This window comes from Dermacentor andersoni, chromosome 6 (assembly GCF_023375885.2).
Source record: "Dermacentor andersoni chromosome 6, qqDerAnde1_hic_scaffold, whole genome shotgun sequence".
In the NCBI taxonomy this organism is placed as follows: Eukaryota; Metazoa; Arthropoda; class Arachnida; order Ixodida; family Ixodidae; genus Dermacentor; species Dermacentor andersoni.
This window is the reverse complement of record NC_092819.1, coordinates 185,748,257-186,036,614: the sequence shown is the minus strand read 5'-3', so window position 1 is coordinate 186,036,614 and position 288,358 is coordinate 185,748,257. Positions and strand designations below refer to the sequence as shown.

Genomic DNA, 288,358 nt, shown 5'->3' with positions numbered 1-288,358 from the left:
GCATGGGCGTGCTTGGCACGTCGTTTGGCAGAATTCTACGTGCACGCTGTGGCAAAAGCAGCATGTGCATGCTTAACTTCTAGTTTGGGAGAAAAAAAACGTGCGCGCCTACCAAGAGATGCATCTGCATGCTCAACAAGTGGTTTGAGACAAATGCATGCGCGTGGGCGGAAAAGCGCAGCATGGGCGTGCTTAGCACGTGGTTTGTCAGAAATCCACGTGTACGCTCTGGCAAAAGCAGCATGTGCATGCTTAACTTCTGGTTCGGCAGAAAACAACGTGCGCGTCTACCAAAAGATGCATGTGCATTTTTAACAAGTGGTTCGGCACAAATGCATCCGCGTGCGCTGAAAAGCGCAGCATGGGCGTGCTTGGCACATCATTTGTCAGAAATCCACGTGCACGCTCTGGCAAAAGCAGCATGTGCATGCTTAACTTGTGGTTCGGTAGAAAACAACGTGCGCGTCTACCCGAAGATGCATGTGCATTCTTAATAAGTGGTTCGGCACAAATGCATCCGCGTGCGCTGAAAAGCGCAGCATGGGCGTGCTTGGCACATCGTTTGGCAGAAATCCATGTGCGCGCTCTGGCAAAAGCAGCATCTGCATGCTTAAGTTGTGGTTTAGCAGAAAACAACGTGCGCGTCTACCAAAACATGCATGTGCATGCTTAACAAGTGGTTTTGCTCAAATGCTTGCGCGTGCGCTGAAAAACGCAGCATGGGCCTGCTTACCACGTCGTTTGGCAGAAATCCACGTGCACGCTCTGACAAAAGCAGCATGTGCATGCTTAACTTCTGGTTTGGCAGAAAACAACCTAACCTAACCTAACCTAACCTAACCCAACCTAACGTAACCTAACCTAACCTAACCCAACCTAACGTAACCCAACGTGACCTAACCTAACCTAACCCAACCTAACCCAACCTAACCTAACCTAAAGCAGCATGTGCATGCTTAACTTGTGGTTTAGCAGAAAACAGCGTGCGCGTCTACCAAAAGATGCATGTGCATGCTTAACAAGTGGTTTTGCTCAAATGCTTGCGCGTGCGCTGAAAAACGCAGCATGGGCGGGCTTAGCACGTCGTTTGGCAGAAATCCACGTGCACAAAAGCGGCATGTGCATGCTTAACTTGTGGTTTGGCAGAAAACAACCTAACCTAACGTAACCTATCCTAACCTAACGTAACCTAACCTAACCTAACATAACCTAACCTAACCTAACCTACCCTAACCCACCTGACCTAACCCAACCTAACCTAACCTAACCTAACCCAACCTAACCTAACCTAACCTAAAGCAGCATGTGCATGGTTAACTTGTGGTTTGGCAGAAAACAACGTGCGCGTCTACCAAAGGATGGATGTGCTTGCTTAACAAGTGGTTTCGTCCAAATGCATGCGCGTGCGCTGCAAAGCGCAGCATATGCGTGCTTGGCACGTCGTTTGGCAGAAATCCACGTGCACGCTCTGGCAAAAGCAGCATGTGCATGCTTGACTTCTGGTTTGGGAGAAAACAACGTGCGCGTCAACCAAAAGATGCATGTGCATGCTCAACAAGTGGTTTGAGACAATTGCATGCGCGTGCGCTGTGAAGCGCAGCATGGGCGTGCTTAGCACGTCGTTTTGCAGAAATCCACGTCCACGCTCTGGCAAAAGCAGCATGTGCATGCTTAACATGTGGTTCAGTAGAAAACAACGTGCGCGTCTACCCGAAGATGCATGTGCATTTTTAACAAGTGGTTTGGCACAAATGCATCCGCGTGCGCTGCAAATCGCAGCATGGGCGTGCTTGCCACGTCGTTTGGCAGAAATCCACGTGCAAGTATCGCAAAAGCAGCATATGCATGCTTCACTTGTGGTTTGGCAGAAAACAACGTGCGCGTCTACCAAAAGATGCTTGTGCATGCTCAGCAAGTGTTTTGACACAAATGCATGCGCGTGCGCTGTAAAGCGCAGCATGGGCGTGCTTGGCACGTCGTTTGGCAGAAATCCACGTGCGTGCTCTGGCAAAACCAGCATGTGCATGCTTAATTTCTGGTTTGGGAGAAAACAACATGCGCGTCTACCAAAGGATGCATGTGCATGCTTAACAAGAGGTTTGGCACAAATGCATGCACGTGCGCTGGAAATCGCAGCGTGGGCGTGCTTGGCACGTCGTTTGGCAGAAATCCACGTGCACACTCTGGCAGAAGCAGCATGTGCATGCTTAACTTGTGGTTTGGCAGAAAACAACGAGCGCGTCTACCCAACGATACATGTGCATGCTTAACAAGTGGTTTGGCACAAATGCGTGCGCGTGCGCTGAAAAGCGCAGCATGGGCGTGCTTGGCACGTCGTTTGGCAGAAATCCACGTGCGCACTCTGGCATAAGCAGCATGTGCACGCTTAACTTCTGGTTTGGGAGAAAACAACGTGCGCGTCAACCAAAAGATGCATGTGCATGCTCAACAAGTGGTTTGAGACAAATGCATGCGCGTGGGCTGAAAAGCGCAGCGTGGGCGGGCTTAGCACGTGGTTTGTCAGAAATCCACGTGCACGCTCTGGCAAAAGCAGCATGTGCATGCTTAACTTGTGGTTTGGCAGAAAACAACGTGCGCGTCTACCAAAAGAAGCATGTGCATGCTTAACAAGAGGTTTGGCACAAATGCATGCGCGTGCGCTGTAAAGCGCAGCATATGCGTGCTTGGCAAGTCGTTTGGCAGAAATACACGTTCACGCTCTGGCAAAAGCAGCATGTGCATGCTTACCTTGTCGTTTGCCAGAAAACAACGTGCGCGTCTACCCGAAGATGCATGTGCATTCTTAAAAACTGGTTTGGCACAAATGCATCCGCGTGCGCTGAAAAGCGCAGCATGGGCGTGCTTGGCACATCGTTTGGCAGAAATCCACGTGCGCGCTCTGGCAAAAGCAGCATGTGCATGCTTAACTTGTGGTTCGGTAGAAAACAACGTGCGCGTCTACCCTAAGATACATGTGCATTCTTAACAAGTGGTTTGGCACAAATGCATCCGCGTGCGCTGAAAAGCGCAGCATGGGCGTGCTTGGCACATCGTTTGGCAGAAATCCATGTGCGCGCTATGGCAAAAGCAGCATGTGCATGCTTAACTTGTGGTTTAGCAGAAAACAGCGTGCGCGTCTACCAAAAGATGCATGTGCATGCTTAACAAGTGGTTTTGTTCAAATGCTTGCGCGTGCGCTGAAAAACGCAGCATGGGCGGGCTTATCACGTCGTTTGGCAGAAATCCACGTGCACAAAAGCGGCATGTGCATGCTTAACTTGTGGTTTGGCAGAAAACAACCTAACCTAACGTAACCTATCCTAACCTAACGTAACCTGACCTAACCTAACATAACCTAACCTAACCTAACCTAACCCACCTGACCCAACCCAACCTTACCTAACCTAACCTATCCCAACCTAACCTAACCTAACCTAACCTAAAGCAGCATGTGCATGCTTAACTTGTGGTTTGGCAGAAAACAACGTGCGCGTCTACCAAAAGATGCATGTACATTCTTAACAAGTGGTTTGGCGCAAATGCATGCGCGTGCGCTAAAAAGCGCAGCATGGGCGTGCTTGGCACGTCGTTTGGCAGAAATCCTCGTGCGCACTCTGGCAAAAGCAGCATGTGCATGCTTACCTTGTGGTTTGGGAGAAAACAACGTGCGCGTCTACTAAAAGATGCATGTGCATGCTGAACAAGTGGTTTGGCACAAATGCATGCGCGTGCACTGTAAAGCGCAGCATGGGCGTGCTTAGCACGTCGTTTTGCAGACATCCACGTGCACGCTCTCGCAAAAGCAGCATGTGCATGCTTAACTTGTGGTTCGGTAGAAAACAACGTGCGCGTCTACCCGAAGATGCATGTGCATTCTTAACAAGTATTTTGGCACAAATGCATGCACGTGCGCGGCAAATCGCAGCATGGGCGTGCTTACGTCGTTTGGCAGAAATCCACGTGCAAGCTCCCGCAAAGGAAGCATATGCATGCTTAACTTGTGGTTTGGCAGAAAACAAGGTGCGCGTCTACCCAAAGATACATGTGCATTCTTAACAAGTGGTTTGGCACAAATGCATGCGCGTGCGCTGAAAAGCGCAGCATGGGCGTGCTTGGCACGTTGTTTTGCAGAAATCCACGTGCGCGCTCTGGCAAAAGCAGCATGTGCATGCTTACCTTGTGGTTTGGCAAAAAACAACGTGCGCGTCTACCAAAAGATGCTTGTGCATGCTCAGCAAGTGTTTTGACACAAATGCATGCGCGTGCGCTGAAAAACCCCGCATGGGCGTGCTTAGCACGTCGTTTTGCAGAAATCCACGTGCACGCTCTGGCAAAAGCAGCATGTGCATGCATAACTTGTGGTTTGGCAGAAAACAACGTGTGCGTCTACCCAATGATACATGTGCATGCTCAACAAGTGGTTTGAGACAAATGCATGCGCGTGGGCTGAAAAGCGCAGCATGGGCGTGCTTAGCACGTGGTTTGTCAGAAATCCACGTGCACGCTCTGGCAAAAGCAGCATGTGCATGCTTAACTTGTGGTTTGGCAGAAAACAACGTTCGCGTATACCAAAAGATGCATGTGCATGCTTAACAAGAGGTTTGGCACAAATGCATGCGCGTGCGCTGTAAAGCGCAGCATATCCGTGCTTGGCAAGTCGTTTGGCAGAAATACACTTGCACGCTCTGGCAAAAGCGGCATGTGCATGCTTAACTTGTGGTTTGCCAGAAAAGAACGTGCGCGTCTACCCGAAGATGCATATGCATTCTTAAAAACTGGTTTGGCATAAATGCATCCGCGTGCGCTGAAAAGCGCAGCATGGTCGTGCTTGGCACATCGTTTGGCTGGAATCCACGTGCGCGCTCTGGCAAAAGCAGCATATGCATGCTTAACTTGTGGTTCGGTAGAAAACAACGTGCGCGTATACCCGAAGATGCACGTGCATTCTTAACAACTGGTTTGGCATAAATGCATCCGCGTGCGCTGAAAAGCGCAGCATGGTCGTGCTTGGCACATCGTTTGGCTGGAATCCACGTGCGCGCTCTGGCAAAAGCAGCATATGCATGCTTAACTTGTGGTTCGGCAGAAAAAAACGTGCGCGTCTACCAAAAGATGCATGTGCATGCTTAACAAGTGGTTTTGCTCAAATGTTTGCGCATGCGCTGAAAAACGCAGCATGAGCGTGCTTAGCACGTCGTTTGGCAGAAATCCACGTGCACAAAGGCAGCATGTGCATGCTTAACTTGTGGTTTGGCAGAAAACAACCTAACCTAACCTAACCTAACCTACCCTAACGTAACCTAACCTAACCTAACCTAACACAACTTAACCTAACCCAACCTTACCTAACCCAACCTAACCTAACCTAACCTAACCCAACCTAACCTAACCTAACCTAAAGCAGCATGTGCATGCTTAACTTGTGGTTTACCAGAAAACAATGTGCGCGTCTACCCAAAGATGTTGTGCATTCTTAACAAGTGGTTTGACAAAAATTCACCCGCGTGCGCTGAAAAGCGCAGCATGGGCGTGCTTGGCACATCGTTTGGCAGAAATCCACGTGCGCGCTCTGGCAAAAGCAGCATGTGCATGCTTAATTTGTGGTTTGGCAAAAAACAACGTCCGCGTCCACGAAAAGATGCATGTGCATGCTCAACAAGTGCTTTGAGACAATTGCATGCACGTGCGCTGAAAAACGCAGCATGGGCGTGCTTAGCACGTCGTTTGGCAGCAATCCACGTGCAGGCTCTGACAAAAGCAGCATGTGCATGCTTAACTTGTGGTTTGGCAGAAAACAACCTAGCCTAATCTAACCTAACCTAACCTAACCTAACGTAACCTAACCTAACCTAACGTAACCTAACCTAACCTAACCTAACCCAACCTCACCTAACCTAACCTAACCTCACTTAACCCAACCTAACCTAACCCAACCTAACCTAACCTAACCCAACCTAACCTAACCTAACCTAACCTAAAGCAGCATGTGCATGCTTAACTTTTGGTTTGGCAGAAAACCTAACCTAACCTAACCTAATCCAACCTAACGTAACCTAACCTAACCTAACCCAACCTAACCTAACACAACGTAACCTAACCTAACCTAACCTAACCCAACCTAACCTAACCTAAAGCAGCATCTGCATGCTTAACTTCTGGTTTGGGAGAAAACAACATCCGCGTCTGCCAAAAGATGGATGTGCATGCTTAACAAGTGGTTTGGCACAAATGCATGCGCGTCCGCTGCAAAGCGCAGCATATGCGTGCTTGGCACGTCGTTTGGCAGAAATCCACGTGCACGCTCTGGCAAAAGCAGCATGTGCATGCCTAACTTCTGGTTTGGGACAAAAGAACGTGCGCGTCTACCAAAAGATGCATGTGCATGTTCAACAAGTGGTTTGAGACAATTCCATGCGTGTGCGCTGAAAAGCGCAGCATGGGCGTGCTTAGCACGTGGTTTGTCAGAAATTCACGTGCACGCTCTGGCAAAAGCAGCATGTGCATGCTTAACTTGTGGTTTGACAGAAAACAACGATTGTGTCTACCAAAAGGTGCATGTGCATGCTTAACAAGTGGTTTGGCCCAAATGCATGCACGTGCGCTGCAAATCGCAGCATGGGCGTGCTTGGCACGTCGTTTGGCAGAATTCTACGTGCACGCTCTGCCAAAAGCAGCATGTGCATGCTTAACTTCTAGTTTGGGAGAAAAAAAACGTGCGCGTCTACCAAAAGATGCATGTGCATGCTCAACAAGTGGTTTGAGACAAATGCATGCACGTGGGCGGAAAAGCGCAGCATGGGCGTGCTTAGCACGTGGTTTGTCAGAAATCCACGTGTGCGCTCTGGCAAAAGCAGCATGTGCATGCTTAACTTGTGGTTCGGCAGAAAACAACGTGCGCGTCTACCAAAAGCTGCATGTGCATTCTTAACAAGTGGTTCGGCACAAATGCATCCGCGTGCGCTGAAAAGCGCAGCATGGGCGTGCTTGGCACATCATTTGGCAGAAATCCACGTGCACGCTCTGGCAAAAGCAGCATGTGCATGCTTAACTTGTGGTTCGGTAGAAAACAACGTGCGCGTCTACCCGAAAATGCATGTACATTCTTAACAAGTGGTTCGGCACAAATGCTTGCGCGTGCGCTGAAAAACGCAGCATGGGCGTGCTTACCACGTCGTTTGGGAGAAATCCACGTGCACGCTCTGACAAAAGCAGCATGTGCATGCTTAACTTGTGGTTTGGCAGAAAACAACGTGCGCGTCTACCAAAAGATGCATGTACATTCTTAACAAGTGGTTTGGCACAAATGCATGCGCGTGCGCTAAAAAGCGTAGCATGGGCGTGCTTGGCACGTCGTTTGGCAGAAATCCTCGTGCGCGCCCTTGCAAAAGCAGCATGTGCATGCTTAACTTCTGGTACGGGAGAAAACAACGTGCGCGTCTACCAAAAGAGGCGTGCGCATGCTCAACAAGTGGCTTAAGACAATTGCATGCGCGTGCGCTGAAAAGTGCAGCATGGGCGTGCTTAGCACGTGGTTTGTCAGAAATCCACGTGCACGCTCTGGCAAAAGCAGCATGCGCATGCCTAACTTGTGGTTTGGCAGAAAACAACGTGCGCGTCTACCAAAAGATGCATGTACATTCTTAACAAGTGGTTTGGCCCAAATGCATGCACGTGCGCTGCAAATCGCAGCATGGGCGTGCTTCGCAGATCGTTCGGCAGAAATTCACGTGCACGCTCTGGCAAAAGCAGCATGTGCATGCATAACTTGTGGTTTGGCAGAAAACAACGTGCGCGTCTACCCAATGATACATGTGCATACTTAACAAGTGGTTTGGCACAAATGCATGCGCGTGCGCTGAAATGTTCAGCATGGGCGTGCTTGGCACGTCGTTTTGCTGAAATCCACGTGCGCGCTCTGGCAAAAGCAGCATGTTCATGCTTACCTTGTGGTTTGGCAGAAAACAACGTGCGCGTCTACTAAAAGATGCATGTGCATGCTTAACAAGTGGTTTCGCCCAAATGTATGCACGTGCGCAGGAAATCGCAGCGTGGGCGTGCTTGGCATGTCGTTTGGCAGAAATCCACGTGCACGCTCTCGCAAAATCAGCATATGCATGCTTAACTTGTGGTTTGGCAGAAAACAACGTGCGCGTCTACCCAAAGATAAATATGCATTCTTAACAAGTGGTTTGGCACAAATGCATGCGCGTGCGCTGAAAAGCGCAGCATGGGTGTGCTTAGCACGTCGTTTTGCAGAAATCCACGTGTGCGCTCTGGCAAAAGCAGCATGTGCATGCTTAACTAGTGGTTTGGCAAAAAACAACGTGCGCGTCTACCAAAAGATGCTTGTGCATGCTCAGCAAGTGTTTTGACACAAATGCATGCGCGTGCGCTGAAAAATGCAGCATGGGCGTGCTTAGCACGTGGTTTGGCAGAAATCTACGTGCACGCTCTGGCAAAAGCAGCATGTGCATGCTTAACTTGTAGTTCGGCAGAAAACAACGTGCACGTATACCAAAAGATGCAGGTGCATGCTTAAAAAGTGGTTTGGCACAAATGCATGCGCGTGCGCTGGAAAGCGCAGCATATGCGTGCTTGGCACGTCGTTTGGCAGAAATCCACGTGCACGCTCTGGCAAAAGCAGCATGTGCACGCTTAACTTCTGGTTTGGGAGAAAACAACGTGCGCGTCTACCAAAAGATGCATGTGCATGCTCAACAAGCGGTTAGAGACAATTGCATGCGCGTGCGCAGAAAAGCGCAGCATGGGCGTGCTTAGCACGTGGTTTGTCAGAAATCCGCGTGCACGCTCTGGCAAAAAGCAGCATGTGCATGCTTTACTTGTGGTTTGGCAGAAAACAACGTGCGCGTCTTCCAAAAGATGCATGTACATTCTTAACAAGTGGTTTGGCCCAAATGCATGCACGTGAGCTGCAAATCGCAGCATGGGCGTGCTTAGCACGTCGTTTGGCAGAAATCCACGTGCACAAAGGCAGCATGTGCATGCTTAACTTGTGGTTTGGCAGAAAACAACCTAACCTAACCTAACCTAACCTACCCTAACGTAACCTAACCTAACCTAACCTAACACAACTTAACCTAACCCAACCTTACCTAACCCAACCTAACCTAACCTAACCTAACCCAACCTAACCTAACCTAACCTAAAGCAGCATGTGCATGCTTAACTTGTAGTTTGGCTGAAAACAATGTGCGCGTCTACCAAAAGATGCATGTACATTCTTAACAAGTGGTTCGGCACAAATGCATGCGCGTGCGCTAAAAAGCGCAGCATGGGCGTCCTTGGCACGTCGTTTGGCAGAAATCCTCGCGCGCGCTCTGGCAAAAGCAGCATGTGCATGTTTAACTTCTGGTTTGGGAGAAAACAACATGCGCGTCTACCAAAGGATGCTTGTGCATGCTCAGCAAGTGTTTTGACACAAATGCATGCACGTGCGCTGAAAAGCGCAGCATGGGCGTGCTTAGCACGTGGTTTGTAAAAAATCCACGTGCACGCTCTGGCAAAAGCAGCATGTGCATGCTTTACTTGGGGTTTGGCAGAAAACAACGTGCGCGTCTACCAAAAGATGCATGTACATTCTTAACAAGTGGTTTGGCCCAAATGCATGCACGAGCGCTGCAAATTGCAGCATGGGCGTGCTTGGCACGTCGTTTGGCAGAAATCCACGTGCACGCTCTCGCAAAAGCAGCATGTGCATGCTTAACTTGTGGTTTGGCAGAAAACAACGTGCGCTTCTATCAAAGATGCATGTGCATGCTTAACAAGAGGTATGGCACAAATGCATGCGCGTGCGCTGTAAAGCGCAGCATATGCGTGCTTGGCAAGTCGTTTGGCAGAAATACACGTGCACGCTCTGGCAAAAGCAACATGTGCATGCTTAACTTGTGGTTTACCAGAAAACAATGTGCGCGTCTACCCAAAGATGTTGTGCATTCTTAACAAGTGGTTTGACAAAAATTCACCCGCGTGCGCTGAAAAGCGCAACATGGGCGTGCTTGGCACATCGTTTGGCAGATATCCACGTGCGCGCTCTGGCAAAAGCAGCATGTGCATGCTTAATTTGTGGTTTGGCAAAAAACAACGTCCGCGTCCACGAAAAGATGCATGTGCATGCTCAACAAGTGCTTTGAGACAATTGCATGCACGTGCGCTGAAAAACGCAGCATGGGCGTGCTTAGCACGTCGTTTGGCAGCAATCCACGTGCAGGCTCTGACAAAAGCAGCATGTGCATGCTTAACTTGTGGTTTGGCAGAAAACAACCTAGCCTAATCTAACCTAACCTAACCTAACCTAACGTAACCTAACCTAACCTAACGTAGCCTAACCTAACCTAACCTAACCCAACCTCACCTAACCTAACCTAACCTCACTTAACCCAACCTAACCTAACCCAACCTAACCTAACCTAACCCAACCTAACCTAACCTAACCTAACCTAAAGCAGCATGTGCATGCTTAACTTTTGGTTTGGCAGAAAACAACCTAACCTAACCTAACCTAACCCAACCTAACGTAACCTAACCTAGCCTAACCCAACCTAACCTAACACAACGTAACCTAACCTAACCTAACCTAACCCAACCTAACCTAACCTAAAGCAGCATCTGCATGCTTAACTTCTGGTTTGGGAGAAAACAACATCCGCGTCTGCCAAAAGATGGATGTGCATGCTTAACAAGTGGTTTGGCACAAATGCATGCGCGTGCGCTGCAAAGCGCAGCATATGCGTGCTTGGCACGTCGTTTGGCAGAAATCCACGTGCACGCTCTGGCAAAAGCAGCATTGTTATATTCAGTTTCGTTATTCATTTCGGTTCTTTATTCCCCAGGGGGCGCTTCTGTTCTTCATTATATATATCGGTTGTATATGTTAAATAAACGGCTTTTACTTCGGGACGGCTGGAGTCTGACTTCCACCTTCGGTCAACACCACATTGGCGACGAGGATGTCGTGAACGTACCCCCAGCCCCGCTGCGCCGTCCGTATCCGCCACCATGAGCTTCACCGGGCTTGCTCCGCCGCCGTTTTTCCTTCCGACGCCCGGCCGTCCCTCATTGCCATGGGAGCAGTGGGAGCAGATGTTCAACGTGTACTTGCTGGCATCCGGAGCCGCCGCATTCAAGCCGGAGCAACGCAAGGCTATTCTTTTGCATTGTTTGGGGGCGGAGGGCCAGCGTATTTATCAGACGCTACATGCAGGGACGAGCGCCGCAGCACCGGCCGCGCCAAGTGCCGCAGCATGCGCCGATGACAAGTCTGCCGTGGCCCCTCCTGACGAATACGACTCTGCACTCGCCGCATTACGGCTACAGTTTTCGACGTCGCGCAACGTTATCATCGAGCGTCATCGCTTTCACCGCCGCAGCCAACACACAGGCGAGTCCGTTCATGACTTTGTTGCCGCTCTACGGGAGCTAGCGTCACATTGCTCGTTTGCCTCGCAAGATGATGCTGTGCGGGACCAATTCGTTGCCGGCGTAGCTTCCCCTCGCGTACGTGAGCGGTTACTGCTCGAGGGTTCCACACTTTCATTCGAGAATTCTGTTCGAATTGCACTTCAGTTTGAGCAGGCGGCTGAAGAGCTAAAAGAGCTTTCTGCTTCGGTCGAAGCAATTTCATTGCGGCAGCGTCGAAAACCATCGTCGCATTCTTCGAAAAAAAGGAATTCACGACCGGCAGCCACCGTAGAGCAGAATTTAACGAGGAGCGTGAGCGGCTCACGTGCGCCGCAGCGGAACCGCCCCCTTCAGCGGTACCGAGAACAGAGTAGCCGCTCCGGCTCGCCACATTGTTTCCGATGCGGTTCGCGGGACCACATCGCGTCAGCGCCACTGTGCCCAGCGCATGGCAAGACTTGTTCGTTTTGCGGTCACAAGGGCCACTTTCAAAGGGTATGCAACCGCAAGCTAACCCAAATGCAAGGCCGAGTACGTGAAGTTGAATTTCATGAAGATGTTTCGTCATCCAGCAGTGCTGAGGATGTTTTGACTGTGCAACGTTCCGCGCGTAGCGGAATTCATATTCAATTGCAAGTCGCGAATGTCACTTTGACATTCCTTGTTGATTCAGGGTCGTCTGTTTCAATCCTGTCGGAACAAGAATTCAGTCGATATTTTCAGAGCGTTCAGCTCCTGCCTGCTCCGCATGTTAGTCTGTTTGACTACTCTCAACGGCTGATTCCAGTGCTAGGTTGTTTCCAGGCAGACGTTCGATTTAAAGGCCGCACAGCGTCGCTACGTTTTTATGTTGTTCACCGAGGCACTTCTCTGATCGGTCTAGACGGCATTAAAGCCTTGGATCTTCGCATTGAGGGTTCTGCTCTCAAGTGCCTATACACGTCCGTTACTCCGCAGCCGACTGTTGTTGACCCGCTATCCTGTTCTATTTCCACATCGTCAAGCACGCAGCCCCATAACAAAGCTCTTCCGCCAGCCTTAGCACATGAGTTCAGTTCACTTTTCAGTCCCGAGTTAGGTCTTGCTAAGGGGTTCACGCATCGAATCAAGACACGGCAAGGCGTGCAGCCTGTAACTTCGAAGCTTCGCCGTCTGCCGTATTCTCTCCGTTCACCAGTATCAAATGAGCTTCATAGGTTGCTGAGCCTTGACATCATCGAGCGGATCGATGCTTCTGAATGGGTGTCCCCCATTGTTGTTGTTAACAAGAAAGATGGTAGCATCAGGATCTGTGTAGATCTTCGAGAGCCGAACAAAGCTATTGTTCCAGACAGTTTCCCATTGCCCCATACAGAGGAGCTGCTTCACGCTTTGGTAGGCGCTACACACTTCTCCAAACTTGACTTGGCTTCTGCTTACCATCAGGTTCTCTTGCACCCTGACAGCAGGGATCTGACAGCTTTCATCACCCATGATGGCCTTTTCCGTTTTAAAAGAGTTTGCTTTGGGTTGGTTTCTGCCCCAGCGGCATTTCAGAAGATGATGGCGAAAATCCTTGACCGCTGCCCTGGCGTGTTGTTCTACATTGATGATGTCATCATTTTTGGCAAGACCGCGGAACAACACCTTTCAAACTTGAAGACCGTGCTGCAAAAGATCAAGAACGCAGGTCTGAAACTGAACGACAAATGCCTTTTCGACGTTCCAGAACTTGCCTTTCTAGGGCACAAGGTCACTGAGCGTCGTATCTCGCCACTTCCAGAGAAAGTAGACTCCATAGTTAACACACCAGTGCCAACTGATGTGGCCACTCTTCGTTCGTTCCTGGGCCTCGTAGAATACTACTCCAAGTTTGTTCCACACTTGGCACAAGTGGTTGAGCCTATGAGAGTCTTACTTCGCAAAAATGAGCCATTCATCTGGTCTGCCGAAGCAGACAGCAGTTTCCGGAGGGTCAAGGAAATGCTTTCGTCAAGTACAGTCCTCCAGATGTTCGATCCGTCATTGCCAGTAATTGTGTCGACCGACGCGTCCGACTGTGGGCTGGGAGCAGTCTTGCAGCAACAAAGTGGCCACGAGCTCCGCACAGTCGCTTTCGCCTCTCGTACACTGTCGCCTGCAGAGAGAAAATATTCAGTCGGTGAACGAGAAGCACTTGCGTGCATTTGGGCGTGTGAGCGATGGCACACGTACCTGTGGGGTCGCCATTTCACAATTCGAACAGACCACCAGGCACTGGTGTCCTTGCTGTCATCACAAGGACATGGAAGACGCCCACTCCGAATCGCACGCTGGAGTGCACGACTGCTTTGCTACAATTTCACTGTTGAATACCGCAAGGGGTCCACAAATACTGTAGCAGATGCACTTTCTCGGCTACCAGCACCTACCTCGGAGGCAGAGATTGCTAAGGAGGAAGAAATTGTCTCGTTCATTGAGCCAGCCTGCGTGACTAAGGAGAAGTTCAGGCAGGCCGCCCTCGACGACAGTTGCCTGGAAACCATCAAGTCATTCGTGCTGAGTTCCTGGCCGCCAAAGAAGTCCATACCAGAAGAGGCGAAACCATTCTACGCCATTCGGGAAGAACTTTCTGTTGTCGATGACCTGCTTCTGCGTGGAGAGCGCCTCGTTGTTCCGTCCTCCCTCACGGCTCAGATCATCGGCATCGCGCACGAGACACATCCGGGTATCACGCGCACGAAGGCGCGACTGCGTGAGCGGTTCTGGTGGCCACGAATGGATAAGCAAGTGGAAACGGCAGTAAATAACTGCCATATCTGCCTGGAGGCAGATAAGTCCGCCAAAACATCACCAGCACCGTTGCAACCTGTTGAATGGCCTGAGCGACCGTGGCAAAAGCTTGGCCTAGACATTGTTGGTCCCTTGGAGCATGCAGCCTACAACAGCAGATTTGCTGTAACGCTTGTTGACTACCATTCGAAATGGCCAGAGGTGTATTTTTGCAGCGAAGTGTCCACGAGCACCGTGAAAGACTTTTTAAGAAGTGTTTTTGCCCGGGAAGGCTACCCGGAAGAGATCGTTTGTGACAATGGACCTCAGTTCACTTCGCGTGAGTTCATAACTTTCCTGCAACACAGAGGCATCAGTCTTTCACATTCTTCAGTATACTACCCCCAAGCCAATGGGCAAATAGAACGTTTCAATCGCACATTGAAAAACTTCATTCAAGTCTCACTCCTCGAAAGACGACCACTCCGGCAAGCTGTCACAGAATACCTTGCCATTTACCGCTGTACTCCGCACGCCACCACCGGAGTCGCCCCAGCAGTTCTGCTGCATGGTAGAATGCCCCGAACCAGGCTGGATATCGTGGGTTTCTCGGCACCAGCATTTGCGGAAGATCCAGCCAAGGAGTTGGCGCGACTTCGTCAAAGGGTTCGGCGGCAGCAGCAAAGCAGCAAGCACTACACGGACAAAAGAAGAGCCGCCAAGAAGACGAAGATAGCCGTAGGCGATTTTGTCCGTGTCAAAAAACCGTCAGTTCGGTTCAAGGGAGACTGCGCCTTTTCTTCACCCACTGAGGTGATCAAGAGGAGGGGACCAGCCTCTTTCCGACTTGGAGACGGCCGTACGTGGAATGCCTCCAAGCTTTCCAGGGTTCCGGAGAGGGGCACCTGGGGACCAGGCCCACCTGCCACGCCGCAGCCGCGGTCTCCTGAGGCGCTGCAACCTGCCACGCCGCAGCCGCGGTCTCCTGAGGCGCTACAGCCTGCCACGCCGCAGCCGCGGTCTCCTGAGGCGCTACAGCCTGCCACGCCGCAGCCGCTGTCTCCCGATGTGCTGCAGCCTGCCGTGCTACAGCCTCCTTCTCCCAGGACGCAGGCACTGTGTCCTGGCATACCGCAGCAGCAGTCAACGAGCCCGTCGCCAGTGCGACGTCCAACGCGGCCGACCCGAGAGCGCCGGCCACCGGCCTGGCTCAAAGACTATCAGACCAATTAGTTCGTGGTCTGTCATTGTGTACATAGGTTGTAAATATGTGTAAATAAGTACAGTGTGCATGCTTTGGGGTTTTCGTTACTAATACTTACTAACAACTAACTACTAAAAATAAGGGAGGGAGTATGTTATATTCAGTTTCGTTATTCATTTCGGTTCTTTATTCCCCAGGGGGCGCTTCTGTTCTTCATTATATATAGCGGTTGTATATGTTAAATAAACGGCTTTTACTTCGGGACGGCTGGAGTCTGACTTCCACCTTCGGTCAACACCACAAGCATGTGCATGCCTAACTTCTGGTTTGGGACAAAAGAACGTGCGCGTCTACCAAAAGATGCATGTGCATGTTCAACAAGTGGTTTGAGACAATTCCATGCGTGTGCGCTGAAAAGCGCAGCATGGGCGTGCTTAGCACGTGGTTTGTCAGAAATTCACGTGCACGCTCTGGCAAAAGCAGCATGTGCATGCTTAACTTGTGGTTTGACAGAAAACAACGATTGTGTCTACCAAAAGGTGCATGTGCATGCTTAACAAGTGGTTTGGCCCAAATGCATGCACGTGCGCTGCAAATCGCAGCATGGGCGTGCTTGGCACGTCGTTTGGCAGAATTCTAGGTGCACGCTCTGGCAAAAGCAGCATGTGCATGCTTAACTTGTTGTTCGGCAGAAAACAACGTGCGCGTCTACCAAAAGCTGCATGTGCATTCTTAACAAGTGGTTCGGCACAAATGCATCCGCTTGCGCTGAAAAGCGCAGCATGGGCGTGCTTGGCACATCATTTGGCAGAAATCCACGTGCACGCTCTGGCAAAAGCAGCATGTGCATGCTTAACTTGTGGTTCGGTAGAAAACAACGTGCGCGTCTACCCGAAGATGCATGTACATTCTTAACAAGTGGTTCGGCACAAATGCATCCGCGTGCGCTGAAAAGCGCAGCATGGGCGTGCTTGGCACATCGTTTGGCAGAAATCCATGTGCGCGCTCTGGCAAAAGCAGCATCTGCATGCTTAACTTGTGGTTTAGCAGAAAACAACGTGCGCGTCTACCAAAAGATGCATGTGCATGCTTAACAAGTGGTTTTGCTCAAATGCTTGCGCGTGCGCTGAAAAACGCAGCATGGGCGTGCTTACCACGTCGTTTGGCAGAAATCCACGTGCACGCTCTGACAAAAGCAGCATGTGCATGCTTAACTTGTGGTTTGGCAGAAAACAACCTAACCTTACCTAACGTAGCCTAACCTAACCTAACCTAACCTAACCCAACCTAACCTAACCCAACCTAACCTAACCCAACCTAACCTAATCTAACCTAACCCAACCTAACCTAACCTAACCTAACCTAAAGCAGCATGTGCATGCTTAACTTGTGGTTTGGCAGAAAACAACGTGCGCGTCTACCAAAAGATGCATGTACATTCTTAACAAGTGGTTTGGCACAAATGCATGCGCGTGCGCTAAAAAGCGCAGCATGGGCGTGCTTGGCACGTCGTTTGGCAGAAATCCTCGTGCGCGCCCTTGCAAAAGCAGCATGTGCATGCTTAACTTCTGGTACGGGAGAAAACAACGTGCGCGTCTACCAAAAGATGCGTGCGCATGCTCAACAAGTGGCTTAAGACAATTGCATGCGCGTGCGCTGAAAAGCGCAGCATGGGCGTGCTTAGCACGTGGTTTGTCAGAAATCCACGTGCACGCTCTGGCAAAAGCAGCATGCGCATGCCTAACTTGTGGTTTGGCAGAAAACAACGTGCGCGTCTACCAAAAGATGCATGTACATTCTTAACAAGTGGTTTGGCCCAAATGCATGCACGTGCGCTGCAAATCGCAGCATGGGCGTGCTTCGCAGATCGTTCGGCAGAAATCCACGTGCACGCTCTGGCAAAAGCAGCATGTGCATGCATAACTTGTGGTTTGGCAGAAAACAACGTGCGCGTCTACCCAATGATACATGTGCATACTTAACAAGTGGTTTGGCACAAATGCATGCGCGTGCGCTGAAATGTTCAGCATGGGCGTGCTTGGCACGTCGTTTTGCTGAAATCCACGTGCGCGCTCTGGCAAAAGCAGCATGTTCATGCTTACCTTGTGGTTTGGCAGAAAACAACGTGCGCGTCTACTAAAAGATGCATGTGCATGCTTAACAAGTGGTTTCGCCCAAATGTATGCACGTTCGCAGGAAATCGCAGCGGGGGCGTGCTTGGCATGTCGTTTGGCAGAAATCCACGTGCACGCTCTCGCAAAATCAGCATATGCATGCTTAACTTGTGCTTTGGCAGAAAACAACGTGCGCGTCTACCCAAAGATAAATATGCATTCTTAACAAGTGGTTTGGCACAAATGCATGCGCGTGCGCTGAAAAGCGCAGCATGGGTGTGCTTAGCACGTCGTTTTGCAGAAATCCACGTGTGCGCTCTGGCAAAAGCAGCATGTGCATGCTTAACTAGTGGTTTGGCAAAAAACAACGTGCGCGTCTACCTAAAGATGCTTGTGCATGCTCAGCAAGTGTTTTGACACAAATGCATGCGCGTGCGCTGAAAAACGCAGCATGGGCGTGCTTAGCACGTGGTTTGGCAGAAATCTACGTGCACGCTCTGGCAAAAGCAGCATGTGCATGCTTAACTTGTAGTTTGGCAGAAAACAACGTGCACGTATACCAAAAGATGCATGTGCATGCTTAAAAAGTGGTTTGGCACAAATGCATGCGCGTGCGCTGCAAAGCGCAGCATATGCGTGCTTGGCACGTCGTTTGGCAGAAATCCACGTGCACGCTCTGGCAAAAGCAGCATGTGCATGCTTAACTTCTGGTTTGGGAGAAAACAACGTGCGCGTCTACCAAAAGATGCATGTGAATGTCAACAAGTGGTTTGAGACAATTGCATGCGCGTGCGCAGAAAAGCGCAGCATGGGCGTGCTTAGCACGTGGTTTGTCAGAAATCCGCGTGCACGCTCTGGCAAAAAGCAGCATGTGCATGCTTTACTTGTGGTTTGGCAGAAAACAACGTGCGCGTCTTCCAAAAGATGCATGTACATTCTTAACAAGTGGTTTGGCCCAAATGCATGCACGTGAGCTGCAAATCGCAGCATGGGCGTGCTTGGCACGTCGTTTGGCAGAAATCCACGTGCACGCTCTGGCAAAAGCAGCATGTGCATGCTTAACTTGTGTTTTGGCAGAAAACAACGTGCGCGTCTACCCAATGATACATGTGCATGCGTGCAGCGGTGGCGTAGAGGTAGAACACCCGCGTCACGTGCAAGAGGTCCGTGGTTCGAATCCTGGTGCCGCGCAATTTTCTACCGGAATAAAAAAAAATCCGCGTGTTGATAAAATTGCATAAACAGGCCTGGAGTGTGGCCTGACGCCGGTGACCAGAACCGGTAACGCACTCCCTCACCAGAGCAGGATTTGCCACCCTGGTGCAGTACTTGGCCACAACCTCCTATATGAGCACAACAATCAAACCCCGGCCCTCAGTCCCCAGCAGCTGCGAAGCAACTGACCACGGCGGCGGTCAGACCTGCGACGCTGCAGAGGGTGCTAAGAATCCCTGGCTCCGGACAGGCCGCCATTGGAATATGAACCTGGCAACGTTTAACTCAAGAACATTATCTAGTGAGACGAGTCTAGCAGTGCTATTGGAAGAATTAGAGGGCAGTAAATGGGATATAATAGGGCTCAGTGAAGTTAGGAGGACAAAAGAAGCGTATACAGTGTTAATAAGCGGGCACGTCCTGTGCTACCAGGGCTTAGCGGAGAGACGAAAACTAGGAGTGGGATTTCTGATTAATAAGAATATAGCTGGTAACATACAGGAATTCTATAGCAGTAACGAGAGAGTGGCATGTCTTGTTGTGAAACTTAACAAGAGGTACAAAATGAAGGTTGTACAGGTCTACGCCCCTACATCCAGTCATGATGACCAGGAAGTCGAAAGCTTCTATGAAGACGTGGAATCGGCGATGGGTAGAGTGAAAACAAAATACACTATACTGATGGGCGATTTCAATGCCGAGGTAGGCAAGAAGCATGCTGGAGACAAGGCAGTATGGGAATATGGCATAGCCACTAGGAATAGCAGGGGAGAGTTATTAGTAGAGTTTGCAGAACAGACTAATATGCGGATAATGAATACCTTCTCCCGCAAGCGGAATAGCCGAAAGTGGACATGGAGGAGCCCGAACGGCGAGACTAGAAATGAAATAGATCTCATACTCTGCGCTAACCCTGGCATCATACAAGATGCGCACGTGCTCGGTAAGGTGCGCTGCAGTGACCACAGGATGGTTAGAACTCGAATTAGCCTAGACCTGAGGAGGGAACGGAAGAAACTGGTACATAAGAAGCCAATCAATGAGTTAGCGCTAAGAGGGAAAATAGAGGAATTCCAGAGCAAGGTACAGAACAGGTATTCGGCTTTAAGTCACGAAGAGGACCTTAGTGTTGAAGCAATGAACGACAATCTTGTGGGCATCATTAAGGAGTGTGCAATAGAAGTCGGTGGTAACTCCGTTAGACAGGATACCAGTAAGCTATCGCAGGAGACGAAAGATCTGATCAAGAAACGCCAATGTATGAAAGCCTCTAACCCTACAGCTAGAACAGAACTGGCAGAACTTTCGAAGTTATTCAGCAAGCGTAAGACAGCTGACATAAGAAAGTATAACATGGATAGAATTGAACAAGCTCTCAGGAACGGAGGAAGCCTAAAAGCAGAGAAGAAGAAACTAGGAATTGGCAAGAATCAGATGTATGCGTTAAGAGACAAAGCCGGCAATATCATTACTAATACGGATGAGATAGTTCAACTGGCTGAGGAGTTCTATAGAGATTTATACAGTACGAGTGGCACGCACGATGATATCGGAAGAGAGAATTTTCTACAGGAATTCGATATCCCAGAAGTAACGCCGGAACTAGTAACGAAAGCCTTGGGAGCTATGCAAAGGGGGAAGGCAGCTGGGGAGGATCAGGTAACAGCAGATTTGCTGAAGGATGGCGGGCAGATTGTCCTAGAAAAACTTGCCACCCTGTATACACAATGCCTCAAGACCTCGAGCGCACCGGAATCTTGGAAGAACGCTAACATAATCCTAATCCATAAGAAAGGCGACGCCAAAGACTTGAAAAATTATAGACCGATCAGCTTACTGTCCGTTGCCTACAAAATACTTACTAAGGTAGTTGCAAATAGAATCCGGAACACCTTAGACTTCCGTCAACCAAAGGACCAGGCAGGATTCCGTAAAGGCTACTCAACAATAGATCATATTCACACTATCAATCAGCTGACAAAGAAATGTGCGGAATATAACCAACCATTATATATAGCTTTCATTGATTACGAGAAAGCGTTTGATTCAGTCGAAACCTCAGCAGTCATGGAGGCATTGCGGAATCAGGGTGTAGACGAGCCGTATGTAAAAATACTCAAACATATCTATAGCGGCTCCGCAGCCACTGTACTCCTCCATAAAGAAAGCAACAAAATCCCAATAAAGAAAGGCGTCAGGCAGGGAGATACGATCTCTCCAATGCTATTCACAGCGTGTTTACAGGAGGTATTCAGAGACCTGGATTGGCAAGAATTAGGGATAAGAGTAAATGGAGTAACTTGCGCTTCGCTGATGATATTGCTTTGCTTAGTAACTCAGGAAACCAACTGCAATGCGTGCTCACTGATCTGGAGAGGCAGAGCAGAAGGGTGGGACTAAAAATGAATCTGCTGAAAACTAAAGTAATGTTTAACCGTCTCGGAAGGGAACAGCAGTTTACGATAGGTAGCGAGGCACTGGAAGTGGTAAGAGAATACATCTACTTTGGACAGGTAGTGACTGCTGATTCAGATCATGAGAGTGAAATAATCAGAAAAATAAGAATGGGCTGGGGTGCGTTTGGCAGGCATTCACAGATCATGAACAGCAGGTTGCCATTATCCCTCAAGAGAAAAGTGTATAACAGCTGTGTCTTACCAGTACTCACGTACGGGGCAAAAACCTGGAGGCTTACGAAAAGGGTTCTACTTAAATTGAGGACGACACAACGAGCTATGGAAAGAAGAATGATAGGTGTAACGTTAAGGGATAGGAAAAGAGCAGATTGGGTGAGGGAACAAACGCGCGTTAATGACATCTAAGTTGAAATCAAGAAAAAGAAATGGGCATGGGCAGGACTTGTAATGAGGAGGGAAGATAACCGATGGTCGTTAAGGGTTACGGACTGGATTCCGAGGGAAGGGAAGCGTAGCAGGGGGCGACAGAAAGTTAGGTGGGCAGATGAGATTAGGAAGTTTGGAGGGTATACATGGCCACAATTAGTACATGACCGGGGTAGTTGGAGAAGTATGGGAGAGGCCTTGCCCTGCAGTGGACGTAATCAGGCTGATGATGATGATGATGACATGTGCATGCTGAACAATTGGTTTCTAACAAATGCATGCGCGTGCGCTGAAATGTTCAGCATGGGCGGCTTGGCACGTCGTTTTGCAGAAATCCACGTGCGCGCTCTGGCAAAAGCAGCATGTGCATCCTTAACTTGTGGTTTGGCAAAAAACAACGTGCGCGTCTACCAAAAGATGCAGGTGCATGCTTAACAAGTGGTTTGGCTCAAATGCTTGCGCGTGCGCTGAAAAACGCAGCATGGACGTGCTTAGCACGTCGTTTGGCAGAAATCCACGTGCACGCTCTCGCAAAAGCAGCATGGTCATGCTTAACTTGTGGTTTGGCAGAAAACAACGTGCGCGTCTACCCAAAGATACATGCGCATGCTTAACAAGTGGTTTGGCACAAATGCATGCGCCTGCGTTGAAAAGCGCAGCATGGGCGTCCTTGGCACGTCGTTTGGCAGAAATCCACGTGCGCACTCTGGCATAAGCAGCATGTGCACGCTTAACTTCTCGTTTGGGAGAAAACAACGTGCGCGTCAACCAAAAGATGCATGTGCATTCTTAAAAACTGGTTTGGCATAAATGCATCCGCGTGCGCTGAAAAGCGCAGCATGGGCGTGCTTGGCACATCGTTTGGCAGGAATCCACGTGCGCGCTCTGGCAAAAGCAGCATGTGCATGCTTAACTTGTGGTTCGGTAGAAAACAACGTGCGCGTATACCCGAAGATGCATGTGCATTCTTAACAAGTGGTTTGGCACAAATGCATCCGCGTGCGCTGAAAAGCGCAGCATGGGCGTGCTTGGCACATCGTTTGGCAGAAATCCATGTGCGCGCTCTGGCAAAAGCAGCATCTGCATGCTTAACTTGTGGTTTAGCAGAAAAAACGTGCGCGTCTACCAAAAAATGCATGTGCATGCTTAACAAGTGGTTTTGCTCAAATGCTTCCCCGTGCGCTGAAAAACGCAGCATGGGCGTGCTTAGCACGTCGTTTGGCAGAAATCCACGTGCACGCTCTGACAAAAGCAGCATGTGCATGCTTAACTTTTGGTTTGGCAGAAAACAACCTAACCTAACCTAACCTAACCTAACCTAACCCAACCTAACGTAACCTAACCTAACCTAACCCAACCTAACCTAACCCAACGTAACCTAACCTAACCCAACGTAACCCAACCTAACCCAACCTAGCCTAACCTAAAGCAGCATCTGCATGCTTAACTTCTGGTTTGGGAGAAAACAACATGCGCGTCTACCAAAAGATGGATGTGCATGCTTAACAAGTGGTTTGGCACAAATGCATGCGCGTGCGCTGCAAAGCGCAGCATATGCGTGCTTGGCACGTGGTTTGGCAGAAATCCACGTGCACGCTCTGGCAAAAGCAGCATGTGCATGCCCAACTTCTGGTTTGGGAGAAAAGAACATGCGCGTCTACCAAAAGATGCATGTGCATGTTCAACAAGTGGTTTGAGACGATTCCATGCGCGTGCGCTGAAAAGCGCAGCATGGGCGTGCTTAGCACGTGGTTTGTCAGAAATCCACGTGCACGCTCTGGCAAAAGCAGCATGTGCATGCTTAACTTGTGGTTTGGCAGAAAACAACGATTGTGTCTACCAAAAGGTGCATGTGCATGCTTAACAAGTGGTTTGGCCCAAATGCATGCACGTGCGCTGCAAATCACAGCATGGGCGTGCTTAGCACGGGGTTTGTCAGAAATCCACGTGTACGCTCTGGCAAAAGAAGCATGTGCATGCTCAACTTGTGGTTCGGCAGAAAACAACGTGCGCGTCTACCAAAAGATGCATGTGCATTCTTAACAAGTGGTTCGGCACAAATGCATCCGCGTGCGCTGAAAAGCGCAGCATGGGCGTGCTTGGCACATTGTTTGGCAGAAATCCACGTGCACGCTCTGGCAAAAGCAGCATGTGCATGCTTAACTTGTGGTTCGGTAGAAAACAACGTGCGCGTCTACCCGAAGATGCATGTGCATTCTTAACAAGTGGTTCGGCACAAATGCATCCGCGTGCGCTGAAAAGCGCAGCATGGGCATGCTTGACACATCGTTTGGCAGAAATCCATGTGCGCGCTCTGGCGAAAGCAGCATGTGCATGCTTAACTTGTGGTTTAGCAGAAAACAACGTGCGCGTCTACCCGAAGATGCATGTGCATTCTTAACAAGTGGTTTGGCACAAGTGCATACGCGTGCGCTAAACAGCGCAGCATGGGCGTGCTTGGCACATTGTTTGGCAAAAATCCACGTGCACGCTCTGGCAAAAGCAGCATGTGCATGCTTAACTTGTGGTTCGGTAGAAAACAACGTGCGCGTCTACCCGAAGATGCATGTGCATTCTTAACAAGTGGTTCGGCACAAATGCATCCGCGTGCGCTGAAAAGCGCAGCATGGGCATGCTTGGCACATCGTTTGGCAGAAATCCATGTGCGCGCTCTGGCAAAAGCAGCATGTGCATGCTTAACTTGTGGTTTAGCAGAAAACAACGTGCGCGTCTACCCGAAGATGCATGTGCATTCTTAACAAGTGGTTTGGCACAAGTGCATGCGCGTGCGCTAAACAGCGCAGCATGGGCGTGCTTGGCACATCGTTTGGCAGAAATCCATGTGCACCCTCTGGCAAAAGCAGCATGTGCATGCTTAACTTGTGGTTCGGTAGAAAACAACGTGCGCGTCTACCCGAAGATGCATGTGCATTCTTAACAAGTGGTTTGGCACAAATGCATCCGCGTGCGCTGAAAAGCGCAGCATGGGCGTGCTTGGCACATCGTTTGGCAGAAATCCATGTGCGCGCTCTGGCAAAAGCAGCATGTGCATGCCTAACTTGTGGTTTAGCAGAAAACAAGCTAACCCAACCTAACCTAACCTAACCTAATCTAACCTAACGTAACCTAACGTAACCAAACGTAACCTAACCTAATCTAACCTAACCCAACCTAACCTAACCTAACCTAAAGTAGCATGTGCATGCTTAACTTGTGGTTTCGGAGAAAACAACGTGCGCGTCTACCGAAAGATGCACGTACATTCTAAACAAGTAGTTTGGCACAAATGCATCCAGGTGCGCTGAATAGCGCAGCATGGGCGTGCTCGGCACATCGTTTGGCAGAAATCCACGTGCACGCTCTGGCAAAAGCAGCATGTGCATGCTTAACTTGTCGTTCGGTAGAAAATAACGTGCGCGTCTACCCGATGATGCATGTGCATTCTTAACAAGTGGTTTGGCACAAATGCATCCGCGTGCGCTGAAAAGCGCAGCATGGGCGTGCTTGGCACATCGTTTGGCAGAAATCCATGTGCGCGCTCTGGCAAAAGCAGCATCTGCATGCTTAACTTGTGGTTTAGCAGAAAACAACGTGCGCGTCTACCAAAAGATGCATGTGCATGCTTAACAAGTGGTTTTGCTCAAATGCTAGCGCGTGCGCTGAAAAACGCAGCATGGGCGTGCTTACCACGTCGTTTGGCAGAAATCCACGTGCACGCTCTGACAAAAGCAGCATGTGCATGCTTAACTTGTGGTTGGGCAGAAAACAACCTAACCTAACCTAACCTAACCCAACCTAACGTAACCTAACCTAACCTAACCCAACCTAACGTTACCCAACGTGACCTAACCTAACCTAACCCAACCTAACCAAACCTAACCTAAAGCAGCATGTGTATGCTTAACTTCTGGTTTGGGAGAAAACAACATCCGCGTCTACCAAAGGATGGATGTGCATGCTTAACAAGTGGTTTGGTCCAAATGCATGCCCGTGCGCTGCAAAGCGCAGCATATGCGTGCTTGGCACGTGGTTTGTCAGAAATCCACGTGCACGCTCTGGCAAATGCAGCATGTGCATGCTTAACTTGTGGTTTGGCAGAAAACAACGATTGCGTCTACCAAAAGGTGCATGTGCATGCTTAACAAGTGGTTTGGCCCAAATGCATGCACGTGCGCTGCAAATCGCAGCATGGGCGTGCTTGGCACGTCGTTTGGCAGAAATCCACGTGCACGCTCTGGCAAAAGCAGCATGTGCATGCTTAACTTCTGGTTTGGGAGAAAACAACGTGCGCGTCAACCAAAAGATGCATGTGCATGCTCAACAAGTGGTTTGATACAATTGCATGCGCGTGCGCTGAAAAGTGCAGCATGGGCGTGCTTAGCACGTGGTTTGTCAGAAATCCACGTGCACGCTCTGGCAAAAGCAGCATGTCCATGCTTAACTTGTGGTTTGGCAGAAAACAACGATTGCGTCTACCAAAAGGTGCATGTGCATGCTTAACAAGTGGTTTGGCCCAGATGCATGCACGTGCGCTGCAAATCGCAGCATGGGCGTGCTTGGCACGTCGTTTGGCAGAAATCCACGTGCACGCTCTGGCAAAAGCAGCATGTGCATGCTTAACTTGTGGTTTGGCAGAAAACACCGTGCGCTTCTACCAAAAGATGCATATGCCTTCTTAACAAGTGGTTCGGCACAAATGCATCCGCGTGCGCTGAAAAGCGCAGCATGGGCGTGCTTGGCACATTGTTTGGCAGAAATCCACGTGCACGCTCTGGCAAAAGCAGCATGTGCATGCTTAACTTGTGGTTCGGTAGAAAACAACGTGCGCGTCTACCCGAAGATGCATGTGCATTCTTAACAAGTGGTTCGGCACAAATGCATCCGCGTGCGCTGAAAAGCGCAGCATGGGCATGCTTGGCACATCGTTTGGCAGAAATCCATGTGCGCGCTCTGGCAAAAGCAGCATGTGCATGCTTAACTTGTGGTTTAGCAGAAAACAACGTGCGCGTCTACCCGAAGATGCATGTGCATTCTTAACAAGTGGTTTGGCACAAGTGCATGCGCGTGCGCTAAACAGCGCAGCATGGGCGTGCTTGGCACATTGTTTGGCAGAAATCCACGTGCACGCTCTGGCAAAAGCAGCATGTGCATGCTTAACTTGTGGTTCGGTAGAAAACAACGTGCGCGTCTACCCGAAGATGCATGTGCATTCTTAACAAGTGGTTCGGCACAAATGCATCCGCGTGCGCTGAAAAGCGCAGCATGAGCATGCTTGGCACATCGTTTGGCAGAAATCCATGTGCGCGCTCTGGCAAAAGCAGCATGTGCATGCTTAACTTGTGGTTTAGCAGAAAACAACGTGCGCGTCTACCCGAAGATGCATGTGCATTCTTAACAAGTGGTTTGGCACAAGTGCATGCGCGTGCGCTAAACAGCGCAGCATGGGCGTGCTTGGCACATCGTTTGGCAGAAATCCATGTGCACCCTCTGGCAAAAGCAGCATGTGCATGCTTAACTTGTGGTTCGGTAGAAAACAACGTGCGCGTCTACCCGAAGATGCATGTGCATTCTTAACAAGTGGTTTGGCACAAATGCATCCGCGTGCGCTGAAAAGCACAGCATGGGCGTGCTTGGCACATCGTTTGGCAGAAATCCATGTGCGCGCTCTGGCAAAAGCAGCATGTGCATGCCTAACTTGTGGTTTAGCAGAAAACAAGCTAACCCAACCTAACCTAACCTAACCTAATCTAACCTAACGTAACCTAACGTAACCAAACGTAACCTAACCTAATCTAACCTAACCCAACCTAACCTAACCTAACCTAAAGTAGCATGTGCATGCTTAACTTGTGGTTTGGGAGAAAACAACGTGCGCGTCTACCGAAAGATGCACGTACATTCTAAACAAGTTGTTTGGCACAAATGCATCCAGGTGCGCTGAATAGCGCAGCATGGGCGTGCTCGGCACATCGTTTGGCAGAAATCCACGTGCACGCTCTGGCAAAAGCAGCATGTGCATGCTTAACCTGTCGTTCGGTAGAAAATAACGTGCGCGTCTACCCGATGATGCATGTGCATTCTCAACAAGTGGTTTGGCACAAATGCATCCGCGTGCGCTGAAAAGCGCATCATGGGCGTGCTTGGCACATCGTTTGGCAGAAATCCATGTGCGCGCTCTGGCAAAAGCAGCATCTGCATGCTTAACTTGTGGTTTAGCAGAAAACAACGTGCGCGTCTACCAAAAGATGCATGTGCATGCTTAACAAGTGGTTTTGCTCAAATGCTAGCGCGTGCGCTGAAAAACGCAGCATGGGCGTGCTTACCACGTCGTTTGGCAGAAATCCACGTGCACGCTCTGACAAAAGCAGCATGTGCATGCTTAACTTGTGGTTTGGCAGAAAACAACCTAACCTAACCTAACCTAACCCAACCTAACGTAACCTAACCTAACCAAACCCAACTTAACGTAACCCAACGTGACCTAACCTAACCTAACCCAACCTAACCAAACCTAACCTAACCTAAAGCAGCATGTGTATGCTTATCTTCTGGTTTGGGAGAAAACAACATCCGCGTCTACCAAAGGATGGATGTGCATGCTTAACAAGTGGTTTGGTCCAAATGCATGCCCGTGCGCTGCAAAGCGCAGCATATGCGTTCTTGACACGTGGTTTGTCAGAAATCCACGTGCACGCTCTGGCAAATGCAGCATGTGCATGCTTAATTTGTGGTTTGGCAGAAAACGACGATTGCGTCTACCAAAAGGTGCATGTGCATGCTTAACAAGTGGTTTGGCCCAAAGGCATGCACGTGCGCTGCAAATCGCAGCATGGGCGTGCTTGGCACGTCGTTTGGCAGAAATCCACGTGCACGCTCTGGCAAAAGCAGCATGTGCATGCTTAACTTCTGGTTTGGGAGAAAACAACGTGCGCGTCAACCAAAAGATGCATGTGCATTCTCAACAAGTGGTTTGATACAATTGCATGCGCGTGCGCTGAAAAGTGCAGCATGGGCGTGCTTAGCACGTGGTTTGTCAGAAATCCACGTGCACGCTCTGGCAAAAGCAGCATGTCCATGCTTAACTTGTGGTTTGGCAGAAAACAACGATTGCGTCTACCAAAAGGTGCATGTGCATGCTTAACAAGTGGTTTGGCCCAAATGCATGCACGTGCGCTGCAAATCGCAGCATGGGCGTGCTTGGCACGTCGTTTGGCAGAAATCCACGTGCACGCTCTGGCAAAAGCAGCATGTGCATGCTTAACTTGTGGTTTGGCAGAAAACACCGTGCGCTTCTACCAAAAGATGCATGTGCATTCTTAACAAGTGGTTCGGCACAAATGCATCCGCGTGCGCTGAAAAGCGCAGCATGGGCGTGCTTGACACATCGTTTGGCAGAAATCCACGTGCACGCTCTCGCAAAAGCAGCATGTGCATGCTTAACTTGTGGTTCGGTAGAAAACAACGTGCGCGTGTACCCGAAAATGCATGTGCATTCTTAACAAGTGGTTTTACACAAACGCATGCGCTTGCGCTGAAAAGCTCAGCATGGGCGTGCTTGGCACGTCGTTTGGCAGAAATCCACGTGCGCACTCTGGCATAAGCAGCATGTCCACGCTTAACTTCTGGTTTGGGAGAAAAAGACGTGCGCGTCAACCAAAAGATGCATGTGCATGCTCAACAAGTGGTTTGAGACAAATCCATGCGCGTGGGCGGAAAAGCACAGCATGGGCGTGCTTGGCAAGTCGTTTGGCAGAATTACACGTGCACGCTCTGGCAAAAGCAGCATGTGCATGCTTAACTTGTGGTTTTCCAGAAAACAACGTGCGCGTCTACCCGAAGATGCATGTGCATTCTTAAAAACTGGTTTGGCACAAATGCATCCGCGTGCGCTGAAAAGCGCAGCATGGGCGTACTTGGCACATCGTTTGGCAGAAATCCACGTGCGCGCTCTGGCAAAAGCAGCATGTGCATGCTTAACTTGTGGTTCGGTAGAAAACAACGTGAGCGTCTACCCGAAGATGCATGTGCATTCTTAACAAGTGGTTTGGCACAAATGCATCCGCGTGCGCTGAAAAACGCAGCATGGGCGTGCTTAGCACGTCGTTTGGCAGAAATCCACGTGCACAAAAGCAGCATGTCCATGCTTAACTTGTGGTTTGGCCGAAAACAACCTAACCTAACCTAAAGTAACCTAACCTAACCTAACCTAACCCAACCTAACCTAACCCAACCTAACCTAACCCAACCCAACCTAACCTAACCTAACCCAACCTAACCTAACCTAACCTAAAGCAGCATGTGCAGGCTTAACTTGTGGTTTGGCAGAAAACAACGCGCGCGTCTACCAAAAGATGCATGTACATTCTTAAAAACTGGTTTGGCACAAATGCATCCGCGTGCACTGAAAAGCGCACCATGGGCGTACTTGTCACATCGTTTGGCAGAAATCCACGTGCGCGCTCTGGCAAAAGCAGCAGGTGTGCTTAACTTCTGGTTTGGGAGAAAACAACGTGCGCGTTTACCAAAAGATGCATGTGCATCCTCAACAAGTGGTTTAAGACAAATGCGTGCGCGTGGGCTGAAAAGCGCAGCATGGGCGTGCTTAGCACGTGGTTTGTCAGAAATCCACGTGCACGCTCTGGGAAAAGCAGCATGTGCATGCTTAACTTGTGGTTTGGCAGAAAACAACGTGCGCTTCTACCAAAAGTTGCATGTGCATGCTTAACAAGAGGCTTGGCACAAATGCCTGCGCGTGCACTCTAAAGCGCAGCATATTCGTGCTTGGCAAGTCGTTTGGCAGAAATACACGTGCACGCTCTGGCAAAAGGAACATGTGCATGCTTAACATGTGGTTTGCCAGAAAACAACGTGCGCGTCTACCCGAAAATGCATGTGCATTCTTAACAAGTGGTTTGACACAAATTCACCCGCGTGCGCTGAAAAGCGCAGAATGGGCGTGCTTGGCACATCGTTTGGCAGAAATCCACGTGCGCGCTCTGGCAAAAGCAGCATGTGCATGCTTAATTTGTGGTTTGGCAAAAAACAACGTGCGCGTCCACCAAAAGGTGCATGTGCATGCTTAACAAGTGGTTGGGCCCAAATGCATCAGCGTGCGCTGAAAAGCGCAGCATGGGCGTGCTTGGCACATCGTTTGGCAGAAATCCATGTGCGCGCTCTGGCAAAAGCAGCATGGGCACGCTTAACTTGTGGTTTAGCAGAAAACAACGTGCGCGTCTACCAAAACATGCATGTGCATGCTTAACAAGTGGTTTTGCTCAAATGCTTGCGCGTGCGCTGAAAAACGCAGCATGGGCGTGCTTAGCACCTCGTTTGGCAGAAATCCACGTGCACGCTCTGACAAAAGCATCATGTGCATGCTTAACTTGTGGTTTTGCAGAAAACAACCTAGCCTAATCTAACCTAACCTAACCTAACGTAACCTAACCTAACCTAACCTAACCCAACCTCACCTAACCAAACCTAACCTCACCTAACCCAACCTAACCTAACCCAACCTAACCTAACCTATCCTAACCTAAAGCAGCATGCGCATGCTTAACTTGTGGTTTGGCAGAAAGCAACGTGCGCGTCTACCAAAAGATGCATGTACATTGTTAACAATTGGTTTGGCACAAATGCATGCGCGTGCGCTAAAAAGCGCAGCATGGGCGTGCTTGGCAAGTCGTTTGGCAGAAATCCACGTGCGAGCTCTGGCAAAAGCAGCATGTGCATGCTTAACTTCTGGTTTGGGAGAAAACAACATGCGCGTGTACCAAAGGATGCATGCGCATGCTTAACAAGAGGTTTGACGCGAATGCATGCGCGTGCGCTGTAAAGCGCAGCATGGGCGTGCTTAGCACGTCGTTTTGCAGAAACCCACGCGCACGCTTTGGCAAAAGCAGCATGTGCAAGCTTAACTTGTGGTTTGGCAGAAAACAACGTGCGCGTCTAATGAAAGATGCATGTGCATGCTGAACAAGTGGTTTGGCACAAATGCATCCGCGTGCGCTGAAAAGCGCAGCATGGGCGTGCTTGGCACATCGTTTGGCAGAAATCCACGTGCGTGCTCTGGCAAAAGCAGCATGTGCATGCTTAACTTGTGGTTCGGTAGAAAACAACGTGCGCGTCTACCAGAAGATGCATGTGCATTCTTAACAAGTGGTTTGGCACAAATGCATCCGCGTGCGCTGAAAAGCGCTGCATGGGCGTGCTTGGCACATCGTTTGGCAGAAATCCATGAGCGCGCTCTGGCAAAAGCAGCACGTGCATGCTTAACTTGTGGTTTAGCAGAAAACAACGTGCCCGTCTACCAAAAGATGCATGTACTACATGCTCACCAAGTGGTTTTGCTCAAATGCTTGCGCGTGCGCTGAAAATCGCAGCATGGGCGTGCTTAGCACGTCGTTTGGCACAAATCCACGTGCACGCTCTGACAAAAGCAGCATGTGCATGCTTAACTTGTGGTTTGGCAGAAAACAACCTAACCAAACCTAACCTAACCTTACGTAACGTAACCTAACCTAACCTAACCTAACCTAACCCAACCTAACCTAACCTAACCTGACCTAAAGCAGCATGTGCATGCTTATTTTGTATTTTGGCAGAAAACAACGTGCGCGTCTACCGAAAGATGCATGTACATTCTTAACAAGTGGTCTGGCACAAATGCATGCGCGTGCGCTAAAAAACGCAGCATGGGCGTGCTTAGCACGTCGTTTCGCAGAAATCCACGTGCACGCTCTGGCAAAAGCAACATATGCATGCTTAACTTCTGGTTTGGGAGAAAGCAACGTGCGCGTCTACCAAAATATGCATGTGCATGCTCAGCAAGTGGTTTCAGACAATTGCACGCACATGCGCTGAAAAGCGCAGCATGGGCATGCTTAGCACGTGGTTTGTCTGAAATCCACGTGCACGCTTTGGCAAAAGCAGCATGTGCATGGTTAACTTGTGGTTTGGCAGAAAACAACGATTGTGTCTACCAAAAGGTGCATGTGCATGCTTAACAAGTGGTTTGGTCCAAATGCATGCACGTGCGCTGCAAATCGCAGCATGGGCGTGCTTGGCACGTCGTTTGGCAGAAATCCACGTGCACGCTCTGGCAAAAGCAGCATGTGCATGCTTAACTTCTAGTTTGGGAGAAAAAAAACGTGCGCGTCTACCAAAAGATGCATGTGCATGCTCACCAAGTGGTTTGAGACAAATGCATGCGCGTGGGCTTAAAAGCGCAGCATGGGCGTGCTTAGCACGTAGTTTCTCAGAAATCCACGTGTACGCTCTGGCAAAAGCAGCATGTGCATGCTTAACTTGTGGTTCGGCAGAAAACAACGTGCGCGTCTACCAACAGATGCATGTGCATTCTTAACAAGTGGTTCGGCACAAATGTATCCACGTGCGTTGAAAAGCGCAGCATGGGCGTGCTTGGCACATCGTTTGGCAGAAATCCATGTGCGCGCTCTGGCAAAAGCAGCATGGGCACGCTTAACTTGTGGTTTAGCAGAAAACAACGTGCGCGTCTACCAAAACATGCATGTGCATGCTTAACAAGTGGTTTTGCTCAAATGCCAGCGCGTGCGCTGAAAAACGCAGCATGGGCGTGCTTAGCACCTCGTTTGGCAGAAATTCACGTGCACGCTCTGACAAAAGCATCATGTGCATGCTTAACTTGTGGTTTTGCAGAAAACAACCTAGCCTAATCTAACCTAACCTAACCTAACCTAACCTAACGTAACCTAACCTAACCTAACCTAACCCAACCTCACCTAACCAAACCTAACCTCACCTAACCCAACCTAACCTAACCCAACCTAACCTAACCTATCCTAACCTAAAGCAGCATGTGCATGCTTAACTTGTGGTTTGGCAGAAAGCAACGTGCGCGTCTACCAAAAGATGCATGTACATTGTTAACAATTGGTTTGGCACAAATGCATGCGCGTGCGCTAAAAAGCGCAGCATGGGCGTGCTTGGCAAGTCGTTTGGCAGAAATCCACGTGCGAGCTCTGGCAAAAGCAGCATGTGCATGCTTAACTTCTGGTTTGGGAGAAAACAACATGCGCGTGTACCAAAGGATGCATGCGCATGCTTAACAAGAGGTTTGACGCAAACGCATGCGCGTGCGCTGTAAAGCGCAGCATGGGCGTGCTTAGCACGTCGTTTTGCAGAAACCCACGTGCACGCTTTGGCAAAAGCAGCATGTGCAAGCTTAATTTGTGGTTTGGCAGAAAACAACGTGCGCGTCTAATGAAAGATGCATGTGCATGCTGAACAAGTGGTTTGGCACAAATGCATCCGCGTGCGCTGTAAAGCGCAGCATGGGCGTGCTTGGCACATCGTTTGGCAGAAATCCACGTGCGTGCTCTGGCAAAAGCAGCATGGGCATGCTTAACTTGTGGTTCGGTAGAAAACAACGTGCGCGTCTACCCGAAGATGCATGTGCATTCTTAACAAGTGGTTTGGCACAAATGCATCCGCGTGCGCTGAAAAGCGCTGCATGGGCGTGCTTGGCACATCGTTTGGCATAAATCCATGAGCGCGCTCTGGCAAAAGCAGCATGTGCATGCTTAACTTGTGGTTTAGCAGAAAACAACGTGCCCGTCTACCAAAAGATGCATGTACTACATGCTCACCAAGTGGTTTTGCTCAAATGCTTGCGCGTGCGCTGAAAAACGCAGCATGGGCGTGCTTAGCACGTCGTTTGGCAGAAATCCACGTGCACGCTCTGACAAAAGCAGCATGTGCATGCTTAACTTGTGGTTTGGCAGAAAACAACCTAACCAAACCTAACCTAACCTTACGTAACGTAACCTAACCTAACCTAACGTAACCTAACCTAACCTAACCTCACCTAACCTAACCTAACCTAACCCAACCTAACCTAACCTAACATAACCTAACCTTATCCAACCTAACCTAACCCAACCTAACCTAACCTAACCTAACCCAACCTAACCTAACCTAACCTGACCTAAAGCAGCATGTGCATGCTTAACTTGTATTTTGGCAGAAAACAACGTGCGCGTCTACCGAAAGATGCATGTACATTCTTAACAAGTGGTCTGGCACAAATGCATGCGCGTGCGCTAAAAAACGCAGCATGGGCGTGCTTAGCACGTCGTTTCGCAGAAATCCACGTGCACGCTCTGGCAAAAGCAGCATATGCATGCTTAACTTCTGGTTTGGGAGAAAGCAACGTGCGCGTCTACCAAAATGTGCATGTGCATGCTCAGCAAGTGGTTTCAGACAATTGCACGCGCATGCGCTGAAAAGCGCAGCATGGGCGTGCTTAGCACGTGGTTTGTCAGAAATACACGTGCACGCTCTGGCAAAAGCAGCATGTGCATGCTTAACTTGTGGTTTGCAGAAAACAACGATTGCGTCTACCAAAAGGTGCATGTGCATGCTTAACAAGTGGTTTGGCCCAAATGCATGCACGTGCGCTGCAAATCGCAGCATGGGCGTGCTTGGCACGTCGTTTGGCAGAAATCCACGTGCGCGCTCTGGCAAAAGCAGCATGCGCATGCTTAACTTGCTGTTTGGCAGAAAACAACATGCGCGTCTACCCGAAGATGCATGTGCATTCTTAACAAGTGGTTTGGCACAAATGCATCTGCGTGCGCTGAAAATCGCAGCATGGGCGTGCTTGGCACATCGTTTGGCAGAAATCCATGTGCGCGCTCTGGCAAAAGCAGCATGTGCATGCTTAACTTGTGGTTTACCAGAAAATAACCTAACCTAACCTAATCTAACCTAACGTAACCTAACCTAACCAAACGTAACCTAACCTAACCTAACCTAACCTAACCCAACCTAACCTAACCTAAGCTAACATTACCTTACCTAACCTAACCCAACCTAACCTAACCTAACCTAAAGTAGCATGTGCATGCTTAACTTGTGGTTTGGCAGAAAACAACGTGCGCGTCTACCAAAGGATGCATGTACATTCTAAACAAGTTGTTTGGCTCAAATGCATCCACGTGCGCTGAAAAGCGCAGCATGGGCGTGCTTGGCACATCGTTTGGCAGAAATCCACGTGCGCGCTCTGGCAAAAGCAGCATGTGCATGCTTAACTTGTCGTTCGGTAGAAAACAACGTGCGCGTCTACCCGAAGATGCATGCGCATTCTTAACAAGTGGTTTGGCACAAATGCATCCGCGTGCGCTGAAAAGCGCAGCATGGGCGTGCTTAGCACGTCGTTTGGCAGAAATCCACGTGCACGCTCTGACATAAGCAGCATGTGCTTGCTTAACTTGTGGTTTGGCAGAAAACAACCTAACCTAAGCTAACCTAAGCTAACCTAACCTAACCTAACCCAAGCTAACGTAACCTAACCTAACCTAACCTAACCCAACCTAACCCAACGTAACCTAACCTAACCCAACCTAACCTATCCTAAAGCAGCAGGTGCATGCTTCACTTCTGGTTTGGGAGAAAACAACATCCGCGTCTACCAAAGGATGGATGTGCATGCTTAACAAGTGGTTTGGCACAAATGCATGCGCGTGCGCTGCAAAGCGCAGCATATGCGTGCTTGGCACGTCGTTTGGCAGAAATCCACGTGCGCGCTCTGGCAAAAGCAGTATGCGCATGCTTAACTTGCTGTTTGGCAGAAAACAACATGCGCGTCTACCCGAAGATGCATGTGCATTCTTAACAAGTGGTTTGGCACAAATGCATCCGCGTGCGCTGAAAAGCGCAGCATGGGCGTGCTTGGCACATCGTTTGGCAGTAATCCATGTGCGCGCTCTGGCAAAAGCAGCATGTGCATGCTTAACTTGTGGTTTACCAGAAAATAACCTAACCTAACCTAATCTAACCTAACGTAACCTAACCTAACCAAACGTAACATAACCTAACCTAACCTAACCTAACCCAACCTAACCTAACCTAAGCTAACATTACCTTACCTAACCTAACCCAACCTAACCTAACCTAACCTAAAATAGCATGTGCACGCTTAACTTGTGGTTTGGCAGAAAACAACGTGCGCGTCTACCAAAGGATGCATGTACATTCTAAACAAGTTGTTTGGCTCAAATGCATCCACGTGCGCTGAAAAGCGCAGCATGGGCGTGCTTGGCACATCGTTTGGCAGAAATCCACGTGCGCGCTCTGGCAAAAGCAGCATGTGCATGCTTAACTTGTCGTTCGGTAGAAAACAACGTGCGCGTCTACCCGAAGATGCATGCGCATTCTTAACAAGTGGTTTGGCACAAATGCATCCGCGTGCGCTGAAAAGCGCAGCATGGGCGTGCTTAGCACGTCGTTTGGCAGAAATCCACGTGCACGCTCTGACATAAGCAGCATGTGCTTGCTTAACTTGTGGTTTGGCAGAAAACAACCCAACCTAAGCTAACCTAAGCTAACCTAACCTAACCTAACCCAACCTAACGTAACCTAACCTAACCTAACCCAACCTAACCTAACCCAACGTAACCTAACCTAACCCAACCTAACCCAACCTAACCTATCCTAAAGCAGAAGGTGCATGCTTAACTTCTGGTTTGGGAGAAAACAACATCCGCGTCTACCAAAGGATGGATGCGCATGCTTAACAAGTGGTTTGGCACAAATGCATGCGCGTGCGCTGCAAAGCGCAGCATATGCGTGCTTGGCACGTCGTTTGGCAGAAATCCACGTGCGCGCTCTGGCAAAAGCAGCATGTGCATGCTTAACTTCTGGTTTGGGAGAAAACAACGTGCGCGTCTACCAAAATATGCATGTCCATGCTCAACAAGTGGTTTGAGACAATTCCATGCGCGTGCGCTGAAAAGCGCAGCATGGGCATGCTTAGCACGTGGTTTGTCTGAAATCCACGTGCACGCTTTGGCAAAAGCAGCATGTGCATGGTTAACTTGTGGTTTGGCAGAAAACAACGATTGTGTCTACCAAAAGGTGCATGTGCATGCTTACCAATTGGTTTGGTCCAAATGCATGCACGTGCGCTGCAAACCGCAGCATGGGCGTGCTTGGCACGTCGTTTGGCAGAAATCCACGTGCACGCTCTGGCAAAAGCAGCATGTGCATGCTTAACTTCTAGTTTGGGAGAAAAAAAACGTGCGCGTCTACCAAAAGATGCATGTGCATGCTCACCAAGTGGTTTGAGACAAATGCATGCGCGTGGGCTGAAAAGCGCAGCATGGGCGTGCTTAGCACGTAGTTTCTCGGAAATCCACGTGTACGCTCTGGCAAAAGCAGCATGTGCATGCTTAACTTGTGGTTCGGCAGAAAACAACGTGCGCGTCTACCAACAGATGCATGTGCATTCTTAACAAGTGGTTCGGCACAAATGCATCCACGTGCGTTGAAAAGCGCAGCATGGGCGTGCTTGGCACATCGTTTGGCAGAAATCCATGTGCGCGCTCTGGCAAAAGCAGCATGGGCACGCTTAACTTGTGGTTTAGCAGAAAACAACGTGCGCGTCTACCAAAACATGCATGTGCATGCTTAACAAGTGGTTTTGCTCAAATGCCAGCGCGTGCGCTGAAAAACGCAGCATGGGCGTGCTTAGCACCTCGTTTGGCAGAAATTCACGTGCACGCTCTGACAAAAGCATCATGTGCATGCTTAACTTGTGGTTTTGCAGAAAACAACCTAGCCTAATCTAACCTAACCTAACCTAACCTAACCTAACGTAACCTAACCTAACCTAACCTAACCCAACCTCACCTAACCAAACCTAACCTCACCTAACCTAACCTAACCTAACCCAACCTAACCTAACCTAACATAACCTAACCTTATCCAACCTAACCTAACCCAACCTAACCTAACCTAACCTAACCCAACCTAACCTAACCTAACCTGACCTAAAGCAGCATGTGCATGCTTAACTTGTATTTTGGCAGAAAACAACGTGCGCGTCTACCGAAAGATGCATGTACATTCTAAACAAGTTGTTTGGCTCAAATGCATCCACGTGCGCTGAAAAGCTCAGCATGGGCGTGCTTGGCACATCGTTTGGCAGAAATCCACGTGCGCGCTCAGGCAAAAGCAGCATGTGCATGCTTAACTTGTCGTTCGGTAGAAAACAACGTGCGCGTCTACCCGAAGATGCATGCGCATTCTTAACAAGTGGTTTGGCACAAATGCATCCGCGTGCGCTGAAAAGCGCAGCATGGGCGTGCTTAGCACGTCGTTTGGCAGAAATCCACGTGCACGCTCTGACATAAGCAGCATGTGCTTGCTTAACTTGTGGTTTGGCAGAAAACAACCTAACCTAAGCTAACCTAAGCTAACCTAACCTAACCTAACCCAACCTAACGTAACCTAACCTAACCTAACCCAACCTAACCCAACGTAACCTAACCTAACCCAACCTAACCCAACCTAACCTATCCTAAAGCAGCAGGTGCATGCTTAACTTCTGGTTTGGGAGAAAACACCATCCGCGTCTACCAAAGGATGGATGTGCATGCTTAACAAGTGGTTTGGCACAAATGCATGCGCGTGCGCTGCAAAGCGCAGCATATGCGTGCTTGGCACGTCGTTTGGCAGAAATCCACGTGCGCGCTCTGGCAAAAGCAGCATGTGCATGCTTAACTTCTGGTTTGGGAGAAAACAACGTGCGCGTCTACCAAAAGATGCATGTCCATGCTCAACAAGTGGTTTGAGACAATTCCATGCGCGTGCGCTGAAAAGCGCAGCATGGGCATGCTTAGCACGTGGTTTGTCTGAAATCCACGTGCACGCTCTGGCAAAAGCAGCATGTGCATGGTTAACTTGTGGTTTGGCAGAAAACAACGATTGTGTCTACCAAAAGGTGCATGTGCATGCTTAACAAGTGGTTTGGTCCAAATGCATGCACGTGCGCTGCAAATCGCAGCATGGGCGTGCTTGGCACGTCGTTTGGCAGAAATCCACGTGCACGCTCTGGCAAAAGCAGCATGTGCATGCTTAACTTCTAGTTTGGGAGAAAAAAAACGTGCGCGTCTACCAAAAGATGCATGTGCATGCTCACCAAGTGGTTTGAGACAAATGCATGCGCGTGGGCTGAAAAGCGCAGCATGGGCGTGCTTAGCACGTAGTTTCTCAGAAATCCACGTGTACGCTCTGGCAAAAGCAGCATGTGCATGCTTAACTTGTGGTTCGGCAGAAAACAACGTGCGCGTCTACCAACAGATGCATGTGCATTCTTAACAAGTGGTTCGGCACAAATGCATCCACGTGCGTTGAAAAGCGCAGCATGGGCGTGCTTGGCACATCGTTTGGCAGAAATCCATGTGCGCGCTCTGGCAAAAGCAGCATGTGCATGCTTAACTTGTGGTTTAGCAGAAAACAACGTGCGCGTCTACCCGAAGAAGCATGTGCATTCTTAACAAGTGGTTTGGCACAAGTGCATGCGCGTGCGCTAAACAGCGCAGCATGGGCGTGCTTGGCACATCGTTTGGCAGAAATCCATGTGCACGCTCTGGCAAAAGCAGCATGTGCATGCTTAACTTGTGGTTCGGTAGAAAGCAACGTGCGCGTCTACCCGAAGATGCATGTGCATTCTTAACAAGTGGTTTGGCACAAATGCATCCGCGTGCGCTGAAAAGCGCAGCATAGGCGTGCTTGGCACATCGTTTGGCAGAAATCCATGTGCGCGCTCTGGCAAAAGCAGCATGTGCATGCCTAACTTGTGGTTTAGCAGAAAACAACCTAACCTGACATAACCTAACCTAACCTAATCTAACCTAACGTAACCTATCCTAACCAAATGTAACCTAACCTAACCTAACCTAACCCAACCTAACCTAACCTAACCTAACCTAAGCTAACATAACCTAACCTAATTTAACTTGCCCAACCTAACCTAACCTAACCTAACCTAACCTAAAGTAGCATGTGCATGCTTAACTTGTGGTTTGGCAGAAAACAACGTGCGCGTCTACCAAAAGGTGTACGTACATTCTAAACAAGTTGTTTGGCACAAATGCATCCACGTGCTCTGAATAGCGCAGCATGGGCGTGCTTGACACATCATTTGGCAGAAATCCACGTGCGCGCTCTGGCAAAAGCAGCATGTGCATTCTTAACTTGTCGTTCGGTAGAAAACAACGTGCGCGTCTACCCGAAAATGCATGTGCATTCTTAACAAGTGGTTTGGCACAAATGCGTCCGCGTGCGCTGAAAAGCGCAGCATGGGCGTGCTTGGCACATCGTTTGGCAGAAATCCATGTGCGCGCTCTGGCAAAATCAGCATCTGCATGCTTAACGTGTGGTTTAGCAGAAAACAACGTGCGCGTCTACCAAAAGATGCATGTGCATGCTTAACAAGCGGTTTTGCTCAAATGCTTGCGCGTGCGCTGAAAAACGCAGCATGGGCGTGCTTATCACGTCGTTTGGCAGAAATCCACGTGCACGCTCTGACAAAAGCAGCATGTGCATGCTTAACTTGTGGTTTGGCAGAAAACAACCTAGCCTAACCTAACCTAACCTAACCTAACCTAACCTAACGTAACCTAACCTAACCTAACCCAACCTAACCTAACCCAACGAAACCTAACCTAACCTAACCCAACCTAACCCAACCTAACCTAACCTAAAGCAACATGTGTATGCTTAACTTCTGGTTTGGGAGAAAACAACATCCGCGACTACCAAGGGATGGATGTGCATGCTTAACAAGAGGTTTGGTCCAAATGCATGCGCGTGCGCTGCAAAGCGCAGCATATGCGTGCTTGGCACGTCGTTTGGCAGAAATCCACGTGCACGCTCTGGCAAAAGCAGCATGTGCATGCTTAACTTCTGGTTTGGGAGAAAACAACGTGCGCGTCTACCAAAAGATGCATGTGCATGCTCAACAAGTGGTTTGAGACAATTGCATGCGCGAGCGCTGAAAAGCGCTGCATGGGCGTGCTTGGCACATCGTTTGGCAGAAATCCATGTGCGCGCTCTGGCAAAAGCAGCATGTCCATGCTTAACTTGTGGTTTAGCAAAAAACAACGTGCGCGTCTACCCGAAGATGCATGTGCATGCTTAAGAAGTGTTTTGGCACAAATGCATGCGCGTGCGCTGCAAAGCACAGCATGGGCGTGCTTGGCACATCGTTTGGCAGAAATCCACGTGCGCGCTCTGGCAAAAGCAGCATGTGCATGCTTAACTTGTTCGGTAGAAAACAACATGCGCGTCTACCCGAAAATGCATCCACATTCTCAACAAGTGGTTTGGCACAAATGCATTCGCGTGTGCTGAAAAGCGCAGCATGGGCGTGCTTGGCACATCGTTTGGGAGAAATCCATGTGCGCGCTCTCGCAAAAGCAGCATGTGCATGCTTAACTTGTGGTTTGGCAAAAAACTACGTGCGCGTCTACCAAAAGGTGCATGTGCATGCTTAATAAGTGGTTTGGCACACATGCATGCGCGTGCGCTGCAAAGCGCAGCCTATGCGTGCTTGACACGTTGTTTGGCAGAAATCCACGTGCACGCTCTGGCAAAAGCAGCATGTGCATGCTTAACTTGTTCCGTAGAAAACAACGTGCTCGTCTACCCGAAAATGCATCTACATTCTCAACAAGTGGTTTGGCTCAAATGCATCCGCGTGTGCTGAAAAGCGCCGCATGGGCGTCCTTGGCACATCGTTTGGCAGAAATCCATGTGCGCGCTCTCGCAAAGCAGCATGTGCATCCCTAACTTGTGGTTTAGCAGAAAACAACGTGCGCGTCTACCAAAAGATGCATGTGCATGCTTAACAAGTGGTTTTGCTGAAATGCTTGCACGTGCGCTGAAAAACGTAGCATGGCCGTGCTTAGCACGTCGTTTGGCAGAAATCCACGTGCACGCTCTGACAAAAGCAGCATGTGCATGCTTAACTTGTGGTTTGGCAGAAAACAACCTAACCTAACGTAACCCAACCTAACCTAACGTAACCTAACCTAACCTAACCTTACCTAACCTAACACAACCTAACCTAACCTAACCTAAAGCAGCATGTGCATGCTTAACTTGTGGTTTGGCAGAAAACAATGTGCGCGTCTACCAGATGATGCATGTACATTCTTAACAAGTTGTTTGGCACAAATGCATACGCGTGCGCTGAAAAGCCCAGCATGGGCGTGCTTAGCACGTTGTTTCGCAGAAATCCACGTGCGCACTCTGGCAAAAGCAGCATGTGCATGCTCAACTTGCGGTTTGGTAGAAAACACCGTGCGCCACCAAAACACCAAAACACCAAAACACCAAAAGATGCATGTGCATGCTCAACAAGTGGTTTGACACAAATGCATGCGCGTGCGCTGAAAAGCAGAGCATGGGGGTGCTTGGCACGTCGTTTGGCAGTAATCCACGTGCGCGCTCTGGCAAAAGCAGCATGTGCATGCTTAACTTGTGGTTTGGCAGAAAACAACATGCGCGTCTACCAAAAGATGCATGTGCATGCTCAACAAGTGGTTTGACAAAAAGGCATGCCCGTGCCCTGAAAAATGCAGCATGGGCGTGCTTAGCACGTGGTTTGCCACAAATCCACGTTCGCATTCTGGAGAAAGCAGCATGTGCATTTTTAACGTGTGGTTTGGCAGAAAACAACGTGCGCGTCTACCCAAAGATGCATGTGCATGCTTAACAAGTGGTTTGGCACAAATGCATGCGCGTGCGCTGAAAAGCGCAGCATGGGAGTGCTTTGCACTTCGTTTGGCAGAAATCCACCTGCGTGCTGTGACAAAACCAGCATCTGCATGCTTAATTTGTGGTTTGGCAGAAAACAACGTGCGCGTCTACAAAAAGATGCATGTGCATGCTCAACAAGTGGTCTGACACAAATGCATGCGCGTGCGCTGAAAAGCGCAGCATGGGCGTGCTTAGCACGTGGTTTGGCAGAAATCCACGTGCGCATTCTGGCAGAAGCAGCATGTGTATGTTTAACGTGTGCTTTGGCATCAAACAACGTGCGCGTCTACCAAAAGATGCATATGCATGCTCAACAAGTGGTTTGACACAAATGCATGCGCGTACGCTGTAGAGCGCTGCATGGGCATTCTTGGCACGTCGTTTGGCATGCTTAACAAGTGGTTTGGCACAAATGCATGCGCGTGCGCTGAAAAGCGCAGCATAGGCGTGCATGGCACGTCGTTTGGCAGAAATCCACGTGCGCGCTCTGGCAAAAGCAGCATGTGCATTCTTAATTTGTGGTTTGGCCGAAAACAACGTGCGCGTCTACCAAAAGATGCATGTGCATGCTCAACAAGTGCTTTGACGGAAATGCTTGCGCGTGCGCTGAAAAGAGCAGCAAGCGCGTGCTTAGCACGTGGTTTGGCAGAGAACAACGTGCGCGTCTACCAAAAGATGCATGTGCATGCTCAACAAGTGGTTTGACACAAATGCATGCGCGTGCGCTGAAAAGCAGAGCATGGGCGTGTTTGGCACGTCGTTTGGCAGTAATCCACGTGCGCGCTATGGCAAAAGCAGCATGTGCATGCTTAACTTGTGGTTTGGCAGAAAACAACGTGCGCGTCTACCAAAAGATGCATGTGCATGCTCAACAAGTGGTTTGACCAAAATGCATGCCCCTGCGCTGTAAAACGCCGCATTGGCGTACTTAGCACGTGGTTTGGCAGAAATCCACGCGCGCATTCTGGCAAAAGCAGCATGTGCATTTTTAACGTGTGGTTTGGCAGAAAACAACGTGCGCGTCTACCCAAAGATGCATGTGCATGCTTAACAAGTGGTTTGACACAAATGCATGCGCATGCGCTGAAAAGCAGAGCATGGGCGTGCTTGACACGTCGTTAGGCAGAAATCCACGTGCGCGCTTTGGCAAAAGCAGCATGTGCATGCTTAACTTGTGGTTTGGCAGAAAACAACGTGCGCGTCTACCAAAAGATGCATGTGCAATCTCAACAAGTGGTTTGATACAAATGCATGCGTGTGCGCTGAAAGGCGCAGCATGGGCGTGCTTGGCACGTCGTTTGGCAGAAATCCACGTGCGTGCTCTGACAAAAGCAGCATGTGCATGCTTAACTTGTGGTTTAGCAGAAAACAACGTGCGCGTCTACCCATAGATGCATGTGCATGCTTAACAAGTGGTTTGGCACAAATGCATGTATGTGCGCTGAAAAGCGCAGCATGGGCGTGCTTGGCACGTCGTTTGGCAGAAATCCACGTTCGTGCTCTGACAAAAGCAGCATGTGCATGCTTAACTTGTGGTTTGGCAGAAAACAACGTGCGCGTCTACTCAAAGATGCATGTGCATGCTTAACAAGTGGTTTGGCACAAATGCATGCGCGTGCGCTGAAAAGCGCAGCATGGGCGTGCTTAGCATGTGGTTTGGCAGAAATCCACGTGCGCGCTTTGGCAAAAGCAGCATGTGCATGCTTACCTTGCGGTTTGGCAAAAAACAACGTGCGCGTCTACCAAAACATGCATATGCATGCTCAACAAGTGGTTTGACGAAAATGCTTGCGCGTGCGCTGAAAAGAGCAGCATGGGCCTGCTTAGCACGTTGTTTGGCTGAAATCCACGTGCGCACTCTGGCAAAAACAGCATGTGCATGCTCAACTTGTGGTTTGGCAGAAAACAACGTGCGCGTCTACCAAAAGATACATGTGCATGCTCAACAAGTGGTTTGACACAAATGCATGCGCGTGCGCTGAAAAGCAGAGCATGGGCGTGCTTGGCACGTCGTTTGGCAGTAATCCACGTGCGCGCTATGGCAAAAGCAGCATGTGCATGCTTAACTTATGGTTTGGCAGAAAACAACGTGCGCGTCTACCAAAAGATGCATGTGCATGCTCAACAAGTGGTTTGACAAAAATGCATATGCGTGCGCTGTAAAGCGTTGCATGGGCGTGCTTGGCACGTCGTTTGGCAGAAATCCACGTGCGCGCTCTGACAAAAGCAGCATGTGCATGGCTAACTTGTGGTTTGGCAGAAAAGATGCATGTGCAAGCTCAGCAAGTGGTTTGACACAAATGCATGCGCGTGCGCTGAAAAGCAGAGCATGGGCGTGCTTGGCACGTGGTTTGGCAGAAATCTACGTGCGCATTCTGTGAAAAGCAGCATGTGCATTCTTAACTTGTGGTTTGGCAGAAAAAACAACGTGCGCGTCTACCAAAAGATGCATGTGCATGCTCAATAAGTGGTTTTGACACAAATGCATATGCGTGCGCTGTAAAGCGCTGCATGGGCGTGCTTGGCACGTCGTTTGGCAGAAATCCACGTGCGCGCTCTGACAAAAGCAGCATGTGCATGCCTAACTTGTGGTTTGGCAGAAAACGTGGGCGTCTACCAAAAGATGCATGTGCATGCTCAGCAAGTGGTTTGACACAAATGCATGCGCGTGCGCTGAAAAGCGCAGCATGGGCGTGCTTAGCACGTTGTTTGGCTGAAATCCACGTGCGCACTCTGGCAAAAGCAGCATGTGCATGCTCAACTTGTGGTTTGGCAGAAAACAACGTGCGCGTCTACCAAAAGATACATGTGCATGCTCAACAAGTGGTTTGACACAAATGCATCCGCGTGCGCTGAAAAGCAGAGCATGGGCGTGCTTGGCACGTGGTTTGGCAGAAATCTACGTGCGCATTCTGGCAAAAGCAGCATGTGCATGCTTAACTTGTGGTTTGGCAGAAAAAACAACGTGCGCGTCTACCAAAAGATGCATGTGCATGCTCAATAAGTGGTTTTGACACAAATGCATATGCGTGCGCTGTAAAGCGCTGCATGGGCGTGCTTGGCACGTCGTTTCGCAGAAATCCACGTGCGCGCTCTGACAAAAGCAGCATGTGCATGCCTAACTTGTGGTTTGGCAGAAAACGTGCGCGTCTACCAAAAGATGCATGTGCATGCTCAGCAAGTGGTTTGACACAAATGCATGCGCGTGCGCTGAAAAGCGCAGCATGGGCGTGCTTAGCACGTTTGGCTGAAATCGACGTGCGCACTGTGGCAAAAGCAGCATGTGCATGCTCAACTTGTGGTTTGGCAGAAAACAACGTGCGCGTCTACCAAAAGATACATGTGCATGCTCAACAAGTGGTTTGACACAAATGCATGCGCGTGCGCTGAAAAGCAGAGCATGGGCGTGCTTGGCACGTCGTTTGGCGGTAATCCACGTGCGCGCTATGGCAAAAGCAGCATGTGCATGCTTAATTTATGGTTTGGCAGAAAACAACGTGCGCGTCTACCAAAAGATGCATGTGCATGCTCAACAAGTGGTTTGACAAAAATGCATGCCCCTGCGCTGTAAAGCGCCGCATGGGCGTTCTTAGCACGTGGTTTGGCAGAAATCCACGTGAGCATTCTGGCAAAAGCAGCATGTGCATTTTTAACGTGTGGTTTGGCAGAAAACAGCGTGCGTGTCTACCCAAAGATGCATGTGCATGCTTAACAAGTGGTTTGACACAAATGCATGCGCATGCGCTGAAAAGCTCAGCATGGGCGTGCTTGCCACGTCGTTTGGCAGAAATCAACGTACGCGCTCTAACAAAAGCAGCATGTGCGTGCTTAACTTGTGGTTTGGCAGAAAACAACGTGCGCGTCTACCAAAAGATGCATGTGCATGCTCAACAAGTGGTTTGACGGAAATGCATGCGCGTCCGCTGAAAAGCGCAGCAAGGGCGTGCTTAGCACGTGGTTTGGCAGAAATCCACGTGCGCATTCTGGCAAAAGCAGCATGTGCGTGCTTAACTTGTGGTTTGGCAGAAAACAACGTGCGCGTCTACCCAAAGATGCATGTGCATGCTTAACAAGTGGTTTGGCACAAATGCATGCGTGTGCGCTGAAAAGCGCAGCATGGGCGTGCTTGGCACGTCGTTTGGCATAAATCCACGTGCGCGCTTTGGCAAAAGAAGCATGTGCATGCTTAACTTGTGGTTTGGCAGAAAACAACGTGCCCGTCTACCCAAAGATGCATGTGCATGCTTAACAAGTGGTTTGGCACAAATGCATGCGTGTGCGCTGAAAAGCGCAGCATGGGCGTGCTTGGAACGCTGTTTGGCAGAAATCCACATGCGCGCTCTGACAAAAGCAGCATGTGCATGCTTAAATTGTGGTTTGGCAGAAAACAACGTGCGCGTCTACCCAAAGATGCATGTGCATGCTCAACAAGCAGCTTGGCACAAATGCATGCGCGTGCGCTGAAAAGCGCAGCATGGGCATGCTTAGCATGTGATTTGGCAGAAATCCACGTGCGCATTCTGGCAAAAGCAGCATGTGCATGCTCAACGTGTGCTTTGGCAGAAAACAACGTGTGCGTCTACCAAAAGATGCATGTGCATGCTCAACAAGTGTGTTTGACACAAATGCATGCGCATGCGCTGAAAAGCGCCGCATAGGCGTGCTTAGCACGTTGTTTGGCAGACATCCACGTGCGCACTCTGGCAAAAGCAGCATGTGCTCGAAAATCAGGACCTGTCGACCTTCTGCAAGTTTTGTTTGAAGTCCTGCGTTCATATGTTCAAGCGATGCAGACTCAGGTCGCTCACTGACTTTGCTGGTTACCACGCTACGAACTTCCGACTCCAACGCAGGGAACTCAACTTCCAAACGTAACGCCGGGGACTCGTCACTTCCAGTTATCCGCTTCTCAGTAGGTTGTGGTTTGTGACCACTTATGAAGGACACTCGGCGGTGTCCTTCATTAAGTAAGTCGCTTACACGCAAGCACCTTACACAAGTGCAAGCGCCTTACACAGTAAGGCGCTTGCACGGAAGGGGCAGCCACCAGAACTCGCTGGATGGTCACCACCACAACTAGCGCAAGAAAAATCTGCCTTGCAGGCTTTGTAATCGTGGGCGCCACCGCATCGTTTGCAACGTTGATCTTTGATGCAAACTTTAGCTACATGCCCAAAGAGTTGGCACCGAAAGCTTCGGGGAGGAGGTTCAACGAATTATTTGACTGCATGCTTGGTAAAACCAAGGTCAATTCTTTCGGGGCGCTTGGTGTTAGGAGCAAACGTTATCACAACCGAGTTAGTAGGTTTCGCTGCCCATTCTTTTTTTTTAATCTCCACCCGGCGCATGAGACGTTTCACGTGCAGAACACCTTGCGGTTTCAAGTAGTCAAGAAGGTCGCTTTCCGAATACCACACTGGTACTCCCCTAACAACACATGTGTTAGTCATGTAGGAGTGGGGCAGCCGAGCTTTAACTCTTATGTCACCAATCTGAGAGCACCGGAGAAGAATGTCAACTTGCTCTTCCGTTGCGATATCTAAATAAAGAGCGCCTTGCGATGTGAAGCGGCTGCGAATCGGGGCAGATCCCAGCAGTACTTTAATGGCTTCAAAGAGCCTGATAGGGTTCCGCTCTCTCAAATCAATACCTTTCTCTGTTGGCAAAACTACCACTGGGATTCCGACCGTTCTTTGCTTCCGATGACTCACCACCTTGAAGCCGTCGCTGTCCACTTCCGCCATATCAGCCCCTTCCTCGTCAGGGTCGACGATAGTTATGTCGTCCCTACTGATCGATGATGACGCGCTGCACTGCTTATCGTCCCTGATGTCTGGCAGCTCCACACCTTGCGAGGCCTTGGGGTCAGGGGAGGTGTCTGCGCACACGCTGTTACCCACCCTGGTCGGTCTGCTAGGGTCCGTGTGTAGGGTGAGTCCTAGCTCGTGCGCGTCCTCCCATAGCTGCCTACCTTTTGGATCTTGTTTAGCGTAACCCCATTCCATATGCGCTGCATTAAAGTCACCTACTATTAGCAAGGGATTAGTCTCGGCTGCCTGAATAGCTTTGCGAAAAAGGGCCCTGAATCGCACCTATCTCTGCTGTGCAGTACTGTACAAGTTTAATAGGAACTTGCTCGGTTCCTCTTTTCGTCCCGTAATAATTTCCAGAAGCACTGCCTCAATGTCTCTCGAGTTGATTCCGTGCACGATTGCCGCAATATTCCTCTTAATGAACGTAGTGACGCGCTATTTCTCGCCCTTGTCGCTTGAAAAAGCTTGGTATCCCGAGAGTTGTGCTGCTTTGTTCGTCTCCTGCAGGTTTCTCATCCGGTTTCTCATCCTCATCTAATAGCGTCAAGTACTGTTGCACTAACGCTCGCTTGCGTTGGAAGCCGGGACAGTTCCACTGCCAGATTAAAGACTCACTTTGCGCGCCACTGGCCATGTTGGAGCTAGTCGAGTTGTTCCTCTGCTTTTAGTTGCCATTCTCCGATGGCTACTAATTCTGCCCTTTGCTTTTGTACTTCACCCGTAAGGGCTTGGATCTGGCTTTGAGTCTGCTGTATTGCTCCCATAATTTGGGCCATGAAAGAATCAAATTTAGCTTCAATTTTGGTTTCTAATCTTTTCTCTAGTGCCACCAACGGATCAACGTCTTCCCCTTTGCGTTTCATTGGGGGTGGTCTAGCTGATTCGATAATCATATTTTCCTCCTCCGGTGCTGCAGGCTGCATGGGAGTCGCAGCCATAGGGACCGGGCGAGTTGGTTTCGATACCAATTTTGGTTGCGCGTTGTGGGTGGAGGGGGACCCCGTACATGCCTGTGATTTTGGTCTATGCAACTTTTGAGTAAGCTTATTAATGACCTCTTTAAGCTCCCCAACCTCTTTCCGTAGTTTATCGATCTCCTCATCATTCTTATCTTTTGCCTCGGAAACCCCACTGCCAAAGCTTACATTGTTTCGGTCCCTGCTCTGCTACCGCTTCTTAGTCCATGGGTGCGCCGGGTCCCTGGAGCTCGATCTCCCCCTTTGTCGGGATCCGGAGCGCCCCCTGGTGCGGGACCACGAACGGCCCCGCTGCTGATGCCCTCCGGTGGTCTCCTCCAGCCTCGCAAAGGAGTCGGTTCTGACGCGAAAGTCCTCGTTTCCGCGCCTGACCTTGGAACGACCCCTGGGATTCACCTCAGCAGTCGCTCCGGCTTGCTACTGCTTTTGAAGTTTCTGCTGCTGTAGCATGTTGATCTTTCATTCCCACTGCCTCTTCTTCGCCTCGTAAGGAACACGGTAGAGTTCTCTACATTTTCTGTCACCGAGCGTGTGTCCTTTCCCGCACAGTTGCCACTTCGCTTCACATAAATAGTCTTGTGGTGGTTGCTCCATGCCACCGCCACGACACTTCACATTCACGGGGTCCAGGCAGACGTCCTCGCGGTGTCCGAGCCGCCCGCAGGCGTTACAAACTTCGTACTTCTTGCATTAGATTACGCAGCGTTGCGCCACGGGCGTAAGTCTCACCCACCGCGGCACCTCTTTGTCTTCGAACAGTATTAAAACTGTCCTCGACGTTCTTCCGAGTCGTCGTACTCCCAGGACCGGGGGATTCCCGTAGATTTGCAGCCTTTTCAAGATCTCTGCGTCCGGGAAGGACAAAGGGACTTCGTGCACGACGCCTTTTCCGCAGTCCTCCGGCATAGCGACGTATGTAGTCATTTCAATTTTTTCCCCTTCGAACACGAGGAGCTTCAAGTCGGCGTATTTTCGCTCCCTTTCCGCGCTGACGGTAGCGACGAGAATGGAATGTTGCTTCACATTCATCAAGATGACGTCCTCTCCGGCGGCGTCTGGACTGACGCCAGCCGCCCTAAGTATTACGTCTGCCAAATACGCACTTCCGTATTTCATTAGACGTACGAGACCGCCGTGCGGCCTCATGAATACTTTCTCGGCGCCGTCCGGAAGTCGGGCAAATTGCCTTTCAACCGACTTAGCCGCCACCTTCCTCCCTGCGAGCTTCTCGGCGGCTCGCTGCCGTTCCATATGGCGTGCCTCGTTGTTCACTAGAGGGGCCGCTTTTCCTTTCTTCTATCTAACGTACCATTGCCCCGACACGTTCAATTCTTCCGGATCGATCTCCGTACCTTCTACGGTCTCCATCATAGTCTTCGAGCTGCGCCTCCGCCGCCGCCGGTGGCTTCTCGTCGCTATGTCGAACCTTAAGCTTAGCTCACCATGCAGCGCGTCGAACGCTTCAAAGTCTCAATATCGTGGGAAAACGAGGGCCCACCTTGGAAAAATTGATATCATCGGTGTCCGTTCGTCGAGTACAGCACCCCGAAAGGGGTCTTTAAGGAAAATAAAGTGATGTGATGTGATGTGATGTGCTGTTGATTCCAGCTAGAAACCAACAACGTCGACAACGGCCGCTCGAGCACAAGTTGGATTCGACGGTCTTGGTTTCTATCTGGAAACAGAGCTCCGCAGTGGACGTCGCATCACCGTCCGTACCATGAATGACGGTGAGCACGCGGGATCAACGTCGTTGCCGCCTCCAACATCATCGTCGCTAACTACTTCGCTGTCACCTTCGGTTGTCGTTGTGCAACCCAAGGATCCTGGAACTTTCTGCGGGCCCGATGGCGCCGACGTTGAAGAGTGGGCGGTCATGTATGAACGCGTGAGTGGAATCAACAGATGGGACCCTACGCGTATACTAGCTAACCTGTTGTTCTACCTAAGAGGCACGGCAAAGGTGTGGTACGAAACCCACGAAGAGGAGCTAACCAGCTGGGTCCAATGCAAGGAGAAATTGGCAGAGTTGTTTGGCAAACCAGCCAGCAGTTAAATTGATGCAAAGCAGGAACTGGCTTTCCGTGCCCAATCCCCCACGGAGTCTTATGTCTCGTACATCTAGGACGTGCTGGCACTTTTTCGTAAAGCCGATCACGATATGACAGAAGCTGAGAAGGTCGGGCATGTGCTTAAGGGCATTGCTGACGAGGCGTTTAATCTGCTCGTGTGCAAGAGCTGCTCTACAGTTGACGCAATCATTAAAGAGTGCCGACAATCCGAGCAGGCCAAAAGCCGACGCGTCTTGCAACCATTCGCCAGACTTCCCAATACTGCCGCAACGTCGGCGTGTGAACATCAACCCGCACAGCAGCATGCATCGCCATCAGAGGACGTGGTGCAAATCGTTAGACTAGAACTGGATGCGATAGCGCCCGCAGCTTTCTGTTCGCGTAGCCCTGATGCTACCACATTTTCAGTTCCCCTCGTACAAGCCATCGTTCGCCAGGAACTTGAAAACATTAGTTTACTGTCTGTGTGTGCTGTCGCCATTCCCAGAGCCCTTCTATTTTCGCTTCACCCCGACGCTTCTCTCCACGTTTTCGCAACCCGACTGAGTGAAGAACTGCAGACGACCAGCCGATATGTCTCACCTGTCGACGCATTGGTCATTTCGCCCGATACTGTCGCAACTCGTGGCCCTCAACACCTCGCACGCGACAAACCTGAGCTGTTTTAATGGAAATACGCGCAATGTTGCGCCCACCGCCGAGTGTAACTGCGCCGACAACTCTGCTCGGAACATGTCGTACAGCCGCTCACCATCGCCGCGTGGACACCAGTCTCGTTCACCGCAAACACGTCGCAGATCTTCCCGTTCGCCGCAGCCACATCGCCTTTCGTCTTCTGTGGCTTTCGGCCGTACCCTTTCGGAAAACTAGGAAATGGAGATCTCGGAGGTTGTGCTGCATTGCCGACTACTGCAACAAATCCTCTGTCTGTGCCCACAAGGAGAAGTGTCATTGAAGTTCAAGTAGACGGCGTACCTGTCCAAGCACTTGTCGACCCTGGAGCCCACGTGATGAGTGCTAGCCTACGTAGACATTTAAAGAAGGTCCTCACTCCAGCAGCTGCACGAGTGCTTCGTGTGGCCGACGGCGGCGTGCTGGTTGTTCTTGGAATGTGTACTGCGCGCTTAATTATAGCCGGCCGCCCTACTTCTGTTCTCTTTGCTGTGATCGACAACTGCCCTCACGACGTTATCCTTGGATTGAACTTTTTATCTACTGCATACGTGTATCGTATGCTGAACGTCGAGTCATCCAATCAAAAGTGGACAAAATGCTCCGCAAAGGGGTCATCGAGCCATCAGCCCTTGGGCTTCGCCTGTCGTCCTTAAGAAAAAGAAAGATGGTACGTACCAGGCGTTTTTGCGTCAATTATCGCCGCTTAAACAAGACCACGCGAAAAGAAGTCTACCCACTACCACGCATCGATGACGCCTTGGACTGCTTGCACTGAGCTAAATACTTCTCGTCCATCGATCTTCGAACCGGCTAAGGGCAGATTTTAGTTGATGAAATGGACCGCGAGAAGATGCCTTCATCACGCCGGATGGCTTATATCAGTTCAAAGTCGTGTCAGTTGACCTATGCAATGCTCCTGCGACATTTGAACGTATGATGGCCTCTCTTCTGCGGGGCTACAAATGGGCCACCTGTCTTTGTTACCTTGACGACGTTATTGTTGTTTCTCCCATGTTCGGCAGCCACCTTACCCGATTCGCTGCAATTCTTGCGGTGTTCCGAAAAGCCGGCCTTCAACTGAACTCCACGAAGGGCCACTTCGGGCTCCGTCAGATCACCGTGTTGGGACACCTCGTTGACGTGTTCGGTGTCCAACCAGATCCGGAAAAAGCTCACGCCGTACGCAGTTTTCCTGTGCCACGTTCTGCTTCTGACGTGCGCTGCTTCGTCGGCTTGTGTTCTTACTTTCGCCATTTCGTCAAAAGCTTCGCTGACGTTGCTCTGCCTTTGACAGATCTTCTAAAGAAGAACACGCCATTATCACGGGGCCTGGAGCAGGCTCACGTGTTCGCCGCTCTTATCAGGTTTTTGACCACCCCTCCCATACTTGTCCACTTTGATCCGTCTGCACCAACCGAAGTCCACACTGACGCAAGCGGCTATGGCATCGGCACTGTTCTCGCCCAACACCAGAATGGTACTGAGTGCGTGATAGCTTACGCCAGCCGCCTCAGTCACCTGTCGAGAGAAATTACTCCATCACCGAGCGGGAGTGCTTGGCTTTAGTTTGGGCTGTCGCCAAGTTACGGCCATATTAGTACGGCCGCACGTTTACGGTCGTTACAGACCACGACGCACTCTGCTGGCTGTGTTCCCTACGGCACCCGACTGGACGGCTTGGTCGCTGTGCTTTGCGACTCCAGGAATTTTTATTTAGTGTCCATCACAAGACTGGACGCCTCCACAAGGACGCTGACTGCCTCTGGCGTCACCCCGTGGATCCTCCCGATACTGTTGCGCATGATCCGGTGACCTGCGTGATGGCTTTGACTTACATGACCAACATGCGCGACGACGCACGTCGGATGCGTGACACGACGCATCCTTACAGTCCATCATGGCCGGAGTGCAATCTGGCAGCACCGACGGCGCGTGCCGCATGTTCGTGCTGCATGACGGCATCCTCTACCGCCGCAATATCAACCCTGACGTCCATGAGCTGCTCCTTGTCCTTCCTCGTCATCTGCGACCCATCAGCGTAATAACTGCTTTAAATATTCATTTTTTCCAAGAACAGTAACGGAATGGAATCGACTTGCTAACGATCAAGTATTACAGCAATCTCTGACGTCATTCATCAGAAGCCTCAGTGTCCATTAACATCTATTTTCTGTTGTATTCATTCCCCGCTGCCCATATAGTTACCAATTTCTTATTGTTATCAACTTTATGCCACTTACATTTTGTATTACTGTATTAATCAATATTTTAAATGTTCCTGAATAATTACGATATGCCATAAAGCTCACAGTGCTGCTTTGTCTACTCCTATGTTACACTGTCATCATTGAAGTTTGTTCTCTCAAATGCTGCTCCTTTTTGTTCGTTCACTAATCATTTGTGGCCTTTTTTCTGGCTTCTCTTGTAAATATTTGACCAGTGCTTGTATCTGTACGCCCACCCTGCGAAAATCCCTTCCTGGGATTGCAGTATCACTAAATAAATAAATAAAAAAATAAATAAAATAATGCACCGCCGGCTGGACACCTTGGACTTTTGCGTACGTACGACAACGTACGACGCCGGTTCTTCTGGCCGGGTCTCTATCGCTCTGTGCGTCGCTATGTCGCAACTTGCGAACTGTGTTAGAGCCGGAAGAGACCTCCCCTGGCACCTGTCGGACGACTCCATCCCATTGAAGTTCTCTTTGAACCGCGTAGGCCTTGACCTGCTTGGCCATTTTCCGACTAGAGGGAACAAGTGGATCGCCGTCGCTACTGATTACGCGACACGCTGCGCGATAACAACGGCGTTGCCGACTAGTTGCGCTACTGATGTCGCCGATTTTCTCCTCCGCGACGTCATTCTCAACCGGGGTGCATCTCGACAGTTACTTACAGACCGCGGCCGCTCGTTCTTATCTCGAGTTGTCGACGACTTCCTCCGCTCTTGTGCCACTGAGCACAAGCTGTCCACCGCCTACCACCCACAAACGAACGGTCTTACGGAACGTCTCAACCGAACAATCACAGAAATGCTGTCGATGTACGTCTCCAACGATCACAGCAACTGGGACACCACGCTTGCTTACGTGACGTTCGCGTATAACTCGTCCGGACATGACACCGCAGGATATTCACCCTTTTATCTCTTGTATGGTCGCGACCCCACACTGCCGTTTGACACCATCCTCCCTTCTGTGCGACTGTGCGACTGTGTTGCAACTGAGTACGCTCGTGAAGTCATCGATCGCGCTCACATGGCACGTCAAGTCGCCCGATCTCGTTTATTAGCCTCGCAGCATATACAAAGAGAGCGTTACGACCGCTGCCATCGCGATTTTAAGTTCGCACCAGGTGCTTGGGTGCTCTTCTGGTCACCATGTTGTCGGGTTGGCCTCTCCCAAAAGCTTCTCCCTCACTACACAGGGCCTTATGAAGTCCTACGCCAAGTTAACGACGCAAATTGCGAGATTTCGCCGCTACATTTTGATGCATCCTCAAGTCAAACGCCTGTTTACGTCGTGCACGTTTCGCGGCTGAAGCGCGCCGACACGGCGCTTCACCACTCGGGGATCCTGTTACGGAAGGAGGAAAGAAGAGAGAGGAAGATCGGAGACGCTGGTGCGCTGCGTGTTGTTGGTGGTCAGCCATCTTACTCTACTACACTGACTCATCCTGTATATGTATTGTAAATATAATTTTTTATACTCGCAACATCCCCGTAACATATATATATAAATATATATATACACACCATTCATTTATTCAAATACCCTAAAAGCCCGGGCAGGCATTACATAGGGGGGAACAACAGCAACGCAGCACAAAGCAACGGAGAACTAGGATGTGTACAGATGTTGTTGGCCGTTAAGAGAAAGTTTAAAAGAAAAACTCAAAATATAAGAACGTATAGCAACAAGCATGAACAAGCATGAAGGTTACAGCTCAAAGTTACGTTTCAGGCTGGTTACAAGCGCTTCGTAATCAATGACAGATGCAATGGTGCTAGGCAGAAGGTTCCACTGATGAATGGCGAGGACTAGAGGCGAATGAAAGAAATATAAGTGCGAGCAAAGATGGATTCTACTTTAAGTTGGTGGTCAATGCATATTTCGCGGCGTGATACAGGACATAGCAAAGGTAGAGTGGCTGCGATATAACTTGTGGAAAAAGGACAGAATGGAAAGCATTCTGCGTCTTTCCAGAAGGGGTAAATTGAGACCTTCTTTTACTTCGGTCACACTTACCGTACGCGAGTAGTTCTTTGATATTGTTACGCGAAGGACGAGTCCGTAAGACGAGCAACTATTTACAGGTTATATTTACAACAGCGGTTGCAGCGCTGACCGGTTAGTTTCACAGCGCCAGCCCAGTTTGTTCTTCCTCCTCTTTTCTGGAGTGATGATGCTCACGCGCCTCGTTCAAACAAGCAATTATCACACGCGTGTAGCCTAATCCCCCGACGGCGGAAACGACGTCGCGGAGCGTCTAAATGTCATCACTGGGAGAGTGTCTGCTTCAGTCGTATAACGTGCACGATATCACTGGACTGGAAAGCAGATGGGGCGTCAGGGGCGATCTCGTAGGTAACGGGAGTCACGGCACGAAGCACTCGGTATGGGCTTGTGTAACGAGACAGCAGTTTTTCTGACAGTTCGACCTGACGCGACGGAGACCATAGAAATATACTTCAATAAAACTTGGTGCTGGGCTAGCTGGTGATGCATTCTTTAAAACTGATGGTAGCGCTAAAAAGGACAAGGTAACGGTATGGCTTTTCTTCAATTGGCTATGTGTTGACTTCTTGCTGCTCGGGTGTTTTATCATTTCACGTCGAGTGCATGTTTTCGATATTGCGATAAAGAAGGCTGGTGCAGTTCGGTAGTGCGCATGTGTTGTGATTCTTTTAAATATAGAACTTTTTCGAAAAATAAACCAGTTGTCAGTAGCGTTTCTTCGTCGTCGTGTCGTCTTTTCATCGTGTGTCCGTCCTTTTTAGCGCTACCATCACTTTTAAAGGAGACCATAGAAGCACCAAAGAACCAGGCGTGAAGTGCACGTCTTGGTGTCGCTGGTCGTACAAACGCATTTGATTGTCTTGGGATTTCAGAAGGCGGTCACGGGCAATTTCCCTCGCGTGGGCACAGCGGGCGATGGCGTCAAGTGTATATTCACTGGTCAGTGCCGCATGAACCGGCAGGGTTGTGTCGAGGGGCAGCGCTGGTTCTCGGCCGAACAGAAGGAAAAATGGGGAATAACCGGCTGTGTCGTGGCGCGAGGAATTATAAGCAAATGTGACAAACCGTAGAGCGAGGTCCCAGTCAGTGTGGTCTGAAGAGACATATTTCGCGAGCATGTCTGTGAGAGTGCTATTGAGACGCTCCGTGAGGCCATTTGTTTGCGGATGGCATGACGTGGATAGCTTGTGCCTCGTGGCAAAGGACTGCAGGATGTCCGCGATAACTTTTGATAGGAATGTTCGGGCACGGTCAGTGAGAAGTTGTCACGGAGCTCCATGTACTAAAATTACGTCGCGTAGAAGAAAATTGGCGATATCTGTGGCCCAGCTTGCAGGAAGCGCTTGGGTGATGGCGTAGCACGTGGCGTTATCCATGGCCACAGCGATCCACCTGTTCCCAGAGGTAGAAAGAGGAAAAGGGCCGAGTAAGTCCAAACCAACCCGAATCAGTGGTTCCGCGGAAATTTCGATTGGTTGAACCCAGCAAGGAGCGTCGATGGTGTCTTGCGTCGCTGGCATTTCTCACACGCAGCTACGTATCTTCGAACGGAGCGAGCGAGCCCTGGCCAAAAGAAGCGTCGGCGGATCCGATCGTAGGTACGTGACGCACCCAGGAGAACGGCAGTGGGGAGGTCGTGAAGTTCGTGGAGAACAGACGAGCGAAGGTGTTTAGGGATCACAAGGAGTAATGCAGGGCCGTCGGGTTGGACGTTGTGGCGGTAGAGTACGCCATCTTGCAATGCGAATAAGCGAAGGGAACTGTCGGCGAGTGACGATTCCAGGCGGTCAATGATGACACGTAAGGACGGGTCGCGGCGCTGCTCGTCAGCGACATGGAGCAGTGGAAACACAAAGAGAACACAGGCGTCGGTGTCAGTATCGGACCTAGAGGTCGCGTCTTCGACTGGGTAGCGAGAGAGGCAATCTGCGTCCTGGTGTTGGCGTCCCGACTTGTAAGTCACTGTGTAGGGATATTCTTGTAGTCGGACGGCCCAAAGACCGAGCCGGCCTGTAGGATCCTTGAGCGACGAAAGCCAACAAAGCTCATGATGGTCTGTGATTACTGAGAAGGGCTTGCCATATAAATATGGGCGGAACTTTTAAACAGCCTAGACGAGAGCAAGACATTTCCACTCGGTAATGGAATAGTTGCGCTCTGCAGTTGTCAGGAGCAGGCTAACGTAGGCTATAACGCGGTCGTGTCCGTGTTGGCGTTGCGATAAGACGGCGCCGATCCCATAACCACTGCCATCGGTTCGGACCTCTGTACGTGCGGACGGGTCAAAATGGGCCAAGACCGGTGGATTGGTGAGAATCGTGATAAGGCTTGAAAATGTGGCAGCCTGAAGGGAACCCCACGTAAAAGGCACGTCTTTCTTCAGAAGTTCAGTGAGTGGTAGAGCGATTGCTGCGAAATCTTTCACGAACCGTCGGAAATAAGAACAGAGTCCCACAAACCTCCGGAAGTCTTTGACAGACTGAGGTACAGGAAAATACGTTACCGCTCGAACCTTCTCCGGGTCGGGTTGTACTCCGGAAGCATCGACGAGATTGCCTAGCACTGTAATCTGTCGGCGCCCGAAGTGGCACTTCGATTAATTGGAGCCCAGCCTTGCGGAAGACGTCAAGGATAGCTGCGACGCGCTCAAGGTGCGTCTCAAATGTAGGAGAGAATACAAGAGCGTCATCAAGGTAAAAAAGGCAAGTTGACCATTTGAAACCTTGAAGCAGAGAGTTGATAATCCGTTCGAACGTGGCGGGGCATTGCATAAACCGAACGGCATAACCTTGAATTGGTAGAGGCCATCTGGAGTGACGAAAGCGGTCATTTCTTGGTCTTACTCATCGACGCACTTCGCGACGGCTCTGCCTTAATGAATGTTTTCCGCTGAATTATCGAGTCAAATTCCTGAAAACCGACCACCATCGGATAGAGTAAATCAACCCGAACCCAGGGACACCGAGACCCGGGGTGAGCGACCATTTTCGAAGATTTTTCGAAGTGAGAAGCCCAGCTAAATTTAACGCCGACTAGGCCAATAGCGGAAGCCTACCGGCCCCCGGTAGGGCGCAAAACGGTGTCGCAGTGTACGCCAGAGGTTCGGAAGCACTTCCGAAATGGAGGTAGACGTGGCAGAAGTGGGGGAAACCCTGAATACCAAGTCGAGAGAAGAAAGAAATGATCCCGCGAGCCGAGCCGAGGACGGCGATGCGGATGGATGGATCGAAGTTACGCACAAAAGAAAGGGCCGCGCGAACGCTACCCAAGAGGCAGACAAGCAAGGCACCCGCTGGAGAAGCGCGACGCGCAAAGGCGGGAAGAGCATAGTCAACAAGATTCTACGAGCAAGCAAGATGCCCAGGCTACCTAGAGACGACATCAAGATAATCGTAAGACCGAGAGACGGGCTGAACATCAGAAACACGTGCAGCGCCAGCCTAGACGAGGCGATACGCAATGAAGCGGGAGTGAGCAGCTACGAAATCATCACGATCTGCCCCAACCACACGCAAAACACCTTGGTGGTAAGCACACCTGACGAGACGACGGCGACTAAAGTCGCCAAAATCAAGGAATTAACAATCAACGGGAGGAAACACACGACCAACGCGTACGTCTCGGCACCAGAAGAGATGGCCAAGGGGATAATCCGCAACATTCCCCTCAATTACACACAAGACCAGCTCGTGCACGCACTGGTGAACGTGAGGAACCCTTCCCTGGCGTACGCCAAGAGACTGGGCAGCACGACCATCGTGATACTACTGTACGAGGGCAACAGGGTCCCCGCGTGGGCGCACTTCAACAGCATCATGATGAGAGTATCCCTCTATCGGAAACAAATAGACTTTTGCAAAGAGTGCGGCAGGCTCGGGCACAGACCCGATGTGTGCCCCAGACCGGACGACAAGCTGTGCCCGGCGTGCGGTAGCAAAAACCCAGCCAAAGACCACGAATGCACACCTAAATGCAAGCTCTGCGGAGAAGCTCACTCCACGGCGGACCGGACTTGCAGGGCTAAACACAAGACGCCGTACATGGTAAAACTAAGAAGATGGACAGCGAGAAGAAACGAGGAAGAACTCTAGCGAGTAGCCGGCTCACAAGACCCTGACGGCGGGGAAAGCAACCACACATAACCATCTCCCGCATCCAGATCCAAGTCCAGCTCCAGGTCCAGATCCAGATGCATGTCCAGGCCGGGAGCGCGGGGACGACCGACCTCGAGGTCCAGGTCCAGGAACAGGGAAAGGACCGGGAGTGGGTCCATATCCACCTCGAGGGGGACGAAGCCCGACACGAAGGGGAAGAAGCAAGAACAGACGACACCAGCAAAGGTGAGCTGGTCAGACGTAGTGGCCAATCGCGAATCGGGAAGGTCCGGCAATACCAGTAACGATAGGGGCAGGTACGATCACATAGAGGAACGCGTGAAGGAATATCGAACGGAAAACCAGCTACTCAGACAGGAGCTAGAAAAGGCAAAAAAACAAAACAGCGAATCAGCCAGAAAAATTGACGAACTACAGAAAACACTTAATGAAATACTTACCAAAATGCAGACACAATTGTCGCCCCCGTCAGCCGCCTTCGCCTCCGTCTCCACCCCATCCACCGAAGCCATGGAGGAGGAAGTGGATATGTTAGCAGATGTAGCACACCCACTGGGCGCCAAGCGTAAAATCCCGGAGACCAAGACCAACGAACAGGTCGCTTCGGTACAGGAGGTCAAGAGACCCCGACCTAGCACAAAAAAACTGACGTCCTTGAGGACATGCTCAATAAACTCTCTGACAAAATGGAGAAAATGTTCGATATGCTGGCGGCGCGCATTAGTGACAGCGAGGCAGAGAGGAAGGCGCAGGCCCTAAAGTACGACAGGTGGCTCGCAGAGCTGGAGAAGAAGCTCTCGTAAAGATGGCGGGCACCAAAAAGGGAAGACTCGTCATCTGGCAGTGGAACTGCCGCAGCTTCTCAAACAAAAAAGCAACAATGACACAACACATTAAATTGACCACAAAAAGACAAAAGCCCGACGTAATCATTCTCCAGGAAACATTCGACCACGCCAAAATTGCCGGGTACGCCACCCACAAACAACGCACAAAAGGGACGGGGAGGGACATAGTCGTGACCACATTAGTCAAAAAAGGACTGGTCGCGATCCCGAGAATTATGAGAAAAATTACGGACATTAGCCACATCCTCATAGAAGTCGTGCCACGCAGCAAGAAAGAGAGCAGCACTTTCGTCCTGAACGTCTACAGCAGCCCGTCCAAAAAGGGCCTAACACACAATTTCGAAGATTTAATAAACGAAACGTTGACCATCGCCGGCGACAACAGGCTCGTCATCGGAGGCGACTTCAACGCTCCACACACGCAGTGGGGATATGGACACTCGTCCAAGAAGGGAAAAAATCTCTCCGACCTCATAGAAAAGGCCGGCCTAACCCTTCTCAACGAGCCGGCCTCACACACCAGAGTGGGTGCGGGCCCCCATAGGGACACCACACCAGACCTAACGCTATGCAGGAGAGCCAGGAGAATCACGTGGGAGAACACCTTCGAGGACCTGGGGAGCGATCACAGGATACTCAGCATAGCCCTAGGAGAGGCCCGCGTCACGAAGGAAATAAAACATAAGTTCCGGCTAGTAGACTGGGACAAATTCCGCAAAATCAGAGACGAAAAAGAACAGGGACCCATAAAAAACATAGAGCAATGGAACGGAGAGCTGCTACGAGACGTAGAAAAGGCCACGACCGAGATGGAGTGGGATGACTGGGAGGCTCGACGCGAACATGAAGACGACGACAACGGTGGTGGTCACTCTCCGCGGATGGACAGCAGGCTCGCGCACCTCGTACAAGCCAAAAAATCCATCCAGAAACGGCTGCAAGGGCAAAAACACAATAGAAATCTAAGGCGCAAGATCGCGGAACTAAACAAGACCATCGAAGCACACTGCGCCCAGTTATGCAATCAGGATTGGGACGAGGTATGCGACGCCATGGACGGCAACATCAACACGGGCAAGACGTGGAAGATCCTCAAGCACCTGCTCGACCCGTCGGGAACGAAGACAGCGGCGAAAGCGGAAATGACCAAGCTCAGACACAAGTACAAAGGAAACATCCGCGAAATGGGTGATGAAATCGTCAAGCTCTACCTTGAGAGACCTCCAGCCGTTGAACACCGGAACTACTCGGGCTCTCCCAACGAAGACCTCGACAGAGATTTCTCCCAGCAAGAAATCAAGGCGGTCCTGCAGACCATCAAGACCAAGTCGGCTCCGGGCCCCGACAAAGTGACCAACAAGATGCTCCGGAACCTGGACGACCAGGCAACAAGCCGCTTGACAGACTACATCAACGAGTGCTGGCGGAACGGCGGGATACCCGACGAATGGAAGAGGTCCGACGTGATCCTCATACCGAAGCCGGGTAAACCCTTAGAAATACAGAACATGCGGCCGATCTCTCTCACTTCCTGCGTTGGTAAAGTGATGGAGCACGCTTGCCTGAGTAGAGTTAACGGCTACCTGGAGTCAAACGACCTATACCACAGCAACACAATTGGCTTCAGAAGAGGGCTCTCTACACAAGACGCCATGATACAACTAAAGGAGCAAGTCATAGATACCACGGGGCGGGGCTTGAGGGCAATACTTGGACTTGGTCTAAAGAAGGCCTTCGACAGGGTCAAGCACACGGCCATACTCGACAGAATCGTGCAACTCGGCCTGGGCGAACGAACGTATAATTTTATCCAAAATTTCCTTACGGGAAGAACAGCCAGAATCAGACTGGACGAGGAGGAGAGTATCCAGGTGGACATGGGCAGCGCTGGCACGCCGCAAGGGTCCATCGTGTCACCGATGCTCTTCAACCTCGTCATGATCGGACTATCGAAAAAAGTGGACCGAACAGAAGGCATTAATCACACCGTTTATGCAGACGACATTACGATTTGGACCACGAAAGACGCAAGCGAGGGCGATATGGAGAACAGACTTCAAGGGGCGGGGGAGGCAATCGAAAATCATCTAGAGGGCACCGGACTTGAATGCTCGCCGGAAAAATCGGAATTGCTGCTCTACCACCCCAGGAGGTTCGGCAAACCGTCCAGGGACGTAGCGGAACTACACAAAAGGGGAATCAGATTAACCACGAGGAAAGGCACGGAGATACCCATGGTCCAAAAGATTAGAGTCCTGGGTCTCTGGATCGAAGCCAGGGGAACGAACACGGAAACTATAACACGCCTAGAAAAGAAAGTCACGGCGGCCCTTCGGCTAATACAGAGAATCTCCAACAACAGGAGGGGCATTGAAGAAAGAAACGTCGTACGGCTCGTTCAGGCCTTCGCGATCAGCCACGTCGCGTACGTGGCGGCATTCGTCCACTGGAACAAGGCCGAGAAAAACAAGATCGACGCGCTCATTAGAAAAGCGTACAGAACAGCACTGGGTCTCCCCCAATGCACAAAAAACGAAAGGTTACTACAACTCGGGGTGCATAACACGCTGGAGGAGATCGCAGAAGCACAGAGAATAGCGCAACTCGAAAGACTCTCCGGAACCAAGGCGGGCAGAGAAATCATGGAAAAGATCGGCATAAACTACCACGGAATGAACGGCCCCAAGATGCAGATTCACCAAGACGTCCGAGCCGCAATTAACACGGAAAATATCCCGAAGAACATGCACCCCGTGCACAATGTCGAGAGAAGAAAATGCCGCACGAAAACAATTCTCAAAAACCACGGCGCGCGGGAGGGGGTGCTCTTCGTAGATGCCGCGCGGTACCCCCGAAACAGGGACGACAATGGTGGTGTCGGCGCTAACAAAGGTAACTCCCTCTTCGCTATGGCGGTCGTATGCACGAAAGGAAAGACCGTGACTGCGGGCTCCGTAAGGACTAGATCGTCGGACGCAGCGGAAGAAACGGCAATCACATTGGCTATAATCAGCGGTCGGCAACAATACAGAACAATAATCAGCGACTCCAAGACGGCTATTAGGAATTTCACAAAGGGCTGGGTCTCCACCGAGGCGGCCAAAATCCTGAACCACAGAGCAGAAGACATTAAGAACGGCACAATTACACCCAAATTCCTCAAATGGATCCCGGCACATATGGGAGAAGTTACCATGAATGCCCCTCCCAACCTCAACGAGAAGGCCCACCGAGTCGCGCGAAAACTAACCCACCGCGGCACGGACAGTGACGGCCCAACACCCCGCAACCCCCGGGGAAGGGGGAAGGACTGCGGCGGAGGCGATGGAGAAGACGGAGGAGGCGACGACGACGAAGAAGCGATAAAAGACGACAAGGACAGACTGGTCACGTACCACGACATACTGACACACTACACGAAACAAAGAGAAGCATACCCACAACCCCACAAACAACTCGACAGGTCTCAAGAAACAGATTGGAGAAGATTGCAAACCAGAACGTTCCGAAACCCAGTACACTTAAACAGAATAAATTCAACACTATATCCAGACGCAAGCTGCAAGCTCCGCAAACACGAACACGCAAACTCCAGAAGGCGACCAACTACACATTACAGCTCATTCGCCGGGTGGCTAATCGGCACCACGGCATGGGCGAGGGCGATCTGCTTCGGCTTGTGCAGGCATACATAACCAGCAGAACCATGTACTCGACACCATATGTCAAACTCGCAGCCACGGACTTAGCCAAATTAAACACCATGATCCGACGAAGCACAAAGGCAGCCTTGGGCCTTCCGGACCACGCGGCCACCGCAAGGCTAGAGGCCTTAGGCATGCATAACACGATCGAGGAGCTCTTAGACGCTCACCACACAGCCCAAATCCGTCGTCTCTCGCTAACCCCGGCTGGCCGCACAGTCCTCCGGAAGCTCAGTCTCGAGGCTATCCCCGAGGGGACAGAGTACATTACGATTCCGCGAAAGGTCAGGGGGCATATTTATGCCCCACCTCTACCCCGCAACATGGACCCCGAGTTCCATCAGGGCCGTCGGCAGGCACGCAGTGAAGCCATTTGGCGACGCTACGGCTCGCAAGATGGAGTGCTTTACACAGACGCAGCCAGACACCCTCGGGGTGACCTCATGACCGCGGTGGTAGCGGATCACAACGGAGGACTGATAGAATATACAACAATCACGGCTGGCCGAGTGGTGGAAGCGGAGGAAACCGCGATTGCCATGGCCATGCATGCGGAAGCGAATACCATCATCAGCGACAGCAAGCAGGCCATCGGCAATTTCGTCCGTGGTAGAATTTGCAAACAGGCGTACCATGTCCTCACACGACGCCCCCTAAGCGGCTTGAAAACCCTCGTGTGGACCCCCGCTCACGCGGCTGTGCCCGGCAACGCGTCGGCTCACAGTCTGGCTCGAGATCTCGCGCGCCGAGCCTCGTCCGCGGATGCGGACGGCGTGAATGAGGAGGAGAGACACGAGGAACCCTGCGAGACCTATTATGAAATAGCTCATCGGTATCGCTTGAGGCGTCGCGCGCTTCCACCACCGGCCAAGCAACTCGACAAAACGCAAGCGGTCGCGTTTCGGCGACTTCAGACAAATACATACCCACACCCAAAATACATTAACAAAATCACGGGGGGCAGGGAAAGCGACAAATGTAGGCTATGTTCAGAAACAGGAACACTAACACACATAATGTGGGAATGCACCTCGCTCCCGTTCTCTCATCCCCCCGTCAGCAGCGAGACTGACTGGACAGCCTGGCTCAGTTCCGGGGACGTCGACCGACAACTTGAGCTGGTGGACTGGGCGGAAAAGGCCAAGCAGGCCCAGGGCCTTACTTGAGCCCTAACCCTCAGCCACGTCCCTCTTTACCCTTCCCCCTTTCAATAAAGTTTATCACCACCACCACGTAGAGGACAAGATAGAACCGGACCTTCTCGAGGAGCGATGGCTAAGCGCTCTGACTAGCTCAGAACTGCACGACCAATTATGGGCTATCCAGCGGGACCGGGCAGCGGTGGAAAGGCTATGCCTCACCGCACACAATGCCCGGGTGGCCTGAGCCCGGGCTGGCAACCTCGCAGGTCCTTTTTCCATTAAAGTTTTTTCCGTCCGGCCCGTCATCGACGGAAATCTGCCAATAACCAGATCGAAGGTCGATGGACGAAAAGTATTTGGCACCGTGAAGACAATCAAGAGCGTCATCGATTCGTGGTAAAGGGTAAACGTCCTTTTTCTTTATTCGATTTAGGTGGCGGTAATCAACACAGAAACGCCACGTGTCATCTTTCTTTTTGATGAGCACGACCGGCGATGCCCAAGGACTCGACGAGGGCTCAACAATGCCTCTGGCGAGCATCTTGTTCACTTCCTGCTGAATAACTTGCCGCTCTGCCATGGACACGCGATACGGTCGGCGGTGAATGGGAACAGCATCACCAGTGTTTTTCCGATGCTTAACAAGGGACGTCTGACCAAGTGGTTGATTGGCAGTGTCAAATATGTCGCGGTAGGGAGGCGAAAGGCGATAAGGGCGGCTGCTTGGTCAGGTGCGAGGTCCGGAGCAACCATGGGACATAATTAGCCGTCGAGGTTCAAGGCATCCTGCGGGTAATCAGGAGGATCTGGAGACGCGTCGGCTGCAAAAGCAGTAACGTGGTCGTCTGTCACTGACCGGAGCGTGGCCACCGCTATGCCTTCAGGTAACACTTGCTTCGTCAAGGGAGGCACATCCTATCAGTGGCAAGAGTTACGACGGAGTGTGGCACAGAGATGTCGCGCGCCAGGAGGACACCACGAATAGGTGCGACGACATAGTCGCCATCGGGCATGGTTGCCGTTGAAGCCAATTCGACGAAGGCTAGGGCTTTTGGGGGTAAACGAACAAACGCTGTGGTGCAGAAGGTGTTCGGTTGTTCGGGACGAACGTCTGAAAGAAGAGGAAGCTCTAGGCACAGCATACCGGTGGCACAGTCGATGAGGGCAGAATGCGTCGTCAGAAAGTCGAGCCCAAAGATTAGGTCATGAGGGCAACTAGTCAGCACGGTGAACGGGACTGGAACTTGGCCTCCAGCGGTTCCTATGCGGGCAGTGCACATACCCCTGACGGCAACAGTGGCACCATTGGCGATGCGTACGGTTCGACTGATGGCAGGCGCAAGAACTTTTTTGAGGTGACGACACAGGTTAGTGCTCATTATGGACACTTTGGGCTCCAGTATCAATCAATGCCATCAACGGAAAACCAACTACGTCTACTTCAATTAGGTTCGTGCTGGTGAGGAGCGTCAACGGAGGATTTGGACAGGCCGAACGTGATGCAGCACTACCTCCAAGAGCTGCATGGCCTAGTTTCCCGCCCGTCGGTTTGGCGAGGAAAAGCGGCGAGGCTGGGGTGACGGGGAGCGACGACGTTGAGGAGACGGCGATCGCACGGAGGAGCGGCTGTCAGGGGCATCAGAAGTAGGGTACAGACGGCGAGGTGAATAACGGCGAGCGTCGGCGTATGGGCGAGGAGCAGGGAATGAGCTCCAGAACGGCGGTGTCCAGGTGATGCGGCAGTGGCGGAATACATGACCAATGCGGTGGCAGCGGAAGCAGATCAGTTTGTCGTCTGGGGTTCGCCATTCGGCAGGATTGCGTGGTCTGGGAGTCCATGCCACCCGGTTGATGATGATGATGATAGCAACTTTATTGTACCGCCGGATAAGGAGGCCCCTACTCCCCGTCCCCGGCACACAGGCCTTGGGGACGGGGCCCGGAACCTCCGCGATTAGAAGCAAGCAAAGAGGTCTTGACTCTTCGCGGCTTCTTCCGCCAGGCGGATGGCGTGTTGCTGTGGAGTAGGGTCCTCGCTCCGCACCAGGGCTTCCCAGGCCTCTCTACAATTTATATTTGCTTTAGCCCCTGGTGAGCTAGCGCATTCCCAGATTATGTGATCGAGGGTCCCTCTCGCCCCACAGTGTTTGCCCTCATCGTTTTCTCTATCATGCATAACATGGTATGCCCAGACCGGGTTTAAGAAGTTCCCTGCTTGCAGGCGCCGCCATGCGACTGCCTCTCTATTGTTTAGACTTTTATCCGGTGGTGGCACCAGTCTCCTGCGTAGCCGATAATTTTCGACAATCTCCGTATAATTTTGCAGACGCTCGTCCATGTTCCGGCAGTCGGGCGGTTCCACAGCCACCTGGAAGTAGAGAGCTCGGGCTAACTCGTAGGCCGCCTCGTTGCCAGGAACGGACGTGTGTGCAGGGGTCCAAATTAGGCTAATTTTTTCTGTTCAGCCGTCTACTGGCCAGAACCCTTGCCGCTTCCGGCGAGATCCTGCCCTTTCCAAAATTCCAGATGGCCGTTTTGCTATCGCGCTAATTATGAAATTTGCTTCCGTTCCCACGCAAGCGAGCGCTATCGCAACTTCTTCAGCCGTTTCCGAGTTGCGGCTTCTAATGGTGGCGGCCGATACGGGGCACCTCGGCCGTCGACCACCGAGGCCACCGCCGCACCCGACTTGCCACTTGCCGCGTCCACGTACGCAGCCGACTTGCTCTCCATTGAATCAAAGTGTTTGATTAGTGCTTCTGCTCTTTTTTCCCTCCTCTCCGTGTTGAATATGGGATGCATGTTACGAGGGAGGGGGGGAATGATTATATTTTCTCGGCAGTCCAGCGGGATGTTTGTCTTGCTTCGTAGTCCCCTATCTGTTTGCAGGCCTACCATTTCGAGGTTAGCTCTGCCCGTGGTCGTTCGGCTTAATCTTTCAAGCTGCGAAATTCTGACAGCCTCCGCTATTTCGTCCCAGGTATTGTGCACTCCCATAGAGAGGAGCTTTTCTGTGGAGGTGGTAATTGGTAAGCCTAAGGCCCTCTTTATGCACCGTCGGATGAGCGAGTCGAGTTTCCTCTTCTCCTCTGACCTGATGTTTAAGAAAGGCGTAGCATAGCACACGCGGCTTATTACGTATGCTTGGGTTAGTTTAAGCAAGCTTCTTTCCTTCAGGCCTCGTCCTCTCAGCGCGACCCTTCTAAATATGCCAAGGGCTTGCGTGGCAAAGCCCTCTAGATTTTTGATTGTCCCATCATTATATCTGTTTTCCTGTATGAAAAGTCCTAGGATTCTGATTTGGTTAACCTTTGGGACTGGTTTCCCCTCTATTTTAATGTCAAATTCCCAGCTACGCTTGCACCGGAGCGACTGTGGGTTGTAGACGAATAACTCCGATTTTTGCGGTGAGCACGAAAGACCCCTACTGGCAGCATAGTCCACGACAGTGTCCGCCGCCGCCTGCAGGCGCTCCTCGATGCTCGCATCGCTCCCCTGGTTGGTCCAGAGGGTGATGTCATCCGCATAAATACTGGAATTTAGCACATCAACTGACGTCGTACACGTCTCTCGGCTTAAGCCTTCAGTCAATCAATCAATCAATATTTAGTATTAGATAAAAATAATATACAGATAGAGGTATACAGAAGGAGGTCCCATAGTTAAAACTGAATTGGGACCTCCTGTTCATGGTTAACATAAAAGTTCCTATGGCAAGCAACAGCTCAATTGGTACAAATCTAGTAATAATAAATAATGAGATACAAATCTAAGTAGATGAAGTAATTAATTGACAATATAACGGCAGTAGGCAATATTTCGAAACTAGATAAAACTAATTTAACAGAGGAGGAAAGACAAACACCAGAAATTTAAGAAAAATTTAATTACACAGAAAAAAATTAGTTACATAGAAAACAATTTATTCTATTAAGCCTTACTATGCTCTTACCAACGGCCTCGTCTGAAGCACCGGGACGCTGATTTTTCTGCCGGGGGTCGTGTTACGGTGGGAAAAGAGAACAAAGTCGTCGACGATGAAGAGGACCAAGTGGCAAGAGTCTCTCGGTATTCTCGGCAGCTGTTTATATACGCTTTGTAATTATACCATATAAATAGTTTTATACCCGTGACAATATATCTTTAACACAATTCCTTGCTTTTTGTTTACGTGAGGTTGTGCGTAGTTACATGCGTTTCCTTAACAGTACAAGTTTGTTTGCAGACACCGCACACATATGTTCATTCAAGCTGTTCCTTCCGTGCCCTAATTCAATAACAAACGACTTTAGGAGCTGCAAGTCAAGCTAACTTAAGAAGACTTCTCTTTTTAGCTACTTCTATTAGCTTATTGTTTGGTTAATTTTCTAGTCGGGCATTGTGGTGCAGTGCAAAGCAGTTTACTTGAGAGGCATGACATGCTCCGTGCTTAAAAAATGAACTGCTTGAAGAATTTTGGGAGTAATGTTAGAACAGACAATTCTAATGAGTGAGCACTGCTTTCATCGCAAAATGTGGCAATCACCTAGGCAGATGCTGTCACGACAGCGTAAAGTTTAGGTTGTAATGACTATAGACGAAGAAAAGCTGGAGTAGTGAAGTTCAAAGCCCTATAGCTACAGCCTCTCTTTATACTACTGACATTAGAAAACATTAGATTAGAGGACGCAAGCAGCATGCATAAACAGGAACCCTGTTTAAGTATTGCTAGGACCCATGTGGCTTCCATAACCAAGAAGAACACAAGTCGATTGCGTCCCCTTATCTAATACTATTATTTTCATTGCAAATCAGCCAATATTGCAGTTAGTCTGACCAACCTGCATCAACGCTAAATTATTCAGCAATTTTGAAGCACTTAAAGTCTGTCGGTGGAGTGCTTAAAGCACTTCACCGCACTCCTTGCCAGTAGACTTGTGCTTTCCATGCCTGTCATTTCTTGCTAATCAACTCTTGAGGTATTTACATGGTTTTTCTATGCTGCAAGATTAGTTTGACAGTCCTAATAAAATTGCTAAAGTGAAAGTCTGGGATGGTATATTGGCCATGCCATTCTAAATCAAGTAGTGGTATCAGCATGCTTGAAAACGTGCAGCGCAATGCGATTAGATTTATTTTTAATCGTTATCGACGCCTTGATTCCACGACAGAATTGCTACGCAGTGAAGGTTTGCCCTTACTCCAAAGTCGAGCTAAAATTCATCGCCTGAAGCTCTTATATATGCTACTGCACAACTATTTTAAGATATACCACACAAGATACGTCGAAAGTAAACAAACAAGGTACCTATGATCTCATGATCTGACACATGATGACACATGATCTCACACTCCAAGAATATTCGTGCAACAACAATACATTCTATTAATATTTTCTTCCTAGATGCATTCGGGAATGGAATACTCTTGACCGACTTGTAGTCGAACACAAAAGAATTGATGATTTCCTTAAGATGTTACATAACTCACTTAATATGTACTCATCAGCCTGATGTCATTTATTTGTATTCTCCATATGATTGATTGTTTTTTCTATTGGCATCCTTGTCAATACTCGTATTCATACTTACTGTTGTATGTATATTTTTTTATATGTACTTGTTTAGCATATCTGCCCCTGACAATTGCTATTCTTACTGCTTCTTTCTGTACCCCACTCCTGTAATAACCCTGTCAAAGGGTTGACAGTATGTTGAAATAAATAAAAATAATAAACAAATAAATAACTGTTAAGTCTGACACTGTCAAAGCATTTGATAACTTTAGTAAGCTTCACCTCACTACAGATACGTATTGCGGTGAGACCATTTAGCATGTGAAAGTAAAAATGCCGGCAAACAAGGAGTTCAAGTGGGCGGGGCACTATCTTCAGGGTAACAAGGACATCAAAGCTGGAACTAGGGCGGCTTTACTACCCGTCGCCGAAATACACTGGTTACTTCACCGCATTACACAAATGTGTTGCGGTGAAGCTATTGTATTCATCTCAACTTTGCACAGAACCCTGCGTCCCATCGAGAAAACTAAAAGCGTGAAAGACGGGCCGAGATGCAGCTGAACATCACGGGGCACGGTATTACGCTCCATCTCATTGTGTTTATCGCACCCTTAGTACCGAAAATCTTAAAACATGACTCCGCACTTTAGCTCGTAGAATTCTGGCAGACCATGTGGTGTCATTAGAGCTCTTTTACATTCACAGTACTGCAGTATAATTGTCGTAAGGCCCACGTTAAAAGCACATCACATGAAGTCACGGACAGCGCACTCATCGCTGAATACAAATTGAAAGCATGTGCTGCCTCCTTTCAAGGACGCGTGAACAGTTGTGAGCAAACACCACCTTAAGCATTATATCGCTTACGTAACTGAAGTTGTGCCCGGAACACGTACAATACCTCCGCCTTCGACTTCCGTCAAGTAAAAGTGCATGTTCGATGTGCTGACGCTGCCGAAAATGACGACATCGCTGCACAGCACCAGTTCGCAAACTGCGTTGCCGAGGAGCTGCACCACTTGAATATTTCGATCATTAGCACCACGGAATTCTTCAGAAATACGGGTCTCACACTACCATAGTTCACCGAGACCAAACGCCGACATGTCACACCACTACTGCTGCCCGACTTTTCGTACAAACACAACGCAGTGCGGAGAGATCACACGATCACACAGCGAAGTAGCGGCGCAAACCAAGTCGCAGGCCGTCGAAACGTAATAGTTAGGTAAAGTCATAGAGTTTCTATACAGTGAGAAACTGTATGGGTTAAGTGCATGTGAATGTCGCCACGTGAATAATTTCAACCTACGTCGCAAAAGGTAATCGTTCTAGTTGTCGTTTACAGCTTCACTGTTCAACAACCTTTACAGCATGGATTGGAGCCCATTCTTTTGTGTGTAAATAAAGCGCTCTCTGCACAACTAAACCTGTCTATATGCTGAATCTTTTCTTTTCAGTGCAGGTTACGATAAGCCAGTTGTGCCAGTGGTGCGTGCTTGGACACGGATCTACCAATGAAGGTTTTTGAGCTTGTGTCCTCGAAAGAAAACGAAGAAAAACTCGGTTTCTTTCCCCTCTATCTCTCTTCTATATATTACAGAACGTGGTGGAGCGAATTCAAACGAGTTTGTACGGACGGACGGACGGTGAGGCTCAACCCTTTGAATCGGGCGGAGGCGTCGCGCGCCACCTATAGCCTTGAATGGTATTATATGCATGCATACCTATGTATTTACTCCTTTACTTTTGCGTTGATATTATCCACCAATCAGATAGCCTCCGTTTACTTATTTCTACCTGTTCAAAATCTATTTTACCTTCACTGTCCTTAATCCTTAAAACCCAAAGCTTTGAATAGTTCCCCGTAACATTCAACCACAGGGTGAAGTTGTTTAAAGAAAGTATCAAGTGTTCAGCCGTTTCCTCCTCTTCTCCATACGCCCCGCACAACAAGTCTATCTCCTAGTATCTGGCTCGGTACGTTTTAGTCCGCAGTACATCTGTCCTGACCTCAAACGACAATGAGCTTCCCTTAGTTATGGTAAATATTTTCTTTTGCTATTTCTTGCTTAAACGTCCTGTATGTCACTAATGCTGATTTAGTTTGCATCTGTTTTTCACATACCCCTCTCTGTCTCCTTAACCTTTTTCTTGACAGACGATTCCTTACCTGTCCCCCCACTGCTTCCCAAGTATTTCCTTGACAGTTTTCTAGTTCGCTTCCTCCACCTTGTGTGAACATTCCTCGTGTATAAGTATCTGAAAACCGTCCTGGCCCACCGCATTTCCCCCATTTATCTCAGTCGCTCCTCAAATGCTATCTTGCTACAAGCCTCTCTGCCTTCGAAAGAAGACCATCCCAGATCCCCCTGCACCCCAAGATTTGATGTCGTGCCATGTGCTCCCAGAGCGAGCCTACCCACACCACGTTGCCTAGTTTCCAACTGTGCCCGGGTCTCTGCTCTCATACACAGAACTGCATTGGCAAAAGTCAGGCCCGGAACCATTACCCCCTTCCATATCCCTCCTACAACCTCGTACCTATAGTAGTTCCACAGTGCCTTACTCTTCATAATCGCTGCGCTTCTGTTACCTTTAGTGGGTACATATTTTTCGTACTCTGTCAGATACTCAATTCCATCATTTATCCACACCCCATGATACTTGTACTTATCGACTATCTCCAGCGTGGCCTCCTGTATCTTATGCTCACCGCAAATGTTATCATTAAAAATCATGGCTGCAGATTTTTTTTTTAAACTTCAAGCCTAATCTGTCTCCTTCTGTATCACATATGTCCATCAGTCCTTGCAGATCTTCTGTACTGTCGGCCATTAATACAACATCATACGCATACATCAGTCCTCGTAATGACTGTTCAATCAATTTTCCTTCAATCGATTTTCCAATCAAGCTAGGTCGGGAAGTAGAAAAACCACAAAGTAGCAGGGCCACAATACCAGACCCACTAAGAAAGAAACTACGCATACAACCTATCCCTCGCAACATGGACCCAAACCTCCGTGCGAGTAGGAGACAGGCTAGGGCAGAGTTTTACGAAAAGACGATGGTACATCGGGACAATACAGTCTATACCGATGCGTCCCTATACTCACAAGCACAAAAACAACGCGGCAGCGGTAGTAGTAAATAATCAAGGAGAATTAGTCACAGGACTCACGGCCGAGGTGGCTAACATAACCGAGGCAGAAGAAATTGCTGTCGCACTGGCAGCGGAAGAAGGTTGTAGAGCAGGAATATCCCTCAATATTCTAACAGATTCACAAGAGGCGTGCCGGAGAATAAGAGGCAGAATTAGTAGCACGGCGCTCAAGATCCTCAGCAGAGTTCCAATCGCTGAGGGACAACCATACATAACATTATCTGGATACCAAGCCACGCAGGGATCAGGGGCAACGAAGGGGCGGACATCCTAGCTCGAGGGATGACCAACCGAGCAGGAACGTCAACCGCCCCAGAGGGGCCACAGATCAACTGCGGGAACAGCTATTCAGAGCTATTAAACCTCTATAAGGGGCTAAGATATCAATATCCTCCACCACATAAAGCATTAACAAAGGAGGAGGCCGCAGGATGGCGGACACTGCAAACGGGCTCCTTCCCAAACTTACACATGCTAAGTAGGATGTTCCCCACGCAGTATAGCGCAACCTGTCCGTGGTGTGGAGCTAGACCAACATTATACCACATTACATGGGAGTGTACAAGAAACCAGGCATTCCACAAACACAAAACACCAAGTGCGGAGCAATGGGAGAGCTGGCTCACCAGCCGCGAGCTAGAGACTCAAAGAGCTCTAATAGCGCACGCGTGCGAGGCGGCCCGGCTCAGTGGAGCCCTGGACTAGGGGCCCATCCATGGCTGAAGAGGACCCAAGCTTCAAGAATGAAGACTTCGGCCTCGACCCGCTAAAACCTTAAAAGAGTCAATAAAGTTTTCCATTCCATTCCATTCCATTCCTTGCTTGAAAAATGATAGGTTGAAGCCGAGTCCGCTTTGCTGTAGTTTGGCCTCTAATCCTTGTAGGTACAGCATAAACAACAGAGGTGACAACGGACACCCCTGCCTAAGCCCTCGCCGAATCATTACAGGCTCAGAAACCTGTTTTTCCCATTGTATAATCACCGGTTACATTTATAGATAGCTTTTAAGAAATTGGTTACTCCATCTTGCCCTCCTAAAGCTTCCAGAATGCCCCACAAGCCCTCTTGAAATACACGGTCATAGGCTCCCTTGATGTCCAAGAAAGCCAGCAATAGGGGTCTGTGTTCCTTTTCAGTTATTTCAGTAAACTGTGTCAGTGAAAACAGATTGTCTTCTAGCCTCCTATGCTTCCAGAACCCATTTTGTAGCTCTCCAAGCAGCCCTTCGTTCTCTACCCATGCCTGCAGTCTATCCTTTTATAATCTGCATAACCACCCTGTAAACCACTGACGTCACTGTTATAGGCCGGTACTTATTTATGTCAGCTTTGTCCCCCTTTCCCTTGTATATAATTCTCATCCTACTTAGCCTCCATTCGTCAAGTACTTTACCATCCATTAACATCTTGCTCACCACCTCCCTTAATGCTTTCTTAGATTTCGGGCCAAGTTTCTTTATTAACATAATTGGAATACTATGCGGGCCTGCCGATGTGCTACTTGGTACCCTCTTCTCGGCCCTTTCCCATTCTCTTTGTCCAAGCGAAAGCAGTGGATTCAAGATTCAAGATTCATTTATTTCTCCAAGAGAAAAAGGCCGGGGACAAAAAGCTGCCTTGAAGCAGCTTGACGGGGTCTGGGGCCCATTTACAAAATGGCAGCAGTGAAGGGAAAAAAAGTACAATTTGACATACATCATGAATCAAAGAACCATACACAATGCAGAATTACAATTAAACTTAATGTAAAAATTCAAATATACAATGCACTGAGAAGTAACAAAAAAGCATAATACAGCGGTATAGCAGAAACAGAAGGAGTAAAACGTAATTGCATTTCAACACTACGACAAAATATATCAAGTTGAAACAATACATAGCCGCATTTCTTTTTATGCAATGGCAAAAAAACACTATTAGCCTAATTTGGGTTTGAACCCACCACATGCTCAAAAACTTGCTGAACAATTGTTTTTCTGTTTAGGTTCATATTTTCTGTGTACCATTTGTTTGTGTTAAGGGTGTTCGGAACCAGGAAATGCAACATTTGGGAGCCATACGTTGTGCGAAGTCGGGGTAGATGCCATTTCTCTTTGCGTCTGGTGCTTGTATGAGTGTGCGTTTGTGTCACCGATGAGAGTTGGATTATGAACTTAGCTCGAGGTAAGCTCAAGTTATTCAAGGCGCGAAGAATGGTAAATGACACTAGATGATGAATGAGAGATATTGCATGTTTAATAAACAGTGGTCTGGTATGAGCTAGGTAATCTGAGCCAGAAACTATGCGGATAGCTTTTTTTTTTTTGCAGAAGTAGTAGTTGGTTTAGATGCACGCGAGCCGCAGTTCCCCACACAAGATGGCAGTAGCCTACTTGAGAGTGAAATAATGAATGATATATTAATTTTTTAACTTTCACGGGAAACAAGTCGCGACCTCGTGAAAGAGCTCCTAGAGATTTCGACAAGCTTCAAGAAAGATGACGGAAGTGATCAGCCCATTTAAGATGTTCGTCAAATATTACGCCAATAGATTTATATTTGCTCACGATTTCGAAAGCGTAGTCTCCAATAAGCAGTGGGATTGATATGGTTACTTTCCGATTTATCAAACGAAAAATAACCGCCTTTGTTTTATTATGATTAAACTTTAAACTGTTTACATGTGACCAGTTATGGAGGCTTTCCAATATGACGTTCGCTTCAAAGAGGAGTTCATTCGATGAGTTTCCAGATAAAAATAAACTAGTGTCGTCGGCATATATTATAAATTCAGCCTTCTTGGAAATATGGACGAGATCGTTTATATATACGTTAAAGAGGAACGGGCCTAAGATACTGCCCTGCGATACTCCGCATCTTATATACTCAAAACTGGAGCTACAACCATCAACACATACGGATCGCTGCCGTTTTTCAAGGTATGACCTTATCAAGTTAAGCGGATTGCCTCTTATACCGTATACATAAAGTTTATCTAAAAGAATGTTATGATTAATGCAGTCAAATGCTTTGCTGAAATCGAAAAAAATTCCCAATGTTAGAAGTGTATTTTCAATGTTTTGCAAAATTAGTTCTTTTTGTTTAAGTAGCGCAGGTTCCGTACATAAGCCTTGTCTAAAACCAAATTGGGAATCTGTAAAAAGGCGATTATCATTAAAGTAAATTTCCAAACGCTTAAGCAAAATTTTTTCTAGTGGTATCGAGAAAATTGGCAGAATCGATATTGGTCGATAGTTGCCCATGTCTTGTGTCGTCCCAGATTTATGGATAACAATCACTTTGGCTAGCTTTAGTCTGTCTGGGAAGGCAGATGAAGATATCGATAGGTTAAATATATACGATAAGTGAGGTGCAAGAAGGTCAGCTACAAATTTTATTGGTTTTACTGACAGACCTTCTGCGTCAAGGCTGGAGCTATTCTTCAAGGCCATTAGTGTAGCGAAACTTCGAATGGGTGCGTAGGGTGGAGAAAAAAAGAGTCAGGTGTCTGTACAGAAATTAGGCAGGTAGCATCTTTGTTGTAGTCTGGTTTAGGGAGACCAATAAAATGTTTGTTACAGCTATGCGCTAGTTCAGTACCCATTAAGGTTTCACCGTTCATTGTAAGACCTCCTATAGAATTGGAGGGCTTGGGCATGTTAAGGACTGCGTGTATTGTTTTCTAAACTAATTTTGCATCACAGCGGCCGTCTTTCTCAAATATATTCGTATAATATTCCTTACGCGCCTTGCGCAACACGCTGTTTAATTTATTTCTGAACTGTTTGAAGGCAGTCAGTCGGCCAAATCTCGGCTGGATAAAAATTTTTGAGAGATCTTGTCTTTCTTTTTTATCTGTTTATAAAGCTCTTCTTATAAAGCTCTTCGGATTCTTACATGGAGTAGGGAGTGATAATTCTTTATTTTTGTTTGGGATAGCGGTCGAGGTCGGCTTTGCGTGAGTGATTTGGCTAACTTGTTCGTTGGACCTAGGGACGTAGGCCTAGCGATGAAATCGAAGAACGTGAAGGCCGCGGGGGACGGGGAGCAAGTGCAGTGCGACGAGTGCCTGCAATGGTGCTTCCTCGACGAGACTAAAATCCAGAATTTAGCAAGCGCTGAGGGGTCTAGCTTCAGGTGCAGGTCGTGCGAGGGCGTCAGGGAAGCCGTCCAAAAACTGGAAGGGAATTCGGCGGCTAAGTTCGAAGAGCTTCAGGCAAACCTAAGGGAGGAGCAGGAGAAGCGGGTAGCACTGCAGGCGAAAGTTGAAAATTTCGTCAAGGTGGAGGCGGCCCAGGCCGCGGAGTTAGTAAGGACTGTGGCCGAGCTTGAGGAAGAGAAAGAAAGGAGCGCCGAACTGAAAAAGCGGCTCGACGCGCTTGAGACGCGGGCAGCGGAGAATGTCGGGTCAGGACACCAAAGCGGTGGCAAAGACACAGACAGTAGGGTGGACCTTACAGGCGAAGAGCCAAAGCAAGCGGTCCCCAGCTCGCCGCCGGTGAATCGGCGTAGCTATAGTGAGTAGGGAGGCGTGCGGCGCAGCAGCGCCACACGCCCCGAGTGAGGCGACGCTGCAGCCACAGGAAGCTGGAAAGAGCGGCACCTACTTTGAGGCCGCCACGCGGAAAAAGCAGGAGCCCAGGGGACAATGCCCTTTGTCGAGTCCGAATCACGCGGAAAAGGACACAGGGAAACAGGGAGAGGTAGGAGAGAGTGAAAGGGTGATTATCGCTGGCAACTCAAACATGGCTGGGTGCTCAAAAGCAATTGTGGAGAGGATGAAAGGCGACAAAAGAGTGGCGGTAGGGACATTTCCAGGGCGGACACTGAGTTCTGTCATGGAGCGAGCAAAAGAAAAGCTCACGGAAAATGCCCACGTGCGCAACCTTGTCGTAGTAGCAGGTGGGCAAATGACGTCCTAAACAGGAAAGGGCCAGGACGAGCCCAGCGCTTGGCGAAGGGAGTGCACGACTTGCGCGAGCTCTCCTCTCAGGTGCAGATCGTGGTGTGCACGGTGCCGGAGGTGCCTGTGCGTGACAGTCACGTACAAAGAGCCGTAATGGCTGCCCATGAGGCAATATGGAAAATGAGCCGAGAGAAGGGCTTCGAGGTTGTCGAAATAAACAGGAAGTGAGACGTTGTGGTGGTTTTAAACGAGATGGGATCCACTTCAATTACAGGCTAGCACGAGAAGCGGGCTGGCGACTTGGGGGTCGCGCTATTGCTTTCTTAGGGGGCCCGCGGGCGCTCAGGTCAGAGTAGGTAGTAATGAAGAATGTCCCCTAGGGGAACATCAGAAGAGCATCGCCGTCGATAACAGAAAAAGGAGGAAAGCAAGAACAAGAGCTCGCCGTGCAATAGGCTACATAAACATTCAGGGCGGCAGAAGAAAGGAAAAGTGGGCATATGTTGAGGAGCAGTTAAATAGAGAACAAATAGGAGTGTATGCGGTAACAAAAACGCACCTTAGGGACTCAGAAGAGGCGCCATTGAGAATTATGTTTGGGAAGGGTGCAACAGAACTAAGTCGGAAAGAAAGGGAGGGGGAGTCGGAATGCTCATCCATCAGGGAGCCAAATGGAAAAGAGTAAATTCGCAATGTCAAGAGCATCTTTGGTTATCAGGCACAATGAGTGGGAAAGAAACTTGGCTGGGAGTAACGTATTTGTGGACCGGAAAAAATTTCACAGAGAAGAATAAAGAGTTAGTGGAATGCATAAGCGCTGATAATAAGGGTTTCGGGAATGGTGCTGAGATTGTCCTATTAAGTGACATGAATGCCCACATACAGGATTTAGATGGCTATACCGACAATAACGGGAAGTCAATGCTAGACCTTTGTGAGCAACATAACCTCGTGATCGTGAATACAGGGCCTAAGTGTGAAGGACAGATCACGTGGGAAGTGGGAAACCGGCAATCGACCATTGATTGCTGTCTGATGACAGAAGGAATTCATGATAAGTTGAGAAAAATGGTCATCGATGAGGAAGGGTTTAGCAGCATAGGGAGTGACCGCATCATTCTGAAAATGGGATATGTAGTTGGGAAAGAGAGCAAGGAAAGCACAATGGCCAGTCCGAATTCGAACGCTGAACAAATAGCAAATATAGTCACTAGAGTTGAGGAAGAACTTGGCAAGTGGCCAAGTAAGGAGTGGGAATATGGTGAGCTTCTAAGTGTAATAACGACAGAAATACGGAAAGAGAAACAACATGTTCGTTGGAAAGGAAAAAAGAAACCGAAAGCTGGTGGAACAAGAAGATACGAGAAGCGATCGCTGAACGACAGAAAGCATCTCGAGAGCACAGGCAGGCAAAGAAGGCGCAGTTGCCACAGGATGAAGTAACCAGTAAATGGGAAATATACCGGGAGAAAAAGTATATGGTTCAAATACTGGTGCAAGCAAAATTAAAAGGTGAAAGTGAACGTTGGTTGTCAGAAATACGTGAGAAAAAGAAGGCCGCGCCTAGAATATTTTGGAATCACATAAAATTATTAGGCAGGAAGTCAACAACAATACAACAACATATCCTAGACGAAGATGAAAACAGACTGGAAAGAGAAGCGGCAATAAATTACATCCAAAAAGTAACAGCCGAATCTTTCCAAGGCAAGGACGAGGTTGTATTTGAAGAAAAAAGGAGCATGAAAGAGACCTAAGTGGAAAAGGAGCTGGTGCTGACAAATTTAGACTGGAATAAAGCGGAAGAGAAAATTCCTAAGCGCACAGCCACAGGGCTAGACGAGATTCCCGTTAGGCTGATAAATGAAATGGGACCAAAAAGTAAGGAAGCTCTGGTGAAAGCAGTGGAAAAAACTTTAAAAGATAGACGAATATCAGACAGTTGGCGACAAAGTAGAATGAATTTAATTTATAAAGGTAAGGGGGAGAAAGACAGAATTCACTCGTATAGACCGTTGACTATTACATCGGTAATATACAAGCTAGCAATGCAGGCAATCAAATTAAAGCTTCAAGCATGGGCAGAGAATAATGGCATTTTGGGAGGGCTTCAGAATGGCTTTAGAATAGGTAGGCGTTTGGATGATAACTTGTTTGTTCTTACTCAGTGTATTGCAATATCAAAAGCAGAAAGCAGACCGTTGTATGTGGCCTTTTTGGACATTACAGGAGCCTACGACAACGTAGATCGCAACATTTTGTGGGATATTCTGGAAGGGGAATGCTTAGGTAACGATTGTCTACAGCTTTTGAGAGAGATTTACCTAGAAAATACCGTTTGCGTTAAATGGGAAGGGATGAGGAGCGCGGAGAAAGTTCATATCAACAAGGGACTGAGGCAGGGGTGCCCTTTATCCCCGCTGCTGTTTATGATGTACATGGTGAGGATGGAGAGGGCGCTGGAAGGAAGTAATATCGGGTTTTATCTCTCATACAAACAGGCAGGTACAGTAATAGAGCAGCAACTCCAAGGTTTATTTTATGCGGACAACATTGTATTGCTTGCTAACAAGCAAAGTGATTTGCAACGTCTGGCTAATATCTGTGGACAGGAAGGCAACAATTTAAGTTTGACATTTAGTGTTAGAAAATCAGGTGTTATGGTAGTCAATGAAAACAGTGAACAGACAGTGGAGATACAGGGCAAAGAAATACCTCGGGTAACAGAATATAAATACCTTGGTATATGGATAAACGAAGGCAATACATATATGGAAACACAGAAAAAAATAATAACAGTGAAGGGGAACAGAAATGCAGCCATAATGAAGCACAGAGCGCTATGGGGATACAATAGGTACGAGGTCCTCCGAGGTATGTGGAAAGGTGTAATGGTTCCAGGACTTACTTTTGGAAATGCGGTTGCTTGCTTTAAATCAGGGGTACAATCAGGACTCGACGGGAACCAAAGGTCAGTGGGTCACCTCGCATTCGGCGCTCACGGGTAGACTACAAATGAAGCTGTGCAGGGTGATATGGGCTGGACTAGTTTTGAAGTGAGGGAAGCTCGCAGTAAAATTGGGTATGAAGAACGGCTGAGGAATATGGAAGAAAGTATATGGGCTGGGAGAGTGTTCAGGCATATGTACAGCAAAAAACATTGATTCATAGTGGAGGAAAAGAACTAGGAAGCTTACCAGCAAGTATGCGGCCTGTAGGGTGGGCAACACAGCAACAAAGAAGGTCAAGCGGAAAGTCAGAGAGGCTGAAATAATTTCATGGGTGGCGGCAATGGAAAAGGAACTTGCCACGAGTAACTACTTAAGAGGAAAAAATGAAATCAGGAAAGAAACAATTTATGATGACTCAAAAGGAAGCTCATTACTTTTCGAAGCGAGAAGTTTATACTGAGGAGGAAGAGAAAGAAGAGCCCAGAGCTCACTGGTGCTCTGGGCCTCTCACTGTTAAGCATTTTTTTACGTTCTTGCCATTTTCGTGAGAATCATTTCATCAAGGATGAGTAAGAAGATGCTCCCACGACCACCTGAACAAGGTCAGTCGTCTACTTCATCACTCATTTTGGACGACGTGCCTTTGGAAGCTCGGACCAGCTCGATTCCTGGGAGAGCTCAACACCAGAAGCCATCGACTCTGACAACGAATACACCGTAGTCATGGGCCGCCGTATGAAGAAGATGCGCCGAATGTCGACTGAGGCGACTTCATCGCATCAGAGTGAGCAAGAATCCTTCATGGTTTCTTACGTGCCGCTCTCGACGTCACACAGCATGAACTCCCTCAGCAGGCAGTTTCTAACCGAATATTTGGAAAGTGTGGATCCTGGGCAAATTAACGAGATCAGGATCAACGCTCGCAAGAAGATTCTGACAATAGATGTAAAAAATTCCGTAATACTTGAGAAGTTAAAGACCATTCCACAGTTAAGCGCCATCCCCGACCGCTCCTTTGTTACTTACGGGAAGGAGACAACAACTGGAGTGATTTCCGACGTGGAGCTTGAAATCAAGCATGCGGACCTCAAGAGTCTTTTGAAGTCATCGGTGCGTATTCTTGAGATTCACCGCTTGGGGCGATCCCGATGTATCAAGTTAACATTTGCTTCTTCGACATTACCAGCGTCCGTCAAAGTGGGCTACGTTATACACCGAGTACGACCATTCGTTCCGAGGCCTATTCAGTGCCGGAAATGTCACAAGATAGGACATGTGAGCGCTGTTTGTAGAAGCAAAGCCACCTGCTCGCGTTGCGGCGGAGAGCATGATACCACCGATTGTGAGGCGTCCTCATTTAAATGACCCAACTGTACTGGCTCTCACGAAGCGACTTCGAAGGAATGCCCGAAGATGAAACAAGAGGTTCGTATTCTTCAAAAAATGGCCAAAGACCAATCTTCACGTAAAGAGGCTGCTCAATCTGTTCGCCAAAGTGACCAACGCTCGCGACAGAAGCATCACAAAACCATTTCAGAAGAACTACCTAGCGTGGCACAGGTACCACGACCACCTCTGCCTGTGCGTCCATCGAAGACGGTAATGGCGTCTAGTGATAATTCAAGGTCCACGAGAGCACGCGGCAAACATTCCCCTCCGCCGGCTGATACAGACACGGAATGGCCTTTGCTGCCCTCTAGGCCCACAGCCATGCCAGCGCGCACTAGCGGTCCTCTGCGCCATCAAGCCAAGAATTATAGGGCCAATGAAACCGGTGACACTACGGGCAAGCAAGGAGATGAACACAATGAGAAGGAGAGTGTGAAAAAAATGCTGACGCACCTAGTAGAGTCAATGAGCGTGATTCTCAGTGGCCTCGAGACTCCGGCCGCTAAATGTGCCCTACAAGTGCTCGCCGTGCTAGAGCCGCTTATCGCAGGTCTTTATATGCTATAAAGATTTTGTTTGGCACTTGTGCTGTTCACGCAGGGGAGGCCCACACACCAGCTTCATCCTAGTGCCTGTATATTTAAGTTCACTCGAATTGGTGACTACAGACTTGATGCGAAACCTGATTGTGGCTTCATGGATGACATTTGTGAATGTTTACCATCAGAGTGCTGAACTTGCTTTTACCTTTGCGCATCCGTCTTGCTATGTCATCATCATCCCTCATCACATCTTTATGTCCCCGTTCCCTTTCCGCCTGTACAGAGTAGCAGGCTAGAGCACCTTAGCTCAGGCCGACCTCTCTGCCTCCTTTCAATTAAATTATCTCTCTCTCTCTCTGTTTCGAAGCGAGATCGGGATGCCTTAGAACACGCACCTACAAAGCGAGATATAAGACGGAAGAAGATGCATGTGCTTGCTGCGGTAAAGCTAGGGAGACTATGCAGCATATTTTATAAGAATCTTAAGACACCTAACCAGCGGTCGATTTAGGCGCCACTGGCCTCCTGAAGTTAGCGCTCGTCCTGTCTGCTTCTAGTCTGTGTCCGTGTCCCTTCACGCTACAATCCAAGATCATGTTACTGTACCAACTCGCCCAACTTTCTAACATTTTGCATAACAGCAGTTCACCTGACTAAAACTACAATTGGTACCGGCTGACAAGAATCGAGGGCGCACTAATGCAAGTGAAACTATAAAAATTTTACTGCACAGACTTTTTGCAAGAAAAACTGAGCGTCCGCCTGCGTCCGCGCAACGAACGCGCGCGCGCTAGCAGACGACGCACTGGACAACGACAGCAAAATTGAAGACGTCGTGTTGTATAACACATGCCTGAAAAATAGATGCGTGGCAAAAATGAGTTCATAAAAATTTGCAGCGAAAATAAAGCACTATTATAAGAGCGTACACGCACAAACGCACAACCGGTCTCAGGGCCCGCAGCGAAATTACATTGAATATGCCTCGAAGCGCGTCTCCACTCCTATTTAGTTCGCTCGCAGCGCTCTCGTAAAATTTTGCCACACGTGGCGCCTCAGCGAGAGAGCGCTGTTTGGCCAACTGGACCATTAGTACCCTCTGGAGAGGGTGAAAACATCACGAGACGTTCACAGGCCCTGCACACTCTCAAGTTGAACAAATGGCCACAAAGGGCGAAAAAATCGACCGCGCACCGCTGCTAATAAAGCAAGCACAGAAGAACCACTCAATACCCGGGTTAGTTTCAATATCTCTCGCTAGAGGCGCCGTAATAAGCGCAATTTTTTGCGGTAAGGCCAAGGAAACTAGGCTAAGAAAGGCTAAGGAAATGGCGGCCGGACAGGCCACCATTGGAATATGAACCTGGCAACGTTTAACGCTAGAACGTTATCTAGTGAGGCGAGTCTAGCAGTGCTATTGGAAGAATTAGAGGGCAGTAAATAGGATGTAATAGGGCTCAGTGAAGTTAGGAGGCCAAAAGAAGCATATACAGTGCTCAGAAGCGGGCACGTCCTGTGCTACCGGGGCTTAGCGGAGAGACGAGAACTAGGAGTCGGATTCCTGGTTAATAAGAATATAGCTGGTAACATACAGGAATTCTATAGCATTAACGACAGGGTGGCATGTCTTGTTCTGAAACTTAATAAGAGGTACAAAATGAAGGTTCTACAGGTCTACGCTCCTACATCCAGTCATGATGACCAGGAAGTCGAAAGCTTCTGTGAAGACGTGGAATCGGCGATGGGTAGAGTGAAAACAAAATACACTATACTGATAGGCGATTTCAATGCCAAAGTAGGCAAGAAGCAGGCTGGAGACAAGGCAGTGGGGGAATACGGCATAGGCACTAGGAATAGCAGGGGAGAGTTATTAGTAGAGTTTGCGGAACAGAATAATATGCGGATAATGAATACCTTCTTCCGCAAGCGGAATAGCCGAAAGTGGACGTGGAGGAGCCCGAATGGCGAGACTAGAAATGAAATAGACTTCATACTCTGCGCTAACCCTGGCATCATACAAGATGTGGACGTGCTCGGTAAGGTGCGCTGCAGTGACCACAGGATGGTAAGAACTCGAATTAGCCTAGACTTGAGGAGGGAACGGAAGAAACTGGTACATAAGAAGCCGATCAATGAGTTAGCGGTAAGAGGGAAAATAGAGGAATTCCAGATCAAGCTACAGAACAGGTATTCGGCTTTAACTCAGGAAGAGGACCTTAGTGTTGAAGCAATGAACGACAATCTTGTGGGCATCATTAAGGAGTGTGCAATAGAAGTCGGCGGTAACTCTGTTAGACAGGATACCAGTAAGCTGTCGCAGGAGACGAAAGATCTGATCAAGAAACGCCAATGTATGAAAGCCTCTAACCCTACAGCCAGAATAGAACTGGCAGCACTTTCGAAGTTAATCAAAAAGCGTAAGATAGCTGACATAAGGAAGTATAATATGGATAGAATTGAACAAGCTCTCAGGAACGGAAGAAGCCTAAAAGCAGAGAGAAGAAACTAGGAATTGGCAAGAATCAGATGTATGCGTTAAGAGACTAAGCCGGCAATATCATTACTAATATGGATGAGATAGTTCAGGTGGCTGAGGAGTTCTATAGAGATTTATACAGTACGAGTGGAACCCACGATGATAATGGAAGAGAGAATAGTCTAGAAGAATTCGAAATCCCACAAGTAACGCCGGAAGAAGTAAGGAAAGCCTTGGGAGCTATGCAAAGGGAGAAGGCAGCTGGGGAGGATCAGGTAACAGGAGGTTTGTTGAAGGACGGTGGGCAGATTGTTCTAGAAAAACTGGCCACCCTGTATACACAATGCCTCATGACCTCGAGCGTACCGGAATCTTGGAAGAACGCTAACATAATCCTAATCCATAAGAAAGGGGACGCCAAAGACTTGAAAAATTATAGACCGATCAGCTTACTGTCCGTTGCCTACAAAGTATTTACTAAGGTTATTGCAAATAGAATCAGGAACACCTTAGACTTCTGTCAACCAAAGGACCAGGCAGGATTCCGTAAAGGCTACTCAACAATAGATCATAATCACACTATCAATCAGGTGATAGAGAAATGTGCGGAATATAACCAACCATTATATGTAGCTTTCATTGATTATGAGAAAGCGTTTGATTCAGTCGAAACCTCAGCAGTCATGGAGGCATTGCGGAATCGGGGTGTAGAGGAGCCGTACGTAAAAATACTGAAAGATATCTATAGCGGCTCCACAGCCACTGTAGTCCTCCATAAAGAAAGCAACAAAATCCCAATAAAGAAAGGCGTCAGGCAGGGAGATACGATCTCTCCAATGCTATTCACAGCATGTTTACAGGATGTATTCAGAGACCTGGATTGGGAAGAATTGGGGATAAGAGTAAATGGAGAATACCTTAGTAACTTGCGCTTCGCTGATGATATTGCCTTGCTTAGTAACTCAGGGGACCAGCTGCAATGCATGCTCACTGACCTGGAGAGGCAGAGCAGAAGGGTGGGACTAAAAATTAATCTGCAGAAAACTAAAGTAATGTTTAACAGTCTCGGAAGGGAACAGCAGTTTACGATAGGTAGCGAGGCACTGGAAGTGGTAAGGGAATACATCTACTTAGGACAGGTAGTGACTGCTGATCCGGATCATGAGAGTGAAATAATCAGAAGAATAAGACTGGGCTGGGGTGCGTTTGGCAGGCATTCTGAGATCATGAACAGCAGCAGGTTGCCATTATCCCTCAAGAGAAAAGTTTATAATAGCTGTGTCTTACCAGTACTCACGTACGGGGCAGAAACCTGGAGGCTTACGAAAAGGGTTCTACTTAAATTGAGGACGACGCAACGGGCTATGGAAAGAAGAATGATAGGTGTAACATTAAGGGATAAGAAAAGAGCAGATTGGGTGAGGGAACAAACGCGCGTTAATGACATCTTAGTTGAAATCAAGAAAAGAAAAATTGGCATGGGCAGGACATGTAATCAGGAGGGTAGATAACCGATGGTCATTAAGGGTTACGGACTGGATTCCGAGGGAAGGGAAGCGTAGCAGGGGGCGACAGAAAGTTAGGTGGGCAGATGAGATTAGGAAGTTTGGAGGGTCAACATGGCCACAATTAGCACATGACCGGGGCAGTTGGAGAAGTATGGTAGAGGCCTTTGCCCTGCAGTGGGCGTAACCAGGCTGATGATGATGAATCGCAACGATAGCGGCGAGCAATGTCGGCCATCATCGAGAATCTCGTCTGCGGGTCAAGCGCGTCGGTTTGCATACATCAGTCGTAGAAAGTTACAGCCTATTTGCTGGTGCCCGCGCGCCTTCCAGAAACTTCTACACAATTCGTTTCGCGTATGCAATCACATTAACAGGGTTCGTCGACAACAGACAGAACCATCGATAACATTCGCGAAACTTCCGATACATTCAGGCGCATCCTGCACCGAGCGATAACGTTTAACATTTTTTAGCTGGTGAAATACGGTAACCAGATACAGATAAAGCATCTGTGTCAATATAATTATGCTTGTTGATGCATGAAAGAACCGTGAAAAAGTGGGTTCTGAGAAAATCAGCAAAAAAGAATTGAAACACCTGTAGCACTCACAAAAAATAAAGAAAGAACGAACTAGAATACCTAAAATGTATGGAATTCGTAGCTTGTCTCCCCCCGATTCTTGATTCTGTTAAATCTAGCCCATGGATCACCTCTATTATTCTGGGTTGTTTTGATGCATCAACACCGCATCCGGAGGTCTTCACATTGAGTGTATTGCTACAAAACATTTTCACAGTGTAAGGGCCATGTTCTATACTAACTGGTTTTCACGTGTCAAGTTTGTCTTTCTTTACATTAATGAAGTGACATACCGTCAGATAATACAAGCTTGAGAATTGGAAGGTATTAATAGGGGTCTTTCGTTGCCCTTTGCCAAGTCGTACTACTGAAGCGCTTATTCGAATGTATGGGAACAGTTCATTTGCATAGTATAAGAAATATATAAACAGGTTATTTTCACAATTTATACACTTCGTCACCACAAAAAAACATTGTTTTATTGTTTTCAGCCTGCTACGATGTTTTGACTGAGAAAGATATATTCAATTTGTTCTGCGAGGCACGCAATAATTGCTGTGGCATATTTTATTGCACAACACTGGATACAGTAGCTAACCATTATTATTACTCAGACGAAATTAATAGCACAATGCATATGATCATGGCACATAGCATATTATTATTGCACTTCTTTAATTTTTGCCCTTTTTTTTTAATTGCACAAAAGCTACTGCACTGAAACAGTATACTAGTACATACTGAAAAAGCGCTATTTTATACTACGATAATAATAATCATTCAAATGTTTATTGTAGTGCCCAGGAACAGCTAGAGAGCCTTTGTACTGGTGCACTTAACGAGCACTATGCCAGACAAAATGTACAGAAAACATGAATGTGGTAGACAAAAAAATGCAAGATAGAAAAACAAATAAGGAAAAAAGGAAAAGAGGAAAAGTTTACGCTCAAACCGCCCATGGCCGCACGCCGCACCGCAAGCCAGCGGTCCGTCAGTAATGGCCGACGTGACGTCACGAGGGGCGGTCGTGAACTTTTGCCTCCGTGCGGCGCCCGCATAAACGAACGAGACGATCATTTGAGGAATCGCCAGTCGTTTGTCGGGTGCGAGAGGGAAAATCTGGGGGCGTTTGCGCCTTGAATTTCCCCCTTTGCCTAGGTACCACGGAGGAGAAGTTGATTTGCTTGTTTTGTATGCTTTTGTCATAAACAATGCCTTGGCATAAACTTGGCGCTGCAGCGGCAGTTTGTATTTTGTGTGGTTTATTGTGATCATTGCAAGAGCTATTCAGCACCCGCAAAGCTATTTGTCTAACGCAACAAGCAGCTGTACTCTTCCTGACCTCTTCAGTACGTGCGATCGCCAAAGGAAACAGACGGATGTGTGTTGTGTTTACGCGAGGATCGGAAGTTATGGAGCCGCCGATTTCGTGTGTTTTGCCGTTTTTTGCATGTGCATTACAAACGCGAAGGCCATCGCATACACCTGAATTCTAAGCATGACACTAATTCGGTACGCGCCAAAATGAAAAGATTGCGATCGCCTTCCTCAGCATATGGTGTTCGTAGGTGTCGTGCGCGCGCGCTTCATCGATACGAAGATTGCAAGTTTGTGCAGTACTGGTTTGTGTTTCAGAAGTGATGGCACGATGTGTAGCGATGAGCTTCATTATCGCCACATCGCAGTCATTCGTAATGTGCTGTTTGTATCTACCTTCGTGTGAGCTGTTTTGCGGGCTGCAATGCGCATTGGTGTCCGCGAACATGTACAGAACGCTCGAGCGCTAGGGTTCTTACTTTTACGAAGCGTAAGTGTACTGTGATATGTACTGTACATGCAATGCGTCGCAGTGGTGCTAGGTGTATAAGTGTTCGTTTTATGCAATATGCACATGTTCTGAAGTGAACAGTGCATAAGCGTTTCGGGCGAGTTTTGGTTCCGGCCCTTTCTGCCTCGTTCACGTATCTTGTGTGTTTTTCAGGAGTTATTTCTGTGCTATGAAGGTGTTTATAATCTGTGAGGGCAATATAAGGAACAGCTTAAAAGTTACAAGAGTACGTGCACGCTGTCGTGAAATGTGGACGCGCGTGTGCACTGTTCTCATAAACGCAAATTTCGGGCACTCTTCATTTTTGTCATGTGGACATTGGTGTAAACAGCAGAAATCCTGAGACGTATTTCTAGATTAAGCAAAGTATACATTCTTATACTGAGAGATGTGAGCGCCTTGCATGTGCAAGAAATTCAGCTGCTTGTTTCTTGTTAGTGTCTGATAAGCATATAATGTGTGAGAACTAGATACCTCATTTTGATTGTTGACAGTTTGCATTTTTCGATAAAAAGTCATATGCATGTAACAAAGCATGAAGATGACAACTAGTATGGTCAATATATGATTCGAGGATTGTAGCAGAAGAAACAGAGGACACAGAAGGAGCGACTATAGTCGGATGCAACTTTAGAAAAAAGGGAGGCCCCGTCCAGATGACCAAGCGCGATGTCCAATTGCCTCCGTGACTAAAATAATTCCACTCAAAAAATCGTGCTTCTGAAACGTGCAATTCTAGGTATAAATAAAGACTTTTGTATTTTGATAACTGGTTTAGTAGAGCTCTCATGTGCTATAATAACCTTTTGCTTCCACAACGCTGCCCGTCGTCTGCTCTTTAGCTTCATTGCAAGTGACAAGAGTAGAAAGAGCAGCTCTGGCTTTTGCGCTTGTTTACATGTACACGGCACATTTACTACTCCTGTTCCGAGCTTCAAATGAATCAGTTTCTATTGAACAAGTACTTATATAAAACAATGCATTTATCGCAACCATTACCAATTCAAGATGCTCGGTGTCAGCGAAAGGTGAGGAGGGAGGTCGAAGCTTCGCATATTTCGGGTGGCAAACTGTTGACGCCCTCACAAAAGCGCCCACGAAATGCGGAGAAAAGAAGACGCAGCACGAAGTATGACACGTGCGCACCAAGTTCGTGTGCACGATTTCTTTCGCCGCAACGAGATACCGACAGTCGAGAAGATCACTAACGAGTTCTGGAAGCATAGATGGTGTTATGTTTGTGCCCTGGGATTTGTCTGACGGAAGGCCAGTGCTATGGTGTGTCGACCGTGGAGGCAGCATGCATCCCCGCATGGTCCCTGCTTCGGGCACACGACTACGTGCACGGCTCGGGTTTCCCTGCGGCTGCATGGCGTCCACGATGGAAGCGGCCACCGAATCACAGACTGCTATTCGGCCCCTCCCCGTGCTGGCAACAACGCAACCCCCCCTCCATTGACCGGCAGCGCCCGCACCACTAACGACTCCCGCTGTGTTTGGGACGGTTTCCAAAGGAGGGCTGTGTTTCGACCCTGTGCCTTACAGTTGGTTCCCTTTGTCCTATGCAGGCCATAAAACTTCCCCGGCGCACCATTCTGACTGACCACCAGATCGTCCCAACGCCACAGCGCGGTTTGAGGAAGTGCCGGCCACCAAGAGCGGCGTTAGGACCACGGAGGCTCCACAGACCCTCTCTCTCTCGACCTTGTTTCGTCCTTAGGGACTGTCTGGGGAATCTGTGGACTGAGGGGTGTTATTTAAGCAGCTTGCAGCTGCTCTATTGTCTCTCTCCTGATAACGACGACAACATGTAAACATTGTATAAAGAATTCTTCACCGAGAAAGCTCTCCTCGTCTCTGACTCTGTGGGAAGTGGGGTCCAGACCCTCGACACACGCAACAATGGATCTCCCATCACTGAAGCAGTGTACTGTGCGTCACCTGCTTGTCAAAACCTGATTCAAGCACAAGAGGAGCCGCAATTCACTGCTGATCGAGCGGTATGACAGCGCTGAATGGCAGAAGCGCTACCTTCGTGACGTGGAGCGCTATGGGCAGAAGGCCGAAAGATCTTCTTCCTGGACGAGACATGTATGATGGCGGTACACACTGGGTCGATCGTGTGGACAGACATCGTGGTGCAGAAGCGCGGACACCTATACGCTCAAGCAAATGGCCTGTCGACGGGCCTGAAACAACCTTCTGGAAAAGGCCAGCGCCTGATTGTGACGCACATTGGCAGTGAGGATGGCTTCGTCGACGGCTGCTTAGATATATTCCGAGGCCAAAAAACAAGCGGCTACCACGAAGAAATGGACGGCAATCACTTCGAGGGATGGTTTAATGACGTTCTGCAGAAGTTGCCTGCTGGCAGCGTCATTGTTTTGGGCAATGCACCTTACCATTCCCGGCGAGAAGAGAAATTGCCGACAACAGCTTGGAAGAAGGAAAAAATACAGGAGTGACTCAAAAGCAAGAACATCACCTACAGCAAAAGGTTGGTTAAAAAGCAGCTGCTTGAGTTGGTAGCATCTGTAAAGCCACGCTTTCTGAGCTACATCGGAGACAATGCACCTGAAAGGGCCGGTTGCATTGTACTCAGGCTCCTATCGTACCACTGCGAATTTAATCCTATCGAGCTCGTGTGGGCAAAGGTAAAAAATGGCATAGCTGAGGACAACAGAGGCATCAAACTGTCCACGGTCAAAGACGTCTTGAGGGAAAAAATCAAGCACGTAACGGCGGAAGACTGGAGGAAGAAACTTCACCATGTGATGGACCTGGAGGCAAAGTTCAGGCTTGATACGTCTGGAAGTGACCGCATCCAACCCATCATCATCCAACTGGGTGAAGATGACAGTGAAGAAAGCGACTCCGACTGCGAGCTGTCCGGCATTGAGCCACTCGATGAAGCATAACAGCTTCTTATTAATGAAAGAACAGCCCTTATTAGGGCTACCAAAATATTGCCGGTGGGTTCGCAGCAGCCAAGCATTCTGCCGTGACCTCTCAAATAAATAAGCATTTCATTTGGTGACATATTCCTTTTAATGGAAGCCCAGTTCTGAAAAAGCAACGTCCTGCACAGATCGTGCTCAATATAAGTATTGGCATGGAAACGTGCTGAAATGCTGGAAAATCTGAATGCAGATACAGTTGTTAACCCTGAATAACTATGTGGGGCCCAAAATGCTCATTCGGGCAGCCACTGTCCAGCTTCACACGAAAAATCAGTAGTCAACGTGAAAGTGACAGCCACATCAATGTGCATACCAAAGCACATTGTGCTTTGCGTGCAGTTGTGCTGCCCCTACTGTTATTTCCAGCCCATTGAGATCAATAATGCCAATGTCAGAAGGCCCAAAATACTCTATTGGGCAGCCACCTACGAGCATGACGGGCCCTGTGATGAGATAACAGTCGTCAGGGCATGCTTGAAAGGCACCTTTAGCATCTGCACTTCAAAGCGCAGCCACGTCGTAGACATTTTAAGTGAAACAGCAGCAGTCAACGCGAAATTGACCGCCACTTTTGGCAGTTTGCATGCGAAAGCACATTCATGTGGTCGCATTCTTTATTTTGGTTATATGGCTCAGGCAAGTAATATGGACAAGAGAACAATTATCAAACATCATTAGCTTAGTGAGGACCAAAATACTCATTCGGGTAACTATTAATAGCACTAGTCGAGGGCACGCTTGAAAGGCACCATTAGCAGTCTGCACGTCAAAGCACAGTCAAGCTGTCGCCACTGTTGGTGAAACGGCAGCAATCAACGTGAAAATGACGGCCACTGTTGGCAGCTTGGATGCAAACGCACATTAATGTGGTGGCATTGTTTATTTTGGTTATCTGGTCCCGGCAAGTAATGCAAATAAGAAAACAATTATCAAACATCATTAGCTTAGTTAGGCCCAAAATACTCAGTTGGGTAGCTATTAATAGCAGTAGTCGAGGGCACGCTTGAAAGGCACCATTTGCAGTCTGCACTTCAAATCACAGTCATGCCGCAGCCATTGTTGTATCTGTTTATCTGACCGGGCAAGTAACACCAATGTTAGCACAATTGTTCACCCTAAATAGCTCTGCTAGCATTGTTTGTACAAAAAAATGCTGAGTGAAGTTGAATGTGTTTTATTGAGGCAATTATTTACTTCACAAGCCATCGACATAGCGATCGACGGCCAGGTTCAGACAATGACATTTGTGAAGTAATAAATGGTGAAAGTTGCAAAAGCTCTCAGTGCACTGCTTTGCCGGGCTCCATTCACTGAAAAATGTCCTTGCAACGACGAAAGCATCAGACAGGAAATGATACCCCACTGCACAATGTTATTCATGTTGAATATTTTTACCATCATATGTGGTGGGCAGCGAAACCGTCTGTTTACTAAGACTGAATGCATGAAAAATGCAACAACATAGCAAGGTGTTGTTTTGCAATATGCAGCCTTTCATGTGCACTTCTGGCGAGCTGCCACATGCACTGATGCATAAACATGAACAGAGGTAAGAGGCAAAGTTACTGTGCAACCCACATGACGCTTTTAAGAAAATGTATCTCTAAACCTTTCTATTTTCATAGGCGATCAAAATTTGTTTTGAGCAAGTTGGTTAATCACATTGCAGCAACAACACAAGGAGCAAGTAGGCAGATTGAGAAGACGAGGTAGACCAGTGAGGCAGGTTTTAATGAGATGGAAGAGGCCAGCCCTGGAGTGTACAGGAGTTAGTGCTTTGAATGAGATTGGTTAGTGAAAATGTGTAATGACTTTGCTAAAAAAAACTAGCAAAACAAATGCTAATATAAAATAAAAGGACAGAAATACGAGTAAGCGCAAACACGCATGGTAGCAGGCACGTATTCACACACAAAAGCGAAAACTAAGAAAAACTCAAATATAAAGAAATGTGGGAAATTAAAAAAAAAATTGACAGACGGAAGAAAACATACACACATTTACGAACAGATGCGGGTAGAGGTATTATAGGAGTGGGTTCACAAGCTGCTGTGCCTACCTTCTCGTATGTTTTTTTTTTTTTACCGCTCTCTTAACACTGTCTTGGGAATTTTTAATTGCAACATATCACGAGAATTGAAAAGCAGCGCGAAGCTATGTTGTGGGAAACCATATCGAGCGCTGGCAACACAACTTATGCGTGACTGTGCCACAGCGCGCATTCTACAGCTTGCGCGCGCAGCGAGCACTGGTAGAAAGCAATCAATCGACGGTGCTACACAATGCTCGAACACCACCGTTAGACGCTCGGCTATCTCACTGCTGGCAATGATCATTCACGCTAAGTTGATGGCAAGAAATCTTTGCGTTGGAGGCTTCTTTTGCAAATATTTTCTGTTGAGACACTCGTAAGTTTGTTTCATGCGCGCACGCTTTTCTCATTTCTCATGAGAATGGTTTTGCTCCATCGCTTCACCCCGTCCGACGAGAAACGCAGAGACACTACACGAACACACACGCCGCTGACAGTAGGCACCAGACTTTGGCAAACTTTTCTCGTCATAACTATGAAGTACAAGTCCTGAAAAGGAACGACGATAGGTTAATTCAGGAGATCCTTGAGGCATTCGAGATAAGTCAAACAAGAGCGTAATGTGTAAGCACACCGTCAGTGGCCTTAACAAGAAAGGAAGTCACCTTTTTGAGACAGCCTCAGATGTATAAGAGAAGAGATATGGCGATGAAATCAATAATAGTGGGAATTTCAATCAAGAAATCAGTTGATAGTGCAGCTGTGTACTCATCTAGTCATTCCTTCTGTGTCCATGTTCCTTAAGTTCTGCTGCTACAATCCTCGAAGAATAACCAAGTAGCCCAGTTATACACCCTTTTGTCAATATATGATGTTCTGTTGGCTGCTGGAGCATGTAGTGTATATGTAAGTGTTGAAACCATTATTTTAAGCTGTTGATATTGCATAAGGATCTGTGAATACTTGGAACTTTGTAATTATGCATCGAATAGTGCCCTATTGGATTCGGTGGTCACTTTTTGTAAATGTAAATATTTTTTTCATACGTTTCGGGTATTTCAAAATGCCAACTGCACCCACATAAACACTAAATTGTAGAAAAGTATGGTAAATTTTCACCATGACAGGCATGCTATAGGGATAAAAGATGAGAACTTGCGTAGAGGAGCAGGCTAGGTCACTCAGGCAGCCACACTTTACAGGCTCTACAGTGATCATTTGCATCCTCTGAAGAGCCCTGTGCATGCGAATAAAGTACTTGTTTGCTCGTATGCTCAGTTTGTATTTTTCAAATACAATACTTAGTAAGGTACTATACTATTACAGAAACTTGCTAACTTCAAAAATACAGGGATATAAACATCAGTTTATGTTAATAGTGATAATGGCTATTCATTTTTAGAAAAGTATTCGATTCAGTTTGCTTCTGGCACTGTACTATTCGGCCCTGAAAATCCTTATTTGCTCACCTCTAATATTGCATCTTCTTTGTGCTGTCTTTCACATGTGCATTGCAAACAAGACACATAAATGTGCACTCAGAGCATATTACATATAGTTAACGAAAATTTCCCAGTGGACTAGTTGGTTCGACATAACACTGTTGCGCAAAGTGACGAAGGGACAGGACTTAAGAGAGAAAAACAATGCACGACACCCGAGTGAAAACTAACAACTATCTTATTTTTCGGAAAATGAGACCTTCATATAGCCTACTCGCATGTTCAGGGATGTTCTTCCCAGTCTAACCACGCCATCTATTGTCATTCATTAAGCTAATCTCTTTGTTGAGTGATATAGATGGCACATGGGGTCATCTTGATGTTGTAGGCTTCCATTACTTCTTTTTCTTTGGTTACTACATTTCAGCAAGATCCCCATCCTGTGGAAGATACGGCATGAAGCGCAATGTATGGCAAGGTCTCTGGGTGCTTGTATCAGACTGCAGTTGTATAGATGGTCGCACAGTCAATCATTTACGCACCTGCCTGTTTGGCGCATGTAATCAGCCCCACGTGTCAAAGGCATCTTGTAGACCATGTCTATCGTGCATTCAGTCAATCCTTTAACGTGGTTTATAGTGCATGGATTCAGGGTATTCCTTTCGCTGGTCATTCCATTTACTTTTGAGCACATTTCCTTTAGCTTTTCTCGTGCTGTGAGGACCACTCGTTCGCTCGGTTAAACTGAGCGAACGAGTTCGGCAAAAGATGAGAGCCAAGGCAGCATGCAGTGGGAGAATAAAAAATCGGCAAGTGAGAAGAGGCATGAGGAGGAAAGTGGATAGGAAGGTGCAGCAGAACCATGAGGCAGTAAGCAGAGGAGTGTATATCGAAAGCATGCGAATAAAAGCGAAGTTCAGTGACGGTAGCTACGAGATGGTGCCAGAGTAGCACGCAATGTCTGGGAGGTTTGTTGGCGATGGCTTCTGTGAACCACGCCCACGCGTCACCCATGCACTGGCTCACGCGATCTCCAGATTGGCAAGGCAGTGGTGCCACACTTCGCTCCATTTGCAACATGCCACACGAGACCGATTGTCCTTGCTAGCGAAATGACAACACATGTAGAGCTGAACTAAAATTTCGTATTAGGGAGTATCGTAATTGTCTGTGATTTTTTTCTGTCACTTGCATGTGTTCTGCAGTAATAAACATTGCAGAAGCATCGCTGGTCGCTTATGCTCTTATGCCTCTCAAGATAGGTATTGTATCAAAGCAGATTCCTTGCTTTGTACACGTTTGTTTCCAGAGCTGTCTCTGCACATTTTACACTTTTTGAAGAGGGGAGGCTAGGGAACAGCTTAGAAGTTATATCACTGCTCCACGTATTGCAATTATTCATTTTGTGCTAGGTGTCATGTGCTGTAATATAAGCTATGCAAATGCTCCTTATGCAATCTTTTGCACATGTGGCGACACAGCAAAACACCTTCTCTGCCACTGCCCAACTGTCGCATATCTGTACACGTGTACATGTGTGATAGCATTTCCCTTTCTGTCATGCGGGCCATATTGCGATCACATCACCCTCGCTCACTATGTGTATATAATCGTTGTCCGCCAAGCTGTGGTGTACTTTTTTGTCCTTATATTCCTCGGCTGTCATTCTGCCACGTTAAGTTGCTGCCATGCAATAAAACATGTTTCAAGTTCAGTCTGCCTCTTCGTTCACGGAAGCCCTGGAACACGACACCAACCTTTCACGCTAACAATTTGTTCTGTGAGCTGTACTCCATCTCAGTAGTTCCTTGCCGCACTGGGGAAGCTGCAGGGCTCCTTAGTTAATAGGAAGGCTGAATGACCCTCAAGGTGTCTTCATCGCACCGCACCGTCTGCTCGGTGTCTGCTTTCCATCCTGTCAGTACATGCTCCATTGTTGGAGGATTGATGAAAAAAATGTTTTGAAGCCATAACCAGAAGCTTTGTTTACGTGCATGCGACAGCGGAGCTTCGCTTCGCCTGTACACTTTCCCTCCATTTACCTTGCAGCCACCTTAATAAACAGCAAGTATGAACGCCCTCATAAATGGTCACTTGCGGCGCAGCGTCTGCTCGGCGTCTACTTGCTGGAATGAAAGCATTTTAGGAAATAAACTAAAGCTCTATTTTACTGACTGCAGCATTTATCATGGGTGCAAAGAGGGTGTTGCGACAGGAAGCCTGTGGTGCAAATTCAAGGAAATGTACTAGGATGCTGATCAAAAGTTTTATAGGTGTATAGTGCAAAACCACATTTACATACAGGAATGACATGACACTGGTCATAACTTAAAGCAACGGTTCATGGGGCCCACATATATGGACACATAAACATGATCCTCAATGCAAGTTTGACTTGATATGATAGTCACTTTTCAGATAGAAGTGACATGATGAAATACTGGTAATCAATGCCTGTTATTTCTTTATTCCCACAATGATCAGTTGTATAATACGTGTGCTCAGATACAATAACGCATCTCTGAATCACAGATATCACATCCCATCTGCCCTATGCAACTTTGCCTCATGAAATGGGAAACTCATTGATATAATCAGTTACGGATTATGCCAAAGTGTTATGCTGTTTCTTGCAGTTTTGTCTTTCATGAGTATTTGCGTCATGTGAAAAATAGTAGCCTGATGTTCTAAATGTTATGGATACTATATGACAATACTATTCTTTTTCCGTGATCAGAGGAGGCTTTTGGGTCAATATATAAATTGGAAGTTTTTTAACAATGAATGTGTGACAAGTACTTGCATGTGAACAAGCGTATGCAGCCTTCCAAAGGCAAGCACGGTAACGAATGTATCTTTTAGCCGTATTGGCGCAAAACTTTCGCATAGGCTTTCTTTTGCCTAAAGCCAACCACCCATCTCGATCTAGCAGATTTATCTTTTATGTGACAAGTCTGTGCTGTTTTCCTTGCAACAAGTCCTTTTACATGTGTCCGCAAAACATTGGCCCTTCATTATGTTTGTTTTTTCTACAACTTTCATGTTTTTTTGGAAACAATTTATTTTGCATTTTTGGAAGCTCTTCATACAGCAGCCATTATTTCTTGGAAAGCGTCTTTGCAACGAGGCTCTAAAGTTGTTGATACACTATTCAAGTAATTTTTTTATATATAACATAGTAGCCTTGCATTTAAAACTTATCCTTTGTCCCCAATAGTTAGCTCTATTTAGCACTAGTTGGTTAAGATGTAGTACCTAAATATACGGAAATAAATATTGCTACTACAAGTACTCACGTCGTCGTGTCACTATTCAATATTTGACACTTAATATTTTTGTTCAATTTCTGTTTGAAAAAAAATTAACATTCGCCCACCTCACAGTGCACGAAGATGCGCCCAAGCCAAATTTGTGATGCAAAAAGAGGTGAGGCGTGCAGACGGGACACAAGAGTAGAGAAGTGGACTTCTCTACTCTTGCTTCCTGTCTGCTCACGTCACCTCTTTCTTGCACAATGAATCTTACCAACCACCTCAGCTTTCTGTCGTTCTAAGCCATATTTGTGCTTTCTGAAGTCTTACTTCACTGCATATAATAGTGGCAAAAAGCAGCTTTTCAGAGAGAACTTGATTTTGTTGTTCTGTGTATTCTGTTCTTCTGCCATAAGTATAGTGAACTGATAACTATATTGCATACACACAGCCTCTCAATGGAACAGACATTTATTTGATACCCATGAATTTGCGCCCTGTTCATCTAGATTTCAAAATTATGCTGATTGTGGCTAGCCTCTAGTATGTACAGAAGCATGTCTACGATGTGGTCTGAGGGTACATGTGCAGTGCTACTGTGAAGCTAGTTGTAGTTCTCACAGCAATGCACCAAGTAAGGTTGTTGCTTCATTGTTATAAAGAAAGACAGCCTCAGCTAGGCTGTAAGGGCGACAAAAATGATTTGTGCAATTCACCAAACATACAAACAGAATATAATATGGCTATAATGCCATGTGCTAGTTAGTATATCAAGTGATTAAGAGAATGATGTAAGGGCTGTTTGGTTAATCTGGTTTATTTGTCGTGTTAAAACACAGGCTGTGAAGGTAACTTCAACATGTCGAGGTTGTCAACATGTCTAACTATTTACGAAATAGGGGAGGTGGCAGTGAGACTTCCTGGGAAAGCAATACCTCAGTTGTACTAATGGTATGGCTTGATTATATAATTTCATCATTGCTTGTTTAGAAATATGACGGTGGGTTAGAACCTATGAAATGCCACAACAGCAAGGCTGAACATCCATCCTTACTCCTCAGAGGCTTAAAGAATGATAAACAGTTATGCTTTAGAGCATATTTTGGTAACAAATATATGCCATCTTCATTTCAGTGGAATGGAAAGAGGTGATTGAGCACAGCCATGTTATTGTAGCATGCATGAAGGAATGCAGGAGAGCCTGGGGGCTAATATATGTTAATAGAGTGAACAAGTAGCTGTGACTGGCAAGATTATTTTACTCCACAGAGGATGCTGCAGTAAGGTTTGTGCAACTGTAAGAAATACGAGAACGAGTGAAAGATTACTTGTAATATATGGATTTGTATGGCAGATGAGAATGTGCACCCAATTTGCCACTACGCATTTTTTCTATTTTATGTTCAGCACAGAGTGTGAGTCACTATGGCTTCTTAACTGGAAATTTCTGCGTTCCGTTTCACAGTGTTTATGGGGCTACCTGCATTCATTTGACTACTTATGAAGTGATTGGATAATAGAACATGCCCACATTACAGATTTACACAGAACATAATATGAATTCATCATAGAGCTCCACCCAAGAAACTGTCTGCTGGTTATGAAAACAAAAAATGGCAACAAACATTCCCTTACTTTCATGTGCTGCCCCGCACATGCTGCTAATTAACTAATGTCTACGATGCAGACATTCTGTTCTTTCATTAGGGGTAGGTGCAAGTTGCCCTGACACAATGAACCTGCATTCATTGCCTACAAGCTACTGCATGTTGGAATTGGTGTTACAGCAGGCATGGCAAATGTTCTCCCCTACTTGTGTCTTGTACACCATATGAGCCAGCATTTCATTTCATTGTCGTGTACCTGTTTAAGCTGTTACTGATTCAGAAAGGCAAATATAAAATGACTTACTACGCCAACCATTTCGCATGCAAGATAACTGCATTCATTGCAAAGCTTATTAGAGAGCTTTAGATCAGGGGGATGCAATCGCTGAGGCTCGAAGTACTAGGGGGCCTCAATGCTTGCATCCCCTTAATCTAGATCTCTATAGTCACTTGATAATCTTGCTTTGCTTTCAGATGAAGTACACGTACTGTGCACCTGTTTGTTAGCCTATGCACTTCTTTCTTTTTAATGTTGCTGTGCATTCGCTAACTAGGTTGTCACTACATGAATGAAATTAGGGCCATGCCCAATGCTATCAAATAACATTACTTTGCTATAGCTCACTGACTGTGCACGCTTCTTTTTTTATCTAGGGAAAAGAATAAAAAGAGAATGCATGCATAAATGATGTTGACAGCAGCAAACGGTCTCAAAGCAATCATCCTTGATTGTCGCCATTGCTGAGAGAGCAAGCATGCTTGTATTCACTTTGACCACAGGCTGTACATTGTTTAGATGCTGATAGAGGTATGGATAAATAGTGAAGGGGCAGCAGATTGGTTACCCAGGCCTTTATGCATGGGCATTGCTGCCTTGTGTGCCCTGTAAACCTCTGTCATCTCTTAAGGCATGAATGACATAACACTACTTCTATTGACAGGGACATTTTTAGCACCAACAAGAAATCTAAACATTAGGTGAATTCACGCCTATATGGGGTGTCTTTTCAGCAATATGAATATTTGTTTTCATGCAAACATTCTTCTCTTGAAAACATATCTGACAAGCATCTCTGCCTGAAGAAGTAACTGTGATATGTACATATCACTTTTATGTATGTCATAATTGTAATCAATTGCTCAAGACGTACTGATGGCTAGTTGTTTAGTCATGACTTAACATGGCAGTGCACTTTGAAATAATGACGTAACATAGAATGAAAAAATCCTAGCTCTGTGCGCTCCTGTACATTCATTCGGTGTTACATCATGTAAGCAATTGTAGGCTCACTATTAACCTGACAGCTACTAAAGAGACCTCAGCAGCAAAGTGCAACTAAATCAACAAGCTACTGTTGATGATTCAAATGCGTGCTCGGTGACGAAGTGACTTGTCAATCAACACAGCTGTATTCCGTGATAATAGAACCATCTGTATAGGAGTATGTTAATAGATAATGCTGCGGCGCTTCAGCAGGCTATGCTGTTGCTGTGACAGATCCCTTGCTCATTGGCTTAGATACACCTGTGTGTTCATGTATGCGCGTTCTTCCAAGCTCTTACGTACAGGGTCTGGCCCCATCAGTGAAAGGAATGCGCATTGGTTGGTGGCAGAAAACAGACAGAGTTTATTTTCTACAAGAGATGCAGATGAGAGCCGCATGTGTTCGAGGAGGCAAACTCGCGGTCCCTGTCTAGTGGCCGAGACGCTGGGGGTGATGGAGAATTCTTCGAACTCGACTTGGGGCAGGGTCGCTTCCTGTTTCATCTGCACTGGTGCCTTATCCAGCCGAGGAGTGGTGGTGCATCGCTTGTACACAACATTTTCCTCCCTTCTCAGATGGAGTCGCCGTAGTGATCCGGAGGGTGTCGTTCCCGCAGCGGGCATGACTCTGCAGTTGTGTTTGGCACGGTCTCAGGGGCAGCGTCAATCTCTGGTTTGGTCACCGATGATTGCGAAGGCTTCAGCATTCCTGAGAGAGTGGCCTCTGACGACGTGGAGTTATCTGCTTTTATCCCAAGCATAAACGGGAGCGGGACACTGCTTGCGGTTAGCGTACAGCCCTTATCCTGTGTCGCCGAATCTTCTGTGGGGTGTCTCAAAACACCGGGCTTGATGTGGTCACATTGTCATCGCACTAACCTGTTGGGGCCTTTAATGAGCCACGATCTGTGGCCTAGCTTTTCCAAAACCGTTCCCTCTGTCCAGATCGGATTCCCTCCGAAGTTTCGAAAGAAAACTGCTTGTCCGACAGCGAGTACTCTTGACTTTGTGTCCCTGTTGCAGTTGGTATGGATTTTGTTCACTTTTGCTTGGGGCTGAATGCACGTGAGAGCTGTATCCAGCTCACGCCTGAACCCAAGTGCAGCTGGCATTTCACCCGTTGATGTGCAGGTGGTGTGTTGCTCTAGAGAAACTGGGCCAGCTTACACGCGAATACTCCGTCCTTGTTTTTGGCTAATGCTCGTTTTGTTTCAAAAGCCATCCTTTCTGCTTGGCCATTTGTTGCAGGATGGTACGGTCTGCTTGTTACATGGGTCACCCCATTCTTCTTTAGGAAGCTCTCAACTTCTACTGAAACGAAGGATGGCCCGTTATCAGTCACAAGCTTTTTGGGGAGCCCAAAAGCTGCGAAAAGGTTCCGGAGTTCCTCAATCAATGTGGCAGACTGTGTATTATGCATGGAGCACACTTTCAACAATTTGCTGTATGTGTCCACAACAATAAGCCAGCATTCTGCCTTCTATGGGACCAACGAAGTCTGCGTGAACTGTGTCCCAAGGCGTTCTGGTGCGTTCCCATTTGGGCACTGGTGCCCTGGCTGGTGCCCTTTGGTGTTGACAACAAGTTGCACAGTTTCTAGTGAGCCGTTCGATATCTGCGTCAATGCCTGCCCAACAACATTACCTTCGTGCACATGCCTTCATGACCACAATTATATGGTGGTTTGCAGGTGCGAGTTTAAGAAGGCAGTTTCTCGCCTTTGTTTTGGAGATACCATTCGGGAGCCTCTAATAAGGCACCCTTCTTGCGCTGAAAGCTCAGTCTCCAGTTTCCGGCACGATGAAAACTGTTCTTTTGGTAGTTTATGAACTTCACCGTTTGAAACAGCCTCCAGCACTGGGGACAGAACTGAGTCCTCTCGAGTCATTTGTGCTAGTTGACACGGTGAAAGCTCGAAGCTGAGCATGGTAGCCAACATGAGCACGTCTCTTGGGGTATAAGGTTCAGCTTGTGCCGGTAGTGGAAGTCAGCTTAGAGTGTCTGTATTTTGGTGCAGCAGGCCAGACCTGTACAGCAACTTGTAATCGTACGTTGCTAGTTTAAGGCACCATCGCATAATTCTTGATGAAAAGACCCGGGCTACTTGCTTTGTTTCACTTACGATTCCAATCAATGCCTGGCGATCTGTTATGGTCACATGCCGGCCAGATATGTACTTATGAAAATGACTGATGCTGTAGATTACTGCTGCACTTTCTTTGTTGAGCTGGAAGTAGCTCTTTTCGGCACTTCCCAGTGTTCATGAACAGAATGCAATGGGCACCTCTCGGCAAATAGCATCTTCCTGAGCGAGGACGGCATCAACGCCGTACGGCGATGCGTCCACAGACAAAAGAAGGGGCTTCGTCCCGTCGTAGTGAGCGAGCACTGTAGATGCACGAATCATCTCCTTTAGTGCCTCGATCGAAATTGGCTTGATGCTTGCTCTTCCACTTCCAGGGCGTGTTTTTCTCTAGGAGCCTATGCAATTCCACCACGACCATTGCTCTGTTGTCCAAAATGCAGTCGTTAAATGAAATAAGGCCCAGAAAAGCCCTTAGGGATGTGTTGTCAGATGATTTGGGTGCTTGAAGTATAGCCTCAACCTTTTTCTCGGTGTTGCAAACACCACTGCCACCAATTCGATGTCCCAGAAACTAAACTGACGTAATTCCGAACCTGCACTTTTCTTTCTTGAGGCGTAAGCCTTTCTCAGTTAGTCTCGACAGAACCTGATTCAGACACTGTGCGTGATCATTTGCACTATTCCCGTTGACAATGATGTCACCAAGGTGAACACTCACCCCTGGAATTCCAGGTATCTTTGTCTCCCTCAGGCACTGGAAGATAGCTGGTGCGGCGGAAATTCAGAACGGGAGGCATTTCACCCTGAATAGTCGTTTTGTGGTGTTCACTGTGAGCAGTGCTGCTGTTTCTTCATCAACAGTTGTTGATATGCTTGATAAAAATCCAACATTGAGAAGAGGGTTCCACCATGTAGGTTTGCAAACACTTCATCTGTAGTTGGTAGTGGGTAAGATGCCTTCTTCGCTGCTGCATTAACAGTAACAGTATTAACAGTACTCCTGTAGTCACCACAGACATTGAGTGTACCGTCGGTCTTCTGAACAAGTACCAATGGGGTTGCCCATTCGGTATGCTGCGTTGGTTTTAGGATGCCTTGGCGCTGTAGATGGTCAAGCTTATGTTCCAAAAGCGCCTGCAGCGCCACTGAAATCGGACGAGCCTTGCAAAACATTGCTGTCGCACCGTCTTCAAGTTCCAGGTGAACTAAAGGACCTGTATAGCTTCCAATGTCTTCCTTGAAAACATCTGGGTGTCATCCCACGACCTCTGTAATTTCTAGTGCTGGCTCTCCAACGTGGTTGATCCCCTTCATCTGAATTTGAAGTGCGAAAAACCAATCTCTTCCTAGGAGGTTCCACCCGGTGCCCTTCATAACCAACAATGGCAGCAGATAGTCCTTTGATCTCAACATCACATGAACTTGTGCGGAGCCCAGGACGTGTAATTGTTTACCTGACCATGTGCACAAATCGAGCGGCTTGCATGAAAGCCACAGAGTGTTTTTCTTCCACCTTCTGTAGTCCGTGTCTTCGCTTATCAGGGAGCATGCCGCACCTGTGTCCACCTCAAACTGGACTGGCTTTCCCTCCACTATCAAGTCCACGAGGAACTTGGGGGGCAGTGTGTACGTACACTATCTGTGTGCAGCTTGCAGCAGGATTTGCTGACAGGTGGTGGTTTGACACTGTGTGCCCGTAGCTGCTAGTTGTCGGAGCGTGGTTCCGTGTTTTTCTTTTTCTTTGAGATGCAGGCATGCTCGACGTGACCTTCCTTGGAGCAGAAACGGCACTCGGCTGTCTTGAATTTGCATGTTTCAGGGTGGTGCAAGCCGTCGCATCGATAGCAATGTCGCGCTGACGTATGCTTGCCTCCTGGCTTGATTTGCGACGCCCTGTAAATTTCCCCCGAGTTTACCACTCCTTTGATATCTCGCTGATGCCTTGACGCACTTTCCGCTGACAAGACTAAGTCCACAGCGCATTGAAATGTCAGGCTTCTTCTGCGAACAGTCTCTGCGGAAGATGTTCGTCCCAGACGCCGTGGACGAACCTGTCCCGCAGCATCACATCTTGGGACGGCATAGTTGGGTTCGCCGCTGAAGCGGTCGTTTGGGTGTCAGGTGACGTCTTCGATATTGTAGCCGAAGGCAGCGCTCCGAAGTTGCAGTCGGCTGTCAAGGTTCCGAGGGCCGCAGCGTAGCTGCTGATCGACTCGTCTGGCCGTTGGTCGGGTCTTTGAAACACGTACCGGCTCTATAAACCTCGGATGTCCTGTTGTCTAAGTGCCGCCTAAGACGTGTCACTAAATCATTTAAGTTGACTTCTGCTGGGATCTTTGGCGATATCAGCGCGCGCACACGGTGTTCGAAAGTGTCGGCTCAACAAAACGTGAGAAGTGCCCGCTTTTTCGCTTCGTCGCTGACGTCGCTCGCCACGAAGTAAAATCGAGGCACTGGATCCACGATTCCCATGATTTGCCCGAGAAAGGCTCGACAGCGCCGTGCATTCGTCCTGTAGACACGGCCTTAACTTCGAAAAATTATCCGCTTCGCAACTCCTGCCTCATCGCCTGTGTTACGTACGGGGTCTGGCGCCATCCGTGAAAGGAGTGCGCATCGGTTGGTGCCAGAAAACAGACTACGTTTATTTTCTACAAAAGACGCAGGTGAGAGCGGCATGTGTTCGAGGGGGCAAACTCTCGGTCCCTGTCCAGTAGCCGAGACGCTGAGGGCGACGACGAAGGATTCTGAGAACTCGACTCGGGATGGGGTCGCATCCCGTTACTTCCGCGCTGGTGCTTCGTCCAGCCGAGGAGCGATGGTGCGTCGCTTGTCCACAACACAAGCTTTCGCTAGCACAGCTACAAAAAGTTCGCCAGCGCGCCGGACACAACCGAGCACATAGTGACGTATGTTGTCGCAACATTATGCGGTAGCAATAAACAAATAACAAAAAGCGGCACAGGTAAGACAACTGCACAGTGTTCCAAAGGTGGTTCACCACGTCAATGCCACACATGCAGTACAGAATGTGACAGTGCAAGAGCACGACCAGTAGGTCGTGGCAAGAGTCGCGTTTTCACCAAGGTAAATATACCTGATAGCGAAGCTTCCATAGGAGCCCATACCATCCCATACGTTCAAGACATGGCGGTCCCACAGAACACCTATACAAACTTAGAGAAGGGAAACTGTACCTTCCACAGTGCTACGGAAATAAGCGTAGCGGTGGCGTCGTGAACTAAAGTATGTGACCACAGGTGGCGCTGTACAACAGGAAACGGAAACGGGGTTTTGCACACGCTTCACCAGGTTTGCACACGCTTTACCAGGTTTTCTGTGGCTTTAATGGGTTTCTGGCTGCTGCGCCTCGATCGTGCTCCCGCCAGTTTAGTTGCTGTGTAGCAAACGTAGCGCTTACATATTAATGTAGGCGCTACGTTTGCCACACAGCAACCAAACTGGCGGGAGCACGATCGAGGCGCAGCAGAATACATGTAGCGCTGAGTCATATCGAGTTAAGGCACACTCTGAACTGACTTTTAAGGGCATCCCGAGTAGTGCCGCCGCGCTCCAGCTGTTGCATTTCGTGTAGGGCTACTGACAGAATGCGGTTTCCAGATGGCACGATGGCCTCGACTGGAATAAAGGCACACGACACCAAAGATTGAGTAAGCCTGAAAATATTTTATTTGCATTTTACAAGTACAACAAAAAGCACACGTCTACGCATCCACACAAACGCGGTTACATAGTCAAGAACATAGTCAAGAGATGGCTCATTAATAAGGGTAGCACAAACGCACAAGAAAGAAGACCTAAGCTACAAAACGTACGGTCGGCTGCTAAGTATAATAATTTCCCTGTCACCGCGTGTCACTTTTATACAACATCTTTACAGCACTACCAGGCCGGGTAGTTTGGCGGAAAGAACGCAACAGCTTATACGGCCGTCAGCAGCCTCTTCCTTACGGGTGTCATAATTATCCTAATCTCCGCATCAACGTCGTGCAAATTCGCATACAGGTATCTGTATCTGAACCATATGTGCCAGCTTAATACACGTGTAGTGAAATTATGATAACCACTGCGTCTTATCAAACGTATTGGTTTTGCAAATGAGCATTACAGCTGACGGAACGACATACTGTAAGTGAAGCACAAGAGAACAAGGACAAAACACTTGAAGAAATGAAGAATTAGTAGGCATACAGCAAACAAGCGATGACGGAGAACACACAATGATGCATCGGGTGTTCTGCGACATCGGTTTGCGTACTTACGGTGTTATGGAGATCAACGGCATAAAAACGTACCTTCAAGCGTACTCCCTCAACGTCCGCCGCATTCTATATGATAGTCAACGCCTAAACAAAATGAGGCACTATTCTTTGACAAGAGTAGACCTTTTTACAGCAAGTCTATGTAATGACTCGCAGACGAAACCAGCATGCTTTCGAAAATGTTTTACCGCCGTAGTATTCGAACGCCAACGGCCAGGAAACACATCGATACCAATAGGCTGTCGGCTGTCGGTGGTTAATAGAGCACAAAAACCTTGACGCTATGACTAAAAAGCAGCTTCAACAATCAAATTAAAAGAAAATCAACTGCCTATTTGCCTGAGGTAAAAAAGCATCCTTAGACACCTCGATTGTTCATGTCAATGGTTTGTGTAAATTAAAAAATTCAGCATGTTCAGCGCCCCGAGCAGAGAAAGCACGAATTAAACTATTCGACCAAATTACAGTAGCTCCACTTGCGCGCTTACGCTGAAACGCGCCTCGATTGATTTTTCGCCCTCTGTGGCCATTTGTTGAACTTGAGAGTGTGCGGGGCCTGGCGGTCCATCGGCGGATGGATGGATGGATGGATGTTATGAGCATCCCCTTTGGAACGGGGCGGTGGGTTGCGCCACCAAGCTCTTGCTACTATGCTGCCTGATATCCTACCTAGGTTAAACAATGAAAAAAGAAAAGAAAAAAAACACTATGAACTAACACGGCCAAATTTTCTGATCCCCTATTGCGAATTGTGCTTTTGTACGTCTCCGTCTTTTGTCGTTTCCCTACTTTTCTTCCACCAATCCTCCAATCGTCTCTTACTAATTTCTATTGCGGACCTGTTTGCTTTACCACTGCTCCCGCTGAACCCAAGGCGTGCGTCTATTTCTCGTACAAAAATCCCTCACGTGACCTGATCCTAGGTGCCTAGGGACAGCATCGTTTAGGGATTTTTGAGAAGGCGCGGTGCTGGCGCCGAGCGACGCCGTGGCGTGTTCGTCCTCGGCGTGATCAATCTCTGGACCGCGCGTTGTTCAACATTGCTCACGTAATCGTGCGTGCGTTGCTTGTGTGTAGGTTCTGTGTTACTTGGCGGAAAGCCGTGAGTAGTGGCGGTGCGGCAATGCGGCTTTGGCCTCGATGAGCTCTGGCACTACAGAATCTGCGTTGTGTGACCCGTGCTTTCTTGAGAACCCGGCGGTGGTGACAATTGAAATATCGAAATGGCCTAGCGCCTCTGCAGCGAAGTTCTGCGAATCGCGATGTGGCGTCGCCGTGTCCGACTTTGCTTAACGGACATCGAGGGATGTGCTGCTCGCTGCAAGTCATGTAAATGCAACTACGTCGACCGCTCACTGTTCAGCGCTGAATGTGTGTTTGGGTTTGCGATGTGTGTGACTTAACGTTTGCGCGTTCACAGACATGTGCTCCCGTCTTGGTCTCATTAGCGGCTGTCGCGGGATTGTGGTGTGCTAGCTCCTTGCCTAGTATGAAGTTTACTACGCTAACACACAGCATGTTCACGTTTTTCCGCGCTATATGTCATTTGCATGACGGCCGAGTTGAAAACGAGACATATAATGTTCTTTGCATTTGTGTGTTGTAAATTACTTTCTATTGTGGAAGTTCTGGGTGTCTTATTACGCAAGGAGTGCGAACGTAAACATAAACACATATGTGTGTCTGAAATGTTGAATTACCCATAATACCCTTTACGACTGATAAGTGGGCTACACGGCCTGTGTGAATGAGCTACCGTATGTTGCGACGCTCTTTCGTGTGGTAGAATGATGCATGGTGCGCGTTTATTTCTGTACTGTTGTAAAAACCATTTGTTTATTCACTCAATACAAATGCACGGCTTCTTCGCCGCAGTACAGCTTCGTTACGCGGTGAAGCATACTAGAAGTGGGAGGGGGCCGCTATCAGCCAGTATTAGTATGTCCTCTTAGTTGACCTGAGAGGCGGCGGGCGCGCGAGTGTATAATTTAAGAACTCTTATTATGTCCAGTGACAGTGGAGATCATTAACTGTAGCACCAAAGTAGTGGACCACTACCAGAACCAAGGCATGTAGTATGCCCATCTCAATTCTTGTGCTTATGCCAGTCTTATTTTTTACAGCAATAGCTGCTATGGGCTAACTCTCCTGGTTGTTCTGATGTCTACTGGTGTTGTCACTGGAATTCCCGAATTTCTTGCTAGAATATTGCAAATAAAGTTCTCATTGTGCTGCGAGGATTCAAACATACGATCAAAATAGTTGCAGTCCACAATTCTACATTTCAGCCACTCTGCTGAAGGTACGGTCGTGGTGAATACTGATCCCGGAGAGCGTGATCTAGCCAACAGGTGCCTAGATTGGCTAACACATGCTCAATGTCTGCATACTCTATATAGAGCTGGCATCCACACCTTCAAGTTCTTACACATCACCTTCCCACTTGTGAAGGCAGTCCTATGTTAAGTTTTCTTCTTGCATGTGATGACAATGATTGGGTGCATCTGCTTCATTAATCTTCTTCTAGTGCTTGGCTTCTCAGATTTACTGGATGGAGCTGTTGGTGTCTTGTTTTCCTCAAGCAAAGCGCGAGATATAGCAATGCGTTGCCCAAATATAGATTTGAGAAAACCAAAACGAATTCAGCAGTAAGAAGCTAAAGGGTTGTTTTGGTGTAGATCAGTGGCTAAGTCCGGATATGAAAGAGGAGGAAGAAAAGCCGAGTCTTTCCACTTCAACACTGAGGCACAACTCCCACAAATAAATAGGACTCTTACTTATTTTACTTTTTTAAGGAGATTACTGACTTTCATTGGCAAGTGTTCACTTCAGCAAACACTGCATGAAGTAAGCTTCCTGTGCATATTTCACCAGCTACTGCATCATTGTTTCACATTATGCGTGAAACTGCAATTTTCTTTATGCCACAACTTGCCCAATTTTGTGTTTTGCAGTGGGATGTTAGCAGTGCTAATAAGGCACCTAAATACTCAATAGTAATACAGAGCAAAAAAAGTAAGAAAGCAGTGGCTTTTTGTGCGTAGACTATGCATACACCTGGTGCTCTTATGGTCATTTTTTCCCTATCCGCTCAGCCATTCTAAACAAGAAAAGTTTATACACGATTAGTTTATCGGGGTGTCTACCAACCGGGAAAACCGGGAATTCTCAGGGAATTTGAACAGTCTGGAAAAACTCAGGGAAAACTCAGGGAATTTGTGCTTTTATCAGGGAAAATTAGCTGTAACTTTATTGAAAGGGAACGAAAATCGTGGTAATGCTGGCTCCAGTAACAGAGGAATCGCAACGAATCGTCATTGACTCCGTGTCATCGGCACGATGTATTGCCAGAGTACTTAACGACCGATTTTCTAGACGCCCGATTTTTCGGACATGCGCGATAATTTGCACGGTTTTGCGGCACCACCACGTACTCATATATAGTCAATGTATATTGCCCTGACTGCAGGTCTGAAATGGCATTAATCAAAGCCGCCACCGCCGCTATTTTGATTATCTCGCCGCCTCGAACCGGCACTCTCGCAGGCAGATCCGCTGGCAGCCGTAACCACTACCGCGGCAACGTTAGGCCTAGCTGCTTCTATGTTCGCTATTAAGCTTCTTGCCGTGCGGTGCCGTGTTTTTCATTGAAAGAATTCGCCGCTATCACCAATGGCACCGACTCCGCCTTTGTAATCCTCGCGATTGGCTTTGAAGCTCGCAGAGCACAGCGCATTGCGTAATGCCAGTCTCCGAAAGTTAGCTTCGCCTCAGTACACTTGTGTTAGGCGGTGAAGCATAACACGCGTGGGAAGGGGGCAATTGTCACGGGACACAGTATGTATTCCTTAATTACACATGCGTGCACCCCGTATCCTGTCACAGTACAAGCCCTGATATGCCTAATAAGCGTACTGGCAGGCCTTCAGAGCCTTTTCAGACGTGCCTGTGGTAATTTTATCCCTTAAAGGCAGTTAAAGACATGCATTAATGTTTTTCAGACTGCCCGTTTTTTTTCAATTTTTTTTTGCTGCCCCTCGGAAGTCCGAAAAATCAAATGTTGACTTTACAACTGACCAAGAGGATGCTTCAAATGATCCATGTGGTGAAAGCGTGTTAGAAGGAGGATGAGAACAGAAAGGACCGACGCACTGAGGAATTAACGGGAAAGGAAGGGTGCCGCCGCCTTTTTGAAGGAGCTTGAGCTAAAAAAACTATGTGTTGGCTGACGCTGAGACACAGGTGTCCCTCATCCAAACCAAAATAAATTGTTTAAGCAGTGAAACCCAACACTGAGATGTTGTGTACGGGCTGAGAGTATGTCAGGACAGTCGAGGTTGACTTCCCAGCTGCTGAGAGAGAACCTTAGTTGTGACAAAGTTCAGGACCTCATAGAGATGAGCTTGCTGTCAGTTGATAGAAATAGCTGATATTAAAAAAATATTTACTTATGCATGCATTTCCTTTTCATTTGTATTTGAAAATGTTCGACTCAATTTGGAATGGGCTTTACCATTTCTTTCGCTGTGCATTTTACTAACACCTTCCTTCTGTTTTCTTTTTAAATAAAATAGATATTACTCCTTACTATTCAAACTGGATTAAGTCATTTTTTGTTTCAGCATGCTTACTAGAGAGTGACAGCATCGGGCAACGTGGTGTCAGCCTGTCTTGACATAAAACAAAGTTCTGGCTCATTCAGGGAATTTCGCAAAGGTGCTCAGGGAAAACCTGGAAAACTCGGGGAATTTGGAAATGTCAACTTGGTAGACACTGTGGTTTATACACAGACCACAACTAAACCACAGGTATCGTTGGTAAGAAAAGTATATTTATTCGGTGACATTTTCTGCAGCCCTGCTATTGAGCTTTCCTTCCTTCTTTTCAGCTGTGCAGGTTCATTAAGAAGTGATGATACAGTTTGACAATTTTAATCATTGAAAGACTTAGCGAAACCTTTTTCGGGTTGTTTTTTCTTGGTTTCAGACTCTGCACATTGCATTTTAAGGCGTGTTTCTTGTATTTGTTGCTTTTTCTTTATGGGTAGGGCATGTCAACATTTTTTACACCATTTCAAGTATGTGGTGCCATAGACTGTTCTTAGATGAAGTCTTGTCCTTTCATTCTGTACAATATGATGTCGGTTTTTTGTGTCCAAGGCCGTTTTACAGCGTGATTGTAGCATTTTGCTAAGTTTTGCCTCTGTCACCCAAGCTTGAAAGATTGCTACCCACTGGTGGTGGCATGACACATGTCACGTTTCTTTTTCAATAAAAGGAAGTCTGTCACTTATCCGGTGCACTGGTTGCCTTTTGTCTCTTTGAATTGCAATTTGTTGCCTATGTTTGCTCTTTTGTTGCATTTCAGATTAGGAATGGCTATCATAATTCACATTTAACCATATTGCACACAATGTGGATGATATGTAATTGCAATATATGGGCACCATAATTATAATAGAAGTTAATCATTCAAGAATAGTGCCTTTGCATGGTAGTGCAGCCATTAATTGTGGCTATAAGGTACCAGCACTGCAGATAGCACTGCTTGTGCAGAATATAGTGCAGCTCTACTACTTTCAAACATCATTGTTTTTATCTGCATTTGTATAGCTCCAGTTTCTGTGAACAACACACATCTGGTGGAAGGGTGGCTTGCACCTGCAGTTGGGTCCAATGAATAGCCAAATTTCTGCCCGTTTTCATGTTATTAGCATATTAGTAAAGGCAGTCGTTCTTATAGTAGCCTGTTTGCCCACTGTAGAAGCCGCTGCAGGGTGTCAGCATCTCATACACATCTTCAGCTTTGCAGGGGACACAGCATCTGGCACATAGTTTGTCACAGGCCATGTATTCGGGGCAAGTTGAGTTCACTCACTAGCAAAGGGAGAACCAAGCTTGTCGGATATGAAGTAAACCGCCTGTATACTCAGTGGCCTTCATTTCGTGTGACATATGTGGTTATAGCGACCCTTGCTTTAAGCACTTCTTGTCCAGCAGCGGTCGTTTGCTTTTGAAACACTCAGGATAGCTTTCAGCAAGCTGCACAGGAATAACACTGAAAAACCAGCAGATGTTAATTGTCGCACTTATCATGCGAAGCTTCGTACAGTATGATGAGAGCATAAATAAATGAGGGTGTTCCTCAAGGCCTTGTAGCACGTCACGAGTTTGGAGGAACATGATTTATAGCACTTTTTTGATCGCATGCTATAGGTTTAGCAGGTGTGGCCATGGTCGAAGTGTAGTGCAAGGTCAAGAAAACAGATATCTATGAGCAGCACCCTGGTAAAGGAGGCTCTGGGAAAACTAGTGGGAAGCCCGTTGAACATCTGGTTGACCCACTTGCTGGCTCCATCAGGCAAAGTATTATAAAGAGAAGGAAGTCATCAACACATCAGAAGGTTTTTACATATAAACACTGTGCTAAGGTCATAACATGGCAACAAGTCTTAGTGCGCAGGCTATGCACGACCAACTACATATGCCTTCTGTTCGGACATTGCTCATTGTAACTAACAAGGATGGAGTGGACAAAAAAAGAACAGCAGCTCCATTAATTTAGTTTCACTGGTATCGACAGTGTTTTGTAAGCGTACATTGCCATACTCCCCAATGCCTTCTTGGGTGACACCAGCAAAGACCAGCTTGAGGCAAGGGGTAATAGACGTCTTTACAAGCTAAATATGCATGAATGCATGGAGAGCACATTGTGTCCAAAAAGTAGGCACTTCACAGGGGCACTGGAGAAGGAACAGGTTATTAACAGTGGGCAAAGACAAGCTACTAAACACCCAACACTGTTGCCATGTAACGACCTCTGAAACAATCCCTCTTAAAGAGGAAATCATCTTTGTGTATCCATAAAGAGGGCAGATGGGCAAAGCCCCTTCAGTAATGTTGCCAGCTTCAAAAGCCTATTTTGCACATCCTGAATGCTTCCTTCTTAAGACTTTGCTGGGTGCAAGCATTCTACTGTCCAAAAGCTGTCATTGAGAGCCCTGTTGGTTTGGTGGCAATAAAGTTCAGAAGCAATTGCAACAAACCTCCCGTCCTAGTTGGCCTGGATGCTCACGGTGCTTATGAAGCAGCACCATGAGGCAAGCAAGATGAATGGATGCCTCCAAGCCCTTGTTCGTTTATCACACTGTTCTGTTAGTAACAACCATGAGACTTGAAACCAACAAGCTCAAGCTCAGCACTCGCATGGTTACTGCGGAGGATGCACAAAAAGCACAAAAAGAGAAAACTCAAGGGAAAGGATAAAGCACCATTTAACACTTAGTATTGCTACAGCCCACCCCCTACTTTTATTTTGTCTGGTCGTGCTACATCTCTTTACTATACATAGGCATGAACTTAGGTGATGTTCCCAATCAGTGTCCAATATTTATATACGCTATGTGCTGGTTCAATGAGGTTCGAAACACTGCAATGGAAGCTTCAAGTAGAAAAGGTGCCTGGAAGAAAAAAAAAAGCTGTGCAGCAACCATTTTGGCAACATCTTGTCCCCTTAATAAAAATTGTGCTTTCATATCAACTCGAGCCCTCCAGTTTAGAGTAAAGTACGAGTGCACTTATGAACAATGAATCAATTCTCAAAGAGCATGTGCAGTCCAGCCAAAAGCAGGGGCAAGAATCTGCATTGTGCTCCTGCATTGAAGGTGAATAACACGTACCATAATGGCGAATGTGCTTTAGTAAGCTTCATTGCAATATTAATTTGTAATGTACAAAGAATTGTCAATGAAGCTTACCACGAGCACAGATGCACTTGCAAATTATGTAACAATTGAAAGCAATGAGCACAGTGTAAACCTATGTGCCCTTTCCACTCTTACTATGCTTTAATGCACGATGCTTATTTACACCCCTGTATTGCGGTGTAGCAAGCTACAAAAGAAAGGTTGCATAATTAGGCTTTTTACGATTACCTTTCTCGCAATTCACTATTATTTCGCGGTGAAGCCTAAACAATGTACTGCGGTGAAGCATACTAAAAGTGAAAAGGGGCCACTCTCACTGGACATAATAAGACTTCTTTAATTATACACTCGCGCACCCGCCGCCTCTCAGGTCACATAAGTGGACATACTATGCTGGCTGATAGCGGCCCCCTCCCACTTTTAGTATGCTTCACCGCGTAACTACAATGTACTGCGGCGAAGAAGCCGTACATATGTATTGAGTGAATAAACAAATGGTTTTACAACAGTACAGAAATAAACGCGCACCATGCATCAGTCTACCACACGCAAGAGCGTCGCAACATACGGTAGCTGATTCACAGAGGCCGTGTAGCCCACTTATCAGTCGTAAAGGGTATTATGGGTAATTCAAAATTTCAGACACACATATGTGTTTATGTTTATGTTCGCACTCCTTGCGTAATAAGACTCCCAGAACTTCCACAATAGAAAGTAATTTACAACACACAAACGCGAAGAACACAGATATATGTCTGTTTTCAACTCGGCCGTCATGCAAATGACATATAGCGCGTAAAAACGTGAACATGCTGTGTGTTAGCGTCGTAAACTTCATACTAGGCAAGGAGCTAGCACACCACAGTCCCGCGACAGCCGCTAATGAGACCAAGACGGGAGCACATGTCTGTGAACGCGCAAACGGAGCCACTCTGCTCCTCTGCCACCCCCACTGCACGGCTGCACCACTCGTTTCAAGTACAGCACACCAAACACACATTCAGCGCTGAATAGTGGGCGGTCGACGCAGTTGCATTTACATGACTTGCAGCGAGCAGCACATGCCTCGATGTCCGTTAAGCAAAGTCGGACACGGCGACGCCACATCGCGGTTCGCAGAACTTAGCTGTCGAGGCGCTAGGCCACTTCGATATTTCAATTGTCACCACCGCCGGGTTCTCAAGAAAGCACGGGTCACACAACGCAGATTCTGTAGTGCCAGAACTCATCGAGGCCAAAGCCGCATTGCCGCACCGCCACTACTCACGGCTTTCCGCCAAGTAACACAGAACCTACACACAAGCAACGCACGCACGATTACGTGAGCAATGTTGAACAACGCGCGGTCCAGAGAACGATCACGCCGAGGACGAACACGCCACGGCGTCGCTCGGCGCCAGCATCGCGCCTTCTCAAAAATCCCTAAATGATGCTGTCCCTAGGCACCTAGGATCAGGTCACGTGAGGGATTTTTGTACGACAAATAGACGCACGCGAACCCAAGGGCTTCAAGGAGGCCAGTGGTCTTCACATTCTTCACGGCGGTTCATGGGCCTTAGCGCCATCTGTATGTGGTGGGAACACTTCCGGCGGAAAAAAAAATAATGTGACGCCATGTCCGTTAAAAGCAGCAGTGACGTCATATTGTTATCGAAGGCGCGAAATTTGTTTTGTTGTCCTTCCTTTGGAGCTATATATTCAAGTGCCCCGCCATTCGACTTGATGGGCGTTTCGAGCTTTCAGCGTGGAAAGCGATGCAGGAAAAGTCCAGCCGTACGGTTGTCGAAATCGCATCCCTACACAGAACATACTTTCTTTGGAGGCCGACGAAAACTTTAGGTGTAGAGTGCTGATCCTATTGTCGGATGCCAAGCCCGTCGGCCAGCGCAGTCGCACGAAAACAACTACACAATTATCTGGCGGTTGTAACTCACTACTTTTGACTGAACATATTAAGAAGCGATAAAGCTGCCCGTGTCACCAAATTCAGACAAACTTCGCCAAGCAAAAAGGCACAAACTGTGAGGGGGGCGTATTTCATCAGGTGAACTTTACGAGTGCGCCTATGTGCCCATTTCAAGACGTGCATTGCATTGCGAGTGGTAGTGACGTCAACGCCCCCTTTAGCGATGGGCGCTGAAAAGAAATGCATTTATTACTAGTAATAAAATTAAACTTGTATTTTTTTGACTTGTCACGAATATGTAAAATTGACAAGGAATTTTATTTTCGTTGAATGAATCTAACTGTGTCTCGTTTGAACTAAAAAACGCTTTTTTTTCCCAATGTTTGTTCCCTCCAAACATAGCCGCGCTTCAATCGCTGCTCCCATAACATAGAGTTACTATACTGACTCTAGAGGACAAGCTACCCATAGGGCCCATGCATTGAAATCGGCATAGAGTTAGAAGAACGAAATCGGGAACCGCAAGAGCGCCGCCATGTTGCTACGCGCCGAGGTTGCCAGCTCCTGAGACGCTTGCTAGACTTGGTCACAGTAGTCAGTTTTAATCCGGCAACCGTAGCAGCATGGCGTCTCGCTTGTAGTGTTGTGATGTGTGCGTGCAGTCGTGTGTTTGGGCTTTATAAGTTGGTTTTTTATTCTATGTTGCGGGACGGTGTGGGTGCGGACCATGTTGGCCGTACAGGTGGCAGTTATGCAACCGAGGGATGATCCTGTTGAAGTTTCCGGCGGTATGCGGTTTTCAGCGGTCACGCCTGTTGCAGGAGTGTCATTCGACGAGGTTACGAGCTCGAAGTTGTGGTCAGATTCCTCGTCGGCGTTCCGTAATTCTCTTCGCACGGGCGCGGTATGTTGCAAAAGCCGCTTTCGCGATCTATCGTCGCGACGATAGATCGTTTTTTTTATTATTATAAGTACTGATCCAGCTGGAGGGCACATGTAACCGACAAACAGAAGTCTCAGGAGAGCACCTGAGATTATAATAAAGCAGGCGGCGCAGGAACTCCAGGGCACCCAAAGGACGGTGGGGGGACCAAAGCTCGAAGCAGAACGGTACGTAGGTTGGGGCCGCCGAGGCAGGTGTGTGCCAGGGAGTGTTCGCACGGACAGCTCCCCTGGCACGCGCAGCAGTGCCTCGCAAGGTCGTGATATTTTAAAGGCACCTGCGCCCATGATCTTTCTTTTGCCTCGCTGCAGTGAGCACGATTAACGAGAATAATATGGAGGGCATCCGGTGCAGTCGCGAATGCGTCATGGCAAATGTAGCTCGCGTCGCCTGGCGTGTGTTGTATGAACTTTATGCATAATACGCGTTGTTACGGTACTACCTTAACGGAATGGGTCTAGAGGACGGTGTTGGTACATTTTTTCGTACCGCCCTCATCCTATACCCCCACAACAAACACACACACATACCCCTTTTTTTTATGTATACATACATGACGGATCATAGCCTCCTTTATTTTTGAAAAATAGAGGAGACTATGGACGGATTGACCAGTTCAAGTTGTCAACTTGTCAGTAATTGACATAGGAATCACTGTAATAAACACAATTCCACGATCGGATTGTTTACTTTCATTTTTTATTGTAACACTGAGGACTACATAGAACTTTATTTTGTATATGTGAGAGAAGTATGTGGATATCACGAGCTTAAGCCAATGTGCGATACACAGACAAAGCAGCTGCTACAACATGAACTGCACTGGGGGCCACACAACACATACGTAATTAAAGGTGCAAAATCTAGAAGGAAGCTTCAAAATACGCTCTGTAACACTGCAAAGTATAACGTATGTGTACAATAAATGTTCAAAAAAACAATGCATCGATGTCCCATTTGCCTTCAAATTTATTATCAAGTTCAAGTTTACTGAAGTTTATTATGAGCATATGTACAACAGGAATCTACTGACACACCCGCAGTCAAGGTGGCTGTTCGAGGTGTGCTGGCTGCCTCAGCGTAAGAAAAAGAAATTCGGTGAATGTCGACACCAGTACCACTGCTTCTTGCCTCTGACCTGCACGTGCCTCCGCAGCATCTTTGTGCACAAGTGTGCTGGCGAGGCGAGGCGTAGGAGTCATCCGAGAGAAAGAGTATCGTTTACATGGAGAAGTGGCTGTTCACATTGCCTATCGCTTTCCCTCAAATGTTTCCTTGGCGACTAGTGTGACACACCCGCAGTGAAGGTGGCTGTTCGAGGTGTGCTGGCTGCCTTAACGAAAGAAAAAGAAAGAAATTAGATGAGTGTCGATACCAGTGCTATTGCTTCTTGCCTCTTACCTGCATTTGCCTCCACGGCCTCTTGGCTTGCGGAGTCTGTATGAGGGAGATGCTGTGGCTAGGTGTAGGCATTGTCTAAGCAAAAAGAAAAGGCCATTCAAATGGGGAATCATGGAAATAAATGCAGTTGTTATGCCTGCTTCTTGCACTCTTCTTGCCTAAAGGTTTTCAAACATAGTGTCCAGAACACAGCAGCACTTTGACTGCTTCTGCTTGTTACCTGCAGGTGTTGCTGCGAGATCCTGAGTATGGCTGCGTGCAGCATTGTAACACTTGGTGGAGGCATTTGAAGTGGTAGCCAAAAATATAAAGAATCATCCTTGTCTGCATGAATGATTTCAATTTCTAAATGCAGTGGTAACTATCACTATTAGTGCAAGGCCCCCCACATCTATGCGGCAAGTGCCATAGCTCGAAACTGAATTTTTCCGGTAGTGTTTCACAAGGCGTCTGATATGTCCACATTAGATGTGATGTTTGTTTTTATTTATCCCAGTGTGGAGAGGGCATCATTAAACTGTTTTTTTTTATTTTTGCGTGTCTTGTTTTTTGGTTGATTTCTGAATTTATCAAGCAGCAGTCTCGTGATGCTAAAGTGACTTATGTAATGGCAATCAGCTTCTTTTTTGCTTAAAAACAATGCATTTCCTGACCCATTGTTTGACATCCCCTCACTCGCATAATTTTGCAGAGTATTCTACCTATATTGACTTGCTTGACCTCCACTAAAGAGTTTTGCATTTTCAAATACGAAAATACAACTCTTTTCTTACAATCATTCGACACTTCTAATCATTTCTGTACCTTGGGCTTCTAATACTCTGCATTCACCATTTTTGCTTGTTTCCGACTAGAAATGTCTTCTTTAATTTAGAGCTTAAATTTTACCTTTGGAACACAGGGAAGGGCTTGCCATTGCATATCTGCATAAAAGGGAAACATGTTTCATTAAACATTTGCAAAATCCAATTGAAGATTGATGAATACAGCTTGCAGTGTGATATGACTGAATGAGCCATAAAAGTAACTCATGTCACTTATTAAATTAAAGCACATATTAGTGTGATGTACAAGATACGTTACACTAACGTGGTGGGTTCTCTTGCTTATACAGCAAAATGATCGGTGCGCGAGAAAAAAAAATTATTTTAGCATAACCCTTGTACACACTGATTTAAGGAAAATGAGCTGGAGCTGTCCACATGATCTACTTATTTTACCTGCGAGTATGGTCAACAAAAATGTGTCCCAGCTGATTAGTGGTATTTGAGATTATGTAAGTATTGCATATGTGCCTGCTGTCTAAAATAATTGAATTTTGAAAATGCTCGCAGGGATCTGATGTGCATATCTGCAGTTTATGGATACCTGTAAAAGACTCAGCATCAAGTGCAAGTGAACGGTCCCACAGGCCCGGAGTCGATCATGAAAATAGATTCGCTGCACAAATTTGTGACCAGAAAAGATATGCCACATGAAATGACATGCAAGGAAGCGTTGAAAATATTGCACAGTTAATAAAACGCCTACGCTATTAATATGTGGGTTGATGCACTCGTTATGCAAAACGGAGGTGAGGCGTGCAGACAGGACACAAGAGTAGAGTATTTACAAGCAAACAACACTAGCGCCGCCCACTTCTCTACTCTTGTGTCCTGTCTGCACGCCTCACCTCTGTTCAGCATAATGAATCCTTACCAACTAGCTCAGCTTTCTGTCGTTCTAAGTCTCGATGCACTCGATTTCGTCCGCATTAGGCACACGCCTCTTGATTACTTCGTGGCACAGAAATACTCGGCATCAGGCTGTTTTTCTGCTGTGGCCTTTGTAAAAGCATGATTGTTCAAAGTGCAACAATTAAACAGATTCTTTGAGTTGCTTGAGGCTTCGCCAGTACAATTCCGGTGCGCTGGTCCGCCTGTCCAGCAATTTCCTACTGAAGGGAAACCTGCAAATAAAAACACCGCTCCGCATGTGGAAGAATGCTCTACTGTGACGCTTCTCAAACGATCGTGATGCACCACAAGAGCTGCCTACTCGCGTGATATTCTCAACAAGGAGATACATTCGTTTACTTACATGTGAAGGTATATGCCAGAGCACTTCGGGGCTTCGGTGGCACATAAGGCACGAGTGTGCCATAGCGTCCGATGTCGACGCGCGATCGCATGTCAAACCTAAACTGTACGAAACTACTACGCCTCCGGAAAACAGATTCGAAACCGAAATTCGCGTCATCCTTTATTGCATGAATGCGTACATCGTGATTTACATAAGTCACGGACTTAGCAATCTCTTTCTGTAAACTTAATATTAACACACCACCTTCATAAAGCCATCAGGTATGCGTTTTTAGATGATAAAGCATAAGGTGACCTGTATTTGTTTTTAGCCCTTTCAATAGTAATTGCGCTGGCCACATTGACCAGTAGCAACAGGGCGGCGCCCTAGAGGTTCCCACTTTTCCGGCCCAGCTTTTCCTCTAGAGTTGTTCTACTAACTCTATGTCCCATAACCCCCCATGCTGATGTCGGTGACAATCTGTACTGAACCGCTTTTCGCCCGAAGCTTCGCGACCTATTTGAATCGACCTTGTTTTCACCATGATGCGGAAGCTTCAACCTACATTGACAGAAATGTGCTAGTGTCTTCTGCTGTTGGCGATAGTTGCCGACTTCGAACAGTGTTGCTCTGCGCACTGCCGAATGTTTGCCAGCTTTCAACAGACGTCGCGTCCCCAAACCGAAGTGCGGATGCAGGCGCATTCAAACCGCTCGAGCTAATTAATAAAAAAATAACTAATAATACAGCAAACGTAATAACAGAATCCTGGCACGGTGCGAAGTATTGCTGGTCGCCAGCACTCGAGGCTGCCAACTGGCTGATGCATGTTGCCAGTTGCTGGTTACCTATTTGGACAACCAGAGGGCGCATGCGAACCGCGCCGCATCATGCGGTTTCAGCGTAAATGCAATTTTGTGACCGTTCGCGACAACTCTATGGTTCGCGACGACCGCCCGTTTTTCACGAACCGCATGCATGCGGTGCGGCGTGCGGCAATGGGCGGTTTGAGCGTAAATCGGCCCTTAATCCTACGTGATTATCTACAGATACACAAAACACAGGAAACGAACTCTGAAGTATGCTTTGGAGTCGAGTCCTATACAGCAAAATCTTGCAACAAGGCCAGGCAACGAATGTGGAATGCTACCTGGTATACTGTTGCGGCACGAACAAATGCATATGATCAAGAAGCTTTAGGGAATGCATAATGTCATGGACCACCTTTATTACAGGAACAAAAGGTGTGATTAAGTCTTGAATCTAGAGGTGCGAGTTGAAGTACATTTGAGAAGGCTCAACTGTGGTCGCCAGAATGGCAAAAGTGGTGCTTTAAGATATCAATTTATTCTGGATGCGTTCAATGAGGTCAGAATTAGATTTGCTCGTTGCACCCCCACCTACAGAGGCATACTCTAGTAGTTGGCGGCACACAGCAGAATTTCAGAAACACAATACGCGAGTGAAAATCATGCAACATACGGCATGCAATTCCAAGAGCGTGAAGGGCATGTTGTGTAATTATCTATGTGAAGAGAAGCTTAGCATTTTGTCGAAGTACACACCAAGATCTTTCATTTCATCGACCCTAAGGAGTGGAGCATCACGTAGGGTGTATCAAAACTTCACATGGTGCGTTTTCTGCATATAACTTAATGTCATAGTATTGGAAGCATTTAGGAGAACTTATTGTTTCTGCACCAGTTTGAGAGTGAAAAAATGTCCTTTTGGAAGTCCATGCAGCGGTGAACACTGTTCACAGTCTCAAATAGTTTTAAGTTGTCGGCACACAAAGTCATGCTGTTCATTTATTAAAATGCTCTTAGCACTAACAGAAAGCAAGGAATCCAATATCAATTCAAACACTTTTGACGCACTGCAGAGGATAGATATAGGTCGGCAGTTAGTAACTGCACATCTAGCACCTGATTTGTGCATGGGCAATGTCCATGCTACCTTCCAAGTGCTAGAAAAGGTACTACACTTTAAAGACCTATTGAAGATGTTTGTGAGAACAGGGAACAAGTATGCTTCCATACGTCTTAACCCTTTCAGATGCCACTTTATCCCATTGATTGAAAAGTTGCTTTCACCCAATCTCTTGCATTTTCAGAATCGTAGAAAGTGTACAGCTGCAGAATATATTCAGAATTTTCAATTGTTTAGCGAATTATGTCAAGTTTACAAAATTTTAACTCCATGCGAAAGCTCACTACAGGAACACAAAATATGAGAACATGTACTATTTCGTGTTTTGAAAAGCTTGAAAAGCACTTATCCAGCCACTTGAAGATTATGCCTGGTGCATGATATTGTAAAAAACAATGAAAGAAGTGAACCCGCTACATACAACATACTGACACAGAGTAAAAACACCCAGCTGTGTACCTTCCCACTCATTTTGCTAAAACATTCTGCACGTTATTCAAAATTGCAGCACAGTTCCAATAATAAATGTTTCAAGATGTATAAACACATTTTAAATACCATTACTTTCATCAGTGCTTTTGCTATTGATTCACTCTCCTGCTGTGCACAATTGTGTAGACAGCGTCTCAAAGGGTTAAGCTCTGCAGAAGAAATACCATCAACACCACAAGAAAGAGAAGGTCTAAGGCTCTTCATACACTTGAACACAAGGTTTTCATTGAATGATAGCATACACACTGTGCCAGACTGAGAAGGAAGGTTGCTTGAAGCATATTTCACACCATATAGCAAACAGAAATGTTCTGCAAAGGCATCACCAGTGTTCGAGACAACACCACTATTTTCATGAAGAAGACGTACATCTTTGGCACTCTGTTTAGAAGAGTGAGCGCACAAAGCTCCAGAAATATATTGAATTATGTGCCATGCTGGCTTCAACACAATCAATGTGGTTGTAGTGATGATTCTAATAATACTAATAATAATAATAATCTTAGTGGTAACTTGGCACTCTAGACTAAAGAAAAGACTGATGCCTGTATGTTAGGGCGTCTGATAACCAGCCATCTAGAGCAGAGATTTGCAGGATGCAGACGACACCTCCTTTCCCTCCACGTGCACACACATACACACACATCAATAACACAGCACGGCACAGACGCACACATTCGACGGGTGCACAACACACAGGAGTGCCAATTCAGTCTGGTCCCAAGGAAGGAGAATCCAAATGACCAAGAGGGGTGAAGAGAAAGGTCTGTATGCCAGATATAATCATGGAGCTGTGGTGTTGGGCCATAGAGGCACGATGAGGGCTAGGGCTGTGCTGACCACTTGTTCAGACAAACTGAAGAAAGATTAGTGCTGTTCAAAGAACTGTCAAGCACCCCGCAGTATAGACTAGTGCAATGTTGCGCTGGTATTGCAGGGTGTGCTACTTGAGGGGTTTGAGGCAATCCTCGTAGGCTGGCATGACCTTGCGACAACCAAAAAGACGAGAGTAAAGTGTGCGTGTTGTCCGGCGCTGAACAAGCTTAAGTTTGTTAGTGTCACGAGTTTGGTACAGGAACTATACTGATGAGCAGTACTCAAGTCGTGACAGAATAATAGAAGCGTAGAGTGCTCGGAAAACCTTACGTCATCAGGGAAGGGAGACACGGGACACAAACCCAAGAATGGGCCGATGCTTAGATACAGTGCTGGTGACATATGCGGAAAAGTTGAGAGAAGAGCTAAATCATCATCATCATCATCAGCCTGGTTATGCCCACTGCAGGGCAAAGGCCTCTCCCATACTTCTCCAACTACCCCGGACATGTACTAATTGTGGCCATGTTGTCCCTGCAAACTTCTTAATCTCATCCGCCCACCTAACTTTCTGCCGCCCTCTACTACGCTTTCCTTCCCTTGGAATCCATTCCGTAACTCTTAATGACCATCGGTTATCTTCCCTCCTCATTACGTGTCCTGCCCATGCCCATTTCTTTTTCTTGATTTCAACTAAGATATCATTAACCCGCGTTTGTTCCCTCACCCAATCTGCTCTTTTCTTATCCCTTAACATTACACCTATCATTCTTCTTTCCATAGCTCGTTGCGTCGTCCTCAATTTAAGTAGAACCCTTTTCGTAAGCCTCCAGGTTTCTGCCCCGTACGTGAGTACTGGTAAGACAAGAGCTAAATGTTACACCCAGAATGGGAAGGGCCCAACCATCTTTATAGAGGTGGCTCCATGGAATTAGGTTGGACGAGCAGCAGTTTTGTTGTGGCTGATACGCATGGCAGCACTTTTCACAGTGCTACTACAAAGTTTGTTATTGTAGGCCCAGTCGTTCACCTTTATGGAATGTATTTATTGCAAGCACATATGCTGTGCATCGGCATACTGTTGTTGTGGAAGTGTTAACTTGTTAATCAAACACAGTCTGCGCAGATGCATTAGTAACTTAGTTTTGAGTAGATCTTTGTCCTGACTACAATTTATAGTATCGCAGCAAGAAACATTTTAGTAGAATCTGAAGGGATTCCAGCAGTTTAAGCATACCGACTGCACAAAGCACTGACGACACCTTTTCACCTTCCCCACAATGCACTCACACCAGCTACACTTTCCATAAACAAAAAGTGAGATAAAAAATCAATTACGCTTTCACTGACTCAGTACTTGCTGCTTCTGAAGCAGGCATCGAAGCAATCATGGTATACGCTGCTACGTGCACAGGTCTTGCATGATGCAGCTCCTGCTATGCACTGCACACGGGGCACACGTTGCAAACAGATTTCTTTTTGCAGTGCTCAAATATAAGGACACACTGAATCAAACATGACTGTGTTGTCACGTATGCTTCAGTGCGTCAGTGTTCTTGATTGCTACACGAGCGATTTATCTCCAACTAGCCCAAAAGACGGATGCACTTAAAAGAAGTGAGTGAAGGAGCACAGTGAACTTGTACTGGACTGGATTCATATGCCGAATAGAAGAGCGCAGTGTCAGCTGAAACGAGCGGCACGGTTGATAATGTAAGTACTTCCCATAGTTCGGCTACTAGTGTCTTTCGATTTCGGATGTTATCTTTGCCACTGGAGACAGCGCAGAACTTGCCCATTAAACTTGAGTCACCCGACACCACACGAAACACGCCGCGGTTGACCACCCCCAAGTTCCCCACGGTTCATTCACCACATCACACATCACACGACGTCAGGAGTGCCATATTTTAAATCACTGCAGCACCAAACGGACCTGAAAATTTATTTCCTTCGATAGAGTTTCTCAGCTGGGTTCCTTCACTCGCCAGTTACGAACTCGATGGGCGCGCTAGGCCTACGCGTAACGTAAACAACATCGGCGATAGGCGATTGCTGATTGTCCAGACTTCGGAGCTTGTAAACATGTCTCCATTTGTTTTGAGCACAACTAAATACACACACAACAAGCACAGACGTTGCGGCAATCGTGATTCAGTTGGCTGTTTTAGCAGACGATTGTACCGAGCCCGGCGGAACCCAGTGGGCAGGTTGGATTAGCCGGCGTCATTTGCAGTCGCTTTGGATCCACGTCACGCTGCCAGAACCCACGGTCGTCGGTCGGTCGGTCGTGTCGTTGTCAGCCTCTATTACAACACTGTCTTTCAGGAACACTGTCGTGCGCGTCGTGCGTCCAAAGAACTCGGACGATCGTTGGTGCTGGCGGCTTCGCACGGTCGGCCATCATAGGCATAGGAGCCGGAGGATTCGCAGCCTCCGATTGGTTGACGCTTGCGACGCGTCGCAGCCTCTCATTGGTGCATGCCGGCGCAGCATCACCTCGCATTGGCAGTAGACATAATCGCTGCGCATCGTCACGCTTCGCCGTGTTCCCGACCAATGCATTGTCCCAACCGACGTTTTTGATGCTTCGGCGCATGCCGAAGCTTTCCGACGCATGCAAGTGGTTGGGGCATAACACTCGGGGCGCTTTATATCGCTGTGCGCTCTCGCTGCAACGGGGCAAAGTGTTTCATAAACATTGCGTAAAGAATTTTTCTGAAACACAAAACCCCCGTTTTATTTATTTTTTGTTTTCCTGGCTACGCGCGCACGGTTTCCGCCGCAAGTGCGTCGCGCCCCGGCAGGGAGCTATTGCTACCTGCAAGTTATTCTTACCTGCACAATACATATGCTTCTGCGTCTTGTCGGTCACCATGCAAGGGCTGCAGCCTAAGCGCTTTCAGAACTTTGAGTCCTCAAAGCTGCATAATATTTTTAAATCTGCTGCGAATCCGGTTGAATGCTGCATTGAATGCAAGTATTGCAGCTAGAGCTATTTCTCGGTTGAAGAGGGTCACGGCCGCAGCAGCGCGAGGTTTCTGAGCCCTGCTCAGTTTCAGTTTCAGAAACGTATTTATTGCGACCGCTGTAAGCCCCGGGAGACTGCCTGTGCAAATAAAGGCGATGAAACTCTTTTCTACCGTTGCAGCGAGAGAGCGCTGCGATATAAAGCACCCCGAGTCTTATGCAACGCCCCCGCAGGGGCGTCTGCGTCAGCAGGCGTTTGGTGTGTTGCGACACCACGGACCCGAGCACACGAGGGTTGGACCCTCCCGCGTGTAGCCGTGCGCGGCTTAGCCGTGTCCGGGGAAAAGGGGATCCTGGGGGTTGAGCCAATGCCGGGTGTTTGGACCTTTACGGCCCCTCGGCGGCGGCAACACACCCCTTTGGCCTCGGCTTCACGTAGACGGCACCCCCGGACTGACCCACCCGGGGGAAATCGGTAGTTGCCTCTTCCTGTCTCTCTCTTCCTCTAATCTTCGTCTTTCTCTTACTTTTTCATCTTTCCTGTCTCCTCCTAGCTTCCGTTTACTTCCAATTTTCCAGGCAGCAAGGGTTAACCTTGTGTGAATAACCAACCTAGGTTATCTCATATTTGGTTATAGTGATAACGTACAGCTGGCGTTTGCAGGACCTGTTCTTACAGTCCCTGTAGCGTCCCCTTGTAGGACTCCACGGTGGGTGGCTGGCGTTATTGCCGAAAATTCAATCCCTTTATGGCAACCTCTTTCCCTCCGCTTCCTGATCGCCCTCACAAAAGAGGGCGCACCGATGAAGTTTTCCAGTTCCTTGGACGTCAAAGACCAAACTTCCCACGTTACCATGTCATCCACTCAGAAAAATCCGACAAACAAGTACGAAACATTTCCCCTTTTCTAGTTTCCAGGTCCCTAACTGATATCCTTGGCCCAGGCTACAAGGTATCAAGGCTGGCAAGTGGTGATCTCTTGTTAGAGCTCCATGATCAGAAACAGTACGAAAAGTTGCCCAGTATAGTATCATTTGGAGATGTTCCACTAACAGTAACTCCACACCGCACTCTCAACACCACCCGCGGCGTTGTCTCGGATGACGATTTGCTCCAACTGACAGAGGCTGAGCTCCTGGAGGGCTTCAGTGATCAGAATGTCGTCAATGTGAGAAGAATTAAGATAAGAAGGGATGGAAAAGAAATTCAAACAAAGCACCTGATACTCACATTCGGTTCAAGTATTCTGCCCGAGTCTGTAGAGGCCGGGTACATCAAGCTCCGTGTCAGGCCATATGTGCCAAATCCCCTAAGATGCTTCAAATGCCAGCGTTTTGGCCACAGCTCGCAGAGCTGCCGAGGCCGCCAAACATGCGCCAAATGCAGTGCCCTTGAACACGCCACTGAAGCTTGTGCAAACACTCTCCACTGTGTAAACTGTGATGGGGAGCACGCCGCGTACTCGCGGTCGTGCCCATCCTGGAAGAAAGAAAAAGAAATCGTAACGATCAAAGTGAAAGAAAATATCTCATTTAAGGAGGCACGCAGGCGGGTTGCATACCTGCCAAAGAAAAGCTTTGCCGAAGTGGCGCGTCAGGGGGCAACGTCACAACGGCCTCCGGCGGCTGTCCGACCCACAAGCAGTGAGTCGGCAGTCACGCCATCTGCCCCCGCGACGGTTGCAGCTAGCGCTGCTCCGTCAACCGAGGAGAAGGAACCATCGACCCCGAAGGAGGGCGCAGCCGAGGCTGCCTCAACTTCCGAGGTTCCTTCCTGCGCTGGCAACGGCCGGCGTAGCCACATCCCTCTGGGAGCCCCATCGACCTCCGGGCTGGTGGGCGCAGGGGTCTTGCCCTCCAAGGCGGGACTCCCTCTGAAATCTTCCCGCTCGCAAGAGCATGTGTCCGGCGCCTCACAAGAGGCAATGGACACTACACCTATCCTCAAGGCGCACCAAGCGCCTAAGGAGCGGCGAGGCTCCCTCGAACGCTCCAGAAAGGGCAGAACTCCCGTTACAGGGCCTCGAAAGGGCTCTGTAATTTAATCTCTGTAATCTCTATAATCACTACTTCTGTTTCTGTACACACAGCACTTATTGACCTCCAATATGGATACACAAATAATCCAATGGAACGTCAGAGGCCTTCTTAGAAACCTTGACGACGTGCAGGAACTCATCCACAAACACAATCCAAAAGTGCTGTGTCTACAGGAAACACACTTAAAATCTAAACACACAAATTTCCTGCTACAGTATGTTACGTTTCGCAGAGATCGCGATGATGCTCTCGCATCATCGGGCGGTGTTGCCATTGTTATTCAGAAAGGCATAGCGTGTCAACGTTTGCAGCTACAAACGCCCCTTGAGGCAGTGGCGGTTCGTGCTGTTCTCCTCAACAAACTTATCACTGTCTGCTCGCTCTACATACCCCCCCATTACAAATTAACTAAACATGAATTTCAGTCCTTCATAGACGAATTGCCAGAACCTTACGTTGTGCTTGGGGATTTCAATGCGCACAACAGCCTGTGGGGAGACTCTCGTATCGATGCGCGAGGTCGCCTCGTTGAACAGTTCCTTTTTTCGTCCGGTGCGTGTCTGCTGAATAAGAAGACATCCACATATTATTCTCTCGCAAACAGAACATTTTCTTCAATTGACCTCAGCCTAGTTTCCCCTTGTATGCTGTCTGAACTCGAATGGGAAGTCACCAAGAATCCTTACGGAAGCGACCACTTCCCCATACTGCTAAAAACACATAAAGAAAAAGAATGTCTACCACAGGCTCCTAGGTGGAAGATCAATACAGCCGACTGGGAGAAGTTCCGAAACTTAAAAAATATCTCATGGAATGACATGTCTTGTTTAGGAATTGATGCTGCTGTGCAGTATCTCACAGCCTTCATTATAGACATGGCATCTAAATGCATATCAGAAGCACATGGCTTGGCATGTAAACGGCGGGTCCCGTGGTGGAACGAAGACTGTAGGATCGCTCGAAAGAAACAAAACAAAGCGTGGGGGTTGCTACGCGCTTCTCCCACTGCAGAGAATCTAGTCAATTTTAAGCAAGTAAAATCCCAAGGCAGGAGAACCCGCCGACTGGCCAGAAGAGAAAGCTGGCAGAAGTATTTATCGAGCATTAACTCGTTTACAGACGAGGCCAAAGTCTGGAACAGGGTAAATAGAATTAGAGGGCGACAAACATATTCACTCCCTCTGGTAAATACACAAGGCGATACACTAGAAGATCAGGCAGACTCACTTGCGGAGCACTTTCAGAGCGTGTCAAGTTCAAACAATTATTCGCAATCTTTTCTCATACATAAAGAAATAGAAGAACGTAAGCCTTTAACAAGAAAAAGCCGACAGAATGAGCCTTACAACCGTCCTTTCAGTATTGCCGAATTGAGAGCTGCCTTGAGCGCATGCAAGAGCTCCGCACCAGGATCTGATAGAATCATGTATGAAATGCTCAAAAACTTACAAAATGACACCCAAGTTACACTACTTACACTTTTCAACACTATCTGGGACGCAGGGTACCTTCCGACCGCATGGAAAGAAGCCATTGTGATCCCTGTTCTAAAACAAGGCAAAGATCCTTCATCAGTGGCAAGCTACCGCCCGATAGCCCTCACAAGTTGCATGTGTAAGGTATTTGAAAAAATGATAAATCGGCGACTGATCCATTTCCTTGAAGAGAACAAAATGCTTGATCCCTGTCAGTGTGGCTTCCGAGAAGGGCGCTCCACAACCGACCATCTTGTACGTATTGAAACAAATATCCGGGACGCATTTATACATAAACAGTTCTTCCTCTCGATATTTCTCGATATGGAAAAGGCGTATGACACAACGTGGCGTTACGGAATCTTAAGAGACCTGTCAGAAATGGGCATCCACGGTAATATGTTTAATATAATAAAAAGCTATCTGTCAAATCGTACCTTCCGGGTAAAAGTCGGCAATGCACTCTCACGTCCTTTTACGCAAGAAACGGGTGTACCCCAAGGAGGCGTGCTCAGCTGCACGCTATTTATCGTGAAGATGAACACGCTTCGTGCTTCACTACCACCCGCCATCTTTTACTCTGTCTACGTGGACGACATTCAAATAGGCTTCAAATCCTGTAACCTCGCAGTATGCGAGAGACAGGTACAGCATGGTTTGAACAAGGTGTCAGGGTGGGCAGAGAAAAATGGTTTTAAAATCAATCCTCAAAAGAGTTCTTGTGTGCTGTTCACAAGGAAGAGAGGCCTGGTCCCGGATCCTTGCTTGGAAATGTGTGGACATCAGATACCTGTAAAGAAAGAGCACAAATTTCTAGGTGTTATACTCGACAATAAACTTACTTTCGTTCCACACATTAAACATCTTAAAGAAAAGTGTCTGAAAACAATGAACTTAATGAAACTTCTATCCCAGACTACATGGGGTAGTGATAGGAAGTGTTTAATGAACCTATACAAGAGCCTAATTCGGTCTCGATTGGATTATGGTGCCGTTGTGTATAACTCTGCCGCCCCGAGCGCGCTAAAGATGCTAGACCCAGTCCACCATCTGGGAATCCGACTGGCCACTGGCGCTTTCAGAACGAGTCCCATACAAAGTCTATATGTGGAATCAAATGAATGGTCTCTCCACCTACAGAGATCATACATTAGCTTTAGATATTTCCTTAAAGTACGCGCCAATCCTGCACATCCATGTTTTCATAACTTTACCGATATGACGTGCGCTACACTTTTCAGCAATCGTCCCTCCATAAGACAGCCTTTCTCGCTGCGTGTGAAGCAGCTTAGCGATGAAATGCATGTCCCGCTCCTCGAGCATCGCTTAATGCACTTAACCAAGCTCTTACCTCCTTGGGAGTGGCAGGTGATACAATGTGACATATCCTTTATAAAAGTTACAAAGCACGCTCCTGAGGCTGAAATCCGAATGCATTTCCTAGAACTCCAGCAAAATCACTCCTGCGCAGAGTTCTACACAGACGCTTCGAAGTCAAATGCCGGGGTATCCTATGCAGCCGTCGGCCCATCGTTTTTGGAATCCGATGTACTGCATCCGGAAACAAGTATCTTTACGGCCGAGGCCTACGCACTACTCTCTGCTGTAAAGCACATAAGAAAATCGAAACTTCCAAAAGCAGCGATCTATACAGACTCTCTCAGCGTCGTGAAGGCCTTAATGTCACTCAGCAAACATAAAAATCCCGTATTCAATGAACTGTATTCGGTATTGTGTAAAGCGTACTCATCTAACCAGAACATCATAATATGCTGGGTACCTGGCCATAGAGGTATCGAGGGCAATGTACTGGCTGATAAAATGGCCACATCACTCACATCACTAAACACTTCTTCTGCAGTTGCTGTCCCGTTCACAGATCTGAAGCCTTTCTTGCGTAAGAAACTGCGACAACACTGGCAACGCATGTGGAACGCAGAAATAAACAATAAACTGCACGTTATAAAGCCACAGCTAGGTTTTTGGCCCTTCCCATCCAAATCACGGCGAACAGATGTCCTATTCTGCCGCCTCAGAATAGGGCACACATTTGGTACACACAATTTTCTTCTTACTGGAAACGAACCGCCAACCTGTGGTCGATGTGGTGAGAGGCTGACCGTCCTCCACGTCCTCTTGGAGTGTCGCGAAGCCGAACCTGAAAGAAAGAAGCATTTTCCTCTTGCATATCGTCATTGCATACCTCTTCACCCAGCAATGTTTCTTGGTAAGGAACCGCTTTTCAACACCAAGGCAGTTCTCGACTTCTTAAAGGATGTAGTTCTACACGTTATAAGCCCAATAAATTCGTAGAGCATCCTCGCTCCAGAGGATGCCGCTGCGATAATTGTTCTGAATAGCACATGCCTCCAGGCCCTTGTGTTTTCAAGGGCCATATGGAGGCAGTAGTGCTCTAGCATTTCTTATAATCTGCTATATTTTACCTATCGTATCATTCTTTTTAAATGCATCTAAATGTTCATAGTACAAGTCATACGTCATCGCCATAATTTTATTATACAGATTTTACGCACTTTATTGCGTATATTTTAAGGCCCCTTTACAGCCACGTCACACCAACCCCATAGTAATCATAAGTACATTGCAAACCCATTAGCACAGACATGGCGCTCTTTGGCCATACCTGGCCCTTGCGCCAAAAAACCCCCATACATCATCTTATGCAACGCGTCTCACTTTCCGAAAAGTTTATTGCGAGCAGCGTAAGCCCCAGGAGAGTGCCTGTGCAAAGCAAGGCGATGCAACTTTTTTCTATGAAATCGAAAGTATGACGGAAGCCCGTCTGGTCGGGATGATGCATACTTAAAAGGATGAGGTCTGGACACCGACCAAAAATGGTTTAAAGTAGTTATTTACGTTTCAGCTCCCCCACAGGAGCCTTGTTCACAATGAAAGAAGCGACAGAGCTGGCGCCCCTTTTTATGTGCGTCTCAAAACATGATTAAGGCACCTGGCATACATGGGCGGCAGATTACCTTCGTTGCGATTGAGTGTGCGCCGTGGTTTGGAGGATTAGGGACTCAAGATAAAGACGCGAAGAATGATTTCGTTCCTTGGCAATCACGCGAGATTTCTCCCAGTTAATCTTATGTGATGTGGCTGCGCAGTGTTCGGCCAAGGCATTCGATGCAACGTGTCGTTTCTGGACGTCATTCATGTGTGTCTTAAGTCTTGTTTTGAAGTTGCCGGTTTCACCGACGTAGACATACCGACAGTCCGCACATGGAATGACATACACCACGCCTGGGAACTTGTCCTTTTCCAAAGGGTCTTTCACATGCACGAGCTCGTGTCTAAGTTTCTGGGAGGGAACGTGCGCAGCCTGCACGTCATATGACCGCAGGACGCGTGCAACAGTCTCGCTTATGCCGGGGACGTACGGAATCGAAGCCCGTCTTTTGGGGGGTCCAGGCTGGGTGGGTACTGTACGAGCAAGCTGGCGCCCTACTGAGTCAATGACGTACTCAGGGTATCCGCAAGCCATTAATTCCCTGCGCACAAGTGCATTGTCCGTCATGCGGTCTTCCGCTGTTGTGCACACGTTTTTTTTTTTTTTTTGCCCGACGAAGAAGAGAGCCAACAACAGATCTCTTTTGCGAATTGCGAAGCAGGGTGCAGCGATTTGTAGTTTAGGTAGCGGCCCGTGTGAGTGTGCTTCCTAAACACCTTGAATAACAGGTTTGGCCCTTCTCGATGCACAAGGGTGTCCAGGAACGGCAGTTGCCCTTCAGATTCCACTTCAACGGTGAACTTGATTGCTGCTTGTATATTGTTTAGGTGAGCTGTGAAAGGGTCAAGGTTTTGCCTCTGCAAAATACTGAAACAGTCGTCGACATATCTGAGGAAGACTTTAGGTGCCGGTGTAAACGAGGACAACGCTTGAGCTTCGATAGCCTCCATTGTTAGGTTAGCTACTGGGACCGAAATCGACGCACCCATTGCTGCTCCGTGTACTTGCCGATAAAATTTCTTCTGGAACGTGAAATACGTATTTGATAGGCAAAATTTTAGTAGCCTACCTAGGTCATGCACATCGATGGGGGATCTGTCAGGCAACGTCGGATCTTCGTCAAGGGCGGCGACGCAAACTTCCACGGCCATGTCTATTGGTACGCTTGTAAGTAGTGAGACCACGTCAAAAGAAATTAAGACTTCGTCGGGGTGGACGCTTGTCCCTTTAACCTTGTCAATGAAGTCGTACGTGTTGCGTATGTGCGTGGCACGTTTTCCAACGAGTGGCGAAATGATTCTGTGAAGAAAATTTGACAGCTTGTGGAGCGGCGAACGTGTGAAGTCCACAATGGGGCACAGGGGAACATCGGGCTTGTGCACTTTTGGTAGGCCGTATATTGCTGGAGCAGATCCAGCAGATTCAAGCCAATCTTCGCGCTCGGAAAGATGAGCAATGCCACGACAGGAAATTTGAAAGGCTGAAGCAGTGCCACACAGCACGTCCACCAAATGCCCTCAAAAACTCTGAGTACAAATTGTCCTCATACCAGCCTGACGGCTACAAAATGGCAGTTCTAAGTCTCGGTCTCAACTTCAACACGGGACCTGCAACGGACACAAAGAAAGTAATATGCGCCGCTGAGCGCGCTGTGAACTTGGTCGACCAATCCCGCCGTGATGAGGCTCGCACACGCGTTGTAAACGTATTGTCGAAGTTGCACGCCCAACCCGCCGTGGATACCTTGTGCAGGCAAGAACGTGACGCCGTCAAGAGGCTGCAGGAGAATCGGGATATTGTCGTACTTCCCGCCGACAAGGGGAACGCTACCGTCCTTCTAGACAGGAGCAAATACATCGAAAAAATGTGCTTGCCATTGAGTGACGCTCACACGTACGCCAGCGGCGCAAGAGACCTGACACCCAAGCTTCAGAGGTACCTGCAGAAACTCCTCGCCAACGTCTTCCGTATGGTGCCACCTCAGCACAAGCAGTTGTACTACAGACTGCTTTGCCACAATGGATCTGCTCCTGCAATATACGGCCTACCGAAACTGCACAAGCCCGATGTTCCCCTGCGCCCCATTGTGGACTTCACACGTTCGCCGCTCTACAAGCTGTCAAATGTTCTTAACAGAATCATTTCGCCACTCGTTGGAAAACGTGCCATGCACATACGCAACACGTACGACTTCATTGACAAGGTTAAAGGGACAAGCGTCCACCCCGACGAAGTCTTAGTTTCTTTTGACATGGTCTCGCTACTTACAAGCGTACCAATAGACATGGCCGTGGAAGTTTGCGTCGCCGCCCTTGACGAAGACCCGACGTTGCCTGACAGATCCCCCATCGATGTGCATGACCTAGGTAGGCTACTAAAATTTTGCCTATCAAATACGTATTTCACGTTCCAGAGAAATTTTATCGGCAAGTACACGGAGCAGCAATGGGTGCGTCGATTTCGGTCCCAGTAGCTAACCTAACAATGGAGGCTATCGAAGCTCAAGCGTTGTCCTCGTTTACACCGGCACCTAAAGTCTTCCTCAGATATGTCGACGACTGTTTCAGCATTTTGCAAAGGCAAAACCTTGACCCTTCACAGCTCACCTAAACAATATACAAGCAGCAATCAAGTTCACCGTTGAAGTGGAATCTGAAGGGCAACTGCCGTTCCTGGACACCCTTGTGCATCGAGAAGGGCCAAACCTGTTATTCAAGGTGTTTAGGAAGCACACTCACACGGGCCGCTACCTAAACTACAAATCGCTGCACCCTGCTTCGCAATTCGCAAAAGAGATCTGTTGTTGGCTCTCTTCTTCGTCGGGCAAAAAAAAAAAGAAACGTGTGCACAACAGCGGAAGACCGCATGGCGGACAATGCACTTGTGCGCAGGGAATTAATGGCTTGCGGATACCCTGAGTACGTCATTGACTCAGTAGGGCGCCAGCTTGCTCGCACAGTACCCACCCAGCCTGGACCCCCCAAAAGACGGGCTTCGATTCCGTACGTACCCGGCATAAGCGAGACGTTTGCATGCGTCCTGCGGTCATATGACGTGCAGGCTGCGCACGTGCCCTCCCGGAAACTTAAGACACGAGCTCGTGCATGTGAAAGACCCTTTGGAAAAGGACAAGTTCCCAGGCGTGGTGTATGTCATTCCGTGTGCGGACTGTCGGTATGTCTACGTCGGTGAAACCGGCAACTTCAAAACAAGACTTAAGCAACACATGAATGACGTCCAGAAACGACACGTTGCATCGAATGCCTTGGCCGAACACTGCGCAGCCACATCACATAAGATTAACTGGGAGAAATCTCACGTGATTGCCAAGGAACGAAATCATTCTTCACGTCTTTATCTTGAGTCCCTAATCGTCCAAACCACAGCGCACACTTTTAATCGCAACGAAGGCAATCTGCCGCCCATGTATGCCAGGTGCCTTAATCATGTTTTGAGACGCACATAAAAAGGGGCGCCAGCTCTGTCGCTTCTTTCATTGTGAACAAGGCTCCTGTGGGGGAGCCGAAACGTAAATAACTATTTTAAACCATTTTTGGTCGGTGTCCAGACCTCATCCTTTTAAGTAAACTTTTTTCTACCGTAGTAGCGAGAGCGCGCAGCGATATATAGCGTCCCAAGTGTTATGCAACGAGTCTCAGTTTAAGATCCAGCGAAAGCCTCGTCCGGCGCGGACCAGCCACAGCGTGAACTTACAGGCGGAGACAAGTTAAAGAACTAGATGCAGCGTTCAAGAGGGCTGCCATCCTTTACGCCCAAGAAACAAATCACTGCGCAGCAGGCCACAAGTTCGATGTTTCTGAACGGGTGGTACGAGAGTGGCGACAGCAGCGAAGCAAAATTTGCACCTGTGACGGCAAGCGAAGAATTTCCCATGGGCCGAAGTCGGGATGCTTTCCGGAGCTGTAGGCCAAGCTTGCGGCGTATGTCGCTGAAATGCGTGATCGGTCCCTACTAGTGAAGTGCGACATAGTCGTGAAACAAGTCCGGATCTTCGCCATTTAAGGACCTGCTCCGCCGTGAGTACGAGTGGCTGGCGGCAGACCGCGAACTTAAGACAACCGGACCTGTCAAAAGATCCTCCTTGACGGCTGCGTGTGGTTGGGTGCATCCGGCGTGGGCTGCTGTTCCAAAAGATGTTGTGGTGCGGTCGTTTGCCAAATGTGGAATTTCGCTGTGCGACGACCGTACAGTCCCGCCCAGCGACAGCAGCGATGACAATGGCAGCAAGCACTAGTGAGGACGATGGCATAAGACGAGTAGTCCAGTGACAATGCCAGCTACTAATAAATTTTCGTTGTGGAACACACCCTCAGGTATGCTTTATTTTTTTTCCCCTGTCACACGCGTTATTGGGGTTTCGACTTATTCAAGTCGAATACAATTGTGTAAATACGGTACGTCCTCGAACCCCTCAAGAATCATGGAGTGTGAGATAAAGTAAAATGCTTTTTGAATGTCGAGTGCGAGCAAGATCCTGTCTAGACTTCCCGACGGAGGGTGCAGGACTTTGTCTTTCAGCAGTAGGAAGACGCCTTGGGCCGAAACCACTCTCCTGAAGCCAAACATTGTGGCCGGAAGCAGATCGTTTTGCTCTATGTGTCGCTCGAGTCTGGTGAGGACTTTCGAAAAGCTTGCCCAGACAGGAGGTGGGTTGTAGTTGGCCTAGTTCGCTCGGCTTCCCTGGCTTCAGTATTAGATAGCATTTGCTATTTCCCACTCCGAGGGCAGTTGGCTGTGGGGTTTCCACACCACATCATTAAAGAAACCGGTTAGCTGTTGGATGGTCGAGTCACTCAAGTTTCTCAGCATCGCATCGGTTATTCAATCTGGGCCCGCTGTTGTGTTCTTAAATGCCCGAGCCGCGGCATAGAGTTCTGCAAAGCTGATGGGGGCATCTATATCTCCGTTACCTTGGCTGTGATAGTTTCTGGGGCTAGGTGAAGGCGTCTCTGCTTCTTCTGTGTAAGTGTTTTTAGCAGTTGGATGAGCTCGTCTCCCGTGCCTGGGTATTCTCCGACGAATTTCCTCATGACATTATTTGCTTGCATATGTGTGCTGGATGAGTCCAGCAGGCAACAGGGGATAGCCTAGGTTTTCTTGGTGCTTAGATTGCCTGGTGGGGAATCACAAAAACTTTGCCAGTTGTTGTTATCGAGCTCTCTGGCATTGGCTTCTTCTGCCAGTTGGTCTATTCGGCGTCGGAGTTTACAGTTGCGTCTTTGTCACTTCCAATGCTTTGTTGACTTCTGCATGCCTCCCAGAGGTGTGCCAGGTGGTTGTGCATCAACGGTGTTTCTGGTATGGTCTGGTACTCCTTGGTGGTGGCATTGTAGATTTCTTTAAGTGCTCCATTCTGCTGCAGTGGTTCGTGTTGAATGGGCTGTCTGCTGTTTCTCTCTGTACATTTTCCAGTCAGTGAGTTTCGCCGTACCCAGGGTTTGGGATACTTTTGCCATGTTGCAAGTTACATGTATAATATAAGGGCCACTGCCTAGTATCTCATCCAGGTTACTCCAGGTGACTCCTCTTTCGTCACTGACAAAAGTTAGGTCAGGCGTGGTATCACGAGCTACGCTGTTGCCTACTCTGGTGGGATGCCTGGCAGCATGATCAGCACGAGTTCGCACATCTGTGTCATTCCAAGAAGGTTGTTGCGTTGTGATCGGCAGTTCCACTGCCATATAGTGAGAGTCTCTTTTTTTTCTTTAATGCGAGAGTAAATGCCTCGGGGCATACAGGGGTATGGGATGGGGGTAATGGGGTATGGGTATACAGGGGTATGGGATGGGCCTCTTGCTGCCTGGTTGTGTTGTTAGTCATGATGAGGAGTTTCGGCGGTTGTGGTATCCTCAGTGTCCATGGTGACCATGATTTTTACGCTCAGCTTGTCCGAGGTGTGGCTGTATCATTGTTCGCGCGATCGTTGGAACTTCTGAATGGAATCATCTAAGTATTGTTTTAGTTCTTGTCATTCTGTAAACATCTGCTGCATTTGCACTTGTAATTGCTCCTGCATTTGCTGAAATTGTCGTTGGATTTGTTGCTGCTGTAATGCAAACATGTGTTCAACTTGCTGTAGGTCACTTGTATTGTCGCTTGTTGCAAGGGTCGAGTTTGTGCTGGCGGCCGCTGTGACAGTGGTTGTTGTGTTGGCTGTTTGAAATGTGTCACGAGTAGTGGTGGTGGTGGTGGTTGCTGTTGCGGTGACGGAATGAATGGTCTGGGTTTGTGTCTCCACTTGTGCTGTGAGCACAGCTACCTGTTGCTTGAGTGTTTCTACCTCTTGTACTTTACTGCCTAAGGTAGCCTTAAGTTGTCTGCTCTCTGAGATGGCTCGCTTGTATTCCTCACTGTGTGCAGCGAGTTTGGTTGCGGAAGACGCGACCCCTGCCCAGCTTACCTGTGCTGGTGTATTCTTTGACTTGGTCTTTGATCTCTGGTAGTTGTTCCTCATCGGGGCCAGGATCGGGATTTTTGTTTCTGCACACTTGGCAGGGTCAAGGCGGCAGAGCGCTGTGCAGATCTGGAGCAGGATCTCTCCATGCTGGCGTTTCTACTTCTCTGGCTTCGACCCGCACTGCAGTCCTCTTCCTCATACTCTGAGGAGAGCCATCTTAGTTGTCTGTTGCCCTGTGGACGTGATGTCCACAATGCTCGTGGCTGTTGCAGTTGCTTCAAGCGCTTGGTGCAGCTCTAGCCACAGTAAGACCCTCCCTTCTGCACGAGGCACAGATCGGTTCACAAAGGTGTCCTTCGCTTGGGTTTTTGAGCCCACACATTTTGCAGATTTGTCATGTAGGATTTGGGCAAATTTCCGTGCAATGTCCTTTTCCGCAGCAGATCTTGCAGACTTGGACGGTAGCACAAAATCGGTCACACACTAGTTCTCCTCCGTAATAGTATACGGTTCTCTGCAGCATGGGCCTGCTGAATGTCAGACTGGCACTTTTGGTATTGCCGATCAGGCAGGCCTTTATCGGTTTGACTCCTTGCATGTGAATCCACATGTTGGCAAGCAGGGTCTCTGATAGAGTGTGTGGCAGTATGCCGTGCACCACCCTTCTCAGTGTGCCTTCCTCGGTGGCTGTGTATGCTTTGAAGGTGTGGTCTGTGCCGTTGATGGTTAGGAGGTGAAGTCCCAATGCTTTCATGGCTGCCTCTTGATGTGGAGTATGGAAGATGGTTATGTAGAGCCCAGCTTGATCCACAGGAAAAATCGTTCACCAGAAAATTGATGGTTGCAGGCTCAATGATTGCTGTCGCGTGTGATGATGCTGCATAGGGGTAAGCTTTGGTGCAGTCACACAACAATCTTGAAATCGTCCTTTGGTAGAGGTGGGAGTTTGGGTAGTTTCCTTCCTTTTGGAGAGCGCGGTCTTTTGGCATCCGTGTATTCGTTTCCAGCTTGTCTTTGGCCAGCGTTTTGCCGCGCTTTCATTCCAATGCTTGCTTCCATTGGCGTAGCGTTAGCACCGTTTGGTGGAAAGCAGATTAGGTCTGCTCACCTCTGTATGATTGGTGGAGTACCCTGTCGACTTGCTGGGCCCAGTGAAGTCCATTCTGTCTTTGTCATTCAATGCTTTCCAGTGTAGCATCCCAGTGCTCGTGAAATCTCTGGTTGCTTCCATAGGTTAACTCCAGGTCAGAGCGCGCCCCGCTGGTGCAGGTGTTGCTAGAACGCCTTGTTGACGTTTGGGTTAGCGGGAAGAAGATGAACAGCAGGAAATGGCAAGAAGGCTGCTTCCCGTATGACTCCCAGTAAAAGAGGCCTGGGCAAGGGCAGTCAGTGAAAATCACATCGCCTCGGTGGTTTCAGAGCACACTGACGGCCCATCTGTTCACTTCGGCCGGTTGATTAAGTTCACTGAAGAAAGCAGCAGATGAAGCATTAGCCGCCCACTGCTGGTGCTTTTCATGATAGCATAGTCCCACTGTGAGTGACACACTCAGCCACAGGAGCGGAGCGGACGCGAAAGCTTGGCTGGCTTCGCTTAATTCGTACCGCCGATGTGAAAATATTGTTCACGTGGCATGAAATCGTGTCCTTCGTCGGGGACTCTCAAAGTCAACAAAATGAATTTTCTTTCTCATTGAAACTTGCTATTTTCGATTCTCCAATCATTCAGAAAATTTTGCAGCCCCTTCCATGTGAAAAAAAATTTATCGGTGACTGTACCTATTTGCATAAAGGACTGAATTTCAATACAAAGAAATTTCAATCTAACAAAGAAAATTGCTGATTTTATCGACTTTGTTATATCCAGGTTTAACTGTATTATGCATCCCTCAGGCTTCGACCAACGCACCCAGCAACACATTCTAGTGGCAACATATATACTTCCATATTTAGCAGCAATTCTAACTGAGGAAGAGAAAAGCATAGGGCCTTCAATTGAGAATCTGACTGAGTGATCTTGCAGCAGACAAAAGCAATCATAGGTGTGCAGCTGTGGAAACATAATTTATCACTCGAGATTAAATTTGCTTTTAGTGTCCCTTTAAAGGGACACTAAAGGCAAATTCTAAGTCAAGCTGAAGTGATAGATTAGTGCTCGAGAATCTCTAAGGCGTGAATATTATCGCGAACAGAGCTTTAATAATCGAGGTAAATGCAGGACATGATTAGAGACTCCCACGGGACATTCAAGCACTTACTCGATGACGAAAGCACTAGTACTCAACTACTCGTTGCAAAAACATCCTCGTATTGTAAGATGAAATAAAATGCTGCTTGTCCAGTTCAATTTTATATTTAGAAAAAAGAACTCATTAAAATTACCGTTGACAATGACGCGGGCAGTCGGAAGGTTTCATTTTCGCTCAACTGCGCCACCCACGCTTTCACGTTTTGGTACTTTCGTGATTGCGTAGGCTGCACTGGTTTTGCTGACTCGCAAAACTCGCACAGACTGCAAGTAGCAGAGAATTCAACTTTCACGTGATGTCACGGAATGCCTGAACAGTCTACGTCACTTGACCAAAAAGCAGTTGCAGCGGCGAATCCGCCGCTCTGTCGTGGCTCGGTGCCGCCGTCTGTCAGGCGCCGTTATACTCACCGACGGCGATGGGTGGTGATGGCGTATGCAACCTCACCACTCCCCTAGGTGGGTGGCGGGAGATTTGAATTTCGTAAAAAGGTATTCGGACCGTTCGGATATAATTTTCTCGAAAACTAAGTCTTTGCTTGGCATGAAATAAGCGTTCCAAGGTTTCTGGAAAGGTATTTAAACAGGTCACGTCGACTTAGTATTTGCCTTTAGTGTCCCTTTAATGCACCACAGAGCAAGCATCACATCTATTGCTTTTGGTTTATTGTCACAGTGCGTGCAATGCGCACATGTCCGTTGTTGCTGTTGATTAACAGTGTGAGCTGCAGGCGCCAGCGGAGCATGCAGTGCGTACTGCCCAAGCATGACTAGTGTGGCCTGCTACAGAGATGAATGTATTTACGATCACCACAGAGAGAAATTGCTCACCCAAAGCATTTTAATGCATTTGCTTGTAGTCAACAGCACATTTACTATCAGGAGCTGATAAGACACCTGGGCAATGTGTGGAGTGGTTGTGGCCACATAGCAGGTCACTCGGAAGAGGTGGCACTGCAGCAGCACTGCTTCCTCCCGTGCACGGAGTTGGGGGCCTTGCGCTTGCCTGTTCGTACTAACAGCACTCCACTGGAATCTGCAGCAAACGTTGCCACGACCTGGATCCATCATGCTAGCCACACGGTCACATATTGCCCTTCATCTGCCACCGCTCTTTTGCTTCAAACCTGCAAGGTAAATCAGCAGGATGGCTGTATTGAGGCCCAGTGGTGCAATCACATTTCGTGTCCTTTTCTGGCTAAAGCGCTCTATAAGGAATACCACAAGCAATGGACATTTGTATAATATAAAAAAGGCTAATTGAAGGGTTAATTGGTATGGCATTATGTAGTATATATTGTGGTGCAAACAAAGTACATCAAATAACAAAAGATACTAGGACATGGCACTTCATGCATACTTTCCTGTTTAATATCCCGTGCAGCCTTGCAACTTTCCGCTAATCTTAGGCAGCCCCAATTAATGGCTGTTACAAAAGATAATGTTACAAGGAGATTCTTTTTGGAACAAATGAACTGCACGTAAATGAACTCCCAAGTTTTGATTACAACAATAACAGATTTAATTTGTGCGACTTCCTCAGTGGCACAGTTAGTTCGGCTTCGGCATGCATCCCCCTCGGGCAACACCGTCTGGCTTGCCATATCCGGGAAAATGGGGACGCTACAGATCTGGAGTAGAATAATAGTATAGTAGTAGTGGTAGTAACACAAAATTGAAGGAGCACTTAGTTATCCCTACATGGATGAATGCCGAAGCAGGCCGGCCACCGCGCCATGCCTATGCTCTTTCAGTCAACTTATTTTAACTTCACCTTAATTAACTCCAAACGTTGTGGGTTCGACTGCCTTAATTATGTGTGCCTTAATTAATTACCTTCACCTTAACACCAAAGGTCATGGGTTCGAGCACCTTAATTAGCTCTAATTTAACTGCACCCTAACTAACTTTGCCTTAACACCAAAGGTCGTGGGTTCGACTCCCACCAAATGTCGAGGGTCTGTAGCCTTTTTGGACCATTTTCCGCTTCATGAGCCATATAATGCTCTTGCATTAATAATAATGATCTGCTTATTTTTATGTCCACTACAGGATGAAGGCCTCTCCCAGCGATGCCAAATTATCCATCTTGCACTAGCCAATTCAAATTTGCATCTGCAAGTCTCCTAATTACATCACCCCACATAAGATTCTGCGATCCTTGACTGCACTTCCCTTCCCTTGGTGCCCACTGTAACTCTATTCACCACACCACACTCCATGCAACTAAGAGTGGGCAAACGGCGCCGACCGTGCAGTGAACGCAGCTCACAAGAAGTCATTGTGGCCCGACAAGCTAGACTACGAAAGTGTTAACGAATGAAAGCAGCTGGTAAAAATGCACCTAACCAGTGGCCTGAATCAATGTTTTTTACACGCAAAATAAGACCACTGACTTGAAAGATAACTGCGAGTCGCCCTAGTTGGAACAGACTCATTTTTTTAAAAACTTTTTGTGCGCAGGACAAACAGGGACAAAGAAAAGGAGCAGCGCTTTCTAACAACTGGTTTTATTTTCGAAGAACCACCTGCTTCGATACCCACAGATCTGGGCGATCCAGCAAACAGAACACGCCAATAGTGCATATTATAACACTTGCGATAAAATGCCGTGGATCAGCGCTACCCGGTCAACATAAAAACAGCAAAGCGCATTAAAAAAGCACTTAAGATGAAAATGTGTTTAGAGATATGATGACAGGAGCGAATTCCCTTTATCCAACAATGAAACAGAAGGATGCCTGATGCATATTTCCTTTAGTTTTGCAATCCAGTGAGCTTCCACAATTTCTCTTGCGTTTTGATTTCTATGCCTAAACAATATGTCGGTGCTTATAAGACAAGGTGAGCAAGCATGTTCTTGACAATGCATTGCCAAATGCGTACTAGGGCAACCTTTCAGACTAGACAAGTGTTCCCTTGGTCTCGTGTTCTCGCACGCAGTCTGCCCTACGTACACATGACCACACGTCATAGGGATCTGATGTACAACGTTCCTCGCGCAATCAACAAATTAGTTCTTACTCAAATATTTAATACTACATTGTTTCTTTGCATCATCCTTACTTTCGAACTTACTTATTACCCTAGAAAACACAGTACTTATTTTGTTTTTAGCCGAAAACACCACTTTTCATAACTCCCAGCCACCTCTTTAAGTCTGTATGAAAGGCCGTGCACATACACAATCACTGAAACCTTGGAAGCTAAACCTTTCTGCCTTTGATTCTTTGCGCATAGTTCTTTATCCTGTTTAAGTTTTTTCATTAGTTTAGCGCATGATGCCAGCATCACAGCGAGTGGGTACCCAGCCTTTCTTAACCAATCAACTTGCTCAAGAAATGCAATGTTTAAGGTGTGGTAACATGACTTCAACAACGCTGACCGGAAACATTAAATTACTATACCATTCTTCACAAGCCTGGAATGGTTTGAAGCATAGTTCATTAGTGGTTTTCCAGCTCAGGGCGAGAATGACCAACACACATGTTCCGGTAGAAATTCTAACTTGACATCAAGAAAGTGTAGCTTATTATATACCGGTACTTCCGAAGTAAATGACAAGCCCTTGCCCAGAGAATTAAAGGCTTGTACTATATTCCTGAAAATATCCTTGTCTACATGACAGCCCAAAATCAAGTAGTCATCTACATACTATCTGTATACCTTATATACTACACCTTCTAAACCTTTTGCCAGCTCTCCGTCCTAGAAAAATGCTACTAAGGATGGGAGCCACCTATGACCCGATGCACACTCCTCCTGCCTGACGCGTTAAGCCAATTCATAAAAAAGGTGACCACTTGTCTTTTGAGAATTATCGCCCTATCTCTATTACAAGCAGTTGTTGCAAACTTCTCGAACATGTTCTTGCAAACTTCATTCATGAATTCCTTAGTGATAACAATGTACTATCAAAATTTCAACATGGATTTAGAAAAGGGTTATCCACTGTTACACAACTAGTTACAGCTGTGCATGAATTTTCCCGAGTGCTTGATGCATCAGGACAAATAGATGTTCTCTTTCTAGATTTCTGTAAAGCTTTTGATAAAGTGCCACATGGGAAATTGCTGTACAAATTACAGTGCTTGGGGTTACCAGGAAAAATAGTTCAATGGATTGGGGCTTATCTTCACAACAGACAACAGTATGTGGTAATTAATGATTCATCATCTGCTATTCTTCATGTCACGTCTGGAGTCCCACAGGGAAGTGTATTGGGACCACTTTTGTTTTTAATTTATGTTAATGACTTGGTTGATGTTATTCCCGAAAATGTGTCTGTACGTTTGTTCGTAGATGATTGTATCATTTTTAAACAGATTGTATCACCCAGAGATCATGTTGAATTGCAACATGCACTGAATGTTATTGATGACTGGTGTCCAAAATGGGGCATGCAACTAAATACTCAGAAAACAGTTCTACTGCGTATCACCAGGAAACTAAATCCTAGCTTGTTCTGTTATTCCCTTGAAAACAATAGTATCTCGATTGTAGGCAAATATAAGTACTTAGGTGTCACCCTCACAAGCAACTTAACTTGGTCAACCCACATTTCTGATATCTGCACATCTGCACTATGTAAGTTATGGTTCCTTAAAAGAAAGCTGAAATTCGCACCCTCGCAAACAAAGCTTTTAGCCTATAATACGTGTGTTCGTTCTAAGCTTGAGTATGCTTCTATCATTTGGGATCCCTATTTAAAGAAAGATATCATGCAACTTGAACGTATTAACAGAAAGGCTGTTAGGTTTATATTTGGCAAATATCGTAGACTTGATTCCCCATCCAACCTAATGCAATTAAACTGTATTTCTACTCTAGAAGCCCGCAGAAAGTTCAGTCACCTTTCATTTCTTTATAATTGTATGTTTGGTAACATAAAAATAGATCTGCCTGACAGTATAAAATCCCTAACAACACAACGCACATGCCATGGCCATGAATTTGCACTAACCCCAATCAAAATCTTTCAAATTCAGTTATTTTCCTAGAACTGTGGAAGATTGGAATTCTTTGCCATGTGATATTTTTGGTTCCAATAATTTTCTCGCTGAGTTGGAGTGTCACCTTCTCTCTTAAGCTTTCTTTTTCTTTTTGCTTCTTTCTTTCTGCTTTTTTCTCTCTTGCTTGCTTTTTGTTGTCTGTTGTTTTGTACATTCATGTTGGATGTAACCCACACCTGCTTGGGCCACCACATTGGCCTGCAGTATTTTGAAATAAATAAATAAATATACGTTTCATCACAGAATCCTATGTGTGCATTCGCTAAATTAAAATGCAGAAGTTCAAGAAAGGAAATAGCTACTCTCTACTATTCCTTGCCGCATGGGCCCCTAATGTGCAGTGTTAAAGATTGCATAACAAATGAGAATGACATGGTGTCATTCCGCAACACGTGCAGGATGGCTGTTGAATCCTTTCTTGAATGTCTGCATTTTAATTTAGCGAATACACACGTAGGATTACACACGTAGGATACACACGTAGGAAAAACAGAATCATTTCTTTATCTACAATACCTTCAAGGATCTGTCAAGGAGCAACGAGTACAGTAATATGAAGACAACAAAGCATAAATGGAAGGATGGCTCAAACATAAACAAAATGCATATTAATAATAAGGCAGGTGAAATAAGGCCCCCCTATATGCACAAATCATGCTAAACAAAAAGAAAATAGGCAGACAGGTGGAGCGCACAACAAAAAGCTGGACCCACTTATAATGATTTCCACATATAACGATCTGTCGGTTATAATGACCACATTTCAGTGCAATAAGGTAATATTGCCCTACCTATTGAAACTGCATCCAGATACAATGAAAACTTTAAAGCACCGTAATATTACAATGAACACTTCATACCTAGTTGCCATAAGGAGAGTGCACACGCAAAGGGAAAAAAAATATAAAAATAAAAATGCACCAAACATGATGAAAATATGACCCCCGAGATAGGCGAGCAAGCACCTCACATGGATTTCAGAAGCTGTAACGAAATCAACTGGCTTTTCAGACAACTCTCCCAGTTGCAACACTGAAACACCATTAAAATTTTCAGAGTTGTTTGTGACTCTTGATTAGGGTTCAAGGAAGAAATCTAGAATTCATCGCTCGTCGCCTGCAAGTGCTATGAACGACTAGCCAATAGCGCGAAGCTGCATCTGGATGTACATCACTCATATACTACTGATTGTCACACGGAAGGAGCAAACGATTGAATTTTTATATGTGCAAGAATAAGGACCTATTGCAAGACCCTCAGAAATATTTTATGTTGCTTTTTACAGTTAAATACATCAACTTAAATTAATAAAGCACATGTCACGCTAGTTTCGGTGCGTATATTGCTGCCCTCATACCGGCAACACCAAGGAGACGTCGCTCAAAATCGTCGCTCGCATGGGGTACGATTTGTAAGCGACGAGCGAACGCAACAGCCATCTCCATCGCATCACTTCTCGCTGTCGAGGGCAACATCGCTTGCACGGGGTTTATACTTCAAAGGTCGACAAGTTTGTGAGTGCAGATGATGGTGTCGCGACCACGGTAAAGCCAGAAAACGAAGGCCACATTGCCGACATCGTACCGAGCACAAGTGAAAGTGGGCACAATGAGAAAAGCAACGACGGTCCCTTGCCTACAACCTTGGAGCTGATTGGTGCACTCGCACTAGTCCGGTGGTTCTGCGCGAATATGGAAGGTTGCGGCCTCAGCTGCTCCAATTCATTAGACAATGTGGCGAAATGTGTGCATCGCAGGCAGTGATTGCCCAAGCAGAAGAAAATACGGGACTACTTCATGCGAAACAAAGCTAGTTTCATCAACACAGTGATTTTATAAATGGTGTGTGCTTTTATGACGTCCAATACTGCAGCAGGCTTATATCGAATTATGCTCTATATCGAACTCATAGGTGTCTTTTTGCAAGTTCGATATAGCCGGGTTCAACTGTATCTGGAAATATTAAACATAGCTAAAAACAGAGCGATTTCAGTGCGCATGGAGTGCGTGATTAACTTGGCGGTGCCAGAGGTGCCTCGTTGCATAGCAATACCAGACGCCACTTAAGCTTCCTGTTTCCGTTTTTTACATTTTATTTAATATTTCCTTTTTCTTTTTTTCCCCCCCACCACCACAGTGTGTATTCAGTCTGCCTGTGCTCTGCATTCAGCAGTGTCGACACTGTGCCTCTGTCTCACGTGGCACGGATGACACATTTTCGCGGGCCTCAGGAACGCTTGCCCTTGGCGCTGCTGTGCAGTACTCATGCCATTGCTCACATTTGTGACAGTAAAACAGACCTCCCACTTTCTACGCTTAGTGGGTGGCTCACGTATGCTCTCATCATCTGGCACTGTGGCAGGGGTCCCATTCCAGCAACTTGGATGGCAACACTTGCTACTCTTGGCATACCACTGCTGGTATGGCGTTCGAGTCTTTTGATCCTCCTGGGTACGGGCCCCACTGGATGCTTGTGGCCAGGGACTGTGGCGGGCTCCTTGCACCAGCGGCTCGAGAGGCGATGCAGCTCTCTCTCTATGCATGTATACACGCACACACATATACATACAGTAGAATCTCGATGATACGAATCTCATGGGGTCACGAAAAATATTCGTATTAGCTGAAATTCTTATCATCGAAACACAATTAAAACTAGCTAAATTAGAGTCAGAGGTGAACTCACTCACGCACACGTCGTAAAAAGCATTTATTTCTTGAAGAAAAAGTCTCTAATGTCCTTCTGCTTTTTTTTCTTTGTCAGGTCACTTATTTATTTATTTATTTTATTTAGCAAATACTGCCGGCCTGTATTACAAGCCTTAGGCGGGAGTGGGGTACAGAGATAACAGGAACAAAGAAAACGTACATTGCAACAAAAGAAGCAAACAACGAGACTCGGCTGGAGTGCAAAACACAGTAGAATCAAAAAACAAAACACTCGACTCAAAACAAATTGCATGTGTGCCCTATTGTTCATTCAGGACTTAGCAGACTTTGTTCAAATTCATAAAAACGCGTGCACATGTCATCACTGATTTCATCCGCATCCATAGCACACCTCAGAACGTCGAGCGCATGCAGCATTTCAGCCACCGGTGGTGGTCCTTCGCCGTCGCCCACGTCTATGTCGTCGCCATCATCGCTAGAATCAGCAGCCTCACATGTGGCCTCTTCGACAATATCTTCTACTGTGCACGCACCACACGTTGCTAGATTGTCATCTTCCATGCAAAAGTCATCAGCTGTGCACTCGACATTAAGCCGTTCCCAATCCTCCAGTTCGCTACGGTAGTCGGAGTTACCCGATCCGATGCCATAGCTATACAATGGATGGCATCCAAGAGGCTTATTCGCAGGTTGCCTTCGTCCTTTTGATCAATTTTAGCAACTAAACGGCGCACAAGAAGGCTTTTGAAATGGTGCTTTGCGTTCTTTATAATCCCAGTATCAAGGGGTTGCAGGTGCATCGTCGTGTTCGCAAGTAAAAAGACAAGTTCAACGTATTGAAGCGTTACTTGCCTCAGCTGGGCGGCACACTGGTCAAGAAACAGAACAATCTTCAGATTCTTGCAAGCCATCCTCCTGTCAAGGAGCGATAGAAACTCTTCGAACAGCACCGCCGTCATCCACGCCTTTTTGTTTGCCTGATAGACGCATGGCAAATGGCTCTCGCGCTTGAAGCGCCGGGGCTTTCGAAATTTGCCAACTACCGTGAGCTTAACTTTCTCCAATCCATCGGCATTACAGCATAAGAGAACCATAATGCGCTCTTTGCTTTTTTTGTCTCCTTTGCATGCTTCACCTTTTAAACAGAGGCTCTTCTCAGGTTGCAGGTTAAAAAACACACCTGCGTCATCAGCATTAAAAACATCACGAGGCTCATACTCCGCGATGAGTGATGGCAGCTTCGCTAGCCAGTCGCTGACAACTGCCTCGTTAGCTTTTTTCGCTTCGCCGCAAACGCTTTTATAAACGAGACCATGCCTAGTCTTAAAATGATGCAGCCACCCACCTGAGACCTGGAACCCATCGATGTGCAGAGCAAGTGCAAACTCATCGGCTTTCTCCCTGCAAAACCTTACCGTCAATATTTACACCAGCTGCGGTTACCTTTTTAAACCAAGTCGGGAGAGTCTCCTCAAGCTTCACGTGCTGAGCGGTTTTTGCTTGCTTCATGTTTACGTTGAACGAAAGCACGTTTTTCATGATAGTGTCTCGCTGTGCAACAATTGTGCTCAGTGTTGACATTGCAAGGCCTAGCTCCTTAGCCCACTCCATCCGCTTCCTCTTGGGATCCTCATCAATCTTTCGAAGAATGTCTCATTTCTCTTTCCGCTTGCGAGACACAGCTCGCTGCGACTAGGCAAAATGGCGCAAACAAAAAATGCGGCCCGAAGCACAGCAGCCACTCCGTCCGATGGCACGCGGAAATGGAGTAAAAGCACAAAAGCAACAAAAACGCCACCGCTTCAATCTCTTCGCGCCCAGTCACGGCCTCTGCGCGCCACGTCCGCACCTCCGCACCAAAAGAGAAAGGGAGAAATCGTGTGACTGCACGCTGTTCTCTTTCGCGGCCGTTGGTGGGGCTGCATTTATTCGTATCAACCAACACGGGTCAAAAATTGATTGGTAACAACCGTTCTCTAGCATGTTGCAAAGTAATGGGGCTCGACCAGGACCACCGAAGAATTCGTATCATCCGGAAATTCCCATTAGCCGTGATCGTATCATTGAGATTCCACTGTATACATGTATATACGCTTGAGCTAGAAATGGATGCGGAAACACAAACTCTGCCTGCACCTACGTCAACAACTTTTCCACATTGCATTGTCGATGTCTGGAATGCTCTCCGGCACCTTCTACTACCGCTTCTAACAGCCCAATTCAGTGTCGCTCCCTCCTTAGCATTGAAGAACTCTTGCCTCACACCCCACGTAAACTTGGCATGGTAGTGCACTTGGGGCCAGCAGATTGCATACTGTGTTTCTGATGACTTTAGTGCATGGCGACCAGTTGGGCGCATAGCTCGCACCGCTTGAAAAGGAAAGAAAAAAAAAGGAAGGAAATTCCAATACAGTAAAACCTTGTTAAACCGTTCCCGCTTAAACAGTAGTTTCGTTTTAAATGTAGTAAAGTCATATCCCCGACTCAGCAGCCATTGAACATAATGTGTTTTGTATCCGCATAAACCGTACCAGCTTATTGCGTACGTATCAGTTAACAAGTAGTGTTTCACCTTTTCGTCGCACAAACATGGCGGTGCGTTGTCTCCATCGGGCGACCCCGCAGAAGAACAAGCCTAAGAGATCGGAATGGCCTCCAAGCGCCCTGTGCATTTGCGTGTGAAGCCACATCAACATCAACATCATTTCAGCGGCGTGCCAGAGAGCGTTGTGGTGTCGTGCATGCGAGGACTCGCATCATGCCGAAGCTCGGATAAAAATAAAGATGCCGGATGCTCAGCATAGAAGAAAAATTAGACATTGTTCGTGCGATCGAACGTGACACGAAGAAGTTGGCGCTGGCACGTGACTGGGATCTGTTGTTGACTATGGTCTGTGGCATTTGGAATGCGAAGAAGTTACTCGGCAGCGCTGCTGTGACTGCGAAGGGATGTTGGCTACGAGGTTCGACTTTTTGCCATCGTTGCCTCTGTTGTTGCCGAAGTGTCGGCTAGCGACAATGATGAGAACGACATGGAAAGGGACAGCACGAGCGATACAGGCCTGACAGTGGCATAATCTCCGCGTCACATCAGCCTCATGAATGCAATCGTCGCGACAAGAACAGCACCCTGCAATGAAAAAGGCGGCCTGCAGCTTCTGCAGCAAGACCGCGCACATGCATGGAGAATATGTAATGCCAACAAGGAATCTGCCATGTGAGTGTTTGCCAAGAAGAGGGGGCTGGCTGAAAAGCTGGCTGGCAGCTTCAATAAGTTTGAGGCCACTGTCGTCGCTGCTAGGCCGCCGCAGCATCAAACAAAAATAACACTTTTGGCGCGCGAAGTGAATAAATACTGCATGTTTTTTTTCCCTTTTCATCGCACTCTCTCCGAGTTCCGTTTTTGACAGGTAAGTGGTCGATCTCATGCTATTTCGATTAAACAGCACTACTGTTACTGTTTAGTACATACTTTTTCCGAGCTCCGGCCAACTACGGTTTAACGAGGTTTCACTGTATATCACAATGTGTGACATCTCCAGCTATTCTAACGAATCTATTTTTTATCAGCATTTATTCAGCACTTTTTTTTTTACTTTTGTCTTCCTTTTTTCTCCATTTTTATTACTGTCATTCCATTCCATCTTTATTTTTTCTTACTCTAATTTTTTTCGCTTTCTTCTTGCTTTAAAGGCCAGCTGCAACAAAATTTTCAACCATGTAAAAAGCCCACTTTCAGGTACTTGGGACATGCAGTAGCCTCTGTGCAACATCTTATGCTTGAAATACAGGCCAATGGGTAAGAAAGACCTCGCAAAAATCAGTGTTTTTCATAGCGAAACTTAAAAAAAAAACGCCGCCATTATCACCTGGTGGAAATGACGTACTGTGAAACCTCGTTAAACCGTAGTTGATCGGAGTTTGGAAAAAGTGTGTAGTAAATGGTAGTACTCCTTAATCGAAATATCGCAAGATTGCCCACTTATCTGTGAAAAATGGAACTGTCAGAGAGTCCGATGAAAGGGCAAAAAACATGCAGTATTTATTCACGTTGTGTGACAAGAGTATGTTATTTTCGTCTGATGCCGCAGCGGGCTAGCAGTGACGATGGCGTCCTCAAGCTCGCTCAAGCTACGAGCCAGCCGCCAGCCCTCTCTTCTCGGCAAACACCCACATGAGGCTGGTGTAACGCACAGCATCTGCCACTGTCAGACTTGAAACGCCTGTGCTGTCGCTTTCCGTGTCGTCCTCATTACTGCTGTTAGGCAACACTTGGGCAATAACAGAAGCAATGATGGCAAAAAGTCGAACCTCGTAGCCGATGCATTTTCCTGGTCGCAGCAGCATTGCCGACCAATTTCTCCGTTCCAAATGCCATACACCGCAGTCAACGATAGATCCCTCATGTGTGCCAGCACCGACTTCTTCGTGCCATGTTTGACAGCACAAACGATGTCCAATTTTTTTTTCTGTGCTGAGCACCCGGTTTGTGTCCTAGCTTGCACGACACCACAATGCTACGACTCTGGCACGGTGTCGAAATGATGCTGATGTTGACGTGGCTTCACCCTTCGAAGCGCCCTCTGCATTTGCGCTTGGAAGCTATTCTGATCTCCGAGGCTCATTGTTGTTCCGGGCCGACACATTGCCGTGATTTCGCAACGAAAAGTGGAAACACTACATGTTAACCGATATGTATGCAATAAGCTGGTATGGTTTATGCAGATACAAAATGCATTATGTTCAATGGCCACTGAGTCGGGGATTTGACTTTACTACTTTAAAAACGAAACTACTCTTTAAGCGGGTATGGTTTAAAAAGGTTTTACTGTACAATGAAGAATGTGGAGAACCAGCACCCGTGCTGTCTGTTTTCCCAGGCCTCCTTGAGAGGAGGCTATGCCTTTGCTTTTATTCTGTTCCGGTGTATAAGCGAACAGGTCCCGTACGTCTGCTAGGCACAGAGTTGGACTGTTAGCTGCTTCGTTGAAAAAGAAAGTATACAATTAGTGCATTTTACCGGTGCTGACATACGGCGCAGAGACTTGGAGGCTGACAAAGAAGCTTGAGAACAAGTTAAGGACTGCGCAAAGAGCGATGGAACGAAGAATGCTAGGCATAACTTTAAGAGACAGAAAGAGAGCGGTTTGAATCAGAGAGCAAACGGGTATAGACGATATTCTAATAGACATTAAGAGAAAAAAAATGGCGCTGAGCCGGTGATGTAATGCGCTGACTAGATAACCGTTGGACCATTAGGGTGACAGAATGGGCACCAAGCGAAGGGAAGGGCAGCAGAGGACAGCAGAAGACTAGATGGTGTCTTCTGCTGTCCTCTCCTGCGCGGGTGCTAGTTGGAATCGGTTGGCACAGGACAGGGGTGATTGGAGATCGCAGGGAGAGACCTACGTCCTGCAGTGGACATGAATAGGATGATGATGATGAGCTGCTTCATGCACTGTGACAATGCCATTGCACACCTGCGATTTTCTTTTGATTTGGAGTATTCTCTGAGTTAAGCTAGTTTTCTCTATCTGGTTGTCTACATTCAACAGGGCCTCGATGCGTTGTGCCTCCACTCGAAGAGTGCATTTGGGTGGCCAAGCTAAAGGTGCAGTATAGTCCAGCTTAACGCGGACGCGATCTACACGCGACACAATTACCCTATATCGGCGTAAATTCAATGCTGCACAGTCTAGTGTGGCTGGTGAGAGAATAGAACATGTCCTATCACACACCGGAGCAGCTGGATCATGCACTAGCTTGGCTGACCAGCAGCATGCTGTTTGGGTTCAGTGAAGCAAGCGTGTTGCGTTTGCGCCTTCGACAAACAAAGAAGCACTCGCAGCGCACTTGTCCGTTAGCACTGCGGCAACAACTGATCGCCATGCTGCTGCGGGTCACGTTAAAGTGAAGGGTAAAATTTTAGCGATCTTAGTGTCTACGGCATGGTGTATCCAACTTCACCGGCCGCTGCCTGGCATGCTGGAAGTGCCGGACTAGTAGACCAACCTAGGGAACCTTCATGCAAGCAAAAACACTGTTCTGATGTGGGCTCCCTAGACCGATCTGACAACTACTGCCATCCGTAGTAAAGGATGATAAGTAGCTGAGACTTGGCACGGCCCGCCTAGAGGGGCTCAGCAGGGCTCAGTGCTAAGTGTGTGCAAACTCGCGGCCAGACAGGCCGGACTGCGGCCGTGCTAAAGCTTTGCCTATTTCGCTCTGGCGGCATTGCATTCCTGCATGGCTTGCCACCGCATCTACACCATGGCCGCCAAATAAAATTTCCTTCGTGACAAATGCAGCTGCTTGTTTCTGGCACTGTGTCAGAAAGGATTTAGTTTGTAAATTTCAGCGCGTCCGATGTAGAGATGCACGAAATATTTTGCAGATGATGCACTGCCGGAAATGATCGCTCTATAATAATGCCTTTGAACGTTACTGTCGGTTTTCGTGTGCCATCGTGGCATATAGTAGTTATAGTCAAGCCGAGAAAGCGTTTGCCAAGCACAACTTGATGGGTGAGTGACGGTGCTTTTGAAATGTAGCTTATGCAGCTTTGTGAACTGCAGTTTACATGCTTTATGCGCGTTGGCTAGTCCGCCTTGCACTTGCCTGATTTGCCGTGGTCCACACTTTTGCTCTGAAAGCTGAAACAGGAAAGGTGTGTTCGGCCTTCCTCTATTCAGCGCTGTGCACTGCACAGCCGTTCAGCCGTTCTTGCAACAGCTCAAATTACGAGTGCAATAGGGAGAACGCATACCTACAGAGATGCCTGTAAACTCACAAATGATAAACGAGCAATGCGCCTGGCTGCCTAGGTGCAACATGGTGCAACTAAGAGATCAACACTTCCGTACAGCTCTTCAATATTCGCCATATGCGTATTGCTACTGCTTTGCCGCCAGGTGCACGCGCTGTCTGCATAGGCGCTATTTAATAGCTGCTAATAACAAAATTAGGCAATTACCAGCCTTGCAGCTTTGCCAAGATTACTCTTGAGAGTTTACGGTCGGCATTTATAGTCAATTTAGCTCAAGTTAAATTTCACTGCAATTGGCCTTTAATGCATACTCTCTGTCGCTGCTGAGCACCACATCTCAAAAAAAAAAGAAAAAGCCGAACAACAAACAACCCTCCACTTTCTTTGTCATTGCTCATGATCAGTAGTGAAAAAAAGAAAAACCAAAACAACACACATGCATTTTCACTCGTTCTTGGTCTACTGGGTCGTTCTGGGTCCGCTCTCCCAGCGGAGTGTGCAAGCGTGCTTCTTTGCTTCTCTCGCGATGATTGCTCGGTCAACTTCTTGTGGTCAACCACACATTCATCACTCTGCCTCCATAATTTCACTTTAGACCATTCAAGGCATTCTGAGCACCTGCTCAAACTGGTCCCAGTCTTCTTGACTTCGACGACATCTGGCACCCACCCAGAGGAGGCTCTCATTGACCGGGTACCAGCAGACACTGTTATCGATCATTCATGCCACTCATCATCTTTTGTTTTCATATAAACACTCTGCGCGAGTGCTTTCTGTGCTCGCTGACCAGACTCTTAGAATGTCAAGTGTCATGGTGCCCACATTTTAATGTGATAGCATTAAAGGCCCTGTGTCGCAAAAAATTCAATGTCGGCGTCAGACTTCGCTTTGTGAAAAAGTGTTATGAACCACAACCACCTAGGCCCTCCGCATGGCGCAGATGCGGTACTGTAACTGAACTCCTCAAAGTGCAATACGGTAGAAAAATCGTAATATGCAACCTAAACACAACCTACAAACATGACAGTGTCGCAGTGTAATTTGAATATACCAGAAAGCATCATTCTGTTATGCGGAAACTCAAACACAAACCCCTTTTTCGAGCGACGCGGCCCGCTCGGTTCCTTGCAACCACACCATCGCACTCGGCTCTGCGCACCTGAAAGAATTGTCGGGAAGCGTGACAAGCAGTCAGGGATCTTTGAAATGTATCGTGTTCCACTCCTGAAGGTGAAGCGTCCTGCAAATTCTTATTTTTCCAATTCGTACTTTTTCTGTTAAATTTGTGCTTTAGGTAGTTTTACACCCCTTTTCATTTATTCTTTATTGGTTTTATGCCCATTATTGCTTTAAGTAGGAGCGGGCTTGATCCCACATGCTTTTATTTTGGTTGTATGAATACAGGGTGGCGAAGAGTTTGGAGTGAGGCAGTGCAGTGCAAAAGGTTGGTGGCTACTGCGTCGTCATCAGGAGATTATGGTCCATTGATGATTTGTTTACATCACTGCTGATAACAGGTTGTACCTTCTGGAATTTGTACTTTTCTAGTTGAAGCGACACAGAAAAGATAACTTCTTGGCTCATGGCACACTGAGTCGACACCTCCTGAAGAAGTTTTTCATGCCTGCACGCTAGAATATGAAGTCACAGCTCACCGGCCAGCAACGTGCAGCTGCCTTACATTTGCTGGTTTTGCCGCAGTGGAAGCACGCAGTCTTTGAAGACACATGTGCCTGTAGTTGTGCGTCATTTTTCTTCATCTGTAGCCGAAGAGGACAATGTAGAAATGCCAAACAAATGTTGTGTGTCGAGATGTTGCGGCAATTATGACAAAGGGAAAGATGTGCCAGTGTGTTCTTTTTCGAAGGAAGAAAACATGCGACACAAGTGGATACTTGTGATTCAAGGAGGCATTTCGTGCCGACTTACGTACACGAAAGTATAACTTTTTACAGCTCTTTATGAATTCATACTTCATTGGCCATGTGAGCTTTGCTTTCATAACTTACAAGCAAGCTTACAAACATATGGCCTGGGGGTTTTTCTCATGCCACGTTTCTCAATTGTGAAAGAGACCAAGGAGGCAAGCCATTACTTGAAGGCTTGACCACAACATCGCCCACGTTTTTGGTACAACAATGCTGTCAATGCTGTCAATAAACACATGGAACAAAACAGGTAGACACTTTTTTACAATGCCTTACATACTGAGGCAATGCAGAACTTAACACTTGAAAGGATGTGAGACAGATGGTGCAAATTCAGAAACAACGTAATTTTACAGGTGACAGAAATGTTACCAGATTAGCTATGGTTTCTGTAATAGCATCGCTTATAACAAATGCTGAAATGTTATAAAAAAAATGCTCTTAAAGAAATGCTTCATCTCTCTTTACCACGGCTGTGTATGTCATGCAGAAGTATCCACACGTAGGCAAGCAGAATAGGCTGACAGCCGCACTGCTTCAGCAATATTTTTAAATATTTTTCATCAATACTTGTCTGCACTCAACTCGCATTCCCGGCCACGTTGGTACTCGGGCCCACTCAATGGCGTTCACCCACACCAGCCGGTGGTCACTCACATTCATACCTGCGTCCACTTAAACTCACCGTCACTGACTTTCCTTCGTACTCACATTAACTGGCAGTCAGTGCTCTTTATACACATGTCTGCTCACACTCACGGGCACTCACTTGCATTCATACCTACGTCCACTCACACCCTTCGTCACGCTCTATCTCACACCGGTGAAATCCGTGTGGAGCCAGTATGAGCCATTGTATAGTTGAGAGTGAGTACCTCTGGTATCCAGTGAGCACATCAGGCTGCGACAAATGGACAGCGTCTTTCATACACAAAAGGCACAAGCTACAGTGCTCACCCCCAAGGTAACTTGGTCTGCCTCTTGACATAGTCTCTTCTCCTTTTGGCCTCTTGCTCCTCTGCACACCGCTTGGCAGCAAATGCGTCTGCAATCTTCACAGCAAACTGTTGGGGGAGGGAGCAGGGGCAAACGTTAGCACCGAGACAGCTTCTAAGAAGAGCTGTATCATTGATGATAAACTTGTGCTTATCCTGAATATCAGATATAATGGAGCTATTTTGTGTCAGATGCAAAGTTATCGTAATAATGTTTTACTGTACAAGGTTACCGTAATTCGCTCGAAAAAGAACTCTGGCTGAACCGCTCTCACAATGACTGTCAATGTTACTGTGATTAGCACTGAAGCAATGTAGAGACACATCGTATTGCCATTTCCAAAACCATGTCAAGCATGAGACGTGCGCTGCAACTGGGCTCCTGTCTTGCCTCGGGACATGCTGCGCAATCTAGTGGTGCACATGCACCAAGCCCGAGACTGCATGGCCTCCAAGATAGCATGCCAACACATCCCTTGCTGCCCCATAGGCACTCGCAGCACAGCACTAAAGCATTGTGAGTGAAGCTAAAGCGATGTGCCTAAAAGGAACCCATGCAATGCGTGTTCAAATCTGCCCAGGGCAGGCGAAATATTTAAGGATTTATAAAAAATATTGAAGAGTGGTGTAAAGAGGCTAGATAGATAGACTCAAAGCAGCTGATATACGCTAAGAATGCTAATTGCATTAAAAGACCAGATTTAGGTATTCCCAACAAACAAGCTGGGCACACACATCAGGTATGGCACCTACATACACTTCAATATAGCTGAAAATTGGGAGTTGAAAGGCACACTGCTGCCAGTTGAACGAGCAAAAATTTCACTTAGCACGCATTGTACAGCTGCAAAGGCAGCACTCACAGCAAAGTACTTATACGAAAGCAAAAGTATTCTTGCCAATCTCCCTGCTTTCCTTGAATCATTTTGCTTTGCTGGAACCATTCTGCATTCAGTGCACAGTGATCTCCTTGCTCCTTTTGTCGTGGTTCGTGACAACCTTTCGAATCAAATGGCAGACAACTTCAGCAATATCTTTGGACAATTTAGTGTCTTTCTTACACACAAAACTGCTTTCTGGATCATACACAGCACAACACAGTATGTTCACAATCTAAGGAAATAAAATGCTAGCTTTGATGCATGCTACAGCTATGAGTTCTCACAGCTCTCTGTGAGTATACTGAAAAAAAAAATACTGTATGTGCACACACACACACACACACACAGTGGTGCAATTCAGTCTGATTTGAAAACTGAGCAGCACATTGTGAGGGTACTAATTATTAAACTTGGAAACAAATACACATACCATAACACCCATATAAAAACAAATATGAATTTTGTGCAATTAACAATTGCAGGCCCACATAAAAAAATTGTGCCCACATAAATTATGATCAAGAACAGCCAAATGAACTTGCATGGTACATTTTTGTTTGCAAATTGTGCATATTGGTTTCAGTTGGTCAAGTTTTGACACAGGCTCACAAGGTCTCCTCATAACTTCTAGCTAAACCAGAAAAAAGACCTGTGACAAGCATGTGTCCAGAAGTTTCTATATAAACAGTTGTCTATACATATGACAAGTATTCTGACCATCTGAATTCTGTGTGAGGCAGGAAGTTACTGGTGATTACTTTCATCTGTTTTTGGTGTGGCATTTTGGCATAGAAAAGAAGTGACTTTCAGTGTTATGAATTAGAAGAAGAGGAACTGAGGGGCCCAGTTTGGTAAGTCACAAACAAATGAAGCCAACAGATAATGAAGCCGAGAAGAGCATAAGGAAATCAACTGTGTTTTAATTGCATTTAATACACAATTTAATTGGTAGGGTAGTTTATTTTCATCAACAGGCCTTTTGTTAAGGCCAGATAACGGTGGAAACTGTCGCAATACTGTAAGCCTTGGCTGTTTCTATGAGATCAAGCACATTATGTGGGGCATGATCTGAAAACAATAGCTGAAGTGAGAATGCTGCCACAATCAATCAATCAATCAATCAATCAATCAATCAATCTAGTGTTGCAAGTAGCACATTTGAGTGTGAGTATGTGCCTTTTTTTCTTTCAGTGTCCAGTTTGTACTTTCTTTCATTTTATTGGAAGATGAAAGATATCAGATACAGGAATCGTGGCACAAAATAAAAAGGGCATCTCATGCTTAAGCCTACCTTAGGGTTCAAAGAATGCGGCCATATTTTAAAGGGCTGAACATTAAGTAGGCTTTTACAAGCAGTATTGAATATTGATGACAGATTAACAAAGGTGAACCTCGATGCTGCCCTCTTCCCAACAATATCTCACCTGCCTGTTGCCCAAGTGGTCGCTCAACATCTCTGCCTTGTCAAAGTCTCCATTGGCAATGGCAGCCTCCACCAGGGTTTCAACTTCTGTCTGAAAGTGAGGAAAGCACTAATCAAGCGCTAGAGTAGCAGCAGCTCGTGCCTCTTGTACCATAGAGCAGTGGCTGTGAGTCCTAGACGGTTTCTTTGCTCTTCCCTGAATTTTACTCCTTTGAAAACCTCTTACACTAGAAAGTGCGTGTGCCACTGAATACACAATAAACAACCATTGGCAAATTTGTCTGCATGGTAGACAAGGCCATGTCCATCGGTGAAAATAACGCAACACTGGCCAAGTACATAGCAGGCTACATAGCAAGGGAGAGTGGGATTTCGTACCAATAAAGGATCACAGGATGACTGCCGATGTTAATACGATTAGCATTGAAACAATGCACCAGCCCACTGCACTAGTGACATCACTGAACCACATGATGCATACAGCCAGCCAGGCTGCTCTCTTGCACTTCCCTCTGGACACAATGCGCCACACAGCAGTTGCGCCCGAAGTCCGTGCATGGTACATGCATGAATATGTCTATTGTAAACTTGTCAGCGTGAAAAACTACAAAAGGGAGATCCACATAACACAAGAGCCGACTATCAACTGAAGGTCTATTCCGAAGAACCACTGAGGCATATCATATAAACAAGAAAGAGACCAAACCTATCCTTTCTAAATGACATGGGATAGCAATCAGTGCATGCTTTATTTTAAAATTTTAAAGCGCAGATTTTAGGTGCCCATTCCTGCAGCGAGCGTCGGTGTTGTCCCTTGTAACTGAGATAACGAACGCAGCAAAAGATGAAAGCAAATGCGTGTCGCAGCGGGAGATGAAAGACTGCAATAGCGAAGAGAGCATGAGGAGGAAGCAGAGGAGGAGGATATGGCAAAAGTGCGAGAAGAAAAGCGCTGCACAAGATGGGCTTTGAATTGACGATGGCTACGAGATAGCACCAGAGTAGCACATCTCGTCTGCATGAAAACAAAGCACTGCGCGAGTGCAGGTCTGTCTGCGGCAGCTGCTGTGAATCACACCCACACACTGCCTCTTACGATCTTCCAATTAATGAGGCAGTCGCGCCACACATTGCTCCGTTTGCAACCTGCTGCACGAGATGGATTGTCCGTGCCAGCCAATATATCACAAAATTAAAACACATTGCCAATACTCCTTATCGTGATTTTACCTCTGTAATGCTCTGCCACTGAACATAACTTTTGTGCATCCTTTCGTGTAACTTTTTCTTCACAATAAACATTCAGTTGATAGCCAGCGCTTGTGTCATGTGGTTCTCCCTCTAGTCACTGTGTAGTTTTTTGTCCTGAAAAGTCTATGATGAACACCTACCAAGTTGCTCACTTCACCCTACTTCTAAGCTTAGTGTGAATTCAGACAAGAGTGTCGAATACATATGACATTTGTTCGATTCCAGTTAGCAGCAGAGAAATGTCAAAGAACTATTGAAGAGCGACGCCTGGCCACTGGCCCAAGCTGGCATGACAGAAGTCAACTGAAGAGTGCATTCGTGGCACAGCTTGCTGTTGTGCTTGAGTGGCCACACGAACTCAATGCCACCCAGCAGCGGATACATCTTAAAGGTGCTCAAAGAATGCTCATCACATCAGAAACAATTCGATCGATAGGGATTAATGTGCCTGCGCCACAATGGCCACTGTTGTACATATACGCTGGCATAGACAGAATGTTTTCATTTTTCCAGAGGGGGCTGGGGCCCGACCTGCTTTCCGAATACCACACACACATATATATATATATATATATTGACACGTGAACTCGTTTATCTTTTACGGGTGAGCGCTTTTACCGTCTAAGAAATGTTATTGCTCAGGGCAGGACGCGTCTACATGTATCGGAAGTTTCTAGAATGTTATCGATGCTTCAATCCGCTGTCTGTTGTCGCCGAACCTTGTGTAATCTGATTGCATGTATGGGCGACGTGAATGGCGTAGAACTTTGTGGAAGGCACGAGTTTGTGATTAATCTGCATTCTGTTTTCAGCAAAAGCTAGGCTTTAAGGAAAAGTTTAGTGCACTCAAGACGTACAAGAATGTAGAAAAGACAACACAGCTCAGATGTCGATCCTTCTGAAGCTAGGCTTTGCTTACATCACTCAGTTTAATCCCATGAGGAGACGCATGGCTGTATCCAAATTATTCTTTATTAAAATTCAAGCTATACACGTTAATTCAAGTTCAAGCTAATTCAAATTATGCATGTTACTCTATAAATATGCTATAGATATATACGATACTTAAAGCAATACAAACATCATAAAAATGCACTAGAATACAGATGAAAATTACCAAATGTAATTACAAAACATTATTTGAAAATATTTTCGTTAAAGGTAAGACAAGCAAGGACGACACCAAATAGACGTGGAACTATCAAAAAAACAAAAATACAGTTCTTTATAAGCATGCTAAATATCACAAGAAGAACAAACAATAGAAGAACAACGAACATTTGCATATCTTGAATTACACTGCTCGGCGTTTCATTGGCAACGTGGAGGCTGGGAGGCGACACAACGAACTTATTGGAACTATTCATGTATAGCGCAAACAGTCCTCTTTTAAAATGGCATCTTTTGCGCCTTCACTTTGGCGAAATCAGATATAGTCTGTTCGAAGGACAGATCGTGGAGGAGGTCACTTTCGATGGACATGATAGCAAGCAAGTTCACTTGTCGTCAAGGAGGCTCAAACGAAAGCAATTTTTTATCAGCAACTTGGAAAGCGATTGCTCGGCCTCACAGTTTGCCACGGGTGTGCTTAAGTACATTCGCAAAGCAATAGAAAGATTCAAAAACACATCAATAAGCTTTCTTTCATGCAGCAACTTCATTATTCCCAGGGGATTCGTGTCCTGGCACAGAGTTGTGCATAAAATTCGCAAACTGAACAATTTCAGCGGAAAATGCTGGCTCCAAATCATTTTTGTAGGTTTTCACCAGCTTCTCAGCCTGCTGTGCCAGAGGGGCCTCGCTCCCAACTTCTGTCAGCAATTTTAAGAATCCAAACGTATCGCAGAGTTCAGTGTAGGCAGCCTTTCGCACTCGCAAAGCAGAGCCTAGACTGTCAAGTGCAACATTGTAGGTCTCTACGATAAATTTTTTCTACCTTGTAGCGCACTATCGCTTTTTTCGTCCATGTGCTTACTCAAAACGATGCGTTTGCCCTCATCCTGATAACACTGATTGGTACCTTTGCGTGCATGCTCTCTCTTCAAAGGTATCAAAGAGAGATCGCAAAGAATTAACAAAGCCTTCTAGAGAGCTCAGCAGGTCTACAGCAGTAGAAATGTCTAGGTCTGGTTTCTGAAGTGCTACACTCGTTTTGTCAAAGCGCACGAAGATTTCACTCCGAAAAATCGCCATGAATGCAGTCTCTAGTTTTGTCATTTTCTTGGAGAGTGCGCTTCGTTCTTAGCGTCACTGTTTTCTTCCTCGTTCTTTGATATAGCTTCAAGGCAACACAAGACTGCATTGAAATTTTTCAGAATGGCCTTACATGATTCAGCGTGCCTTGACCACCTGGTCTCAGAGAGACTATTCAAAACAAACTGGAAGTGTGCGTGGGGTACCAGTATAAAACAACAGCTATCCCAGCGCAAAACGCAACGTGTTACTTCGGCCGGGGCGTGACAGATAAGATACTAGCTCAATTACTACGTTTTCCTTTATTTCATCCTGGCTAATTGTTCAAGGGAGCTAATTGTTTATTATGCGGGTGGGAGTGCAGTCATGTGGTATTCTCCACATTTTGCAGGGTTTATTTATCAGTCAGAAAAAATTAGTACACAATTAGTACATCGCTGAAAATACCACAGTTAGATTTCCCTTGGCTGTGCCTACAAATGCCTGCTTGAACCTTTGATAATTAGGATGGTACGTTTTGAGTTAGATAATTAATTACAATTACCTAATTAAATATCAGTAGCAAAAAAAATTAGTGGCAGCTACTTCACTGTACTGGAAACAGTATGCACTAGGTTTTCTTTGAGTAATGCATTGCTCTTTATTTTTTTTAAATCTTGGTACATGATAGTTAATTGGGACACCTCGTATATATTTATGACTTCCACATGCAAGTGACAATGTTTCCATCCCTGATAAATGTTGTAAATTATTAGAAATGTTTCTTTTCAGGAGTCATTAGCACTGCTTACTGGAAAGAGAAGCAATAGTGAGACACATATCATTCACGTGCATTTCTCACCCTTTTGATAAAAGACTTTGCCGAAGGGGTTACTGAAGTCTATAGCTTTTTTTTTTTTTTTTTTTCAGGGTCAAAAAAAGCACGCAAAGCAATTTGAAGCAAGGTGAATATACAGCAACATATTAATTCTCTAGGCATAGGCTGTCCATACCTTTAGAAATATGTGTTAATTGGCTACCTCCTTCTCTTTGAAAAATATTATAAAATTTGTTCTGTGTCTATATTTAAATATATTGTGTATGTGCATGGTATATACAGTAGAAATTTAAAACAATGTTGAAGTGAGAAAATACAGATGAGGCAGCCGCCGCTAGTGCTTCTAACGCGCTTGTCCTCGTATGTCAGGATTTGCAGAAATAAAGCGAAACTACGAGTTAAAAGCCATGCACTTCTGCATACTCAGTGATGTAGTAAGCTATTAGCCAAATTAAAATTTCAAGTGAGAAGGTCGTGGCAAGTCAAAGGACACCACAATGATGTGGGCAACAAAACTCTGGTAATTACACTTTCGGTGTTTGTGGGGGGGGGGGGGGGGGGGGGGGAGCGCTTCTTGAGCCATTCACTCACTTGTGCAATGCAAAGTTACTATACTATGTTTCATACATAGAAGGCAATGCTATGAAGGTTAGACTTAAATTAAAGGTAACAAATTCAATGTAGGTGTCGTCTGCTTCGAAGCCACTCAAGACATGTCAATTCAGCTGCAACAGAACAGTGGCACCAGCCTATGGTGAAGATCTTTTTCCCGAAGCTATGAGAGATGGTGCCACCATTGTGTTGCAGCAGAAATGGAAATTATTCTAGTGCCATCAGCTCAAATTTCTTAGCAGTGTCGGTGTTACTGTGGTTGTGGACAAAACTGTTAAGTAATGCCCACAAACATGGACATTAAACTACATTGCTTGCAGAATAGCATCTCTGAGTAAAAATTTCAGTGGAGATCAGTCAGCAGTTTAACAGGAGTAGTCATGTACATGCTAAGCACTCCTGTTTATCCAACACTTGGTACAAGTGAGGAAGGGCATGCCTTTGACTCTAATTTCTCCTTTAACTTCGCCTTTAACTCTAAGTCTAATTTATCTGTTACATTTTTCTTGTCTGAAGTTGAGAGTATGACGGAAGCCCGTCTGGTCGGGATGATGCAAAATGGTTTAAAATTCCAATTGGTTTAAATGGATTCCGTATGTCCCCGGCATAAGCGAGACTCTTGCACGCGTCCTGCAGTCATATGACATGCAGGCTGCGCACGTGCCCTCCCGGAAACTTAGACACGAGCTCGTGCATGTGAAAGACCCTTTGGAAAAGGACAAGTTCCCAGGCGTGGTGTATGTCATTCCGTGTGCGGATTGTCGGTATGTCTACGTCGGTGAAACCGGCAACTTCAAAACAAGACTTAAGCAACACACGAATGACGTCCAGAAACGACACGTTGCATCAAATGCCTTGGCCGAACACTGTGCAGCCACATCACATAAGATTAACTGGGAGAAATCTCGTGTGATTGCCAAGGAGCGAAATCATTCTTCGCGTCTTTATCTTGAGTCCCTAATCATCCAAACCACGGCGCACACTCTTAATCGCAACGAAGGCAATCTGCCACCCATGTATGCCAGGTGCCTTAATCATGTTTTGAGACACACATAAAAAGGGGCGCCAGCTCTGCCGCTTCTTTCATTGTGAACAAGGCTCCCGTGGGGGAGCCGAAACGTAAATAACTCTTTTAAACCATTTTTGGTCGGTGTCCAGACCTCTTCCTTTTAAGTATTTTTCTTGTCTCAACTTAATTATGTCCACCATGCCAAGCTAAGAAGTCGGTGCACATGACTTTTGTTTCGGTTATGCATGCTAGTCTCAGTCGTGAATTAGTCCCTAAGCAGTGGCCACAGTATCGCATCAGGTTCTCCGAAGACAATATTACAACAATGCTACTACAGTCGAACCCGGTTATATCAAACTCGCAAAAAAAACGCTTATCACTTCGATATAGAGCATAATTCGATATAAGCCTGCTGAATAATTGGATGTCCTAAAAGCACATACCATTTATAAGATCACTTTATGATGAAATTAGTTTAGTTTCGCATGAAAGGTCCTGCATTTCTTTCTGCTTGGGCAATTTTGCTGCCTGCGACACACGCACTTCTCCCCATTGTCTAAGGAGTCGGGAGCAGCTGAGGCCGCAATCTTCCGCATTCGCGCAGAAGCACCGGACTAATGCGAGCGCACCAATCACTTCGGAGGATGTAGGCAAAGAACCGTCGTTGCTTTCCTCATTGTGCCCACTTTCACTTGTGCTTGGTACGATGTCGGCAATGTAGTCTTCGTTTTCGGGCTCTCTCGTGGTCGCGACACCATCATTTGCACTCACAAACTCGTCCACTGTTGATTCATCAACAGCTTCCGGAAATTCTGACAGCTCGCTCCAAGTTTCAGCAACACTGGCAACGACTGTGTCGCATTCATCAGAATTTACAGTCATCACCGAGTACATACGCAGAAGCCGGCACGGCTGAAGCAATTTCGGATGAACCACTCGTACACGACCATGCGTACGCATCGGGCACCACGGGCACCGGGGCGAGAGTTTGGTCGCTTTAGCCCTAATTTCCCCCTTATTCTTCAAGATCGTCCTGAGAGTGTTCCTCGGAATCATCCACGCTGCGGGGACACATCCGACTTCTCACCGCGTTTGACCCGATTTATGATTTTGAGCTTCACGACAAAAGGCAAATTCTGCCGCTTCATCACGGCAACACTGCGGGAGAAGGCTCACAAGGAACACACACAATGGACCAGAAAGGCACCGAGACAACTCGCACTCGCGCCACATTTTGCACGATGAGGGCACAAGAGCCTCTGATTGGCTGTCTGAGCAAGCGCTGCGGGCCAGGATCATTTCTTGCAGGGGGGTGTCGATGGCTCATCCGAAGCAGCGCGGTCACGGTAAGGAGAGCGGTTGGATGGAGCCGTGCCGTCGGGTTTCCCCGCAACCGCGAGGGAAAGCCAACTTCTGGGGGCACTTTTCCGCCGCTCGACGCTCGATATATCGGGAGTCGCTGCTATTTTTGTTCGATGTAAACATAATTTTTGCTATATATACTCATTGTAACTATACCGTGCCCAGAAATTGTTCGATATATAGAATAATTCGATGCAAACGGGTTCGATATAGTCGGGTTCGACTGTATAGACATTGTTACTGTCAACAATGTGTTAAAAGAAATGCCTGCACTGTTACTCTTTCCTCCTGAGCAGCAAAACACTTTCCGTGTTCCAAATAGCTACCCAATAATTTCAGCTTCAGTGAGGGTGGCATGATGGCAATCTGAATAAGCACCAGAAATGCATGAAGGTGTTGCGTCTGCATAGCCTTGTTGCACTTAAGTTATAAACACACTGTAGCGTAACCTTGTGGCAACTCAGTCAGTAGTACTAGACAGAAATTCCATATCAGAGTGTGTGAAACTTTGGTACTTGACTTATACAGAACTACTACAGTATAATAACAATCCCAAATTGAATAAACACGTTTAGAAGAATGTCCCTTCATGCTTCAGAAAAAAGTCAGAACTCTGGTGCGTTGTAGCAAACCAAACAAATTATAGCCAACACATATTAAATGATTGATCAAAGCTGTTAAATAGTTACTAGTATGAATCAGGAGTGAACGTGTGAAACCTTACGCCTTTGGAAGTTTTTTTCTATGTAAGCAATATTGATAACGTTTAGTATAAATCAACTGGTAAGAGCAACGCACGCATAAAGCGAGGACGTGGATTCATATCCCACCTGCAGCCACTTGTCTTTTTCCACCCATTTTCATTTTTTTTTTTTATTATTTCTACATTTCAATTAAACTAATTCCTCCTATGCTTTCCTTGTTGTCATTGTCTGCTGGCTTTATGTGGTTGTGATTTAGGAAAGCTGGGCCCCTCGGTTCTCTTACTGTGTTAAGCTCAGTAATTTGTGAAATTTGTGTGAAAGTGTAAAATATTGTTATGGGAAGAAAAGGCGCTTGACAATATATTTACAAGATACAACGGGCAGAAGACGGGCATACAAGATGGAGCCCGTGCACATGACTATCAGCGATTGTCGCCGTCGTCAGTCCTCTCCTCACTGTTTGCTCCTGCAGTGCCTCGTAGCATGACCCCCCGCGGAGAAGGCACTGTCCAGGCGCTTGGTAGGTTTGAGAGATATCGCTTCAGTCGAGTGACCTGAATGATATCAGAGGAGGATCGCGGTGTGGAGGTATCGAGAGGTTGTAACTCGTAGGTCACGTCTGCCACTTGACGCAAGACACAGTATGGGCCAGAGTAGGGTGAAATCAGCTTGTCACAAAGACCAACTAACCGCGCTAGTTTCCAAAGAAGCAGGATGTCACCAGGGTTACAGTGGGCAGAGCGGTGACAAGCGTCATATATGTGTCGTTGCTTTTCTTGGGAAGTGGTCAGTGCAGGCGTGCAATCTCACGTGCCTCGGTCACTCTAGGTATGGCATCTCGAGCATATTCTGACTTATCGAGAACGCCTGGGAGAATAATGTCAAATGGTAGCATAGGGTCTTGTCCATACAAGAGAAAAAAATGGAGAGAAACCAGCAGAATCATGGTGGGACGTATTGTAGGCAAATGTGACAAACAGCAGAGTGGTATTCCAGGCACGGTGGTCGGTGGAGACGTACATAGAGAGCGTTTCTGTGATAGTTTTACTGAGCCGCTTTGTCAGGCCGATGGTCGGAGCGTGATAGGCCGTTGTAAACCTGTGCTTTGTAGCACAGGTGTGCAAAATGTCCTGGACAACCTGTGAGAGAAAGTAGCGGCTCCGGTTGGTAAGGAGTTGTCGGGGAGCACCGTCGTGAAGTACCACTGTGTCGAGAAGGAAGTCAGCGACGTCGGTTGCACAATTGGTAGGGAGAGCACACGTGATCGCATAACAGATGGTGTAGTCCGCAGCCACTGCTATCCACTTGTTCCCACTAAGCGACAGAGGGAAAGCTCCAAGGAGATCAAGACAAACTTGAAATAATGGAGAAGATGGTATTTCAATAGGCTGAAGACAGCCAGGTGGTAGGGCTGCTGGATTTTTGTAGTGCTGACAAGATTTACAGGAGGTGACGTAACGGCAAACGGAACGGTAAATACCAGGCCAGAAGAAATGACGCCAAACACGGTTATATGTTTTTGAGACTCCCAGATGACCAGCGGTTGGGACATCATGCAACTGTGTGAGCACAGTCTCACGCATATGCTTGGGAACAACCAGCAGCAGTTCAGGGCCATCAGGGTGCATGTTGTAACGGTACAATATGCCATGTTGCAGCACAAACATACGCGAAGAGGGTGAAGTTGGCAGGTCCGTCAGGCTGAGAATGATGTCTCTCAGGTAAGGCAAAAAGGATCACGCCGTTGCTTAACAGCGATGTCACCAAACACGGCAAGCGTGAGGATGCAAGTTGACTCGCCAATCTCAGGCTGGTCTAGTGGATCTACTGGCTGACATGACAAGCAATCAGCGTCCTCATGGGGTCGGCCTGTCTTATACACCACTGTGTAAGAGTTCTCGTGGAGATGTAGAGCCCACCGACTGAGACGTCCAGCTGTATCTTTGAAAGACGAAAGCCAGCATAGGGCATGGTAATCAGTGATAACCATGAAAGGTCGTCCGTAGAGGTAGGGGTGACATTCACCTACTGTCCAAACAAGGGCGAGGCATTCAACGATTGGCGAGTGACTAATTGCGCTCGGCTGTTGACAGAAGACGGCTGGTGTACGCAATGACACGGTTGCAACCATGCTGTCGTTGTGCCAAAACAGTGCCGATACCGTGGCTGTTGGCGTCGGTGCGAACCTCCATTGGGGCGGACACATCAAAGTGGCCAAGAATTGGGGGCGACGTGAGTTTCATTGTCCTGTTTCATGTACTAGCTTGGTCGGGACCCCAGACAAAAGTCGCATCTTTCTAAGAAGTTCTGTTAAAGGGCGTGCGATGTCAGCAAAATTTCACACGAATCTGAGGAAGTAGGAGCAGAGGCCTACAATGCTTCGAACATCAGTTGCGCAGGTGGGCAGAGGGAAATCCTTAACTGCAACTTTCTCCAGATCGAGACGAACACCGGAAGAGTCGACGAGATGTCCGAGCACAGTAAGTTGCCAGGGGCCGAAGTGACGTTTCATCGGATTGAACTGAAGTCTCGCCTTGCAGAACACTGAAAGAACTGTCGAGAGACGCTCGAGGTGTGTGTCAAAAGTCGGCGAAAAGACAATGACATCATTAAGGTAGCACAAGAAGACTGACCACTTTAAGTTGTGAAGGAGGGCGCCCATCATTCGTTCGAATGTGGCGGGAGCATTGCATAGCCCGAAAAGCATCACCTTAAACTAATAAGAGTCCATTAGGTGTAATAAATGCCATATTTTCACGATCCATGTCATCAACTGCAATCTGCTAATACCCAGAGAGAAGGTCTATCGAAGAAAAATACTTGGAACCATTGAGACAGTCAAGGGCGTCAACTATGCAAGGTAAGAGGTACACATCTTTTTTTGTTACTTGGTTAAGATTCCGGTATTGAGGGTCAAAGGTTCGGCGTCTGTGTAACTCAAGTGCGGCTGCGGGGCAGTTGCCAGGTTTGTTGACTGGCCAAAGCATCTGTTATCCTGTGCTTGCTAGTTCTTGACGCACAACGGTATGGATGAGGGAAATGGTTGCATGGGACTCGTGGGGTTACGTTCCTGAAGGATAACTGGGGAGGCAGCTTCAATCTCATGGCGGATGATGTGCACAATATTGTCAGATGCAGCAAGGAACGGGTGGAACGAGTGGGAGACAGAGGTCCTTGCAGGTAGGCGCGCAGCCATGTTTGGAAGACGTGTGAAGTTCGGAGTAATGAAATCGAGGGTTCGACGGAAACCCGTCTGGTCGGGATGAAGCATTGAAGAAATGAAACGAAGGACACCGACCAACAGAAGTGCTAAAAATGAATAAATCTAAAAGACGTTTCGGCTTCGCTACAGCTTCCATAGCGAAGCCGAAACGTCTTTTAGATTTATTCATTTTTAGCACTTCTGTTGGTCGGTGTCCTTCATTTTATTTCTTCGAAGTTCGGAGTAACGTGGTGACTTTGTGCTTCTTCATACTGTCGGCATACATTGACGACGTCTTGCAATGTGGATTAGTTCTTAAAGACCAGAAGTGTAAGCATGTCATCCACGATACCTTTGAGGATATGCATAAGCAACCTTTTCCGTTTCCGGCACCGTGTCTTCAACTCTGCAACAAAATGCAAGCACGTCCTGGATGTATGTCACATAGGACTCGGTGCAAGTCTGAGCTCGGCATGCAAGTTGTTTCTCCGCAGCATGACGGCGTCCGATGGGCTTGCCGAACAAATTGATGAACTTTTGCTTACATACCTCCTAGCTTTTGGCGCTCTTTGGCCATACCTGGCCCTTGCGCCAATAAACAGCACACATTCATTCATTCATACGTCCTAGCTTGTAACTTCCTGTTCGTGGTTCAGAAACCACACTTGCACCGTGCCTGTCAGATAAAATATGATGTTCACTAGCATCAATGTCGGGACCCAGTTGTTCCTAGTGCTCACTCATTCGTACAGTTGAAGCCAATCTTTGAGGTCGGTGTTGTCAGAGCCAGAAAAGGTACCTGGGTCACGCTATTGTGTGAAGACGACGGGGTGATTGGCGACGGATAGTTGGAGCACGGTTGGTGACCTGCTCGAAGCATTCTCGTGCCCGCCGTGCTCTGGCATTGTAGATGCCGCGAAGGAGGTTCTGCTGCATAGATCCGTCTTGAGACACGAAGAACCTGCACTCTCCACCAAAATGTTACAGGGAGGAAAGACGCTTGACAATATATTTACAAGATATATACAATGGGCAGAAGACAGGCATACAAGATGGAGCCTGTGCACACGACTATCGGCTATTGTTGTCTTCGTCAGTCCTCTCATCATCGTTCGCTCCTGCAGAGCCTCGTAGCAATACTAATTTGTTCTTTTTACTTTTGTAAGTAGTGTGTTATCTGGTGTGCAACTTTTTGTATTTCTTCTTGCGAAATTGCATATACACCATTTTTAATGGCACTGGGAAATGTTGTCTACATGGTTATTGGTTTTTGTTTACTTTATTATTTGTATCTAGTTATGTCCACTTCTCACTTCCATCCTTCTATTTTGTCTATGTCATTTTACAGAGTAAGCTGTTATAGGCTCATTCCAATAGCCATTTCGGTTGGTGATGGTGTCCACCGTCACCGCCGGTGTCTGCTGCAGCTATCACTTAGCCCGCGAGAAGTCACACAAGGTTAGAGACACGGGCTCAATGCTTCAATTAAAGGTCGGCTATTATCTTAGAACGTGACAATATTGGTTCTCACTGTTTTTTCTCACCCTTAACTGGAAGTGCTTTCTTTTTGTCAAGTATAGGTTCTCAACAAGCCTGGGTTTGATTTTTTTTTTACCCTGTACCATCTATGTCAAATCGCACACCAGTACCTCCTGTTGGTTAACGCGGAAGCATTATATGGCTCAAGAGGCGGAATATCCAGCGTTGTTGGCATTGGCGTGACCCCGATGGTCCAAAAAGTCAAGTGAGCCAATTGAGGCAGTTGATCGCATCAATTAAGACAACACTAATTAAAACAATGCTAATTAAAGCAGTCAGTTCAGCCAGAGTGAATTAAGACAAATAAAATTAAGGCAGGTTTAATTAAGCTAGAGTTCATTACAGCACTCGAACCCATGACCATTGGTGGAAGTTGAACCCATATGATACTAGGCGTTAAGGCGAAGTTAATTAAGCCACACTTAATTAAGATAGAGTTCATTAACTCTTTCGTTACCATGCCTATTCAAATCGATCACCGGTGATTGATGCTTTAGATCGCCAATTTCGACATGTTAGAGCTGTTTCTTATCCACTTAAGGCCATCCAGTACAGGCACTTAACTTTCAGAATCAGTTTAAATTATATCACCGGCTCTGCTGTCTGACAGCGCTGAGCGGCGATAATTAACCGAAAATGATGCCAGCTGTTCACTAGTGAGCTTTGGTTTTGAGTCCGAGTCATTTTATTCCACCAGATGTATTTCTGAAGGTTTGTCGCACGTCCAACATGTGGACCTGGCATTTTCAACCAGTTTCCAAAAGTTTCACTTCTTTCGTAAAATCCAGGCAAGGGGCGCTGCCAGTGTCACTGCGCAGTTATCAAAAGTCACTCCCATGGTGTCGTCCCATGCGGCTGCATCGCGAGAAAAGTGTTATGCTCAAAACTATGCTGCACCCGCACTTCAATTTAGTGATGAGGACTTGAGTTATGATTCCGAAGATGACAGCACACAAAGCCGATTCAAGCTTTGACGGTGAATATGTATTGAGTCAGCATGGGACATATTTAGCTGTTCACCGGTGAGTTTCCTTTAGGGCCTTGAGCGGTCTCCTTACTTGTGTGCGCTTATCTGCCGATCTTTTTGCATGACCTAAGAGCTCTACTGATTATCTTCAGGGTGCATACTTCGCTTGCTTATGATGTGCTGCCATTGGCAGCAAAGAAACTTTCGTTTACGCCAAGAAGGCAGCCCATAGCACATCTCTGCCCAGCGCTATGGATCAGCGCAAGACAATTTACAATAGCATGGCATTTCTTTCTACTCTTCTTCTCTGCAGAAGTGATAGAGACAATCTGCAAAAATGCAAACAGATATGTTCGAATGCATAATCTTGTAGTTACCCAGCTACGCTGAGAGTGATTGGTCCTGGAAAAGGTGCATGACTCTAGACGAACCGGTTAAGTACTCTCCTTGGACTTCTCATTGGACCATCCTGAGAAGATACCGAAAAGGCGGAACTGCAAAATGTGTTATGAGGACCGCAATGTTGAACAAAAACCAGACGTGTTGCGGGAAAAGTGCAAAGTGCACCTATGCTTCACAAAATCCAGGAACTGCTTTCCCCGGGAGCATGGCATGAGCGATGAACCAGTCTTAGTTTCTTTTTTGTATCCGAAGAGTGGAAGTGTACTGAGCATTTATTTTATTCAGACACTATTCCTGGGCTATTTATCTTTGAAATTTATATTCTGAATTTCCTTTGATATTAATGTTTTTGTAGATATTGTCATGTGGTCGTGACGTCAAAGAACACGGTAAGAATACTGTGAAAGGCAAAACTAGCTTTTATTGGGCGAACCTGTGCCCACAAAACAGGCTACACTTAAAGCACAACGAGAGCGGCGAACACAGTCGGCGATCGTCGAAAATCTGATCAGCGGGTCAACTGCGTCGGCTTTTAAAGAACAGTCGTCGAATGTTCCAGACTAATCGTTCGGACCCGCGTGCCTTCCACAAAGTTCTACACATTCGCGTCAGGTGATGAAATCAGATAACATAAGGTTCCGCGACAACAGACAGCGGATGGAAGCATCGATAACTTTCCAGAAACTTCGGATACATGCAGGCGCGTCCCACGCTGTGCGATTACATTTGTTAGGCGGCGAAACGTGGTTGCCCGATAAAGATAAGTACACGTGTCAATAACCCCCCTCTTAAAAACCATCGTCCCGATGCTACAAATATAAGAGAGTGAAACACAAAAGGACACTTATTAAACATAAGTAACAAAAGAACGAAAAGAAACAAAGTCCAAAGGTCAGTTACGCGAAGCCCCAAAGTTCATTAACGCTGGTAGTACGGCTTGAGTTGCACAACGTGGACTATTTCAGGTCGTGAGCGGCGCCGCTGTGATAGCGAAATGCCATCTGGCACGACCTCATAGTCCAGTGCGCCAATACGTCGGATGATCTTGTACGGTCCGAAATAGCGACGCAAAAGCTTTTCGCTCAGTCCTCGCCGGCGTATAAGGGTCCAAACCCAAACACGGTCACCAGGCTGGTACTCGACGAAGCGTCGTCGGAGGTTGTAGTGTCGGCTGTCGGTCCTCTGTTGGTTCTTGATCCGTAGGCGGGCGAGCTGTCGGGCTTCTTCGGCGCGCTGGAGATAGCTAGCGACGTCAACATTCTCTTCGTCAGTGACGTGGGGCAGCATGGCGTCAAGCGTCATCGTCGGGTTCCTGCCGTAAACCAGCTTAAACAGCGTGATCTGTGTTGTTTCTTGCACCGCCGTGTTGTACGCAAAGGTTACGTACGGCAGGACCGCGTCACACGTCTTGTGTTCAACGTCGACGTACATTGGTAGCATGTCGGCGAGGGTGTTGTTCAGGCGCTCCGTGAGACCATTCGTCTGCGGATGGTAGGCAGTTGTCCTCCTGTGGCTTGTCTGGCTGTACTACAGAATGGCTTGGGTGAGCTCTGCTGTAAAAGCCGTTCCTCTGTCGGTGATGAGGACTTCTGGGGCACCATGTCGCAGCACGATGTTCTCGACGAAAAATTTCGCCACTTCGGCTGCGCCGCCTTTTGGTAGAGCTTTAGTTTCAGCAAAACGGGTGAGACAGTCCGTCGCCACGACGATCCACTTATTCCCGGATGTTGACATCGGAAACGGCCCCAACAAAGCCATCCCAATCTGCTGGAATGGTCGGCGAGGGGGTTCGATCGGCTGTAGTAATCCTGCTGGCCTTGTCGGTGGTGTCTTGCGTCGTTGACAGTCTCGGCATGTCTTGACGTAATGGGCAACGTCGGCGGTCAGACGCGGCCAGTAATACCTTTCCTGTATTCTCGACAGCGTCCGGGAGAATCCGAGGTGCCCAGCGGTTGGATCGTGGTGTAGGGCGTGCAGTATTTCTGGACGCAGCGCTGACGGTACAACAAGAAGGTAGCTGGCGCGGACTGGTGAGAAGTTCTTCTTCATGAGCAGGTTGTTTTGAAGCGTGAACGAAGACAACCCGCGCTTAAATGCCCTAGGGACAACGTCGGTGTTCCCTTCCAAATACTCGACGAGGCCTTTTAGCTCTGGGTCTGCTCGTTGCTGTTAAGTGAAGTCTTCCGTGCTTATTATCCCAAGGAAGGCGTCGTCATCCTCGTCGTCATGCGGCGGGGGATCGATGGGGGCGCGCGATAAGCAGTCGGCGTCGGAGTGTTTTCTTCCGGACTTGTATATTACCGTGACGTCATATTCTTGCAGTCTGAGGCTCCACCGCGCCAGCTGTCCTGAAGGGTCCTTTAAGTTAGCTAGCCAACACAACGCGTGACGGTCGCTGACGACTTTGAATGGCCTGCCATAGAGGTAAGGGCGGAATTTAGCTGTAGCCCAAATGATGGCGAGGCATTCCTTTTCAGTCGTAGAATAATTGCTTTCCGCTTTTGACAGCGACCGGCTAGCATACAATATCACTCGTTCAAGTCCTTCTTTCCTCTGGACTAGGACGGCACGGAGGCCTAGGCTACTGGCATCAGTGTGGATTTCGGTATCGGCGTCCTCGTCGAAGTGTGCAAGTACCGGCGGCGACTGCATGCGTCGTTTGAGTTCTTGAAATGCCTTGGCCTGCGGCGTTTCCCACTTGAACTCGACGTCACATTTGGCTAGATGTGTTAGCGGCTCTGCGATGCATGAAAAGTCCTTGACAAAGCGCCTATAGTAGGCACACATGCCAAGGAATCTGCGCACTGCCTTCTTGTTGGTTGGCTGCGGGAATTTTGCGATGGCAGCCGTCTTCTGTGGGTCGGGGCGTACTCCTGATTTGCTGATGACGTGGCCTAGGAACAAAAGCTCATCGTAAGCGAAGCGGCACTTTTCCGGCTTCGGAGTGAGCCCTGATGACTTAATGGCCTCTAACACTGTCGCAAGCCGCCTAAGGTGATCGTCGAAATTTCCGGCGAAGACAACGACGTCATCCAAGTAAACAAGACACGTCTGCCACTTCGGTCCGGCTAACACCGTGTCCGTGACGCGCTGAAACGTTGCAGGCGCCGAGCACAGTCCGAATGGCATGACCTTGAACTCGTAGAGGCCGTCTGGCATGATGAAGGCAGTCTTTTCACGATCTCTCTCGTCGACTTCTATTTGCCAGTAGCCAGACTTGAAGTCCATCGACGAGAAGTATTTAGCGTTGCAGAGCCGATCCCATGCGTCGTCTATCCGTGGAAGGGGGTACACATCCTTCCTCGTGATCTTGTTCAGTCGATGATAATCGACGCAGAAGCGTAGGATTCCGTCCTTTTTCTTCACCAGGACTACAGGAGAGGCCCACGGGCTTTTCGACGGCTGGATGATGTCGCGATGCATTTCGTCGACTTGTTGCCTAATAGCTTCACGTTCTCGCGTCGAAACTCGGTAAGGACTCTGGCGGAGTGGTCGAGCGCTCTCTTTGGTTATTATGCGATGCTTTGCAACTGGTGTTTGTCGAATCCTCGATGACGTCGAAAAGCAGTCTTTGTATCGTCGAAGAAGACTTCTGATCTGTTGCTGCTTACTCATAGGAAAACTTGGATTCACGTTGAAGTCTGGTTTCGGGACTATGCTCATCGGGGTAGATGCGGCTGAATCCGAGAGGACAAAGGCATTGCTGGTTTCCACAATTTCCTCGATATATGGGATTGTCGTGCCCTTGTTGATGTGCTTGAACTCTTGGCTGAAGTTGGTTAGCATAACTTGCACTTGCCCTCCGTGGAATCGAGCGATACCTCTTGCGACGCAAATTTCATGGTCGAGCAGTAGATGTTGGTCGCCCTCGATGACGCCTTCTACATCAGCGGGTGTTTCGGTGCCGACGGAAATAATAATGCTGGAGCGCGGCGGGATGCTCACTTGATCTTCGAGCACACTCAAGGGGTGGTGACTACGACAGCTCTCCGGCGGTATCGCTTGATCTTGCGACAGCGCTATCGATTTCGACTTCAGGTCGATGACTGCACCATGTTGATTCAGGAAGTCCATGCCGAGAATGACGTCTCGTGAACACTGTTGGAGGATAACGAAGGTGGCAGGGTAAGTCCGGTCATGAACGGTAATTCTTGCCGTGCAGATCCCAGCCGGCGTAATCAGGTGTCCTCCAGTAGTCCGAATTTGAGGGCCTTCCCATGCAGTCTTAACTTTCCTCAACTGGACGGCGATGGGTCCACTCATGACAGAGTAATCAGCTCCTGTGTCTACTAAGGCGGTGACTGCGTGGCCGTTGAGAAGCACGTCGAGGTCGGTGGTTCTTTGCCTTGCGTTACAGTTAGGCCTTGGCGTCGGATCACGGCTGCGTTGCGGTGACCTGTGGTTGGTACGTGGCGTCATCAGGTGGTCTTTCGTCAGCGTGTTCTTTCCTGCCAGACTTCGTCGGGACGGCGGTGTGTCGTCGTCGTTATGTCATCAAGATAGTCTTTTCGGCGTCTTTGTCAGTTCGACGAACAGCAACCACACCTCCATCGGTTGCTGCTTTTAGTTTTCCGGGTATGGGCTGACGGACCAGCCCCAGGCTGGGCCAGTGTATGGTCGGCACTGCGGCGACAGGTAGCGGCCTGGTGACGGCGAACGGAACGGTCGTCGAGGGCTCCACTGAGTAGCGGCGAGGTAGTCAACGATGTCACGCGGGCGTTCACCTTCCCTCGGGCACTGTGCGTTGACGGCAAAGCCTCGCAGTCCCATCTCCCGGTATGGACATCGTCGGTAGACGTGACCCGCTTCTCCGCAGTGGTAGCAGAGTGGGCGGTGGTCAGGAGCGCGCCAAACGTCTGTCTTCCTCGGGTAGCTGCACTGGGCGACGGGTGGTCGTGCTGGCGGCGGCGGCGGCGAACGACGGAACTGCGGCGTGACAGGGCCCTGGCGCGGTCACGGAGGGGGACCGTGACGGCGTGCGACGGCGGCGTAGGTCATCGCTTGCGGCTCAGGCTGCGGCGATTCAGGGGCTACTCCAAGTTGTTGTTGGAGCTCCTCACGCACGGCGTCGGCAATCGAAGCCACTTGAGGCTGTGATGATGAGAACAGCTTTTGTAGCTCCTCCCGCACGACAGCTCGGATAGTCTCGCGTAGGTCATCAGTGGCCAGTGACTGAACTCCGGCGTAGTTTGTCGAGTTCGTGCGACGGTCGAATTGCCGGTTTCGCATCTCGAGTGTCTTCTCGATGCTGGTGGCCTCGCGAAGAAACTCGTCGACGTTCTTCGGTGGGCTTCGTACCATACCGGCAAGAAGTTCCTCCTTCACACCACGCATCAGCAGGCAGACTTTCTTCTCCTCGGACATTTCTGGGTCGGCGTGGCGGAACAGACGGCTCATTTCCTCAGTGAAGATCGCAATGGTCTCATTCGGCAGCTGTGCTCTGGTCTCCAGTAGAGCTTGGGCTCGCTCTTTTCGCACGACGCTTGCAAATGTCTGCAGGAAGCCGCTACGGAAAAGTTCCCAGGTCGTTAAGGTGGCTTCTCGGTTCTCGAACCACGTCCTGGCCGCGTCTTCCAATGCGAAGAAGACATATCGCAGTTTGTCGTCGCTGTTCCAGTTGTTAAACGTAGCGACTCTCTCGTACGTCTCAAGCCAGCTTTCCGGGTCCTCGAAAGTTGAACCGCGGAACGTCGGAGGCTCCCTGGGCTGCTGCAGCACAACGGGGGACGCTGGGGCTGCCATTGGGGTGGACTTGGTGGCCATCTTCCTAGTCGCCTCAGGCAAAAGACCGTGCTTCAGGGGCAGTCCTTGCAGCCTGCGGCTACCTTGCTGGTTCTTGGCGACGTTGGTGTCTTCTGCGTGAGGGCATGGGTCACGGCTTTGTGGGGGCGTCCAGTACATGAACGCAAAGCACCTCCACCAGATGTCACAGGGTCGTGACGTCAAAGAACACAGTAAGAATACTGTGAAAGGCAAAACTAGCTTTTATTGGGCGAGCCTGTGCCCACAAAACAGGCTACACTTAAAGCACAACGAGAGCGGCGAACACAGTTGGCGATCGGCGAAAATCTGATCAGCGGGTCAAGCGCGTCAGCTTTTAAAGAACAGTCGTCGAATGTTCCAGACTAATCGTTCGGACCCGCGTGCCTTCCACAAACTTCTACACCATTCGCGTCAGGTGATGAAATCAGATAACATAAGGTTCGGTGAAAACAGACAGCGGATGGAAGCATCGATAACTTTCCAGAAACTTCGGATACATGCAGGCGCGTCCCACGCTATGCGATTACATTTGTTAGGCGGCGAAACGTGGTTGCCTGATAAAGATAAGTACACGTGTCGATATCATAGTCTTTCTTGTTGTTTTTATCAACTGGCAGCAAAAATGGTGCTTTCTAGAATTTTTCATGTTTTACCCAACAACTTTTTTATTTGGCAACATATGTTTTTGGAAAGAGCATTTCATTATGCACAACATGCTATGCTGGAATGTGTACTGGAATATTATTTGTAGTGGTAAATAATTTTTTCACGAGACCTATAAGAAACTACCATTTTCTCACGGTAATGAAAGAGTTAAGGCACTCAAACCCACACCCGTTGATGCTAATTAGGCCGAGGTTAGTTAAAGTAGAGTTAGTTAAGACACTCAAACCCATTTCCTTTGTTGGGAGTTGTACCCTCAACCTTCGGTGGGAGTCCAACTCACGACCTGTGGTGTTAATTAAAGCGAAGTTAAATTAAGACGACTGAAAGAGTATAGGCATTGCGCTGTGGTCGCAATGCTTTCACATTAATCCATGTAGGGATGACTAACTGCCCCTTGAATTTTATTGTTTCACTTTAACTACTGCTGCCTTGGCTGCCACAGGGCCGCAGTATTGCATGAATAAATAAATTCAGTGCTCAACCTATTCCAGGCTGCGCAATCACTTTGTGTTCTGAGTCGTATCCCCACTCCACAGGCATGGTTCATACGGCTCAGCAGAAAAACCCTTTGATATGAATACTACTTTACGCAGCTAAAACCTCTCAATACACCTGTAACAAACACTGAACTAATGCGGCGGTAGAAAATCATTAAAAAAAAAGGAATGGTTAAACTATGCCTAACACGCACGCACTTCGCTAAAATGCGGCTGGGTGGCCGAGCGCTGCGCATCAGCATGAGAACTGCTCACAGTGCCACCGTCATTCGGCCACAGTCCTCGCTCCCATCAGCGAATGGCCGAATAGCCAATATTCTAGGGAACATAGTTTCACAATCATCAAAGTAGAAAGAAAATGGCCGCCTCCAGGAGCGGCATGCACGCGCTTCAAAAGATTGCAGATTTCACGATTCCACTGCATCTGCGGCTGATTTTATCGATGGATCGAGCAGCAGCAAGTCTGAGGATGCTGCCTTTTTGTCCATGCTGCCTTTTTCAACGATGCAAACTAGCCTGGAATATCAGCGGCCGAAGCCCGGCACAACCAACTGTAGTGCTTCCAGTTCAATTTTTGTAGTGGAATACTTGTTCAATGAAAAATGTGTATTTTTTTTTTTTAAACAGTGGCAATACATTTTGTAGATCTCATAATTTTTGTTACATATTTTTCTCAGTAGATACAAGAGCGTTTTTGCAAACTTTGTTCAATTTTATCCCAAAATCTTGATTCTAGCAACTTATATTTTTTTTATGACATACAATTGGTAAATAAAACTTTTACACATGAAAAGTGCATTCATTCTGCTTTTTGTTTATTTATTACATAAAACATCGAGTGCAGTAGTTCACTCAGAAAAAAAAATCTGGCAAAACCTACAAAAAACACCTATTTTCCCCACGGTAAGGAAAGAGCTAAATCTCTAGATCTAGGCGAATTCACCTAGATCGCAGCACTGGCAGGAGCTATTCTAGCAAATGGTGTCATTGGCAAACTCCAGCAGTAATCACAGTGAACTGGTTTCCGCCAGCATGCAATTTTGTACGAAACACATCAGGGGGCATAAGATGATCAAGCATCCCTGCAGTTCTAAATACAGATCACGGGTTTATGCAAATAACAGATTGGGCAGACCCTACCTTGGGCCCGCAGCTGCCGTGAGACACGGGACCACAGAGGTGGTCGTTCACAGCCAGGAAAGGGCGCACCTCCTGCCACTTCTGCTGGTCACCTGGTTCCTCCTCACTGTGCATAACGACAAATAAAGAAAAGCTGCTGAGAAATGCAGAAATGCTCCGATGAGATCAACTGCTGCACCGATTTGAACGAAATTTGTTGCATGAGAGAGAGAAAGTTAAATTCTAGAGACTGTAGGAAGCAATATTTTGATTTAGGGCCTCAATCCTTTCACAAAAAATTGACAGAGGCTGGTACGTATAAAAAAGAAAACAAGCAAATTTACAAATCCATATCTCTATACCCAAAACAGATACCACGATCCTGTAAACTGGATACATTAAAGTATCAAAAGTGGACAAACTTGATATTTGGATTTACAGCTTACGTAAATTTGTTATAATGTTTACAATGGTTTTGCACTAGTCCTATACACATATTAGTGGCATATTTCAAAACATGCATTTTGTCTGCTTTAGAGGTATTATTAGGTGCAGTTTACAAAATTGTGATACCACTTTTCAATGCTGAATTACAGACCTGTAAACTTAATATTATCATTTTCAAATTTTGCAACTTTCAAAAATTTTATTTAAAGAATCAACAGCCTAAATAAAATATCTGCTTCTTACAATCACTAGACTAACCTTTTCTTTCAAATGTAGGAAATCAAATTCAGTGCAGTCATTGCCAAAAGAAACAATTTGCCCATTCCCATGTACAGTCAAATTTCGTCACTGTGAACCCTCATTAACGAATTTCTCAAATTTACGAATATTTCGAAAATCCCCACCAGATTGCCTATATTTTCAATGTGAAAATATTTCAGAACTATGAATTTCAATACAGTGCATATTTCATAATAACGCACGTAGTTCATTTTCCCCTTTATAACCGAGGAACATCAGTAGTACGAATTCAGCTAAAAGTAACAGCGCCGAAGCTCTCGCGTGAAGCAGAAACTACGAGTTTCGTAGCTATCATCATCATCGCCATGTCACAGTAGCTATCATCATCACCATGTCGGGTGCCAACTGCTTTCCCACAAACTTCACCAAGAACTCCACAACAAAGGTTTGGTGATGTTCACGCGATATCCAATGATGAATGCAGCTAGTGACGGCGCCAAGAAGAAGCGAAAGCAGTTTTCACTGCAGGACAAATTGGACGTATTGCGGAAAAACGACGCAGGGAGAAAAGAAATCTACGTGTGCAGACAGCGTGGCACTGCCCCATCGACCGTTGCGACCATTTTGAAAGACTGAAACAATACTGTCAAGCTTCACCGGGAATCGCAACTCACTCCTACGAGGAAATGCTGCGACGGGGAAATTTCAAAATGTGGACCAAGCTGTTCTCACGTGGTTCAAAGATGCCAGACTGCAAAACGTTCCTGTGTCTGGGTCTAAGGCTCCAAAGAAAAGCCCGCGAATTCGCCTATGCACTTGTGGGTTCAACGCCAGTGCGGGTTGGCTTTTTCGTTTCCGCCAAAGGAATGAAATAACTTGGCACGTAGTCTCGGGAGAGGAGAAGGCTGCTGACAAAGAAGGCATGGATTCCTGCCGCAATGATCATTTTCTAAAGGTGGCTGAATCATACTCAGAAGACGATATTTTCAATGCGGATGAGACTGCATCTTTTTATCAGCTCCTGCCAGACCGGACGATGCACTTCAAAGGGCAGCCATGCAAAAGATGGAAGAAGCCGCATCTTTGCGTGACAGTCCTGCTATGCTGCAATTCAACAGGCACGAAGAAAATTAAACCGCTCGTCATCAGCAAATATGCACAGCCTCACTGCAGAAAAAACGTCCTGTCATTACGGTACAACTACCACGCCAACAAGCGAGCTTGTATGACCAGAGAACTCTTTTCCGGGTGGTTCATCAAACTCGATGGCCAAATGAGGAGGGATGACTGAAGAATTCTACAGGTTACAACTGCTCTGCTCACATTGTGAATGTTTGCTTGAAGCACGTTTGCTTGCAGTTTCTGCTGCCAAACAACATGTCTTTGCTGCAAACCCTAGACAAGGGCACTATAAAGAGTGTGAAAGCAGAATTTCATAAGCACCTTGTGCAGCGGTTGATTATCAACCTCCACCTGAAGCAGCCGACTGCAATCAATATTCGTCAGGCAGCGGAAATGCTCACAGGAGCTTGGTAGAACTTGAAGGCGTCCACCATTAGCAACTGCTGGCGAAAAGCAAGGCTTGTCAAAATGCCTGTGCAGCTTGAAGATGACCTGGAGGTGACCAACAACAACCCAGGAGACTTGTGGACTGAGATTGCGGAACTGCTGCCCGCTGTCTCTTCCTTCGATGACTATGTGGAGAGCAATAGTACAGCATTAACGGCTGCGGACCTGACAACCGAAGAGATTGTTAACTGCATTCACGACGTCTCCAGTGACGACGACCTGAAGGAAGACAACTGTGGGTCACTGAACACAGAAGATGAAATTGTGTCGAACATTGATGTTTTAGTGCACATGAACAAAGTTCACACTCTCATTGCTCGGTGCAATGACGTACCCGATGAGGTATTGCGCAAAGTAGATTTGGTCGTGCGTGCTGCATGTGCCAGAAGAAAATCACTGATTTCTTCAAATAAAGCAGCTCTGAAGTGAGTGAAACATCTTTCTTTGAGAATATGCTTGTCTGCACATGCGTCTACTGCCAAGGTACGTAATTTTCATTCCTAGGTTTGTCCACTGGCTTATAACCACAAGTTTTTCGTTACAACGATAGTTCAAAATAACAAACGATTTTCAGCGGTCCCACGTGATTCATTATATCGATATTTGACTGTATTTCAATAGGAGCACGAGAGCTTCCTGTCTGAACTACATAGCAGCTACCACAAGAACTATCACTATCAGACAACCCACCTGTTACGTGGACTTTGTAGGCCAAGTGGTACACAGGATCTCCCTCTATTGTGGCAGCTACTACGTAGGCCACATGGGAAGGTGCTTATACGACTGTCTGCATGAGCACAATAAAAACGTGTGCAGTGGTTTTGAGCCACTGAATATAATTGAATTTGTTGAATTTTACCTCTACGTGCATCATTGTATACAGCATATATCGCCACTTCCGGGGGTTGTCTAAGGTGAGGCCCGCCCTCCTGGTGACATACAGGCCATTTTACACTGTCACAAGTGCGATTGCACCCTCATTTTTCAACTAACCAATGTTATCAGCAAACATCATGAAAAATGCTCATGCAAGATTACTGGTGCTGCCCAGACGGCGCATTGAGGCAGACCATCTGCTAGCAAACCCTCAATCAATTTATCACAGAAAGAACTGTCATGTTTTGGGGAGTGCAGGCACACGGAATAGGTGATAGCAAGTCATGTTTTTATTGCTCTTTAACTTGTGCTGCTCTTCTTGCGTATTTGATATGCCGTGCACCTAGGCGATAAGGCTTCACAGCTAGGCATGCGCCATGGCAGCAGTGCAAGTGTTATCACACTTTGGTTGTGCTGCATTCGAACTGCACCGGCATTCGAACTGGCGCAGGCTTTTATTCTTGTAATATAGAACCAGGCAGTTCAACTGCCGCTGTTAAGTTGAAGGTTAAATAAAGCCATACCATTTTCGCTCCACGGTTGAGCTGCCCTTCCATCAAACACAGCATAGACTGGCAACAAGAATGGCATGCTGCCAACAAGGAACAAGGTCCTGTTTGACAGCAACAGAATTCACGTGCTGACGGATTATGCATAGACAGTTGAGAAGCAGCCCGATGGGACAGTATGGTGAAGGCGACCACAAGACTGCAGCTAGGGCAAGTAGAACATTTCAAACATTCTATGAGCGAATGAACTAGCTACGAAGAGCGCATGTGGGTATATCTTCAAGCCAATAATGTTCCAGAGGAGCGGAAGGTGGATGCGTCCATCAGCATATTGGGTCCACAGACGTATTCGCTCAAGTCACGTGCTACTCCAGATAAACCGTCCTCGAAGTCACTCGAAACCTTCTGCAAACTGCTTCATAAACATTTGGCCCCTGAACAATCAGTCATAGGCGAGCGAGCAGTTTCATCGCCGAGGGCAGAAGGAACATGAAATGATACCACAGTATCATTTCATGTTCAGAGTTATGGCAGAGTTATGGGCATTGGCGCAAACATGCGAGTTTGGTGCATTTCTTGACGAGTTGCTTCGAGACAGATTTGTGTACGGTTTACTTAGAGTCAACATTCAAAGACACTTGTTTTCGGAAGACAAGAATCTAATGTTTCAACAAGCTATTGACCACGCAACAGCATTGCAAACTGCGCTCGCTAAGGCTGCAGTTGCCCATTCGAAGACTAAAAGCGAGTTTGGGGTGCATCAGCTGCCTACCAGGGGAACAATGAAATGCTTCCGCTGTAATTCTGCTCACACTGCCAATGCGTGTCTGCATGTCAATGCAACTTGTTTTTTCTGCAACAACAAAGGGCACATTCAGAAGGCCTGCCTAATGCGGCAAAGATAATTGCAGCTGAAGCGGAAGTGAACACTACAGAATGTTCGGGTGTTACAACCGTTAGAACCACCTCTCCAAAGTGTTGCTACCAAAAAGGTAGAGACAGAAGACCCCATCATGCTCAGCTTAACCATCGAAGGTGTTCCTGTGCAAATGAAGCTTGACATAGGAGCCGCCGTTTCAGTAATGTCACTGGGTCAGTTTCGCTCACTTTTTCTAACAGTACCTCTGAAGGAAACTAAGCTGACGCTCAGGATGTATACGAGCGAACCTGTGAAACCATGCTGTATTTCTTTTCTTAGAGTAGAGCACAACGACCAGTGCCAGTGCTTGTCACTGTACGTGCTTTCTCAGAGCAGCCCAGAGCTGTTCGGGCGGAACTGGCTTCAGCACGTGTGCATTGGCTGGAGGCAAGTTTGTGGCCTGCAACAGCTACAGTGTGAGCCATCACTAAGCGTTGAATGATTGCCCAAGCTAAAATCCTTGCTTGACTGCTACGAGCACCTCTTCGAGAATGAGCTAGGCACTATTCGAGATGAGAAGGCAACTCTTGTTTTCAAAGATGGGAAGACACCAAAATTTTTCAAAGCTCAAATCATTCAGTTTTCTCTAAAAAGTCCTGTTGGGCAAGAGTTGTCTAGACAACAGATGGGCATATTGACACCAGTAACGAGTAGCGAGTACTGCACTCCGGTAGTGCCAGTTTTGAAGCGGGACGGGTGAGCAGGAGAATGTGGCGATTACAAGCTGACATTGAATCCCATACTAGATGTAGAACATTACCCGTCACCCAAACCTGATGAGCTGCTTGCAGCCCTCGTTGGCAGACAGCAATTTTCTAAAATTGATTTTAACAGGGCGTACCAGCAAGTAGAAATGGATCAAGAGCCAAAACAGTACCTGACGCTTAACATTCACCAAGGGCCTTTACGCCGTAAATCGTCTACCCTTTGGAATCGCTTCGGCACCTGCAATATTCCAAAAAATAATGGATAATGTCTTGAAGGGTCTCAGCTTTGTGTTTTGCTATAGTGACGATAACCTGGTTACAGGTCGCTTAAAGGAAGAACACTTGCAGAACCTTGACGCAGTTCTGAAAAAACTGTCAGAATGTAGAATTCGCATCAAGCCATTGAAGTGCTAATTCTTTCGTGACAAGCTAGCTTATTTGGGCCATGTTATCGACAGACATGGCATCCACACAACAAGCGAAAAGCTGGCTGCGATAACCAATGCATCGTTGCCAACCGATAAGCACCAACTTCCATCGCTGCTGGGCCTGATCAACTACTACGCAAAGTTCGTTCCAAACTTATCCACAGTTCTTTTCCCCTTAAACAAGCTCCTGCAGAAAGACATCACCTGGGGTTGGAACACAGCTTGCAATCGCACCTTTCAACAGAACAAGCAGCTGCTTTCACCAGCCCCAGTCTTGGCCCACAATGATCTGGGCTTGCCCTTGCAATCATCTTGTGATGCATCCGCCTATGGGATATGTGCAGCATTGTTGCAAATTTTTTTCGACGGTCAGATAAGGCTAGTAGCATATGCCTCACGCACCTTGAGTCGTGCTGAAAAAAGTTATAGTCAATTAGAAAAAGTAGCCTTGGCACTTGTGTTTGGCGTTAGAAAATTCCATTACTACATGTATGCAAGGCATTTTGTTTCGCTCACAGACCACACGCCTCTGGCTACAAGTTTTGGTTCCAAAACAGGCATACCAGCAATTACAGCCGCCAGACTACAATGATGGGAAGCTGGTTTGTCCGCCTGTTCTTTTTCATTAAAGTTCCGGCCTTCTGCAGAGAACGCTGACGCAGGCTGCTTGTCTAGGCTTCCAATAAATCAGCCGATGGTCGAAGAGCAAGCAGGAAGAATCTTATTACGACCTACGCTTTGACATGATGCCAATCAACAGCAATGATAGTGCTCGTGAAACTTCACATGATGCCACTTTGCGTACAGTTACCCATCATATTCTAGCAGGCTGGCCACATAGTGTCCCAGATGAGATCAAACCATTCTTTCATAGACTGGAACTGTCCATACATCGAGGATGCATTATGCTAAGAATGCATGTACTTGTTACCAAAAAATTTCGCATGTTCCTTTTGGACAAGTTGCGCAAAGGTGTTGTGTGCACCAAATAACTAGCAAGGAGCTACGTTTGGTGGCCTACAATTGACACTGATATAGAGAAGTTCACCACATCTTTTACTGCTTGCGTGTCTAATCGCAATTTGCCACTTAAAGCCCCTTTGCATCCTAGGGCATGGCCTACGGGCCCTTGGCAACAGTTGCATGCTGATTTTGCTGACCTGATAAATGGGGTGACATACAGGAGGTATTCAGAGACCTGGATTGGGAAGAATTGGGGATAAAAGTTAATGGAGAATAATTTAGTAAGTTGCGATTCGCTGATGATATTGCCTTGCTTAGTAACTCAGGGGACCAATTGCAATGCATGCTCACTGACCTGTAGAGGCAAAGCAGAAGAGTGGGTCTAAAAATTAATCTGCAGAAAACTAAAGTAATGTTTAACAGTCTCGGAAGAGAACAGCAATTTACAATAGGCAGCGAGACACTGGAAGTGGTAAGGGAATACCTCTACTTAGGACAGGTAGTGACTGGGGATCCGGATCATGAGACAGAAATAATCAGAAGAATAAGAATGGGCTGGGGTGCGTTTGGCAGGCATTCTCAGATCATGAACAGCAGGTTGCCATTATCCCTCAAGAGAAAAGTATATACTAGCTGTGTCTTACCAGTACTCACCAACGGGGCAGAAACCTGGAGGCTTACGAAAAGAGTTCTACTCAAATTGAGGACGACGCAACGAGCTATGGAAAGAAGAATGGTAGGTGTAACGTTAAGGGATAAGAAAAGAGCAGATTGGGTGCGGGAACAAACGCGAGTTAATGACATCTTAGTTGAAATCAAAAAAAAGAAATGGGCATGGACAGGACATGTAATGAGGAGGGAAGATAACCGATGGTCATTAAGGGTTACGGACTGGGTCCCAAGGGAAGGGAAGCGTAGCAGGGGCCGGCAGAAAGTTAGGTGGGCGGATGAGATTAAGAAGTTTGCAGGGACGGCATGGCCACAATTAGTACATGACCGGGGTTGTTGGAGAAGTATGGGAGAGGCCTTGCCCTGCAGTGGGCGTAACCAGGCTGATGATGATGATGACCTCATGGCAGTTGATGCACATTCCAAATGGCCAGAAGTGTTTCCAATGCAGACAACCACCACTGAAACAACCATTTCATGCCTACATGAACTGTTTTGCAGATTCGAAATCCTTGAGACTAGTGTCAGACAACGGCACTCAGTTCACTTCTCCAGATTTGCAGGAGTAGCTGCAATGAGTAGGAACCAAACATGTGCGAACAGCTCCCAGCACCATCCCATCAGCAATGGTCTGGCAGAGCGTTTCGTCCAGATGCTGAAGGGCGCACTTTGGAACTTCAGACGAACCACATAGCTCACATACTTCCTCTTGTCATACAGCAACACTCTGCAAGCGTCTACAGCAGAGGCACCCTCTCCTTTGCTGTTGGGGAGGCACCTCAGGACTAGGCTGGACCTCGTCAGGCCCTGCGTTGAGGAGCAGGTTGCCTACCAACAGTTTCAAGGCACCAGTCGCCACAAGAGGGTGAGTATGCTCAGCAAAGGATATCTCGTGCGTCCACAATTTTTGCTGCGGACCAAGGTGGTTCAGTGCTACCGTTCTCACCTGCACCGGTCCAGTGTCGTATCAGGTTAGTGCAGTGTCCCCTCGAGGTGTGTATGAATTTGTGTGTCACAGCAACTACATCGTATGTGCTCCAGACTGTGACAACACGGTGATCACAGCCACCGACTTACACAATGAAGACTACGTCGTAGCTGTGTAAGATTTGGCGGTCGTAGTTGTAGGGAGGACCTTGACTCTTCGTGGGACTTAGGCGAGCAGGATTTATTTACATGTTATTTACATTAAAACATGTGACAGATTTACACAGTCTAGCGTGAATCCCAAATGGAGCCCGCAAGACGAAGCATACAGCAAACGAGCACACAGCTCACGAGTATGACGACGAGCACAGAGCACGACGACGAGCACACTCTAGCAGCTGACAACAGCTGCTTATAAACACTCGGTCCCCCCCGCTCGATCCCAAGGTGAGGGAAACGTTCGTCCAGTCATCGTAAACAAGCCGCCTCTCTTTGGGACGGCTTACACACACACACTTCCGCACAGGTTCACGGTCCGGAGCCGATGTCAGACAGACTTCGTAGAACTTGGGGCTTACTTCATGAAAGGCGCCTTTTATTTCCCGAGCTGACCCCCGCAGTGTGGCCACCGGTTGTCCCTTGTCCGGCGCCTCTAAATTCCAGAGCTGCCGTAGTCCGCAGTTCTCTGAAGTAAATTCATGGTGGGTTAGCGCTGTCGTCCTCGCTAATTCTCCGAAGGGCGCCTGCACCGCGGGTCGAACGAAGCACGTGCAGCGGGCTGAAATAGCTTTGCAGAGCAGTACCCCTGCAGGCCGATCCTAACAGCTGGCACAAGCGCTAGCAGCAGCACCGAGTATGCGGAATAGCCATTGACAACCAGGAATGCCACCAAACAAGGTTGCCGCTACCCACTATGTCAGCGCAGACCTCCCGACCGTACCGCGTGTAATGCTTCAACGGGACAATAAACAAATGTGGAGGAGATGATATGTCGGGTGTCTAGGCAATAAAGCTTCACAGCTAGACATGCACCGTGGTAGTGGTGCAAGCATTATCACCTTTTGGTTTTGCTCAAGAAGTGGTGGCATTCAAGCTGGCATGGGCTTTCATTCCTGTAACATAGAACTGGGCAGTTCGCCTGCCGCTATTACATTGACAGCTAAATAAAGCCGTATTGTTTTCACTCCACCGTTGCGCTGCCCTTCCGTCAGACATGACAGTATTCTCTCATTGTTTGTTTTCATTCCGCAATGTACATACCGTATTTACCCGAATGTAACGAGACCCCAATTGTAACGTGAGGGTCGACTTTGCGAGGGTGAATCCGAGAAAAAAAAGAACATGATTGTAACGCAAGGGTCGATTTTGCGAACGCGCAAGATCAAAGACGCAAAAATGTGAATGTAACGAGAGAAACCAAAACTTTAGAACACAAATGTAATGCAGGAAACAAACTATAGGAAAAGTCGAGAGCAGCTCTATTGAAGTACCTGAAAACTATGCCTAATCTTCATCCCCGCCACTGATGTCGGTGTTGTCATCACAGCTGGACTCCTCTTTGTCACTAGTTGTTTCCCACAGCAGATCGTCCTCACTTCCATCGAGGGCACTTGAAATAGAACATTTCTTAAATGCGTGGTAGACTGTTTCATGGGACAGTCCGTACCAAACAGCTGAAACCCACTGGGCAACAGTAGATTCACTCGAGCGTGTCAGTCTCCCTGCAGGTGTTGAGGTAGACCCACATTCAATCCAGTCCCAATACAGCTGCCGCAAGTGATCCTTGAATGGCTTTTTCAAGCAAACATCTAAGGACTGAAGAATGGACGTCATTCCATCCGGTCGTCATCATCATCATCATCAGCCTGGTTACGCCTACTGCAGGGCAAAGGCCTCTCCCATACTTCTCCAACTACCCCGGTCATGTACTAATTGTGGCCACGTTGTCCCTGCAAACTTTGTAATCTCATCCACCCACCTAACTTTCTGCCACCTCCTGCTACGCTTCCCTTCCATTGGAATCCATTCCGTAACTCTTGATGACCATCGGTTATCTTCCCTCCTCATTACGTGTCCTGCCCATGCCCATTTCTTTTTCTTGATTTCAACTAAGATATCATTAACTCGCGTTTGTTCCCTCACCCAATCTGCTCTTTTCTTATCCCTAACGTTACACCTATCACTCTTCTTTCCATAGCTCATTGCGTCGTCCTCAATTTAAGTAGAACCCTTTTCGTAAGCCTCCAGGTTTCTGCCCCGTACGTGAGTACTGGTAAGACACAGCTGTTATAAACTTTTCCCTTGAGGGATAATGGCAACCTGCTGTTCATGATCTGAGAATGCCTGCCAAACGCACCCCAGCCCATTCTTATTCTTCTGATTATTTCTGTCTGATGATCCGGATCCCCAGTCACTACCTGTCCTAAGTAGATGTATTCCCTTACCACTTCCAGTGCCTCACTACCTATCGTAAACTGATATTCTCTTCCGAGACTGCACTTTACTTTACTTACTTTAGTTTTCTGCAGATTAATTTTTAGACTCGTCCTTCGGCTTTGCCTCTCCAGGTCAGTGAGCATGCATTGCAGTTGGTCCCCTGAGGTACTAAGCAAGGCAATATCATCAGCGAATCGCAAGTTACTAAGGTATTCTCCATTAACACTTATCCCCAATTCTTCCTAATCCAGGTCTCTGAATACCTCCTGTAAACACGCTGTGAATAGCATTGGAGAGATCGTATCTCCCTGCCTGACGCCTTTCTTTATTGGGATTTTGTTGCTTTCTTTATGAAGGACTACGGTGGCTGTGGAGCCGCTATAGACATCTTTCAGTATTTTTACATACGGCTCGTCTACACCCTGATTCCGCAATGCCTCCATGACTGCTGAGGTTTCGACTGAATCAAACGCTTTCTCGTAATCAATGAAAGCTATATATAAAGGTTGGTTATATTCCGCACATTTTTCTATCAACTGATTGATAGTGTGAATATGGTCTATTGTTGAGTAGCCATTATGGAATCCTGCCTGGTCCTTTGGTTGACTGATGTCTAAGGTGTTCCTGTTTCTATTTGCAATTACCTTAGTAAGTACTTTGTAGGCAACCTGGTATAACCCAGTATAACAACCAAATGCATTCGGTCACACTGCAGCTTTTCTTTCATGCCGGGTGTGAGGTGACCTCGAAAAGAATCCAGCACCACTATTGATTCTGGATGCAGCAATGCACCTGGCCTTCGATCCCAAACGCTGGAAGTCCAACCTATGACGAGTTCCGAGTCCATTCAGCCTTTTTCGTGGCAGCGTACGACAACATTGTTCGGAAATGTTTCTTTCGGGATAGTCTTCCGGCGAAAAATTATGAAGAGAGGTGGCTTGCGACCATCAGCCAAACATGCGAACTTAACTGTTATCCGATTATTTTCGTTTCTAGTGCTTCTACAGTCGAACCCGGCTATATCGAACTCGCAATAATACGCCTATCAGTTCGATATAGAGCATAATTCGATATAAGCTTGCTGAATAATTGGATGTCATAAACGCACATACCATTTATAAAATCACTTTATTGATGAAACTAGCCTAGTTGCGCATGAAATAGTCCTGCATTTCTTTCTGCTTGGGCAATTTCGCTGCCTGCGACGCACACACTTCTCCACATTGTCTAAGGAGTCGGGAGCAGCTGAGGCCGCAACCTTCCGCATTCGTGCAGAAGCACCGGACTAGCGTGAGCGCACCAATGACTTCGGAGGATGTAGGCAAAGGACCGTCATTGCTTTCCTCATTGTGCCCACTTTCACTTGTGCTCGGTACGATGTCAGCAATGTAGTCTTCGTTTTCGGGCTCTCTCGTGGTGGCGACACCATCATTTGCACTCACAAACTCGTCCACTGTTGATTCGTCAACAGCTTCCGGAAATTCTGACAGCTCGCTCCAAGTTTCGGCAACACCGGCAACGGCTGCGTCGCATTCATCAGAATTTACAGTCATCACCGAGTACATACGCAGAAGCCGGCACGGCTGAAGCAATTTCGGATGAACCACTCGTACACGGCCATGCGTACGTGTCGGGCGCCACGGGCACCGGGGCGAGAGTTTGACTGCTTTAGCCCTAATTTCCCCCTTATTCTTCAAGATCGTCCTGAAAGTGTTCCTCGGAATCATCCACGCTGCGGGGACACATCCGACTTCTCACCGCGTTTGACCCGATTTATGATTTTGAGCTTCACGACAAAATGCAAATTCTGCCACTTCATCACGGCAACACTGCGGGAGAAGGCCCACAAGGAACACACACAATGGACCAGAAAAGCACCGAGACAACTCGCACTCGCGCCATTTTGCACGACGAGGGCACAAGAGCCTCTGATTGGCTGTCTGAGCAAGTGCTGCGGGCGGGCCAGGATCATTTCTTGCAGGGGGGTGTCGACGGCTCGTCCGAAGCAGCGCGGTCACGGTAGGGAGAGCGGTTGGATGAAGCCGTGCCATCGGGTTTCCCCGCAACCGCGAGGGAAAGCCAACTTCTAGGGGCACTTTTCCACTGCTCGACGTTCGATATATCGGGAGTCGCTGCTATTTTTGTTCAATGTAAACGTAATTTTTGCTATATATACTCATTGTAACTATACCGTGCCCAGAAATTGTTCGATATATAGAATAATTCGATGTAAACGGGTTCGATATAGTCGGGTTAGACTGTAATCCGAACTTCGTGTTCACCAGACTTGTGCACTGTCCTAACCCTTGGCATATCAAGGTATACAGGGGTTTGGTCTGCATTCCCAATGTGTCCAAGTGGCATGTTGGTAGAGCGGCGGAGATCAATGACATACCGCTGAAATGCGACAAGTTTCGACTCGAAGTCCTCGTGTAGTTTCTGACAAATCGAGGTAGTGCATCGAAGGGAAAAACTGGCCCTTCGCATGAACTTCTATATCCAGCTGCGTAATGCCTCGAATTGGTTCGGCGCCAAACCCGCGCCTTGTGCAAGTTCACGTGCTTTGCACTGAAGCATTTTAATGCTCCCACCGAGAAGCCGGGAGCATTGTTAACCAACGTAGTCTGCAAGACGACGCTCCAAATCCGGGAAGCGGCTTTTCTTGGGCCCACGGAAACCTTTTTTATGACTGTTGCAATTGAACAACTCCTGGCGATTCATTGATGTCCAGGCTTCTTGCGGCCACTCAGTTACCAACTTTTTCGGGGAGTAGAGTGGCGTTGCGTTTGAAGCCAGTGGTATACTGAGTGCGAGAGCACGCCATTTTGGATGTAGGCACATTAAGCAGGCAAGAACCGACCAACGTGTCGAAGCGCTGAACAGACAATGCAGCTATGCACTGCCTGAGGAGTCGGTGGCGTAGGTCACATGGTACTATCGTGGAAACAAGTGCCCAGGACGCGCCGCCAGTGGCCCAAACATATCGCTACGTCACTAGAATCACCTAGTGGTGAGAAAAAGGCGCATCCATTTCGCGTGCCAAGGGGTGCTCGTAGTAGAAATGCGCTTGTCAGCGCGTTTGGTCCCTCCAAGGTGACTTGTCGCTGGCGTGCTCTCGTTGGTGTGGTTTGCTTTGCCTTTTTTGCGTTATCACCCCATTGGCGACTCGCCCTGGCCGTGGTTCGCATATTGGCTGACCACTGAATTTGGAGCGCACGACTTTGAAGGAGCAGGTCAATCGACACGCACGTAAATGCGGCACATTAAGCGAGCTTGATAATGCGTGTTTGGTGCCTTTCTTAGCATTATTATACCTAGTATTCGAATGTAACGCGGGGGGTGACTTTTCACTTCTATTTTTGGTAAAAATACTCGCATTCATTCGGGTAAATACGGTATATCCTTCATCTGCAATAATGATCCCTAGTTGAAAGTTAGTGCTTGTCCTTCTCTATTCTTCGGTTTTGTTCATGCTGAAATGTGATGCAAAACAAGCCCAACCTTTGGTGTTGCTAAGGTACGACTGCAATGCCCCCTCTACGTAATTCTTGTAGGCAACTCTATGGATCATGCATACTGGCTCACCACGAGTTGCCCTCAGTGCTCGATGCCTGCTGCCGCCTCCTGTGGCGAGCCATGCGACGCTGCTCGATTCGACGTCGCACTGCCGTGTTCCTCTCACGCAGGCTCCCTGCTTCCAGGCTTGCAATGGCGAGCCTCTGCACCGGAACATCACAGAGCACTGTAAGAAGCAGAGCAAGGCCTTATGCACCAGCAAAGTAGGCGCTACCTGCAACCCAAGGTGTTCCCATCCTGCTTTGCACCAGGAGAACACAATGTCACCTATGACAATCTCAATCCACAGTGCATAACACTGGCCATGCCTGAAAGAGAAATATTTACATCCATCCAACCTGTAGCACCAAGCTATAAAAGAAGCCCGAACAGGTTCCTCAGAAAGAAAGGTTCGCAATTAAAGAAAAATTCATCCCAGCCTGGGAATAGCTCGGATGAGCTCCTGGCTAGCTCGGATGGTAGAGCGACTGCCCCAGAAAGCTGGTCCCGAGTTCAGGTCTCTGCCCAGAGCTAACTTTTCTTCAACTGTGAAGCTTTCACTCTGAGAACCCTGTCCAAGTTTTCTTTCCAGCTTCATGCTACAGGTCGGGTGGATGCCCATTTTCCCCTTTCAACCTTGAAGGCATCGAGTCTATCACTTATCAGGGACGACGGCACTTCATTTCCGTGTGCCACAGCCAAAGATGCTGACATACTGTGAAGCCGATACCTAGAGCTGTGACCGCTCACTTTGCCACAGTGCGCGTGCACTGTTCTTTCGTGCGAAGTGCGGTTGAGAGCGCTGCAATACAATAGCACAGCCATGTGGCTTTATTTCATATTTTGCGGGCTTTCTTTAAACGCCGACAAAAATCCCCATGCAGCATGTACGTTGCCACAAAAAATTGGATTGGTCATTTCCGAATCCCCTCTACAATGCAACGAAATACACTTGGTTCTAAGGTGAATACTAAATATTTTGCACAATTCACCTCAGTTAATTGACTAATTAAGCAGAATATAAAGAATACTCTAAGGAGTGCCACATGATGGCAAAGCATATGATGTTGGTTTCATTCAGATGTGGCTAACCACTTTTTAAAATCCTTGGTTTAAGTTATGTGAAACACCCTGTATGTAAGCCAATGCACTTCACTTGTAGATCCCATTTTGACGACCGATGAGTGTGTTCACCGCTATCATTGTGCAGAACGTTACTTGTTTAGTTGGGCACAGATTCGCCCAAAAATAGTTTCATCACATGCGTGGTTCTTCACCGTCATGGTAACATGACAATATTGAGTGGCCAAGCCTTTGGTACTTAAGTTTTAAAGCAGCACTCCAATGCAATTAGGCATTTTTAGGTTACTTCATGCACTTTCCGGGGGCTGGCAGGACATTTTTTACTTATCTCTTGCTTCATATGAAGGTTCTGTGTCTTGAAAACCTTGAAAAAAAAAAAGATAGAGGCAAGCCTCAGAGCACCCTAAATAATTTGCTGTAACTGACTTTCTCCAAACCAGTTTTCTTTGCGTTTCCCAGGAGGTGTATATGTCGCGACACAGAAGGCGACCACATGATGAAGGTCAACGTGCATACTACCACCTCCCTGCAGATGCTTTGCTTTTCAATCTTTGGGCAAATGTATTGGCTGTCACAAATTCCCCTTTTCATGGATTCTGTGCTTCAAAGTGCACAAGATTGGAGTGCTAGGAGAATGATCCCTCATTCTAACTAGATAAGACAATTGCACGTGGCAGTTCTACAAGCTACAGATACTATTATTTGACTCAATAGGGGAAATAAACATGAAGATATGTCAACAACATTGCTACACGCAACCACCCATTCCATGCTTCTCTCTCTTTTCATTAAAAAGTGTCAAGTGTTCTTGGTCTTAACTTCAATCTAGCCACATGGTAAATGGAAAATTATTAGAACAGTTTAGAGGTACATTAAAGAAATATATTTTTTGATCTGTACCGTCGCGTGTTGAGATTTTCCATTTTATTTCTTGAGCATTGCCTGTAGCTGTAAAGATTGTCAATCTTATATAGCACGTTTCATGTACAACCTTGAACATTTTTACAATAGACCGGAATCTGGAGCGCCTTTGGGTGGCAGCAATATTAGACAGGGGCTGCAAAAACTAGTGAACCAGTGTGAAGGATGCCACTCAGCCCGGTATCCTTCCCACACAAAGCTGCTGCATGGGCTATGACGACAGATGGTGACGGGGGTTGAGGTTATCTGCACTTGATCCAGATGCAGATTCGAGAGCAGTTGATTCTAGTCCATACAGTGATGACTGTTTATATCAGATTCTACATTGTACATATGATTTCCATTATTTTGACCTTGATGGGACCAACCAAATTGATCTAACTAACTAACTAAGCATAAAAAGTGCCAAAGCAAACGACTGAATCATTTGCCATTTGCCTGATTCTACCATGCCCGCAAATGGAATGCATGTGCACTATTTACGAATCCAAACTAGAAAACCAGAAAAGACATCATAGCAATTAAACATAATTTAAATCTTATGTCCACCCACATTTCTAGCAAAAAAAAATGTAGCATGCCGCCAAATCTGGCAATAAAAGAAATCTAATCAGCTAACTTTATTTTTGCAGAATGCAAATTTAAAATAATTGTTCATCAAAATGTATTGTTGGGCATGTTGGTTCATTATAGTGGCAAACAGTGCCAGAGAACATGAGGGACAAGAAAAGCAGATGGGGACGATCATAAGGTTCACTGAAAACTGAAGGTTTATTCCTTGAATGTGCAGAATCAATACCGGTTGTTTAAGAATGGACTGTAGATATGCGCAAGTACAAAGAGAAGGATAAAGAAAAAGCCTACTGCACATGCATAACAGATCCTGAAAGAAAGTCGACATTTTTCTCTGACAGCATAACAGAGGGCATGCCGACACAAGGTTCACCCAGCCATTTAATACGAAGTATTCCTTGCAAACTTCAAGTGTTTTGAGTGTACCTATCTGGACTCCTACGTCGTGAGGCCGTCATGGCCATTTCTTCAACTGGGCATATACCAGAATAGGCGGGGGGGGGGGGGGGGAGGCATGACATGCATGCATACATAAAATGAACGACATGTTATGACATCAATGCCACGACATATTTTCATGGCATGCATGTCATGACCTAAACAGTATGAATTACATGAATGACATGCCAACCCAATTGACTAAATTGTCTAACTTGGGCCGATGACTATATGCTTGTCTTTGTGATGCTGTGATGGTCATTGCATTCTCATTCCAGCTTCATAATCCAGCTCTCACCTCTGATTCTTGCGTGCTACCTGCACTTGAGCCAGATAGCATGTGGAGATCCCGGCATCTTGGCAGCGGAATACTGGGTGGTAATTAGATTTGTTCAAATGGCAATTGAAAAGGGAGTTCCACATGAGCATTGATTTCCAAACACTGGACAGCAATGCACTGCCTCCTCGTTTCTCCCGAAGCTTGTACCAGACTTTCAAGGTCCTTCTCGTCTTACCCAACTGCTTAATCAAGGCCTGCTGCACCAAAGTTCACTACGGCAGCGTTGTCGTGGCTCGGCCAAGGCAAGCAGTGCACCACATCTGGCTGGCTAAAAAAGACATGAGCTGTGCTACAGTATCGTCATCAAGTCGTCCATCTGTGTTCACCAAATAATACCACGTACTGCAGTCCGTGCCCATCTAGTTTCTGCATTTCTTATCCACCTCACACCTCGATGCCACTCATTCACGTGAACCCGATCGGTGGTCGAAATCATGCAATTGTTGTTGCCATCGTCGTCGTCTTGCTGCTGTCATCACACACATGCACTTTTGCATTAGTTCTGGTTCACTGTTCTCTCATCACACACACAATTACTGGTTTTACGCAAACACATTGGTCAACCCGATAACTGTTGCAACTTCACGTGTGTTTTCGAAGTGCACACACCTTTTATCGCCTCATCTCGCGATCCTTCAGAGTTCGGACTATCACTACTAACGCATACTACTTCCTATCTTCCTGCCACTCGGCTAGTTATAAAGAGGCTCTATACCTTTGAATAAATGTTCATTTTGTTCTACTGACTACGCTGATGCTTCACTGGTCTGGCGTTACTGCGAGCACGCCATGGCTATGCAACAGTGGCGATGAAGATGGACATTGCCCATGCAGTGAAAGTCGACACTGAACCGGAACCCACGCAAAACCGAGAAACCAAGGCCATCATGGCTCACCACCTTCCAGACTTCGAAGGCAAAGATAAGTGGAAGCCGTACCTTATTAAAGTAGAAGCATACTTCGAAGCGGATGTGATTGAAGACTCGACTAAGAAAAGAGCGTTGCTGGTTGCCACGTTAAATATGCATACGATCCAAGTGCTAGCAGGCAACGTGGTAGTGACATATAAAGAACACAGTAGCAATACTGTGAGAGACGAGTAACTTTTATTGGGCGAACCTGCGCCACAAAAACAGGCTACACTTAGAGAATGGCGTTGGAGATCTTCAAAGTTGGAGATCACACAGTTGGAGATCTTCAAAGTCAGATCAGTGGGTCAAGCGCGTCGGCTTTTACACATCAGTCGTCGAATGTTCCAGACTAATCGCTGGGACCCACGTGTTTTCCCCAAAGTTCTACACCATTCACATCATGCGGTGAAATCAGATAACACAAGGTTTGGTAAAAACAGACAGCAGATAGAACCATCAATAACTTTCGAGAAACTTCCGATACATGCAGGCGCGTCCTGGACTGTGCGATAACATTTGTTAGGCAGTGAAATGTGGTCACCCGATAGAGATATACAAGTACACGTGTCAAAAAAAAAAAGCATCAACCCAATGCTGTCAACAAGCGAGAGTAATAAACAAAAACACCCCTAGCAGAGAAACAACAAAATAAGGATGTTCGTCAGCGTGAGCAAAAGGGCTTAAGACGCACCACGTGGACCACTTCAGATCGTGCGGGGTGCCACTGAGAATGCAAAATGTCGTCCGGCACAACCTCATAGTCCAGTGCACCAACACGTAGGATGACCTTGTAGCGTCCGAAATAGCATCACAATAGTTTATCACTGAGTCCTCGTCGGCGTATCGGGGTCCAAATCCAAATACGGTCGGGGGGCTGGTACTCGCATAGCGTCGTCGGAGGTTGTAGTGTCGGCTGTCGTTACGCTGCTGGTTCTTGATCCGTAGGCGGGCGAGCTGTCGGGCTTCTTCGACGCTCTGGAGATAGGTGGCAACATGAAGATTCTCTTCATTGGTGACATGCAGCAGCATGGCATTGAGAGTCATCGTCAGGTTCCTGCTGTACACCAGCTTGAACTGCATGATCTGTGTTGTTTCTTGCACCGCCGTGTTGTAAGCGAAGGTTACGTACGGCAGGACGGCATCCCAGGTCTTGTGTTCGATGTCGACGTACATTGCTAGCATGTCGGCAAGGGTCTTATTCAGGCACTTCGCAAGACTATTCGTCTGTGGGTGGTAGGCAGTTGTCCTCCTGTGCCTTGTCTGACAGTACTGCAGAATGGCTTGGGTGAGCACCGCTGTAAAGACCGTTCCTCTCGTTGGTGGTGAGGACTTCTGGGGCGCCATGTCGCAGCAGGATGTTTTCGACAAAGAATTTCGCCACTTCGGCTGTGCTTTTTTTCGGCAGTGCTTTAGTTTCAGCGAAGCGGGTGAGGCAGTCCGTTGCCACGACTATCCACTTATTTCCGGTTGTTGACGTCGGAAAGGGTCCCAACAAGTCCATCCCGATCTGCTGACTTCAGATCGATGATTGCACCATGTTGGTTCAGGAAGTACATGCCGAGAATGACGTCTCGTGAACACTGTTGGAGGATAACGAAGGTGGCAGGGTAAGTCCAGTCTTAAACAGTAATTTTTGCCATGCAGATTCCAGTGGGCGAAATGAGATGTCCTCCAGCGGTCCAAATTTGAGGGCCTTCTCATGCAGTCTTAACTTTCTTCAACAGGGTGGCGATGTGTCCACTCATTACGGAGTAATCGGCCCCTGTGTCCACTATGGCAGTGACTGCGTGGCCATCACGAAGCATGTCGAAGCATGTTTTGCGTTACAGCTAGGTGTTGGCGTCGGACCACGGCTGCATCGCGTTGACCAGTGGCTGGTATGTGGCATCGTCAGGCCGTCTTTCGTCGGCGTATTCTTTACTTCCAGACTTCGTCGGGACAGCGGCGTGTCATTGTTATGTCGTAGAGATGTTCTCTTCGGCGGCGGCGGAGGATCTTTGTCAGTTCGATGAACAGCAACCGCACCTCCATCGGTTGCTGCTTTTAGTTTTCCGGATATGGGCTCACAGACCGGCCCCGGGCTGGGCCAGTGCATGGTCGGCGCTGCGGCGACAGGTAATGGCCTGGTGACAGCGAATGGGACAGTCATTGAGGGCTCCACTTAGTGACAGCAAGGTAGTCGGCAATATCGTGAGGTCGTTCGCCAATCTGTGGTCGAGGTGTGTCAACGGTGAACCCTCGCAGTCCCATCTCCCAGTATGGGCACCGTCGGTACACGTGTCCCGCTTCTCCGCAGTGGTAGCAGAGCGGGCAGTGGTCAGGAGCGTGCCAGACATCTGTCTTCCTCGGGTAGCTGCACTGGGCGACGGGTGGGCGTGCTGGTGGCGGCGGCAGTGGATGACGAAATTGCAGCATTACAAGGCCCTGGCGGGGTTGCGTAGGGGGACTTTGATGGCATGCGACGGCAGCGTAGGTCATCGCTTCTGACTGGGGCTGCAGTAGTTGAGGTTGCACCTCAGGAACTCCAAGCAATTGCTCAACCTCATCTTTCACGATGTTGGCGATCGAGGCCACTTGAGGCTGCGATGAAGGCAAGACTTTGCGCAGTTTCTCGCGCACAGTGGCCCTGATAGTTCCGCGCAGGTCGTCAGTGACCAGTGATTGAACTCCGGCGTAGTTTGTTGAGTTGGTGCGGCGGTCGAATTGCCGCTTCCGCATTTCCAGTGTCTTCTCGATGCTCGTGGCCTCGTGAAGAAACTCGTCGGTGGTCTTCGGTGGGCTTCTTACCATTCTGGCGAAAAGTTCCTCTTTCACACCACGCATGAGTAGGCGGACTTTCTTCTCTTCAGACATTTCCGTGTCGGCGTGGTGGAACAGATGGGTCATTTCCTCCACGAAGGTTGCGATAGTCTCATTTTTCAGCTGCGCTCTGGTTTCTAGTAGAGCTTGGGCTCGCTCTTTTCATATGACGTTTGTAAATGTTCGCAGGAAGCCGCTTTGGAACAGCTCCCACATCGTTAAGGTGGCTTCTCGATTCTCGAACCATGTCCTGGTGGCGTCTTCCAATGCGTAATAGACATGTCGCAGTTTGTCGTCGCTGTCCCAGCTGTTAAATGTAGCGACCCTCTCATACGTCTCCAGCCAGCTTTCCGGGTCCTCGAATGTGGAACCGCAGAACGTCGGTAGCTCTCTGGGCTGCTGCAGAACTATTGGCGATGCTGTGGCTGCCATTAAGGCTGTCTTGGCCACGATATTCTTGGTCGTCTCTGGTAGAAGTCCATGTTCCGGGGGCAGCTGCTTTAGCCGGCGGCTTGCTCGATGTTCCGGGACGACGTTGGTGTTGTCTTCGCGGTCTGGGTTTGGATCACGGCTTGTCGGGGCCGTCCAGTACATGAACGTAAAGCACCTCAACCAGAAGTCACGTGGTAGTGACGTACAAAGAACACAGTAGCAATACTGTGAGAGACGAAGCTAGCTTTTATTGGGCGAACCTGTGCCCTCAAAAACAGGCTACACTTAGAGAATGGCGACAACGGCGAACACAGTCTGCGATCGTCAAAGTCTGATCAGCGGGTTAAGCGCGTAGGCTTTTATACATCAGTCATCGAATGTTGCAGACTAATCGCTGGGACCCGCGTATCTTCCACAAAATTCTACACCATTCGCGTCACGCGATGAAATCAGATAACACAAGGTTCAGTAAAAAACAGACAGTGGATAGAACCATCGATAACTTTTGAGAAACTTCCAATACATGCAGGCGCGTCCTGCGCTGTGCGATAACATTTGTTAGGCGGTGAAACGTGGTTTCCCGATAGAGATATACAAGTACACGTGTCAATACGCATACAATCCAAGTGCTGGCAGGGAAGGTGGCTCCGCGCAAGCCAAATGCGTTGATGTATGACGAAGTCGTCAAAGTTTTGAGTGAGCACTACAGTCCCAAGAGACACGAAATCACCGAAAGCTACAAGTTCTTCAGTCGTTGTCAAGTGGAGGGCGAGCTGATTAATGAATTCCTGGCAGACATTTGCCGAATAGCTGACAACCCCAATTTTGGCAGTGCTTTGCACGCTATGAGATCGCACGCTGAGATCACATTGTGTGAGGTATACAGTCAGGTGCCCTGCAGAAGCAGCTACTGGCAAAGCAGGAATTAACGCTACAAGACGCTGAAGCAATGTCCCTTGCAGCTGAGGTATTGGTATGAGGTACTGAGGATGAGGTATTGCAGATAGTGATGTAAAACACATGATCAAACTGGCAACGACATCCGTGTTAAAAATACAGGTGCATCAGAAGGAAACTCTGCTAGATGAGAGGAGGGCTGTCGCACGTCAAGAATGCGCTAGGTGCAGTAGTAACGCTCGCTGTTACCAATGTGGACGACATGGTCACCTTGCAAGGAAATGTCGAAGCTGCGGGGCTCAAGAACAAAACACAGCAAGGATGGGGCAAACTAACACCCTTTTGGGCATGGAAGCCTCAGCAGAAGAGGAACACGAATCTGCCCACACTAGGACTTTGGTATCACAACGAAAAAGCTGTCTGAAACTGCCGATCTGCCGAACATTTCCTTGATGCAGTGTGCAGCTGAGCATGGAAGTCGATACTGGGTCGCCTATTTGTGTCATCCCGCGTCAACTGTACGATAAGCACCGCGAGCAATGGCTGAAACTGAAACCGTCCAGCCTGAATTTATCCTGCTACACAGGACGCCTTCCAGTACTCAGGGAGCTTGCACTCCAGGTTTGTCCGAAAGGGGCGACAGTGGAGTGTGCGCTGACCGTGTTGGACTGTGCGATACCAGGCCTCTGCGGTCACGATTTAATTCAGCAGCTGAACAGCGCAGGTGCTCTGGTGGTTCGTTTTGTAGAGGACTCAGCGTAAACAAAAGAAGAAAGCGAAAAGAAACAGCATATTCAATGACTACCATGACATGTTCTCCAAGAACTGGGGCTAATCAAGGGTCCTCCAGCAAGCCTGCACATGAAGGAAGGTGCCGTACCCAAGTTCTGTAAGGCCAGACCCATTCCATACATGCTACACGAGCGTCACTTGAACTAGACCGTTTAGTTTCTCTGGGCGTGCTGTCGCCGGCGGCACACTCTGAACGGGCACCGGCGACAGCACGCCCAAAGTCGTAGTGCTTAAAAAAGGCGGTGCAGTAAGAACCTGCAGCGATTTCAAGGCCACAGTAAATCCAGCGTGTCCAACTGAGCAATACCCATTGCCAATCATTGAGGATATGTTTGCCCAACTACACAATGGGGACTGTTTCAGCACTCTGGATTTACGGGATGCATACAATCAAGTGGCACTAGACAATAATGTGAAGAAAGTTTGCATCATTAATATGCCAAAAGGACTATTTTTCTACAACAGACATCCTTTTGGGATAGTCTCTGCGCCCGTGATATTCCAAAGAAAAAATGGATGAGGTATTGGCTGGCCTTCCAGGAACAGAGGCTTCTCCTGACAATGTACTCATTTCCAAAAGAGCGACTGACAGCAGTGAAAGGCTGAAAAACGTCTTAGAGTGCTTCCGAGAGCATGGTGTAAAGCTAAGCTTCAATAAGTGCAACTTGTGCAGCCCAGCAGTAACTTATCTAGGGCATCGTATCGATCGTGATGGGCTTCATCTGTCAGAGAAAAACCTTGACGCTATCATGCAGGCACGGAGCCCTTGTAATGTCAGCGAGCTATGTTCATTTTTGGGTATGATTACTTTTTACGCGAGGTTTCTGCCGAACACATCCACCACACTTGCTCCACTGTATTAACTGCTTGAAAAGAATGCACGTTGGCAATGGAAATAGTCTCAAGAGCTCACATTTGATCTTGCCAAGCAAAACCTTAAAACAACCAAAGTACTCATTCATTACGACCCTTTGAAGGAATTTAAACTTGAATGTGATGCGTCTCCGTACGGTGTGGGAGCTGTCATGTTTCACACGACCAGTAACGTTCGCAGGCCCATCAGTTTCCGCTCGCAAACATTAATGCAGGCAGAGCGCAACTATTCACAGCTCGAGCGAGAGGCACTGGCACTGGTATTCGGCGTCACGAAATTCTGTGACTACCTTCTAGGTCGGGAATTTACCTTGGTGGCTGACCACCAGCCATTGCTAGGCCTGCTGAGATCAGACAAGCAGACGCCCACAATGGCCGCCGCACGGATACAACGTTGGGCGCTCCACCTGAGGGCCTACCGATACCGGCTACAGTGCACACCAGGACAGATGCTGAACGCTGACGCCCTGAGACGACTTGCACAATGATCTCCGGAATCTGACGACAACGGTTAGCTGCCTGATTATGTACTGTCGCTAAACCACCTGAACAATGGCGCCATAACAATGCGTGAGCTTAAGGCATTAACGTCTTCTGACCCTGTCCTGGTCGAGGTCAAACGGTACATACAGTACTACATGGGTGGCTCAGAAACACAATTGGAATGGCCCAGGCCGTACTGCCGTTTTTTTACCGTAAGCTCAAACTATCCGTAGCCCATGAACTGGTGTACTGGGGTAATAGGGTCATAATACCCACCGAAGCTACAGAGCAAGTGCTGCATTGTCTACATGAAATGCACCAGGGTTCACCGGCAATTACATCTGACACACGTTCTTCATTCTGGTGGCCAGGCCTCTACAGAAATATTGAACAGGTATCTGCTCAGTGCCAGAACTGTGTGCAAAATCTGCAGATGCCAACTACAGCCCGCGACGTTAACTGGCCTGAAAGAAGCGAAAGATGGTCCCATATTCACATTGACTACGCGGGTCCAATCTGCGGGAAAATGATACTCGTAGTAGTCGACGCACACACCAAATGGTGCAGAGGTGCAGCGGTGGCATAGAGGTATCCGCCTCGCGTGCAAGAGCAGCGCAATTTTCCACCGGATAAAAAAAAAGAAATCCATGTGTAGATAAAATTGCATAAACAGGCCTGGAGTGCGGCCTGATCCCGGTGACCAGAACCGGTAATGCAATCCCTCACCAGAGCAGGATTGGCCACCCTGGTGCAGTACTTGGCGACAACCTCCTATATGAATACAACAATCAAACCGCGGCCCTCAGTCCCCAGCAGCTGCAAAGCAACTGACCACAGCGGCGGTCAGACCTGCGACGCAGCAGAGGGTGCTAAGAATCCCTGATTCCGGACAGGCCGCCTTTGGAATCTGAACCTGGCAATGTTTAACGCTAGAATGTTATCCAGTGAGGCGAGTCTAGCAGTGCTATTGGAGGAATTAGAGGGCAGTAATTTTTTTTTATTATTATTTATGGTACCCTCAAGGCCCGAAGGCATTACAGAGGGGAGTGGGAAAACGGGAAGTATAACAATAAAGTACGGAAAATAAACAATGCAGTGTGTTAGTAATTACTAATTACTAATGTAATATCTTGCCCAACATTTGTAACTACGACAGACAATGTAAACAAAGTAGCATCTTGATAATTCCTGTTATTGCAATGTTAACCAGGGTCGTCCTTAGTCGCTTGTGTGTATGGCAAGTAAATAACATGTTAATAATTCCTAATTATACAATGTTAGCTAAAGCCTTACGAAACAGTTTGTTGTCGACAATAGATACTATTTCCCAGTAATGGATATAACAGGGCTCAGTGAAGTTAGGAGGACAAAAGAAGCATGCACAGTGCTAAAAAGCGGGCACGTCCTGTGCTACCAGTGCTCGGTGCTTAGCGGAGAGACGAGAACTAGGAGTCGGATTCCTGATTAATAAGGATACAGCTGATAACATACAGGAATTCTATAGCATTAACGAGAGGGTGGCAGGTCTTGTTGTGAAACTTAATAAGAGGTACAAATTGAAGGTCGTACAGGTCTACACCCCTACATCTAGTCATGATGACCAGGAAGTCGAAAGCTTCTATGAGGGCGTGGAGTCGGCGATGGGTAAAGTAAAAACAATATACACTATACTGATGGGCGACTTCAATGCCAGGATAGGCAAGAAGCAGGTTGGAGACAAGTCAGTGGGGGAACATGGCATAGGCTCTAGGAATAGCAGGGGAGAGTTATTAGTAGAATTTGCCGAACAAAATAATAAGCGGATAATGAATAACTTCTTCTGCAAGCCACAGTGGACATGGAGGAGCCCGAATGGCAAGACTAGGAGTGAAATAGACCTTATTCTCTTCACTAACCCTGGCATCATGCAGGATGTGGACATGCTCGGCAAGGTGCACTGCAGTGAACATAGGATGGTAAGAACTCGAATTAGCCTAGACCTGAGGAGAGAACGGAAGAAACTGGTACATAAGAAGCCGATCAATGAGTTAGCGGTAAGAGAGAAAATAGAGGAATCCCGGATCAAGCTACAAAACAGGTATTCGGCTTTAACTCAGGAAGAGGACCTTAGTGTTGAAGATATGAATGACCATCTTATGGGCATCATTAAGGAGTGTGAAATAGAAGTAGGTGGTAGCTCTGTTAGACAGGATGCTAGTAAGCTATCGCAGGAGACGAAAGATCTGATCAAGAAACGCCAATGTATGAAAGCCTCTAGCCCTACAGCTAGAATAGAACTGGCAGAACTTTCCAAGTTAATCAACAAGCATAAGACAGCTGACGTAAGGAAGTATAATATGGATAGAATTAAACATGCTCTCAGGAACGGAGGAAGCCTAAAAGCAGTGAAGAAGAAACTAGGAATAGGCAAGCATCAGATGTATGCGTTAAGAGACAAAGCCGGCAATATCATTACTAATATGGATGAGATAGTTCAAGTGGCTGAGGAGTTCTATAGAGATTTATACTGTACCAGTAGCACCCACAACGATAATGTGAGAGAGAATAGTCTAGAGGAATTTGAAATCCTACAAGTAATGCCGGAAGAAGAAAACGCCTTGGGAGCTATGCAAAGGGGGAAGGCAGCTGGGGAGGATCAGGTGACAGCAGATTTGTTGAAGGATGGTGAGCAGATTGTTCTAGAAAAACTGGCCACCCTATATACCAATGCCTCATGACTAAGAGCGTACCAGAATCTTAGAAGAAGACTAACATAATCCTAATCCATAAGAAAGGGGACGCCAAAGACTTGAAAAATTATAGACCGATCAGCTTACTGCCCATTGCCTGCAAATTATTTACTGAGGTAATCTCAAATAGAATCAGGAACACCTTAGACTGCTGTCAACCAAAGGACCAGGCAGGATTCTGTAAAGGCTACTCAACAATAAACCATACTCACACTATCAATCAGGTCATGGAGAAATTTGCGAAATATAACGAACCCTTATATATAGCTTTCATTCATTGCGAGAAAGCATTTCATTCAGTCGATACCTTAGCAATCATGCAGGCATTACGGAATCAGGGTGTAGACGAGCCGTATGTAAATATACTGAAAGATGTCTATAGCGGCTCCACAGCCACCGTAGTCCTCCATAAAGAAAGCAACAAACTCCCAATAAAGAAAGGTGTCAGGCAGGGAGATACAATCTCTCCAATGCTATTCCCAGCGTGTTTACAGGAGGTATTCAGAGACCTGGATTGGGAAGAATTGGGGATGAGAGTTAATGGAGAATACCTTAGTAACTTGCGATTCGCTGATGATATTGCCTTGCTTAGTAACTCAGGGGACCAATTGCAATGCATGCTCACTGACCTGAAGAGGCAAAGCAGAAGGGTGGGTCTAAAAATTAATCTGCAGAAAACTAATGTTTAACAGTCTCGGAAGAGAACAGCAGTTTACGACAGGTAGCGAGGCACTGCAAGTGGTAAGGGAACACATCTACTTAGGACAGGTAGTGACCGCGGATCCGGATCATGAGACTGAAACAATAAGAAGAATAAGAATGGGCTGAGGTGCATTTGACAGGCATTCTCAGATCATGAACAGCAGGTTGCCATTATCCCTCAAGAGAAAAGCGTACAACAGCTGTGTCTTACCAGTACTCACGTAAGGGGCAGAAAGCTGGAGGCTTACAAAAAGGGTTGAGGACGACGCAACGAGCTATGGAAAGAAGAATGATAGGTGTAACGTTAAGGGATAAGAAAAGAGCAGATTGGGTGAGGGGACAAACGCGAGTTAATGATACCTTAGTTGAAATCAAGAAAAAGAAATGGGCATGGGCAGGCCATGTAATGAGGAGGGAAGATAACCGATGGTCATTAATGGTTACGGACTGAATTCCAAGGGAAGGGATGCGTAGCAGGGGGTGGCAAAAAGTTAGGTAGGCAGATGAGATTAAGAAGTCTGCAGGGACAATACGGCCACAATTAGTATGTAACCGGGGTAGTTGGAGAAGTATGGGAGAGGCCTTTGCCCTGCAGTGGGCGTAACCAGGCTGATGATGATGATGATGACACCAAATGGCTCGAAGCAATACCTTTATTGCATGCTTCAACACAGACTACCATTAACTGTCTGCGCGACACTTTCAGCAGGTTTGGAATACCACGCACGATCGCTTCTGACAACGGTACCCAGTTTGCCAGTCAAGACTTCGCATTGTTCTTGGCTAACAACAACATTGTGCACCTTCGATGTGCTCCATACCATCCTAAGTCTAATGGTGCTGCGGAAAGGGCAGTGCGAACTATGAAAGATGGCCTTTGAAAAATGAGGAAAGGAAAACTGGAAGATAACCTAGCACGGTAGCTTTTTAACTACTAGAGGGCTCCGCGAAAATCGGGTAAATCCCCAGCAGAGCTGCTTTTGGGCTATTAAATACGCTCACACTTGGGCACATGCTTTCCTCCAGTACTTCCAGGACCAAATGAGAACCAAGGTGACTGGCCGCCGCTACCTGGAAGTGATGTGTAGGCCCACAGTTACGGTGCAGGGAGCAAGTGGGTGCTCGGCCATGTGAAGGCGACGTCTGGAGCGAGAATAGCGACCGTGCAAACATCGGGCGGAGTCGTCCAGCGGCACGTAGACCAGCTCCGCCCGCAGCAAGAAGCACCAGGGGATAAACCGACAGTAACTACAACCACCCCACATTGCAGTGAGCCAGACCAAGCAACACAACTACAGCATCGAGAGATGGTGAGCCCGGAAGAAGGAATGACTGCTCAGCACATCCCAAATGACACCGATTCTCAAGATTTTGCAGCACCAGATATTCCAGTGGCCCCGCTGAGCACAGGTGTAGCTCAACAAACTCTGAGACGCTCAACGAGATTATGCAAGGCAGTGCAACGCTTTCATTTCTGAGGAGGAAGGAATGTTGCAACTCCACGTGTGTTTTCGAAGTGCGTGCACCTTTTATCACCTCATTTGGCGATCCTTCAGAGGTCGGTCGGTCACTACTAACACGTGCTACTTCCTATCTTCCTGTCACTCGGCTACTTATAAATATGCTCTACACCTTTGAATAAACGTTCATTTTGTTCTACTGACTACGCTGATGCTTCACTGGTCTGGCGTTACTGCAAGCACGCCATGGCTATGCAACAGTAACAATTCGCAGAACCCCGAACAATGCTGTATAGCTAGCTGCCAGCAAAATGCTTCGCACAATTCCCCCAGTGTATGGGATCTGCACAATTTGTTTTTATCTGAAGAGCTGCTAAATTTCTCTAATCAGCCGATCAGTTGCTTTGGATAGTACGCTATTATCTTCCAACAAAGGTGTGCAACTGCAGTTTCTGCAACAGAAACTTAAATGTCCAGAGATTGCTTTTGTTGCGTTGTACTCGTGCTCTTTTCATCTGTCATTCAGGCATCTGTCCATTTGGCCTACATACGTCACACTGCATGACAATAGAATCACGTATGTCACTTCGTTGCAGTGTACCAAACCTGTCGTGATGTCTCTTCATGCACTGAGATTTGTTCGTGTTTTTCTTTATTAAATACCTTGCGCAATTTTGAAAGCTTGCCTGTAGTGGGCTGCACCGCCACCATTGGTGCAGCCCCCTCCCAGTGCAGAACCAGCACCAGGATTCCAGCTTTGAGATTTCTGTGCTCACCTTCGAGCATAAGGTGTGAGGCACTTTCCGTGCTTTAGAATATCTGCGCCTGGTCGAAGTGAGAATGCGCGGGTGGTCTCATTATTAGACCCAGAGCATGGTTTACATACATCCAAATTTTTCAAGCAAGCCGTCTATGTTAACTCTGTTGGGAACTTGACTGCCTGATAGCTCACCAGCACTGGTTACGCTCAGCACTGGCATCTAATTCATGTCAAATGCTTGCACTAGGCTTTGGTCCCTAAGGTTGAGACCAGAACACCCCAACACTGTTTTCACGGGATGCCTTCCACTGTATGGTCCTCCGAGGATAACATGAGCTTCAGCTGCTCTTGCACAGGCCAATTTCTGAGAACACAAGTCAGTTTCAGTGGTGAGTGCTGTAGCTTTGGCCAGGCAGCTTTGTGCTCTTTGTAGTTTGGCCAAGTGATGACCGACACCAATGATGACTGACACCAGTGATCCCCTGATGAGCAGCATCTTCACCATTACTCCGCCCCATACAAAAGATTTTACGAGCTGCTGCATAGTGGTGATGTTGCTGACATGAACGTCCATCGCTTGGACCATGAACAAGCCTTCCACTCGAGCGTCCAGCGCATTTCCGTTGAGTGTTTCCGCAAGGCTTACTGGTTGGTATTGATGTGCTGCGACACCTTTTCTTCCATTGCCTAAGCGGCAAGAACAAGTCCTGGTGACATGGCCCCCACACCACTGAGCTGAGTCGTGCCTCATTTCACCACACCTGAAGCAAGGTTTCCGACTGGCGGGACCCCTGAAAGATGGCAGCTGATCGCCTACTGTCTTCAGCTTGGGTTCTTTTTAACTCTGGTTTTGCCAGTAGCTGTTGCCATACTGCTGCACTCTGTATAGACTGCAAACTATGCTGCCACATAGCATCCGGTCCAGCATCATGCCAAAGTTACAAATGTCAGCTGATAGTCTAATAGCCACGATAAAGCCCTTCAAAGGTTCCCCTGGAAGTTGATCTCACATGGAAAACCTGTACGGCTGAACTATCTCGTTCAGCTTTGATGAAAACTGCTGCTGCAGGCATTCCACTGCCTTATTGTACACAAGGTTGTTAACTTTCTTGTGTGCACAACGCCCACTGATGATGTCCACAGTGTGGGTGCTTAGTTCGACCTCATTTCTTCACATCTGTCATGCCGTTATCTTTGCAAAATGCTTCCAGGCTCACTTGCCATGCTAGCCAGTTGTTGGTGGCTTCGTCGAAGTGCACTGGGCTTTCAAGACCCACCATGGTTATTGCCAACAGGGAGCAAAGCTATCAGTACCCTCGTCACCACTCTTTGCGACAGTGACAGTTGAGCAGAGACAGACGTTTATTTCAAAAGCGAGACCGTATTTATCAGCCGAACCAAAGATGAGGGAAAGGGGAAGAACCGATAGCGCATAATGCGCATTATGTCATCTTTCGTTACAACAGTCACTGACGCTGACATTTTCAAATGATGAACCATTCGGCAACTTCGTTAGGTCATGATGCAAGTCACAGGGTTAAGTCACGAAGCATGTGCGTGTACTTCTTTCTGGCTGTGGTTTTAAGCATTCAGTCTGTACAGTACACAGATTATCCTTTAGGCTGTATGCTTTGTGCAGAGAACTCCTTTTGTTAAAGTTGTTTTGGTATGAGTTGCTTTCAATTTGGTACTGTAATCCACTCCTGCCCATGGCCCAATGCCTACTGAAACCATCAATGGAAAACGAAGCTCTGCGACACTGTTTTACCTCTTCTGTGCTAGCTCCTTTTCCCTCCTTGTTTCCTCTTTTGAAGCCAAGGTACCACATGCTTGGCACAAGCTGGCCTTTAAAATGTACTGTCATGCAATATTTTTGCTTATAACAGTCTTTATTATATATAGACTATATTTTATAACTATATATATAATACATGTTTGGGTGCTTAAGAAATCTGAGTGCCGTACTATTTAATCCAAGAGACAACATGTTTAACCCAAGCGCCAGCAGCCTTAATCCAAGTGCTAGTCAATTTAATTCATGCAAGAAAAACAGCAGCATTGTGCATCAAAATGGCTGAAATACCGTTACCGGCAGACTAAAGTACTAATTCCTGTGGTCGCTGGGAAAATTTATCAAATGAATGACTGTGGTATTTTGTTTGGAAATAAATGTCATATAATTACCTAACTTTGTGGTCTAAACGTTACTGATACATTTTTAAAAAGCGGTTAGCTCACTTACTTAGACTGAATCAAGGCTGAAAGTGCCCATGGTTAGTATTTTATTGAACAATAAAGCTCTCCTTAGCTGAATTATTCATATCACAGAATTTTCGATAATCCGTATGCAGCCCGATTGCATTCTGGTACAAATTTATTCTTGGCTGCTAGCTAGCAAGCAGTTTTCAGGACTTCCAGTCTTTAGCTGGGCCGCAAAAACACAGCAATGTTTTACATCTTATAGAAAATTCATTCATGCTTCAAATCCAAGCAGAAATCTAAAGCTGCCAAATAAAAAGGTCATTGTTTTTATTTTGCATTATTTCTTCACAAATATTAACACAAAAAACCTGTTCTTCCATTCACATGTTGCTGAAAAGACAAGCAAACCCTTTAACACATAAAGCTCTTTATCCAACAAGCTTGGCAGGGCGTTTTTTATAACTGCATATTGATCACCTGAACTGAGAGCATGAAATTATTGACGCAATCCATTTTTTTCATGAATATTGATTTTTGTTAAAATATAAGCACTCCGTTTATGTCAAACAGCCTCAAGAAGAATGATGATGAATGTAGTGTCTTGTGGCGCAAGGGCCAATATGGCCAAATAGCACCACGCCGGTGTTAATGAGTTTGCAGTGGAGCTATGAATAACGAGAGGTAGATATTACGTGGCTGCAAAGAGGCCTAAAAGACAGTCGCTATAAAGTGCATAAAACCTATACAAGATAAAATTATGCCAATGGTTAATGAGCTGTACAATGGACACAAAAGGTACATTGTGAAATAATGATGATATAGTAAAATGTGTCAGATAATCTGCAAGAAGCACTACTGCCTTAACAGTGCCCTTGAGATGCAAGGGCCTGGAGGCATGTGCTATACCAAACTACTATTGTGCAACCACTTATAATATCAAGAATGAAAAATCCGATCGTTATAACCGATTAGTGGTATATCTGGGCTACCGTAAAAAAATTTTTTGAAAAAGCTGCCGAACATACCTTCGCAGCTCTGAAACCAAATTTGACACCTACGATAAAAAAATTGTCGTTGGAGAAAGAAGGCTGTGAAAAATGATATGTTTATTTATACCTCTAAACAGCGTGTCAAGGGTCAGGTATGCTGAAATAGTCAGAAATCTGCACTTGCTTTTGCGGGAGTTTCAGGTTCACAACCGCGGTGTGCATCGCATCCAGCGGCTGCGCAAACACTGGCGGCTATAATTTAGCATGCATGAGATCAGTGAGCGACTGTAGGTTTGTTCGATTCCAAAAAAAGGTGCACGGCACCACAAACGAAAAGGTGCAGGGGGTGCCAGTTATGGTGTGCCGGGCTGCACCCACTCGCTGCAAGGTTCAAGGGTGCACTGCACCGCGGTGGCACCTTGCCTTGCACCCTGTTCAATCGAGCACGGTAGTGCAGGGTGCATCTTGGGGAATCGAACGCCTAGGTGCAGAAGCTGCAGAGAAACTTGGCTGAATCAATTAGACCTTCTATAGACGACAGTACACACTTGCGTGTACATTGGGGTCGATGTCAAAGATGAGCCACTGTCAACCTCGTCGCCTCCGTCGCACAACGCCGCCGTCTGTCGCGACAATGTTCGCCCCATCGGATATCTTTTCGCAGAACGAGGCAGCGCTATCTGCACTCAGAAACTCCTCCATCGAAGCACTTCCTATTTTATCGCCAGTACCGACGTGCTCCCGGAGTTCAGTAATGTCAGCAGCTGCCACCGTGTTGTTTTCACACATGGGGGATTCGGCCAGGTGCACAAATCCCGCCGTTTCTGTTCATCAGCAAGGTCACTGGTTCTAGCATTCGTGAACTCACGGTTTTCAGAATCGTCAATTTCATTGACTGCGCAAGCCGGTACTTTGAGTCTGGTAAAATTTGCAGCTTCATCTCAAGCTACACAGCTTTACGCTTTGTCGGGGCATCTACCGCCACTACCACTGCTTCCGCGGCGCATTTCCGTGCTTGCCGAGGGAGAAAAACAGAAAAGGAGTACAGGCATGGCACAGGCTGGCCTCGGAAACTCCGCCGGTTCGATAGCACAGGTAATTGGCGCCGTCCATCAGAGGCGCAAGTAAGTCCACTTTCCTTGCACGAAAGGGCACGATCACAAGGCCGTGCCGTTTCACCCCTCCTCTCAACTCCTCTCCCCCTTGCGCTCCCTCACAACTCCCTCGCCTTCGACTGTGCGCGCCGGCCGGCCCGGCACCAGTTTAGCCCACTGCATGAAGTCTCATGTTTCGTTATCTGCTATTATTGGGAAGCGTGCGCTGCTGTGCACAGACCGCCACGGGCAGTTTCGTCAGTTTCATGGTCCTCGATAGCTGTGTGCTTGTGCTCCGCGATGTTTCACCCGTTTCACGACTCGCACCGCTCGTGCATCGTGGAGTGGTGCACGAATGCGTCAAAAACAGGGCCTGCGAGGTTCTTTCAGGTACCTAAAGACAACAAGTGAGCACGCAGAGCCAAGGACATCGGAAGGTGCATGCACACGAACACGGCCCTGTGCATGTGCGTGCTCCACGAGTCTCTTCATTGTGCTACACTTCCCTCTTACCAGTAGAGAAAGCTGACAAAAAGATCTTCCTCCTCATTGTCACCTGGTTATTGAATTCTGTTTTCCTGTGCCAAGTCTCATTCTTCAACTTCAGTAACTCGTCCAGCTTTCCATTCTGGTCTCAGTGATTTTCCTGTGTGTCACCATTCCACAAACGTACTAAGAGCTGAAAAATTACTCTTCCTGTTTATCTATTATCTCAGTAATTGCCGATGGGAAAGCCGCACAAACAACCTTCATGTGTAGGCATGATATGCTTTCTTTTTTTCTTGAGAGCATTAGCATTGCAAGTGTCCTATATGCAGATTTTTTCAGTTCATTTTTATTACACAAAGGGGTGCCCAGTAGGTATGACATAGTGCCTTAAGTGACATAATAAATGAGTTTTGCGCCAAAACCATACACACAAGAAAGGAGACAACACAGCTGCTTTTTGTGTCTGTGTGTGTGGTTTTGGCGCAAAACTCGTTTATTATGTCATGCTGCGGAAAGATCTGAAATTTCCAACCAAATGCCGTTTTTCTTTCTCCTCGTGGCCATCGCGCTCCAAGTCGGAGGATGACATACTCGTGTGCCTGCGCCTAAGTAGTGGTGTCCACAGTGTGACATCGCTCGTGGTGACACGCGACTTCGAGAATTAGTCAAGGCAACATTCATATCATTGAAAAATGGATATGGTTCAAACTTGCCGCTTAATTGCAAGGCCTGCGGAAATGAGGATGAACGGGTATGTGAAGCGAGGCTTCATGATACGACAATCATGTATAAAAGTAAAGATTCTGTTGCGCGGGAATTGTTGGAGGCCAACGAGATTAAGAAAAGAGGGGACAACTGTATCAGTACCCCGTCTTTGAATATATACTCGAATGAAAGCATGTTTTTAGATAAGTTTTAGATTTAGATTAAGCGTGATTCCCTTTATCTTCAGTGTTCTCGCACGTGCGCATTCACATATTTAGTGTCCCTCCTTTTTCATTCCCCTCTCCTCATGGCTATATAATCAGCCACCTGTCATTTCAATAAACAGTTGCAAGTAGCACCTTGTCCTGTCTGTATTTTTTCTTGTGTGCCGTCACTTTTGGCGCTTAATCTATTGAAAGCTATGCACCAACTAGCCCCACAACGTGTTTTATCGTTACTCTAGTTGTCGCCAAGTGCGAAATAATGTGATAATGTGTATTTGCGTTTTTAGTACAATGTTATTTTTGTTTTGCCATGTCTTTTTCATTTTGTTCAGTAGTAATAAACATGTCACGCATTTCATAAACTTTTGTTCAGGTATATAAGTTAGTTTTTTTTTTTTTTATGGCTGTCAATAAAACAATCTTAGCATTTTATTCTATTTTTACGCATTTTGCGTGTCATTGTTTTTGCCATCACCGGTGAATTTTCTTTTTCTTTAGTTGTCATAACTATGTCATACAAGTCTTCCAGTTTTGTGCAATATCTCAGTGAGTATATCAGCTCTCAGTGCGCATATCAGAAGCTATTCTACACTTTGGTCTTTAGGATATTATATAATATCCTTTTTTTATATATGTGCACATGAAACAGCCTTCGCGTTTTCTTGAGGTTTTTTTATTTTACTGTCTCTGAACTTTGTGTTTATTAGTCATGTACATGCCATGCATTTTTCACTTATATTCCTTTTCTGAGTGTGTGTCATACCAAGTTATGCGAAAATCTTTGTTTTCAGAAATGGAAGTCAATAAAACGAGACCAAATATCTGTTGTGTTGGAAGCGGAATTTTTATATGTTCTGGCATGCGCTGGCATTCTGAAAGTATGGACAAGACTGTGTGCGTGCAAACACATTAAGAACCCACAGCACGCCACGCGCCAGTTCACAATGCCAATGTCTGGCCTAGCACATGTGCAATAGAAAAAAAATATGCGCCACGGACAGTTAAAAGAAAGCAAAAGTAAAGGTGCGCGGGGCGTGGCAAAGGGTAGAAAGGGAGCGGAGTGGGTCGTCATAATAGAAAGGAAAAAAAAACAAGGAGCGCTAGGGTGAGGAGGCGCTGCGTGGCTGCTGTTCCTGTTGCCATGACAACACAAGCAATCATGTGTGCCACCATTTTACCAAAGTATCGCCCTCCTGCTAGGCCCGTAACTGAAGGGGACCTTGGCGCTAGCACCAAAAGAGCGTCTGCTTAAAAACACCCAATGGCAGCCACATAGAGATTCACCCCTGGGGTACAACAGTGAGCTAGAAGTTTACTCTGCCTGAGGCGCAGGCGCAGTTCGCTTCTCGGTTTTTTTTTCTCTGGACGCTTGCCGGCGACGTGAAGCAGCTGGCACCATCTAGTGGCATGTTGCGCCAACTTGCAATGTTCTCCATGGCTTTCGCAATCGGCGCACTGGCGGGACGGGCTGCCCAGTAATGGCAGCAGATACAAACTCGCATAGGCAAACTTTTCGTCCCGTCTCGGTTAAGGGGAACTTAGCAAAGCAAGTTACTAGATTATTCTGCATGGAAAACGCCACCCAAAAGGCAGAATTTTGATCATTATATCCAATATGCGGTGAATAAAATATTATATGTGGGTTTTTTTTCTCATAGCCCTAATGCACAAGTTGATACTCCGAAATCAACTCATCGTTATAATTGATATATTGTTATAAGTAGGCCGCACTGTATCACAGTGGTATCCTCTGGAAAGAGCATGTGCTATGAATTTATGGGTCTAAAAACATGCAAGTCGACATCATTCAGAGATCCGAGAACTGCTTTGGTGTCAAAGAACGGTTCTGCACCAAGAAACATTGCAGGATGGAGAGGGATGTGCTGGCGATATACAAGAGGAAAATGTTGCTTTCTCTCAGCTTCGGCTTCCCGACACTCCAGGAGGACGTGGAGGACAGTCAGTCTCTCACCACATGTACCACATGTTGGAGGCTCATTTCCAGTCAGTAAAAAATTATGGGTGCCATAGGTGTGCCCTATCCTGAGTCAACAGAATAGGACATCAGTTCCTCGTGTTTTTGTTTTCGGGGGCCAGAAATCTAACTTTGGCTTAATCAAGTGAAGCTTATTCTTAGTTTCCATGTCCCATAAGCGTTGCCAATGGCTTTGCAGCTTCTTTCCTAAGAAAGGCTTCATATCTGTGACAGGGACAGCAGCCGTAGGAATAGCTTGCGAGGTGAGTGATGTGGCCATTTAGTCAGCTAGTGCACAACCCTCGATGCTTCTATGGCCAGGTACCCAGCATATAATGACATGCTGGTTGGATATATACGATCTGAACTGAAGGCGCTAAAATGACGGTGGATGAAGAAAGAGCACACACACAGGGCGCCACTTCCAACAATGTCTAATCAGAAAAAAACGCCACTGATTTATACTAGGAGCACAATCACAATTTCTCAGTGCGCATTCGTGTATAAATCAGTGGCGTTTTTTCCTGATTAAACATTGTTGGAAGTGGTGCCCTGTGTGTGTGTGTTTTTTCTTTGTCCACAGTCGTTTTAGCACCTTCACTTCAGATCATGCTTAACCAACACGCCCAACTATCCATCCCAACATTAGATATGTATGTTCCACAGAGAATGGAATAGAGCTCAGTAAGTACCAGATCTTAGTGTTTTTGCAGAGTGACATCAAGGCTTTTATGATGCTTAAGGAGTCTGTAAATGTAATTGTTTTTTGAAGTTGTGATTTCCTTATACAATTCACAGCCGAAAATAGTGCATGGGCCTCAACTGTAAATATACTAGTTTCCGGGTGCAGTACACGGTACATTCTGAGAAGAATGGCCCAACGGCTGCATAAGACACCCCAGCATGCAACTTGCAAAAGCGTCTGTGTAAAACTCTGTGCACGAGTACTTGTACTGGAGTTCTAGGAAATGCATTTTAATATGTGCCTCTGGCGCATGTTTAGTGACCTCTACAAAGGATGTGTCACACTCTATCAGCTGCCACTGCCACGATGGTAACAGTTTCACTGGAGCCATAGGACGATGTTCAAGCACTGGAACACCCATTTACTCCCTAAGGTTCCTTGCACACAAAGAGAACAGCCTTCTCGCTGCAGGTTGGCTCTTGAAAAGTGTGGAAGCGGTCATATCATTCATGCATGAATAAGACAGATGTTCAGGGTTTGAATTTATTTTCAGGAAATATGTAAAACTGCTATATGATCTCTGAAGATGAAGCGACCATACATTTGCTTCTGCATAAAGGCTTTGTATGGGGCTTGTCCTGAAGACTCTGGTCGTGACGCAGATTCCTAAATGATGGACAGGATCCAATATCTTTAAAGCACTTGGTATAGCGGACTGAGATACTATCTGCCGTAGTAATGATATGAGCCGACAAGACACCTATACAAGTTCAAAAGACGTTTCCTGTCACTACCCCATGTTGTACTTGATAGAAGCTTCAATGAGTTCGCTTTGTGGCACTCAGCCTTCAAGTATTTCATATGCGGGATGAATGTCAGTTTCGAGCCTAATATGATGGCGAGAAACTTGTGCTTGGCACTTACAGGTAATCTGCTACCAGGGAGCTCAGCAGCAGGGTATGGTACTATTCCTCTTTTATTCATGAAAAGAACACACATACTTTTCTGTGGGCTCAACCTAAAACCATTTTCATCAGCCCATTTTGCCACTTTACTTAAGACAGGCTGGACATGTCGTTCGCAGATAGCAAGGTTGCATGATTTAAATCCGATCTGCACCACATCTACATACTATACAGAGTAGAACAATGGTTGTGGGATAGCCATATGCAAAGAATTCATTATCACAATAAATGGTGTGCAGCTTAGCACACCACCTGGCGGAACACCAGTTTCCTGGGTGAAATACCTCGACAATGCATGGCCTACCCTTACACGAAAGGTGTGGTTAGAAAAGTAACTTTCGACAATGCTCAACATACTGCCGCGGACACCAATAGTGGAAAGGTCTCTGATAATACCGCAGTACCATGTGGTGTCGTATGCTTTCTCCAAATCGAGAAATACGGACAGAAAAAACTGTATGTGTATGAAGGCATTCCTTACATTTGCCTCAATGCAGACAAGGTGGTCTGCAGTCGACCTACCTTCTCTGAAACACAGTCCGTTGCTCTCAAGGGGATAGACTAGGTGCCGGTGTATCATCTTTTCAAAGAGCTTGCACAGAATGCTTGTCAAAGTGATAGGTCTGTAACTGCTAGGTAAGGACGGGTACTTAGCTTGTTTGAGTATGGCGATTATTACAGCTTTTTTCCAAGATAGAATATACCCAGCAGTCCACATGACATTAAATAGTGAGAGGAGTGTTTCCTGTGTTTCAGGGTGGAGGTACTTGATCATTTCATATATGATAGAGTACAGGCAGGTACCTAGGGGGGGGGGGGGGGGGCAGGACCTCCCCCCCCCCATCCACGCCACCACTCCTAACACACATTCCTAAAGCGCCACCAAATCAATGTTGAGACTTGACAGCTATGTGGTGGTCAATATTTTGCTGCCTTTTTCACTCCTTTGGATGGCAGTAGTTATCGGCATCTCCTGGGGTGTGAAGGCCAGTTTCCTCATCGATTCGGTGCCCGCGCGATTAATTCGAGATGCGTTCAGTTGTCACCATGTATTCAACGGTCGCGCGCATCACTGTTGCTTCGTGAGTTCAACCTTCTTTGTTTAGACTGATCTAGGGACCAGGAAAGGGATTCGGTTCATGGGCAGCTGCTCCGTATGCTCGTGGAACGAGTTGCGGCTGGAGAAAACGCCAGCTGCGTTGAACTTTTCCTTTTGCTTCATAATTTCCTCGAGTGACGGCTCGCTGCAATGCTGGCAGATCCTCAGAATCAAATACCCGCGATATGGGTTGAATAAGGTCGAAAATAAATAATGCGAGACAGCATCCATCATCAAACCCTACAATAACCCTTAAACCCATAAGGAATATGACTGTCACCCGTTACCTCATCTGATTTTTTCCTACTCGTACAGCGCATTTCATGCAAAATTGGTAACTGGAAACAAGAGTCACAAGGAGTTGAGAAATTAGGCGATCTACAAAGGGAGAGAGCCAAGGCAACAGCCAAATATGAAGGAAAAGTTAAAATTAACAAATTTAACGGTTGTTTATGAAAAACTTATGGATCACATTTTTTTAATAGAAGGAAGTAGAGAAAACGCCGCCGAAAGTGGAGAACAATTCCGTATGTTTTGAATAACGCTTCTACAGTTACCGATCGAGCCGCTTGACGTAGCCACATTTGTGATGTGCTTATGTGGGTGTTTTTCTAACCTTCGGCAGTGGGCACAGTACATCTAGAACCACAGCGTCCTGCACTCTATACGCGGTTGTACGGGACTGGCGGCCATGCATCGTTACGCAGCTTCCCAAATAACAATACGAGTCAGTTTTGGTGCTTAACTTGCTAGAGCAGTAAACAAGGGATCCAAAAGAACTGCGATTGTTCCGTAAATATATATCTCTCTATAATTCTTCCAGGGCTAATTTTAAAAAAACACTACTATCGTCGGATACAACTTAAGTATGCAGTGAAGTCCCGCCCACACCCTCATAACCACCAGCCACTGCTTCTCTGCGAGGCTGCAAATAAGTCGTACTTCAACCTTTTCCTGTTACTCAAATAAGGCGGTAACTACAAAAATAAAATTATTAGCGCGCAAGTTTTTTTCTCTTGCCTATTATAGTGGAATGGCAAAAGCTAAATTTTTTATTGAACTGAAATGAAATGCTTGCTTCGCTGCAACTATTTATTGTCAAGTTTCACTTCAGTTGGCAGTAAAGTTTCACGAGTAAAGCGGGCTCAGCAGTGACATGAACTGCACCGCAGACGTTTGAAGAGTGAAATGCTCAGACTCCATACACTTTGTCCGTGTCTGTTGCACACTTCATTGGTCCGTCGATGAAAATACTCTCCAAGAACAACCGACGCTCCGGAGGTATCAAGTACGACACCATTTTGAAAAGGCCACATGACAATGATTTTCTTTGTTTCTGGGATTGTCTGGCAGAGTAACACAACTTCGAATGGTCCGTGTGCCTTGGCTGCCAACTGTTGTTTTTTTAAGTTGTATTCTACTATGGTAATCATTATTTTACACTTTCGCTTGTTTACTTGTACTTGGCAATGTTCTTCGTGTGCTTCTTTCCTGCGCGAGCCCATTTGACGTGGTTCCTCGTTTGCCAAGTAAAGGAGAGGTGTATCTCACAGGCGTACCTGTGAGATACACCTTACTTCGTTTTTCTTTTGCGAGTTTACACATATTTATGGCGAATGGTGGGCATTATTGACATTCTTGCTAGTAAAGGTCACCCCCCTCATTTGCATAGAAAAATTACCTTGGCTTGGGCCACCCCCTGATAAAAAATCCTGGGTACATGCCTGATACGGTCACCACCTGGTGATGAGATGTTGCAACAAGCAAGAGAAGTTTTAAGCTCAGCTAAAACTGAACGGGCGGTTGTAATCTTCATATTGGGTACATTTTCGACCAAGGGGCTGTCACTCTGCGCATTCTTTCATCCTCAGAAATGATTGTGTGTAATGAGATGCACTGGAGATACATTCAAAGTGTTCACCGAGACAGTCTGCCTGGTGGCCATCTCCCTGGGTACTTACTAAGGGCAGGGGGTTCGTCTCCTGGCCTTTTAATTTATTCACCCATTCAAGACCTTAGCCTCGTCTGTAATATATGAAGTTATCCCAGATATGTACAGCTCCCAGCTCTCTCTTTGCACATCGACATGTTCTCCTGCCTAGTGATTTGACCTTTTTGAAATTAATAAGGTTTTTAGCTGTTGGACTATTGCAAAGCAATCCCCAAGCTTCATTTCGATTTTTTTCGTGCTTTCCAACATTCATCATTCCACCATGGGATACAACAGTTGTCTGCCAGTCTATTAGTTTAATACATTTTGTTGCAGCGCCAATAATAAAACCTGGTAGGTATGTCACAGCATCATCTACATTAAAATCAGAAATGTCGTCCCCGCCCAAATATGTCAATTCTCGAAACAGTTCCCAGTTCGCTGATTAGAGCTTCCATAGAGAGAAATGTGGCGAGTATGCATCTTGTTTTGTTAGATTTAACATAATTAGGAAGTGGTCGCCCCCATAGGGGTTCTAGAGAACAGACCACTCCAGGTACGGAAATAGTGAGCTCGAAACTGTGCTTGTCTATGGACGAGTATGTGTTATGCGTAACACTGTAGTATGTTGGTTCTTTTTTGATCAATAAACATGTACTTGAAGAAAACAGAAAATTTTATATCAGGCACCCACGCATATTGCATTGCGAGTCACCCCACAGGAGGCTATGAGCGTTTAGATCACCAATCAGGAAAAATTTGCCTTCAACTATGAGGCTTTTCTTTCGAGAAACCTGTATGGGTTTCCTTTGTAGCAATTGCTACGAACGGGTGGATGTCTCATTTTCCCTCTATTCACCAACCACTATGTATGGCGGAGGAAGTTCATCGATAATAAAGCTTTGAAACTCTGTTCTAGAAAGTTGATCACATGGGTGAACATAAATCAAACTAATTGTGATTAACCTACCAAACAGCACAGCACGGACTGCCTCGAGGAAAGTTCGGAGTTTTATTTGCTGACATGCAACGCCCTTATCGACTATTACGGCTACACACCCCGAGGAGGAGAGTGCAGCATCACCGTCCTTGCGGAAAATGGCATATTGCCTTAAAAAGTTGATCTTTGTTAATTTTAGATGCGTTTCTTGGACACACAGCACCTTTGGAGTAAATGTGCGGAGGAGTTCTTTAACATCGTCAAGATTGTGGAGAAGTCCTCTCACGTTCCATTGTAATATTTTGGTACCCATAATGAGAACGAGGTTAGTGCTTTGTGTCTAGCAAGAAAAGTTACGTTACAGGGCCCTTTGCCATTCCCATAATGCAATGTTTCTCTTTTTTGGAGTGGTTGAGAGATTTCCGCCGCTCCTTGGGTGCTGGTGGCGCCGTTTGACTAGGTGTCGTGTCCATTGCCTCCTGAGAAGTGCTGGACACCCGCTCTTGTGAGCGATTTGTTTGTCGAGAAGGCCTCTTCTCAAGGGATGAGGCCCTTGAGGCCACCAGCCGGGAGATCGTTGGCCCCTTCTCGGACAGCGGAGCAGCGCCAGCCGCAGCCGCCAAGAGGGCGGGTGACATCACTGCCAGCTCACTGTGTGTGGCACTGCCCCCTAATGCGCCACTTTGGCAAAGCTGTTTTTTGGCAGGAAGAATATGTGCCTGCGTGCCTCCTTAAGCGAAATATTCTCTTTGATTTTGATTGCTGCTATATTTTTTTTCCAAGATGGGCAGGACCGCGAGTACATGGCGTGCTCCCTTTCACAATTCGCACAGTGTGGAGTATTCTCGCATGACTCGGACGGATGTTCATGGTCGCTACATTTGGCACAGGTTAGTTGGCCTTGGCAGTTCTGAGAACTGTGGCCGAACCTTTGACATTTAAAGCATTGGAAGGGATTTGGAATATACAGCCTGACCTTCACATAGCCTGCTCCGATTGTTTCAGGTAGAAGTGAGAATAATATGCTTAGTCGGTATTTCTTTACCATTGCACCTCATTTTGATTCGTTTTACACTGATCACATTGTGGTCACTCCAGCCTTCAAGTAGTTCAGCCTCTGTCAGATCAATCAGGTCACTATCAGATACGACACCATGGCTGGTGTACATAGTAAGATGCGGGGTCACATTCACTGGAACGTCCCCAAAAAAGACAACATTCGGCAGCCTTTCATACTGATTCTTATCTCAGAATTCCAGAAGGAGATCTCCACTTGCAAGCTTGGAAACTTTATAGCCTTGGCCTACAACATTGGTTATTGATTTCGACACCAAAAAAGGAGAGATCATTCTCGCTGACTATGCCGTTTCCTCAGAGTGCACAACATGAAATTTGGCAATATTTTCACTATGACGGCCAAAGAACCTAAATACTTTTTTGTTGCGCCCTCGTTTGTGAGGGTGTTCAGGAAGTGGGGGAAAAAAAACATGCCATAGATATATGCGGAATTTCAGCAGCACCACCCAGCCACCCACCATGGAGCCCAACATGGGAACGCTGCAGGACCGTGAAAAGGCACGTCCTGCATGCGCCAACTGTACGACACTATAATAACTAACTCTGTTATAACCAAGGTTGGCTATCCCACACAATGTTAGCCCTTGCTGCCTGGAAAAAGTGTAAGTCAGAGGAAGCCAAGAGAAGACCGGAAAGATTGAAAGAGAAAGACAAAGATTAGAGAACAGGATAGGAAAAGGTAACTACCGATTTGCCCCAGGTGGGTCAGTCGGGGGTTGCCGTCTACGTGAAGCCTAGGCCAAAGAGCTGCGTTGCCGCCGCCGAGGGGCCGTAAATGTCCAAACACCCGGCACTGGCTCAACACCCAGGATCCCCTTTTCCCCAGACACGGCTAAGCAAGGCACGGTTAAACGCGGGAGGGTCCAACCCTCATGTACTCAGGTACGTGGTGTTGCAACACACCATATGCCTGCTCACACAGACACCCCTGCGGGGCTCAAGCAAAATACCGGGGATGTTATTTATAATGTTAGCAGCGACAAAAAAAAAAAAGTTGTCTTCCCGTAACTGCATTTCGGCATTTTGGCCATTTGGACTCGCCATATTGTTTTTCTTGCTTTGATTAACTTGACTGGAGGGTTAAAGCTGCTGATGTTTGGATTAAGCATGCTGGCCTTAGGGTTAAAGATTTGGCACTTCGATTGATTAAATAGTCTTGTGTCCAGATTGTCTACATAGCACTTATGGATTAAAGTGAGCAGCAAACCTTCTAGAAGAAAAATATATAAAGAAACAGAGAGAGAGAAAAAAAAAGCCCTTTACTCTCTGCTGCTCTCATTTGGTAAGCTATAAACCAGCTAGAGCGCACGACATCATGAGGATGATGTGCCACTATACCTCTTCAAATTTGTTTTACTGAATGGCTCAGGACTATCAGAGAAGCTGCGTATGCCAATTAACTGAAAGCAGCGTCTCGGGCAGTCCTGGCCAATCCAGGAGGACAATCGATGAGGTCCAATGCTGTCACAATATGTGCAAGTAGAAAAAATAAAAGTTTTGGCCAACACTATTGGGCTGAATTTTCCTGGCAAGCAGGAAAAATAGATATGGTCAAGTTTGCAAATTTACCTCGAAAAGACCATTCTTCAAAGCACCATACAGTGATGAAGTGTCACTGTTGCTCTTTTTGCCTGTACTCATATGTCCTGTTTGAACACCATTGTGCAACCCAAACAGAATTCGCAATGCGCCAGCAATATGTTCGACTATTTGCGTGACGTTACGGCGAAACCGAGTCATTGTGTGACGTGCGCACGTCAAAAAAATAATTATCTAGTCAACGGGAAACAGAACCATAGGACGCTATAACAGAACCTACCTCCTTAAACTCCGCACTAACAGTCATCGCCGGGAGTTTTATACTCCCAGTGTCTGCTTTCACGTATTTAGGCAGTTGCGACTTGGGGTCGGTTTTTCTTATTCTTGGTCTTGCGGCAAACACATCGATCTCGCTCAGGTCAAGCTCTTCCTCTGTAGATCCCATAGCCACTGGATTCGCGCTGTTTGTTTATAACAAGTATAACAAGCTTGAGTTGTTCACAGCAACGTAGCACTTTTGACGAGCGCATTCTACGGTCGAGAACGCGTCATGGTAGGCCCATAGAATAAAGAACAACATTAGAGAAGGGAAACTGTACCTTCCACAGTGGTTCGAAAATAAGAAGCGGCAGCGCATGGAACTTAGTGGGGGGCCCGACAGATGGCGCTACTTAAACAGGAAGCGGAAATGTTTTTTTTTTTTTTAAGTACAATATTTAATATGGCCGCTTTATACCGGTGCCGTACGCTGGGTACGCGCCGTGCTCGCCTCGCTGGCTTTGCGGCATGCCTCAGCTGCCGCGTTTTAATGGCCAGGAGACTAAAGAGCCTCTACTGACGCCCATACAAACAAGCCACAAGTGAGTGAACAGGACGTGCGACTTTATTGGCAGAAGAAAAGCAGTGCACCTTCTCATACAAGATCAGAAATAAAATTTGCATGTCGAGATGCGCTGAAACCATTAACGCGAGCTCGTAAACTGCTCACTTTCGTCGCCGCACATGGCGATCTGGTAACGAGCGACAATCAGTAGCGCAAGCAAATTGGGCAGTGCACCACCTGTTTGCATTAACAGTCGCCGTAACTTACATTGCGAAGCAATCAGGTGACGCAAGGCATCTGCTACCGCGACCAACACAGCGACATGGACTAAACGGCATTTTAGCGTTCCCGCCTTTCCAACCTGCACGTTTCTTTTTGTTCTTTCGGGGGCCGCTAATGTGTAACTCATAGTTGGTGCCCCACATTCTATCAATGTGGGCATCACCATTTTGCAGCCACTTTTGCAGGCCTTCCCACCTATGTGGCTATCAACTTCGGACCACGTAATAACGTGTGCTGTCTCCGCTCACGCCACATCACGGCCGATGAAGGCCCACAAGCATAATTTGCCGGCGGCTGCAGCAAGAAATGTCGAATGGAGAGAGCACCAATTACGGTGCATGTAAATTGGGAGTCTTTGTCGCTGTGTGCACTGCAGGAGCAGATGGTTACCTCGGGAGACTGTTGCCCATGCAGCTAACCAGGTCGCCACATCGAAGAAACATAACACGGCGACCATTATCAAATTAGACTCTGCATTCAATCACCGCATAAGGTTCAGACAATACACCGTACATTGGCTAAGATCCATATGACAACAGTGGGCATTCACGCACTACAAATTGCATACAGCTTATTCAGCTATACGACTTCAGGCACAGTGCTTGCCTACGTCGCACATGGTGGTCTAGTAACGAGTGACAACCAGCAGCACAAGCAGATTGGTCAGTGCCCCACCTGTTTACACTGACAGTCACCGTAACTTGTACTGCGAATCAATCGGGTGATGCAGGCACCTGCTGCCATAGCCAACACAGCGACATGAACTGCCCGGCATCCTAGTGTTACCTCCTTTCCTACATGCACGTTTCTTTTTGTTCTTTCGGTGGCCACTAATGTGTTGCTCACACTTGGTGCCCCACCTGCTCTCAATATGGATGTGGTCTGTTTTGTGGGAATCGCCATTTCGCAGCCACTTTTACAGGCCTTTACACCCATGTGGATATCAACTTCATACACTTCAAACCATGTAATCATGTATGATAGTCTCTGTTCACGCCAAATCACGGCCAAAGAAGGCCACAAGCACACTTTAGCCATGGCTGCAGCAGAAAAGGACAAACAGGGAGCACCAATAGCAGTACATGTAAACAGGGAGTTTGTGTCACTGTGCGGACTGCAGGAGCAGGTGCTTACCTCGAGAGGCCGTTGGCCAATGCAACTGAACAGGCTGCCACATCCCAGAAATGTAACACGGCAACCATGACCAAGTGGGACAACATTGAAACAAGATTATGCAATCAAATCACTTCAGCATACTCTAACATAATGCTCAATCTATACATTGGCACTATGCATTGGCTACGATCTACATGACAACAGTGAGCATACACGCACATGGGTTGCTTGTGGCACATTCAACCGTCCGACTGTAGGCATAGTGCTTGCCTTCGTCGCACACTGCAGTCTGGTAACGAGCAACAACCAGCAGCGCAAGCAGATTGGACAGTGTGTCCCACATGTTTGCACTGACAGTCGGCGTTGAATATGAGCAGCTTGCATTGCGAAGCAATCGGGTGACGCAAGCATCTGCTGCCACAGCCAACAGTGACATGGAGTGCCCGGCATTTTAGCGTTACCGCCTTTCCAACCTGCATGTTTCGTTTTGTTCTTTTGCATGCCACTAATGTGTAACTCACACTTGGTCCCCCACATTCTCTATATATGGGCATGGTCGGTTTTGTGAACATCACTATTTTGCAGTCACTTTTGCAGGCCTTTCCACACATGTGGATATCAACTTCATGCACTTAGAACCATGTAATTATGTATGAGAGTCTCCGTTGACACCAAATCATGGCCGAGGAAGACCACAAGCAAAATTTGCACACGGCAGCAGCAGGAAAGGACGGAACGGGGAGCACCAACCACGGTGTGCGTGTAAATTCGCAGTCTATGTCACTGTGCGGACTGTAGGAGCAGGTGCTTGCCTCGAGAGACTGTTTCCCAATGCAACTGACCAGGCTCCCACATATGAGAAACGTAACACGGTGACAAGTACCAAGTTGGACAGCGCCGAAACCAGATTCTGCAATCAATCACTTCAATGTAGCTTGCACAAAAACACAGGCTGTCGAGCAAGAATAGCAATCCTGAATGAGACTAGGAATTCAATATGGGAATGAGAAAGCTTGCATTCAAGAAAGAAGCCAATCTACCTTGCAAGCATTGAAAGCCAAAAACATTAACAAAAGTTAAAAGCTACATAGCACACAGTGTAAAGGTTAATGCAAGACACACGCCAATGCTGCATCAGCTATTTCAGGAGAGGAATTGCACATGGCAACATACACTAGAAAGAACTGCTACACATATGTTATGCTACTATACAGTGACTGGCATTAAGTATGAGCAAAGAATCGGTTGACCTTTATTGTTTGTATGAGGAATAGGAATGATCTCTAACAAAAGTGTGGAATGAAAAATCTTGCATTCATTGAAACAAAATTATACTTGGCAAGAACTAGCAAGGCCAGGAAGCTCACTAAGGAAGGGCAAGCTGACAGAACACTCTTAGCCAGCGTCATCTGTGCTTGTTCAGAGGTTGCAGGTACATCTGAAGACAAATAATTTTTGTTGTTGAGGTACCTGGATGACTCTGCCAATATCCATGCTGGTGGAATGATGGCGTAGGCTCTTTTCACTCTTGAAACAGTCGTCCGTAGACTTGATATCTCATCCAAATAATTCTGGAATGGCTTCTTTGTTTGTGGTCTTGTGAATTCAGCTCCAGCCCCTTCCTGTTGGTGTAGATGGGGGCTCCCGTGATGACCAAGATGTACTTGGCACAGACTCTGTTGGGGCAGAACAATGGCACATGAGATACAGCAGAGATTATCCAAACTCATGTAGTGTTTTCTTTTATGTTCGAACTAATTATGCTGAACTGTAAACATGAACAAATGTTCATATTATCTGCTACAAACAACTGACATGTATCTCAAGACTAGCAAGCCAATACAGCATATATCAAGCATATTTATTTCTGAACCAGGTGTTGTTTACCTTGTAGTAGCAGCCAAAGTCCACACAATGACCTTGTTGTAGCAGGCAGCAGCTTCTGTTTAGTGCATGGAGTGTGTTGCTTTATACTGGTGCCATCCTCATTACTGCATGTCTGGAACAGAAATTTTGACTGCATCAGAAATTGAATAAGCACAATTTTGCAATATAAAATGCGTAAAGGTGCGACATATACATTGCAATGGTTTGTGACTACAAAACACATGCAAATGTACACTGTTTGTTCTAGGGTGCTTAAGCAGCATGGTAAATAAATATGGTTACTCTCCGTAAAATTGATGTCTGCGTAACTACAATGCATGTCAACAGCTTAAGTATTATTAAGATCACAAATAAGTACATTTGTGCGCTCGTTTATACACTAGAAGAGATCACACTGCTGATTTCACAAGCAAATAGATGAAAGACATGAAGCTATTAGAAATGATGCATTCTTTTTGTGCATGAACGTGATGCACCGCTTCACTACTGCAAAAATAGATGTCCTGAAGTAAGTCAAACTGAACAGCAAGAACATTTGGAACCAACAGGTACGAAATATGGGTGAATTATCATGTGTGCAACTGTTTAATACATTAAATTCAGTACTTTAGCTTCAGTTTATCAAAAGGTTATTCGGTTCTGTGAACGAAAGAAGTTGCCGGTGGACTCGAAAAAAAAAATATATTGATAAGGCAACTCAGTCACTTATGGCTACGGCTACAACGAGATGAAAAATGTGACGCGCGTTCCGATATCGTTTCTCTTCCGTGAATGTGTATATAATGATGGCCTCGCAACTGAAAGTTTATTTCGGAAACAGTAACGGAGGGTCCTGACTGCCCTTATACAATGCAGCATCTAGTTCGTTAAGTTAACGAGACGAATAAATGACATAGCGATTGAAGCAGTGATGTTAAACGACTCACCGGTATTGCTGTCCCCAGTTGCAGCAGGACCCGGCTCCCATTTCGATGCAGACGTGTTCCACATGGCTCACGACTGAAACCTAGCTTTCAGGCTTACACCTCAAATTAAATAACGCGAGACATCGAAGCGCAGTAAACTGGTGTTAGCACAAAATAACCAACCAATGTACGAACCAAGGAATCCGTACCTGCCGCGCACACGAAAATACCGGTAAAAATTTTAAATCCAGGCCAGAGGTCACGTGGGAGGTCGATGATGCTGAACGCTATTTTGCGTTTAAAATGACAAAAAACAACAAAGTTGGTAATAAAAAGTACAATGTAAAATTAGGAATTATAATTTTGTAGTCTTTATCATGCAATAAGAACGCTTTATTTACTGTTGAAGAAAGTTTGTAGGTTAAAATTGCGCTTACTACGGCGCCTCTAGCGGGAGATAATGTGCTCAACGGGGAACCTTTTTAATTGGTGTACTATGCCTGTTTCTTTAGCAGCGCCGCGCGGTCGATTTTTTCGCCCTCTGTGGCCATTTGTTGAACTTGAGAGTGTGCGGGCCCTGGTAGTAGGCCGTACCACGACCTACTGGAACTCCAGACCTGCACAGATATCCGGCTTCTATGGGAGCAGCTTGCGTCCACTTTCGTTCAACCGACGGCCGTAGGTGGCGCTTTTATAACCTGTTCGTCTGCTACGCGGTGGGCGGCTGTGCGGCGTTGTAATTAGTACGGCAGCTGTTGTGTTGTGACGAACTGCTTCTCTAGTTGATGATTTTTGCTAACACAGTGACAGTGATGTCACAAGGCTTTGATCAGTCACTTGGCTCCAAAAGTTGACTGCCAGAACCTAAAAAATGTCGGAGCGTGTAGTCCGCTGCTCTCTAAGGTCAACATCGAGGACAAAACTGCACCCTGCGCAGAGTGCTTGCATGCAGCGCTACTTTGCCCCTGGCGCGCAAAACGTGCGCGAACACGCGCACGCGCATATTTTATTGTTTGCAGATGCTGAGCATCTGCGGCAAGCGCTCGAACCTTGTCAAACTGCGTGCTCCGACATACCTGGTTGCAAGCAAACACCAATGAATTTTATAATTAATCCTGACGACCCGTTCAATGAACCCGTCCACTTTCGGCCGCTCTTCACCACACTGTTTTTGGACGAGGTCGAGCAGAATGTCGTCTTCGCTGTCAGACGAACTTGAAGAATGCTCATCGATTGCGGCAACTAGCAGCGCTTCCTTTCTCATCGCCGACAAATCCACTAGCTAACTCCGTCAACTCCGTTGCAACGTACCACAGCTATCGGGCCAGAGCGTCCGCGGTTCTGCAGTCGGCAGTACGCGCGCACGTCGCGCGTCCCGCAGTGCTTGCTGGGATTGCACTCCGCGCACCGCCGATTTTCTCGGTGCGAGACGGGGCAACGGAAAACCGCTCCAACAGGGTGCGCTTCCGGTGATCGAGGATGCTCAGTGCGCACCGGTGCGATTGATCGAGGATGAAAGTGCGCACCAAGGCGCCCCGGTGCGCACCGGTGCGGGTGATCGAGGACGCTATAATATAGCGTTAAATAGCCGCTCCTATAGGGAGTATGCACTGAAACTCGGCCGCAATGTGGCGCTGCGGTTCCCCGAGCCCGGCGCCATGCTTGTGGTTGTGCCGCAGCAGCCGACGCATGCTTGCAGCTGTGTTCCGTAAGTGTTGTGTGGTGTTCCCTAGCATTTAGGTTTCTCGTGTGTTGCATGTGGCGTTGGTTGTTTGCAATACTGCTGCGTTGGAAGCTTCCTCTACGGATACACGCTGTAAAGACTTGGAAAAGTGCCCACACCGGAGCACGTTGTTGCGCGCCGAGCCGCAATGGTGAACTGCGCCGTCTACGGTTGTTCCAACCGGTCAAAAAACAAACCCAACGATGAGAACTTTCAACCGCTGGGCTTCTATGTCGTGCCCAAAGTCAAAGAAGGACAGTGTCTTAGGACAGCTGAGCTGTCTTCAAGGCGCAGAGCTCTGTGGCTGAGCAGAATTCGTCGCAAAGACCTGGACGAATTGGCGACGCATTACCGAGTTTGCGGGGCGCATTTCATCACAGGTAAGCACGGCAGCGGCATTAAAGCTTAGTTTTTTAGCGCAATTCTTTGCATGCAGCTCTGTAACGTACCAGTGGGCTATATTTTTCAGGACGACCAGCTTATTTGATGGATGAGGCTAATCCCGACTGGGCGCCGAGCCTCAATCTCGGCTACAAGTCCACGACGCACGCTGGAAGAAGCGCAAGCGACAGGTGCAAATTAATTTTGTACGCAGTCAAACAAGTGATTATGAACTAATCGAACTAATTTTTTACAGGTATATGCGACTCAAGCAACGAAGGCGCGCGAGTTCTGCAGCCAACGCCTTTGAATTAAGGCAGCGACCGGAGAGCGCGAGCACGAACGCGGCGCCCATCGCTGCAGGAACGGCGGCCGAGGAGATTTCTTTCAGTACGAAGGCGTCACTTCACACTTACATTCTTCTACTTTAATTTGCATATTGCACTGGACCAACCTTAAGCTGTCCATTATTGAACCTTGTGTACTGCGTCTGTGTAATTTAATATACGCGAGCCAGCACGCATTTACTGCAGTGCACAACATTAAAAAAAAAAGGGGGGGGGGGGGCGAGGGTGCCGGGGGCAACGTCCAGTTTACGCTCTTGCTTTCACATAAATTACAGTGTTCATTTCTTGTGCAGGTGACGAAGAATCCCCCTCATCAGAACAAACTGCAATGCAACACCTTGTAGGCCATGCATGTAAGCTAAGTAAACATTTATGCATTCGTACTTAAGAGAGTATGGAGCTCTGGAGCATGGCAATTGCTCATTTAGGCTTCTGTGTTATGTGCGCAAGGACGTTTGTCTTTGAATTCTCACAGCTGATCGAATACTGCGTTTGAAGCTGTTAACAGTAACGGTGCATGCAGATGCAACACAAAATAATTTGTAAATGGAGAAACCATTTAGTCAGCCCGTTAAGACTTGCGCACGCAAGCAAAGTGTTTTGTTGCGAAGGTTCCACTGAAGACTGCTTTTTTTCAACTAGTTTGTTTCCTTTCTGCGTGCTTTCATTTTGCAGCTCCCGAGGAGCCTTCATGCTTGGAATGTCCAGTTCTACAAGAAAATCTAGCCACAGCTCAGTGCCACCTGCAAGCGGATCTGCAGAATAACCAAGCTTCTGCATGCAAGTATCGCACAGTTTTGTTTCTAGGGCTTGCAAATCCTGTGTTCCTGCATGTCCTGATTTTGGCCGAAGCGGTGTGAGCAGACGTAAAGTCTTTAATGTACTTGATTAAAACACAATCCTTTAAGCTGGAAATGTTTCAAATATTTAACAAAAATTATATTGTTGGTGTGGAAAAAACACAGGGAATGCGGGAGATGGAAATTCAACACGATGAACAAAACAGGATGAAATCAGGAGCCATTTCGACAAGTGGACTTGTCTTCTTCAAGGCAACATGTCACTTTTAGAAAGGCAAGTCCACATGTCGGCACATTGGCTCCGGCTTTCATCTTGTTCTCGTTTTGCTTATTGTTGGTGTAGGTGCGATATGTGCAGTACAATCTGACCATTATGGGTGTGAAAATTAGGGATGCGGTTTCTTTTGCACTGAAAGCTAATCGTATAACAAACAGTTCAGTCTGACAGGCAGATTCAAGGTCATTATTTATTACAATAATAAAAATCCTCATGTAAAGGTGCTGAAACAAGTAACATCATTATACATTGTGTTGACACCAGTGCTTTCCCTTCATATGGTCATCACACATTCAATTTATCATGCAGGCATGATAGACAAAGAGGTGACAGCTGACCTGCTGTCAGCCCACATCTCTTCACTGGAGGAAGAAAACCACCGCCTTCAGCATGACCTGGATATTGCACGCAGTCGCCTGGCAAAGGCAGCCCCTGGAGACAGGGATGTGCTCCGCAGCAACCCAGACATGGTTGTTTTTTACACAGGGCTGCCAAATTATGCAGTTTTGGAGGCTGTTTACATCTTAGTTGAGCCTCATGTAAGGCATACATTACGAAACCGCCTGAGCAAATTTCAGGAAATGGTCGTTTTCCTAATGAGGTTGCGGCTTAACGTCCCGTTACAAGATCTTGCATACAGGTATTTTATTCTGGGCAACAGCCATACCTATATTCATTTGTAACATTAAGGTTCCTGCACTACGCAGAACTGCAGTTGAGCATGCAATAGCCATTTTGTGCTGGTGAACTTTATTGCATTAGCTTCAATAACACTTACTAAAGCACATAACAACTCAGCAGTTTTATCTTACAGGTTTGGCATTCACCAGTCAACCGTAACGAGGACAGTAGAAAGGTGGCTTGATGCTGCTTACATTAGGCTCAGCAGTCTGATCAAATGGCCAGAACGTGAAGATCTTCAAAGAACGATGCCAATGGCATTCCAAGAAACATTTGGCAAGAAAGTAGCTGTGATTCTGGATTGTTTTGAAGTCTTTGTGGACAGACCTTCAGCCATGGAACCTAGATCATTAACATGGTCTACGTACAAGCATGCAAACACCGTGAAGTACTTAATTGGCATCGCTCCACAAGGTGTAATTACGTACATATCAAGAGGGTGGGGTGGGCGTACCAGTGACAAAATGCTGACAGAATCGTGTGGCATTCTTAGCAACCTGCTACCTGGCGACTCTGTGCTGGCTGACAGGGGTTTCTTGATCTCTGATGCCGTGGGCATGTGTGGAGCGAAGCTGGAAATCCCAGCCTTCACTAAAGGGAAGCCGCAGCTTACTGCATACTCTGTTGAGGCAACACGTAGGCTAGCAAATGTTAGGATTCATGTTGAAAGAGTTATTGGGTTAGTCAGGAACAAGTACTCCATTCTCAAAAGCACTCTTCCCACTGAATTTTTGGAGCCGAAGGTGCTTAACGGCATAAAAGTCAGCGCACTTGACAAGGTTGTATTTGTGTGTGCCGCACTTACCAACCTGTGCGACTCTGTTGTACCATTTGACTGACATGTGTCCTTAGTGCAAAGCATCTAGTAAATGTACAGTACTTTTTTTACACCCGCCGTGGTTGCTCAGTGGCTATGGTGTTAGGCTGCTGAGCACAAGGTCGCGGGATCGAATCCCGGCCACGGCGGCCGCATTTCGATGGGGGCGAAATGCGAAAACACCCGTGTGCTTAGATTTAGGTGCACGTTAAAGAACCCCAGGTGGTCGAAATTTCCGGAGTCCTCCACTACAGCGTGCCTCATAATCAGAAAGTGGTTTTGGCACGTAAAACCCCATAATAAGATAATAAGAATACTTTTTTTACGACTTCTTGCAGTCATTACAAAACCATTTCCGCGATTTAGGTGCCCTCTTCAAATTAACACACTGAAAGTGAAACCATTGTCGACTGCAATGCTTCCCATCACACCTAATCATGTCTCCATATTCTGGCTGCTGACAGTGGCAATATTTATCATCCTGACTGCCTGCACTTTGCTCCACTACTACTTCTTCAGCAGCAGTGGTCCAATAACGGAAACAAAGTTCAGGCAGGAGAACTCGTTCAAAATACAATGCACACTTATCCACAATTTCGTTGCAGAACTCCTTATCAAACATTACTCTTTCAATAAAAATATCTTTCTGTGTCCATACTACAAAATCGCAGTAGTTTCTTTTGCAGACAAACATCTGCATCATTACTTGCTTGAAGTAATGATGGTTTCTCAATAACTTTGCATCACTGCCATCAACTACAAGATAAGATCGTTGCCGCTCTGGAATTTCGCAAATAAGTGCATCTTTTGCAGAGTATGGACATTTTATCTCCAGAAGGCCGTCTCCACAACAATTGCAATGTACAAGGCCATCAGGAGTTGCAGCCAGAAATGGTCGCTCTATGCTTATGTGGAGGCCAGACATTTCACACTTAAAGCCTAGATGGTGCTTCTGCATTGCCTCTATGTAAGCTGCCCTCCCAGCAGCTTCTTTCTTCTTTCCCCACTGAGTTGCTGCAGTCTGGAATTTGCAGTCCTCTGGGTAGCACAGTCTCTTCAGCAGGCTCTTTGAAGGCTTGGTCAATGAAGTTGCAAATACCGCTCCTGCATTTGAAGCTGTGATGCGTCCAGTCCGAAATAAATGCCACTTCTCGGATGCAGATTGGGCCTTTGTCTGCTTCTCGATCAGTACACACACCTGCAGGAAATTGCAATTCATGTGCAAACAAACACAAATATTTATCCTTTCGATTGTTTTTTAGTTTTGCTGTAATGCTTTAAGGATGTTGTAGATTCATGACAATATTGCATACATTTGAAAAGTGCCCAGGCAGCATGTGCAGGTTTAGCATAAATTATAATTGTGAACAGATGCTGACACATGGATGCACGGCACATTACAACAACAACCTGCACAATTAGTTTTTTTGGCAAGGTATGGCTGTAAGCAAGCTACAAAGAGACGAAGAAACTTACATCAGGCTCAATTGAGAGGTCCTGCAAGACATTACGGCATTCTGCCTGTACATCCTCCAAGGAAATTGGGCACTGCTTCCTTTGCAGATTGCGGAGGAGGAGCTTAGGGTACTTCAAGCCCAAGGGAATGTAGGGGTCAGCAAATTTTTGGGCAAGCGAGAGAAGTGCTGGCCTACCCTCAGATTTACTCAATGACGAGAAAAACTTTAACATCTCGTCCTCTCTCGGCTTGGGCATTTCAACACTTGGTGGGTCGCGGGGGGCAGCCTCAGTGTCGTCCAGGCGGCGTTTTTTCATTGCGGAAGACGCGAAGTCCATCTCTGCCACCGGTCGGCATTCCAGACTGACGAGATGAGGCGGTAGCCATGCATTTTGCCCATCTGTGCATGATTGACCATCCCGGCGTGTCACAACAGCCTCCAAATAAAAGAGCACTGCACCAACGTGTGAGCACGCCTCCCCGAGGCCGGCCATGCACGTACAGTGCGCGCACAAAACTTCCCCGTCAGCTTTAATCAACAGCCACGGCAGCAGCAGCTTATCTCTGAACGCCTGAGAGTGGCGGACCTGCGCAGGGAGAAAAGATACATCACAGTGTTTAGCTTACGCGATTAGACACTGTGAACACGAAATCAGGCGTATGAAGCACGAACAACATTACAGCAACTTCACCGACGATCTAGCGACAAGTGCGACGGACTGGGCGCCACATACATTGCTTGCTCCATCGCTATATTTCTGGACGACTGAAAAAATGCCCCAAGCCGCTGACATGCGGTACATTATATAATTACAGCCTACCTTTCCAACGACGACGACGTTGCCATCACGAACTTTCACTCTTGGTGGCTCCACGAGACCACTGGTGACGTAATTATGAGCCTCCAGGGATTTATAGCTCTTTAGCTGATCCCGCGTCACGAAGCTCGTCCCGTGGACTAGATAGTCTCTGATGTCCGCACGGTCGACACTTGGATAAAAAGCAACATCGTTCGTAAAGTGGTCATCGGACAGCGCCAACGGGTCATCTCCGCCGCATTTCGCGATTTTGATGATGTATCTGCTGCGCTGGGGGCAGGCAGCGACTTTGCGTAGTCGCTGAGTTGCATGTTACACTGCAGTCGCGCCGAATGAGACGTACACAGCAGCTTTTTGTCGCGCAACAACGTGCTCCGGTGTGGGCACTTTTCCAAGTCTTTACAGCGTGTATCCGTAGAGGAAGCTTCCAACGCAGCAATATTGCAAACAACCAACGCCACATGCAACACACGAGAAACCTAAATGCTAGGGAACACCACACAACACTTACGGAACACAGCTGCAAGCATGCGTCGGCTGCTGCGGCACAACCACAAGCATGGCGCCGGGCTCGGGGAACCGCAGCGCCACATTGCGGCCGAGTTTCAGTGCATACTCCCTATTGCCTTTTTCAAGCAGATTAGTATAAATCACATTGTGTATAGAGTTCGCAACGTACACAACAGTTTCATTGTACACGTTACAAAATTCGCGTCTGCGTTCTTTAGAAACTTGAAGCCACCGTAACGCTCCACGACAGAACGATTACCACTCATTTTAAAGGGCCCCTGAAACGGTTTGGACAAATTTTGTAGGCGCATAGGGTACAGCTTAAGTAGAACATTCGCACCACAATTTAAGTGAAGCGTTACGTATTAATAGAGTTACAAGCGATTAGAAGTTACCCTCCTCCCTAGCCATGCCTTTCCTCCTCAACTCGCTCGCCGAGCGAGCGGCGCTAAGCTCCGCCTTCACTGGTCCTGCGTCACGATGCAACGTCACATCGTCCACTTCCGGTTGTTGGAGCACGCCTCCTCCCGCGCGAGACCTCTCCGCTGGCCGCTTGGCCGTCGACCGAGAGCCATCGAAGCAGCGTGCGTTGCGAGCATTCTGTCGTAGCGCCGAAGGTGGCCGGTATTCCGGTAACCACAGGCAAGCTGGTCATTTCGGCAAATGACTGGAAGCATAAACTCAAGCTGATGAAGGAACTTCAGAGTAGACGGACGTGAGCAGCCTGATCGGTCTGCACGGTCCAGACACTTGTTGGCGCAGCGCTTAACCAGTCAAACGAAGCGCTAATATTGCTCTAACCAAGTGTAAAACATTTTAAACATTTATAAGAACAACGTGTTGATGATTACACTCCTGCGAAAAATACACACCAGCAGCAAAGAAGAATGCACTTCGTTGCTGCTACTGTGTATGGTTGAGCTCTGTGCCACCAGGTGGCTGCACCGTGCAGACCATTCACATTTACCTTTCTGCTCATCTCATGGCTCATCCCGGCACAGTCAAGCGGCCAGACCCTGTCCCCTTGCGCTTGTGTTTGCCCGAATACCGGACTTGCGAAACGCTATTGCATTAGTAATCTTCCGCTGTAAAGTGACGGCCACAAACGCGCAAACCCTGGCGCCTATCGGATAGCCGCAGTCCGATGCGCAGCAGCCAGTTCGCTCGTATGCTGCCTTGCAGAGGGACACGATTTCGCAACTTCACATCTTTCCAGTCGCTACGTCTGCAGCCCACAACGCAACAAGGGTGATTCATCGTGCTCACGAAAAGACTGATCGACACTGACGGCGGAGCTCTCGTCAAAGACTGCGCACGTTGTAACACAAGCAGACGACACTTGCTGTGTGCCGGAAGTGCTCAAGTGTACTAAAAAACTATTCTTGTGTATTCTCTTTAAGTTATTTTCTTTTTACAAAAACAAAGTAACTAACATTCCAACTATTACGAGCATCATTTGTTCACCATAAAGTTGGAAAAATTATCGACCACGCGCCCTGGTCAGCCAATCAGATAGCTCGCCCATGTGACGTCATATGGGTTATTTGCATCATATGGGTAGGGGCGGCTTAAAATTCCGCAGAGCAGTGCGCTGCAATCGACAGCGATGTGCATTTTTAAAACCTTATAATAAATTACACGCTTTACGCAGAGCACTTAGATGTGTCAATTATTGATCAGAAGGACCTACTCTAACGACTCAGTACGTTTGTAGAAAATCGCCAAAATCGTTTCAGGGTCCCTTTAACTCTTAAAAGTTGTCCGTGAATGCGTCGCGAGTTCAAAAAGTGAATTATCCACACAGCTTCACTGCGTACGTATCTTAAGCACCACCGTTATGCTGCCGCCGTTCCACGCAGAAAAGCTAGCTTTACAGTTTGAAAAGAGTTCCGTGACACGATCTTTAAGGCCTGCAGTGCAGCACGTTTTAAAGCACTGGGATCGCTTAATTTTTTGCAAGCTTTGTACTGAGCTAGACATCCAACGATATTAAAAACAAGATATGCTCACCTTCGCTTGAAACAGAATCGATCAGCCTATTGCACATATCGGGCGGAGGACTTGCTCGTAAATACTTTTACTATAACTTTTACCAATCATCTTCCTTTCACTACGGCACACAGCAGTAAATCCTGATGTCATCTACGACAATAGGCTGTCTGTAATCAACTAAAAAAGCTAGATTATCCTATGAATCTTCTTAAACAATTTTTCCAGTCTCTTAAGGAGGCTAGGAAAGGGAAATTTATGCCGTCGATCTAGCATTGCAGCGTCCACCTATGCTCGTTGTTTACATTTCTTGCACCGCTCATCCTCTTCTAGTTTCACTATTCAAACGCAAAGCATTCGCAAATATGTCTCCTTTTGTATATTTGTGAATTTATTCATTTACCGCCAATGCAAGCGCTTTGTGCCTGCCGAAATGGCAAGACAAGCTCTGAACAGATCGCAGAAGCAGACGACAGCGAACAGGTTATAACTAGCGCCACTCTGCTCGTACGTTCTTTCCCTAGCGGCAAAAGGGGCGAACTAGACTAGGCGTGCTGGAGGAGGGAGATCTGTGCAGGTCTGGAGTTCAGTAGGTCGTGGGCCGTACGTCACACATGAGAAATTGGCATCGAGATGGAGTCAGTGATGCCACGGCTGCTGATTTATCACTAAATCTACTGATTTTTCTAAATTTTTTGCTGATTCATTGATAAAGCGCTTGAATCTACTGATCTTCTTGCTTTTATACAAAAACGAAAGCAAAAGCTGCTACTTTGTTTTAGTGCAGAGTTGGATCAATGGATGGATGTTATGGGCGTCCCCTTTGGCACGGGGCGGTAGTTGCGCCGCTAAGCCCTTGCTACACTCTACACACTATAGAGTTTCTCACTACATTACCTAGAGGCACGGAGGAAGGAAAGATTTCCCTCCGTGCCTAGAGGGAAATCTGGCGCTGCTGCGCTGTGGTATGCATGGACCTGAACATCGCCCCCGAGGGCTCCGTGGTCGCTGCGCATGCGTTAGCTGAGAGAAGGTGAGAAAGGAGGACAAGTTGACTTTACAGGATGTGACGTCGCATTGATTTTTGTTTTTGCTTTTATGACATAACTACTCTCGAACTCAGATGGCATGGCTCGCGTCTTGTTCGCGCGCGTACGTATGGATGTGGTCTGCTTTTTGTTTTTGGCGAATGCTTAGAAGCTTCAAGTTGCGAACACTGCGGTGGGCCAGGGCTTGATGACATTTGTTGCCCAGCTGCTGGTGCTACCGCGACGTACTTGGAGCCGGTTGCGCATTCGAGCTGTGGTCGATGTGATCTCGAAATTCGAAGGAACACGAAACGGTTGTCGCAGGTCCCGCAGTGATCGCAGAATAATTTATTCGTTCGTGCCTTCAACACTGCAGTTCCTACGCGTTGCACCGATGTAAAAAAAGAACAAAAAAACAGCGACATCTTCCACGCGCCAGAAATGCATGCACTCAACTAGCGTGGATGTCGTCCTGTGACGTTTATCGCGTTCTTAAGTCTATCTTTCTCCATCTCTATAGGATGACTACGCTATGCCCTTCTTATTTACCCATGCAGCGCATGGCTGCATTTAATTACCTTTCTCACAACTGACCGCGGTATGGGCGTCAGAGGCTTTCATTCGTTGCAGTGAGATAATTAAAGCGTATTTCCTTCACTTAAAGCTTCTTAGTAGCTCCTTTGCGAGCCGTGGAGTTAAATCATACAATGCGTACGCTGTGAGCGAGCTGGTAAACGAACCTACTTTACTGCTGCTGCTACTATCGCTTTTACGAGAACTTTCAAAATTAAACATATATTAGTATGAATCGGCTCACCAAGCTTTATATGCACGTCCGTTGCCTTCGTTCATAGATCATGTGCGTAGCTCTGCAACCGTGACCGATATTGTAAAAACAGCAAGAAGACAGATGACACAAGTAATGTGTCTGCTTTAATTGTTGTCTGTGCTGTTTTTAGAATTGTTGCATGAGGAGCATTTGCTTCTAATTGTGGCAGTAACGTTGTGAATTGTCCTCGGCCCAGATCGCTGAATGTGTGCAGCCTTGTCTAATTTGTTTCACTTTGCTGCTGTCTTTACAGCTTCTGCTTATTTCCTCTGCCTACACCTTATATTTGTTGTGTTTATTGAGACCTGGCCTGTCTCTGCCTCGTTGAAGACAAATGGACACAAGTACTGGTTGCTGTTGGTTTGCTCAGTCTGAGCGTGGTATGTATATCCCTTTGCTAAAAGGGTATGCTGCTGCGTCTAATGCAGGTACTGCTCATCTAAAGGTAGATTTTTAGTAGTGGTTTGAGTGAGAATTAGTTGGTTTGAGTGATGTATGACACCAGAGAGTTATTGTTCTAGAAAGGTGACAAAGCTGGTCCACAAATTTAAATTATGGAGATGCTTAACCATTTAAGTTTTCTAAGTTGCCATGGCATATTACACAAATTTAAAATTTCAGTTGCAAAAGACATAGTAGAAGAAGAATCCAGAGGATTTGCTGCCAGATGTCTTGAGACAATAAATTGTAGAGAAAGCATTATAATATGTGAGCTGCCAATGATTGTCGTCAGCTCTAAGCCATTTTTCTATATAGTCACTGATGCTTCATTGTCTGTTGCCATCACATGCTTGTTATAAACAAAAAATTGAGCTGCATGGTTCCCCTGATTTTTCTCGCTCATAAGATACAAATGTTTTGATTTCGGCTGCCTTGGGGCCTCATGGTAGAAAGCGAGTGTTTATTAGCCAGTTGCCAGCTTCTAAGATCATGTGCTTTGTAATGTGGGTGTTTTAAAGGATACTACACATTTGCCATCATAACTGTGAGTGCTGCTGCCTAGCACTCCCAGGGCTATGCTTAGTACATATGCGCAGCTATCCAAGAAAATTGACATTGGGACAACTGCCGTTGAAACTCACTTGGTAGAGCGTTGCGAGCACAAGGCAGAAAACATGGGTTCAGCTTCGTTGTCTCTTATGCAAAGCATTATCATGAGCTGTCTCCTGGCTTCTTCGTACATCCAGTCAGATGGGCTCAACAATAGTTAGTAATGTGCCTGATGGTGGGTCGTTAATCTGGGTCCTTAGTGCAGCAGCCCAAATCTTTACCCATTAGGCTAAACATGCATGCATAGCGCATGCATAGCGCATCCTCATTGGTTCTCTCGTAGCAGCTAATTCTTTCAGATGTTATGTGACACAGGGTTTGGGATTCACCCGTTTCAGCTCGGATGCAACAAAGCAGGTGTCGTGTCTATTTCGCTGAGAAGTGTGTGCAGTTGTTTTGGTTTCTCTGTGTTTATTGTGCTTTGTATTTCATGTGGTGTTAGGCATTACCTCAATTGCAGCTTCAATGCTGTGCCCATAAAAACAGTTGAATTGAATTGAATTTTTATTCTCCTTGAACAAATACACAAGGAAGGAGTAGCCACAAAAAGCTACTGAGATTAGTAGCTTGACGAGGTGGCTGCCCCTTTACACAGCAGCAGCAGCAGTTATTAAAAAATTTTCATACAAATGACTGCTTTCATACAGATGCACGGACAATGATTGCACAACGGAACATAAGCATTTTGCAAAATACAAAAGTGAGCTTCACATTTATGAGCAAAATATATGAAAATAGATAAATAAATACATCATAATTCACAGGAACTGATCTCGCATTGCTTTTTTAGACAACTGTGACACATCTACACATTTGTTGGCAAGATTATTGAGCAGAGCTGGAAGAGTAAAAGCGATTGATTGTTTCGCATAGTTGTTTTGAGGAGTAGGTATGTGCCAAATATTGTGGTGATGCATAGTGTATACGGCAATATTTTATCTTAACTCTGAAATTTCGCTGTAAAAAGAGTTGTTCTTTTTTGTGGCCGAGCAGTATGTCTGGAGTAAATGATAATTATAAAAATCATGGACATTTATAACATTAAATTGTTTAAAGAGTAGCTGCGTGTGAAAATCATATGGGACGTTTGCAATTATTTGCATAAACTTCTTTTGAAGTAGGAACAGTCGGTTTAGATTCGTTTTTGTTGTGCCCCATACTAGGTGGGCGTAGGATAACCGAGAAAGGGCTAACGAGTTATATAGTAGTAGTTTTATACGTTGAGGAATGATATGTCTACATTTGTTTAGCATACCCGCAGCTTTGTACAATTCTTTGAGTTTCTCGGATATGGTCATCCCAAGTTAAAGTACTTGAAAAATATACGCCCAGCACTTTCATGCATTCTACTATTTCAATTACATTGTGACCAAGTGTAATCAGCGGCAAGCTTATAACCTTATTTTTTGGTCTGAAGAGTATTGCTTTTGTTTTTGCGGTACTAATAAGTAAAGAATTCCACTTTGTCCATTCCAGTAACAGCGGCACTGTTTCATCAGATATCTTTTGTATATCGTCAGTTGTTTTACCGGTGATTAATAATGTAGTGTCATCAGCATAGCAAATTGATGTTACATGTGGATTTAAGCTAAAAGAGTGTAGGTCGTTAACGTAAACACAAAATAAAAGTGGCCCCAATATACTGCCCTGGGGTACTCCCATCTTTATGCATTTAATATCTGAAGAGGATGTTCCTATTTATACGTACTGCTTACGATGTCTTAAGTAAGAAGCTAGGAGGTCATATGCAATGCCGTGTACACCGTATGACTGCAATTTATCAAGTAGTATTTCATGCTGTAGTGAATCAAAGGCTTTCGATAAATCTACGTATACTGCCAGTGTTAAACTATGGTCTGAAAAATTTTTTAAGATTATTTCCTTTTGCTTTAGCAGCGCAGTTTCTGTCGAACAATGCTGACGAAATCCATGCTGAAAATTGTGTAGTAATGATTGCTTAGAAAAATAGTTAGACAATGTTATATACAAGAGCTTTTCTATCGCTTTGAAAAAAACGATAAAATCGATATGGGTCTATAGTTCTTCAATACATTTCTGTCACCGCCCTTAAAAATTAAAGTTACTTTTGCAATCTGCATGTTTTTTGTAAATACACCAGTGGAGAGGATAAGATTAAAAATGTGCGTTAATGGAAGCGCTATCTCATGCACTACATACTTTAGTGGTCCTAGTTGCAGGTTGTCTACGTCGCAAACGCTACTGTTTTTAAGGTTTATAATTGCGCAAGCTACCTCTTGAGCGTCTGTTGGGTAAAAAAATATGGTGTTTGGGCTTGTGCAAGGTCTGTGTATACTTTTGTGTTGTTGTACTGCATTACTTGTGAATTGGTTAATGAAAAAATTGTTGAACAGATTGGCTAAAGCAGAACCAGAAACATAATCGTTACCGTAACATATTGAGTCAATTTCATTAGATTCTTGGCTATGCCAGAGAACAGTGTTTATTTTTTTCCAGGTCAGGTCGGTACGCTTAGTGTCATGTGAAAATAGATTAGAGTAATACGCCGACCTCGCTTTCCGGGGCAACTTCACAATGTTGTTTCCAAGCCGCTTAAATTCAGCAAATACATTTAGGTCCTTGGTTTTAAGGAAGGTAGCGTAGAGTTGTTCTTTGGTTTTAATTTTATCGTATTGTCACGTGGCAGTGACTGAAGAAAGCAGCCAAACTGAGAAAGACCAAACTAGCGTTTTATTGGGCGAACGTGTGCCCTCAAAAACAGGCTACACTCAAAGAACGGCGACAGCGGCGAACGCAGTCGGCGATCGGCGAAAATCTGATCAGCGGGTCAAGCGCGTCGACTTTTATACAGCAGTCATCGAATGTTCCAGACTAATCGTTGGGACCCGCATGCCTTCTACAAAGTTCTACAGAATTCGCGTCAAGCGATGAAATCAGATAACGCGAGGTTCGGCGACAACAGACAGCTGGGTAGAAGCATCGATAACTTTCCAGAAACGTCGGATACATGCAGGCGCGTCCCGCGCTGTGCGATTACATTTGTTAGGTAGCGAAACGTGGTCGCCCGATAAAGGTAAGTACACATGTCAATACCCCCCCTCTTAAAAAACATCGACCCGATGCTGCATACAAATGAAAGTAATAAAGAAAAACACCCGTGGCGAAGAAAACAATAAAATAAGGAAGTTCGTCAGCGTCTGTAAAAGGGTTTCAGACGCACCACGTGGACCACTTCAGATCGTGCGCAGCGCCGCTGTGAATGAGAAATTCCGTCTGGCACGACCTCATAGTCCAGTGCGCCAATACGTCGAATGACCTTGTAGGGTCCGAAATAGCGTCGGAGTAGTTTCTCACTGAGTCCTCATCGGCGTATCGGGGTCCAGACCCAAACACGGTCGCCAGGCTGGTACTCGACGAAGCGTCGTCGGAGGTTGTAGTGTCGGCTGTCGGTCCTCTGCTGGCTCTTGATTCGCAGGCGGGCGAGCTGTCGGGCTTTTTCGGCGCGCTGGAGATAGCTAGCGACGTCAACATTCTAATCGTCAGTTACGTGCGGCAGCATGGCGTCAAGCGTCATCGTCGGGTTCCTGCCATAAACCAGCTTAAACGGCGTGATCAGTGTTGTTTCTTGCACCGCCGTGTTGTACGCAAAGGTTACCTACGGCAGGACCGCGTCCCACGTCTTGTGCTCGACGTCGACGTACATTGCTAGCATGTCGGCGCGGGTCTTGTTCAGGCGCTCCGTGAGACCATTCGTCTGCGGATGGTAGGCAGTTGTCCTCCTGTGGCTTGTCTGGCTGTACTGCAGAATGGCTTGGGTGAGCTCTGCTGTAAAAGCCGTTCCTCTGTCGGTGATGAGGACTTCTGGGGCACCATGTCGCAGCAGGATGTTCTCGACGAAAAATTTCGCCACTTCGGCTGCGCTACCTTTTGGTAGAGCTTTAGTTTCAGCAAAGCGGGTGAGATAGTCCGTCGCCACGACGATCCACTTATTCCCGGATGTTGATATCGGAAACGGCCCCAACAAATCCATCCCAATCTGCTGGAATGGTCGGCGAGGAGGTTCGATCGGCTGTAGTAATCCTGCTGGCCTTGTCGGTGGTGTCTTGTGTCGTTGGCAGTCTCGGCATGTCTTGACGTAACGGGCGACGTCGGCGGTCAGACGCGGCCAGTAATACCTTTCCTGTATTCTCGACAGCGTCCAGGAGAATCCGAGGTGCCCAGCGGTTGGATCGTCGTGTAGGGCGTGCAGTATTTCTGGACGCAGCGCTGACGGTACAACAAGAAGGTAGCTGGCGCGGACTGGTGAGAAGTTCTCCTTCACGAGCAGGTTGTTTTGTAGCGTGAACGAAGACAACCCGCGCTTAAATGCCCTAGGGACAACGTCGGTGTTCCCTTCCAAATACTCGACGAGGACTTTTAGCTCCGGGTCTGCACGTTGCTGTTTAGTGAAGTCTTCCGCGCTTATTATCCCAAGGAAGGTGTCGTCGTCCTCGTCGTCTTGCGGCGGGGGATCGATGGGGGCGCGCGATAAGCAGTCGGCGTCGGAGTGTTTTCTTCCGGACTTGTATATTACCGTGACGTCATATTCTTGTAGTCTGAGGCTCCACCGCACCAGCCGTCCTGAAGGGTCCTTTAAGTTAGCTAGCCAACACAATGCGCGATGGTCACTGACGACTTTGAATGGCCTGCTATAGAGGTAAGGGCGGAATTTAGCTGTAGCCCAAATGATGGCGAGGCATTCGTTTTCAGTCGTAGAATAGTTGCTTTCTGCTTCTGACAGTGACCGGCTAGCATACGATATCACCCTTTCAAGTCCTTCTTTCCTCTGGACTAGGACGGCACCGAGGCCTAGGCTACTGGCGTCAGTGTGGACTTCGGTATCGATGTCCTCGTCGAAGTGTGCAAGTACTGGCGGCGACTGCATGCGTCGTTTGAGTTCTTGAAATGCCTTCGCCTGCGGCGTTTCCCACTTGAATGCGACATCACATTTGGTTAGATGTGTTAGTGGCTCCGCGATGCCTGAAAAGTCCTTGACAAAGCGCCTATAGTAGGCACACATGCCAAGGAATCTGCGCACTGCCTTCTTGTCGGTTGGCTGCGGGAACTTTGCGATGGCAGCTGTCTTCTGTGGGTCGGGGCGTACTCCTGATTTGCTGATCACGTGGCCTAGGAACAAAAGCTCATCGTATGCGAAGTGGCACTTTTCCGGCTTCAGAGTGAGCCCTGATGACTTGATGGCTTCTAACACTGTCGCAAGCCGCCTAAGCCCACGAAACACAGAACCTCTTAAAAACTTCTTGAAACGGCTACAAACGGCTATAGACGTCTTGGTCTATGATACGACTGAAAATAGAATTTCTTCTAAACATAACCTCAGCACTTGGAATATGCTAGTATATATTCTATCTGCGGCAAAACCCACTACTGGTGTCACTAGAGTCTGTTTTGGTAAACGCATTCAGAATGTCTAACTCAAGAACTTTTCTAGATCTTTTTGTCTAAAAGTGCATAATATGCCAAACGACGTGTTAAATGTGCGGCTACCGTCGGCCGTCGGCTTTAGCGAATAAAAGACGCCACAGACAAATCGAACTCGTTGGAAGCAACATAAGTTAATTGGCTTTAATATTAAATAATTTCACACCAGAACTTCAACAAACAAGGGCGTGTTATTGTTTCCCATACGGGGCGCGCACACGACGCCTGGAAACCATTCTATGCTCGCGCAGCAGGTATTGACAGCAGCAGGAGCGAAACGCCGGTGTTGCACAGCGGTGTCACAGAGCCACCGCGCTGCGATTACTTCGGCGGCATAATCCAAATTTGTCGGACATCTCATTCTGTGCTGGAAACACTGGCAGGCAGGAAGTTTGAAAAAACGGCCACTGCCGCCCGCTATGTCTCGGTCGTGGGTTCGTTATCCAGTTGTGCGTCATTCTAAGCCGTTCTGTACATTTATACTGGATATTAACTGGAGTCATTTAGCTGTGCTGATGCTGTTTGCCGTGTGTTTTGCATCAGTGCTTCGGGACATCGGCTGTATTGCGTGTTTTCGCCGACGGCTTACTACCACAATGGCGGGATCTGCGTTCGCCGCCTTCGTGTGTCGGTGCGTCTTTGTACGTCGCACGTTCGGATAACACTTTTTCCGGTAAGTAAAATACATGGCACTTCGTTTTTCGTCAGCAATGTGAATATTTTTAGGTGTTACCCGCGACAATTCTTGATATATGGGCTCTTCTGCCCTGCGAGTTTTCGTCATCACTTTTATACAAGGGTTCTGCTTGTGTTCAGCACTACCGCGCTCCACAACTTCCGCAACACCAGTCAGAACTTTGCCCTGCTTGTTAGTCTTTGTGGTTAACGTAGCACGAACCAACCGAAAGGAGTGCATTCGAAGACGACGCGCTGGCTGTAATGCTGAACCAGACTGAACTCGCCCTATTTTGTGTCCTTTTTTCTTACGTGTGTGCGCGTGTGTGTCAGTGACTATGCAGTTTGTAGCGTTCCCACTTTATAGCAAAACAAAAGATATAACTGCAATATTTACTTCATCTATACAATTCCAAATTAAATCGTCTGCTGATGTACAAATTTCACTTGTGTTTTGTTCTTAATAAGCAGCAAAACCTTTAACCTAGTAGGTGCTTCATCTGGGAGTGAAATCACGACAGCTTGGCATTTATTAATGAATGACTGTGACTGGGTCACCCTATTTGTAATTGCAAATCTGCCTTTCAACTGACTTCATGCTATCTTATTTTGTACCTTTCACTCAATAGACGGCTGGACATCCTTCTTGTATCTTGGCGCTAGCTGGATGACGGGACCTCATCATGATCAGTGTAAGCCAATGTACTGTACCCTCTCTGGTCCTCCCAGTGCTTTTTATATGGGTTAAGGCCAGCGAGCGCTTCGTGGTAGAATAGCTAGTTGGTGTCTCACAAACGGGCATTTTTTTGCACTGGTCCATTATAAGCTGCCACTATTATAACCAATTTCTCAGTGCCAGTGTACATACACAGTTCTGCTAATAATTAGTTTCCCTAAGCCTTACAAAATTTACCTGTAGGTAGTCATTGCTATGTAGGAACTCACAAATTAACTCTGCTGTGTCATACAAGTATTCCATACATGAGTAAAAATTTTCTACAACAGTGTACAACACCTTGCTTCCCTAATGCACAAATAGATTCAAGCTAGTATTTCATTAGCTTGGTATTCTAAATGTTTTCTGTGTGATTTAGTTTCTTTATAGGAACTTACTGTACAGCATCAGCAAGCAGTCTGATTTAAGATTTATGTGTGCTGTAAAAGGTGTGCTTTGCCGCTACAATTGATAAAACATGGGCCGAGGCTTCTATACAAGGACAAACTTCAATTTCGCTCTACCGCCCTCAGCAATTGGCTGGCGCTTGCAAAATGAATTACATCAAGTAGCTTGTGCCGGACTGTTTTTTAACCTTGTTGTGAGGAGATCACAAAATGATTTGTGGAGGCGCCAGCGTCTGAGATATAGATTGCGCTGCAACATATGTGCGTGTAGAACAGGCATGATGCTGAAGGTTCCAGCAGTTTGCAGAGGTGCTTTTAAAATTTTGTCATAACTGCAATTTTACCTGTCCTGTATTTTATCACTTATTTCAATAATCTCATTGGAGGTATCAGAATTTAGCAGTATATTTGCCCTGGCCCATTAGCCTGCCACATTTGCCTTTTCACTAGGTGGGGAATTATTCAGCATGGACCATTACTTGAATACACCTTTTTGTGTGCAGTGGCTTCTCAGTTGCAAGTCAACATAGATGCTCAGAATTACCTGAGGCTATAGATGCACTGATGACTTTGCCACCTATACGAATCGCTTTGCACTTTCTCACGCAAACAGCATGTTAACACTTCCAAGTCAGTGGGCAATGTTATCGTTTGATTACATCATGAGATACTTTCAATTTTGTATGACGCATCATCCAAGGTGTTGAGTCATTTGTGTGAGGTATTGCCCTAAGCCAATTAGGGTCACATGAAAATATATGAACAAAAGTGATTGATCCAGCTAGGAGTGTTGCTTTGGAACACTACTTTATCACCAGTCCTTTGCATGCTACCTGCTTACTCTGTACTGTGTCATGTTTAAGTTTGAAAGAAAGGCAACAGCTAGGCAGCGCAAAATGCCCCAAACTTGCTTTTAGTTGAACAATATGAAACGCTATATAACTTTTTAATTAAGTTAGTACATCATTTACCTGCACAGTGAATTACTGTTTTAAACTGATTATATTTTGCAGGAAGCTTCTCAGACTTGTTTGACAGGTTGATAAGTGGCTTTTTAGCCACAAAACACCATACAATAATTTAAAGGTTGACTTTGACTCTGCTATGCAACTTAATGACTATATGCCAGGAACAAGATCTCTGAGTTGTGGCGCTGGCTAACACTCCCAGGGTTCTGCTAGGACGCATAAATACCCAAGAAAGTGGATGGGGAAACGACGCCGCAGTAGCTCAATTGGTAGAGCATAGCACGCGAAATGCGAAGGTTGTGGGTTCGGTTCCCATCTGCGGCAAGGTGTTTTTTCATCAGCTTTAATTTCCATTAACTTATCGTTTCTTTATTTTTTTATTAAGCACAAGTAATTTCCCCTATGTTGTCCTTGGTGTCAGTGTTTGTTGGTTTCTTATGATAGAAAATATACTAGTCATTTTAAACATAATCGCATACATACCTTAAGATACCTGTAATTTAAGAGAAAGGAGTGCTTAAATTTATTTTTAATGTGAGCCAAACTTTTTACTTAGCACATATTGCTAATTGAAGTTCCAATTTCAACATTCCCATTTCCTCCCTTGCCCTTTTTTCCCTATTCTGTGCAGGTATTGCTTGCCTATGTCTACAAGAACCGTCACATGTGGCCTGTGACAGCAAGCTTTTGTGGGCAGCCAGTGCTCTCCTACGAAGGCTGGCCTACTCTGGCAGCGGCGGCAATCATCTTCGAGATTTATCCCTGATCACCTTTGCTGCTATTAATCACTCTTGTTAATTACACTTTCTGCATCTTTTCTAATTTATTAGGTAATAAAGTATGAGTATGTGACATGGTGTGAAGCTGATGTCTTGCTGCATTTTCGCTTGCAATCACCTTTTATGCATGAAAAGCTCATCGTGCAGTTTATGAAAAAAAAAAATAACAGCATATTATGATTTATCTTTCAGTTCTGGCAACATGCAACGTACAAGGAATTTACTAATGGATGGTATGCCGAAGAACTGGCCATTATTTCTGCGTGATGCTGTGCGAGCATGTGGAGTTACCTTACAAGAGGCACCCAGAAAGTGAGTTACAATTTACTTTTAAATGAAGCATGGACATCAGAAAAAATATATTTATATTGCTAGTTAGAGTGGTTTGCAGAGTGTTTTTCCAGATGTGTACTATCCTTTATTTCTTAACTCATTGCAGCACAGTGGCTATTGTGCCCCCTGTAGCTGGAACCAAGATGTAATTTTTGCCTGAACTGCAGCATCACTGACAAAATTTTTCTTTGCTATAAACTATTTCAATTTGGTGGAGACCCAGCAGGGCGAAGTTTTGTCATTAATTACGTGTTTCACGCCGAGATGTTCTTGTTTAGGTCAATGAGTGAACATTGGAATTATATCAGCATACAATACAGATCTTGTTTTATTTGCAAAATAATTCTGACAGGCGGCATTCAATTGATTGGTCTAATTAAAAAGCACATATTGACCAATGAGGCTGTACTACACTATTCCCATGGTTCACATCTGGAAAAACTACCTCTGCATCACTCTATATGACAATATAAACTTTTCTCTGATGTCCATGCCTCGTTTAAAATAAATTGTAACTGTGGGCAAACGTCGTGTTACTGTAACAGCTGCCGCAAAAATTTGAGGGAATGTCTAATAAAAGTCTTCAGTTGTTCTTGTCAAGCTGTCCATTAGCCAACTTTTAGCGTAACGTTAGCAGGGCTTACTGAAGTACTTCTAGACGTCCACGGCTACAAAATGCCTTGATCAAGACAGCTACTAGGCTTTTGAATTAGCCGTTCAAGACATCTTTTAGACATCAAATAGCTGCTTGCGTGTTTCGTGGGAGGTGATCGTCGAAATTTCAGGCGAAGACAACGACGTCATCCAGGTAAACAAGGCACGTCTGCCACTTCAGTCCGGCTAACACAGTGTCCATGACGCGCTGAAACGTAGCAGGCACCGAGCACAGTCCGAATGGCATGACCTTGAACGCGTAGAGGCCGTCTGGCGTGATGAAGGCAGTCTTTTCGCGATCTCTCGTCGACTTCTATTTGCCAGTAGCCAGACTTGAGGTCCATCGACGAGAAGTATTTAGCGTTGCAGAGCCGATCCAATGCGTCGTCTATCCGTGGAAGGGGATACACATCCTTCTTCGTGATCTTGTTCAGTCGACGATAATCGATGCAGAAGCGTAGGGTTCCGTCCTTTTTCTTCACCAGGACTACAGGAGAGGCCCACGGGCTTTTCGACGGCTGGATGATGTCGTCGCGCAGCATTTCGTCGACTTGTTGCCTAATAGCTTCACGTTCTCGCGTCGAAACTCGGTAAGGGCTCTGGCGGAGTGGTCGAGCGCTCTCTTCGGTTATTATGCGATGCTTTGCAACTGGTGTTTGTCGAATCCTCGATGACGTCGAAAAGCAGTCTTTGTATCGTCGGAGAAGACTTCTGATCTGTTGCTGCTTACTCATAGGAAGACTTGGATTCACGTTGAAGTCTGGTTTCGGGACTATGCTCATCGGGGTAGATGCGGCTGAATCCGAGAGGACAAAGGCATTGCTGGTTTCCACAATTTCCTCGATGTATGCGATTGTCGTGCCCTTGTTGATGTGCTTGAACTCAAGTTGGTTAGCATAACTTCCACTTGCCCTCCGTGGAGTCGAGCGATCCCTCTTGCGACGCAAATTTCACGGTCGAGCAGTAGATGTTGGTCGCCCTTGATGACGCCTTCTACGTCAGCGGGTGTTTCAGTGCCGATGGAAATAATAATGCTGGAGCGCGGCGGGATGCTCACTTGATCTTCGAGCACACTCAAGGTGTGGTGACTACGACAGCTCTCCGGCGGTATCGCTTGATCTTGTGACAGCGTTATCGATTTCGACTTCAGGTCGATGACTGCGCCATGTTGATTCAGAAAGTCCATGCCGAGAATGACGTCTCGTGAACACTGTTGGAGGACAACGAAGGTGGCAGGGTATGTCCGGTCATGAACGGTAATTCTTGCCGTGCAGATCCCAGTCGGCGTAATCAGGTGTCCTCCAGCAGTCCGAATTTGAGGGCCTTCCCATGCAGTCTTAACTTTCCTCAACTGGGCGGCGATGGGTCCACTCATGACGGAGTAATCGGCTCCTGTGTCTACTAAGGCGGTGACTGCGTGGCCGTCGAGAAGCACGTCGAGTGGTTCTTTGTCTTGCGTTACAGTTAGGTCTTGGCGTCGGATCACGGCTGCGTCGTGTTGAACTGAAGTTGGAACGTCGCGTCGTCAAGTCGTCTTTCATCGGTGTAGTGTTGGCTTCCTGACTTCGTCGCGACGGCGGCGTGTCGTCATTAGGTCGTCGAGATGGTTTCTTTGTCGTCTTCGTCGGTGGCGGTGGATCTTCGTCAGTTCGACGAACAGCAACCGCACCTCCATCGGTTGCTGCTTTTAGTTTTCCGGATATGGGCTCGCAGAGCGGCCCCGTGCTGGGCCGGTGTACGGTCGGCGCTGCGGCGACAGGTAGCGGCCTGGTGACGGCGAACGGGACGGTCGTCGAGGGTTCCACTGAGTGGCGGCGAGGTAGTCGGCGATGTCACGAGGGCGTTCACCTTCCCTCGGGCGCTGTGCGTCAACGGCGAAGCCTCGCAATTCCAGGTCGCGGTATGGGCATCGGCGGTACACATGGCCGGCTTCGCCGCAGTGGTAGCAGAGCGGGCGGTGGTCGGGGGCTCGCCAAATGTCCGTCTTCCTCGCGTAGGTGCGCTGGGCGACGGGTGGGCGTGCTGGCGGCGGACGACGGTATTGCGGCGTGGTCGTGGAGGGGGACCTTGACAGCGGGCGACGGCGGCGTAGGTCATCGCTTCTGGCTGGGGCTGCGATGATTGTGATTGTACCTCAGGAACTCCGAGCGATCGCTGAACTTCTTGTTTGACAACTTCGGCGATTGAGGCCACTTGAGGTTGCGATGAAGGGAAGATCTTCTGAAGCTCCTCTCGTACGACTGCCCGGATGGTCTCGCGCAGGTCGTCGGTGGCCACTGATTGAATGCCGGCGTAGCTTGTTGGCTTGGTGCGTCGGTCGAATTGCCGGTTCCGCAATTCCAGTGTCTTCTCGATGTTCGTCGCCTCACGAAGAAACTCGTCGACGGTCTTCGGTGGGCTTCTTACCATTCGGGCGAAAAGTTCCTCCTTTACACGACGCATCAATAGGCGGACTTTCTTTTCCTCTGACATTTCTGGGTTGGCTTGGCGGAACAGACGGGTCATTTCCTCAGTGAAGATCGCGATCGTCTCATTCGGCAGCTGCGCTCTGGTCTCCAGTAGAGCTTGGGCTCGCTCTTTTCGCACGACGCTCGTAAATGTTTGCAGGAAGCCGCTTCGGAACAGGTCCCACGTCGTCAAGGTGGCTTCTCGATTCTCGAACCACGTCCTGGCGGCGTCCTCCAATGCGAAATAGACATGACGCAGTTTGTCGTCGCTGTTCCAGCTGTTAAATGCGGCGACCCTCTCATACGTCTCGAGCCAGGTTTCCGGATCCTCGAATGTTGAACCGCGGAACGTCGGAGGCGCCCTGGGCTGCTGCAGCACGATGGGGGACGCTGGGGCTGCCATTGGGGTTTCCTTGGCCACCATCTTCTTGGTCTTCTCAGGTAGAAGTCCGTGCTCCGGGGGCAGCTGTTGAAGACGGCGGCTTGCTCAATGTTCCGGGACGGCGCTGGTGTTTTCTTTGTGGTCCGGGCTTGGATTACGGCTTGTTGGGGGCGTCCGGTACATGAACGTAAAGCATCTCCACCAGATGTCACGTGGCAGTAACTGTGAAGAAAGCAGCCAAACTGAGAAAGACGAAACTAGCGTTTTATTGGGCGAACGTGTGCCCTCAAAAACAGGCTACACTGAAAGAACGGCGACAGCGGCGAACGCAGTCGGCGATCGGCGAAAACCTGATCAGTGGGTCAAGCGCGTCGACTTTTATACAGCAGTCATCGAATGTTCCAGACTAATCGTTGGGACCCGCATGCGTTCTACAAAGTTCTACACAATTCGCGTCAAGCGATGGAATCAGATAACGCGAGGTTCGGCGACAACAGACAGCCGGGTAGAAGCATCGATAACTTTCCAGAAACGTCGGATACATGCAGGCGCGTCCCGCGCTGTGCGATTACAGTTGTTAAGAGGCGAAACGATGTCGCCCGATAAAGATAAGTACACGTGTCAGTATATATCCTTGCTTACCCAAGATTTTCTTATTTTGTGTGTCCGTTTAGCAGTTTTTGTGGGAAAACTTGCGTGATAAGCATGTTTCACTACATTAAGAAATTCGTCATATGCCTTATCTGCATCTTTGATTTCATATATGCACTCCCATGTAACATCCTGCAGGAATTCTTTCAATTGCGTCAAGTTTGCATCCGAAATATCTTGATAAACGCGTTGACGTTTTGCTTTTTTACGGCGAACTGTGTCTAAAAGAAGAAAAACGGGTAAATGATCGCTGATATCACAAGCTATGGTGCCAGCGGTAGTTTTTTCAAGCATGGTATTCGTTATGAACAAATCTAACAAAGTCTCTGATGTGTCTGTTATTCTTGTTGCGCTTGTCGGAACAATATCATAGCCATACACACTAACAGTCGATAACAAAGTCATTTGCTTGGAATCACGTTGAAGTAAATTAATATTAAAATCACCTCCGACAACAAGTTTTAGATTCTGCTCAGTTGAAAAACATAATAAACGTTCCAAAAAACCAAAGAAATTGTCAGAGCGCCCAGCGGGCGGCCTATACAAGCCAACAAACATGTTTTCATTTGCACGGACTGCTACAGCTTCATAGTCATCAGTTACACATGTGTACTTTCTTTCAAGGTGGCAATCGATGCATTTTTGCGTAAGGATAGATACACCGCCCCCTATTTTGTTGTTTCGCGTCACGAAGAAATGAGCATACGGTGGTGGCGCATACATTTCCGAGTCATTTTCGTACCAGGGGCGCGATCGGAGATATTCTGTTCGATACGCGTTCTGTTCAGTTGCTGTAACGTCACAAAGTTGCAGTATGCAAAATTTGTCACAGCGGGGCGGAGAGAGCAGCCAATCAGGAAGCGGTGACCTCCCCGGAAGTTTACTTCCGTCGTTTGTCGTCTGCTTGCAAACGGTATACTACAAAACCAAATGTTTCTCGTCTTCCAAATGAAATAAATCTTTATCTAAAAAAATGTATTTTTTCTTCTCAAGCCCAAACACGTTTTCAAATAGTAGTACGTGTGACTACTGCAATTTATAACTATTAGGTTCTTTGCGTCGTCCCTAGGTGGTGTCGCGCACAGCGAGAAGAAAAAAGAAAAAGAAAACGACGGGAGGAGTGGCGCACTTTTCAAGGGGCAGCGACAACATTCCAGTGGCTCGCTGGCACCAATGATGTTGTCGATTTATCTGTACAACCAACGAATTATTTGTTTCGAGAAACAAAAACGACGCTGAAATTCACTTTCTGCCATTTCTTCAAACGCGTTTCGCACCGCCACCCGCTCTCCTCCTTCCTCTAGAAACGCCAACGCAACAACCTAAGTTCCCAACGGAAGCGCCATTTTCTCGAATTAAACTATGGATTGGATTCAAACGTGCTATTCCGCAGCCGAAAAGGCCGCCTGTTGGATCCAATCCAATCCACCAGACGCGCCATGCGAAGCCGTATGATCGCTCCAGTCTTCTCGTTTAAACTTCTCAACTCCCGTCGCGTTCGGACAAAATGCTCGGTGGGCGGATGATTGACAGGAGCGTGTCGTCATTTTGACGTCACCAAAAACGGGGCGGTGCCCCGCGGCTGGCGACGTCGGCGCGGAGTAGGCCAATCGCGCGCGCCGGTAACCGAACGAACGCGCTGAACAACCATCTCCGATCGCACCCCAGGTTTCTGTTAGTATAATCACAGAGAAGGGGAAGCTTACGCGATGAAAAAAAAGTTCCAGGTCATCTATTTTTTATTTTGCAGACCGACAATTGAGAGTAAGAAAAGACAAAGAAGAATTTCGTGGTTTTACTTTTTCAGAGAACTGGTGGGGTAAGACAACCATATCAGATAATCACACAAGCAATGCTACTAAGTCAACGATTGCAACCGCGTGTCTTTCTTGACAACAGTCGCTCGATCCCCAGTGGCCTTCCGCATAAGAATTTTGCCGTTCGCATGCCAGACAAAACGGAAGTTGTTCGCCGCTGCCCAGTCTTTTGTTGAGCGTAGAAGTTCTTGGTTCTGTTTCGTTATATTTTCTAGGATTGAAGCGCGGTTCCTGACGTCTCTTAGCCTCTTACGTTTAGCGTACCACAGTTCTCGCTCTCTTTGACGACTGAAACGAACAATTATACCGGGGGTTTTGTCTGGCGTTGCGGGAAGTCGGTGTATGGCAGTAATATCATTATCTTTCAGGCAAGGTACTTCAAGAACAGGTGCAAGTTCATTTACTTTACTGAGCAAATCTTCACCAGGTGTCACAGGAATACCATGGAACTCTAAATTTAGGCGCCTGCTGCGCCATTCGAGTTCATTGATGGCCTCCTGTAACTGTATCTGTGTTTCGCTCAATCGCGCTTCGTCAATCTTGTCCACTCTTTTCTTCAGTGACTGTATATCCTTGTCCTGTTTATCTAGACGTTTCGTGATGTCATCAAACGTTTGTGACATATGGTGAATCGATTCTTCTATTCCGAGAACAGATTTCCTTAGCGGTAATAGGTTCTCTAGCTTTTCTCCTATCATCGCTAGCTGTGAGGCAACATTGGTTGCTTCGTATGCTGAACTGGAACTTTTTGCCGATATGCCAGCGGATTTTGCTTCCCGACAAGATTCGCACTTCCATGTTTTCCGATAGGTATCACTTTTCGAGCGGAGTACCTTTTGTGTTACATCGCAACAGCTTCCAGCATCGAAAATGTTGTTGCACCCAATACAAGCAAGAGTCAATTCATCGCGTGTGGTAGGCTTTTCACAGACAGAGCACTCTGTACTAGACATAACCACAAGGGTTCAATGGCAGCAGCGGCAGGCGAGACAGATTAAGGGCACCAATAGTACAAAGCTATGGTTAACTGACCTGCGTAAAGCAGCAAGCAGGTCAGGTAGAGCATCTGCCTCACCTGCAAAAGGACTGTGGTTCAAATCCCGGTGCCACGCAATTTTCCACTGGATAAAAAAAAAATCCACATGTTGATACAGCTGTATAAACAGGCCTGGTGGCCTGACCCCGGTGACCAGAGCCGGTAATGCACTCTCTCACCAGAGCAGGATTGGCCACCTTGGTGCGGCCCTCAGTCCCCAGCAGCTACAAAGCAACTGACCATTGCGGCGGTCAGACCTGTGACGCAGCAGAGGGTGCTAAGAATCTCTGGATCCAGACAGGCCGCCATTGGAATCTGAACCTGGCAATGTTTAACGCTAGAACGTTTTCTAGTGAGGAGAGTCTAACAGTGCTATTGGAGGAATTAGTGGGCATTAAATGGGATATAACAGAGCTCAGTGAGGTTGGGAGGACAAATGAAGCATATACAGTGCTAAAAAGCGGGCACATCCTGTGCCACCAGGGCTTAGCGGAGAGACGAGAACTACGAGTCGGATTCCTGTTTAATAAGGATATAACTGGTAACATACAGGAATTGTATAGCATTAAAGAGAGGGTGGCAGGTCTTGTTGTGAAACTTAATAAGAGGTACAAATTGAAGGTCATACAGGTCTACGCCCCTACATCTAGTCATGATAACCAGGAAATCGAAAGCTTCTATGAAGATGTGGAATTGGTGATAGGTAAAGTCAAAACAAAATACACTATACTGATGGAAAACTTCAATGCCAGGGTAGGCAAGAAGCAGGTTGGAGAAAAGTCAGTGGGGGAATATGGCAAAGGTTCTAGGAATAGTAGGGGAGAGTTATTAGTAGAGTTGACAGAATGGAATAATTTGCGGACAATGAATACCTTCTTCAGCAAGCGGGATAACCGAAAGTGGACATGGAGGAGCCCGAATGGCGAGACTAGAAATGAAATACACCTCATACCCTGCGCTAACCCTGGCATCATACAAGATGTGGACGTGCTCGACAAGGTGCGCTGCAGTGACCATAGGATGGTAAGATCTCGAATTAGCCTAGACTTGAGGGAATAGAAAATACTGGTACATTAGAAGCCGATCAATGAGTTAGCAGTAAGAGGGAAAATAGAGGAATTTCGGATCAAGCTACAGAAGAGGTATGCAGCTTTAACTCGGGAAGAGAACCTTAGTGTTGAAGTAAAGAACGAAAATCTTATGGGCATCATTAAGGAGTGTGCAATAGAAGTCGGTTGTAACTTCGTTAGACCAGATACCAGTAAGCTATCGCAGGAGACGAAAGATCTAATTAATAAACCAACCCTTATACATAGCTTTCATTATGGAATTGGCATTATGGAATTGGGGTGTAGATGAGCCATATGTACAAATACTGAAAGATATCTACAGCGGCTCTACAGCCACCGTAGTCCTTCATAAAGAAAGCAACAAAATCCCAACAAAGAAGGGCGTCAGGCAGCAAGATACGAACTCTCCAATGCTATTCACAGCATGCTTACAGGAGGTATTCAGAGACCTGGATTGGGAAGAATTGGGGATAAGAGTTAATGGAGAATACCTTAGTAACTTGAGATTCGCTGATGATATTGCCTTGCTTAGTAACTCATGGGACTAAATGCAATGCATGCTCACTGACCCGGAGAGGCAAAGCAGAATGGTAGGTCTGAAAATTAATCTGCAGAAAACTAAAGTAATTTTTAACAGTCTCAGAATAGAACAGCAGTTTACGATAGGTAGCGAGGCACTGGAAGTGGTAAGGGAATACATCTACTTAGGGCAGGCAGTGACTGCGGATCCAGATCATGAGACCGAAATAATCAGAAGAATAACAATGGGCTGGGGTGCGATTGGCAGGCATTCTCAGATCAACACCAGGTTGCCATTATCCCTCAAGAGAAAAGTGTATAACTGGTGTGTCTTACCAGTACTCACCTACAGGGCAGAAACCTGGAGGCTTACAAAAAGGGTTCTACTTAAACTGAGGACGACGCATCGCGCTATGGAAAGAAGAATGATGGGTGTAACGTTAAGGGGATAAGATGAGAGCAGATTGGGTGAGGGAACAAACGCGAGTTAATGATATCTTACTTGAAATCAAGAAAAATGGGCATAGGCAGGGCATGTAATGAAGAGGGAAGATAACCGATGGTCATTAAGGGTTATGGACTGGATTCCAAGAGAGGGGAAGCGTAGCAGGGGGCGGCAGAAAGTTAGGTGGGTGGATGAGATTAAGAAGTTTGCAGGGACAGCATGGCCACAATTAGTGCATGACCGGGGTAGTTGCTGTTTATTCAAGCATTTTGCAAATGCAGCTCGCTTTTAAACACCCCTTCTTATGTTTAAGAAAAAACAGAAATGAACATCCAGTATTCTTTTTTAACTTTCACTAAGCTTATCATATAGCTCAGTGTAAACATACAGGTTAACATACAGTATTTACAGGTGAGGTTACAGAAAGTTGTAATAATTTACAGTAAACACTGCTTGGGTGGTGAAAAACATGGGAATCAGGTCATTTTATTTTTGACAACCTTTTTTGGCATAGGAGGCTAAGCCTCTTATGCCAAAAGCAACACTGTAAAGACTGAATAAGATGGATGTGGAATGCCTTGATGACTTCTCTTTCTGTTTTTGATTTTGCCTTCGAAAGGAATTTATTCTGTTCCAGATAAGGGAGGCAGCTTTTGCATCTGCAACAGAACATCGGTGGATGTTGTGTGAAGCACTTTTTCCATGCTTTTTCACTACCTGAGCAAGGTAACTTTCTTGGTGCTTCATCATGCAAATTATACAGTCAACTTCCATTAATTCTATCCTCGCGAGACTGATGGGTCGAATTAAGACGCAAAAACCTGCTGAAGCACCGTTGATTCATTTGGCAATATGTGCTTGAGTAACACGCCTCTGAAACGAATGTGCATCATATTTCTATTTGTCTACAGTATAAAACTAAAGTAGAAATGACTTAACTCCAAACCAAAGTAGAAACCTACGCGTACCTGATTATGTAGAATGGCAGCTGATTTTCTAAAGCCAGCTTCGCCGTATTACAGCCATGATATGCGGTAAAGCATATGAATGCTACAAGCACTCGATTGCACAGCTAGGCAATTTTTGTCTCAATGTCCTTCGAAAACAAAAAATGTTCGTTAGAATCAGATAAGTACCACAATCGGACATTGTCAGCTACCGTTACTGCTTGAAAATCTTTCTCAGGTGGGTCAAAAATAGGCATTGCAGAGAGGAGATGGCATTTGTTTAACGCATTCACTGTCCCCTAAGCTCTACTGAGACATACGCTGCCACTAAAAGGGGTCATTATTGTGGTCTTGTCAAGTTTGCATTATCCGGCGAATGCCAGTTTTAGGATATAAATAATGAATGTTTAATCCCATACAAATGCATGGGCGTCGGCCAGGATCTCATTAACTGAAAAAATTAAATTAACCGGAGCCAGATTATTGGAAGCTTACTGTACACCCTTTCCGGTTCTCCAAGAAGTTGCCATTTTAATATGTAGTTTTCTTCTATCAGTGTGGCAATGGTGCTAGATTTAGCATTGGTTTGAATCGTCCATTGTTCCAAGGACAAGCTACAAAGTAGGGGCACACTTTGAGACTTGAAACATTTCCACATATAAAGGCAGGGCGTGTTAACATCTGTACAATTAACATTAGTTGGCTGTATTGTCTGCATAGCATGTGGTTGCTTTTTTGGAATGTGGTCTTTCTGTAAAACAAAGTTGCATTTGTTTCAAATAAATTGCTTAACTATTGCTTGTGTGTTTTCCTGTGCTCTCTGTACTGATTGCACTTTTGAAAGTGCAGTGAGCAACTGCAGACTGAAATGCACAAGGCTTCACTTTATCATGCCAGGAAGCATTTCGGCTTGACAAAGGAGCCTTAACCCCTTCCATGCACACACTTTTTTTTGTATAAACACATCAAATGAAAGACAGTGACCTCTTCTCATGTATTTTAAAGCCAGGCAGTGTTAAAGACAGAGTGAAGTTGTACAAATACAATTTACTGTTAAGTATTGCTGCTAAAACCTCATGCTTGTGTATAGTATGTGCATGCAGTGCTGGCTATGCCGTGGTAGAGCCCTGAAACAGCTTTCACCACACTGCTTGCTGTAGCATCGCTGTGTTCGGCAACCTGAGGTCAAAACTATAAATCTCTAGAAGTTCAGCAGCACAATTGACAGCTATTTCCGTATGTTCGATGCACTCCTGGCCAGGGACTTTTCGTCCTGTAGGCAAAATAGATGGCTGCCTCGGACGCTGTTTTGGAAAGAGCACAGCGTACCTCGAAAGCTTCCTCAAATGCGTCACCGGCAGGTTTTGCCAGCGACTGTGGAGGGGGGCACAATAATTTGACTTTACATGGTGCGGCACAATACCTTAAGATGCTGCTGCTTCTGGCTTCCATTTACTATGACATGCTGGTGCACCTCAACATGGAGCAACCCCATTTTACTAAAATTCTGAATTCTTCTACCAACATGGTGTGGTGTGGCTATCTATGATCACTGTATAAAACCGGGGCAAACAGCATGTCTAAATAGTACAAAAGCTGGTATAACTGTACTGAATGACCTGCAGTCATCAGAAATGTGTAAAATCGCAAGAATTGGTCAAACTCAAACAGTGCAGAGTTTAAGTAGTCCTGGCACAATTTTTTTTTTATGCGTGTGTAGCTGTCATTCAGTTAACTACACTACAAAACTTCAAATTGCTTCTATGTGCAACAAATATATCCTTAACGCAAACATTTAAACATGTGCCAAAGGCAGTGTGGCCCCATAATCTGGTGACAAAATTGCATGGTAGGTCACAAACAAATGATGCATGCTGCAGTTGTTCATGAGTAAGCCACGCCATTATTAGGTCATTGAAAACGGAGCATGTTAGGACCACTATGCAGCACAACATTGGTCTTTCTGTCTTGGTGCACACTGTGGAGTGGGTGCATGTTAAGAACCTCAGGCGATTAAAGTTAAGCCGGAGTCCGCAACTATGGCATGCCTCGTAATCGTATCGTGGTTGTGACTTATAGAACTCTAGAATTAAATTAATTTTAATTTAGATGTTTGAGAAGAGTCGTAAGAAAATTTATTTAGTGAAGCAAGTCTTAGCACACCTCAAGAATCGCTCAAAGCACATGCAGCTTTCAGTGGCTTGGTGTGGTCATAAAAGCTGCCATTTTGAACCAGATTATTATAAAAAAATTCAGTCCAAAAGTTTAATGTCAGTGCTCCTTTACATGTAAGCATGAGGGACACATCTTTAAAGGCATCATCTAAATCCTGTGTAAGTATGTATTGGTGCACATCAAATGGCCCTACATCTAAGGAAGTTATAGGGTGTTATGATAACAGGAAGCCACAAGATTTTTGTTGTGCACTCTTCCTATAGAGACAATATAGGGCAGCAACAAAATAGTTGGGCCTAGTGAAGAATTCATTCAATGTCTTTGCCAATTTGGCAGGTTCACTATTATTAGAGATAATGAAGGCCAAGCACCTTAAAATACATGCCCAAACCTCATCAGCATTGCATCACTTATTTCAAATAACCTTCATTTTGTCATTTTGCCAGATTAAAACTTCTTAAAAACCTGCTTGACTGGTTTCAAGAACTTTCCGAGAACAGTTTGGTTCCATTCGAATGCAGCATTGTCAGTCTTCAGTGAACTAAATCCATCTTTACTGATATGCAATTAGGTAGATCAAAGCAGATGCTGTCAAAGTGCATGTGACAGTGTTTGGAGTGGGCATTCCTGGGTGATGTTGCCAAGAAGGGAGTTTTGAGTTTAATGCACACAGCAGCTATAGCATATGAAAAGCAGCACTTTACTCATTTTTTAGATACCGCAGGGCTTGCGCTAATGCTGGTCATGGTCTACTATAATTTCTACCATATATGGGCATTGTCATGACAAGTTATTTTTATTGTCCTACAATATATTCCCTCTCTGTACAATCAACATCTCTGCCAAGGACAACAGAAACAGTATGATTGGAAACTGCAGAATTCTCCATCTGCGAGGTGGCTGGCTGATTGCCGTATTAGATGCTTTGTGAGCTGGCATTGATGTGTAAATCTCAAACCATCTGCAAACATACAAAATAGGCTTTGGGATACTTTTACCACATGAAGAGAGACTAGAATGACTGTTGCCTGTGACATATGTCACATACCCATGACGAGGGATCGGCTAGGATTCCCCATGAATACATCACATAGCTTAATATTCCCGCTAACTTGATAGTACATAATACTGATATGTAAGAAAAATAAACAACAAAGTAACTGAAAAACGAACAGGTATACTACGATTGAGCCACAAGGGGAAAGATGGAAATATTTGTGTTAATTGTATGAAAAAAATGTGCCTAAGATGTCATCTTCCCAGCAGCAACAATATGATCATGCCCAAACTAGCATTGCTCTTCAGGCACACCCCAGGCTGCTCACACCATTTTCTACAAGATTTGAAGCCCAACAGGCAAAAGGGGTGAATACCTTCAGCATAAAAGAAGAAAGTTATTCTATTCCATATCCTCACATGAAACACAGCAATATTGTTACAAGCCATTTTCACACATTGAAGGCATCAGCAATGTGATGAAGACAATTGAAGAAGCACTCGTTCTTATTTCCATTGCAATACAAACCTACACTTGGTAATATGAAGGTGCATGTGCCAAATTCAACCGTGTACTGTTATGAGGCACATGGAACAGACATTCCAAGGAAGTGAAATATTTGTAATGCAGTTACTTAATTTGTCCAGTCAAAGGGCAATGCGCTAAATACAAAAAAAAACCTACAGGCCCACTATGCAATGCTTTTGCCAAACTATCCAAAACTTCAATGTGTGCAAGTCCACAATGACCAGGAAAAGAAGTAAACAAATTTCTTGAAGATGGAATGAAAAAGAAATGTTGCGACAATTGAGAAATGAGTTCTTTACTTTCTAGTGGCACACGGATAGAGAGTCGGTGGGCACAATTTGAACTTGAACTCATAGCAGTGCTGCAGGGGCAAATACCACACTCATTTTTCCGAGAAGCGTCGGTTACAATGCTGAGTTGGAAGGGAAACATTGCAAATACTTCTTCGGAAGTTCAAGCATCTCACCAGTAAGTATATATAGTTGAGCATGACTAGGGGAAATATAATCAATTTCACAAATAGCACCATTCCAAAAGAACTGGCACACTGCATTGATTTCTCAGGTGACAACTATTTTTCTAAAAGCCTCTGCGCGCGTTAATACAACCTGAGGCAGCTTAAATCTACGTCACATGGAATCGAAAAATACAGCAGCGGGCGTAACATTTAAATTTGCTATCTCGCGAACATTAGCGAAAACTTCAATTTGAAAAGGTTTGCTCGAAAGGAAAACTCACGGCCATACGCTGCTGCCCATCGCCAGTTGTGTGAATAAAAAAAAAAAAAAACATCTGCACGATCAATAGACACTTCGTCGATATTTGAAGAAGATCGTTAGTGGATATCAAGAAACGTGCACTGGATAAGAGCGAAACATCTAACCGACTGACTGACGGAAGTAAGGCTCACAGGATAAGTTTTCTCTATCTGCACCGATAATGCAGCACGTATTGTGCAATTAAATCGCCCGTAATGCGCAGCAATTACCGCACTCGAATGAACTCGCCATCGCAGCGACGCGCTATTTATTTCAGGACCGCGAAAAACAAGGTATTCACCTAAGTACAACGGCGGTTTACCTGTCGGCAAGCCCCTAACTCGCATATGACGAAAGCAAATGTCACGGAGTCCAAGCCCACGATTGCTCAAGTCAAACTGCGCTCGCGCGAATATTGCGCATGTTATACGCTTTCGACACGCACAAGAGCGCGCCAAGCGCGCGCAGAACGTCTTGCAGCCGACACGATGGCAATGGCTAATCTACGTTCGAGAGTAGCTCTTTCAAAAAAGTAAAATCAAGCAACAATGTGACGTCACATCCTGCGAAAAAGAGTTGTTCTCCTTTCTCACCTTCTCTCAGCTCACGCATGCGCAGCGATCACGGAGCCCTCGAGGGCGATGTTCAGGGGCCGAACCTTATAACAGTTCGGTTGGGGAACCGTTCCTTTGGCCTCACCTGATTGGCCAAAATTTTGAATACGTCACAGATCGTCAGAGGCAGCGGGGCGGTATCACAATTTTTGAATACGTCACGCATCTGTCAATCATCTTCAAAGCGAACCGGTCGTAGGAACCGCGTGCGTCTATTTGTCGTACAAAAATCCCTCACGTGACCGATCCTAGGTGCCTAGGGACAGCATCGTTTAGGGATTTTTGAGAAAGCGCGATGCTGGCGCCGAGCGACGCCGTGTTCGTTCTCTGGACCGCGCGTTGTTCAACACCTGAACATCGCCCCCGAGTGCTCCGTGATCGCTGCGCATGCGTGGGGTGAGAGAAGGTGAGAAAGGAGAACAACTCTTTTTCGCAGGATGTGTCGTCACATTGTTGCTTGTTTTTACTTTTTTGAAAGAGCTACTCTCGAACGTAGATTAGCCATTGCCGTCGTGTCGGCTGCAAGACGTTCTGCGCGCGCTTGGCGCGCTTTTGTGCGTGTCGAAAGCGTATAACGTGCGCAATATTCGTGCGAGCGCAGTTTGACGTGAGCAATCGTGGGTTTGGACTCCGTGACATTTGCTTTCGTCATATGCGAGTTAGGGGCTTGCCGACAGGTAAACCGCCGCTGTACTTAGGTGAATACCTTGTTTTTCGTGGTACTGAAATAAATAGCGCTTCGCTGCGATGGTGACTTCAATCGAGTGCGGTAATTGCTGCGCATTACGGGCGATTTAATTGCACAGTACGTGCTGCATTATCGGTGCAGATAGAGAAAACTTATCCTGTGAGCCTTACTTCCGTCAGTCAGTCGGTTAGATGTTTCGCTCTTATCCAGTGCACATTTCTTGATATCCACTAACGATCTGCTCCAAATATCGACGAAGTGTCTACTGATCGTGCAGATGTTTTTTTTTTTTTTATTCACACAACTGGCGATGGGCAGCAGCGTTACGGCCGTGAGTTTTCCTTTCGAGCAAACCTTTTTAAATTGAAGTTTTCGCTAATGTTCGCGAGATAGCAAATTTAAGTGTTACACCCGCTGCTGTATTTTTCGATTCCATGTGACCTAGATTTAAGCTGCCTCAGGTTGTATTAACGCGCGCAGAGGCTTTGCGAAAAATAGTTGTCACCTGAGAAATCAATGCAGTGTGCCAGTTGTTTTGGAATGGTGCTATTTGTGAAATTGATCATATTTCCCCTAGTCATGCTCAACTACTTACTGGTCAGATGCTTGAACTTCCGAAGAAGTATTTGTAAAGTTTCCCTTCCAGCTCAGCATTGTAACTGACGCTTCTCGGAAGTATGAGTGGTATTTGCCCCTGCAACACTGCCATGAGTTCAAGTTCAAATTGTGCCCACCGACTGTCTATCCGTGTGCCACTAGAAAGCAAAGAACTCACTTCTCAATTGTTGCAACATTTCTTTTTCATTCCATCTTCAAGAAATTTGTTTACTTCTTTTCCTGGTCATTGTGGACTTGCACACATTGAAGTTTTGGATAGTTTGGCAAAAGCATTGCATAGTGGGCCTGTAGGGTTTTTTTTTGTATTTAGCGCATTGCCCTTCTGACTGGACAAATTAAGTAACTGCATTACAAATATTTCACTTCCTTGGAATGTCTGTTCCATGTGCCTCATAACAGTACACGGTTGAATTTGGCATATGCACCTTCATATGACCAAGTGTAGGTTTGTATTGCAATGGAAATAAGAACATGAGTGCTTCAATTGTCTTCATCACATTGCTGATGCCTTCAATGTGTGAAAATGGCTTGTAACAATATTGCTGTGTTTCATGTGAGGATATGGAATAGAATAACTTTCTTCTTTTATGCTGAAGGTATTCACCCCTTTTGCCTGTTGGGCTTCAAATCTTGTAGAAAATGGTGTGAGCAGCCTGGTGTGTGCCTGAAGAGCAATGCTAGTTTGTGCATGATCATATTGTTGCTGCTGGGAAGATGACATCTTAGGCACATTTTTTTCATACAATTAACACAAATGTTTCTATCTTTCCCCTTGTGGCTCAATCGTAGTAGACCTGTTCGTTTTTCAGTTACTTTGTTGTTTATTTTTGTTACATATCAGTATTATGTACTATCAAGTTAGTGGGAATATAAAGCTATTTGATGTTGTATTCATGGGGAATCCTAGCCGATCCCTCGTCATGGGTATGTGCCATATGTCACAGGCAACAGTCATTCTACTCTCTCTTCTTGTGGTAAAAGTATCCCAAAGCCTATTTTGTATGCTTGCAGATGAGTTGAGATTTACACATCAATGCCAGCTCACAAAGCATCTAATACGGCAATCAGCCAGCCACCTCTGCAGATGGAGAATTCTGCAGTTTCCAATCATACTGTTTCTGTTGTCTTTGGCAGAGATTTTGATTGTACACAGCGGGAATAAACTGTAGGACCATAAGAAAACTTGTGATGACAAGGGCTATATATGGTGGAAATTATAGTAGATTAAGACCAGCATTAGCTCAAGCCCTGCTAAAGGTCTGTGGTATCTAAAAAAATAATGAAGTGCTGGTTTTCATATCTATAGCTGCTGTGTGCATTAAGCTCAAAACTCCCTTCTTGGCAACATAACCCAGGAATGCCCACTCCAAACATTCTTGTACATGCACTTTGACAGCATCTGCTTTGATCTACCTAATTGCATATCAGTAAAGATGGGTCTAGTTCACTAAAGACTGACAATGCTGCATTCGAATGGAACCAAACCGTTCTCGAAAAGTTCTTGAAACCAGTCAAGCAGGTTTTTGAGAACTTTTAATCTGGCGAAATTACAAAATGAAAGTTATTTGAAATAAGTGATGCAATGCTGATGAGGTTTGGGCATGCATTTCAAGGTGCTTGGCCTTCATTATCTCTAATCATAGTGAACCTGCCAAATTGGCAAGGATCTTGAATGAATTCTTCACTAGGCCCAACTATTTTGTTGCTGCTCTATATTGTGCACTCTTCCTATATAGGAAGAGTGCACAACAAAAATCTTGTGGCTTCCTGTTATCATAACACCCTATAACTTCCTTAGATGTAGGGCCATTTGATATTCACCAATAAATACTTCCACAGGATTTAGATGATGCCTTTAAAGATGTGTCCCTCATGCTTACAAGTAAAGGAGCACTGACATTAAACTTTTGGACTGAATTTTTTTATATTAATCTGATTCCAAATGGCAGCTTTTATGGCCACACCATGCCACTGAAAGCTGCATGTGCTTTGAGTGATTCTTAATGTGTGCTAAGACTTGCTTCACTAAATAAATTTTCTTATGACTCTTTTCAAACATGTAAATTAAAATTAATTTACTTCTGGTGTTCTATAAGTCACAACCACGATACGATTACGAGGCATGCCATAGTTGCGGACTCCGGCATAGCCAGCACTGCATGCATATACTATACACAAGCATGAGGTTTTAGCAGCAGCAATACTTAACAGTAAATTGTATTTGTACAACTTCACTCTGTCTTTAACACTGCCAGGCTTTAAAATACACGAGAAGAGGTCACTGTCTTTCATTTGATGTGTTTATACAAAAAAAGTGTGTGCATGGAAGGGGTTAATTAAGGCTCCTTTGTCAAGCCAAAATGCTTCCTGGCATGATAAAGTGAAGCCTTGTGCATTTCAGTCTGCAGTTGCTCACTGCACTTTCAGAAGCACAATCAGCACAGAGAGCACAGGAAAACACACAAGCAATGGTTCAGCAATTTATTTGAAACAAATGCAACTTTGTTTTACAGAAAGACCACATTCCAAAAAAGCAACCACATTCTATGCAGACAAAACAGCCAACTTATGTTAATTGTACAGATGTTAACATGCCCTGCCTTTATATGTGGAAATGTTTCAAGTCTAAAAGTGTGCCCCTACTTTGTAGCTTGTCCTTGGAACAATGGATGATTCAAACAAATGCTAAATTTAGCACCATTGCCACACTGATAGAAGAAAACTACATATTAAAATGGCAACTTCTTGGAGAACAGAAAAGGGTGTATAGTGAACTTCCAGTAATCTGACTCCGGTTAATTTAATTTTTTCAGTTAATTCGAACCTGGCTGACGCCCATGCATTTCTATGGAATTAAACATTCATCACTTCGATCCAAAAACTGGCATTCGCCGGATAATGCGAACTTGACCAGACCCCAATAATGACCCCTTTTAGTGGCAGCCCATGTCTCAGTAGAGCTTAGGGGACAGTGAATGCGTTAAACAAATGCCATCTCTCTGAAATGCCTATTTTTGACCCACCCGAGAAAGATTTTCAAGCAGTAACGGTAGCTGACAATGTCCGATTGTGGTACTTATCTGATTCTAACGAACACTTTTTGTTTTCGAAGGACATTGAGAAGAAAATTGCCTAGCTGTGCAATTGATTGCAAAACTAAAACCGTGGTTGCACCATTCATATGCTTTACCACATATCATGGCTGTAATACGGCGAAGCTGGCTTTGGAAAATCGGCTGGCATTCTAAAAAATGAGGTACGTGTAGGTTTCTACTTTGGTTTGGAGTTAAGTCATTTCTACTTTAGTTTTATACTGTGGACAAATAGAAATTTGATGCACGTTCGTTTCAGAGGCGTGTTACTCAAGCACATATTGCCAAATGAATAAACAGTGCTTCAGCAGGTTTTTGCATCTTAATTCGACCCGTCAGTCTTGTGAGGGTAGAATTAATGGAAGTTGATTGTATAAATTGCGTGATGAAGCACCAAGAAAGTTACCTTGCTCAGGTAGTGAAAAGCATGGAGAAAGTGCTTCACACAACATCCACCAATGTTCTGTTGCAGATGCAAAAACTGCCTCCCTTATCTGGAACAGAATAAATTCCTTTCGAAGGCAAAATAAAAAACAGAAAGAGAAGTCATCAAGGCATTCCACATCCATCTTATTCAGTCTTTACAGTGTTGCTACATCACCATTTGCTTAGCCTCCTATGCCAAAAAAAATTGTCGAAAATAAAATGACCTGATTCCCATGTTTTTCACCACCCAAGCAGTGTTTACTGTCAATTATTACTGCTTTCTGTAACCTCACCTGTAAATACTGTATGTTAACCTGTATGTTAACACTGAGCTATACGATAAGCTTAGTGAAAGTTAAAGAAGAATACTGGATGTTCATTTTTTTTTTAGACATAAGAAGGGGTGCTTAGAAGCGAGCCACATTTGCAAAATGCTTGAATAAACAGCAACTACCCCGGTCATGCGCTAATTGTGGCCATGCTGTCCCTGCAAACTTCTTAATCTCATCCGCCCACCTAACTTTCTGCTGCCCCCTGCTACGCTTTCTCTCTCTTGGAATCCAGTCCATAACCCTTAATGACCATCGGTTATCTTCCCTCCTCATTACATGCCCTGCCCATGCCCATTTTTCTTGATTTCAGGTAAGATATCATTAACTCGCGTTTGTTCCCTCACCCAATCTGCTCTCATCTTATCCCCTTAACGTTACACCCATCATTCTTCTTTCCATAGCTCGATGTGTCGTCCTCAGTTTAAGTAGAACCCTTCTTGTAAGCCTCCAGGTTCCTGCCCCGTAGGTGAGTACTGGTAAGACACACCAGTTATACACTTTTCTCTTCAGGGATAATGGCAACCTGCTGTTCATGATCTGAGAATGCCTGCCAAACACACCCCAGCCCATTCTTATCCTTCTGATTATTTCGGTCTCATGATCCGGACTCGCGGTCACTGCCTTCCCTAAGTAGATGTATTCCCTTACCACTTGCAGTGCCTCGCTACCTATCGTAAACTGCTGTTCTCTTCCGAGACTGTTAAAAATTACTTTAGTTTTCTGCAGATTAATTTTCAGACCTACCATTCTGCTTTGCCTCTCCGGGTCAGTGAGCGTGCATTGCAATTCGTCCCATGAGTTACTAAGCAAGGCAATACCATCATCGAATCGCAAGTAACTAAGGTATTCTCCATTAACTCTTATCCCCAATTCTTCCCAATCCAGGTCTCTGAACACCTCCTGTAAACATGCTGTAAATAGCATTGGAGAGTTCGTATCTTCCTGCCTGACACCCTTCTTTATTGGAATTTTGTTGCTTTCTTTATGAAGGACTACGGTGGCTGTGGAGCTGCTGTAGATATCTTTCACTATTTTTACATATGGCTCGTCTACACCCCAATTGCATAATGCCTGCATGACTGCTGAGGTTTTGACTGAATCAAACACTTTCTTGTAATCAATGAAAGCTATGTATAAGGGGAGGTATTAAAATTAGATCTTTCGTCTCCTGCGATAGCTTACTGGTATCCTGTCTAACGAAGTTACAACTGACTTCTATTGCATACTCCCTAATGACGCCCATAAGATTTTCGTTCATTGCTTCAACACTAAGGTTCTCTTCCCGAGTTAAAGCCCTACACCTCTTCTGTCGCTTGATCCGAAATTCCTCTATTTTCCCTCTTACCGCTAACTCATTGATCGGCTTCTTATGTACCAGTTTTTTCCATTCCCTCCTCAAGTCTAGGCTAATTCGAGATCTTACCATCCTATGGTCACTGCAGCACACCTTGCCGAGCACATACACATCTTGTATGATGCCAGGGTTAGCACAGGGTATGAGGTCTATTTCATTTCTAGCCTCGCCATTAGGGCTCCTCCACGTCCACTTTCAGTTATCCCGCTTGCGGAAGAAGGTATTCATTGTCCGCAAATTATTCCGTTCTGCAAACTCTACTAATAACTCTTCCCGACTATTCCTAGAACCTTTGCCATATTCCCCCAATGACTTTTCTCCAGCCTGCTTCTTGCCTACCCTGGCATTGAAGTCGCCCATCAGTATAGTGTATTTTGTTTTGACTTTACCTAGCTCAATTCCACGTCTTCATAGAAGCTTTCGACTTCCTGGTTATCATGACTAGATGTAGGGGCGTAGACCTGTATGACCTTCAATTTGTACCTCTTATTAAGTTTCACAGCAAGACCTGCCACCCTCTTCTTAATGCTATACAATTCCTGTATGTTACCAGCTATATCCTTATTAAACAGGAATCCGACTCCGAGTTCTCGTCTCTCCGCTAAGCCCTGGTGGCACAGCATGTGCCCGCTTTTTAGCACTGTATATGCTTCATTTGTCCTCCCAACCTCACTGAGCTCTATTATATCCCATTTAATGCCCGCTAATTCCTCCAATAGCACTGTTAGACTCTCCTCACTAGAAAACGTTCCAGCGTTAAACATTGCCAGGTTCAGAATCCAATGGCGGCCTGTCCAGATCCAGAGATTCTTAGCACGCTCTGCTGCATCACAGGTCTGACCGCCGCAATGGTCAGTTGCTTAGTAGCTGCTGGGGACTGAGGGCCGAGGATTGATTGTTCTATTCATACAGAAGGTCAAGTACTGGCCAAGTACTGCACCAAGGTGGCCAATCCTGCTCTGGTGAGGGAGTGCATTACCGGTTCTGGTCACCGGGGTCAGGCCACCAGGCCTGTTTATACAGCTGTATCAACATGTGGATTTTTTTTATCCAGTGGAAAATTGTGTGGCACCGGGATTTGAACAACAGTACTTTTGCACGTGAGGCAGATGCTCTACCTCTACGCTATTGCATCAGGGCGCAAGTAGTAAGTAATTATACAGAAAGCGTTTTATTTACTGTAATTGGAGGATTGGAGCAGATTAGTTCGACCACTCAAGGAGTGGGAACGGTTCAACTGTCAGAACCCCAACAAAAGGACTGGAATCACATAAACCACAACTCTGAAGGAATGAAGTGGGAATAGAATGGAGCGCCCCCACTCTGCAATTCTGCACCATGCTGATATATCCTGTTCTTGGGCAATACCAGCGCAGCTGGCATTGCCCTAGAACAATATATATATATATATATATATATATATATATATATATATATATATATATATACACACGCGCGCAGTGCACAGACTGGTACCCTAGGTAGGGGCTAGGACTCGCATAAACTATAGTGTTCTCCACAAATGTGACGAGTACCAGGCCACCGAACTCCTTGCCCTGTGCACGTTGCTGTCTATCTTCATGAGCCTAGATCCTGATGCAACCACTGGTGCCACACTGCTATTTTCAAAGGCCACCACTAGGTGAAGCGCCAGGGACCGCCCAGGCCAGGGGACATCGGCTTGGTCGGATACACAAATGACAGTAAAGTTCATATTGACAGGACTACGAACTGGATTAGTAAATTCTTATCTAACCGGTACCAATTTGTAACTACTAATTAACTTTCTTCTCCGCGATCGCTAGTAAGATCTGGTGTGCCACAAAGCTCTGTATTGGGACCAATTTTATTCCACCACAAACATGGCTCCACACAATAGTTTTGTTTGAAAACATATGTGAGTGCATATGCTTGTATTGGACAGCGAGAATAATTAAGAGTCAGTAAGCACTGTCAAATACATGCAATCTGGCTTACAAAACAAAAGGAACTGGTCACTATTTAGTAATAGTTTTCCTTTGTGTGAAACAACTTCACCCTTGAAAAGTTCCTCATTCTACAAAGGTTTATAAGTGAAATATAGAAATATTTGGATGTATTTGAGTTATCACCTGGCCCAAGGAACTTCTAGTGGCAGCCTGTCTCGATCTCTCAATTCTTGGCACTGCCCAATATACAGCATGCTTGACTGCTGCAGTAGTCAAGTGCTCTGCAGCTGTAGGAAACCGAGGGACAAGGGTTGATTGCACAATTTATGGCATTTCCAAATTTTTAACTTAGTACCATCTCTATACTATGTCGACACTATGCCACTAGACCATTGGTGTGCTGCAGTCATCATAACTTTAATTACTCATCGTATACACAAGCTAGACAACTGTTTAGGCAAAATTTTAAACTGCGCGAGGAAGACAGAACGTGAACTGAAACATAGACACACACAAAGCACAGGCTTCCAACTGGTTTTATTTTGTGAAAGCAAAGAATATATAAGGTACTTCAATATAGCAAAACAAGGAGCAATTGCAAATAATTTGTGCACGAGGTATTGACGAAAAATATCAAGGCCATGTATGCATTAGGAGTGCAGGAGAGTCTTAATGTGCCCATCTAAGACTTCAATTCTTTCCTTGAGAATCTCCTCTTGCAGTGCAAGAGCTGCGACAGCAAAAGCTGCCTGCCTTATGAGGAACAGAATAAATTCCTTTCGAAGGCAAACTCAAGAACAGAAAGAGAAGTCATCAAGGCATTCCACATCGCTAAAAGGTGCGACACCTAAGTTAGCTCACCTTCTTGATCCCTATCAAGGAAAGAAATAGAATTCTTAGATGGGCACATTGGGACTCTACTGCGCTCTTAATGCACAGGTGGCCTTGCTATTTTTTGTCACTTCCTCGTGCACAATTTCTTTGCGAATGTTCTTTGTTTTGCCATTTTGAAGAACCTTATCAACTCTCTGCCTTCACCAAACAAAGCCAGTCGGAAGTCTACACTTTGTGCATGCATCTGTGTTTTTGTTCATGTCCTGTCTTCCTCGCAGAGTTTAAAATTTTGCTGAAGCTACGAGCTGACTAGCCCAAAACATGCCTTACTTCAGTGTACAGCTGGGCTTGTTGGTAAAGCTACACAATGCAGCTGAAGTGTGTGTCTGCTCTTCTGTGTTCTCATGATGTGGCTCAGCCTTGAGTGCATGTGTAGTTTCAATACTGGCTACTATATTTTGATGACTAATACAATTTCTATCTTCAACTTCCAGCCAGACAGAGTACTTCATACTACATTCTGAACATTGCTGCAGTGTAGCAGGATTTCTGTCTAATGCATTGGCCTCTACCACCAAATGCCTGAGAAATTAAAAAAAGTTACGTAGATTCCAAGCACAGTGGGGATTCATGTTACAGGAGGCATACTGCAGGTAAATGGCTACATAGTGTTGGTTCGGGTTCTTCCAAACATTGCAGTGTTGACCAATGTGTTTGTGTATGGTGAGTGATTGCATATATGACACAAGCTTTGTGAGGAGAGTACGAATGCAAAGGCATGGTTTCTTTGCCTCTTTCCTAACACTTTGTGGCGGCTGCTGTTCTGAAGAGTGGAAAACTTGGCTTATGCAGTATGCGCAAATGGGTTTGAGACTTTTAAGACCAATTTCCTTGAGGCAAAGTTTAGCATGGAGTCAGTTTTGTCACAAGGAAGTTATTCCTATTCACACATGCCTGTTTTGTTTTTTGTTTTTTCATTTAGTTTCAGGTCCACCTAAATTATTGCCGTCATGACAGCCGTCACATATTATATGGTAGCATCAATCTTTGTAGTAATCATTCGAGTATTGAAATCTAAAAGTTTGCAGCAGTGTAAAAGGACAGGAGGACAAGAGGAGAGAGGAGAAGAGAGGTTGCAGTGTAACAGAAATAGGCAAGCACTAATTGAGCGACAAGACCACTGGACTCAGGAAAAGCAGATTTAGCTGAAACACAGCAGCCTGTAAGGAAGAGACGGAACATAATTCTTTGTGAAGCTTAGTCTGCATCAGTTTTATATACCATTGGAGATCAAGAACATGCCAGAGGCAAAGCATACTGTTACGGGGATGTTGGGAGTATAGAAAGACTGTATTTACAATATATATTGTCACGTGGTAGTGACGGTTGAGAAGGCAGCAAAACTATGATTAACGAAACAAGCGTCTTATTGGGCGAACTTGTGCCCTCAAAAGAGGCTACACTCAAAGAAGAATGGTAGCGGCGAACACGATCGGCGGTCGTCGAAAATCTGATGAGCGGGTCAAGCGCGTCGGCTTTTATACATCTGTCGTCGAATATTCCAGAGCAGTCACTGGGACCTGCGTGCCTTCCACAATGTTCCACATTATTCGCGTCGCGCACACATGCAATCAGATAACACAAGTTGCAGTGAAAGACAGTGGACGGAACCATCGATAACATTCCAGAAACTTCTTTTACATGCAGGCGCGTGCTGTGCTGTGCGATAACATTTGTTAGGCGGCGAGAAGTGGTCACCCAATAAAGATAAAGAAGTACACGTGTCAATATACAAGATGAGGCAGAGTAGTTAAGATGGCTGACCACCAACAGCACGCAGCAGCCAGCGTGCTGCGGTCTTCTTCCTCTCTTTTTTCATCCTTCCGTAACAGGACCCCCGGGTGGTGAAGCGCCGTCTTGGCTCATGGTAGGCAAAGAATCGCGAGCGAAGTATGGCTTCAGCCGCGAAACATGCACGACGTCAACAGGCGTCAGACTTGAGGATTCATCAAACTGAAGTGGCGAAATCTCGTAATTTATGTTGTTAACTTGACTTAGGACTTCATAAGGCCCTGTGTAGTGAGAGAGAAGCTTCTGGGAGAAGCCAACCCGACGACATTGTGACCAAAGGAGCATCCAAGCACCTGGTGCGAACTTAACATCGCGATGGCATCAGTCATAACTCTTTTGGTATATGCTGCGGGGCTAATAAACGAGATCGGGCGACTTGACATGCCCTGTGAGCGCAATCGATGACTTCATGAGCATGGTCAGTTGCAACACGTGGCACAGAAGGGATTATGATGTCAAAGAGCAAAGTGGGGTTGCAACCATACAAAAGATAAAAGGGTGAATATCCTGCAGTGTCACGTCGAGACAAGTTATACACAAACGGCAGTAAGGCCAGCGTGGTGTCCCAGTCGCGGTGATCGTTGGAGACCTACATCGACAGCATCTCTGTGATTGTTCGGTTGAGACATTCCATAAGACCGTTTGTTTGCGGGTGGTAGGCGGTGGACAGCTTATGCTCAGTGGCACAAGAGCGGACGAGGCCGTCAACAAGTAGAGACAAGAATGAGCAGCTGCGGTCTGTAATAACTGTCGAGGTGCACCATGGTGGAGAATGACGTCGTGGAGGAGAATATCGACGACGTCTGTTGCACAGCTAGTCGGCAACGCCTTTGTAATCGCATAGCGTGTCATGTAATCAGTAGCGATGGCAGTCGACTTGTTAGCTCTAGTCGTCGTCGGAAAAGTGCCAGGTAAGTCAAGGCCTAAGCGAGAGAACTGTTCACAGGGAACTTCAACTGGATGGAGTCATCCGACAGGTGGTAGGGGAGGTTTCTTCCGGCACTGACACAATTCGCAAGTTGCGACATAACAGTGCACAAAGCAGTAGAGACCTGGCCAGAAGAACCGGCGTTCTACATGATCATATGTATGCAAAACTTCAAGGTGTCCCACCGTCGGTGCATCGTGAAGTTGTTAAAGAGCAACAGATTGCAGATGATGAGGACGGCCAAGGAGCAACTCAGGGCCATCAGC

The 288,358-nt window shown here is 46.9% G+C and overlaps 4 protein-coding genes and 2 long non-coding RNA genes across 10 annotated transcripts; 3 read left to right on the top strand and 3 right to left on the bottom strand.

Annotated features, from left to right (window-relative positions):
- Positions 1-146,643: 146,643 nt before the first annotated feature.
- LOC126524007 (protein FAM204A-like) lies at positions 146,644-236,068 on the bottom strand. 4 transcript variants are annotated; one of them, XM_055067023.2, is made up of 7 exons: positions 234,229-236,068; positions 201,873-202,006; positions 187,619-187,724; positions 165,496-165,585; positions 163,153-163,259; positions 162,977-163,096; positions 146,644-146,947 (listed from the first exon to the last, which is right to left on the bottom strand). In XM_055067023.2, exons 1-6 carry the CDS (start codon positions 234,391-234,393, stop codon positions 163,006-163,008), a joined length of 693 nt encoding a protein of 230 aa, XP_054922998.1. In that variant the 5' UTR covers positions 234,394-236,068; the 3' UTR covers positions 146,644-146,947; positions 162,977-163,005. The 4 variants fall into 4 exon arrangements, with proteins under 4 accessions (XP_054922998.1, XP_072145009.1, XP_072145010.1 ...); XM_072288908.1 differs by lacking the exon at positions 234,229-236,068 and adding an exon at positions 211,042-211,156 and having other exon boundaries at positions 201,873-202,029; XM_072288909.1 differs by lacking the exon at positions 234,229-236,068 and adding an exon at positions 211,117-211,156 and having other exon boundaries at positions 201,873-202,029.
- A 1,412-nt stretch (positions 236,069-237,480) lies between these two features.
- Positions 237,481-239,827, bottom strand: LOC129382827 (uncharacterized). Its single transcript, XR_008610865.2, has 3 exons — positions 238,983-239,827; positions 238,057-238,168; positions 237,481-237,845 (listed from the first exon to the last, which is right to left on the bottom strand). It is a non-coding gene; the product is annotated as an uncharacterized lncRNA (long non-coding RNA).
- Positions 239,828-240,565: 738 nt separating this feature from the next.
- Positions 240,566-243,228, top strand: LOC126524010 (uncharacterized). The gene is made up of 6 exons (XM_055067025.2): positions 240,566-241,064; positions 241,154-241,256; positions 241,322-241,455; positions 241,706-241,765; positions 242,088-242,192; positions 242,799-243,228. Exons 1-6 carry the CDS (start codon positions 240,833-240,835, stop codon positions 243,170-243,172), a joined length of 1,008 nt encoding a protein of 335 aa, XP_054923000.1. The 5' UTR covers positions 240,566-240,832; the 3' UTR covers positions 243,173-243,228.
- LOC140219143 (uncharacterized) lies at positions 243,215-245,147 on the top strand (the record flags this gene model as incomplete). The annotated part of the gene is made up of 1 exon (XM_072289037.1): positions 243,215-245,147. A coding segment is annotated over one exon (795 nt), but the record flags the coding sequence as incomplete, so codon positions are not given.
- LOC129382828 (uncharacterized) lies at positions 244,310-246,862 on the bottom strand. Of its 2 annotated transcripts, XM_055067024.2 has the most exons (3): positions 246,265-246,862; positions 245,464-246,030; positions 244,310-245,185 (listed from the first exon to the last, which is right to left on the bottom strand). In XM_055067024.2, the coding sequence occupies exons 2-3, from the start codon at positions 245,935-245,937 to the stop codon at positions 244,310-244,312; spliced, it is 1,350 nt and encodes a 449-aa protein (XP_054922999.1). In that variant the 5' UTR covers positions 245,938-246,030; positions 246,265-246,862. The 2 variants fall into 2 exon arrangements, with proteins under 2 accessions (XP_054922999.1, XP_072145008.1); XM_072288907.1 differs by lacking the exon at positions 246,265-246,862 and having other exon boundaries at positions 245,464-246,239.
- Positions 246,863-248,539: 1,677 nt separating this feature from the next.
- Positions 248,540-260,741, top strand: LOC140219052 (uncharacterized). Its single transcript, XR_011895361.1, has 3 exons — positions 248,540-250,997; positions 257,668-258,491; positions 260,521-260,741. It is a non-coding gene; the product is annotated as an uncharacterized lncRNA (long non-coding RNA).
- The last annotated feature ends 27,617 nt before the right edge of the window (positions 260,742-288,358 follow it).

Coding starts and splice junctions, on each gene's coding strand:
- LOC126524007 (XM_055067023.2), bottom strand. CDS start 234,393: ATGGGATCTACAGAGGAAGAGCTTGACCTGAGCGAGATCGATGTGTTT. Junction 202,007..234,228: donor TTAGTGCGGAGTTTAAGGAG/GTAGGTTCTGTT, acceptor GTTCCGGTGCAG/AGGCTCGCCATTGCAAGCCT. Junction 163,260..165,495: donor ACCACTTGGGCAACAGGCAG/GTGAGATATTGT, acceptor CTCCCCCAACAG/TTTGCTGTGAAGATTGCAGA.
- LOC126524010 (XM_055067025.2), top strand. CDS start 240,833: ATGGTGAACTGCGCCGTCTACGGTTGTTCCAACCGGTCAAAAAACAAA. Junction 241,065..241,153: donor CGGGGCGCATTTCATCACAG/GTAAGCACGGCA, acceptor TATATTTTTCAG/GACGACCAGCTTATTTGATG. Junction 241,257..241,321: donor GGAAGAAGCGCAAGCGACAG/GTGCAAATTAAT, acceptor AATTTTTTACAG/GTATATGCGACTCAAGCAAC.
- LOC129382828 (XM_055067024.2), bottom strand. CDS start 245,937: ATGGCCGGCCTCGGGGAGGCGTGCTCACACGTTGGTGCAGTGCTCTTT. Junction 245,186..245,463: donor ACCTCTCAATTGAGCCTGAT/GTAAGTTTCTTC, acceptor AATTTCCTGCAG/GTGTGTGTACTGATCGAGAA.